Source organism: Tachypleus tridentatus, chromosome 8 (genome assembly GCF_004210375.1).
Source record: "Tachypleus tridentatus isolate NWPU-2018 chromosome 8, ASM421037v1, whole genome shotgun sequence".
NCBI lineage: Eukaryota > Metazoa > Arthropoda > Merostomata > Xiphosura > Limulidae > Tachypleus > Tachypleus tridentatus.
In genome coordinates, this window is record NC_134832.1 from 23,741,735 (window position 1) to 24,030,092 (window position 288,358).

At 32.7% G+C, this 288,358-nt stretch overlaps 3 protein-coding genes across 14 annotated transcripts; all 3 read right to left on the reverse strand.

Moving 5' to 3' along the window:
* Positions 1 to 11,628: 11,628 nt before the first annotated feature.
* On the reverse strand, positions 11,629 to 57,753 carry Nap1 (Nucleosome assembly protein 1). 5 transcript variants are annotated; one of them, XM_076518085.1, is made up of 15 exons: positions 57,606 to 57,680; positions 57,046 to 57,073; positions 53,587 to 53,740; positions 50,881 to 50,957; positions 49,025 to 49,124; positions 45,843 to 45,984; positions 45,206 to 45,295; positions 43,362 to 43,428; positions 36,517 to 36,590; positions 32,745 to 32,813; positions 32,050 to 32,189; positions 31,531 to 31,676; positions 27,577 to 27,599; positions 13,828 to 13,944; positions 11,629 to 13,101 (listed from the first exon to the last, which is right to left on the reverse strand). In XM_076518085.1, the coding sequence occupies exons 4-15, from the start codon at positions 50,915 to 50,917 to the stop codon at positions 13,027 to 13,029; spliced, it is 1,080 nt and encodes a 359-aa protein (XP_076374200.1). In that variant the 5' UTR covers positions 50,918 to 50,957; positions 53,587 to 53,740; positions 57,046 to 57,073; positions 57,606 to 57,680; the 3' UTR covers positions 11,629 to 13,026. The 5 variants fall into 5 exon arrangements, with proteins under 5 accessions (XP_076374200.1, XP_076374198.1, XP_076374199.1 ...); XM_076518083.1 differs by lacking the exon at positions 53,587 to 53,740 and having other exon boundaries at positions 57,606 to 57,753; XM_076518084.1 differs by lacking the exon at positions 53,587 to 53,740 and having other exon boundaries at positions 57,426 to 57,633.
* Positions 57,754 to 73,482: 15,729 nt separating this feature from the next.
* LOC143258682 (MOB kinase activator 2-like) lies at positions 73,483 to 191,972 on the reverse strand. 6 transcript variants are annotated; one of them, XM_076518087.1, is made up of 7 exons: positions 191,772 to 191,972; positions 141,092 to 141,169; positions 139,904 to 140,008; positions 83,309 to 83,472; positions 81,545 to 81,641; positions 79,617 to 79,741; positions 73,483 to 78,482 (listed from the first exon to the last, which is right to left on the reverse strand). In XM_076518087.1, exons 3-7 carry the CDS (start codon positions 139,927 to 139,929, stop codon positions 77,884 to 77,886), a joined length of 1,011 nt encoding a protein of 336 aa, XP_076374202.1. In that variant the 5' UTR covers positions 139,930 to 140,008; positions 141,092 to 141,169; positions 191,772 to 191,972; the 3' UTR covers positions 73,483 to 77,883. The 6 variants fall into 6 exon arrangements, with proteins under 6 accessions (XP_076374202.1, XP_076374203.1, XP_076374208.1 ...); XM_076518088.1 differs by lacking the exon at positions 141,092 to 141,169; XM_076518093.1 differs by lacking the exon at positions 139,904 to 140,008.
* Positions 191,973 to 204,622: 12,650 nt separating this feature from the next.
* LOC143258683 (AP-2 complex subunit alpha-like) lies at positions 204,623 to 271,760 on the reverse strand. Of its 3 annotated transcripts, none has more exons than XM_076518095.1 (24): positions 271,591 to 271,760; positions 264,881 to 264,963; positions 262,210 to 262,278; positions 253,042 to 253,184; positions 251,315 to 251,508; positions 250,341 to 250,572; positions 247,169 to 247,277; positions 246,334 to 246,484; positions 245,653 to 245,724; positions 239,145 to 239,241; positions 236,960 to 237,097; positions 235,248 to 235,355; positions 233,563 to 233,637; positions 232,700 to 232,797; positions 230,283 to 230,412; positions 227,954 to 228,055; positions 220,940 to 221,113; positions 220,264 to 220,478; positions 218,936 to 219,108; positions 218,350 to 218,473; positions 217,437 to 217,553; positions 216,097 to 216,166; positions 210,038 to 210,172; positions 204,623 to 207,631 (listed from the first exon to the last, which is right to left on the reverse strand). In XM_076518095.1, exons 2-24 carry the CDS (start codon positions 264,942 to 264,944, stop codon positions 207,554 to 207,556), a joined length of 2,868 nt encoding a protein of 955 aa, XP_076374210.1. In that variant the 5' UTR covers positions 264,945 to 264,963; positions 271,591 to 271,760; the 3' UTR covers positions 204,623 to 207,553. The 3 variants fall into 3 exon arrangements, with proteins under 3 accessions (XP_076374210.1, XP_076374209.1, XP_076374211.1); XM_076518094.1 differs by having other exon boundaries at positions 216,088 to 216,166; XM_076518096.1 differs by lacking the exon at positions 210,038 to 210,172 and having other exon boundaries at positions 207,381 to 207,631.
* Between the last annotated feature and the right edge of the window lie 16,598 nt (positions 271,761 to 288,358).

Sequence of the window (288,358 nt, forward strand, 5' to 3'; positions counted from 1 at the left end):
TGCCAAACATGTCATCTGTTCTGGTGTCCAAATAATTCAATTTTGGACTCATCTGTCCAAAGAACATTATTCCAGAAGTCCTGGACTTTGTCTACATTCTCTCTGGCAAACTTCAGTCTGGCCTTGATGTTTCTCTTAAAGAGCAAAGGTTTCCTCCTTGCACACCTCCCATGCAAGTTAAACTTGTGCAGTCTCTTTCTGATTGTAGAGGCATGCACTTTCACATCAACATTAGCCAAAGCCTGCTGTAGGTCCTGTGATGACATGTTAGGGTGTTTGGAGACCTCTTTTAGCATTTTGCGGTCTGCTCTCGGGGTGAACTTGCTTGGACGCCCAGACCTTGGCATGTTGGCAGTTGTTTTGAAAGCCCTCCACTTGTTGACTATTTTCCAGACAGTGGAATGGCTGGTTTCAAAATATTTTGGGATCTTTTTAAATCCCTTACCAGACTCATAAGCTGCTACAATTTTCTTTCTGAAGGCCTCAGACAGTTCTTTTGCTTTCACCATAGTGCTCACTCTCACTTCAACAGTCAGAAGCACACCAAACTAAATGTCTGAGGTTTAAATAGGGCACGCCTCTTTCAAAATGCTGAGTAATAATCTTCTAATCATGTGCACCTGGTGTGATACACCTGTGTGTGAGTTGAGCCATTTTAAGTGGGAATAAATGTGGGGATGTCCTAACTTTTTCCTCAGTTAGAATATGCATTTGTGTAGAATTACATTTTCAGAAGATCTTGAAAACTCTTTTCTTCAGTTTTAATTGTTTAGTTATATTTCTATAATCTCTCAGTATTGTTAAAATTGAGATTAAATATCTATATATCCAAAAATGTTACAAAAATACACAGGTTTTCATAGAGTGTCCTAACTTTTTCACATGACTGTATATTCCTCGGTGAAACTAAATATTTATTTGTGCCACTGATCGCAAAAATATGCAGGTATATGAATATACAGATAAGTGTTTTACAACCACTACCCATTGTTATTAATCTGCAAGAACTCAAAGAGAAACTTGAGTTTATTATTGCAATAAAGTAAAAATAATAGTATGACAAGAAAAGAACATAACTTACAATAAGTCGTTTTGCGATATTACGAGCGACAGCAAATAAATATGTATAGCAACGAGTCATTCACATTATCTCAAAACGGCTTTATCAAAATAAAGTAGAGAACAGCTTTTCGACCTTTTTAGGTCATTTTCAGGTTAAAAGAAATACAAAGGTTGTTTTCTGCTTTATTTTGATAATTTTAATACCCATACTTGTCGATTTAAGATACATTTTCACTTCAAGTGGATTTCTCGTCATCATGAGTCAATCACACTGTATCTACTATCTACATTATCGATGGGACCTTATGAGAGGTCCCAACAGTGCAATTGTATGTCTGCGGCTTTCAATAAATGTGATGGGCAGAATACATATAACCCTTTTTGTAGCTTTATGCTTAATAACAAACAACAGCCTTTCGAGGATAATTAAACTGTCACCAAAACAAAATTAATGTAATGAACTATCGTTACAAACTAATACGGCATGATTTAAATTTATTTTAAGAAATTTTGTAAGTGTAAGTCATTTTTATAATAATTCTTATTTGAAAAATTCATTGAAGGTTATTTTTGTTTTTTGAATTGAAAATTGGAGACTTTTGCATAACCCATATTATCACTTTTATTGAATAGTATGGAAAGGTACAATATGGCTCCGTTTTTGTTTTTCTTTCAAGTACAAAAAGTACATAGCGTAATCATCTCTTGGCCGATTTGACACTCAGTTGACCACTCTGAACGAGTCACTAATTACTTTCTCTCTCTTAAATTAATATTTTCAAACTGAAAATAAAAATTCACCAACAGCAGAATAATGTTTTCATTACTTGAAGGCCAATAATACCAAAATTCTTCATTACAAATGAACTCGGCATGGCCAGGTGATTAAAGCTCTCGATGGGTATTCTGAGGGTCGCGGGTTCAAATTCCCGTCACATCAAGCATGCTCGTCTCTTTTAGCCTTAGATTCGTTATAATGTAACGAATCCCACTATTCGTTATTAAAAGAGTAGACCAAGAGTTGGCAGTGAATGGTGATGACTAGCTGCCTTTCCCCTAGTCTTACACTGTTAAATTAAGGATGAATAGACATCCCATGTGTAACTTTGCGCGAAATTCAAAACCCAAACCAATTTATTTAATAAACTAAACTCGGAGAATTGATATTCACTATATGTATATATATATCGAAGCTTTGAGTTAACATCAAAAGCCTGTTCTGCATAAAAATGAAATTTTTGATAAAGCATTTTCAACCAAGATTTGTTTGTGAATTAGCTTAGCCAGTTCGACATAAACACTGACTATCCTGAATGCAAGGTGATTTTTTTCATTTTCTGCTATATTATGACGAAAAACTGTCTATCTGTCACACCGATATCTCTGCCGTTGCGGTACCGATCGATGCGGAAAAGGTGATGCTTTCTCCCACAGAAAACAATTTGTCTTTCTAAAATTCTTCAAGTCACACACACACACACACACACACACACACACATGAAACCGATGGTGCGCTGTCATAAAATTAAATCTGAGGGAGGTTGGCAAAGATTCTGACGAGCAATATCAGGTCATCCCTTAAGTAATGTCTGATTTTAGGTTCAGAAAGGTGGAGAGGATTTCAAACGCTTTTAATGTTATTTTAATGTTATCAATAATGTATGTTCTATTATTATCAATTACTTCCTGGCAACGATTCACAATCTCCTGAATGCCACTTCTATAAAGTTATTGGGGTTTATAGGAAAAGAAAGTAGAGAGGGTAGTTTTGACATCTTCGTGTGTTTCAAGCTCTTTTCCATCGAGATAGTTCTGCAAACCTCGGAATAGATGATAATCAGATGGGGCAAGATCTGGATAATGGGTAGGATGTGGAAGTTTTCCCAGTCTAGCTCTTCAGTTTTTGTAGATGTGATCCTTGCTGTATGGGGCAGTTAATTATCCTGGTGTAACACAACACCTTTACGATTGATCAGACCGGCCACTTTTCTTTCAGTGCAACATTTAAGCACTCTAACTCTTGACAATAAAAGTCTGATGTAATCACACTAAGAATATCCCACCAAATGCTTAACAAGACTTTCCTAGGGTGAAGGTCCACTTTGGGCTGTGCTTCAACCAGTTTACCTGCACTGAGCCATTGTCTGCGACGCTTAACATTTTTTTTTTTATAATATATCTATTTTTAATCTCCAGTCACTAACCTGTCCAAAAAAGTGAGTTACGTTCACGAGAGTGCAGGGAAGTGTAAATGTCCATTCTTGTTCTAGGGTTGGCTTCTGTCAAATCATGGAAGACCCATTTTCCAAGTTATAACACATTTATAAGTTATTGCATGTAACGGTGAACTGTTGAATGGGTTTAATTAAGCTTCTGTACTAGTTCTTCAACTGTTACACCAAAATTTTAATCAGTTGTAGCCAGCAGCAAGTAATCTTTAAGCTCAACACTTAAGCTGTAGTCACCTGATCTAAACTTCTGAAACCACCTTCGACATTTTCTTTTATTGAGAGACTCCACATCATAAACACGCCTGGCATGGCCAAGTGCGTAAGGCGTGCGACTCGTGATTCGCGGGTTCGCGCCCGCGTCGCGCTAAACATGCTCGCCCTCCCAGCTGTGGGGGCGTATAATGTGACGGTCAATCCCACTATTCGTTGGTAAAAGAGTAGCCCAAGAGTTGGCGGTGGGTGGTGATGACTAGCTGCCTTCCCTCTAGTCTTACACTGCTAAATTAGGAACGGCTAGCACAGATAGCCCTCGAGTAGCTTTGTGTGAAATTCAAAAACAAACAAACAAACAATCATAAACACCTTGAATGTTTCGTGTAGTTTCTTCTGCACTATTGCGTTTTTCAAACTCATAAAGCATTATATGCCTATCGTGCTCCTCAGACACATCCATCTTCATAAGGGTTTATTTGATTAATAATCTGAGAAAGTGAAATTGGGTTAGTTTCTTTTATTTTTCTGAACATTTTTATACACGTCCTACTACATATTTTAGTCATTAAAGCCTCCTACAAAGACAGAATTGATGATGCATTTTTTGTATTACATTTTTGGACGTTACTTATGACTAACCTGATAAAATTGAATCGGGTGTACACGCGCCCCACACTTGATATTGCTGGAGCACAAAAATCTTAATCATGGACTGAAATTCCCCATTAAGTTTGTTTTATTGTTAATGACATATTGACGCGATATCACCAACTTTTCTTCAATCGAAACTCTCGGCTACAATTCATAATAACCCTCATGACAGTAAAAAGCTGTTGAGTAGTGAGATATACTCTGCGATTAAATGAATGTGTTTGGCCATCATATTTATCATCCAAAAATTTTAGAATTACCTTTTCAGGTAGGAGTTCATCATCCGAACGGACCATCAGCCCTTTGCATAAATCCATAGGTGCAAAATATACAGTGTGAGAATCATAATATAGACGTCGTATCTCAGGCCATCAAGGGGGCCGCAAAAGTGGGTGCGTACTGTGTAAATAGACTGTAGGTATGACCTGAAAACAGTCTTGGTATATAATTTTAAAAAAATATATTATATTACTTCAAGAGAGGCTTATTGATTAGTAAACATGACTGTTTCAGTTTAAGTTCATGCGTGTGTTTGTTTCTTTTTGAATTTCGCGCAAAGCTACACGAGGGCTATCTGCGCTAGCCGTCCTTAATTTGGTAGTGTAAAACTAGAGGGAAGGCATCTAGCCATCACTACTCACCGCAAACTCTTGGGCTACTCTTTTACCAACGAATAGTGGAATTGCTCATAACATTATAATGCCCCCACGGATAAAAGGGCGAGCATGTTTGGTGTGACGGGGATTTGAATCCCCATCCCTCAGATTAAGTCAAGCGCTCTAACCACCTGGCCATGGAGGGCCTTAATTTTAGTTATTTTTAGAATGGACAGTTTATCCCAAATTTATTGACGTAACTGTTTACGTTGTGTAATTCAATTATTATATCATTGCGTTATGTTATTAAAACGTTCTAAAATTTTTTCATTGTTTCGAGTAGTATTGCACCATAACATCTCATAGTGCGTAAAACGTTTTAGGCCTCTATTTGGGTATAAATACATGCCCAAAACGTAGTTCAGTAGATATAGATAGATCTAGACTGCATGATTGCGAGCTAAATCGTAAACAGCGTTTATTAACTATTTCTGAAATGAAATTATTACAGACGATAGTGTAACAACAGAGTAGGAAGAATAATTCGTTTTATGAAATTGTGTTTTGAAGTAATTGAACCAGCTTATGTGGACATTGAGAGAAAAAAAGATGATGATTATTTAAAAATCTGGACATAACTGTAGGGATTAACGGTGTAACGAATATTGATAAATATATAATCGACTTGTTTTAACAAACTATTTTAAAACTAGAGGACTGTGTGTTGTTTGTTCATTATCGAAATTTACTTCCAACAAGTCACAGACACTACTGTAAAGAATCCAACCAAAACATAAAATTCTGACAACTTGAATGTCAAGACTTTAAAGATGGAAGTACAATGTGATAATTGATACACTGAACATTTTTAAAAAAAGTAAACCTGTTGTTTTCGTTAATGATGTTATGATGTCAGTTTTAACACTGAAATAATTTTGACAGTGGATTTTTTATGAAAAGATAAGAGAAAAAAAATTCGTCCCAGTGTTTTCTATAAATATATTAAACGGTATTTAGATTAGACCCAGCTGAAATATTTGACAAGCAATGAGTTTTCACTGAAAATACAAGAAGATGTGATAAGCCCACAATACGCTTGATGGAAATTACGATTTGCCTTAATGTTTCCTATAGCAGTATTGTGTTATTTTTAGATTGGATCAATTTGAAATATTCGACAATGAATTAAATCAAGTACAGAAAGAGAAACACAAACGAGAGCTTAGGTATCCCACCAAATGTAAATTTGGTTTACCCACCGTTTTATTCAGTTGCGGTCGAATATTTTCAATAGTACAGTTTAAAATATTTTATAAACATATATATTTAATGATAATTTTGTTGATATTGTTTTGGTACAATATTCCAATGGTCGAACGAAAGTAACACCAATGGAGTGCTGCTTTGGAGACCCCTTTGGCCTCTACTGAAGCTGTATATGAAAAAAGCCAAGTGGAATTGCAATGCTCGAGTTGATGGATTCCCACGGTAAGAACAGAAGTTTACACTTGTTTAATCTCTACTTAACTATGGTGGATTAATTTACTAATTATTGAGTAGTGTATCCATAGGAAATGATTGGTTATTATAAGAATAAAGCCATAAACTTCGAATATGAAAATACTGATTAAATTTACAGTAGTGAAAATCTGTCTAACGAAGGTTCATTGTACGTTCTTGGATGAACATCTTCCTCTTATGACCAACTCTCCCTTCGTGTCATTGAAAATAATATCTCAAACAAATAAGCCTTTTGTAAATAATCACCAGAGAGTTCAAGTTAATGGCAGTATACACTCCATTAACTGTTAGTAAGTCTTCATCAAACCAATATCCGGCAGTTGCACCACCAAAATTTCTTTCTTTATCCAAACTGTGGTATATCCAGGTGAATTAAGATGAGAAATGTACGGGATAAATATCACAAACAGTAAATTTAATTGCACAGAACAATGCTAAACTTTTAGCAGTCGAGTTTAAGTTAAGGAATACATATAACACACAATGAAATCAAAATGTTTGTACGAAATTAATAGCAGTGTTTTCTCCATTTGGACGGTTTTTTTTTTAAAAAAACCAACAAAAATAACTATTCATCAGACTGGCTAAATTTAAAGTTTCTAACTAAAACAAAGCTTGAACTTAACAAGCAGAAGATGCACCGTTCTAATTACATATAAATGAAATATAATTTTAAAAGTTGTATTACTTTTCAATAATTTTTCTTGTATTGTAATCATTGTTAAAGGGTTCAGTATGTATAATGTTCATTGATTATATGACAACGTGTTTTACCATGCAGGTTTGTTTGTTTTTAATTTTGCACAAAGCTACTCGAGGGCTATCTGTGCTAGCCGTCCCTAATTTAGCAGTGTAGGACTAGAGGGAAGGCAGCTAGTCATCACCACCCATCGCCAACTCTTGGGCTACTCTTTTACCGACAAATAGTGGGATTGACCGTCATATTATAACGTCCCGACGGCTGAAAGGGAGAGCATCTTTGGCGCGATGGGGATGCGAACCCGCGACCCTCAGATTACGAGTCGCACGCCTTAACATGCTTGGCTATGCCCGGCCACAGCTGCAGGTTACATTTTAGATTGATGCATTAACGTTAGCGCAGATAGCTCTTGTGTAGCTATGCGCGAAATAAAAAAACAAACAAACAGAAAAACATTAACGTTAAACATTTTATTTCATTATTTTATCCAGTATTCATTTTTTACATTTATATTCTATCGAGCTGGCTATCCTGTGTGTGTGTTAATGTTTTAAAATATTTTATAAACGTGAGAATAAGCTAAATGGATTTCTTAAACGAGTTAGTTAATTGCTTTTCAAATTTTCAAATCAAGTATGACCGAAGGGTAGGAGTGGAGAAAACAGTATTATACAAGCTTACCAACTACTTCCTTCTCCTTGTTTTAAAATGTTTTTATTTTTCAAGTATAGAAGTGGGCTAGGTAATCTTTTAGTTTTATTGTATGTCATTGATGGTAAATTTTTGATACTATGTTGTTATATTCATTAAATGTTATTAACAAGTTATTTGTTGGTATTTCCGCGCACTTAATGTTAGCGTTATTCCTTTTGCATTTCGTAATACTTTAGTTGTGGATCCTTTCATTCTTTAAAGGTAGGCTTTTTCAAAGTCGCTGTTAAAGGGTTGTCATATACTAAGTTGTAATTAATAGTTAAAAATTTTGTCATACACGTGGCATATATATATATATTTTAAGGATGAAGTAAAGCTAACGCGTTTATTGCCCAAAACACAAAAGTAAAGATTTCAAATTTTAATTGTCGGCTTGAGAAAACTGAAACAAAAAATATAGTAAAAGTGTGACATTCATGTACGAAATGTACATCCCTAAAATTTTAAAATAAGCGTGAGTTTAGAAAGTCGATGAGATTACTTTGTTATCTAGAGTAGATAATGCCTATTCTACATGAAAGGACATTGCAATAACATATTACTACCAGGATGAAAGAATTTGCACTGTACTATTCTTTGCTGGCCAACTTGGTTTGTCTTAACACTTCTAGCCAACCAATGATGTGAAACAAAGGCCACGAAACGACATCGTCAACTAGAAAAAGTAACAACAAAAAACTGTGCTCACTCATTCAATTCAAGTATGTTTTTTAGTTCAGTTCTACTTAGTTTTCATCATGAATACTTTGACAGAGATTAAAGTAGAGAAAAGGAAAAATGACAAGTTATTTACTTATCCAGTAGAGGTAACTGTCCACTTGTCTATTTATTTAGACAAAAACTATACAAATTGTTTCCACTATCTGTCAAATGCAATATAAAACTCCGCCAAGTTATCAAGCTCAAATACTCTTAATTTTCTTATCAAATCTGTTGTTAACAAGTACATGAATCTGTTACTCAAAGGAAACTCAATTTACACAAAAATACAACAAATTTATGTAGTTTTAACATAAATCATTACATTAATCAAGGAAGTTTCCAAATTCTTTTCACTCTAGTTATTTGTTGAACTGGATCATTCACCCATGGGATCATGTGCATTCTTTCGTGAGAGAAGTTCTATATAAAGTTGGACATGTATTTGTGAATAATAAAAATTGATATGGTTGTGCACACATCTTGTGAAGAAGAGTATTTTTGTGTGTATATAACGACCAGTTTTTCGGCCAAGAACAATTCTTCGACAGCATCATTTCTTTACAGTAAGTAACCTGTAAAGATCCAGAAAGGACAGTCTCTTCAATACACTTTGTAGCTTTGGCTGTATTTAGTTTCATTAATAGACGGTTTCATTCTGTTACAGTTCGTGTCCAAGTCTCCTTCTTTGACTGAAGTGAAAAAATTCACATCTACTCTGTGATATGTCTTCTGTCAAACCTCCTTGTAATCTGTTAACTTGTCAAACTACTTTTAAAGGAAACTAGTGCAGCCCAGAACATCACAGCCTGGACCAGCTGTCTCAGATATCTCATTGCTTCATCTTCTTCTTAACACATTTGTTTTGTTGGTCACAACAGGTACATAATAAATTGTCATTAGTGAGCCATAACAACTTCAATTATTCTACAATCTAAATACAAAAACTCGCTCAGCAAGTTCTTTTGATGATAGCTTATTATTGATTAGAATTATTACAGTATAAATACCCATCAGATGGATAAATACATTAAAAAAAGAAAACACGTTAATAATGCCACCCTGTTAATTCATTGATGAAAGCCTATGTTCATGAGTAATGTGAAAAAATGAGAGCAACTTTCTTCTTTTTCAAGATAGCCTTATAAACCTACATAAACAATGCTTTGTCCAAAGTAATTAAACATGTAGTGACAGAAGTGGTTATAATGACAATTGTCTTAAAACACTTAATAGCTTCTGCTATTTTAGTGTAAAATAGGCAGTTGATGATTACTGGAAAGCTTTGTTTAGTATCTAGAATTAACACATTTCATCTTCACCCAATTCATAACATTTTGATAGCAAACACAAACTTTTTTGTACTAATAAATAAATGATCATAATTTTTTTTTAAATCTAGCTGAGTTGTGGTCTGTGTTAAGTAAGTCTCCAGATGTAGTTGATAGATTAGCATACATAACGACCCATACGCAATTCAGAAGTTATCAAAAATACAAGGAAGCTGCTAATAAACTGGTGAAAAACTAAATATTATTTTATTGTATATTTCTTTATCTATTGAAACCGACAAAGTGATCCTCAATATATTCATAGCATTCACTTATGTGCACTATTTTTTAAAAAGGTATATATTCTTTATAATTTTGAATATTCTGATTTTACACTTCTTTTTGACCACATATACAAGCTCTCTGGTAGGTAAAGACTCAATCCAACAGTTTAATATCTTAATTTTTTATGGTTACTTTGGTTAAGTTGCACAAGAACTGTTTGTAGTAGCCATTCCTAATTATTAACTGGTAAGACTAAAGGTAGCTAGTGAAAACATTCACTGAACACTTGTGGACTACTCTAATCAAATAGAGGTATTTGACCACTCTTATAGTGTACCCAAGATCCCAAATTATGAAGAATAATTTCACAGCAACAAAATGCAAATTTTGTACCCTTTTATTCAGAGTCCTGTATGCTAACCACCAGACCATACCTAGCCCAAGTCATAAGGCTTACTATACATACCCTTAATGAAAAGTAGGGTACTTAAATTACACAGTTTTATCCATGAAATACCATGTGTATTTAATTTTGTGCCTACTTTTATGACAATATAGTTTAATTTCACAGCAGTCCTATCCTTAAAACATTATTAAAACTTCATACAATTTAATTATCTATAGTAGGAGGAAGTATACACATTAATACCACATTCCAATTTGTAACAGATTTAACTAGTAATGGGAAAAAAGTAAAAACCTGAAAATAAAAGTAATGTGGCTAAAAGTGAAATATTCTTTACATTAAGTGTTTTTTGTGTTCATTTTTTTACGTTTACAGCATTGTTATAAAAGTAAAAACACATCTGTGGATCATTATATTTTCAGCATTTTGTTACAATTTAAAACAAGTGGTCATAAATTTTCAAAATCATTACCACAAACTTATGAAATAAACTTCAAATAATATGAAAAATCTACTAACCACATCTTTCAGGCTGTGTAATTGTAAATAAATATGAGCCCACCACTTCCATAACATCAATCAAGCTCTAACAACCACATTTACATTACTTAATACCTCACAACAAAGATTTCTAGCAACATATGCAAATAAATATATTTGAGTTATTATATTTCTGATACAAACAATATTTATTAATTATTTTGTTCCTCTGTGATCTATGTATGCAAGCCATCTCTAAATGTGACTAAAGAAAGGCAGCTAGTTAACACCATCCTCAAACAATTCTTGGATTACTTTTGTCATACCAAGTAACAGTATTTGACCATCACTCTTGTAGCACAGCTCTGTCTCCAAATTGTGGTGTTAAATTTTCTGGTGGGTCAGTAACAAGGGACTTAAAATCCATAGACTGGCACATTTACCACTGAGTTTTAACTTGATTTTTACTGTAAGTGTCTTGGTACATTTTAAAATGTAAAGAATTCAACTTTTATTTTTAAAAAAGAAATAATTTAATACCATAATCTTCAAGCCTGAAGTTTCAAATGAAAATGTTCAAGTGCAATCATTTGACTTTAAAACTTCTGAAGAACATAAACCTGAAACATGTTAAGTAACTATAGGGATATTACGGAGCTCAGAATTTATTTTTGTTTTTTGAAGTATATGAGAAAAGCTTTACAAAAATGTACATAAATCTGCAATGTGTCTCAAGTGTGGAGCTGATAAACAGCTCCAGTGTTTCAAGGAGGTATTCCTGAAATGACAGCAATCTGCATAATAATGCAAACAAGTTTATTACACATTAAGACTGAATAAATTAAATTTCAGTACACAATATAAAAGTTAGAAATGCATCTTAGAACTCAGAGAATAATTAAAAATGTTTTTACCAAAGTATATTTCCAATGTTTAAAAAAAAAACATTCTAAGACTAATTCATTAAACTAATAAATTATGAAAAACAGCCTCATCATTTTATAGCTATTGACATTCAAGTGGTTGTTGTGTTCCTTGGCTGCTTTAACAGCATGAAACAGAAAATGCACAGAGGAGAATATAAAATAATGGGTTTTTTGTTAATAGTTACACTATTAAATAACATTTAAAAATTCAGACCATCTCAAACCTTTTGGTTATTATTAAGCCTCCAAGTTAACCATAAAATGTGTCCTCAAATATTTTATACATTTCTCTTCTTAACACTAAGTAGAAACTAATTAACAGAATGCATCATTATACACTTTCATCTCTCATACACATAAAAATATAAAGTGAAAACGATAAAATATTTAAAGAATAACAATATGAGGAAATATACAAAAAATAACTCAATATACAACTTATGAAAAAAAAAGTTATAGTTTATACCAACTAACTAGAATCATCTGAACTGGTTACAAAAATGTCTAACCTGAAGAAAGTGGTTAGTGTGTGCATAGTTAATATAAAAATACAGTATACAATATTGAAAAATTAAATAGCTCATCTTTCAGTTATTTTTGTCATTACAAAAGCTTCAGTATCAACTTGCTGTCTGGAATAACTAAGGTTGAAAAACCTAAACCTCAACTGTTTTCCAATTTCAGCAAGAATCAAGACAAGCATTCAGTTTCATAAATTACTTCTACAGGATATTAAAAAAAAAATGTTCTGCAATGTGATAAACTAAAACAATTAAACTTAAGATAAACACATTAATACATAATAATTTCACAGCAGATCCATGATTCCATATTAATTTCACTCTAAAAGACATTATTATTTGCTAACTATCAATGGTTTTTGAAAATTAAAGCTTTTATAATCCACAGAGTGCAGTACACAAACTTACAAATGACTCTAAACATTGATCTCAATATCAACCCACATTAAACCCCACTATTACCTCTCAGAACTTAGAAAACAGTGAAGGAATATAACATCACATAAAATTCACTTAGCAAGACTTCACAAAAAATAATTAGCTAAATGTTTTTATCTTTGCCAAATCATCATATAGTAGTTTTACTATAGCAAATAGTTCCAGGGCAAACAAAACCAAAAGCTATAATGACATTCAAAAGCAAATTACAAACATCAATGAATTTACTTAAAATCATGTCATCACCTGAATTTCCTTGTAAGTAAAGACCCAATTAAAAAAATTGTTTACTTTCTATAAAAACTCAGAATATTATACTTCATTATTATATTCAGGATCATCATCTTCATCACTATCCTTCTCATCTTCATCTTCCTCTTCTTCAAACTACAAAAAGAATTAGAGAAACAGAAAGTAATAAATTAAGTATTTCAGAGGAAGGTGATTTTTTTCTTTTTAATAGGAGCTCTGTATTCTATACTCTATAATACCATCCCTTAAACTACAAATATATGGTTGAAAATTTAGGTTTCTAAATCAAAATACTTGTAATGACATAAATCCAAATCTAAGAAGCTTAAAATCAGTGACAAAAAATGTAACTAAGTTTAGTTACCTTACACACTGTACATCATAACTTCATGATGTGCGATTAAAAATGTAGAGTACACAGAAAGTAATTAATTCCATTTAGCTTTGACAATAATATCAGTAATATATTCCACAAGAGCACTAATATTTCAGTAAATGTTATTCCCAAGAAAGTGATTTCTCAATTATGATTGTGTAAAAAGTAGCGACTTCTCACCAGTAGTGCACAATTAAAATCATGTATATGTCTGTGGCAACATTTTTCAATTATGCAACATGCCATCCACTCTGAGTGAGAGGAAAGCAAAATGAACGTAAAGAAAGTGTGTTGGCGGCAGTATAATTTCATTCCAAAAATATTTATTAGAACTTCTTGTTTCTTGCTATACACCATCTGCTTACAAAATGTTACTAAGTAACTGAAACATACATTTAAGAAAGTTTCTTAAAACCCTCTATTATGAAAACAGTTTCTCAGCTATTCTAATTTGAAAAATAATAGAACATTTACATGTAACTTACCTCTTCATCCTCTAATGCTTCTCCAGTAAAATACAGAACAGCTTTAGGGATAATTCTTTCTTTTATAAAATGTCCAATTTCAAAATCTGCTGCCAACAAAACTTGAGTATCTTCATCCTATTAAGGAAATAGTCACCAATACCCTGAATTAATTCTTCTTAACATAAAAAATACAGATGAAGTTATCAGATACGTCACCTTAAGTTTTACATTACTATCAAATTTATCTTTAAACATTAAATTTTTTGGCTTGCAAAAAATACTTTGTTTTAATGCAAAATAATAGAAAATAAGCCTCAGAATTCTTCAATACATACCAAAACTTTACAATTAGCAGTAACAAATTTTGCACATATAACATGTAGAATAGTTGGTTGGTTGATTTAGTGTTTTATGGCTCAAAGCAGCTAGGCTATCTGTGCCAAACATCCGTTAAAAATTTAAAAGTAAATTTAGTAAAATTCATAAAAGGAAATTAAAGTAAAACAAAACAAAGTTAAAAAAAACAACAACACATATATAGCATAAAACCAATGTTTACCTCTAGTCTAGAATGTCAAGAGAAAAACTACAGTAATTCAAGTTGTAAAGGACTTTCTGTAACGTAACTGTAATAATCATAACTCACGAGGAAGACCAACAGGTAAGTACAAAAACCACTGTCAGTCACCTCAAGTTGGCCTTTCCAGTCCAGGTTCCGAGTTATTTGATGTTACGACCATTTTCAAAAAGAAAAGTAACAAAAAGGTTTTAAAAAACGTGTAGCAAAATTATAATAACTCACCAGGATGACTAACAGGTAGTTCAAACAGCAGCATTAGTCACCTGAAGTTAGCCTTTCCAGTCCTGGTTTCAAGTTATTTAATGTTACAGCCAGTTTCAAATTTCAAATCAAACTAGATGAACTGTGATTTTTAAAAGGGAACCACATTAAAAAGGTGTAATGTATAAATTTAAATAACCTAAATGTCATTAAAAAGATTAATGGCCTTTAAAAACCTAAAAACATTACAAAGGTGGACAGTATCACCACCACCAATAACACTGTCTAATGTTATGGACAAACTTTGGGACAGAACATGTTTAAAATGGTGCCGTCATGGAGAGTCGTAACGATGAAAATAAAGTAAAATGTGGCTTATTGTGATCTGAGTGTTACACAAACTACACACTGGTGCATCAGTTCCAGATAAAAGAAAACGATGTGTTAAAAAACTGTGACCAATGCATACTCTAGTTAGAACAACTTCCTCTTTCCAATCCTTACGGAAATAAGACGGCCAAAGTCCAACATAGTGTTTTATTTGGAAAAGCTTGTTTTCACATTGTTCACTCCAAGTCATCTGCCAGCTGGCATGGAGTCGAGCCTTTAATACAGGACCATAGTCCATGTATGGGACAAGCACAGCAGTGATAGTGCCAGAGCAGATAGACTTAGCTGCGGTGTTGACAAGCTTGTTCTAGCAAATACCAAACGTGGCCCAGTATCCAGAAAAACTGGATAGAAGTAGATGTTAAAGAGAAATGGGCCAGTCAGTTTTGAATATCGGCAAGAACAGGGCATAAACCAACGTGAAGTGATTCCAGAGCCAGTAAAGAACTAAGTGAATCAGTATAAATAGTGCAGTTTGAGTACTGCTTAGCTTCTATGTGATTCAGGGCAAGAGAAAGGGCATACAGTTCAGCAGTGAACACAGAAGCTGTAGAGGGGGGATTCTGCACGCAACCACCAAACCAAAACAAACAATGGCAGAGCCCACACAGTCACTTGAATACAAACCATCTGTATAAATAGGTATGTAAGGATGGTTCGAAAGATGTTCAGCAAATAACAGACAGTATTTCCAATCGGGAGTGTCTGCTTTCTCAGATGACTTAAAGATAGGTCACATTTGGAGACTGTAAGTAGCCTTGGTGAGATGGGCTGACCAGTGGATACAGCAGTGTTATCCAAGAACAGTCCCAATTCATCTAACTGCACCAGGATAGAAAGGCCGAAAGGAACAATGGTAGATAGTGTTCTGAAAAAGCATGGCCCACTGAAGATGAAAAACACAACCCCAGGTGGGATGCTGTGGTAAAAATTGAAGTTGAAAATTATACAATAAAGACAGTTGCGAATGATGGAGGTGCAAAGAAGGTTCACGAGACTTTATATATAAGCTCTGAACTGAGGAAGTGTGGATAGCCCCAGTGCAGAGCCAAAATCCTTGATGATGAATAGGGTCTAGCATCTTTAAGGCCGATGGTCTGGCAGAACCATAGACTAATGATCCATAGTCGAGTTTCGATCAAATAAGAGCACGATATATTTTCAGAATAGAATGTTGATCCGCTCCCCAGGCGGTGGTAGACAGGACATGGAGGATGTTCAGTGCTCTTGTACATTTGACCCTTAGCTGCTTGATGTGTGGTATAAAGGTCAGGTTACACTCAAAGATAAGCCCCAAGAATTTTGTCTCAGGAACCACAATAGCACACCTTCACCGATACGGAGTTCAGGATCAGGGTGAATACCCCATTGGCAGCAAAAGTGCATGCAAATGGTTTTAGACAGAGAGAAGTTAAAGCCATTTGCTGTGGTCCACTTCAGTAAACGACTGAGGGCAGGCTGTAGCTGCTGCTCAATATACCTCATGTTTGAAAACTGACATGAGATGTGAAAGTCGTCGACATAGAGCCCGTCTATAACACTGATGGCATTAATTTTTATACTGAAAAGTGTGACACTCAGAACAGAGCCCTGAGAGACTCCAAGTTCTTGTAGAAAAGAACAGGAAAGTGTCAAACCCACTCGAACTTGGAATCTCTTGTCCAATAAAAACTTTTTAATAAAAATGGGCAAATGGCCATGTAACCCATATATATGGAGGTCTCACAAAATTCTATACCTCCATGTTGTGTCATAAGCCTTCTCAATGTCAAAGAATATTGATATAAGATTTTGTCATTTGAGAAAGGGCTCTCTGATTGACGTTTCAAGTCGAATCAGGTGGTCCATGGTGGAGTGCTGTCATTGGAACCCACACTGCGTGGGCGAGAGGAGGTTGTTTGATTTGAGGAACCAAATAAGAAGAGCATTAACCATTGTCTCTAAGGTTGTACAGAGATAGCTCGTCAAAGCAATTGGATGGTAGTTTGAAGGAACCTTGGGATCCTTCCCAGGCTTTGAAAAAGGTAGGACAATAGTATGGCACCAGGCATCAGGAAAAATATTCTCCTGTCAGATCCAGTTGAAAACAATCAGAAGAATAGTAAGAGAAGCAGAAGATAGATGGTGCAGCATTACAGTGTATGTCATCAGGTCCAATTGATGTACTGCCAGACTGATGAAGGGCTAGTTTGAGTTCCACCAGTGTAAAGGGACAATTACAGTCATAGAGACAATCAGCTAGAAAGGAAAAAGGTGATTGTTCTGCCCGAGTCTTGATGGCTAAGACGGTGGAAGAAGTAGAAGTACTAGATACCTGGCGAAAGCTTTCACCGAGAGTATCGGCAACGCTCTGGGTATCAGCTACTTCCTGGCCATCAGAGAGGAAGATTGAGAGGAGGACAGAACTATATTGCCCGCTAACCTTTCGAATCTTGTCCCATATGACTTTGGAACTGGTGGTAGAAGATATGCCGGTTGTGAACTTAATTCAAGATTCCTTTTGGCTTTGATGTCTTACCCATCGAACATGTGCATGGGCCCACTGGAAAGCGATGCAGTTCAGTAGTGTGGGATATCTACGGAAAGTATCCCAGGCTCGTTTCTGTGGCAGGCAGAATTCCACCATGAACAAGGATATAGTGGAAAACATGTCGAGGTTGCAGGAATACATTGAGCAGCTGCTTGTATAATACAGTTAGTTACTGCTGCCACAGAGTTGTCTGTTGATGGCTTACAGACGATGGCAGGATCGAGTTCTACACGAGCAGTGAAAGAGGACTAGTTTGCCTGATCCAGCTTCCACCGGGGCACGCAGGTCGGGTGGCATCGACCACGGCCAGTCTCTGTCAAGATTATAGGAAAATGATCACTGTCTAGTGGATTATTGTCAACCCTTCATGAAAAATAAGAAAATAATGAATGGGAGCAAATTGAGAGATCAATAGCTGTAAATGACTGACTAGGTGCATGGAAATAAGTAGAAGAACCAGTATTGAAAAGAGAAAGGTTGTGATCAGAGAGCATATGCTCTAATGAGCGACCCCTCCTATCAATATCAGCACTTCCCCAGAGGGAATGATGTCCATTAAAGTCCCCCAGGATGAAAAAGGGAAATGGAAACTGTTCAATGAAAGCATCAAGGTCTGATTGATCATCCAGGCAACAGGTAGAGAGAACAAACAGTGATGGTATGACCCAAGGAAACACGAATGGCTATAGCCTCCAAGGGTGTGTCGAGTGGCAAAGACAGGGTGGGCACATGCTGATCAACCAACACTGCCACCCCTCCATGCACTTGTCCATCACACATCCTATCATTTGTGTATAAAGAAAACTGCTAAAAGGTCACTGTATCGGCAGGTTTCAGAAATGTTTTCTGTGAGGAAAGACATGCAGGATGGTAGGAAGTAATCAGTGTTTTGATGTCATCCAGATTAGAACGTAAACCTCAACAGTTCCATTGTATGAGGGTAGCCATTTTTATTTATGTGTAGGTGAATTGGGTGGCAAACCCTTTTGTTTACGACCACGTCTTTTTCCCTATTGTCCTTATTCGAGGGAGGTCTATCGACCTCCATGGATCCTGCCCTGGGTTGATTGGGCAGGTCTTTGCTGTTGGAAGGGGATTCCAGTGACTGAAGACATGAATGAATGACTGTTTTGCTTCTTTGGATCGGAGAAGATGTATCTGAAGAAATGCCTGTACCTGGAACCAAAGGATGTAAATCTTGGGGTTTGTTGGAATGTATGTAAGGGACAGAGATGGGTGTTGAAGTTGATTCATCAACTTTTTTAATCATGGAGGTCAAAAGACTTTTCACTTCTTTGGAGAACGATTCTTTTGGAGGCACAGAGAGATTTGTCTGCACTCCCACTGTAGTTGCGGAACGAAGTGCAGCAGCATACGTCCGAGATGAAGTGATGGACAGCAATTTTCAAGCATCAGGATAAGTAATGTTATGAATTGTTTTCAAATGCTGCACCTCTTTTTCTTCCAACCATTTAGGGCAAGAATGAAAGTAGGACAGGTGAGAACCATTGCAAATGATGCAATGAGGGTCTATTTCACACTCATAGACATCACGGTCCTTGCCACTGCAACGAGCACATGTCAAGGAACCATGACATGACGTCTTTGAGTGACTGAACCGCTAACACTGGAAACATTGGAGATGGTTTGGAATGTATGGCTGTATCCTGCAATTAAGATAACCTGCCTTGATGGTGGCAGGCGGATGTGGTGATGTAAATGTGAGAATGAGGACATTGGTTGGCACCATAATTCCATCTTTGCGAGTGGATACACACCTCAGTGCAGAAACTCCTTAGATGGAGAAACCAGAGAGAATCTCTGACTCTGGGATGTTCTTCAAATAACTCTCAACAATAACTCCTCTTGATGAATTCAAAGTGACATGAGGTGTAACTTGAATAGGTATATCCCCAATTGCCTTTGAATGCAAGAGGAGTTCACTGTGTTGAGATGTGGATGTTTGCACCATTATGTCACCAGATTGAAGCTTCTTTACTGACTTTGGAGAGTTAGAAAGTCCCTTCTGAATAAAAAGGAAGACATTTGCCCTAAAGGTTTGTCTGAAAATGAATGTAATATAAGAAAATGATGTACAGCAGGTGGTACAGATGGTGAGGATTGCTGCTCAAAATCTTCAAGATGTAGTCATTTACCTATGGACTGTTTTTTCACTATTTTATTAAGATTTTTAACTGGAGTATCCATAATAAAGAAATGGAAATTTTGGTGCTCACTGACCCCACCCATTATGGAGCCCTATGAGGGGTTGCACTGCAATGTCAAACAAGGACACTGCAGCAATGCCAGGGTTTTGTAAGAAGTATACCCAAACACCAGCATCAGATACAATGTCCACAACACCTGTTGAGAACATCCAACACTGGTACTTGGTTGACCCTAGCCCAAGTGGACTAGCTGATTGACCAAAAGGGGCCACCTCTACAGGAATTCAAGGCCAAAGTGGTGTATTCAGGTTGGACCCCTCAACCACCAGGATCCTCTCCTCCCCTTCATGCGTTGCCACACACAGCAAACATGTGGGTGGATGTTTAGATCCCAGAGGAGGTAAACTAATAGAACAGAACCTTCCCTGGGAGGTCCCTTCATCATGTACAGGAATCCACACCAAGTGGTTGTAGAATAGAAATCTCTATTCACTTAAGCACAGTAAACAATAATAATAACCTAAATTGATTAAATTCTAAATCTTTACACACTATACAGGTAGCATAATCTGATATAAATTGAATATATATCCCACTGAATAATAACTCACAGTACTCTTGGACTGAAGACACTATACACTTATTATAGGGCAATAACCAAGAAAAATCCATCCATCAAATTTTGGTATCTTTTAACACAAATAGAAGCTCAATGACTCTTAAGTTTTATACTGCACATCAGAATAAAGACATGCATTACTTTATATATATATATATATATATATATATATATAGAATATGGTCAAACCCCATTAATTTCAACTTCGTTACAAGAAATAACTGCATGAAATGAACAATATTATGAAGTCTTTTTGAAAGCATTGCCACCATTGTAAATAAACATTTAAATGATGTTGCTTACAAAACCCCTTTAACAGTGAATATTTTCTTTTCTTTCACAAGCTGGGAAACCAGACAAGGACTGATTACACAGGTTATTTGCTTTCACTAGCATGAGATGGTGCAAAAAGCAAGCATTTAAACTGTTAATTAGACAAGCCACACAGAAACTCCCCATCAGGAAGCTGGTGTTTCATTCCAGCCATACAGCAGGTTTAAAATAATTAATGTTGCAAAATGACTCCTGCAAATTCATGGGTAAAAAGTGTGAAATACTGATGTTATGAGTTTAGATAAACTGAAGCAGTTTTGTCAATGAAAAAGCACTTAATGAATCATCTTCAAGATGTCAGTAATTCACGTTTCTATTAGGCAGTGTATTCAGTCATTGGACTTCAAAGTCCAAACGATCAAAGCCATCAAATTTGGCATTTGTCACCATGTCTGTGGGAAATTTGATATGAAGCACAGTACACTGTCTTTGGGTTTTAAAGAAAAAGTCCATTGTTCTGAAAATGTATGAACACAACATTTCCAGTTCTTAGCAGTGAACAATGTTGAGCACATTTTTGATAAAGGGTTTACAAATGCACTTGCAATGAATATTCTGATCAAAGAGTACATTTTACAAGCAAAAGCCAAATAACTGGAACAAAAACTGAATCATTCCCACTTCAAGGCTAGCAATGGTTGACTAGAGTCTCATCACAGAATTACCTCTAAAATCAATGTGTGGCATGGTTATTGCTGTCAGCAATGATAGGGTTAACAACTAGGTGCCAACCTTGTTATCAGTGCTATTCGAAGGTTACACCTCAAGACAGATTTTTAACACTGATGAAACTGGATTATTCTTTTGTTTGATGCCTAATAAGTGTTTTTAGGAGGAAAAAGAAGCAAAGAAAGAATCACAATCATACTAAATGCAAAAATGAATGGATTAGAAAAACTGACATTACCCATCACAGAAAAATCAAAGAAGTTGTGGTGTTTCAAGAATGAACTTTCTAACTGCAAGTCATCAGGCAAACAGAAAAGCATGATGATTTATTCATAGATTGGATACACAAAGAAAGTAAAAAGTTAAAATGTCAGGTAAAAAGAGTCCTTATGTTTGCCAACAATTTCCCAGCTCATCCAGCCATCTAAAATCTGAAGCCAATAAAACTTATGTTTCTCCTTCCAAATATAACATCAAAACTGCAGCCAACGTACCAGGTCATGATCAGAACTTTTGAGAGCAACTAGCAAAAACGGATTGTACAAAAATTGCTTGTATTTTCCAATTCTGGAGAAACTTTACCAACAATCAAGCTCAAAGATGCAATCAAAATGGTACATCCATTGTTGCAAACAATTAAGAGTTGACCATTGTTAACTGCTTCCATAAAACATCATTTTCCCGTGCACAAGATATTGCTAGTCTCAGTATGGAAATAGAGGTCATTGCCAGTGCTAACAACAATTCTTGTGAAACTTCTGATGAGATCCTTGATGAAGTTAGCTGTCTTTGGGAAATGCTTCAAGTTGCCCGAGATGTCACTTTCAGACTTTGTGGTTGCAGACAACGAAACTGAAGTTTATAAGCTGCCATTTAATGATAACACTGTTGCTTTTGTATTGAAACAACAAACTAGCAAACCATGTGCTGATGATACTGAAAACAGTTCTCTGTTATTCTCCATAATTGCTGAAAATGTGCCTTCAACGTCATAAGTTATGGATTATCCAGTAAAGCAAAGCAGTTACACCCAGTGTCATGAAATTGTTCAAACAACCATTTTTATACTACTGTCACAAAGTAAAGACGTGTTTTCTACTCCGTGTTCAGGTCACTATAAAATCAAGATTAGTTTTTTTTTTTAAGCAAGAATTTGCCCTTTTAAGTATATTATTAAAAACACGATTTTGAAACACTGATGATGTAAATTATCTTCTTTAACTGGAAATAGAAAAGATCAATAGCTCTATTTTATGTTACATAAAAAAAATAACATAGCATAGTTGGCATCATAATTATGGAAGTTATATCATTTTTCACAAAAGCACCTCTAAAGGCTAATCAGTTTATAACAAACTTCTGTTATAATGAATTATTCTGCTGGGTCTTTTGGTTTTTGTTATAACTGTAATTAGAAATTGTGAATTTCAATATGAATGACACCTTATGTGCTGCATGAGCTAAACACCTAGGTCAGACACTCCTAAATTTCTGGTTCAATTACCCCTGACTTTCAGCTACTTGAAGAGAGAGAGCAATCAATCAGCAATACTTACTGTCACAACTCAATGTATTCAGTATGATGTATTGCACAACAGGTCAAATAATGAGAAATCTATACTGTTAGGGTGTCCTCTTTGTATACTAAGATAGAAAGTATGGAAATACACAATATTTTTTGTACTTCAGTATCCCAACAGCTGGGTAATTAAGATAATTTGTTAGTTAGTTACTCTCAGGTGAGATTAATTCTCCTAGTTTCAACTTGGTTTTGTTAAAAGACATTTTCTAGTTACACTTCATTTGATATTATAGAAATCTTCAGGTACAATAACTCAGGATGATCTTTTTTACTGCTAATCTATTATATGTCAAAATTAATCATAAGCAACAATGTGTGAAACCTGTATCAAACTGAAAAAATGACTAACACTGCTTTGACTTTATCCCTACAAATTTTCACTATTCAACTAAAACTAAAATTATTCTTTAAAAGTAACTGCCCTTAAAATGAATGAGAAACACTAAATTCAAAGAAATATATCCTACTCAAGATTTATCTGAAAATTTACTGACTCAGTCCGTACATATGGTGGATTTCATAATAGAACAAAAAAAATTACTTATTTTCACTTAACAGTTTTCATATTTCATTTGTATAATTTCTGCAACATCCTAAATGAATATCAAAATTTTTTTGTTAATAGTGTATTTTATTTGTACATTTCTCTATGCTACCAATACACTTGATTCCAGTCTTTCAGAGATGACATCTAAATATAGTAAATCCTCCTACAACCTATGTTCATCCAACATAGATTCACTTTTACATGCAAAATTAAAATCAAACAATTATCTGCTAAACAAAGGTAACTCAATTATGCACATTTCACCAAACATGCAAACATATGAGCACTAAGCCATAATAACTCAGTGCAAAATTTCGTGAGTATATATACCCTATACTGAAAGTTAGAAGTATTAAATCTATAATTTTAAATGAATACAAAAAGGAGAAATGGTTAGTCAAACTGATCAAGCCCATGTTGAAAGTTATCCCTTTTCAGATGGATAATGGGTCAAAGGCCATGTCACTGTTTGTTAACTCATTTTAAAATTTTTTTGAAATGCTATTTTATGAATTTACATCAATAAGTTTGGTATCAAAGTATATATTATAATTCAAATTATAGTTATTATACATTACTTAATTTCTTGATTTTAAAAGTAAATATTAAATAAAAATTAAACATTAATTTTTGTGTGTTATGTGGTATATGTTGAATGCAGCACTGGTTCAAATCGGATATCTGTGATATAAAAATACTAAGTTTCTAGTTTCCTATGAATTAGGAACTTAAATTACTGATATTGACAAGCTAGAATATAAAATAAGAACCTCCCATCTTTTTCCTCATGTACTGAATTAAACACTGTGGTCCTACTGACTTTCATTCTTGGAAACAGTCCCTTACATACACTTCTGTATATGACATGTGATTAACTAATAAAAAGCTCAAGATGACCCCCTAGTAACTTTCTCAGCCATATTAAAATGTTGTTCTCCTTCTTTTGAAATTATATTTCAAGAACATGCATTGAGTCTTTAGTCATATTTCATATTTTTCTAGAGTTAAATACAGTTTGGTTACAAAGTTTGATAAATTATAGTGGAATTCTATACTACTGATATAGTAATATGATTTTTCTGGTTACTCAATTGTATATTTAAAACCTAAAACCACTTCATATCTTTCATGTGTGAAATTTTAAAAGGTGTAGTGAGCTATAAAGAGCAACAACCAAGTGCAAAGATCATAACAAGAGATAACTGTTTTACTTATTTACTGTTCTATGTTTTAAGAAAAATAAATTTAAGAAGTTATTTCTAAATAGTAATATATGTATATATAAAATAATAAGTAAAATGTGATTGTATTTTACAAAATGTTAGTCCAATAAAATACAGCCAATACAAGTCACTTTGTAAAAACTAGCAAATACAGTAACATGAGTGCAAGTGTGCTGCATCACTGAATCTTGTGTATTTTTAGCTAGTATGGCTGAAAGATCAATGTAATAAAAATATAAATGTAGAATGTTATGAACTTTAAGCTATTTAGTCTGAACATTTATATTTTTGTGCTATTATTTGTAGTTGTTTTAGAACAAAGGAGGCATATGTTATATTCATTTCCTAATTTTCTATGGTGAGTCAAATTGATTGAGAAAATAAAAATATAATTAGTGGCTTCACAAAAATAAAAGAATGGGAAGATCTTCTGTGGTAGGTTTGCTATACATTTTATCTTATTCTACTTTATCAATATGTGAAGTTTGACCTCTCATTGGTTAAGTACTATTGACACTCCACATAGAAGTAATAAATTTTAGTTAAACAACATGAGGTGTGAATTGCACCAAGCCCATTACCACCAAAGTAACCATAACAGTAGTCACACTATAAATGTTGATTTCAGTTAAGAAGTCAGCACACAGGATCCCACACAAAAGTTGCAATGGTTTTTAAAACAGACCTAAAACTGAACATTTTCAAATAGTTCACTATTCTTCTTCATGAGAATAAAGCATTCTTATAACCTTTGATAATGTATGTGTATATTCACAAAATTTTATTGGCTATCAGTAAACATTACAGGGTTTCATACTCAAAATATCAGACTTTTAAAATTAAGTATTATTTTAATTAAAGATTTACTTGTGAATGTTGACTATCCAACATAAGTAATTTTGGTCTTAAGACTACTTTTCTTCATCTGAATATTGTCAAATTTCCTTTGTAAAATCTCTAACTTCCTGAAAGCTATCAAATATTTCTTTCTTAAGAAAAGGTTTTCATATTTTTTCAGTTATTTTTCATACCTAAACTACACAGGAGTGACTGATTTGACTGACCTGGCAACAAAAGTAAAAAAATTAGGTAATAAATATAAGTTAGCTTTCTTACACTTTAGAATGACTGAAAATTGTAACAAGAAACAACAAATGTTTATTTTAAATTGTTTAAATCTTATAACAGTATATATATATATATATATATATATACACACATTTATCAACTTTTTGTTTTATTAATCTTTAAATCATCTCTGGCTAATAATAATGCCATACAAGTTGTATATCATATGATACACATGCAGTTCACATTACTGCACTGAATAGCACACAAACACACAACACAATTAGATAATTCTAATTTTAGTAGTATACATTAGTGAATTTAAAAGTAAACAAGTACAAACAACAAACATATCAATTTTGAATGTAGCATTGGTTCAAATTGTATTTGGACACTACAAACATCTAAAGTCTATAGTTTCTTATGAATTAGACACAAACTACCAATACTGACAAGCTAGAATGTAAAATAAGAAGCTAATATTCTTTTCTGTTTTCTAATACATTAACATCTTTATTGAATCAACCAAAGAAGCTCTACCCACCTCTTCAATTTTTGAAAATACCTACTTACATACACTTACTTTGTCCAATGACTATGATATTGATATTGAAATTTATAATTTGTTATTTCATATGTATATATATAAACCCAATAAATAATTTCTTTTCAAATTTTTTGTATGAAATTTGATAAGGTTTACCAACCTACTGAAGCATCAAATGAGTACAAAGTTTGTAGCTAGAAGAGAATTATTTGTTACACTTTATTTACTGTTCTATGTTTAAAGATAAACATTTAAGTTTCAGAACTTATTTGCAACTAATAATAATGTATGTACATATATAATTGAAATGTGACTATTTTACAAAACACAAGTGCACTAAAACACAGTCAAGTCAGGTCACTTTGTAAAGACCAGTATTATACTCTTTGATATAGTAACAAGTGCATATGTATCTCGTTGTTGCAACTTCTATGATAATAGTCAGACAAGGCCAAAAGGTCAATACAATAAAAATAAAATATACATATGCATAATGTTACGAGATTTAAGCTATTTAGACTAAACATTTGTATTTTTGTGTTATAATCTGTAGTCATTACAAAATGAGAAAAGCATAATTTATATTTATTTCCTAATTTTTTACGGTTGCTATGAGGCCAATAAAATTGACCAAACCTGTACAAAGATACAGTGGTGAAAATAAAAGATTAAATACAAAGTTTTTAATTAAAAAACATTAATAATAAAGTAGTTTTATTCAAGTTTTGAATACTAAAACAACATGGTTAATATCTGTATATGGTTTGTTTGTTTGTTTATCAATTTTGCACAAAGATGCATTAGAGCTATCTGCACTAAATGTCCATAACTTAGTTATGAAAGACTAAAGGGAAGGCAGGTAGTCATCACCACCTACCACCAACTCTTTCACTAACAAATGGTGGGATTAACTGTCACATTACAGCAACTATACAATCAAACCCATAAACCACAAGCACCCTAAGCCATGTGGTTTGTTTGTTTTTGGATTGTTGTGCAAAGATACTCATAAGTTAAGTGCACCAACTGTCCTAAATGTTTTGATCGGCTAGAAGGAAGGAAACTAGTCAGCAGCACAGTTCTCAAGTTATAAAACTTGAAATAAAATTGGATAGAAAACATTTTAAAAATATACTATGTATTACAATGTATCTCTTTTTCTCTAAACTTTATGACTTTCCAGAATTTCCAGGACATGTACAAATGATGCATTAAATAATCAAAATTAACTTCACAAACATAAATGCCAATTTTATATTTCTAGAAAACATGTTAACAAGCACATAGAATCTATGACAAATCTTACATACCAGCTGTTCTTCATCCACAGGAACTGAAAAAAATAAAATAAAGTGGTAGAATACATATAGCAAGCAAGCATACATTATAAAAAATAAAGGAGAAAAATTAAATGATTTTCCATAGGCATTTTGCATACATTCAAACATTTTTTTAAATCAAAAACTTTACCAAATTAACATATACATGAGTGTTGTTTAATTCAAAATGTTCAAATGTAAGATAATCTATGACTAAAACAATATACCAATAAAATGTACAAAACAATCAAGTATCTAGTGGGAGTAAATAAATGAAAAAAAGACAACTGAAGGTGAAGAATGCTACTCATACCACTAAAGCCAATCCATAGTTCTTCATGTCCACTAGGGTTTAAAATAACTTTTCTCACCTTCAATATTTCTAACAGAGCTTATCTTACCAGTAACATTCATAAGTCACATATAATAAGTAACTTTAAGGTTTTAAGTCAATGACATTAGAACATAATTCACATTAATTTTGTCATTCACCAAAATAACAAAATAAATGGCAGGAGGAATAGACAAGTTTGTAATAAAAAATACATAATTGCAATGGTAGTAAGTTGAAAACTTTTAAGAACTTGTTAAAAAAAAATCAACAGAATGTAATAGTTTAAAAGTGCACCAAACTGTTTAGCTTGTATTCACCACGTAAAATGGGAAAAGTTAATCTCATTGGTTAACCTTTAGCCTAAAAAGGTTTTATTGCTAGCAAATTAGATACAACTTGATGAAATTTTAAACTTCATAAAATAAACTGTCTCCATGTCATTATTTAAAGATAGTATAATGAATTGTTTCTTGTTCCATTTTATAAAATTTTAATCAGGATATATAGCTTTATTACTGACCTAAAATTATGGTTGACACATAAAACCATTGGCTTCTGGACCTTACTTAAAAATTCTTAAATGTTCTGGCCTTCTGTCTCCTAATGAGCAACAGGAGTTGGATTTAACTGATTTAAGTTTGGAGAATATTTGGTGTTACTAGCAAGAATTATGAATAACAGTCATACAAAAATCAGAGATGCTTTGCAAGCATTGAAACAACATTATGTAACCAAATAACATGATGCTGAGAGACAAGAAACTCTTATTCATTATATTAGGATTCTATTACTTAGACATGACAGCCAGCTTGGCACAGTAATATTTCAAAATAACTATATCAGTAATAATAACTTCTGATCATGTACACAGAGCTAAACCAAACATCAACATAGCCCTCCCATATAACCAAATATATGCTTCATATGTATATACTTATAAAGATTAGAATGCATTGTTTCATCAGTTGGATACCATTGTTCCTAACAGTACTTTCATCCATAAACCCAATAAAATCTCACAAGGTTCAGTCAACTTAAGGGAGTGAGGTTAGTCCTAAATATATAGACTAGGCTAATAATGCCAAACAATTTTTATGATGAAAGTATAAAAATAAAACATAAAAAGTAATAAGATTAGATGTATTAAACATTCCAACAATACTATCAATGAAAATAACAAATGATATAGTATGTCTTACCTATGGAACATAAAACTGTATCATTTATTAAAATCAAAACCGGATTTGCTATTCCCATGTTACATAATTTAAAATATGCACAAATTAGTTAAACAAATCAGAACTTTATTTTATACTTTAATAATATTAACTTCAACCAATTCTAAATAAGCATTTCTTTCACTCTTCACACAAGCCTTTGCTTCTATCTAGTGTGTCAATAACCTTACTATAACGGACTGTATGTATATATGCATCTATGTGAACAAAACAATACAATGTTGCAACATCTACGGAACAGCACTACAAACAAAAAATCTATAACAAATTTCATATTTTGGGTATTTAAGATCTAGACAATTAGAACATGACTACAGTATGAGAAACAACCATTTCTTCAACATGATTTTAAATAAAAGTACTCTCCTCACAACATGAACATGACTGTATGTGAAGGTTTGATTTTACCTTTATTGATGTGAATTGTAAATATAGTACTAAATAATGGAGTTCTTAATAAACATGATCATTATCATAAAAACATTGTTCTGTACACTAACTCACTTTCCAAAGAAAATTTAGTAAGAATATGGAATAACCTTTCCAAACAATAACTTATATATCAACAAAGTTTTTTTTAACAAAATCAGGTAGTTTGTTAACTACACAATATAATAACTTAAAAAACTTAATTTATCAGATAGCTTGTCACTGACGTAATATATCTTGTACAGAAAAGACTGGTAGAAATCTACAGAACACACTAGATTTTGAATGTTCCAAAGACTGTATTTAATAGAATCAGCCAAAATATTTAATTATGAAAGTAATACTGCTATCAGAAAAATTAAAGAGACTTTAAAATACTAATTTAGTATTAAAATGAACTTTCTACAAAAATTGGTGTTATAATGTCATTTACTTCTGGTATTAAAATGTCTATTTACCAATATGCACTACAGGAACTAAATAGGGAGTTTCATATTGTAATATATAAATCCAAAAATAATAATCACCCAACCACACCACTGTATCTCTAAAACTAAGCCTAATCCCAAACAATAAATATTAGATGCAATTATTCTTTGGTTTTTTAATCAATTTAACCAATGATTCAAGATACTGATATCCATGTTACAACATATATTAAGTTATTTTCATTTAATAGTTATGATGTAACTACACAAATGCCAATAGTGAAATATACTTTAGTATTAAATTTAACATATTATTATTCTTTATCTTATTGTTTACTTTTCTTAATATTAACATCACAATATTTAGGGCATCATTTGTATTACTTGTGTTTTTATTGGTTTGAATTTAAACTTGTTTGTTCTCTTTGAAAACACTCTGTCAATATCCTTAAGATGCCAGGTCAGTCTGGTGAAATGTAGTTTCCTTACATATTTTTTACCTAAAATAAACTTGCAGTTTATGTCATGTAAGTTGTTAACTTAATAGGTTTGATTTATCTTGAATAACATTTTTACATACAAATGAGAACCAGTTCCTATTACTTCTTGTTTTTACAATACTTTTTTGGAAGTTTTCTTTGCTCATTCAAGCAATTACTTAGATCAATAGTACTAATGTAAACATTCTAGCAAAAAAATAGTCTTATTGGTGAATCAAAACTTGGTAGTCTTCAGCACATTTAACTATCCTCAACCTGATTTTGTTCTACAAAAAATACTCACTTTCATATCATACTTCAACAACAACTACTACAACAACAAAAAAGTGTAAAATCATAAAGGAAGCTTTATGGAAAAAACAATCAGAAATGTAATTTCAGTAGAAGTTGCCAGCAAACACCTTTTCTTCCATAAGCGTACCACCAAGCTAAGCTTTTAACATTCTTTTCCAATCTCTACACGATTCTCTGCTGACGAAATGAATGCAAAACTGGCTCATGAGATGGATGAAAACAGAATAAAAGTTTGACTAAATTACTAACCAATGACTTCTCAGAAATGAGGCATACATATTTTACATCACATTATGACAAACTAAGGTAAAGAGACAGTGAATGGTTAAAAATCAATAAAACTATTGAAGTTACAAGGTTTAATTCTCTCTATTTTGACTTTCCTCTTAAGAAGTTGAGCGTGCTATATATTGTGCTACTAACAATTCTGAAATTCACAAACACCAACTTTTCCATCAGAGCATGCTGAACTCAATTCAAATTAAAAATCTGAATTTTTTATTGCTTTTATCTACAAAATAAAACAATATTTTTAATGTAAAAATTTCAATTCTGAAGTACTGAAAATATCTTTTTAATAATCTTAATCCAATGGTGCACCACAGCTAAGTTGAGACATCATCCATATATCTACCAACAAAACTTGAGGACCCCAATTAAGCCAGATTCGAATATTTTAATTATTAATAAAACATGCAAGCAATATAAAAAAAAAAACACACCTGAAGGTGGACTGAAAAAGTTAAAAAAGGAATCATTCTGCACAGTTTTTGTAATTGTTCTGACCGAACCATGTGACTTGTGTTTCTGCTTTTTCTTAATGGTCTTCACTGTTACATTTTTTCCTCTCTTCCAATCTATAGTACACCTAGTACAGAAAGGAGAAAAACAGATGCACTTGTACTAAAATAACCTGAGATATAGAACTTTAAGTTATACAATATATTTATTGTTTATATAAATGCTAAGTTTTATAATCAATGTTTTGGCTACTTGAAGGCTAATTTACAAAACTTCTTAATATCAAAATTATGCAACTAAATTCTTTACAGATTGAGTCTAGTCTTATATTTATACAAACATTTTAAATATAAATTTAGGCTAATGTAATAAGTGAAAAAAATTGGAGATACTACCAAAAGTAAAAAGAGTAAAGAATGACATTAAATGTAAGTTCCTGAATATGTTTTTCAAAATTTTTGATTCGCACAAAGATCATTATGCATCAAATTCTTTCTTACCCTTTGCTTTTAAAAATTTCAGGTCCTTCAAAACAAAATGGGTCATTTTCTTCTGGTGCACACCTCATTTCATATTCTTTTGTTAGAATTGAATTATTAAAATACTCATTGGCTTTAAAATGGAATTCTAGCATAAAACCCTGCAAGAAAATATTAATAAAGTTATCTCTAGTTAAAAAAAATGTTATGCCTAAAAAAAATAAAGTGTAACAGATAGATCAAGCTTCTGAAAAACATACAGGTGGCTAACAATTTAAGCAGCTTTGAAACCATTCCTTTTTCAAACATGAATTCCCCAAAAAAAAATATTTGTCTAAACATTAATGTACAATGCAAAATTATACTTTTGGATACTGATATAGCTCTTCTTAAATCCCATTAATAAGTATCAAAAATATAAACTCGATGTTATCATTAAAGTATCTACTGTTGATAATGAACAACACCTGTTTATTGTATAGTTGCTATACAAAAAACAACAGTGCAATAGAACGCATAAATAGGCAAATCAAATTTCTAACATATTTCTCTGGTATGTTTGCTTTATGTTTAATTAAAATAAATATTTTTAAAAAGTCAAGCCACAGTAGGCTATCTGCTGTGTCCACTGAGGGAAATTGAACCTCTGATTTTAGCATTGTAAATCTGTAGACTTACAGTTGTCCCACTGGGAGACTGAATATGACAAACATTACCATTGGATTTGTTTGTGAAAGTTTCACTTTAACATCTGTAAGATTCTTGAGGATAGGCTCATCATGGTCCTGTAAATAAATTTTACAAAATTAAATGTGATCTAATCATAAAGGTTTTAAAACTTAAATATATATCTTATAAATACACACCTCGGCAAATTGAAATAAAAAAATTAACTAATAATTACTGGAAATCAGATTAATTGTTAAATGTAAAACAACAAATACTGTAAAAATGATTACAAATGGTATTAACAAATCCTTACATAGTTAATACAAAATCCTAAATTTAAAAGCTTATTCACAACTAACCCAATTCTAAAGCATTGCTCAATATTACCATTCTCTTTCCATTCCAGTTGCATATTATATAAATAGTAAGATACCCAACTGTATGTAAAGTTTCTCTTTGTGCTTTTGTGTTACATGATAAAAACCGCTAGTAGAAATACTTTATGATAAAATGCCTTTTGAACTACTGAATAGTAACTTTGAGTTGCAAACCAGATTGATTACCATAAAGTAAACCAATTTCTATGTAGAGGAAAATAATTAGAACTGACCTTCACTTTTCTTCTAATATTCTAAACTTCTTATATAAGGCAAATGCTACAGAAATGCTACCATTTATTGTGCACAAATGAACTGCACCAGAATACTGTCATGTGCTAATAATGTATATTGTGATGGTAATGTAGGGTGAGGGGTCAGTAAATGTTTGGGTCTCTGAATCTCAATCAACTTTGTAGGTTTTCTATTACAAAGCTGATGGCACTTAAGGTGTTCACAAGTATATGAAATTTTGAAATATTGCGACATTCCCACAAATATTTGACATACTGGGTGATAGATTCATTTTCCAGTAAACCAACAATCCCAGTCATACAGAAAATATGGTTAAATGATATACAAATGAGAGAGAGGCCAGTGGGACACTCACAGCCATAGCCTGTCCTACACAGTGTCCTATTACAAAATTCTTGAGGTTGTGTCAAAAAGCAGTCATACTATTGATACATTTTATGGCAGCATAAAAATAAAATTTAATATCCTGCTCATAGCAAAGGTACAGATATAAAGTACTAGTGCATTGTACAAAGTATGCACTGTATTTTCTACAGTACTATTTAGTATCATTACTCATTTCACTATCCAACTTCCATTACTTATTGTTTGTGACTCATATAGTGATATCGTTTGAATGTTTCCACAATTATTTTCAGGATTCCTACATATGGTTCACACTCTTTTAAGAATTCTTGCACCACTAATACAAATTTGTTCATCAGGCAACTACAATTCTAAAACAAACTTGTATTTTAAAAAAAATACTATTAAAAATTGCTACTTGAAAAAAATAAAATAAATTACTTTCTATTTTAAGATTTCATGCATTAGCTGCATTTATTCATTACTTCTAAAATACTTCATTGCATAAAAAGTATTTCATTGTTCAAAGGTTAAGTAACACGTTGGAAACTTGATCCTATCATACTTACAAATTCAGTTAAAAATCCCACTTAAAATTAAGAAACCAAATGCCTGAATTAATATCACATACTGAAAAAGGATGTAATTCAAAACTTTTAGTCAAAAGTAAGGCAACTGTGTTCAAAGGTTAGTTTGCTAGTCAAGAATTCAAATGCAGTTCTAAGCAATCAAATATTCATCAGGTGGTATTCAAGGATTGTCAGTTTTCATATTGTTAACAGAAACTGTTTGACAATGTCTGAACAGTTATCACACATTAAAATCACTCACGTGGAAAACCTGAGTTTTGTTGTTTATAGTGCAGAGTACTTAAATAAAAGCTGTTGTATTAATTAAACCACACCTCCAAAGCATTATACATAGTAGCTCCTCCCATGCATAGGATAAGAATATTACAGTGAAGCACATGGAGGTATAATTAATAACTGCACTGTTTCAACAAAATGTGCTGAATAGTTAGTATACAAGACTTAAAAGAAGTACTATGGTAAAATAAGTATGAAACAGATAACCTAACATGAACAATAACTTATATTTATCAGGTATATTTAATTACTTAATTGTATATTAAAAACTGTTCTGTTAACCTGCTTGGAACAATCACACTAAATAAAGATGTTTTGTTTAAGTTGCAGTTCTTTTAATTGACTGCAATAAGGTGCTTACTGAGGGTAGATAAGAGTACCACATGCACCAAACAAGTGTATTCAAATAATACCCATTTTGAAATTTTATTTAAGATACAAAAACATGATTACTTTTCTATATAAAGGTATTTTTGAACTATGTGAATATTTTATTTCATTTACATGGATTACCTGCAAAATAAAAAGGTTATTTAAGTTGAAAACTAAATATAGCAAGAGTTATACAGTTAAATGTGTGAACCAAATTACATTACTTTTATACTGTCTTGTTAATAATATACATTGTAACTACTTGTCATTAATCACAAAGTGGAAAAACCAGTAAAAAAAACCTATAAAGGTACAGGAGTCATACTACGGCCAGTAGTAGTAGTTGTGTATTTCCCATAAGTAATACTACTTGGTAGGTTATCTATTACAAAGCTGATGAAACTCAAGGATCATAGCCATAGCCAGTTCAATATTAAAATTGAAAAAAACACTTTCAATTAAATATAAACAGCTAGTTTTGGAGACATTATTAGTAAATTACACAAATTAGTTCTACTGAAAACTTAAGCTTTGTTAAGTTACTCTGAACCTTCAAGTGTCAAAATCTATATCTTCTTACTACCCTAGTCAAAAGCGAGACCATATTATCTATAATTTTAACAATTATAGAATTTTTAGCAGGTTTCCTAATAAAAGAGGCATGAAATAATAAATAAAAAATTCAATGTTTGCAAACCAGAGTTCCAAAACATGACATATAAAACATACAGTATTTTAGAAAGTGACATTTCACCAACTGTTTGTCCAAGCTCTAGCAAACAAGTCTTTAATTACTGAATAAAATTTCGCACAATAAACCAAATGCATTTTATATAATTTTTTCATTGCAATTATTTACATTTTTTGAGTGTATATAAAAATAAAAACAAACACAATAATGTCATGTGTCATAAGTTACCTTAGCATCTGAATAAACTTAACATTAGTTGTACACTTAGTTAATTATTAATGCATTTATTACTGGGGCTGTATTTAATAATTCTACTTGTAATAGTTAAAAATAGTAGAATATTACAGTAAAGTTACAAAGATATTTCTTTTAATTAAAATATCTCAGAAGCTTACTTTTATTTCCTATTTCATGTAAATGCATTTTATATCACTGATTCACACACAAAATGGTAAATAGGTTTGAGTACTTTTTGAATGAAAAAAAGAGAACAAAAAGGTCAGCAATTCTTCAATAACTCAAAAACTTGCTTTTGATTTTAAAATTTTTATGGACCTCTAAAACCTATCAAAAATTCCTGTAAATGAAAAATATTTTATATTCCATGAATTAAAATTTAAAATACTTTAATGAAATTTTGGATATCACTTACAGACCCTTTGGAGTACCATCACAGACCTCCAGTTTGTGTACCACTGACTTTGTGATCTACTTAAAATGCTTGCAAGTTAATATCTTCTACAGCTTTTATATGCATCTATGTTGGTCTACATGTACTTTAGAAAATTAAAATGGCATATTTGCAGTTACTGATTACCAGTTATAATCCCATTCTTAGTTGAATGTTCAAACTGGTACATCAGACAATACGTATCATTAAAGAATAAAAAATGATTAGGTGGGTGAGCAATACCTGAATCCTTTCTCCTATAATTTCAACATTCTTAAAAGTTGTTAGCCAGAAACTGGGTATGCCTTTAACATCATCTGAAAAATGAATAATTTAAAAATGTTTAAATGTAAATAATGGTGTAATGGACTGTGTTTGTTATATCTATTAACTAAGTATTTTTATCAGATTGGAGTAGCAGCACAGATATTCCTTGATTTTCCCTCTTTTCATGGCAGAAATAAATAAATAGCAGGAAAATTAATAAAAGTTTACTGAATCGTATCTTATTTCAGAAAAATCAAGCAATATGACTTTTTAAAATAATTTTTACAGTTGTGAAAGTTCAAAAATTATAATAAGACATCATTTTGAAAAAAACACACATTAAAATACTTCTTTTGCATTTAAAATTAAAACTTTTTATAAGCTACCAAAAAGTTCCATTTCACATATCTAATAAGTTTCAACTTGATACTGATTTATATCATACACATACTTCATCTGATATTCTATTTTACCAACTGTATAGTCAATTTATTTTACTTATGTACATTGTTTGAATACGATAAACTTAACTATATTGAATAAGGACTTGAACTGTAATTTTGCCATTACCTGTCATACTTGTTTAAACCTAACTAAGTTTAATTACTGCCTTGTTATAAATTAAAATTTTTAGTTTTTATACAAATAAATTTAACAGAAACCCTTTCTAGAATAAAAGACAATTCCCAAGTCTCTGGGATGTTCAAAAATCTAAATATCTCCTAGATTATTTTGCCACTTCTTACAGGAGCTCTGGGCAGTCACCCTCTTTTACGAAACCATAAATTATCCTTCCAACACCTTATTCAATCTACATTGACATAAACAGTTTATTATCTGTTCTATTTACCTGTATTAAGCTTTAACTACAGTTTTTTTTGTAGGTGCATTCCATTAGTAATTATTCAGCCTCATGCTATGGCATCATAAAAAGGGAGGGAACAAAAAGGTGTAGTAATAAAACAACTATAGGAGAAGGACAGTCAAACAAGAAGACATATTCCCAAATCTGATCATCTCTTAGTAAATATAAACCTATGTTTTGGGAAAGGCAGAAAGACTTCAAAAAAGATTTGTAAGTGCATTGTTAGCAGCAGAGACAACTTACAATTTTACAAAAACTAAAGCTGTAATATTGTGATTCATTTTCTTTACAATTTCTCCAAATAAATGTTACAAATTATAAAGTGTCAAACTGCAAAAAGATTCAGGGTTAAAACTGCTGAAAGTTAATTATTTTTACATAAATTTGGAAATCTGACACACAGTTGTACTCTACACGTGTAAAGGATGTTCTACAGCAGCATTTCCCAGTGTGGTTTGCAACCTGGTACCAGACCACATAAAACTAAAAAAACTTAAATTAATTTTAATCTTTTCACTACCACCATCATTTTTAAGATTTCTACATTATTTGTGTATATTAAAGAAAAATGTATTTAAATCCATTAACAAAATTAAATTATAAAATGAATATTTTCAAATACATTATAACTTAAATTTTAATTTCATCTAACTTAGCTTGTTTAGTATTTCAACTAATAGAACAGGAAGGAAGAGTAAAATTTTATATTTAAGGCTATGAAACTATAGAATTTTCCCTCCTGATTTGAAGCTGCCATGTGATAAAAAATAGCATCATCCTTCTTATTAGATAAGTTATTTCTTAAAAGAGCATTAATAAATATACAGTTAATGTAAAGACTAAATAACAATGAAATATAATCCCTTTTATTTCTTTTCACACAGCAGTACTATAAAACACTGATATATTTTATAATTGAAGATGTATTGATAGAACAATTGATTTCAGCTTGATGTTAAGACTCAGCTTATTTAAATAGGTATTTGAGGAGGTCAGGCCTCATGAAAAATTATAAAAATAAACTGGTCCCTAGTTGGAAAAGTTTGGGAAATGCTGCTCTATAGTATGGATAGAGTTAGAACTTTATTTGATCCATAACAATGCCTTTTTAAAAGTCAAAATTCTCTGAGCATCAAAAACAATGCAATTAGAGAAAATATTTTGTGTGAAAAAAAATTAATATTTCTGAAAATTTAAAATCTCTTTTAGGAAGGAAAAAAATTTTTTTTTTATAAAAGTTACCATTAGTTAATTCTACAATATAAAAATTAATTTACTTTCAGTATACTAAGCATAATGAAATGAAAACACGTAAAGTGTAACTTTTTGCAAAAACTCAAATTTATTTTTCAGTGTGTACGTTTTTCCTTCAAAACTAATAACTAATGACATTACAGATCTTGTTTCTTTGTAAACTGTTCAACATTGTCACACTTTATGTTCATGTATACAAGTCGGTTATGTTTTTCTAAACAGCCAACAAATTTTAGTCTAAGTAGAATACAAAATGGCCAGATTTAACAGCTCAAGTCCATTTAATATGGGTCTTGTCCTGCCTGTTACTTTCAGTACTCTTGATACTAAACTCTAATAGCAATTTGATACAGTATCATAAATATGAAAATTTCAAGTAATCTACTGTCTAATAACTTTTCACACTTCCTTTTTCAATCAGACAACTTTCTGCACCAGACTTTACTTACTAAAGAAATCCATTCTCTTACTTGATTATTTTGCAAATAATCTTGCTTTTGATTTATATAGTAAAGGTAAGTAGAGGAAGTGAGCTTACTCTTAACCCTAGGTTCACAAGGTTGATCATTAAACCAAACCCATACTAGAGAATTAATGTTTATTATAATTCTCAAGTTATGTAGCTTAAATGAAGTATTTCTATTACAGATTTGTTTTAGAATTCAGTTTAGTTCTGACTGTTTAGTCAGCATGCAGTGAATTCCATGTTAAAAAATACTTTTTTCATCTTACAGTTTTCAATTTCTATTGCATAACCTCTAGAACACTCATCCATATAGAAAGAGTTCACAGAAATGATGAAGTACAAAATACTAGATTTAAGTGATTGTGGTTTGTATTAATTAAACTTTGTTTTCAGTTAAGAGATCCATTTTGGTGAGGCCTAACATTATGAACACTATTTTATAAAATGCTTAAGAAAAATAAAAAGAACTTAAGTTTAAATTATAGAACATTAAAAAAAATGCCATTATCCAAATCAGCAGCAGTATTTTTGGAAACTTGAGAATAACAAGTGCTAATAACAATAATACACAAAACAAATATGAACTGTTAAGCTTGTTAAATGTTGCTGCCAGATTGGGCAAGTATATTCTATCAGTTGCATGTAAAAGCAGAACCTGAGAATGTTGCTTAAACCTCCTGCAAGAAGATTAGTAAAAAAAATAAGGTTCTTAAGATAAAGAAGCCTTAATTAAGCCCTACTATCAACTAAGAAGCTGTCTTAAAAAACGTCTGTAGCAGTGTTGTGCCATCTAGTGGTGAATTATTTCAAGTGATCAAACACCACATTGTGATGGTCACATCCTGTGTACTTAAAATCAGTCTAAACTGTCATGTATTGGGCATACTCTGCCAAACAAGGTGCAGTACTTTATAATTAGCCTATATTTTGATATACTTTATTCACTGCTTTGTACTTATAACACTTGGAGAAAAGGTCTGAGCCAGATGGATTTGACTGATTAAGTCTAACAATCTAACCATTTAATTTTAAGAAATTACTGAATGTACACTTGTCAATCTTCTTTTCCTCCATATTTGTAAAATTTATGTTACATTGATTTATTCAGGTCTGTCAAAACCAATTAAATTCAATGCATATTTTCATACAGCACTTTATACTTTCAACACTAAATATCTTTGCAACAGCAAAAACCTTTTTTTTTTAGAAAAAAATTTTAGAATGATAATGACCCTACTACAGTTTTAGAGCATACTTGGCTTAAACAGATCAACATACTTCACAATGCATCCTGGCTTGTAATAGTTTGAAAGAATATTTTAACTATGCACTGTATATATTTAATATATTATTTCAACAGAATATATAAAACATCACACCTTATACTGGACAACAAAGACATTTGCTACTAGAAAAAACTCAAGAGGTTCTACTTTTATGGTTCCGATTTCAAAAATGTAGTTACAATTTTTCCATCACATGTAGATTTTGAATTATTGTAATATCTAAATATTTTATCAGCACTATGTGAAATATGATGCAATCAACTCAGATTTATGCTGTAAAATTAAGTTTACCTTGTTTAATGGGTAAAAGTCATATATAATTTTTGATAACTTCAAACAATGACTGTATTGTGATGGTGTCAAATTCCAAACACACTGTTTGTACATGATATTTGTTCACCATATAAATGTAGTGAACTGCACTAGTTTTTCTTAGTTTCCACCTGGAAACCACAAAACCCTCAAGAGCTCAGTCTGCAAGAGCATTCAAGAACCCCTCAACTGGGCATAAATTGGACAGTCAAAAACCTTTCTCTTGGTTGCTTCTCACTCACTCAGTTACATCACCTTCATTTTTACACAATCAAAATAAAGTCCAATGTTCTTCCTTGCATCATACCTGTGAAATAACCAAATTTTGCAAAGGTGTTTTTTTTCAAATCTTTTAAACTTTAGTTCTGTAAAAATAATTTTTTTTACTTTTTTTTTAAATTAGAAAATAATTTGAAATGCTGGTTGTCTCCATTTCAAGTTAAGTTTGAATAACCAAAAATCACTCAAACAGTTGCTGCTAAATTTGTGGAATATCACAGTCACAAAGGGATAACATCCTGCAGAAGGTAAAGTTTACTACCACTGTTTATGGTGTAAAATTACACAAAAAATACTGGGCTCCATATGTGTGTTGTACAGTTAGCACATGTAACTTGACAGCAGCTTAATAAGGAGAGACCAAGTATGCCATTTACAGTTCCCAGAATATGGTTTCACCCCAAAGATTATCTATGTGACTGTTATTTTTTACATAAATACTATAATAAATATCCAGGTAGTGTATCTGCAATGAACCCAGTACTTCATGGAAATGTTTCTTCCACTGCTACAACCACCAGCAAATTATGAAACAGAAGAATTATCCTGCAAAGACAATGGATTCTCTTCATCTAGTAATTTTGTTCCTGTGGCACCTCAACATAGAGTGCCTCATCTTATCACACAAGAGTAGCTAAGTGATCTGATTCATGACTTGTCTCTATCAAAGCAGCATGGCAAACTTTTTAGCTCTTGTTTACAACAATGGAATTTGTTAGCTCCAGGAACAAGAGTACTAATTAACTAAAGTCATCATCAAAGTTCTTCTTTACACAACATTATGCAAGATATTTTGTGTTTCTGTACAAATGCTGATCACCAATGAAAGAGTTAAGTACTGAACATTATAATCAAGAATGGAAATTTCTTACTTATTTACCTAAAGTTAGTCTGAAAGCTGTACAGTGGGAATACTAAGCCATCAATTCCTGTTACTCATGTTTGGAACATGAAAGAAACTTCCAAAAACATGCAGATTATACTTGCTGCTATCAAATATGATTACTATAGTTGGAACATACATGGTGATCTAAAGGTTATTGCACTCCTACTTGGCCTGCAGAGAGAATATACCAAACATTGTTGCTTTCGGCATCTCTTGAACAGCCCAAATGATAAAGATCATTTAAAAAAAAAACAGAATGCCCAGTGATAGAGAATTACAAAACAACACAGTATCATTCTTTAGAAAATCTTCAAAATGTGCTTCTGCTTTCACTTCATATTAAACTGGTTTATCAAAGATTTCTGTAAAAGGAATGAACAAAGATTGTAATGGTTTCAGATATGTCTGAAAAGTTCCAAAAACCAGTAAAGGTATCTTTGCTAGGCTACAGATTTGGAAAGTGTTGATGAATGATGATTTTGAAACAGTATTCAATCAGAAGGAACCTGCTGCCTGAAAATCATTGAAACTGATCCTTAGAAAATCATAAAGATGACAACTATGCTATGAAAACTGATGATATACTCAAGAACCACAGGAAAACGGAACCCTGTGATGATGGGAAAATACTGTTGGTTCTTACAGTGTGAAACTATGAACATACACCAAAGATAAAACAAATCAAACAGATATTTTGTAAAAATAACAAAGAAATGTCAATGAGAGTTTTGAATATAACCTGAATGTATTTTCAGTATATAATTTTATTATACTCATTTTTTTAAACTGGTATTGCTATTATGTATAGTTTTAGAACATTCTTGAATGTAATTTTCAATAAATAAATCAAATTAGTTTTAGAAAATCAACACCATCAAATTACTAAACAACAGTTGCATTTTTTCTAGTAGCAGATAAATATATTTTGTTCTTGTCCAATGTTATTGACCAATTTTGTAACTGCATGGATGAAAAATAAATAGGTATATTTATTGAAACAAGACTTCTTTTTGGTATTTGCAAAACTAATATTACTTATTATTGACTACAAAAACAAAATGCAAAACTGTACAATGGACCAAAGAGAATTTTTACACATTTTAATGTGTGTACTTGTGTGAATCAAAAGCAGATACACTAGATTACTTTTTCTCCTTTGTGACATTTTCTTTTAACTCATTTATTTCAATTCTGAATTTTAACAAATCAAAGATTCCTTTTTAAAATGTTAAAAATAAGTTGATTTTCAAACTTCACATGGTTTTTCATATTGAATTAGGAAAGTAAATTATGTTTTAATTACTTCTACATGATGCTTTGTGGTACTGAACTTAGACATGTGAAGTTTCATGCATATGTGTCAGTAATCAAGCCTCTCGTGTAAGTTGTTACACTTTATTACACATCTTTGTAAGCATCTACATAAAAATTTATGATTAAACAGCATATAATATTTTATGACTAAATTTTTACCTTTTACTGATTTGCTCTTCTCTCTGTCTTCACTTTTATTTTGTAGGTTAATATTTTTAAGTTCTTCCTAACAAAAGAAAATTTTCCAGAATAACCGAGTGATTGCTTTTATCTACTTCTGTATAACATATATTTATTGTCAGAACATATTTTGTGTAGAATTACACAAACTTATTAAAAATATAAGCAAAAAGGTAAAAGAAAAGCACATACTGAACTAGTGAGATAACTCATTAAATTTATATTCTGTTGGAGATTCAATAGCATTAATCTGAATAAATGGAAGAGGTATAAAACTAGTATGTTCTAACAAAATTAAAATATTTTATGGGTATTTACAATTTAGCTCAAACCTTACACTTTGGTTTGAACTAGACAATTACCTTGTTTGACAAAGGCTGTGAATAAACCTTTCAGACTATTAAGTAAGAAGCAAAATGCATAACTGATTTATTAAAACGTGTATCAGGTCATCCCATAAGTAATGTTCAAAAATTAATTACAGAAAGTGCATCATCATGTCTGTATTTGTGGAAGGCTTTAAAGACAAATGTGTTTAAAAATGTTTAGACAAAAGAAACTAACACAACTCCACTTTTCAGATCATTAATCAAATAAACCCTTATGAAGATGGATGTGTCTAAGGAGCACATTAGGCATACAATGCTTTATGAATTTAAAAAAGCAAATAGTACAACAGAAACTACATGAAACATTCAAGGTGTTTATGGTGCAGAGTCTCTAAATGAAATAAAATGTTGAAGGTGGTTTCAGAATTTCAGATCAGGTGATTACAGCTTAAGTGATGCACCACGTTCAGGTTTACCTGTCGAGTTTAATGATGACTTGGTGCTGGTTGCACTTGATGAAGACTGTAATGTAACAGTTAAAGAACTAGCACAAAAGCTTAATGCAACCCATTCAACAGTTCACCATCATCTGCAAGAGCTTGGAAAGGTGTCAAAATTTGAAAAATGGGTCCCCCATGATTTGACAGAAGCCAACCTTAAAGCAAGAATGGACATTTGCATTTCTCTGCACTCTCATGAATGTAACTCACCTTTTTTGGACAGGTTAATGACTGGAGATTAAAAATGGATATATTATGAAAATGTTAAGCATTGTAGACAATGGCTAAACCACAGTCCAAAATGAACCTCCACCCTAGGAACTTAAGTATTTGGTGGGATATTGTTAGTGTGATCCACTTTGAGTTGCTGCCTCTCAATGTAATGATTACATCAGACTTCTACTGTCAACAGTTAGAGTATGTGAATGTTGCACTGAATGAAAAGAGGCCTTCTTTGATCAATCATAAAGATGTTGTGTTACACCAGGATAATGCATGGCCCCATACAAGTATCACATCTACAAAAACTGAAGAGCTAAACTAGGAAATACTTCCACATCCTCCTTATTCTCCAAACCTTGCCTTATCTGATTATCATCTGTTCCAAAGTTTGCAGAACTATCTTGATGGAAAAGAGCTTGGAATACATGAAAATGTCAAAGCTACCCTCTCTACATTCTTTTTCCTCAAACCCCAATAATTTTATAAAAGTAGCATTCAGAAGATTGTGAATTGTTGGCAGGAAGTAATTAATAACAATGGAACATACATTATTGATTAAATAACATTAAAAGTGTTTGAAATTTGTTCCCTTTTTCTGAATCTGAAATCAGACATTACTTTAGGGATGACCTGATATAACAAATTTAGCATTTACTAGCTTATGATAACTCTTGTATTATCTATTTATACATTCTCATAATAAATGTAATTTACATAAGTTTAGACAAGATAGATATTATCAAGTAATATTTCATATTTCACCACTCCTCACCGTTAATTCGTCTTCCTCTTTTTCAGAGTCTGAAGAAAAATCACACTCTTCATCTGTTGGTTCAACTTTTCCATTAATAAATTCATTTCGCTTTATGAGAAACAAGAATATAAACAGTTAAAACTTACTGCTATAATAAACAAATCTTTATCAAATGTGCATAATGGTTAATACTAATTCATGTATAATTGTATAGATTAGTTACTGTACACAATAACACATTCAAAACACTTAAGTTTTTATACCAACTAAAAATATTGTTTCAAAGGTTTTTATAATTAGATATTAAAGATCTTTATAACCACATAATTTAGACTGTTTCAATGGATGTTTAGGTTCCAATTTTTGTTTAAATACAAGGTAGTAAACTAAAATATTTTCTGAAGCAACAAAAATCAGGGTGTTCCACCCATCTTTAATTTGGGCCAGTTTAACTAAAATACACCAATTTTTTCTTCATTTTGATATAAAAATGATCTAGAAGATTTTTTTTAAACATTAATATTATTTCACATAAAATACTAAAACTCCTTTAAATAAGAAAGATTAGTTTCTTAAAAACCTAATACAAATTATACACATTTTATAAGATAATGATCTTAAACTATATATCTGATACATTACAAAAAACACCTACTTTTTCAAAAAATGGTGTGTACAAGTCAGCATACTTGCATTCTAACATATGTACTTCTTCATAAAATTTGGCTTCAAGTCTGATACATTCTAGTTGAAGTTTCTTAAGGGCTTTGATTCTTCGTTTAACTGTCTTAGGTAAGCTATATAAAAATTAATGATTTTATAATATTGTTTTACTTGAAACATCTCAGGATATTTTTGCAGCTTTTATTTCATTTCTACTGTAAAAAATTACCAGATAGAAGATAAAAATAGAAAAGTTGTAGACTCTTTATGTAGTATCCCATTTTATTTTAAATGTTCCAGGACATTTAAATTATATTTATTTTGTCCTGGATACACTAATACTTTAGTTCATAAATGTTTATTGTATTCAGTGCTGAATCAAGATGATCATACAACTAAGTCACCTTTTCTTTGTAGGCCCCAACCAATTATACAAGTTAAACCAAATATTAACTTTTAAGGACCCATAGTTTTCAAATGCCCTAGGCACTGTGCCTGATAAATAAATTGGCCCCTACTGTACCTACCCATCTGCATTAATATTTTATTGATTTTCAAAATGTATTTGCTTATTTTTGTATTATTCTAAGACTAACAAACTGATTTTTTTTACACTTTTTATCAACATTACAAAAACTTAAAACTTAACATGAAAACAACAATAATAAGTAATAGTAAAGTCACTAACTTAAGAGATGAAAGAATTATACTTCACACACAAAAAATGTATACACATTTGGCAGAAAAAGTGGTAGGCATCCAAATATAAACCAGAATAACTTATTCTAAGGTATTCATGTCATAATCCTTTCTCAATGAGTCAGGTTCAAAGGCCATGTCATCATGTTTGTTGACTTGCATTCAAAATTTTATTGAACTACTATTTTATAAATTTATGTCAATAAACTTGGAATCAAATTGGAGATCATAATTTAAACTTTAATATTATATGAGGTAATATTTTAATTTAAAAGTAAATATTATAACACATTTAAATATAGATTAGTGAGTCATATGGTATGTTGAATCAAGCACTATTTAAAATTAGGTGTTTATGATGTCAATATATTTAGTCTATATATAATTTCATACAAATTAGGAACTAAATTACCACTATTTACGAGCTGGAATATAAAATAAGTAACTTGTATCATTTTATTTTGCTGAGATATGGCTTACGTACTGAATCAAACACATGATGGCCACTTTCAACTCTTTCCATCTTTTGAAATGGTCCCTTATGCACACTCTTACTATAATATATGTCAAGTGAATAACAAGTCAACAGCTTAGAATGTCCCCAGAGTAGTTTTCAAAGTGATAGATTGTGCCTTAAGCCTGCTTGAAGTTTCATATTTTATAAAGTATAAAAAAACCTTAGTTACTAAGTTTAATAAATGATAGTGGAATTATATGGTATCAGTGTAATTAAGTTTTTTTTAGTTATTCAACTGTTTCTATAAAACCTAAAAAGAAAAGTTTGATATCCTTGATGTGCAAAATTTTAAAAGGCTTAGTAACCTATGTCCAGCAACAACTGAGTACAAAGGTTGTAGGAAGAAGAGATAATTGTTTGCTTTACTTCTTGGTTTATTGTTCTATATTTTAAGAACAATAAGTTTAATAATTTATTTCTAAATAGCAGTAATCTATATATGTATAATTTATAATAATTGAAATGTGACTATATATTACAAAGTATTCATCTATTAAAACATAGCCAAGACAGGGTAGACTGACAGTCAGTTTTATATTACTGGATACATCACTTGAGTGCACATGCACCACATCAATGCAAGTTATGTAATGTTAGTTAGGCATGACAGGAAAGCCAATATGATGATAATAAAAATTATAAATGTTCATATATAGTGTTATGAGATAAAAGCTACTTGGAATTAACATTTATATTTTCATGTTATAACATGTAGCCATAATAACATGGGAAAAACATGATTTCCTTTTTTTTATTTTTATGATGGTTACAATGTCAGTTAAGTGACAGACCCCACATAGAGTATAGAAAATACAAAATAGAAAATTTTACTGAAAACAAAACATTTGAAATTTTTTGACAAAGAACAGTTTTTTTTAATCTTAACATGAAATCAATTTGCATTCAAACTACTAATGAAATATATTGTTTACAAACAAATTTTTAGTAAAAATATTTCATTAAAAACCTACTTTTTTTGTACACAAAATAGTTGTAATCCTTACTAAAAGTCTACTAAATTTTGTCAAGATACAAATGCTTTATCAAAACTTATGGTACAAATACTTTACATACGCAAGTATGTACACAAACTCGTGTATATTACATTGAGCCCTTCGTGAAAGAGCTAAATAACCAGAGTATTATAAACCTACTTTCACCAGACTTTATTCACATTTTGAAAGTTTCAGTCCTTCAATTTTTAAATAAAACCTGTTTCACAGAACCTTTAAGATATAAAAAATCAAATCCTTTTTAAAGCAATTGAGAACATTAAACCAATGATTTCTATATATAGAATAAACCACACTAAAATTGAAAACTAAATTTTTCACTTGTTATGTTAGCAGAGAAAACTGTCACTTCAGCCATATCCTCTTCAAACACTAATTTATATACAAAATAAAGATAATTATGAAAATTATTAAACAGCTATACCCACAAGCTTAGTTATGATTCTTATACAAAACAAAGTAAGTTAAAATGGCTCTTTATATTTAAAGACAAAAATTCACCAAACAAGTCACTAATTGTATGCGAGTTTCCTTGGAAAATTACTTTAGAATACTAGGATTTCTTGCCATTAAGCATAGAAATCCATCTCCTAACTAAAAGCTGAATACATGACCATCAACATTTTCAATTATAAACACATACTTCAATTTTTAAAATAAAAGTTACATTTTTAACATTTATAGAAAGATTTTGACTTAAAATTCAGTTATTTTCATTAGCAATTATTCAAGTTGGTTCAGAGAACAACCTAACAATTAAACTTGAAAGAAAACATGGAGTTCACTGGTAGTTCTTTTACAAATATTGTACACTTATTTATGCCTTTACCATTAAAACTAGAAAAGGCAATATTTATGAAATAAATTTTTTCATGTTATCAAGAAGTTAGATATAATTAAAATGATTAAGTAAAAACAAAAGTTAACATTTTGTTAAATGCTCACTTTTCTACATATTCTGATGGAGAGACTCCAATGTTACCTAGTCGAGACTGAAGGGCTGTCAGAATTTGTGAATTTTTCATCATTTCAGCATTTAATATACCTTGAAGAAACAAAGAAAAACTAAAAACACTGAATTAAGTTCAACACATACACACTTATAAGTAATTACAATATCAAAAGTAGACAAACAGCCTGAATTTAAACAATCATTTGTAAATCCTGTTCATTACCTACTTCTCTCCCACCCTATAGGTGGGGGAGGAAAAAACAGAAATCATATCTCTTATAAAATATAAATCAAGTTAGTGACACATCCCCTAGATCTAAACCCAAAAAAAATTTAATTTCTTTGTCTTTTGGTTCTAATTATGGAACAATAAATATTACATGAATCATATGTTACCTATTATTCAAAAATGTTTGTTTTAAATAACTCATCAACAAGACTGTAAAATTAAGAATGACCAACAATACTAAATATCCATATAAATTACACAAATACTTCTTTAAAGAAATATAGTTGGTCTTTCAAGTGTCAATATAGATACATATGATGAAGTCTTATTTAACATCAAAATAATTTGTAGACAAAGTTTAATTGACTCTGTTAGTAAACACCGAGTCAGAATGAGTACTTGTCTTCTTTGATCTTGCACAAACTTCTGACAGAACTCCATGATTAACATTTTAGTTTGTCAGAAACGTGCTCTACTAACTATACTCTTCATATTTACAATACTTAGACATACCTTTCAAAAGCAAAGTCAGGCTATAACATATACAATATCGTTTTAACTGTTAGTAAACAGTTGATGGTTTAGAAGGTAAAAATATATGAAAATCCATCACATACAAGTAGATGTATATATGATCTACATTGAGAAAATGTATTAGTACAGAAAAAAAAAACATTATTCATTATTTAATATAATTAAATTAATCAAACAAATGAATCCTGAAATTGACTAAATATCCAATAATAGATTACTATGAAGTTAAATAATGTAAATTGAATAAATAAGTGGGTAAATCAAGTCCCAGTTTATGTTTATGCAATGCAATAAAATGACAACTTATTTTTTTGTCATTCAAGGGAAAGAAGTAAAATTTTGCACACTAATACTTTTGTTGATTGTGTCTAAGTATCACTTACAAAACAACACTTTATATGCCTATTTTCAGAAATATGTGCAATTATGACAGTCTTAGGCTTAGATTGTTTTCTCTCAAGCAGAGAACCAAAAGCTCTATAAAAAGGTCCTTATTACTAAAATACTATTTTTGTTTTAGTCTTGCAACCTACAACATTTCTTTTTGATAAAAATTGCATTTGGATGGATGGCTAAACTACCTCAGTGGTGGAATGCTGATGCTGGAAAGGTGAACTTGAATATCACAAGTAACAAACAAGTTTTAAAAGCCCAAAATCCAAACCTATTTTTCAGACTTAATTCTGTGTTAGCTATTAAAAGTTCAAGGGATGGTTTTGTTGACATTTTAGTGTGCAATTTTAGCTTGAATTTATTTCCACTTCTGTTGAGATGTTGCATGGATATGAAAGGCAACATCACAACATCTAAGTACCATGGTTGGTTCTCTTCCTAAGAGGGGTCAACTTAAACTGATAAATTGTTTTCTATTAACTTCTATTTTTGTTGTTCATATCATTAATTTTTTTTGTAGAATCTACCTTTAAATCTTATCTGTAAGTAGTGTTTACTCATGAATGAGTTCATACAGAACGTACATCAATACAGCAAACTACTTACCAAGACAATTTTTTACACTCTGTAAAGAGAAAGCTAAAAATTATTACATGAAATATGAAAAAAAAAATATATATGTAGTGTATTTACCCTTGCATGGATTTTTCTCATGTTTTTCATCATCCATTTCTTCAATCTCATCTATATCCACAGCAGTTTCAAGAGCTCTGGTTACAGTCATATACATTTATTCAAGTATTAATACCTTCATCAGCAAATATTATCCATGTTACAAAAGTTCAAAGTAAAACTGAAGTTTATACAAAATATAAAACCATCTGGAGAACAATATCTGTTATTCTTCAATATAGAATAAAAATTACTTATTTACAAAGAAAGAGCTACTAATTATATTTACACAAGCTTTCAGTTTTTTGCTTCAAATATTTTAAAAGAAAATATCACAAATAATAGGTAATAATACACCAGCACTTAAGATAATTTTCCTTCGTAACAATAGTTTTGTAGATGTATTTGCATTTTCCAATCTAAATTCTGTTCTAGTGGAAGACAATTACTGAACACTACAACTGATAAATTCTTTGCGAAATGGATTACAGTTACTACTGCAACAGATAAGTGAAGACATACAACATGAAATGTTATGGAATCCTTGCAAGTCTCGCTTGTGGTTTTCTAGTTATACACTTAGACTATACAACTTTTAGAAATGCAGACAGAATGGAAAATTTAAACCTGAATGTACAAGAAAGCTATACAGAAAAAGCTAAATCAAAATGCATATTTTATATTTTCAAGGCTACAACTAAGGACTGTAAAATGTAAATAAACTGGGCTGAAAATAGTATTTACATTATTTTCTCAAGCTATGAATCTATTTTAATTCCATGTTACAAGTACATATTAATTTTAGTAAAGTCAAAATATGAATTTGTAGCATAAGAAAATAATGACACTATTTTAGTCCAGTTTGTTTACTTTCTATATAGTCACTAATTGTAGCCTTGAAAATATAATCTTGATTTCGATTCAACTTGTTTCTGTACATTTTTTTGGAGGATCCCTACTCTACACCTTTTTAAATAAAAATTTGTAATTATCTTATTTAAGTTTCTATATCCATTTATGGAGAATAAATTTTAAACTGTTTACATGCATATGAATTTAGTTGAATGTTATATAGTTTTAACAGTTTACTATTGCATAAATTTTGTTTTTCCCCATCTAATTATTTATTGAATCAAGTGTTTTTGAGCCTGATATTTTAGGTAAACATGTGTTTAACAAACGTAGTACAAAAATAAGTAGAATAAATCATTACTTACAAGACTAGAGAGTATGTTAATCATTTACTGTTATTAAACTCACTAAAATAGCTGCATAAAATCACTTAGGGACAAAATATAACAGCAAACTCAAACAATTATGAATCTTTAAGGTGACAGTTTCCAATTAATGTGCTATAAGTTGCCACAAATTATTTTTAAATTAACATGCACTACTAAAACACCAGATTTTTCAATGGCTGAAAGTGGAGGACTTAGAGAAATTTTTCAAGATATTTGAATTAAATTTAAAGCTACCCTATAACAAAGTGTTGCATTAATTACCATTGTCCAGGTTTCACTAAAATGTGCATAGCTGTTTTTTCTGCAGCAGTTTCCAAAACTATAATCAATAATAAGGCTGAATACACTTATAAGTACACTTCATTCACTAATAAAATGAAGCATTTCCAACAATTATAACAGTGCTTAAATGGCTTCTACATTTCTGCAACGCTTGAATGGTTTCGAAGAGTTTATGTTGGTAGAGAAGAACTTACAAAATTTTTGGGGGTAGAAATCTTGACTTTCAAAAATCAACTTAAAAATAGCAACCTTACAGGAATTTGTTTAACAGCTGTGCATAAATTTAAATGCAGTATACCTAGTCATTTATAGCTGTAGACAAAAGGGATACTTTGCTGGTAGAATGAAAACTGATAAAATCTCTTTCCAGAATCAACATAAAAATAATCTTATGGCCTGCATAAGTGGTTCCTTTAGTAGGTTTGAATAGCTTGTAAAACAATAATAATATGATGAACAAATGAATGAATTTTGTCTAACAAAAGTCAGACTTTTTGCTATTAACTTAGGAGTTCTACCCATTGAGATAAAGTTTCGAGTGATGTTTCGGGAAAAGCAAGCTCTTTCAGATGGTATATTTTATTAAATGTTTTGTGAAATTCCTGGGCAAACTATTATTAACAACCATCATGGTTCATAATACTTTTTTTTTGAGAAGTAACAATTAAAATCACACACATACTATTATATCTAGATAAAATTATTTACTTATCCTGGCATTACGGTTATAGTTTAACAGGAATAGAAATAATGAAATAAAATTACAATTACTTGAGGGAAAGCTATCAGGATTACATTTGCCAATGTAAGTATACAAGTTGCATTTCCTCATGAATTGTTTGTTTGTTTATTTCAAGCAAAATGTTTATTTTCAGTGGTCATAACTAAAGGAAAATGAATGAACTATGTATTGCTAATTAGGAAAGCCAACTAAAAACATGGAATTCATCAAGTTAAATTTCTCCTGAATTTAATATTTTGATCCTTATTGAAATAAAATATATAATGACACAACTGTTCAATTATGTGGACAAGATGTTAACACAGTTGAAGAAAAGCTTCCATTTAAAAGTTAATTTTTAAAGTATTTTAGTTCAAGCAAACAACTATTAAGAGTATGTTTACAAAAAACACCCAAACTGATGTAACAAATGTTTATAAGAAACATTTCACTTTCAAGGGATAACAAAAAATCTAGACTAACCACGTTTCTACTGCTACTCTACTCCAAAATACATAGAGAAACCATGTTTTCTTTATCTAACCCTGATGTCTAAAACACTCTTCCAAGTTTAAGAACTTCTCAATTGTTGGAGCTTCTATTACAGCTAAACAGAGTATTTCATAGGCTGACCATCCTATTCAAAAAATAAGTAATAACAGGTGTCCAAATTTTCTTTATCTTAAAGTTGTTCCCTATAATCCTACTCCTGCAATAACTTTTTAATTTCTAAGTAAATGTCATCTGTATTCATGCATTGTTCCAAAACTCTAATGGCATTAAAAACTATTAAAAAACATCTATTTCCATATGATGTCTCTTACAACTTTTGAATCTTCCCTGTAGCCTTTCGTGGAATGTTATTAAGGAACTTATAATTTCTTAAACATTTTAAATGAAGTCTAAGTAGCACCTCATAGTAAACCAATGACCTTGACATGCACAATATTTCTACACATACAACCTAAATTCTTGCTTGCTTTATGCACATCAAATAGAAGGCTAAATAGCTTATGCAAAATAACTCCACACTTTTCTCATCAGCCTCACTTCCAGTTTCCTTCTTCAGTAATATATCAAGAATAATGTTGTGCTAATCAATATACATAACATTACTTTCGCTATAATTAAAAAGAACATGCTAGGTGTTAATCCATATTTTTATATATTCCAAATTTCTCTACAAAACTAGTAAATCTTTCACATAATTTGAAATACCAATTATATCATTTGCAAACTTAACCAATTTAATACTGCTTATAGCATTATTAAAGTTGTTCATGAAAAAAAAGGACCTAATACAAAACCCTACTGTTCTCCTCTTATGATTTCACCCCATTATAACAACATTCTGCCTTCTACTACCATATAAGTATCTCTTGCTTAACAAATTCAATTTTCCTAATAAGAAGCTTATTTATTTAAAATGTAGAACAATAAATAAAAAAGTAAAGCAAATAATTATCTCTTTTAGCTCTGACCTTTGAATTCGGTTGCTGCGCCTTTTAACATTTTGCAAGTGGAGGACACAAAATATTTTTTAGGTTTTTTTATATATAGAATTGAATAACCTTGGTTTGAAAGAATGTAGTAGCCTTTTCACAGATTAAAATGGCTGAGAATACCACTAGGGTTATATTCTAAGGTTTTGATTGGTTTTTCATGTCATGTATTGAAGTAAGCACATACAAGAGACCATTTCCAAAACTGAAAAGAGGTGAATGGCACCACTGTGTTTGATTCAGTACATTAGCCATATCTTACCAGAATAAAAAGATATAAGGTTCTTATTTCACATTCTAGCTTGTCAGTATTAGTAATTTCAGATTCTAATTTGTATGAAACTGTAGACTTAGTAATTTTGAAACCATAAACTCCTAATTTTAAACAGTGCTCCATTCAACATACAAGGTGACTCATTAAAATCTATATTTCAGTGTTATTTTAATATTTACCATCAAATTAAGAAATTAACTCATATGTAAAAATTTGATTTATAACTTACAATTTTATTCCAAACTTAGTGAAATAAATTGATAAAATAGTAGCACAATAAAATTTTCAATACAATTCAACAAACACGAAAGGGTCAATCATTAACAATGCACAAACCACGTGGAGATCACATTCACAAGTACGTGCACCATTATAACATGCTACAATGTTCTTTTACAAAAATTAGATGAAGAATTTAAAAGGTGTAAAGATTTAGATTAACAACAACAAAAATTAGAACCCAATTAACTGTTGTTCCACAACACAATCAAATCCAATGGTAGGTCTTATTTGTAAGAGAATAATTTATTTTGAATCATGAAAGTACCTAAAAGCAGCTATTATTTAGTACAGCACATATCAGGCATACAAGACAGGACAGGTTCAATACTGAGTTCAAGAAGCTACTACACTTCGAATATGGAAATTTGGAAAGGATTTGTTTCCGATGCAAAACAAGTTTATGTTTCTCTTTAATAGATTGTTTAAGCAGAATATTCATGACGAAACTTTGTAGAATGGACAGCAACTGCCTGTTGTCATCCATTCTATAAAGTTTCATCAAGTTTATGTTAGTGATATAATCGTTGATAAAAGCCTGAAGCCTTCATGGAATGTATAATCTCTGGATAGAGTAATTAAATACTATCATACATTTATGAGGATTTTAAATTTTGAAGTCAGGTTGGTGTAACTTTATAAGTTGTCTTCAACCAATGTGCCTTAGGGTACTGTATAGTTTTGATCTCAGTGTTTATGTTAGTAACATTGAAAATAAAATAAATGGATTTTTAAAATAACACTGATTTAAGAAATTTCAGCCACTTTTGACAATCCTGTTCTGTTCCATTTTCAGCTAGGTCACCAACAATAACTTTGGTTGGCTCAATTGAAAAAAAAAAAGTAATCCTAAGAAATATATTTTAACACACACAATTTATAACCTCACGATCAGTGTCATTCACATGCTGAGTGGCAAATCCAATCAGGCACTTAATACAAGTGTGAAACTTTTAAGATATTATTAATAGATGTGTGTGTAATGATTGTGCTTCAACAAACACCTGCAACTAAAGAAAGAAATAATGATAATGTAATTATTCAAATATGCAAGGCTTAACATTTTGTACTATTGTCTATAGCATGGTGTGTTTTCTTATAGCAAAGCCACACCTGGCTATCTGCTGAGCCCACCAAGGGGAGTCAAACCCCTTATTTTAGCATTTTAAATCCATAGACATACCACTGTACTAGCAGGGGTGTCTGTAGCATAGAACTGCAAGAGTTGATGAAGATGTTAAACTGTTAGAGGATCTGTTTGTAAGTATTACATTTCACTGGTGGAATGAAAAGTTAAGATATGCCAAGTGAAACAACAGGAGTAATACTAATGGTTTTAAGTTTCAAAACCCAGATGAAGACATTTAAAAAATGTATTTACCAGTTGAATATGGTTTCTTTTGGTCAAATTAGTTTTATTCTTTTAATACTTAGGTTGGAGAGGTTATCTAGATAGGCTGAATGGCCTGTTTTCACCTTGTATTTTATACTTTAGATGCACGTTGAATATATTTGCAAATGTTTTAATATGATTTAATATTATACCAGAAATATATAAAATGCATAGAAAATGACTTTCTTAACAAGTATTCTTATACTTATTAATCTGTTAAGCATTCATGTGTAAAAAATGAGACAGCTTATTAAAATAATTTCTTTCTAAAATTATCACTATTATGTACATCACATGGTAACTTTAGTTTTAATTGCTAAGGGTTGCTCACATAGACACACACAAATTAGTTACATCTTTTTTTTTCTTTTGAATTTTATAACATAATACTTAGAGTAACAGTACTTAAAAAAATACCATTCATAGGAATATTATTTCAGTCCAATTACAATTTATGCAATACTAATATCCAAATGAGAAAAAAAAAAACTCACTTTTCTGGATCTGCCATTTCTGAACCACCTAGTTTTTCCGTGTGAAAAGATAACAAAAAACAAGAATATTCAGTACATTAATCCACTCAAAAGGTACATGAACAAACTCGAATTAAATAAAGCCTGGTAAAAAAACAACAAAAAACTTGATGTGTTTGCGCAAAGTTGAGTCACGTGACAAGAACAATGAATGAATGATACTTTATACTTAGCTACTGTTATCTTAGTACTAGCATAAAACTCAAAAAGAGCATGAAGTAGCACAAAAGCCGTGAAAAGCTTCATCCTTCAATATATATCACTCAATATTAAACTTAAAGGCAGGGACAAGAGGCTGAGTTTAGTTCTCGCCTTAGTAAAACCTAAAATGATAAAATTACCTCGGAATCTCCACTACGTTTCTTGTGTTATTGTTTATGTTAAGAATACAAAAACATGTTTTGTCAGAAAAGAACATAGCGCAAATTACATAACATTTTCATACTGATCTATAATTCTGATGAGATATAAAAATTACGTTTTGAACATAAATTAATTGAAACTGTTAATTATCAACATACCTTCGTATGGTGACTAAGACAGAACTGCAGCAATCTCTACCAATCAACCAAAATGTAAAAAGTAATACTGCTACTTTTTCCCACAATGAGGCGTAATAGCCAAACACTTGCCCACATAGTTATGAGATAATCGTTTGCAGTTGGTCGGAAACAACAATATTATCATACTTTCCTGAAACACAAAAGAAATATCGATAAAGTGTTTGAATAAAACCCAACATAAAACTTTACCAAAATAGACAGGTTATTGTAATTGTTTATATAACAGTAATTTCTACCACAAAATCTGCCATAACACTTGAAACTTTTATGTATATAACGTACTTCAAGAAAAATATTTCTTTAAAACTTTATATGTGGTATTTTCAGGTAAAACCGATTTCCCGACAAGTATCAAACAGAGTAAGATAACTCAAACGCAAATAAATGAACAAAACTTTCAGTATAACTACTAAAAAGAAACACAGTGTGTGCATCTAAGAAGACCAAATGAAAATGCTTTCTACTAGAATGTATTTAGCTCCACAGCTTTCTTTCCTTCATTAATAGACTCTATAGAATTAAACACATTATTTTTGACACAATTATTCATTATTTTCCTAGTAAGGACTGATTAAAGAAAGTTCATCTAAATTCAACAGGAAAACTCACTTTAAACAGTCGACAGTGTCACCCAGAGGCACCGCTAGGTACTTAAAAGATTCGAAGTTCGAGCCCACAGGCACGGAAATTTTTGACTTGTCACTTTGATATTGATCATGGTTTCTATTGTTATATTTCAAAATTTTGGGGATTGTCATCTAGATTTGGAGATCGGGTTCCGTATGCCAGTTCCCAGCGACACTTCAGGAGCTTATTCCTTCACAATATAGGCCATTTGTTACATTCAATCAATGCCATTGTCAACCAAGAAAGGATATTACAGTGCCAATCCTTTTAATCCAGATACTATATATTACTGCGATATTCTCCTGGAAAGAAGAAAAAGAACAACAAAGAAGTGTAACAAAACGATTTTAATGTCGCCGTTACAACAACAACAAATAATAATAATAGAAAAATATAAAAAAGATTAAATCACCAAAGCAGGTAAAAAGATAAAATATGATCGCATGTCATACTTTTATTCCCTTTCTTTTTTAAAGCTTGTACCCAAGCTGACAGTTAAACTCATGATATAGTTAAAGAGCACTTTAATTTATTCCTAAAAACACTTACATATTACGTGAACGACCCAGATCCCTGAAAAATGAATTACACATAAGCACAAAATAAAACTCTTTAAACCTGAGTTAAACTGAAGTGCAACGTATTAGAATACTCGTAAAATATCTTCAACTTAATGGACATACTATGAAATTACATATGATGATAACAAGAGGAAATAATCTATTTATGGTTCATACCTACAACAGTGCATCTTAAATCCACAAAACACCATTGAATAAACAATAGTTCTTTAAAAGAAAAAACTTATTAAGGAATTAATTCATACATAATATGTATATATTAATAACTAAAACAACTAAAAATAAAAACATAACAAAAAGAATATTTTTTTGTTTTGGAATTTCGCACAAAGCTACTCGAGGGCTATCTGTGCTAGCAGTCCCTAATTTAGCAGTGTAAGACTAGAGGGAAAGCAGCTAGTCATCACCACCCACCGCCAACTCTTGGGCTACTCTTTTACCAACGAATAGTGGGATTGACCGTCACATTATACGCCCCCACGGCTGGGAGGGCGAGCATGTTTAGCGCGTCGCGGGCGCGAACCCGCGACCCTCGGATTACGAGTCGCACGCCTTACGCGCTTGGCCATGCCAGGCCCAATAATAACAAAAAGAATGTCTTAAAAGAGTTAAACAAATTTAAGTATAAAGGAAATAATTACTAAATTAAACCCTCTAACATCGATAAATACATATTACATCCTTTAACACAAAGAACATACAAGAAAATAGCTTTTGATTTAGCGAAAGTGATATGCAAGTACACAAAATCACAAAAAATAAAAATAACTAAGGGAAAGAGAAAGGGAAGTAATTAAACTACAAAAGTTACCCAATCAACTTTCTGAGTAAACAATCTAATGTAGAAAAAAACTAATCACAAAGCTGAAATAAAATGAAAGGTTTGTTTGTTTGTTTTGGAATTTCGCACAAAGCTACTCGAGGGCTATCTCTGCTAGCCGTCCCTAATTTAGCAGTGTAAGACTAGAGGGAAGGCAGCTAGTCATTACCACCCACCGCCAACTCTTGGGCTACTCTTTTACCAATGAATAGTGGGATTGACCGTAACATTATACACCCCCACGGCTGTGAGGGCGAGCATGTTTAGTGCGACTCGGGCGCGAACCCGCGACCCTCGGATTACGAGTCGCACGCCTTACGCGCTTGGCCATGCCAGGCCCTAAAATGAAAGGAAAACATAATAAAAGAGCCCTGTAACATACATCACATTTTAAATCAGAGCTTTAACGATGATTTTAGACTTGCTCCCTAGACGAAAATAATAGTTTACAACTAAACAAACTAGCTAAGGCTTTCAACTGTTTAGCAGTGTTTGTTTTTGAATTTCGCGCAAAGCTACTCGAGAGCTATCTGCGCTAGCCATCCCTAATTTAGCGGTGTAAGACTAGAGGGAAGGCAGCTAGTCATCACCACCCACCGTCAACTATTGAGCTACTCTTTTACCAACAAATAATGGGATTGACTGTAACATTATAACGCCCCCACGGCTTAAAGGGCGAGCATGTTTGGTGCGACCGGGATTCGAGCCCGCGACCCTCGAATTACGAGTCGAACGCCTCAACACACTTGGCCATGCCGGGCCACGTTAAACAGTGACACACATTGGTATAAAATGAAATTCCTTTAACATTCCTCCTTCCAGTAGCTTAGCAATATGTCCGAAGGCTCAAAGCACTAAAAACTTGGACATGCTACTCATTGACACTGCACAAATAGTCCATCGTATAGTTTGTTTGTGCTTAACAACAAACAAACAAACCTTTAACATTGAATTCAAAATATAATAAATCAAAACCCTTTGAACTGCAATTTCATATCACCACAATACATCATAATAAAATAACAAAATTAAAATTCTTAAAATAAAATAACAAAGAATACCCTTAACTGAATAAATCCAAAGGAGCCATAATAATATTAATAAAAACCTAACCAGTCGAGCATCTAAGAAAGTAATGGCAGATTGAATTTGTAGTGTATGCAATCCGAAAATACAAGAAGATTTGTTTGTTTGTTTTGTATTTCGCACAAAGCTACTCGAGGGCTATCTGTGCTAGCCGTCCCTAACTCGGCAGTGTAAGACTAGAGGGAAGGCAGCTAGTCATCACCACCCACCGCCAACTCTTGGGCTACTCTTTTACCAACGAATAGTGGGATTGACCGTCACTTATAACGCCCCCACGGCTTAAAGGGCGAGCATGTTTGGTGCGACCGGGATTCGAGCCCGCGACCCTCGAATTACGAGTCGAACGAATCAACACACTTGGCCATGCCGGGCCAATATAAGAAGAAAAAAGACATTGACACAGCGGAATGTCTGCAGATTCTCACCGCGTTGGTAAAAGAGTAGTCCAAGAGTTGAAGGTGGGTGATGATGACTAGCTGCCTTCCCTCTAGTCTTACATTGCTAAACTAGGGACGGCTAGCACAGATAACCGTCGTGTAGCTTTGCTCGAAATTCAAAATAAACCAAACAAAACCTCACCGCTAAAAACCGGGTTTCTGCAATACCTGTGGTAAACAGAGTACAGATTGTGTAGTTTTATGCTTAATTCCAAAAAAATACTTTACAAGTTTACACAATGTTATTATATGTAAAGAGGATTAAACATATATCTTTAAAAATACCTCCTCTCGAAAATAATAAGAAACTTTTTGGTTCCTGTCTACCACATGCACTAAAGAGTGCAGAAAACAGAGGGTTTTGGGATTTCAAAAAAAAAAGTTTAAAAAAATGCAATATAAATTAGCAAGCCAGATTTGACACAAAATATACCTTTATCTCAGAAATTGCCTTCTGGAGGTCTTTTATGTTCTTTTTGCTGGTGGTGCCTTACAGACTACAGTAGTGTATGGTCTTTTATATATTCAAATATCTTAAGCCTTCGAAGTAAAACTGTTAGGCAATCCATCCGGATTGTCACAACTGCTGTAATTTTATTCTTTATCACACTGACTTTACAGTCTTACTGGAACCGAGTTTGCCTTTAACTTCCCAAAACTTGGACATATCGTGAGATGCATACAGCGCTAAATAGATCTTCTTAGATTGAGGGACGTGGTGGTCTTATTGAAAATGTGAACACATTTACTATTGTCTTTTCACGGATGTGCCACACTACATAATAGGACAAATTTTTGGGCCCCTGTTTTCTTGACGCAACACCTCTAAATACAATGGTGTTGATTCAATGCTTGGGACTTTCAAGTGACATTACGAGCCTTTATCAGCTACTGCAGGAAGTTTGGCCCTTGAATACACTAGAGCCATCACTTTTTACCACTTTGTTGAGCTCTCTCAATCAACGTGTCTTCATCCATGGGCTCGTTAATGGTAAAAGTTAATTCGGCACTCTCCTTTTCCTCAACAACTTCACGCCCTTTGTTTTAGAGGAAATTCTAAATGTCCTGGGCCAGCTCTGTGACTCAAAGGATAATACAAAATCCATTTTCACTGTAGTCCTAAACAAAGAAAACAGGATGAGGACTGGAACATTGGAAAAGTTCATGTTAAAAGTTAAAGTGAGAGACTGGCTGTCATTGGAACGTTACCTTATGTACTAAAAGTTCAGTCGAGTAGTCTGGGTGCACCAGACATGAGCAAAGATTTCTGAGTCAAAAGTTACAGGGTGTCCAATGTTATGAACTTTTCCAGAATCTCTAAACGTCCTAAGCTCAGAAGACGACTTCTCTCAGATTTGACATTTATCTAATACATTAATCTCTCTCTTTTCTCCACTCACAAACTCTCCCGATCATGTCATAATTACTCGTATTTCCAGAAAATACCATATTTATTACGTGAAACATTCTTTGCCTCTTTAAACGTGAGATACTAACTAGTAAACTGAGTGCTTATGACATTGTAACTGAAAGAACTAAATTTCGCTACTTCACAGAATATATATTTATTTACTTTATTCAAGTAAATGTTTTAATGCATTTAATTTTCAATTAGATGTAGAAAAGGCTGTAAAGTTGTTTTAATTATCTAGTTTAGACAGAGGTTAGATACCATAGTGGTTGTTCAATAGAACTTATACTTGCTTGTCTTGCTTCTGTGTCATGTTCTCTTCAATGAGGTTAAACTCATTTTTCAAAGGATGGTACAGAGACGTGTACAGGATAATATATATATTAGGATATATCCACTTTGAAATGTATAATGAGAATTATCATTGATATAGGAAAACCAGGGCTGTTGGAAGCTTGTTAGGTTTTTTCTTTATGATTTTAAAGAGAGAAATCACAATTCTTTCTTCTGGTTTCATCTTATAAAGAAATGTTTCCAACCCAATTCATCAACCAGTTGCAACTGATAAAGAAAATTGTAGCTAGGCAGTTTAGTGAAGACCCCACTCACGATTTTAAGAATAATGGTTCTGTATATCTAATTTATTTTTCACTTCTGTCTATCAGTTTTATTATTGTGGCATCTCTCAGATAAACAGCAAAGTGGATAAATTAGGGCCGATAAAAACTGGAAATTTGCGGGCTTAAGCATAGATTTCCCAAAGAGTTGTAACAGATAAGCTACACAAAAAAGACAAGAGATATATCCACACACAAAACACTATCTGTTCACGGTTCTTACGAAGAACAATAAATAATACACCACTAACAACATATAATAATACAATACACTATAAGGCAAGTAATCATATGTATCTGAAACAAAGAACTCTTGACAGGGTACGTAAGTCTACTTTGTAAGTTAACTTATGTAAAACAAATGAAAAGAAAATACTAACTGAAAAGTTTCTCTAAGTTAAATACTTTGCTACATTAAGCCATGTAAATACTTTATAGAAATATCAAGACGTTACTTTGATTTCACAAATGAAGCTTCAGGAAAAAATTAAACGTTATATAGTGAAATCAATGCTACACTCTAAACCTATCATTCGTAACATGAACAAACTGTACAAAAGATACTAAAGCTGTTCACACTTTATATGAACAAATGTTACAGCAACGTTGCTTTTCTTACTTATGTTGATCATTAAAATAAGAGAGGTATGGTTGCAAGTCTATTGGTACTTATTTTAATATTATCATGGCAGTTGTATTCCAAGAAGGTTCTTTAGCCAAAGATTATACAGCAATAGCAGTAACAGGAGTACAAAAAGTAGGAGTTTATATTCTATATGAGATAGTAAATAGTGTTTTAAGCTAGAATTCTTGTGGAGATGCAAAAAAAAAAAAAAAGGTGTGGCTAGTTTAATCTTTGCATTTATCAATTCATTTTCCACATATTTCATACTGTCATTAATGTTCATTTCTACCTCAGTGATCTTGTTATAATCTTTCTGCAATTAAGTACAAGGCTACACAGTGGGCTATTTGTATCCTATCCACCACAGGTATCGAAACCAGGTTTAGAGCGATGTGAGCCCACAGACATACTGCTGTGCCACTGGGGGCTGCTTATTAGCATTCTGACTCTTGATCGTCATTTCAAAACAGGGAAAGTTAATAACTTACTTCGCCAATTCTCTGCACGCAATTAGGAGAACACGATTTCCTTAAATTTTCAACTAAAGAGGTGAAAAACATGTAAATTCCCATACTGTAGTCTTCCCTTTACCTTTCTTTTCAGTTTGACATAACCATCTTTAAGCCCAGAACTATAAACGATCAAAACCAGATCAAACTTCACTTACATAGCAATCAAGAAATCAAACTAATTCACTTTCCCTTGTGAATCACTTACCCAGCAACACTTAAACTAAACACTACATTGCAATATTATGTTATAAAATATATGAAATATAAAGTTTTTTTACCTTCATCTCTTGGGAGGTGGGTTTGATCTAATATGCCACGCACAAAAGTTAAATTAAAACAGATATAAAAATGTCTTTTAATAATGAGAACTAAAAGAAATGTTGTTTAACATCGAAACGCTGTAAAAACCTTTAACAACGATATTATTTATTAAATTGCAAATAAAGCTATTAAAGTATAAGAAAGAGTGTACATTACGAAATAGAAAAACCTTTCACAGCTCACATATTCCAGTGACATATAACATGCTGTGTATAAAACAAAAAGGTACAACTTAACCCTTTAACATTTAGGTTACAAGAGAGTTCTGATTCTTCTAACTATAATTACACACACACACACATATACAATATTATTCACCACGCTTAAACTAAAAATAAAATATTAAAACATAATAAAGACACAAAAAACAATACTTAAGTCCTAATCTTAATTCTAAGGGCATCAATGAAATAAAAGTTGTATATTAATTATATAAAATACACACACACACACACACACACACATATATATATACACTACATGGACAAAAGTATGTGGACACCCGACCATCACACTCATGTGTGCTTGTTGAACATCTCATTCCAAAACCACGGATATTAGTATGGAGTTGGTCCGCCCTTTGCTGCTATAACAGCCTCCACTTTTCTGGGAAGGCTTTTCACTAGATTTTGGAACATGGCTGTGGGAATTCGCTCTCATTCAGCCATAAGAGCATTAGTGAGGTCGGGCACTGATGTCAGACAAGAAGACCTCGCTCGCAGTCGGCGTTCCAGTACATCCCAAAAGTGTTTGATGGGGTTGAGGTCATGGCTCTGTGCGGGCCAGTCAAATTCTCTTACACCAACCTCGGCAAACCGTGTCTTTATGAACCTTGCTTTGTGCATGTGGGTATTGTCATGCTGAAACAAAAAAGGGCCTTCCCCAAACTGTTGCCACAGAGATGGAAGCATACAATTCTCTAGAATATCATTGTATGCTGTAGAATTAAGATTTCCCTTCACTGGAACTAAAGAGCCTAGCCCAAACCATGAAAAATAGCCCCAGACCATTAATCCTCCTCCACAAAACTTTATAGTTGGCACTATGCATTTCGGCAGATAGCGCTCTCCTGCCGCCCGCCAAACCCAGATTCGTCCATCAGACTGCCAGATAGTAAATCGTGATTCATCACTCCAGAGAACGCGTTTCCAGTGCTCCAGAGCCCAATGGAGGTGGGATTTACACCATTCCAGCTCACACTTGGCATTGCACATGTTGATTTTAGGCTTGTGTGTGGCTGCTCGGCCATAGAAACCCATTTCATGAAGCGCCTGACCAACGGTTCCTGTGCTGACGTTACTTCCAGAGGCAGTTTGGAGCTCGGTGGTGAGTGTTGCAACTGTGGACAGACGATTTTTACGCGTTATGCGCTTCATCACTCGGCGGTCCCGTTCTGTGAGCTTGTGTGGCTGAGTTGTTGTTGCACCTAAACATTTTCACTTCACAATAACAGTACTTACAGTTGATCGGGGCAGCTCTAGCAGGGAAGAAATTTGACGAACCGACTTTTTGGAAAGGTGGCATCCTATGACAGTGCCACGTTGAAAGTTACTGAGCTCTTCAGTACGACCCACTCTACTGCCAATGTTTGTCTATGGAGATTGCATGGCTGTATGCTTGATTTTATGCACTTGTTAGCAATGGGTGTTGCTGAAATAGCCGAACCTACTAATTAGAAGGGGTGTCCACATACTTTTGGCTATGCAGTGTAATAACTTTATACAAAGGTACATGGATTTTTGTATTGCAGTGATGGTCTACTGGACAATCTCTTTATTTTTCACAAGAACCATCAAAGCTCATGGTGGATCCTGTCAGAGCTGATACACTTCTTCCTGTAACTGCATTAGCGGCTCTCAATACTTTAAAAGAATCTTCTGATGTACACCTGGCTGCCTGATCTAGTCAGTGGTGGTTTAAAAGCGTTATCTGTTGCAGTTCGAGTTGTTTTTTTTACTTTTGTTAGAGGTTTTATATGAAGCACCATTCTCTTTAAGTCTCCTTAAAAAGCAAGGCTAGTTTAGGTGGATGATCTTCTTTTGATTTTAGTAGAGACTACGGTTGATTTTGTCAATGTAGCCATTGTTGTTGCAGGCACTTTGGGTATGGTAGTAGTAGAGGTGGCTGAAGATGTGGCTGTATCAGAATTTGCTTCTCTTTGTTAATGGACTTAATTGTGAAATGCCTGTAATTATGTACAGAAATTTGTGGCCTTGCTAAAGATGCACAAACATACTGGTGTGTTTATCTTTCTTAGCAAAGCATCATTTGATGGGGCAGTTCCATGGCTTTCTTTGATGCTCTAGTTTTTCATTTTTTATTGGCTTATTTGGTTAGCTCTTTCGTGTAGGTGTAGTTTGTTTTCAAGAAATTAGGGATCTGACACACTGAATGTCGTAGGTTCCCCTAAAACCCTGCTTCCTTGACATCCAGAGTTGGCAGGATGACTAAGTAAGGTGGTTGGTGTTCAATTAGGACACTCCATGATACAAAGTTGCTGCTATCGAGCCCTATTAATATCTCCACATCTATTGGCTTCAAAAGCATGAAAGTGAGTCTAATACTAAGCACTAAGCATGGAAGGCAGCAATGCAACTTTATACTACCACCCAAATAGAAGATAACCAACTCGCTGCTAGTCTTCCCATTTCAGTAGCTCAAAAAGGTAATTGCAAGAGAGAATAAAACAACAACAACAAAAACACCACCAGTTGGTTCAAAAATGAAATAAGTTAGATTAAGAATGTGATCTTAAAATGTGCAAAGTCAAAATACAAGGACAGGAAAACTTGGTCAAAATTTTAGATTAAGATAGTAATGTTGTTGTTACATAAATGTATTTCATCCTGGATATCTCATTATAACAAAGCAAAAATCCCCAAACCAAACATGGTAATGAGTTTTGTGTCTATGGACTACACGTGCTCTCATACACTGCTGACCAAAATCTTAAGGCCAATGAACATAAAGAAAAATATGCATTTTGCGTTGTTAGACTTAACCACTTATTTGAGTAGAGCTTTGAAAGGTGAAAATAAGAAATTGGAAAATAAAATTAAAAACCTTTTTAGCATTTAATATGGAAAATGTGAACACTATGAAATTAGCCTAAATACTAGCTGGTCAAAAGTTTAAGACCACACTGAAACGAAGCGTTAATCGGTAAACACGTAACGAAATTCAGACATTTGTGTTCAAGCATTAGCGTTGTCAACATCTCCCACTGACATCTCCTGTGCTACATTGGCAAAGGTTAAAAAGTTCACAGAGTTTGAACATGGCAGAATTGTCGAGCTGCAAAAGCAAGGTCTCTCTCAACGTGTCATCGCTGGTGAGATTGGGCGTAGTAAAACTGCTGTTGCAAATGTCTTAAAAGACCCTAAGGGATATGGAACGACAATTTCAAGTAGTCGCCCCAAGAAAATTTCGCCGACGTTGAGCAGGAGGATTCGACGGGTTGTACAGCAAGACACCAGCTGATCGTCGAATCAGATTAAGGCACTTACAGACGCAGAATGCAGCTCAAAAACAATAAGACGGCATCTACGAGAGAAAGGCTTTTAAAACCGTATACGTCTTCAAAGGCCACGCCTCCTTCCGCACCACCAAACAGCTCGGTTGAACTTTACTGAGAAGCACCAAACATGGGACGTAGAAAAGTGGACGAAGGTTTTGTTTTCTGATGAGAAAATATTTAACCTGGATGGTCCAGATGGCTTTCAACGTTACTGGCACGATAAGAATATTCCACCGGAGACATTTTCTACATGATACAGCGGAGGAGATTCTATTATGATCTGGGGTGCCTTCTCCTTCTATGGAACAATGGAGCTTCAGGTTATACAGGGGCGTCAAACAGCAGCTGGCTACATTGGCATGTTGGAGAGAGCATCCTTATTGACTGAAGGCCCTCGCTTGTGTGGAAATGACTGGATCTTTCAACAGGACAACGCTGTTGTCCACAATGCCCGCAGAACAAAGAACTTTTTCATGGCGAATAACGTGATTCTTTTGAAACAACCAGCGTATTCGCTCGAACTGAACCCTACCGAAAATGTTTAGGGGTGAATGGCAAGGGAAGTCTATAGAAATGAACGTCAATTCCAAACTGTGCATGATCTTGGTTAATCCATCTTCACCACTTGAAATAACATTTCAGCCAGCCTTCTGCAAACGCTTATATCGACCATGCCAAAGCGAATGTTTGAAGTTATTCGCAATGATGACCGTGCAACTCACTACTGAGACCTCTTGTTGGGCATTTCCTACCCTCTTTAGGACTTCTTTTTGGTATGGTCTTAAACTTTTGACCAGTTAGTATTTAGGCTAATTTCATAGTGTTCACATTTTCCCTATTAAATGCTAATTTTTTTTCCTCTTCTTATTTTCATCTTTCGAAGTTCTACTCAAATAAGTGGTCGAGTCTAACAACGCAAAATGCATATTTTTTCTTTATTTTCATTGGTCTTAAGACTTTGGTCAGCAGTGTATATCCTGCTCATACTACGATTCGTATTACCTATGAACAGAAGCATTCTTAGGTCAGAAACTCACCCATAGTTTCAGCTACCTCTAAAGTTGGTTCTGACGAAAGAGATGAGAAGAGTTGATAAAAATGATTTTATTAGACTTTCAGTTGGGAATTCACATAATCAGCCCCAATGGTATGTTTTATCTCAGTAAGTAGACACTACTTATGCTAGTGAACTGGTGGGATGTTTACAATAAGTGAGACAGGAAGTCCAAAAGTGTGAAATAAACACTGACACACATCCTGAGAAGGTGAGAGTATGGCAATCAAATATGATCCTTTATATTAAACCAGAGCTATAAAAGCAGGATGTTGATGCTAGAGAAGCGTGTGCATAGTCAAGGGTTACTCAAGAACGAATGAATCAATGACCCTTGTCTGCATGATCGGAGATAAACAGAAAATTCTTATAAATGACCCTGGGCTACTTCGCGATAAGCGAGAACTTTTAAAAACATCCTGTTCCAGTGAAACAAAAGCTGGTCTAAATTAACACCAAGCCAACATTCTCCCATGAATTCCTGTAAAAAAAATAATTTTCTGCCAACAGTATGTCTCCTTTGGTTCCTCAGTTGGAAGCTCCTTTCAACGATTACGAAAAACTTTCATTATCTAATTTCCACTTTAATTGTTTACCTTCCAACTGATCATCTAAAAATGTAGCGATCTAGTTAATGATGAAATGTACGTTACACCAAAGACGTAAAGTATACTTGAATTACTAATAAAATGTGTTACTTTATGTGTTGCTGTTATTGTAGTTTGTAGTTTTTTTTTCAATTTCGATATTTCTGTCTAAGCACTTAATCTTTATGTAAGTTCTTGATTATATAAGGAAAGATAAAATCAACCTTCCTTAGTAAGATAATCATAAGGTTTGTTTCCTAGGTCTTTCTTTTATTTATTTATCATTCTTAATGAAATCCGGAATTTAACGTAAATTGCACATGATAATATAGATGTTACTAAAGCAGTAACACCTGTCACATTCTCGTCTTCACAAATTGTCAGTAATTCTCTCACTGGCGTTTCATACAATATCATTTATAACAAATAGAAAGGTAAAGTTCTAGAGAACGATGTATAATGCTACGTTGTTCGTTATTTATGCTAAATATTTGTGTATCGTGTTTAATATTTTAAAATTTGCTGCTGATGTTAGGTAGAGCTAATTCTTTTAAGAGTGTTTCTTATTCAAAATAGGAGTGAAGATCTATATCTGCGTATGGATGACGACTACATAAAGGCTGAGTGTGTGTATGTGTGTTTCCTTATAGCAAAGCCACATAGAGCTATCGGCTGAGCCCACTGAGGGGAATAAAACCCTTGCTTTTAACGTTGTAAATCCGGAGACATACCGCTGTACTAGCGGGGGCCCATAAAGGCTGAATCATATTTCGTAATCTTATTTTCCAAATAAAGTCGTAATTTGTTGCAAAGGACATATTCTGAAATCCAACAATATTATTCAGTGTTAGAACTGCCACAACGTCACAATTGTTTCAACTCTGGCTCAATCTGAAACGCTTTATTGACTTCGTTTACGATTCCAAAATGGACGTACAGCAGGAAGTCGCAAAAGAAACCTTGAAAAGTATGATTGTTTGTTTTTCGAATTTCACATAAAGCTACACGAGGGCTATCTATGCTAGCCGTCCTTAATTTAGTAGTGTAAGACTAGAGGAAAGATAGCTAGTCATCATCACCCACCGCCAACTTTTGTGCAACCATTTTACCAACGAATAGTGGAATTGATCGTAAAATTATAACGCCCACACGGCTAAAAGGGTGAATATGTTTATGTAAGAGGAATTTGATTCCGCGAGACGAGCGTCATAACCACTTGACCAGTGACGAGATATTGACAAACACATTTTAAAGATGTCAAAACAGTCACTAAGTAAAACCTTTATAGAATTCAACAGGGAATTAAAAAAAACACACAACGAAACACCTCTACATCTTTCTATAGAAATTCCACATACATATACATGTATATAGGAGAAATTTTCATTAAAATAATGGTAACAAGAGTTGCTGGACCTAGCGGCTAAATCTTCCAGTGACAAAACTGTGCGAAATATTGGAATAATGATGAATTTTTGAATGCGTCCAAATATCAAACAATGGTCAAATATAATCAAACGACATATTAGATTATTTATTTAGTATTATTCGAATAAGTTCGTGAAATTTAAACCACTATATTATTTTCACTTGAAAAACAAAGTCATGAAGAAACATTACAAGATCTTCTCTAAACTATTTCTTTTTCTGTTACTCGGTGGGACAGCAGTAAGCCTACTGACTTATGATACTAAAATCCGGGGTTCGATTCCACGCAACGGACAGCTTAACCTCGTTTTGCTCTAAACAAAATCAATATCTTACAATTTAAAAAAAAACTAATTTTATTCTCAGCTCCGATATTTATAAAAAAACTAAGAAATGCTTTTTTTTTCTTTTTGACACTGTTTTCAAACTTAGTATTTTAATGAATAAAATATTTTGAGAATTGTCTCCATCTCTTAACAATACGTAAGAGAAACGTTACCTTTAGGATATAACATGCTATGGAAGTTGATGTTTGCTACCAAAAACCAAACTGTAAGTTGCCTGTTATAAATTTTAGACTAAGGATGGAAAAGCATTGTTGTAGTAGTCTTTGTATGTAAATATAACTAAATGACGTTGAGTGAATATTTCAATTACGTGATAATTTTATTCTATTAAAAACTTAAGGTACCATATTCATTTCAAAAAGTTGGCCAGCAGAATTTAGTGAACGAAAGTATTAAACAGTCTCAATTCATTTGAGCAACTCCATTTTTTTGTCTCTGTGAATATGCGAGAAAGACTATAATACCCACATATTTGAAAGAAGTCTAACTATAGAATAAACTCGTAACGTACATGGGATTAAATCACAACAGAACTATTTTCAGTCTTACTACATCATCTCAATAAAGTTATCAGCAGCATACGCCTTATATAACGCATGAACTTTATAACAAGAGGGCAAGATTCACTGTTGCGAGTATATAAGTAGCAACGTAAAAACATTTATATATAAAATTATAAGTATTCGGGTATATTTACTGCACCCGTAAATCCTGACTGTGAGAGTCGCCATATTTCTTCTATCTAGTACAAAAAAGATGCTACTAAAACAGATAGTATACTTAGGTAGGGACCAATAAAAAAAGTGTCATCTATCAATGATACAAATGGAGGCTGCTTCTGTTTTTCCAGCAACTAAAATAATAGAAACAAGTAAAATCAACTGTAAGTATGATTCGTTTGTTGTAGTGATTTAAAAATTTAACTTTGTAGACGTTTTCAGTTAACAATTTATAGAAACGTAAAACTGACCACATTGAAGAATAGATTTACCCAGAACTACAAAATACGAGTTTACTTGCCTATTGTGTCACAACTTCCATAGTGTTTTGTTCTGATTTATCCTGTTTCTATTCTTGGTTTTAAGGCTGTGTGTTCAGTTCTTATTCAGGGTAGGAGTAAGTGACAAACACCGTATAACTTTATAACTGTTTCAGTCTTATAATAGTTAATTTTCCACTTTCAGTTATACTCACGGCGTTTTACTTAACGAAGGCCCTTTAACCTGTTGACTGCCAAGTATTTGAGCTGCTACAATACAACTCTAATGCTTCTTCATTTTGTAACTTTTTTCGTGACGCCATTTTGGATCGAAAGTGAAACAAATTGTAAGTAGGTCAAATGCATGTATGGTGCTGACATCTAGCGTTGAAGTTAGGTATTATTGAGAACGAATTAACTCGTCCGTGACACAGTGTTACCGATCGGCTTGGACGAGTTATCTCGTCTACGGCATTGAACAGGTTAAATGTGTGTGAAATAGTGACCTAATTATAAAGCACAATGCTTTCAAATTATTAGTTATTTCACACGGTATTGTTAAATATGATGACCGTCAGACTTGCAATGTCGATAAAAAGTAAAGTTTATCAAGATTATGGAGGGAAATCATAGCTTCAACAGGGAAATAAATGGTGAGACTAATGTGTTGTTACCGTATAGAGTAATATTGTTTTAAATACGAACACCGTTGTTGTTAAGACAAACATCAAGACATTGATCAATTCGGCCGAATACCGACAAACGAATTGAAGCATCACATTTTCTACTTTTTTCTTCTTCTTCTCTTAGGCTGATTCAATATATAAGTATATGTTTAATGTGTGATATCGGTTAAGCAATTAAAGTAATGAATGACACAAACATGTTCAAGTTTCTTAACCTTTTTAATATGTTGCTGACTAGCATTTCCTTCAACCTTTATACAGAAAACAAAACTATACAGTTGCAACCATTGCTAGAACACAAATATCACGAACATAGAACTTAATGTAAACACAAATCTTAGTGAACGACGTAATCATTAACACTCAAGTGGGTGTTATATGTTAAATAATAGTTTATGAGAACGACATTACTGAGGTGGGCTTTAAAATATCAAACAAAAGACAAAATCCTGACAAAACTGCCACTACTAGAAAAACAATCGCGTTAAGCATGTATTATGTTTTCACACAAAAATATTTCTGAAATAAGATATCACATTCGTAATATCTTAGACAATGGGTCACGTAACTACAAATGACAACAATAAGTTCAATGTTTCTTCAGTGAATAAGATTACTTTCCTGTTCTTTACAACTAAACCAATAATTTGAAAAACGCAAAAATGCGAATGTAATTTCTATTTCTTTACAATAAAGTTACAGCTTACATACATATCTACACAATACTGCTTTTAAATCTAACAGTGCAAAAATAATGGGTAACGTTTATTGCCTTCAACCACAGTGGTTAAAAGCTATGCCGTACTATGCATATTTTGCAATTTTTAAGATAACGATTTTTTTTATATTATAAACAGTTATTCCTTACAATAAAGTGATCATTAAGAGAAGAAATATTTCTATAAACGCTTATAAATTCAAACTCCTCATCAAGCAACTGTTACAAATGTTTAACAGTTACTTTCAAGCAAAATTTCTATCAAAACCACCCAATTCTTTAGTGATAAAAAGCTTTCTATTCAGTACTCTTAATTGATGCATACCTTTTTCTTTTTAGAAAATAGCATCAAGTAGTAGAGAAGAAGTGAGCTAATAATGAGAGGAAAAAGAGAGAGAAAGAGTGAAATTTTTGCTGCTTAGCTATGGGAATGAATGACTAATGGAAGTGGGTCACAGTCAAAAATGAGAATTAAAAGATAAATTTGAAGTCTTAAATTGATATTTAATTAAAAATTTTCAATTTCAAGAGAAGAAGATGAATCATTTGAACTAATTCTGAAAAAAGAAAGAAAGAAAGTGAGACAAGGAATGGTAAATATATAAAATGTCTGTCAACCATACAGTATGATGTTGTTTCATGAAAGGTACAAAAATAAAAGTACCTTACAGAGTACCAGATATAAAGATGAATGTCTCTGTAATACCACTGCTAACATTAAAAGACATTATACTTATATTGTTCAATATTATATTTTAAACAGTTCTAACACCTTGTCTTTTCTTTTTCTACCAAAAAAGGGTATATGATAGTGTTAACTATTTTAGTTTTGCAAGACATGTAGTTTTGAGTTTAGATTAAAAATCTATCATTGAAAATTCATTATAAGAAGTGTTTCACAGCAAAAAACTTGGCTGACCAATTTGTATGCCACCAACTGAGGGTGAAATATAGATGGTAAGAAAGGAGGAATAGCACTGGATGTGGATTTTCAACTCGCATATTCTCTGGGTCATTCAAGTTGAATTTAATGTAAATATAGTTATTTTGTTTTATGTACAAGCAAACAATTAACTCTTTCTGTACAATGAACAATCATCTCTATAAATTTATCAAACATACATCCTTAGTGGGTATTGGGTAGACATGATAAGGCTCCTGTGGTTTTCTTCTTCTTCAAGGCAAGATAACCTGGTAAAAGTCCCCAGTAACAAAAATGTTTTTTTTTTTAAATAATGACATTTTTCACACTAAGCAACAGATGCATACATTATTTAAAGCTCTGCCAGGTTGAGTACTCAATTTTCTTAAATAAAATACCTTCTTAAATATATACATACAGATACTAAGTCCCCAAAATCCTGGCACTACATATATAAAATGCAAATAAATGAACCCACAAATAACATGCAAGGTTAAAGAGCTTTGATTGTTTTTTATGAAGCTGTCCAAGTGTTGAAAAACAATTTCTTCCTACTTTACTGCTGAATAATAATTCATAAAAAAAGTGAAACCTTATTATCTCACTTTTTCTGAAAAAAAATTGGTGTCTTAAAATAAGTCAAGTTAAAAGGATCACAGAAAGTGGTTTCTACACTGCAAATGCCAAAAAACAAAATAACTTTTCAAAACTTTCACAACATCAGAATTTCATGGTGTTTTATACTACAGAACTACAAGTTGTATATATGTTTATTGAACCATAAATAGAATTTCCTAGTAAATAAGTAAACTCTGCTATTTTCTTGCACATCCATAAACCAAAATAATGCTAATTTTGACTTAAATAGATGATGTAAATGGGAATGTGATGGTTAATTCATCAAATTATCACAATATGATAAAATGCTCGAAAAAAGTCTTGGATTCCAAACTAAGTGTTTTTCAATATTATTTTTTTAAAAAACAGCAATTTTACAAGTTCCTTAATTCTATATTCCAGAACAGCAAATTCTGGTCAGAAAAGAACTACTCAATAAACAGTTACTTCAGAATACTAATCATTTGATAATTTATAAAATAATGAAGTTGCCTGAAGGAACAAAGCACAACTGGACAGTTTGTATCTCACTTTAAAGTAGAATTATTACTTTTCTATAATTGCTTTTCTTATTCAATAACCACAATGTCTTACACTAACAGTCTTTAAGAAAACTTTAAATTTAAGTGGTGTTCCTTCAACTACAAAAACAATTTTTGAAATGAATATTATCAACTTAATTTCAAAGTAAAAGAAGTATAAAGTTTAAGGTATTTCATTAAAAATAAAGTACAAAGTTATATTTTGAAGCATGAAAAAAGTAGTCATTAAAATTAATAAATTCTAACTAATTAAAATATATTGTAATTATTTTTTTATAATTGAATGAATGCATTTAAAAGTTGTGATGTAAAATTTATTAACATAACATCCCACACAAATATACCTGTCTGAAAAACCTATCTGCTTTGGGTAGTTTGAAACAATAAACTAGCTTCACGAATAATGTTAGTATCTGTAAAAAAATAAAAAGTCTTGAATATCAGGTGAAATACACAAAATACAAGTAAAAAACTTGTGTCATATTCTGTTTGTGATAGAAGACTTGTGCAAAAATTACACATATCTCAAAGACAATTTACTTCAGTAACAGGGTATGCCTCTGAAGAATTTTTAATAATTCACTACAAAAATTAGAAGTGTCCTTTTGTTGGTGATGAAAATAATTTTAAGCACAACTTTAATAACACATCATTATACTTGAAATACTAATGATAGTTGCATTTTATGACTAATCCATAATGCTTCACTCCTTAAAACAAATGGAAAATTATTTTCCTAAATAATTTTTTTAAGTCTGTACAAGTATTTACAAATACTTATAAAACAGAAATATTAAATACACAAAGACCATGGTAGAGAGTTATTGTTTTTCCAGGAGTAAAACAAATAAAAATAATATTCTACAGTATTGAGCTGACATGTTTTTGCTTTCTTGATTTTCAGTTATTGATATTTGTGAAAATATAGTCTTTCATCATAATAACCAAATGTACAATATTCAAGGAAAAAATTAAGGCTATTGCCACATTAACTTGATATGGGAAAATTAACTTAAAGTTCTCACAAAGTAAGGTTTTCACCTAAGGAAAATGTGTTTCAGGAACACTTGTTTGCTATAAATAATTAATAGCATATATCATTTGTTCTCATCTGATTTATATACATTTCTATATATGTATTTGTGTGTATCTTAGTATCCCACATTGCATTACTTAAAATGTTCAAACTTATTAAGAGAGAACTGATTAAAAATCTACAAGTTTCATGAAATAAAATACCATGACTAAACAATAAAAAGATTCCATAAAAATAACAAATTAAACACTAACTTTTCATTAACAAAACTTGCCACTTAAAGATCTATGCTTTTTAAAATATAGTATAAAATTACTTACTAAAATCTTAAACTCATATTAGCTAAACATAACTTGGCAGCCAAAACTAATTGAAACTTATAAAGTGCTTGGCTGGTACCTACTTTTCTAAGAACTTGAAATGTTTAATCATAAAATTTCTATCATGATGGTTTTAATCCTATGCAAGTCTCAGGTTGGAATTTTGAAATCATATCTTTCAGCAGTAATTAGTTTATTTAGTTTCTGTATGAAAGCCTGATATGATAGAGAGAGAAGTTCCTGCAAAAGAATGATTAACAACAACAAACTACTGTATAAATATTTGTCTCCAAACAGAGTTAAGCAACAGGTGTAGTCATACACCAACAAACGGTCAACCTCAGTGTCATTTAAAAAGTTTCTACAGAAATGTGTCTCTGAAATCTATCCACAGGAATCCTGTTGTCATGGTAAAAGAATGCCCACTAAGGAATTTGGTTCTTGGCTACTGAAACTTGATTGGGGAAGAACCACAAGAAGCTGTGGGAGGTGTAATGGAAGAGGAGCCTGTAAACATTGCAGAGTCCATTGCACAAGAATTAGAGTTTGAATGCCCACCCAAGTTGGCTCGTGTGTGTAAGGCCGTTATGGATGATATAGAAGGAGAAGATACAGATTGGGAGACGATACAAGGAGATGCTGACCTTTTACTTCCTGCCTTAACTAACATATCATTTTCTGGAGCACCTGACTTTGCTGGGCTATCAATCACAGACTGCTTGTTACTGTACCTCTTTTTGTCACATCCAGGAGAATCAGTGTCACTCTGTTTAGAAGTAAGTGACATTCCTGTACCTTGGTCCTCAGCACAGTACAATTTCAGTGCAAGGGCCAAGTCTTGAAGCACTTCAGTCTCTTTCTCTTCTATTAGGCTGAACTGTTGATTAAAGAGCATAAAATGGGAGAAAAGAGAATTTAGGTGGGCATGAAGATTAAGAAGGAGAACTTCTTTGAAGTGGGCATGATAGATGTGAGCTATCACATGAAACAATAACCTGTGAATTTTCTTCACTATGGACTCAAAGGAACTTGGGAATTCTTTTTCTGAAAAGTAGCACAGAACTAAGTGAAACTTAATGACCAAAAATAATCTTTAAGAAAGTATAACAATTAAAAAATCAAATTTTGATGACAAAGTTTCCTAATGTCATAATTAAACATTCAGTATGCTAAGCATACAAATGATTAGGTTTGATTACAAGTGTACATTTGACAGAAAATGTTTAAGTTTAGAATACACACTGAAATAGATAACTGTTAGATTTAGTGTTAAACTCAACATAGAATAGTTACATTTAGCTAGAGACACAAACTTAACAAAGAGTAGTTAGATTTGGTTACAGACAAAGACTCAAACAGCAAAGAGTAGTCATTAAACTTCACTGCAGAAACAAAAGCAACAGAGAATAGCTAGGTTTGACTACAGACATAACCTCAAAAGAGAATAATCACATGTGGATACAGACATAACCTATACAGAAAATGGTTAGACATGAATACAAACACAACCTAGACAGAAAATGGTTAGTTGAGGATACAAACACAACATAGACAGAAAATGGTTATATGAGGATACAAGCACACACTACTCAAAAGAGAATAATTAGATTTAGTTACAGACTCAATGGAAAATAGGCAGGTTTCATTACAGATGCAGATTCAGCAGAGAAGTGTCAGATTTGTTTAAAAATCCAGACTCAAACATGCTTCTTGAAAACCTTTAGAACAAACTACAAAAAGACTAAAACTGGACATATTTTCTTCACAAATAACTTCTGTTGAAAATTTATTCACAGCATCCACTTTTATTCTCTTTGTGAAATTGTGTTATGAAGAACCACTAAATATTTTTATCTATGCTTCTATAGCAATGCAATATTCTTAGCTACCATATGACATGCTGATCTTTGATGTACAGATACATTTTAATATATCAATTTAAGATTATCTATGTTACATATACTGTATGATTAAAGCTAAATCAGATACAGAAACATCTGATATTCCTGTCAGTAAGAAACATCACTGGAAAACATTAATACTTATTTTTAACTGTATTGAGTATAATGATATAGGTGTAGAACCAATTTATGAGATTTATTTTAAACATAAGTCAACTGCATATACTTCAGTTTGTACATTCTGTTTGACTATTAAAAGTAGATGTAATTAACTTACCAAATTTGGTGGGAAATATTGATTCATCATTAACAGTCTTCTGAGTAAATGTCATGACATAGTCTACATACTGTGGAGCTGCAACTTTACACTTTTTCCCTTTTTCATCAAACCATAAATATTGTCTGAAAAAATAAGTTCATCTTTTGTCTTTCAACAAAAATCAATGATAATGCACATAACTTTCCAAACACAATAAATCAATTTCAATTTCAAATCATAGTTTAAGAATTTGAGATAATTTTAGTTTAACTTGCATTCTAGAAAAATAATTAGTTCATGTTCCTTTTTATTAATGATCAACAAGGAAGTCTGATAAAAGTAAACATTCTTGTTTCAACTTCATTCCTAATTGCCTGGCACATCATACAGACTTTAAAAGCAGCAAAGACTTTTGTCTAAGGAAAATTACAACAATTTTATAGGATATTATTTAAAACACTACTGTTAACAAAATCCCAGCTTCGTACAAGCACAAAAACAACAGAAGACTAATAAAATCCAAGAACCATATCATCAGCAATGAATTGAAAGTACCAACAGGGTGTAAGAAATTGACAAACTTTATAGTGCATATAGAGCAAATGTCTAAAAGATCTAAACTTTAGTGTAGTTTCAAAAAATATTTTTATGATATTTCCCTCAGTTGATAATTACCCTTATTTTAATATGTTTTGTTAAGAAAAATATATAACAGAAAAAATATACAGTAATGAATATAATTATGGAAACACACTAGTGATACCTATAGGACTCACAAACAATGAGTACTGACTAGATGTTGCTTTATGGTACAAAACAGCTTCATAAAAAGTACAAAAGAAAAATGAATAAATTGTACAAAGTTCTTGTATTTTTGTATGTGATCCCTTTGCTTTACACAGAGCATTACACTTTTTTTTTCCATGCTGCCACACAGTTTATTATTGTATGATAACAGAATATTGTTTCAAACATCCTCTACTATGCCTCAATTCAGCCAACTTGTTTGGTTATCCTTTTGATGTTTTCCTTTTTACATAAACCCACACACCCTCAAGAACATTTATATCAGGAATTATATCATGGACAAAGCCATGAATATGAGTGTTCCATTGCTCATCTATTCTGTATTGCTAAGATGCTGTACTATATTTACAGTACATTCAGGGTCCTTGTCTTGTCGGAGGTGTGTTCTTGAGGAAATGGAATGATTCTTTAGAATATGCCTCCAACCACACTATTTTTCACATCTGTTATCTCTGAAGTATTTTGTTAAATTGTGAGTTATTCAAGCTAGTTGGGATACAAAACAAACACAGCAGTAGTTGAAACACTACTTATATAAGTCATTTGATACAACAATTACTGTTATGAAGTGTATGTTTTTTTACATGTCAATGAAAAATTATTACAATTATACTTGTCATAAGACATTAGGATTAGGTCTATTATATTTTTAAGTAATATATTCTTAATCTAGTCCCTTAGAAATTTCCCAAGAATATTAATAGCCAGCTTGTAAATGATGTACAAGTCCACAACAACAGCCATTGTATTAAATGGCTTATATAAACAGTGATCCAACAACTTCTATATCTTCTGTATCCCAGCTGGCCTGAAGAGTTCTGAATTGAATGAAACTTGTCTTTGGCAATGGAAGTGACAAACACAGTGTGGTTGGAATAGCCATTATTGTACATTTTTCTAATTCTTGAAAATCTCTAAGAGACTAGATTAAGAATACAGAGTTTAAAAATGTAATTGGTCTGACACTAATATTTTATGACAAGTATAATACTGAATTCATATTGTATAAGAATTGGCTGAAATAATTATCTGAAAATTTTGAAAATCTAAAACTAGAGTTGTCAAAATCTATAACCCTCAAAATTAATATGGTCACGTAAGTAAAAATAACCTTTTCAGTCACAGACATAGAAACTCACCTATTGCTAGGACCCGTCATATCTGGACAACCAGACATTGTACAAAACTCTGATACTGTTCCATAAATTAAGTTGAGGTGATCAAAAAATGCTAAAGCTGCAAGTAGATAACACTAAAAATGAGTTCAATAAAAATATTATTTGTAAATTATTTATTTTATGAACTGACTGACAAAACTGATTAAGCATTTGATTGTAGTCAGCATAACATTCAAACCAGTTATTTAACTTGTGCAAAAATATGAAGAGTATTTAAAGCAGTTCACATGATCATTAAAGCATTTTGTAACCCACCATTTAAAATAAGTTTTCAAACTAAAAACACATTAAGAGACAACGGATACACACTGAACTTGTTAAACACAATGAACAAAATTTCAACACCTGAACATATATTTTTTGATAAAATGTAGGATCATAAGACTTATGCTTTTCAAGATACTGCTTATGAAGCTAATAAAATCTGATCTTTATCACTTTCTCATGATCAAACAGACCAAACAGTACAAAACTTCTCAAACTGCTAAGATATTCATTGTATAAAAACCTTGACTGTCAATCAAAAAACCAGAACAAAACACTGTTTAAAGCTTGGCTGCTAATACATACAATTCTAAAACTTGCTATATTTATATCCAGTTAACTTACAGAAGTTGAGTGTATTATATTAAAATGATTTTGAAGTCTCACCACATTGTTACTGTTTTAGTTACTATTGAAGTCATGCCTTATCTGACAACTATGCATCAAAAGGCTGCCATGTACAAAGTATACCCATATTGGTTTTCATAAACCATCTACTGTACGAGGACAATGGTTTCTCAATGCCTATTTCAACAGTCTGATGTTACAGAAATTCTAAGGTGCCACATCTGGTGACTTAACTGATATAGTTTCATACAGAATTGCATGAATGTCTGTTTCACTCTCCAGCTGCTTGAGGAATGCAATGGGTAAATAGAAGGTATGACTGAAAACCTTACCTTGATGAACCCATACCCTACTGCCCTCATTTCCAGATAGAAATCCTTCTTGATTATTTTGTGGACTGTTGCTTAGAGTGTGTTAAATGGTTTTGTCATTGCCCTTTACATTTGTGGATTCTTAACTGTTACAAATTCCATGCCTTGCTTACCATGACTGGAATATAACTGTTAGGTATTTTTCTGGATGGCCTTGGTGCTTCATATTCATCACTTTGCTTCCCATGTCATTTAGTGCAAAGGATATCCCCCTACCTTGGAAAGTTTAAACCTCCAATCTTAATAAACTTTTATGATGTGAGCATATGAATATTTTGCATCAAAACAGTCTGTTACATACCACTCCAAAAAGTAATCAATTTTGAATGTCATCACAATACCTAAAAATGCCAATGTCAAGATGTAATTCTGATACATTCTGTTCCACCAGAACTTTATTCTGGCTGTGGATGCCATGCAACTTGCCAATTTTCACATTCAGAATTGTTTCAGTATAATGTATTTAACATTCTATACAACAATTACATCTAATATCAAAGAGTAATCTATGTATAACTTTAACAGAAATGTTTACTTATAAAACATAAATTATTAAAGGCTGTTTAGACAGGTAAACAAAATCAAAACAGAGGTCGGGTTTGGAGTCGTAAGTAACAAAAAGAACTTGAGGCAATTTAAAAATTACAAAATTAAGATTAAATCAATACTTTTTATTATTATAAATGATTTATGTATTTTATTCCTCATGTTATAACACATCTTCAATCGATAAAACACTCACTGTGAGATGCCAACCACTCATTATAGTCCAACCCTATTGGTAATTCAACAATTTCTCTAAGGCGGGTTTCTTGAACGGTACATTCAAGTACTGCAGACTCAAGATACAACTTAGATTCTTCTTGAGATGGTGCCACTGCATCCTTGTCCTTCTTGCGAGTTTTCCTGTTATTATAAATAAAATAACTTTTTAATGTATTATATTACAAATTTATTCTACCACGGAATAAGAGAGATGATGTAGTCTGCTATAACAAACTTATTCAGTTCAACTCATGACTCAAATGTTCTAGCAATTATATTAAAATGATTTTGAAGTCTCACCACATTATTACGTCATATCATAACGTGAAAAGAGAAATACGGGCCGTTTTAGATTTCCGTCAGCGTCATATATCGCTCAGTATTTGATCATGCGAGTTACAAAACCTCACACATTTCACTCGTATTTAATTATCACGACGTATTTCAATTCCCTTGGAGACATTTCACATGAAACATTTAATTAAACTTCGCTAAGTAAAATATGTTGCCGATAACCTTCCTATGAATAACTAATTACAATTGACACCAAAAAATTTTAAAAATACCTACGTTTTATTTCTTATTAGTATCTTCGAATATTTTGTTAATCGGTGTTCTGATTACGTCATTTAAAATGTTCCATGTACTGGCAGTTCATTTTGTAGTAAAATATAAACTCCGTAACCGTTAAAATGTACTGAACAAAGAACAACAGTCAACACAAAATAAATAAACAAAACTAAACTACACGAACAATATTAACAAAGCAATTACACCTTTGTGCAAATTAATTTAAACAAATGGTCATTTTACAATATTTTCATAATGGCGGCCGGTGTTGGCTCGCTGGACCCGTTGATGTCCTTTAATAGTCATTTTTTCACACAGACGGCGCCATTAGCTGTGTTCTGCAGTACGGTCGATCTATTTTTGAGATATATGACGAAATTTTGAGGAATATTAAGTCATTCGAAATTGCGTTAGAAGGGCAAGGAGACCAGTCAAAAAACAACTTCTTACCAACTCAATGACGAGAAAACGGTATCAATGGGGTCTGAAATACAAGAACTGGACGCAAGAACAATGGAGGAAAGTGTTATTCAGTAACGAGACTCATTTCTTCGTACAGGGTCAAAGAAGTCTGCATGTTCGCAGATCTCCAGATGAGAAACTTCAAGAATCTAACATCAGTCAGTTCGTAAAACATCCCTTGAAGATGTTTTGGGGCTTTTTCAGCTACTATGGTATCGGAGGTTTACATATCGTAGGAGGTATGATGCGAGGGCCACAGTCCATCAAAGTTTTGCAGAGAAGAGTCATTCCAGAATTGAAAAAAAGATTTCCAGATGGATCTGACATTTTTCAGAAAGATCTGGCTCCGTGCCACACATCGAAACTTGTGAAGAATTTTATGACTACAACGCGAATAAAGGTGCTGGATGCCCTGGAAACTCTCCGGTCTTAAATCCTATTGAAAATCTTTGGGCGATTTGTAAAGAAAGACCTCGGGAAAAAGACTGTACCAAGAAAGATAAGCTAATTGAGGCAATAACTGAGGTGTGGTACCGCGATTCAAAAATTAGTAAAGATTGCAGTCAACTCGTGGACTCGATGGCAAAGCGGATTAATGATTTTCTGAAAAATAAAGGCGGTCATATCATGTATTAATTTGTGAGTAATTTTTGGACTCTCAGAAATAAAACGCAAAAAATTGAAAAAAATCGTAATTTTCTGTCTTGTTTCAATTAATTTGCACAAGGATGTACCATCCTGTCTGCTTAAGGCTATAACTTAAGTTGTAGTTCATCGAACGATTTTATTGTGAAGTACAATAGTTTAACCTGAACGAATTACATTAATGTTAATATAGACAAATCTTTACTGAAGCTATAGAGTCCAATGAAAAAATATTCAATAATATATATAAAATATGATGAAAATATTAATGACTTATAAACAATAAATAACCGAAAATATGAAAGAAATACATATGTAACATTGTATATGGTATGCAAAAATAGCTCCGTAACTTGTATGCTTAGTCTAAAATTAACTTATTTGAAATAAGATGAGCTTGCATCTAGGCTTAAGCATTCATACCCAAGTATGAATAATTTTTGTTCATCACACTTGCTTGGAAAATGATAAATAAGACAAAATCAGTTCAAATATTTTTTCACTAACGCAGCAGTATCACATACCACAATCCCGTTTTGTATCTAATCATCCAATACTCGTTGGAAAGTCTAGAATAACAATGGTCTTGTCTGTTCTTCCACCTCGATGTGACAATTACAATAACATAAAAACTGAACTTTTTTTATGAATTCTCCTTAAGCTTCTCGACATTTTAACTTTGGACTAACTTTTGTCACGTTATGTTACAATTTATCATGATGATGCATAAACCTACGAAATATACCACAATCCCGTTTTGTATCTAATCATCCAATACTCGTTGGAAAGTCTAGAATAACAATGGTCTTGTCTGTTCTTCCACCTCGATGTGACAATTACAATAACATAAAAACTGAACTTTTTTTATGAATTCTCCTTAAGCTTCTCGACATTTTAACTTTGGACTAACTTTTGTCACGTTATGTTACAATTTATCATGATGATGCATAAACCTACGAAATAACAAAAGAACTGGCGAGTGACGACCCCAGGATTTCGAGGGCGTGTCACACAGATGAGCTCGGGACGAAAGTGTTTCGGCATATTTTTTACATGGAGGCATCACACTGACTTTACAAATTAATTGCGTACTCGATGTATATATAATTAAAATGAAAATTTAAACTCAATGAACGTGTTGAGATTAAAATATACAACGAAGGAATAGCTTATACAAATGGAGATTAGTGTCATTTAAAATCACAGGCACTTCTTTAGTGCTCACACTCCAATCTGGCTACATACCTTAGAAAATTTCTTACAGCGATTGATTGCAAAGATAAAAGAGCTAACCAGAGATTAGTAACGTTTTGATGGATGACCTTTCTTATTACTGATTTGCCAACAGTAACTGAACACTGATAAACAACAAAACCAGCTATTCTGTATACAAGTCTACAACAATGTCATTCATGTAGATCACGTTACTTGATGGGATACTAAATTAAATTTGGCTTTGAAGTTAAAACACATTTTAGTAGCTTTCAATTGAAGGTATTAACTACATTTTTCAATTCGAATCTGGATGAGGGTGCTAAAACTAGAAGTGCACTACCGACGGTTTATAATCCCTCAACATTTCAAAATGTTAAAACTTCAGTACACATACATACGACACTTTTCGCAAGCAACAAACAAATCAAAGTTTGACGGTAATTTACCAAAGACACTATGCATATAGATAGGTAGTAACTGAAACACAACGAAATACGATGTTTGATACACTGGTGCAGTGTTAACGCAGTATTACGCTTCTTTGTTGTTGTTGTTGTTGTTACGGCTTCACTTTTGTTTGCTCTATTATTTCAATTTTTGTGTTTAAGAACATAAGTATTATACTTGTAGTTTATAGGACAAACGAAGATTAAGAAATCTTAATTCTGTGATGTGTACTTTCTAAGAATAGGCACTACTCCCGAACGAACCTTACGCAAAGAGTGAATTTCTAAGACAGAATCCTTGTTTATTAAGAACACGTCCACAACCAGTGACAAGTATACCTACTTGTTATTAATAAAACCATCTGAATGAAAGTAAAGAAGATATGTAATGTGCTAACCACACTATATTTGCTACGTCCAGTTTTGACGAGGCCTTTTGTTCACTAGCAACGTACTTGAGGGGATGTGACAAAATAATCGTCGACACTACTATCTTAAATTGTTTCACAAGTTATCGTATTGTATATGTGAATAGATAACAATAAAACAAAGAATCGTTAAAAATCTAAATAATCTGATAAAGTTCCATGCGGACTGATTGCTATCACCATATTTATTATTTAACATAAAAAAAAATTATATTATCTAATTCAATCGGACTTCTGAGAAACGCATACCACAACCGTAGTGACATAATGCTCTAGTTGGCATTTACGGAATGCACAAGCTAGTAGGCGGTGAATCAATAATTGTCTTCCACTTGAACATGAATGGTAAGGGAAATGGAGAAATGTACTAGTTAAATATTGTAATCTATCCTATCCTATTAGTGATGGTCAGCTAGTCTCGTCTTTACCATGAAAGCGAAGGTCTATAACAAGTGGGGAACAAGTATGTAGGTTCTACTCTCATTTGATCGATTCAAACTTTGACAATATAGTCTGGCAACGTTTTTCAGTTTGGCAGCACAGTCAGATATCGATCGCATTTTATGATAACACTAGCGAACCTATGGTAGACATGTAGAGGGCCACTGTAATGCACATTGAATTTCTCTAACCATGTTATGAACGGTAATTCGTAGGCCTTAAATGTTCAAACGTAAATCAGTGCCAAATTTGGGGTGCGCTTTCGGGGAATCCTAGTAAAAGTGTTTTCGCGAAATACCCGGGTTCCCTAAGGAGTTGGGTAAAAATTTTATCTTTGTGCAAAATTCTAGGCCAAAAAGGTTCGTTTGGTACTGCTTGGAAGTTAGTGCGACCAGCGATTTAGATTAGAAGTTACGTGCCAACACACTGTATTTTATTATATAGACCATTCAGCTTGGTATCAGTCCTTCCTTTGATGAAAGAGTGTTGTATCATTTTAGGATTACAGATGATTAACTTTACCAGTAAAATCTGATGTCGATCCTCAGTCATACAGTGCATAGTTCCACGTGAAATTTTAGGTTTTGAAACTAGCTTACTGTAATAACAAAGTAATACCAGGCTAGAACTGATAGAGTGAGATGTGTCTGTCGGATCTACAAAAATTCCTCATGAAATTATAAAGAAAATTTTTAAAAACTCATTGTTTTTTTCGGTAGTTTATGCGAAAATAATTTACTTCCAGTATTTCCGTTATAAACAACAGTAATAACTGTCACCGAGAAACATAAACCGTTATTAAACAGAAAAGTATCACGCTACAATTACTGTCATGATAAAACAAAAAATATCGCTATACGCGTTATCTGTACGCACCCCTTGGAACTGGCTATTTGAAAGGAAACAAACGTTCGTCTACACACTCACATTAACCTCAGCATTTCTGCTTTCATTATACGGCTCTTTTCTGAACCTAACATATAACACAAAGTAGTTATCCTGAAGTATTTCACTTTCATGACACGGGTCCGTTCTAAATCTAACGTTTAACACAAAGTAGCTATCGTGGAGAATTCCGCTTTTGTAACACGGGTCTGTTAGGAACCGAACATTTAACACAAAGAATCTATCCTGCAGAACAGCTGTCTAAAAATGTTTTATCGATGTTCAAAAAGAGTTATACATACCACCCACAAGTATACTGTACTGTATTCAAATAGTTAACGTTCAGTAATGTGTGTGTGTGTATTAAACGAGAATACAATCAGTTTTGATTTATCAATTTGCTCCTTTGACAGATATCAAAGTTCAAAATAATTAAAAAAACTTTCACAAAATAAATTGCTTTTTTAATTTAAAACTCTTAGTTTACCAAAATTACCTTAAAACCAAGTTAAATAGATTTGTTTGCTCAATATCTAAAGTTATTAACACACACACAAAGCTGCGTGATAATATGAGTGAAAACGGTCATCAAACTACAGGTTCAACATTCTAGTTACATCTCGCATCGTTTAGTCTCTATTAAAACATTAATTATTCATAAGAAAATTAGTTCATAAAAAGTAAATAATCACCTTATACTTCATGGTATTAGCCATTTTTCAGACATTTACAGTTCGAATAAAAATTTTCTTTAATTTGTAATAATTCAAAAATATATTTTGATTATTCTTTCACTGTTTGAAGCTATTGCTTTAAAATAGTTCACTGTGGTTTTAATAACAAAAATGGCAAAGTTTCTAAAATAAAGATGTTAAAGAATATATTTATAGTTAAATAAACTAGCTGGGATACCCGTACCCTGAACGGAAGTCATGTAAACTCATGAGTAATGAAAGGTTATCTTAAGACATGAAAGGTTGTTTCCTTTATGTACAATAAAAACACAAAACAAATTCAAAACGCTCATAAAGACAGCAAAACAGAAAATGTGAAACTGTAAGTTTGCATGTATCTCCTCATGGATCCAACAAACCTTCATGCACAATTTGGTGAAGATGCATCAACTGGGGCGAAGTAGTGGTAAAAAACAAAACACCGCAAAAACACATATCCACACCCTGCGAAGTATTTACATGGATATACGACAGTATTATTATATGTATATAGATGGCGCCAATGCATCAGATCCGTATTAGGCTTATTCATGACATCGTATCCGCACCTTGAGAATGGAGCAAAAAATATAGTTCTAGTTGACGGGAAACGTAGGCGAAACGGGAAAATCGTGACCTCTATTGTAAATCTACATGTAAACAGGATAAAAATTTAGCGAAGTTGAGGGATGCACATCGCGTAACAAAGAAAGTTTATTCAGTATCATGCAAGCAAGAGTATAATTTACTATAATATTATACACGATCAAGATGCAGTATTTTGAATGATTATATACATCTGTAAATACAAAAGTATGTGCTCTACAAAGAATCCGTAATAACTGATTTGATACATTTATAGTATGACACAATAGCACGATTTTCTAATGTACAAACAAAGGATATTAAAACAATAAGTTAGTTTATGATTTATTTTATAGGGTATCTGCACAGTGTTCACCGTAGTGAATCAAACTACGAATTTGTGTTGCAAGTCCCTAAATTTACCGGTGAAATAAAATCAGCATAGAAGCAGACACTGATTATATGAAAGAAAAATAGCACTAACACCATATACGAAATGAAACTGAAAGCAATCTCGTCTATAACTGGTTCGTAAAACTTCCACAGGATTTCAAACAGAACTGAAATGTTATATCTAGACAAGAGAACCCCCTATTATACGAACTGCTATGTACAAGAAACCTTTTCGTCTTGTGTTGCAGTTTCACAACGTTATTTCCTAATAAAGTGTTATAATGATATCAGATCAAATATCATAGTAAACAATGTGCGTTTTAGCTGGTAAAAATAGACAAAATATATCTATGCAGACTGATAGAGGGATCATAGATTACACAAAGAAGGAGGTGTAGATAACATGTTTTGTGTCATGAACTTTAACTACGCGTGCACACTTTTCGAAATGGGATATACAATTCTTCTTATGTTATGCATTCGCTCAAATTTATATAATAGCTATCTGACTTACATGACCCTAATTTTAAACTGGTAAACTAAAAGGAAGGCAGCTAGTCAACAGCACGCACCGCCAACTCTTATCTGCCCGAATAGGGAATTTAACTCTTATAACTCATCTACAATCCTAATATGTAAAGCACGATTTTGCTGCAATTATACGTGAGCCACAGATCGTCGTATTCACATTCTAGTATGATAATTACTACTCTTGCCATATTCTCATGCAGTTCTAACTAAATACGTATACTTTTTATTTTATAACGAGGTATTTTGAAACAGTATTTTCAGTTTAAACTAACTTCCTCAAAGATTATTACAAAGGTTCAATTTATAACGGGAGGATTGACAGAATATATTAAAGAGTGACATTTCATTTTTAAAACGAACGAGTTTTCAAATCAGAAAGACTGGAAACGACGTGTAACACACACACACAAAGAACTATTTTTATTACATCAAAATTACAAAACAGCGTGTGTGTGTGTGTGTGTACTCTTTTTTGGTCACTGGACTGTCACCTTATACTGACTTCGTAAACTGATTAATAGGTCTTCCCTCATGATGCTAGCTCGCTAATCAATTCAAACTGTAAACCATAACTTCATCAAGCAAATGTTTATCAAGGTCACTTAAAAAAGTAACTCATATTTATGGTAGTTAAAATACGATCAAATGAGCTTAATGAGGGTCTTTAGCTTAACTTTCATAGTCACGTACCGATCGGTATTTGTTTTGAACAATAAACAGAGGAGAAAACAAAACATTCAGCTCCACTCGTAGACTACAAACACACACACACGCCTATGAAAACAAACTAATTAACTTTACATAGACCAGTTGAATTAATAGGCCTTGACAATTTTGGCTGGCTGTTTCGAATATTCACACGAAGCTACTCGGCTTTAGCTGTTTTTGATAGAGTGAAGGTAGCTACAAAAAAGTATCCATGGCTAATTATTATACTAAATAGTCAGTGGGATTTCACCGTCGTTCTTATAATACATCCAAAGCCCAACATATATGTAGCAATACTTCGCGGCAACGAAACACGAGCTATTATACCACAAGATTCATGATCTAGCTCGCTAAATCACGCCCAACCTTTTGACAGAATAGGGATTCGAAGCTGACGGAAATGCATTTGCTATTGTGAATTAAAGCATGCTTGTTTAATTTATCTTGAATAACATATGGATCTCAGAGCGAAGCTTTTCTTGTGTTCTCTACAAGTCAAAACATTTTTGATCAATTAACAGTGAATGCTGGGTTAGATTTTAAGTTTTGTATGCTTGAGCACCCAATATCGTGTTAAAATTTAATTTCGAATGTGAAATAAATCGTACAATAAAGTGTATTGACACACCAAGCATACTTGAATTCTTCTAAACGAATATAACATTTTAACAGTTTAACTGCTCTGTGTAATGTTATACAAGTAACTTTCCTTTAAGCGACAGCCTTAATACAAAGCTTATAGATGAAGAAAAAATGAAAAAAATTGACCATAGCTATAAATATTTGCTGTTGTTAACGTTTAGGTTTATTTGTATAATAACTAAATGTACATTAGTGTTAACAAAATCTTTAGACAAACCCATAACCGCAGTAGTTTACGATATTCTTAACCAATATTCATAAGAGCTTGTAATTTAGGTATTTATGACAAGTACTTATTAAAATGCACAGTTTTACACTTAGTAACTGTGTTTTAAAACTTTCATTGTAATGTTTATTATAGTTTACAAATATTTTAGGTGACAAAAAAACTACTAGTTCCAGATAACATCAAATCTCGTCGGTCCTAAAATTTCATCTATGCGATTGAGTCATATTTATTTTAAAGTACAAAGCTATATAAGGGGTGATCTATGTTCTTCCCGTCGTGGGTATTGGAGCTCGATTTTCAAAGTTAAAATTGCTCAGAATTAAAGCTGCACCACCGGGAAGGCAATAGATTTGATATTTTCAACCTGAACACATCGTATGCGATTCATAGCTTTAGCTGGAAATAATCATTACTTCCTTGTACATTTTTACCTCAGTTGTTCGAATACTTTCAGATAACTATAAAATGATTAATTGTTTCCAAGGTGTATCAACTTCTTTTAAAATTTCCTGATGGGTCAATCGTAAATTTACGGACTTACAACGCTAGAAGTCGAGGTTCTACTGCCAGCGGTGGACAGAGCGTACACATTTTTTATAAAAAATGTTGTAATTGTGTTTAATATTACGCGGAGGTCGAAAATAAAAAAAACAACAAGTAACAGGTATTTGCTTTAAGCATAAATACACACCACACACAAATATCGACACGTGTGTATTAAAATAAAATAGAATTCCTGGGGTAATAGGTTGTGCTTTATTGATCTTTCAGTCATATAATATCAGGATAAAACAAGTTAAATATCTACAGCAACAGTAGTAACACCTTAGTACGAAAGAAACAGGTACTGAGTGATTTCCAGCTTGCGGAAAAAAACCAAAAAAAAGTAAGGATCGAAACATTAATAGCTTTAATAAAAGAATGACGTTCATTCTGATGTCACACGTATGGTAAATGTTCCGTGACGATACCTCAAATGGTAAAGATTTCTTTAGAACATCTTTAAAACATCAATTTGTCCACCCATTCACTTTTACATGCATATTCTCCGTTCACGAATATTTCACCTCCTCTTATGAAGAAAACAGCGTAATTTACTTTTCGGGGCTTTATGAAAATACATCATACTGTCTGGTACACATTGCAGGTTTAATACATGACGTACACTTCAAACCAATTTACATCTCGTCTCAAAATTTTATTAATAATCAAATTAAACAAAACACATCATCAGACATGTATATAAACATTTCTTTCGCTATAAATACTACAGAACAAACTGCTTCATCTAGGAAATAAGGTGAAGTGTTTATCTTATGTAGCAAGTAGTTTACATTCTTTTTTTACAACCGTAATGATGCTTCTGTCACGTGTACAGATATTCAGCTGAATAATTGTAGCAACTGAGACTGAGATAGCTCTTTTGTGTTTCAATACCATGAGCCTAAAAAAATTAAATACTGGTAGCTTTAACTCATGAGGAAACATTTATATGTTCTTCATAACAGTGGCGTTTACTTTTATGTTTTGTGGCAATTTTAACTGTATTGTAATGATTTGTAATATGAATACATAGTGATTACTTTTTCATCATTATAAGCTGAAAATTTGGCAACCACAGATAGGTACATGACTTAAAAGTTAAGCAGTTTCATTACTGGAATGACCGATACATTTAGGTCTAAAACATTCCACTAATTTGTATCTGAAGAAAACAACAACACACAAACAAAAACGTTTGTGAAATGAACTTTGTGTTGTTTGTTATATAATGATGAGGAGAATGTAAATTCATTGAGAGTTTATACACCAATAATTAACAGCTTTCTTCTTAATGCAGGTCATGAATTTGTTTTATTTGCCGACCCTAATTAAGCAGCATAACACTAGAGAGAAGGCAGCTAGTCATCACCACCCATCGCCAACTCTTGATTTACTCTTTTACCAACGAATAGTGGAATTGACCTAACATTACAACGCCCTTACGGCTGAAAGGGTGAGTATGTTTGCTGTGAGAGGGATTCGATCCCACGATCCCACTGCGAATCGAGCGCATTAACCACTACATGTCATGGACATTGAATGGTTGTAATTAAAATTCAAGATTTTGTGATTTTTAAAGCACAAAGCATCTATGTTTGTTCCTTCTTTTCTTTTGCTTCTAGTGGTCAAGTTTACCATTTGAAAAACTGAACTATTTGACAGACGAAGTCAAAGTTTTAATGGGCGCTGTTATTGCAGTTAATTCACTGTAAATATTGGAATTGAAAATTTGAAATATTCTATATTTTGAAGATTTATGTTAAATATATCAATATGACATCTGTAAATGGCATGATTAAATTTCGAAATTCTTTATAAAAAAACGTAACTGTTTTCAATTGTATTTGGAACGAATTAAATGGCACAATTAAGTGTATGCTATAATTTAATCAGTGGTATTTCTGTCTTTTTCCTATATGTTTTACCTTGAGAAAGAGTGTTTGCTCGAAATATTTCAAATAAAACTAGACTTTTAAGGTGACTTATTTCTCTATGTTAGATTTCTTTGTAACCTTCGCATTTTCAAAATTTTTCATTATACTACATGGCCAAATGTACGTGGACACTCCTTCTAATTAATGGGTTCGGCTATTTCAGCGACACCCATTGCTAACAGGTGCTTAAAATAAATCATACAGCCATGCAATCTCCATAGACAAACATTGGCAACAGAATGAATCGTACTGAAGAGCTCAGTGACTTTCAACGTGGCACTGTCATAGGATGCCATTTTTCCAACAAGTCAGTTTGTCAAATTTCTTCCCTGCTAGAGCTGCCCCGATCAACTGTAAGTGCTGTTATTGTGAAGTGAAAATGTTTAGGTGCAACAACAGCTCAGCCACACAAGCTCACAGAACGGGACCGCCGAGTGCTGAAGCGCATAACGCGTAAAAAAATTGTCTGTCCACAGTTGCAACACTCACCACCGAGCTCCAAACTGCTCTGGAAGCAACATCAGCACAAGAACCGTCGGGAGCTTCGTGAAATGGGTTTCCATGGCTGAGTAGCCACACACAAGCCTAAGATCAATATTCACAATGCCAAGTGTCGGCTGGAGTGGGGCTAGACTCTTTAGTTCCAGTAAAGGGAAGTCTTAATGCTACAGCATACAATGATATTCTAGACAATTGTATGCTTCCAACTTTGTGGCAACAGTTTGAGGAAGGTCCTTTTTTTGTTTCAATATGACAATGCCCACGTGCACAAACCGAAGTCCATAAAGACATGGTTTGCCGAGATTGGTGTGAAAAAACTTGACTGGCCCGCACAGAGTCCTGACCCCCATCAAACGCCTTTGGGATGAAATAAATAGAATACCAACTGCGAGCCAGACCTTCTTGTCCGACATCAGTGCTCGACCTCACTAACACTCTTGTGGCAGAATAGGAGTGAATCCCCGCAGCCATGTTCCAAAACCAACTCCATGGTTTTGGAATAAGATGTTTAACAAGCACATATATGGGTGTGATGATTGGGTGTCCACATACTTTTGACCAGGTAGTGTGTGTGTGTGTGTGTGTGTGTGTGTGTGTGTGTGTGTGTACGTTGCTGGCCAAAATCGTAAGGCCAATGAACATGAAAAAATATGCATTTTGCGTTGTTAGACTCAACCACTTACTTGAGTACAGCTTCGAAAGATGAAAATAAGAAAATGGAAAATAAAGATAAAAATTTGTTAGCATTTAATATGGAAAATGTGAACACTATGAAATTAGCCTAAGTACTAGCTGGTCAAAAGTTTAAAACCATAATGAAAAGAAGAGTTAATCGGTAAACACGTAAAGAAATTTAGTCATTTGTGTTCAAGCATTAGCGTTGTTAACATCTCCCACTGACATCTCCTGTGTTACATTGGCAAAGGCTAAAAAGTTCACAGAGTTTGAACGTGGCAGAATTGTCGAGCTGCAAAAGCAAGGTCTCTCTCAACGTGCCATCGCTGGTGAGATTGGGCATCATAAAACTGCTGCTGCAAATTTCTTAAAAAGACCCTGAGGGATACCGAACGAGAACTTCAAGTGGTTGGCTCAAGAAAATTTCGCCGGCGTTGAGCAGTTGGATTCGACGGGTTGTCCGGCAAGACACCAGCCAATCGTCGAACCAGATTAAAGCCCTTATGGACGCAGAATGCAGCTCAAGAACAATAAGACGGTATCTATGAAAGAAAGGCTTTAAAAACCGTAAACGTCTTTAAAGGCCACGCCTCCTTCCACACCACCAAATAACCCGGCTAAACTTTGCTGACAAGCACTAAACATGGCACGTTGAAAAGTGGATGAAGGTTTTGTTCTCTAATGAGAAAAAAATTAACCTGGGTGGTCCAGATGGCTTCTAACGTTACTGGCACGATAAGGATATCCCACCGGAGACATTTTCTACATGGTACAGTGGAGGGGATTCCATTATGATCTGCGGTGCTTTCTCTTTCCATGGAACAATGGAGCTTCAGGTTATACAGGGGCGTCAAACAGCATGTTGGAGAGAGCATCCTTATTGACTGAAGGCCCTCGCTTGTGTGGAAATGACTGGATCTTTCAACAGAACAACGCTTCAATCCACAATGCCCGCAGGACAAAGGATTTTTCATGGCGAATAACGTGATTCTTTTGGACCATCCAGCGTATTCGCTCGAACTGAACCCCACTGAAAATGTTTGGGGGTGGATGGCAAGGGAAGTCTATAGAAATGAACGTCAATTCCAAACAGGGCATGATCTTCGTGAATCCATCTTCACCACTTGAAATAACATTTCAGTCAGCCTTCTGCAAACGCTTATATCGACCATGCCAAAGCGAATGTTTGAAGTTATTCTCAATGACGACCGTGCAACTCACTACTGAGATCTCTTGTTGGGCATTTCGTACCCTGTTTAGGACTTTTTTTTGGTATGGTCTTAAACTTTTGACCAACTAGTATTTAGGCTAATTTCATAGTGTTCACATTTTCTCTATTAAATGCTAAATTTTTTTTTCCTCTTCTTATTTTCATCTTTCGAAGTTCTACTCAAATAAGTGGTCGAGTCTAACAATGCAAAATGCATATTTTTCTTTATGTTCATTGGCCTTAAGATTTTGGCCAGCTGTGTATATCAGATGAATACATGTAAATCCCACAGTTTTTCAGGAAGCAAAAGCTATTAGATATTTCTTCCGTTATTTACAGCAGCAAGAATTAGTCTAATACTATTACTTTTAACTGTTCCTAAAAAGTTAATCTGATCTAAAATGTATATTTCTATTCTAGCAAAACTACTCATCGTTTGAACTAGACACTTGTTCCTGTAAAATAATTATATTCTACTTTTAATACTGTTAACTATTACTATCAGTGTATTATGAACTTAAACCAGTGAAACTTATTTCTATGAATTATTTTCAGCAAAATATTTAACTGAATTTTCAAAATTATTTTTATTGCAACTGATAATAAATTATTATTACTAAGAATTATCCGTATAATTATCTGACCATTAACAAATTAGAGAGCAACTGTTTCAGTTACTGCAAGAGAAAAAACGTATCTGTCCGGTGATTAAAGCTGTAAATAAAAAGAAATAACATTAATTCCTGAAAATATTTAATGACTAGACTCGATGTTGCAAATACTCTCAATCTCAGTCATCTTAGCCTCACAAGCCTAGACTGATCACAAATAAACAGTCAGCTTAAATTCACAAGCTCATATTGATCACAAATAATTAAGTTCCACTTGTATGAGTTTTTCACGTAAACCATTGCATTATGAGCATAGCGAGGCGCCAACTGTAACTAATTTAATTTTAAATATGCTTCAGACAGCTTCTGTCGGTATACGATACGATGCGTTTGAAATGTTTTTCTATAATAATAGAAAATAAAGTGAAAACGTATCAGTCATTTAGAATTCCGAACTAATAAAAAAAACTTGAAATATCAGAGAGAGAAACAGAATATGGAATTTTTCAATTATAAAAACGTAGAAACATTACTGGTATCATAATACCAATACATAATAATAATACAAAGAGACGAGAGAACATTATTACAGATAATAAAGCTCTACATAATAAATGTGTAAAAATATAACCAATGTGGCGATTTCATACAACAGTGACTCTACAGATCATTATAATCGCCACTGTAACTTCACACAATAGAGACTATACAGATCATTATTATCGCCTCTGTAATTTCATAGAACAGAGACAAGACAGATAATTATAATTGCCACTGCAATTTCATACAACAGTGACTGTACAGATCATTATAATCGCCACTGTAACTTCATAGAACAATGACTATGCAAATCATTATTATCACCACTGTACTTTCATAGAACAATGATTATGCAAATCATTATTATCACTACTGTACTTTCATAGAACAATGATTATGCAAATCATTATTATCACTACTGTACTTTCATAGAACAATGATTATGCAAATCATTATTATCACTACTGTACTTTCAAACAACAGTGACAAGACATAATTATAATTGCCACTGTACTTTCAAACAACAGTAACAAGACATAATTATAATCGCCACTGTACTTTCAAACAACAGTGACCATACAGATCATTATTATCGACACTATACTTTCATACAACAATGACTATTCAGATCATTATTAACGCCACTGTAATTTTATATAATAACGATTATACAGATCATTATTATCGACACTGTAATTTTATATAATAACGATTATACAGATCATTATTATCGACACTGTAATTTTATATAATAACGATTATACAGATCATTATTATCGACACTGTAATTTCAAATAACAATAATCATCATAAGTGGTACATTAATTTCAGATTAAAATAATTACCATCCTGTGACCTCAACGGCTTCAACGGTAATGCTGGTAAGGAGGCTAATGGGGGCTACGTTTTGCATCAGGGCGACTCAGACAGAACTTGTGTCACTGTTACTAAGACTGTTGACTTGACTGCCCTACTGCTGGATGCGTTTTATTCAGGACAACAATGACTAGACAGATCATTATTACCGATACAGTAATTTTACACAATATTCATTACTCAAATCATTATCACCGATATGATCGTTATAGATATTACCAGACCAAAAATTAGTGATATAATCATTTCAGGAATAAAACACAAGGTTATTTTGTTGATATGATAACTGAAGATGTAAAAACTTTACCGATATCGATAATACAGTCAATATACGCAAACTATCGGAATTAAAATTTTTGGCAATACATGAAAATGCTATTGATAAAATACAATTCTACATAGCGGACAGTTTAAGTGTGCAAAAATAAGACACATAGACAATCGACTTCGGCCCTAAGCGGTCTATAAAATTCATAAAAACAATGATTTTTTACTATAGCATGATTTAACGCAGATTGATAGAACTCTGTATTGGAGCCATGTTTGCTAACAACGAAACTTCTTATAAGAAATTACGTTAACCACACTGGTCATTTTAAATTTATTGAATAAACATTCTTCTAAACAACGATATGCCAATTAAAGTTAGGGTTTATTAATGAATTTAAATACAACAAAAGAAAAAATCACTCTGAAGCCTCTGTTTATTAAGAATTCCTTGTAAATTGAATGACGTGAGAACATCAAAAACCCAAGGCGTATCAAATGTGTTCAGTGAGAAAATAGAATTGAAAGTACAAATGATTTTGGATGCCATCTTCGCTGATCCGTTTACACTTTATGCTATCGTCCAGACATGTTCTCACAGACTGTTAATCAATTTACACAATAATAACACAATAAAATTATTTTTTTTTATTCAACACGAATGCCCAACATTCACTCCAAAAGTGATTTAGCATAGGAAACTGTAGTTATCTGGAAGTCTTCGAACTAAACTTTCTATTTCACTGTAATTTTTATTTTAGTATGCTTTATGGTTTGTAGATCTATCTACATATATATAAACATACACACTCTCAAATTATTTGGGCAGTTAAAAAAGAGACATTCACTTTTAAAACAAAACAAATTATTAACATAAGGTGCATAAAAGAAAAAAACCGCAAAATCTAATTTCACATTTTGACATAGATAAGACGGGACCCTTATTTTAACAATTTACGTGCCCACTGTTTGCTTTCTTTACATTTTGTAGTTCTAGTTGTGTTTTGAAACTAGTTCCTAACGTATTTTCGGAAACATGTTTGTCCATTATTCAATAAGTTCAGTTCTGCGTTCTACAGTCGACTTTGATTTTTTTTTTTTTTTTTTTAATACAGTAGACTTCAAGTCAATTTAATCTACAATACCTCGATGGGATTTAACTCTCGGAGCTGAGTATGACCTATTCTTAACTGTAATTTTCTGTTTTTTTTTCTTTATCAGAAATTCCTTTGTAAACTAAAGGTCTATCTTGCTAGAATAGAAGCTCGCACACAAGTTTTCTAACGCTGGATAACAAACGTGAGTGAGTATCGGATTTATTTAGATTTTGCAACATTCACTGATCCTTGGAAGAAAACAAGCCCATACCATCACACAATCCTCACTGTGTTTAACACTGAACACGAGGAAGTTATAATCCTTCTCTTCCTCCGAATATATTATTGCTTTTTTAGTGAAAAAAATTCTATTTTGGATTCGTACGACCATATGAATTGGTCAAATAAATCGATGAGCTTTACGTATTCAATGCAAAAATTCCAGTTTTCTTTTGTATTTTGTTTCAAATAAATATTCAAATCTTGTTTTTCGTCCATGGATACTGATATTAATAGCATATTGTTTAACTGTTCATTCGTGAATTGCTTGACTATCTTCTGTTAATTCTTGCTTTAAATATTTTTCAATAGCCAGAGGATATTGACGAGCTATTTGAACAATTCTTTTTCCAGATTTTGCAGCTATCTTCCTTGGCCTCGCACAGTTGGAACAAGTCGTTGCAGTTCGAGTTCTCCTTTGTTGATCAATAACAGCCCATACATACACTGCTTTACGATAAACCGAATATTTCCGCAATTTTTTCGTAGTTTCCGTTTTTTGTTCAGTTGTATTACTGCCACTTCGAAATCGTTGTTGTACTTTAATTTCAACTATTTTAGTCGCTTTTTTGGATCGCAAAACTTCAATTTATCTTATAGCGTTTGATGATTTTACACTTATTTATTCCACAATTACAATCTTGTGTTGGTTTGCAATCGTGATAGTTTGGTACGAGCTGTGACATAATCCACCATAACTGCCGTCTGATGGTACAGCAGGTTACAAACATTCTTTCCCACGACCCCAGGTGTAGACCGGATTTGATTGTTTTCTGTGTTTTTTTTGTTTTTTTTTTGAGAATCAGGTAGCGAACCGTCAACCCTTGAATTAAGTTTAGGCATGTTAATCGCTAGGCCATGCCAGCCACATATAAAAAAGTAAGTAATAAATGAACAATGAAATAAATCTTCCCCCCTGAAAAAAAAGAAGCAATACTACTAGCTGGTTATTTACACATTTAGAAAACAGGAGTGAAGTTTTTATTTAATACAACTAATTTAATCTAGCAAGATTTTACAAACACTAAGAAATAATAAACGTACTGCTAAAACTGTTCGGTAAGGTGTGGTTCGTAGTTTTCGTTATACCAAAATAATCTGTAAATATTTAATAAAAACGTTGGGCGTATTTGATAGTCATTTCAAATTACACTGCCAAAGTGACTAAACATAACTTCTTAGATCATATTTATACTTATCTCATACACTTGGTGTTATAATATATCACATAAAATGGGAATTTTGAACTTGAACCAATAAGCAACGAGTACAGAATATAATTATCTGACTTCCTATGCCCAAATACAGAAGTATGCGTTACGTAAACATATTCTGCCCAATATCATAACACAATAAAATTACTATTGTATAATTATTTGTTCCATGGCATTGACCTACCTAGACAAGCACTTCTTACACATCAAATTATATTGCTGAGCAGATAAAAAAGTACCAAAGTTAGACAACTAACTCTCTTTGTCTGGAGCTCACCAGGACAAAATGAGGAAAACATTTACGAATGACGCAAGATTATACTCACGCTCTCTTGACAACACAACTGATTGAGGACAAAAAGTGAATTATAACTTATTTTACTTTTGGTTGGTGTTAATGAAGTACTGTTTTTAAGTCTTCACAAAGCGCATACAAGAACTTTTACCAAGAAGGGTAATAATTTCTTTATTAAAAATGCTTCCATATATTTCAGAAGTATTGGCTCTAATGAAAGACGTACATCGATTTTCAGAAATAACTATAGTAGAAAATGCCATCTGCATTTTCTTATGGAAGACGAAATAAACGACATTATCTATGAAGTACAAAATATGTTCAGAAGTGAATTTAAGTCTTACAAATCACCATACTTCACGCAGAAAAAAAACAGTAAGACACCTAACCATACTTACTTCTCACTTAGGCTTGACATTCATTTTGCCTTCGTTAATAACATATCTTAGGTATTTTTAGTACATTTCCTTTCCACGAAAAGGCAGAGCAACGACGAATGTTCGCTGGCAACAGCAATCAAGCGAAATTTTCTTCTACATAATATCCATTATTCCGCTTATGCACACAATTTGTATGCCTCTTTTAGGTATACATTTTACGTGTTAGATTACAATAAAAATCAATGAAGATTACACTCACGTATACTACAGATATAACAAAATGAACGAACATCAGCATTGTTCAATAGAATCAAACATTCTCATAAACAAATTAACATGTAAATATAAATGCACTTATAGGTCAATAAGCAGCTAATACAGCGTCAGCATGACACAGAGAACCTGTGAAACCGGAATTGCTATTAAAACCTACTACACAAAAACATATTAATTATGAAAGAGGAAGCACTAAAAATCAAACATGATGTGATAAACAGGGGCAAAAACAGGCAAGATTGGTTGATTTTTTAAAGTTTATTGACACAAAGCAACTTGACTCTCAGCCCCAAACAGCCGGTAAAAAGTAAAATCAGTAAAATATGTAAAAAGGAATCATGCTAAAATAAAACATAATCTAATTTTCGGATTAAAATCTTAAATAGCTTTAAAAATACCAATGGCCCAAAAAAATATAAAAACACAACTGGGGTGGACATTATTACCGTCACCAATGACACTTACCAATGGCGTGGAGCCTAGCTTTGAATAAGTAGTGTAATTCTTCTATGAGATAGTCACTGCAGTGATAGTACCAGAATAAACTGACTTAGCTGGAATGTCAGCGAGCTTCTTCCCCCGAATACCAACGTGGCCTGGTATCAAGAAAAACTGGACAGAATTAGATAATAGAGAGAAATGGACAAGTTGTTTTTGAATATCGACGAGAATAGGGTGAGAACTGACGTAAAGCGATTCTAGAGCTGACAGAGAGCTAAGTGAATCGGTATAAATAGTACAGATCGTGTACTGCATAGTTTCTATATGATCCAGGACAAGAGAAATGGTATACAATTCGGCAGTGAACACAGAAACTGTAGAGGGAATTCTGTGTGCAATGGGGTCTGCCCTCTCCAACACAGAGTCACCTAATTTTGAACCATCTGTATAAATGGAAATAGAAGGATGGTTCAAACGAAGTTAGGCAAAAAAGAAGGCGGTACTTTCAATCAGGAGTATCTGCCTTCTTCAGATGACTCAAAGAAAGGTCACAATAGGGAATAGTAATTAGCTATGATGGGATGAGCTGATCTGTGGCTACTGCTATGACATCCAAAGATTGATCCAATTTATCCAACTGCATCTGGATACGAAGGTTAAAACGACCAATAGCAGACTGCCTATTATGAAAAAGTGTGGCCTACTAAGGAAGGAAAACACAATCCCATGTGGGATGCTGTGGTAAAGATCGAAGTTTTGAAGCATACATTAAAGACGGTTGCAAACAACGAAGGTATAGAGGGGTTCATGGGACTCTGTGTAACAAACTCTGGACTGGAGAAGTGCAGAAAGCCCTTGTGTAGAGCCGAAGCCCCTGATGGTGATCAGGGTCCAACATTTTCAGAGACCCATAGTTCAGTTTTGATCGAATAAGGGGCACGATAGATTTTTAGCATGGAACATCGATCCACCTCTCAAGAGGCTAAAGAGAGAACATGGACGATGTTCAGTGCCCTTGTACACTTGACACGTAGCTGCTTGATGTGTGGAACAAAGGTCAGCCTAAGGTCAATGATAAGCCACAACATCTTTGCTTCAGGGACCATAGGCAGCATATGGAGTTCAGGATCAAGGTGAATATCCTGTTGATGGCAAAAGTGCATGCAAACAGTTTTGGAAAGTGTCGAACCCACACAGACCTGGAATGTTTAATAAAAATCGGTAAATTGCCACGCGACCCATACGAGTGGAGGTCTCGCAAGATGTCATACCTCCACGTTGTTTCGTGAGCTTTCTCAAGGTAAAAAAATACAGAAACAAGATGTTGTCGCTTGTAAAAGGCTTCCATGATTAATGTTTCAAGTCGAATCAAGTGGCCCATGGTAGAGCGTTGTCTTCAGAACCCATACTGAGTGGGTGAGAGAAGGTTATTTAATTCAAGGAACCAAACAAGAAGATTATTAACCATTCTCTCTAAAATCTCACAGATACAGCTCATCAAAGCAATTGGATGGTAGTTCAAAGGAATCTTGGGATCCGTCCCAGGTTTAGGAAAAGGGAATATAATTGCATGACGCCAAGCATTGGGAAAATGTTCTCCTACTAGAACTGGTTAAAATGGCACAAAGCACCAGAGTTATCTGCATAACTCACTATGTGTTTAATGGCACAAAACACCAGAGTTATCTGCATATCTCGCTATGTGTTTAATGGCACAAAGCACCAGAGTTATCTGCATATCTCGCTATGTGTTTAATGGCACAAAGCACCAGAGTTATCTGCATATCTCATCTGTGAAGGATGAAAAACACAGACGATAATGACTCGAAATAATTTTGTTTGGTATGAGAACTGTCAGCATCGGAATGATGATCTTTTGTCGGAGACTGTGCGAAATGATAAAAGCCTTTTTCATTAAATTTTAAAGTGATGACATTATGTGGGTCTGAGGGTAGATAGATGTTGAAATATGTTGTGTAACCATGAGGAATTGCGAGGTAACTACATCATATTACGACAATTTTTCACTTATTATGCCCTCTCTGAGAGTACATGACCCGATACTCTGTAAGGTGGCTTTTTATTTCATGTTTTTTCTTTATCAGGCTGACAGTCACTGTTGACACTCGGTTTGCTTTCAACCCAAATGCATATATTTTATATATGGTAAACGTTAGTTTTGTTAGAGCACAAGAAGTGTCCCAGTGTTGCGCTCTGGTTTTGGAAAGCAACACACACGTGAACAGTTAGAACTCGATATTCAGTACCACCAGTTTGTTACAGAGTACATGCGAGACACACATGATATTTGGTAATATATGTACCACAACTTAAGAAATCCCAACAAAAGACTAACCTTAAACGCTTACGGTCACTAGAGCTAGAAATTATACACAAGACCACATTTCAAATAACTTAAACGATCAGTTATCTACCAGGAATTTCTCAAGGTCTGATCATGTTTCATATCGTGTTCGTTTACTACATTAATATAAATTACTGTGATAATTTCCTGTCAATTTCCACTAAGCAGTTCATGATAATAATAAAAAGTTGGGAGAAACGAGTCGAACTCTTCGTCTACGTCACAATGTGTTGATAATTAAAATCCGGCAATTTATTACACACAGGAGTCGACACAGACAGAAGGATGGAAACTAAATATTTACTACAGGCTTACTTTGCTGCAGGTAATTATGGTATTCAGCACCCGCCAATAAACTCGTTTGCAATGTGATAAAATACACTACTTACAAGTAATGTCATCGTAATGACTACTGGGTGTTCCAAGTGCTAATCAAGATTTTTGAATGATTTTCTTAACCAAACGAAAGCTGTAAAAAACAGACTCTATATTGTGTTTCATTGCTTTCATGAAAAAAGAGTTTTATTTATAATTTGAGTTTCAACTTATTTTAATAATGTGATTTCTTGATTGAAAATGCCGTCACCACGCACTGACTGATTAAAAATAATGAAAACTACTATCATCCCACATATCACATGTAAGGGCTGTTTTACTATCTACCAGATACTATCATGTACTGTGCAAGTGCCAAGGTTAAAGAAAAAGCAAGATTAAGACTTAAGAATACTAAAACCATAAATTTAGGTGTGTTTTTTAAATCCTTTTATATTACCTAACTTTATTCAGGAGTGTTCTCTTTCCCATTTTACCTTCAGTGGAAAAAAAGAAATCTGTAACATATATTTCAATAGTTGGTCTGTTGTATCGAATGGTAAATTTTGCGCAATGTTCTAACATTATTCACATTCCTGAAGTAACTTAGGTCACTGTATGGTAATTTAAATGACTCAAAAACTCGTAGGTTTTATATGCACATCACCATTATAAAAGCTTAACTGTATTTCTTTGGCTTGCACTCTCAAGCTGTACTGTTGAACCTTGGAATTGAATAGAAAAACTACAGTCCACAGCAGAGGGTATGGCCAATCACAGAATGCATCAGGCCTATACGTCACAGATTCTCTTTTCAATTTTACCGTCGGTGGAAAATATATATGTAAGGAATACATAATCACCAATTCCTAACTTCATCCTGAGAGCAAATACACATGGAAAAATGTTATATTTTGTCTTCAGCTCCTTGCTTACACTCGGATGTTGCAGCATTTGGCAGTCGCTCTACCTTCATAGCGTTTGCGAACAGCATGGCGCAGAAAATCAAAGTTTTTGAAAGCTGTAACGCTCACACATACACTTCTAAAATGGCCTAATATTATTATAATAGCGCATAATACCTTTTATGGAAACAATAACATAAGCTCAAGGCAATTCACCATAATTAAAATAAATGGCACCATTTAGGCTGAAAAATTAAGATAAGTGAATTTGTTAGGACATTCTTCAAAATATATAATGCAAGCAGAGAATTATGCGACATTTGATGACAAGGAATCGATATTTTTATTTTATTATTATGATTTGGTGTGTATCATTTATTACTATTAACTGTACTAGAATGTGTATTTTATTGCTTTCTTATATTATTGTTATCGTGTTTAATAATCGAATATCACAATGAACTATTACTTTTAACCAAGGTACCAATATTGTACAGTTTATGCCATAAACTTAATTATCTAATTTTTTATTGATATCTAAACATCAACTTAGTGATTTTAACTTGATATTATTGTTAATTTCGACTAAAATCAAAATTAAACAATGGAGAAATTTTTTACTGATAATTTTTTAGTTAAAAATAAGGTCATTTAAGAACTTGGCACTACTTTATGCGGATGTACACCTTGAGCTGCATATGAAAGCACGACAGTCACGGTAAATTGTCACGTAAGGCGCTCAACTCGTAATACGAGGGTCGCTGGTTCGAATCTCCGTCGCACCAAACATGTTTGCCCCTTCATAAAAACACAAATTATCCAGTGCACCAACAAAATACATTTCACCTTACAACATATTTCAAGAATCACAAATTACTCAACAAAGAATGTAAATAAATAAATACATGTCATTAACATGTATTCCTTTTTTTTTCAAATACCGGGCACACGACAGGCAAAACTTTCGGCGCCTGTCCTGTGAAAGTGGGTTTTCTCGGGGCACTCCCGTTTCCCCCCACAGCAAAAAACTTAGGCATTGGATTTCTAGATCCCAGGCAACTTTATTGCCAGACCCTGAATCGCGCCGTTTGAATTGATTTGAATTCTATTCATGTTCACATTTGCTTGACTTCTTCCTTTCGGGACAGGTCTCGGCCTTTCTTTCCGGTGCTGCCTTTGCCTCCACCCAAGACAACATTTAGAGAGACATCCTCCACCCAAAGAGTTAAAAATAATAATAATAATTAATTAAAAAAAACAAAACAAAAACAACTTATTCCTAATAACAATTCACGAAAGGGGACGAAGAGGAACCACAACGTTCCTGAACACCCCAGTTGGAGAGAGAACTCTTCTGATTTCTCTCTCTCTAAACTAAACCCCCTGCCACGTTAGTTTGAGTTTGAGTAAACTGTCACTGGTATTTCATTCCTCGACAAGTACCTGAAGTGTTCAGATGCGTGAATTCATCGTTACCATGTTGCCTTCATCGCACAAGCTTCCTCCTTCGCCAAGATCAGCAGTATCCCCGGTAATTCTCGACGGATTACCGTTGGATTTCTCCCCTCGTCAGATTACTGCCTTCATCGACCAGTTCAAACCCAACGTCTCAGTTGATCCCAGAAAACCAAGAATCCTTCGTCGAGGAGGTATATTACTGCAACCTTCGACAGTCCAAGCCCACGCTTATCTATGTAAACCATGGAATGCAAATATCAACGTTCAGTGTTCTCCTACCAAAAGTTCCAGTGGCTTATACTCGGTATTTATTAAGAACGTTCATTTGTCTATAATTCCAGCTGAAATTCAACATTCTCTGGAAACAACAACTTCCACGAAACTCTATGCAGCCCACAAAATCCATTCCAAGACCACAGGATTGCCAACTAACTTTGTTAAAGTCGTGACCGAACATAAACAGGTAGCCGATTTTATACTTAACCACGGAAGTACTCTACAGTATTTTCATTTTAGTGCCGAACGTCCCCGACGTCGACCAACTACTCTTCAACATGTCAAGTCTGTCAGTCAGAGTACCCCTCGTCCAGTAAGCTTTTCATCTTCATGTACGTCCATCATCTCTGCTGCCAGCAGCATTTCTACATTTAATGCTAAGAAGAAAGACAAGGATACTCTGACCAACGTTGATGTTACTTTCCAGCAGCAATCCAAACCAAAGAAGACAGCTTCATGCCAGACTCAACCCATGCACGTTAAGACCACAGACATATCAACCGCTACAGACATCAACATCACTTTCAGCAAGAAGACAAACCAGATTTGTAAGAAGACACCAATTGTCCCAAACAGAAATTGAACGACTCATCGATACAGATAGAACTAATCACTCTGTTTTGTATCTATGAACAGCGTATCTTTATCTTCCTGGTGCCTTAGACCGGTCTTTTGACCCTTCGTTGACTTAACTCATGTGTTTTACCGTTGTGTATGTTTTTGTGTATTTTTTTAAAAGCTTTACTAACCATGATTTCCTTTTCAGCAACTTTCGGGGACGGTCAGGGTAGATTTTTCGGCGCCATGATCGTGAAAGTGGATTTTCTTGGGGTTCTCCCGTTTCCCCACCACATCAAATTCTGAGGCCTTTGGATCTATAGATCCCTATTCTTTTTTTTTTTTTTAAGTCAATGTTTGGCCTCTCGCGGACCACCAACGGACCTTTGCCACCAGATTGCAGCATAATCTCGTTAACTTTAAATCTTGTCGGTTTAGCCATTAATCACAAATCACTAGCTCAGTTAAATTTAACTTCACGAGTAGGGCGAAGAGAAGGTATCTTCTGAGCGCCCTCGATTGCTTTGCATCTCTTCTTGAGATGCTAAGTGTTAAATCGGAATACCTGCCACGATGTTTAGATTTTGTTTTCGTTTAAACTATCACTTTACTCATGTCGTGTTAATTAGTGCCTCTACCAAACTGGGAGCAGGAATGCTAATTTCAAGAATTAAGTTTTATCTTACTTTCCCCCAAGTAGTAGTACCTGATTTTCCTTATTTTTATTGTTTTATATATTTTTCATCTTTTTTCTTATTCTTGTTTTAACTTGGGAGAGCAGTCACCTTCCCACAACTGTTTGCAGGCAATGAAGGGTGACACAGATGTGGGAAGTTGTGGGCTTGAGCACCCATATTTCACATAGTCTTATGTGAGACTAACGAATTGAAGGTTAAGACTGATAGATGGTGTATCCCCACCGCAATGTGGGCCCTATTTCCGCAATCATATCCAAAATCTAGAGTACATTTTAAAATCCCACGTTGTAGCTTGTAGCCTAGGATCTTTTTAAAAATAGAAGCGTATTTTGTTTAATTTTAATGTGTTTTGTTTATGGTTTAAAAATTGGGGTTTGCTGTTTTTAACGCAGTTCTTCCTCATGAGTTTGTCTACTTATTTGGCTTTATTTGGATATAATTATTTAATTTCACTATATTAAGATAAATTTCAATGTTATACGATTGCAGTTGCATTAGCACATTTGAACTATTTAAACAGTGAGAAGTTATAAAAATTAGGAAAAGAAGAGATCCCACCACTCACTGCACAGGTATCACAGAGAACCATATTTATGTAAATATCATACATATAAAAAATTATCAGCATTTAACACAGATTTTGCAAAAATTATAAAAAATTCATTTGCAGAAGAACAGTGTTAGCAGAAAATCAACAAGGTGCTTTCTGAGGAGTCATTCATCAAATTTATGTCAAGTTACAGAGTGACTGGAACATCTGCTTTTTCTATCATAGTGTCTTATACATATGCTGAATTTGATACCGGTACATCTCGCACACTATCATAATTGGTATGGATATTGTTCACATAATATTACATAAAGTAAATACAAATATATTTAAGAAAACGTGATTGTCACATTTGACCTAACGAATTCCTTCCGAGTAAACTGTGATCTCACGTGGTTTGATACTAGCGATACTCTATTGCGTTTTCCATAATGACAGAAAATTACTTTATTAGAGTTTTAATTGGGCAATATATTTTCATCATATACTGTCCTACTCGAATTATATTACGGCTATTATCTGTTCATTACAAGACGATTAGTAAGGCCAAAAGAAAATACCTTTCTAGGCTATCCGACAAGTGAACCATAAGTATTGAAAAGGAGGATCTTTATTTAGAAAAAACAAACAAACTTGTGTCACAATTTGAAAAAGCAAAGTATTATTCGTATATTACTTGAATTATTTATTGAATATCTTCGAACAGAATTATAGAATCCAGAATTATTGACCATTAACTATCAATTCTGTCAGTAAATGGATTGCCTATTTACAATCCAGTTTTCCACCGATCTGAAGTCGGATAGCATAGTTTTTCGTCATAAGAGAACGAATTATGAGCAAGCTTTAATTTGTTTGTTTGTTTGTTTTGAACTTCGCGTCAAACTACACGAGGGCTATCTGCGATAGCCGTCCCTAACTTAGCAGTGTAATACTAGAGGGAAGGCAACTCTTGGGCTACACTTTTTACCAATGAATAGTGGAATTGATCGCACATTATAACGACCTCACGGCTGAAAGGGCGAGAAAGTTCATTATGATGGGCACTCGAACCCGCGAACCTCAGATTACGAGCCGAGCGCCCTAACCACTTGGCTATGCTGAGCACACAAGCTTTAATTTGGAGTTTGTAAGCTTAAAACTGAAAGAAGTTATACGACCTCTCTGAACTTATGTGGTTAGTTCTAAAAAACTAACAAAAAGGGCATTTTAACTAATAGATTATAATAAAAATGTTTTCATTTGTAAAATTATGTTTGATGAAGATTGGTCTTACATTCAGTTGGTCTCCAATAAGTAACTGTTGAGTAAAATGTATTCAGTTTTGAAAACAACATTCATCTAATACTGTTGCCGCATGAAGTATTTTGTTCACGGCTGAAGAGTATACATGGTTTGGTGGCATTTGCTATTTCTACTTCACTGCATACATTTTAAAAGAATTATTATCGAAATCTACGAACAACCGTCCCTAATTCTAGGTGATAGCCTAGACATAACAAGCCAACAACATACGTCGTCAGCTCTTGTAATCCCTTTATCTAACTCAAGAATAAATAGTACATGACCGTTATTCTTATATCGCATCCACGGCTAAATACGTAGTAAACGAAATTCGAACCATGAAACCTTTGATTTACACACTTAACACGCTAGCAGCTATGCCACGTCTGTCGCTTATTATAAAGCCAAATAAACTACCTGACGTACGGAACAAATTTTCTTCCAAATAAACCATGTTTATTTTGCAAATCACTGAATTTAAGCAAGGCTTGGAAAGCCAATCAGCATTAAGTATTTGGAAATGAAACCAAGAGGTAAAAGGTAAAGCGTATTACAATTAACTGAAACCAGATTTGTTCTTTTTATAAAACTATTCCGACTAAACTGCGGTGAACTTTTCACTAAACTACCAAAGTCTGACGGTGATTTAAATGTCTAAACAGTGAATAACGGATATTTGTATTTTAATTAAGAACCAGTATAATATTGAATTAGATTTAGGTTTAAAACACAAAGGCTGAACTAGACAAGATGCAACTTTAAGAAGTATGGACTTCAGTGATACACGTAATCCATCTTTATCTGATTAAACTACATAACTGAATTTCTCAATTCTTAGTTAATATCACTAACTTCAGGCTATATTTCTTCACTAATAAAATAGTTAATTACGAGTGCTGGTTTGATGTATTATAATAGTGTCTGAGAATAATAATTTCAATAAACTGTGTTCAGTTCCACACTGAAAATCATCTAGTTTGATTATTTATTATCAGTTTATTGTAAATGATGTGTAAAAACGTTGAAAAGTTGTATACATTAGATATTCAATATAATAAAACCTCAAACTGAACCTGGACATCTTTCAAATTAACACCATGGGTCCTCAATTTCTTTTAAATTAAATTTTATGTATTGCTTTTTGCAATGAATAGTACTGAAGCTGACAAAGTATGAATCTTATTGCCGACCAAAGCTCAACACACACACTTATTAATATATATACACGGCATGGAAAGATAAAAAAAGATCTCGGAAAGTGACAATGGGAACGAATTTGAACGCTGATCCAACAGTGTTATTGCCAATTGGGCTCCAGGGATACATGCCACATTTGGTCGCTCTCGACCAAAAAATATATATAGCTAGAATAGCATTGAAGAAGGGTCAAGCCGAACGCCAAGAAAACATTTGCTTAGGTAATCATAATGATATCAAATATATATAGTTACCGTCTTCTTAAATTACTACATTATTGGTATTTAAATTAGGTGTTTGTCTAGCCAACAGCCTTTCCACTGCAAGTTTAATCAAATATGACAATACCATATGAAGTGATATATAAAACTTAGTAATAACAAACAACAGTAAATAAAACGCTTGCTTACAGAAGAGGACAATCCATATACATGAATGTTTATATCAGCACAAAAAAGACGAACACTTTCAGTTGTTGCCCAATTAATCGAAATTAAGAATTAAACACATCCACCTTTCATATCTGCTTTCTTGTCAATAAGACACCTATGATATTTAAGTAGTGACACGTGCGTTTATATTTACATTAGCAAGTTTTTTACACCACATACCATTTATTTTATCATGTATTCAGTGGAACAACAGAAAGTATGTTACTAATAATACCAACAGCTGGTAATGGATAGTAATTACTACATACTGGACATCGATGCAAGATAATTGGAAGTCATTATTCGGGATCGTGTTTTATACAAACGAATCAGTTGTTTTACTTAACAGGAAACAATAACTCCACGTGTCATACTATATACTTTAACACACCAATTAAATATTAGGAAACGCTTTATTAATATACATATGACCTCGAGTTGTTAAAAACCTGATGTATTTCAAATCAATTTAATTAACTGAACCTTAACACATGGTAGGAACTGACCTCAGTACCATATTACTATGAGATCCAGGAAATGAAATCGTCAGTGAAAGTCAGGATTCCTTAAAACAGTGTTTGAATGTTATTCCCCAAAATATATGAACAATTATTTAAAAGTTAATGTTTCTCTGAAACTATACGTATGCATTAACTGTATACAACGAGAGATATTGCGCTTTTATAAGAACCATATTCCTTGTGTCGATCTACCTTTGGAAATATCTTCCCCATCCTCTATCATATACGATAATCGCACTATTGTCCAATTCAGCCATTTTCAATTTTAACCATATTATGCAAGGAACGGTGAATTTAACTGTAAACCACACATTTAAAAACTTTCCATAGGTTCTCCACTGGCAGTTGACTTTAGTTACAAAGACCAGGATTAAATAAATTAAGGAAGATCTTTGAAACAGCATCGAGAGACTTGACATGTATGTAGTCGAGTAGGATCTCTGCGATTCCATTTTCTTTGGCCATCTTTCTCGTAAAAAGGCTGCTAAGGCGTTGGCTGGAAGAATGTGAACTTTTGGTTCATGGTCCTTTAAACATCAAATTATTGTTTATTAGCTTGTTAATAGTATTGGGAGATACGCCCATCTTTATCGTAAATGATTTTTTTTTTTTTTTAGGTTGGGAGTGTTCTTTTTCGTAACTAGAGCTTTCACTTCGCTCCTAATTAGCTTGATGCATGATTTCAGAAGCAGATATTTTTCGCTTCCACGGAGGGCAATGAAAGGTTTTTTTTTTTTTTTTTACAAGTTATGTTTTAAAACTCTACACCATTTGATGTTCTCGCTGAAAGAATGTTTCTCGCCGGGATGGGAAGGCGCGGCATGGCCAAGTGTGTTAAGTCACTCAACTCGTAATCCGAGGGTCGCGAGTTCGAATCCCGGTCGCACCAAACAGGGTCGCCCCAGCTGTGAGGGCGTTATAATGTGACGGTCAATCCCACTATTCGTTGGTAAAAGAGTAGCCCAAGAGTTGGCGGTGGGTGGTGATGACTAGCTGCCTTCCCTCTTGTCTTACACTGCTAAATTAGGGACGGCTAGCATAGATAGCCCTGGAGTAGCTTTACGCGAAATTCGAAAACAAACAAACCGGAAGGACAATGGCAAACTATCGTCACGATATTACATTGTTGAATGACTACATGAATGGTTTTCCTCTGAAATGCTGTGACAAACTCCTCAACTTTATATGTTTACCATCGCGGCACAACATTGTTAAATGGTGGGAAAATGTCCGTGGATTAAATAAACAACTACCGTTAATGACATGTGGTGTTTGATTAATGATTCATATATACGTTTTGAAACAGATACTCGTGGCTAGTTTTTGTGCGTCACTTGGCCGAGAGACGTTGTCAGGCGTAAAACCTAATTTACTTAATTCTAAAGGCTCTAGCACTAGACCAAATATAAGTGTTAGGTTACATGTATATATCGAAAAATCTAAGTTGAAGTACTTCTGCAGGGTTCTCCCAAAAGCGTTCTGTTTCAAGAGAACATAAAACCAAAATTAAGAATAACAAGTAATTTGTTTCTTACACTTGAAGTTCATATGTCATGCTGTGTTGTAGCCTACAGAATGCATAATTGTTCTCGTGATTCATGACATAGAAAGATTTTATCTGACGTTACATTAGTACAAATTCCAACATTAAGCGTCCCTTTTGTGACGTTATTTTAGCGTTTACTCACCGACTGACAGACAACATACTATTATTGTATAGTAGTGCGAGTGGTTAAAACAGGTAACTTCTCCAGGAGTCCTTTAGCCCGTTGCTTCAGTCCAACATGCAAACCACCGAGCTATGTTCGACATTTTTTTCATCGTGCTTTTATTTATAACATGATTCGACACAGAATCAGTGAAAATTGCACCTAACAACATTATAATCCCTATTTTAACTTTAAATCTGAAAATTTCCATTACAATGAAATTACTGGAAAGATTAACTACGTACATGTCAAGTTCTTGCGCCGTCATTAAAATAACCAGAAACTGATTATTCCTTATAGAAACGTTACTTGAAAAGTTCTGCAATGTTAACAAGATCAACATAACGTGAAAAGATTTTCGGATACTAAATATTGTTTTTAATTATATATAGAGAGGTATGGAAGTATTTTATGCGCAACACTATAGCCTTAGTGTTAGTCTGCAGTAAGTAAAATATATATATGCACATAAACTAAACACACAGTGCGTATATATTACAGCAGATTGCACTCGTACATACGTATACATCTTGAACATTATTTGTAAAGCCAATATTACGCAACTCGCCAGTAAAGAGAATGCACGTAAACAAAGCCCAAATCATGTTCTCACAATTTTCTGATGAAATTACACGGGAAACTGTAGAATAAGTTGACTTGATTGAAAAGGCAAGACAAACGTAACCCAATTTACTTCCCAAATATTGTTAGCAAGTAACCGTACAAAAATAAGCATTTAAATCGATTATCGATTACTTCTTAGAATTGGGACGAGAACATGCTTTCATACGTAGATGTAATTTGGTGCATCTTGATGGATACTATAAAAACGTACTAGTTCAACTATGTGTAGGTACGTGTACCTGTATGCATATCTGCGAGTTTGTATTGTTTGGTTGTTTTTGAATTTCGCGCACAACAGTGTCAGACAACAGGAAAGGCAGCTAGTCATCACTAACCACTGCTAACTCTTGGGCTGCTCTTTCACTAACGAATAGTGAGATTGACCTCAACATTATAACGCTTCCACGGCTGAAAGGGTGGGCATGCTCAGTGTGACTGGGATTCGAACCCGCGACCCTCAGATTACGAGTCAAGCACCTTCACCACCTCGTTATGCATAGTTATTAGTAGTATACATTTTATTAACAAGATATACATACTCGTGTATATGTAGTTGCTAATACTGAATCAGTAATGGACACTTCCAACGTTGTTATGCTTCTTAACTTAATGCTCTTGTCTTTGGTGTGTTTTTCACTCTAAATGACAATTAAAAATCGCGAAATAACGAACAATTAAACTGATAACCAAATAAAGACCAACATATTTTTTTATTTATTCAACTACAGCAAGTGTTTGAACAATGACTTCCCTACAGAAGGATTAAAATATTATGGTGGATTTTATAAGTATTAAGCTGTATATCACATAAACCTATTAAATGAAACCATATTATATAAATACCAGTAATTTATGTTTGACAGCATTCATTGATTGTCTAAAGCATTAAGAATGCGTCACCGTGCAATTTTCAGTGATACTTTGGTAACATACAATCACACCTTATTTACTTCCTGCACCACCTAGTGACGTTGCTGCAATTGAATGACCTGATTACAAACTGTCGCAACTTATTAATCGCGCGTACAGATACAGGTCTTCAGCCAGCTTAAAGTACATATACTTCAGAATCACAGTGCTGGCTTTACTAAATAAGTTCTGTAAGATAGCGAAACGAAGAGCATTCTCTCGTCAATTCAAAGTACACCAATGACCAATGAAAACAAGGCCACTCGAGCGATAACATGTTGTCCAAAGCTCTCGAACGACATACGTTAAAAATACGAAATGAAAATGATTTTTTTGAAAGTTCAACTTTTTACACTTTATTTGACGACAATAAATGGTAATTAATGTAAAAATATATTCAACGAAAAACCTGTCTTCACTAATTCCTTTCACTGATTAATTGATATTATATATCAGTCAAATTAAATGTTAAATCGTTTCATTCGCACTACTAGATGGCTCAGCGATAGGTTTGACAGTTTATAATGCTACAAAATTGCAGTGGTCAGAACGCAGATAACCCATTGGGTAGTACTGCACTTAACTAGCAGCAAGCAAATCAAATTTCATTCAATTACAAAAAAGGTTTGACGTATAATACCTTTATAGCAGTAAATCAGCGATTCTCTAACAAAGTAATTCCAGGGCAAGCTGTATAAGCTAATTTTCTGAGGTTAAAACAAATTTGCTGCACAACATTTTTTACAAGTTGTTTATGTCCACTACCACGCAATCCCGTCTAATGCAGATAATGTACTGGACCAAAAGAATAGTTCCTCGGTGAATCAGCTGTACCTTCACTGACATAACAATGAAATGCGAAATTCGATTCGTTATGATGGAAACAGCGCATACAGCCCATTGTGTAGGTTTGCGCTAAAAATAAACAAATTCTGAGAATAATTAAGAATCAGAGCCTCCTGCTGATATAATGAAATAACTATAACTCGTCTTGCAAATCAACAGCCTGTACTTTAATTATCCTCTACTGAAAAGACATGTTATTAGAGATAAAAGGTGACCTCCAGAAAAACAGCAGAATGAGATCTACCGATCTTGTTTATGAAATATCAGTAATTGAAAATGCGTTTAATAAAATATAGTTAAAATATTCAAACTTTTGAAGTTTGCCATTTTTGTTGTTTTGTTCATCTATCCACCTACATATAAAAAAATACAGCGTGTCTGTCAGTGTGTCCGTTATCTAACTACTCCTATGCCGCTCAGCCAATATCAAACTTTGTCGGATGATACTTTGGATAAGGGGCATATTCCTCGGTGGTATACAACTCCCTCCCCCCATGGCTGCTGTTATTGAGCACTTACTACTTTAACTCAAGTTAACATTAAGTACAATCATAGATGGCACCTCGTTCTTACACGAAAAATTAAAAACATTAATACATTTTCTATAAATAAAGTGTGGTGGAGGTACAGAAGCGTCTCAAATACCTCAGAAAGTGCGACAGAACTCTCTACCATTATTGCAATAATACGTAAACGCAGTTGAAGTTTCTAATCCAAGAGTCAACACCCACCACAGGGCTGATACGAAGGGCCATTGACCGTCAGTTAATTAATACATGAAACATTGTGGAAGAATATAATGTCTGACTGACAAGCAAGATATGGCCAATTATTACTTGAGATATAGTACTTCTCATATGGCAGATACATGTTTGCACTTACCAACCTGAGGTAAAGGGGTCCAATTAAGGTTTTACAAGAGGACTATCAAATAAATAAATATATACCCACGCATCCACTTACCGTTGTATCTATGTTGAAGTATCAAGAGATGTTATGTACCTTGTGTGTGTGTGAAAGAGAGAGAGAAAGCATAACCTAAGATGTGTATTAAAATGATGCATATCCCCATACTTTCCATACTTAATGGGATTAAGATCTGGGCTTTGATTCGGCTATTCCAGGACTCCCCATTTCTTAGTTTTCAGCCAGTCCTTGGTGGATTTACTGGTATGTTTTGGGTCATTGTCTTGTTGCAGGGTCCAGTTCCGCTTCAGCTTTAATTTTCGTACAGATGGTCTCACATGATCCTCAAGCACCCTCTGATACACAGTAGAATTCATGGTGGATTCTATGACTGTGAGCTGTCCAGGTCCTGCTGCAGCAAAGCAGCCCCAAACCATGACACTTCCACCTCCATGCTTCACAGTTGGTATGAGGTTCTTTTCCTGGAATGTTGTATTTGGTTTATGCCAAACGTGTCCTCTGTTCTGGTGTCCAAATAATTCAATTTTGGACTCATCTATCCAAAGATCATTATTCCAGAAGTCATGGCCTTTGTCTACATTCTCTTTAGCAATCATTCAGTCTGGCCTTGATGTTTCTCTTAGAGAGCAAAGGTTTCCCCCCTTGCACACCTCCCATGCAAGTTAAACTTGTGCAGTCTCTTTCTGATTGTACAGGCATGCACTTTCACATCAACAGTAGCCAGAGCCTGCTGTAGGTCCCGTGATGACATGTCAGGGTGTTTGGAGACCTCTTTTAGCATTTTGCGGTCTGCTCTCGGGTTGAACTTGCTTGGACGAGCAAACCTGGGCATGTTGGTACCGTGTTTCTCCGATAATAAGACCTACCCATAAAATAAGACCTAGTGTGATTTTTGGGGATAGTTTTAATATAAGCCCTACCCTTAAAATAAGCCCTAGTTAAGAGTGGCAGGAAGAGGAAAGAAATAAAAAAAATTAATTTATTAATTAGTTTAATAGTTAGTTAATTAGTTTGTTTAAGTATTAATCAGTTAGTTTAATAGTTTAATAATAGTTTATTTTAAATGGTTAGTTTAATAGTTTTACTTTGTAACTTCATTTTTTTAATATATCAAAATAAGACATCCCCCGAAAATAAGCCCTAGAGTCATATTTTGGAGTGAAAATTAATATAAGCCCTGTCTTATTTTCGGAGAAACACGGTAGTTGTTTTGAAAGCCCTCCACTTGTTGACTATTTTCTGGACAGTGGAATGGCTGATTTCAACATCTTTTGAAATCTTTTTTAAATCCCTTACCAGACTTATAAGCTACTACAATTTTCTTTCTGAAGGCCTCAGACAGCTCTTTTGCTCTCACCATGATGCTCACTCTCACTTCAACAGTCAGGAGCACACCAAACTAAATGTCTGAGATTTAAATAGGGCAAGCCTCGTTCAGAATGCTGAGTAACGACCTTCTAATCATGTGCACTTGGTGTGATACACCTGTGTGTGAGTTGAGCCATTTTAAGTGGGAATAAATGTGAGGGTGTCCTAACTTTTTCCTTAGGTAGAATATGCATTTTTGTAGAATTACATTTACAGAAGATGTTGAAGTCTTTTCTTCAGGTTTAATTGTTTAGTTATATTCCTATAATCTTTCAGTATTGTTAAACTTGAGATTAAATATCTATATATCCAAAAATGTTACAAAAATACACAGGCTTTCATAGGGTGTCCTAACTTTTTCACATGACTGTACATGTAGGTGCATAATTAAACTTGTATTTCTATATATGAACTTCTTGTTCATTATTAATCTGCACCTCACACAAATCTATTATTTTGTGAACATTTACTTAAAAGTTGCAACACATAGCAGTGATTTCTAAATTCCGTAATACCTGCTATTTAAATCCAATCATAACTGTCGAGTAGTAATCAGATCCTTACTGATTTAGTACCTATTTATTTTTTGATTTTACACGGAAAACTGCATTCTGTGCAACGAATGGCTCACTAGATACTCTTCTCGTCCAAGAAAAGTGTGAAAGCGACATTCACATCACTAGATCTACGAGACTTACAAAGCCTGCTTCATGTTACTTGATATAGTTGAGTATATCACAAGCTTCTCACCATTCTGTCTTAAAACCATTGAGCACGAGATCCTTTTTATATTTTTTTTTGATAAAGGATCATACGCAAAGTTTACGTCTCATAAAATAACTGCATCACTTTGTATGTAGTTTCCCTATTGCCAACCGAAACGTAAATAAACATAGAAAACTCTGTTGGTCAAGCTAATTTCAGAGTTACTTTGTGTTTACCTCCATCATATGTCATTCCTAGTTCTGTAGGAATTCATTAAAAACTTTTCTCAGATGAAAAAAAAACAAAACAAATATGAATGGTATTTCTTCAAACTATCGATCTGCACGGTCAGTATTAAAACAAATAATTTAAGAAATATAAAAGTACGCTAATTCAAACAGCAGATTTCAGTATAAATCAACGTCAGGGAAAGTTGATAAAACAACGGCATATCAAATTCAAAGAATACATTACATGTATAAAATACCGTTTATGAGAAGACATTTGAAAAAAATACAAAAACGAGTGCTTTGGTACACGAGTTATCTTCTGATATACCTTAAAGCATGACATAAGCTTGCAGGTTTGATATTTCAGTAAAACATTTAGAATTTAAACTTGACCAGATATCATATTAACCATTATGTCCCAGTTCACTTCTGTATTAGTTTAACTTGTAGGTAGAAATATTATGATTGCAGATCGTTACCGATTATACCACATGACTGAAGAAGGGCGTGCACAAAAGAAAACGGAATACAGTGAAGGTATTCTTATCTGTTGTCTCTTATATAATAATAGTAATAATCTCAAATTGAAAATTCAAAACATTATATAGTTCTCCAATTTCAATTATAAATTCTTAGTCATATATCGAGCATAAGCTGTGCTAGTTCTCTTATGTTTTTTAACATGTTCGATATTAATATTATGTGGTGTCACTACTTATAATCTTTTTCACGTTATCTCCCTTATTTGATATTTCAACTATTTTGAGAAATGAGTAACAACTAAAAGTGGTCTCGTACTGAACATATTTTGGTATCTCCACCATGTACTCAGAATACAATTAAACGGATGATTTGGTTTACAATTTGATGTACTTCTACAAAGCATTTGGGAGACAAACTTGTGACACAGATTAAGTTCATAATGTATTTATGGGCATACACCCATTACTAAACTAAAATAAAGAAACGTGTTTTAGAGAGAAGTCAGTCAGTACAGTCTACCTTTGTTTTTTTTTAGCTTAGTTAATCAAAACAAATCTTGGATATTGTACTACGCAGTCATTAACATCCACTTCATTCTATATCGGTTTACTGAGATGGATAGACGAGTTGTTACCAACGGTATCAATTAGAATAGTCAATCAGTTATTACAACACGTATTTTGTACCAATTCAGTCCAATTAGAATGTATACATTATGCATCAATTCAGTTATACAGTTTATTCCATATCAGTATAATCAATTAACATAAGTGGTTCATTAAGTACCAGCTCAGTCCAACAAGGATAGTTATCTTATTCTGTACCAGTTCTGTGAGTCAGGATAGAAAGAATTTGGTCTTTATTAATTAATCCAGCATATTAGGTCATATAGTCTTTACCGGACCGGACCAGCCATTCATTTTGAGTAGTTCATTCAGTTAATGAGATTGTACAACTTCTCTTCTGTACCAGTTTGGTCAATTAGGAGAGACAGTGCACTTCTGCACCGCGAGTCAATTATATTATAACACTTTTTCTGTACTGTTTACGTCAGATACGATTTTTTTCTTCACCTGATCAGTTGCTTAGAGGAGACAGCTTGCTGCAGAGAAATTTACTATGGTTAGATAAATACTATTAGTATGTATGGTGGTAAATTACTTTTATCACACAATAGCTTGAGAAGGTAGATATGTATAAACCTTTATTAAATAACTAGTACGAAAGTGGTAAGATTAAATGCAACACAAGTACATACATCACAGGATGCAATTCACTCGAAACCGCTGAAATTTGTTTAAGTTATCATAAATATTACTGTCAGATCTGTCTTTTATGGCTTGTATACTTATTATATACCCAAGTTTAACCAATCTTTAATATTTCTCTAATATTAATAAATAATCGACTTGAAACAAATATTTTATATTTGGATAAAAACCCTTTACAGATTTTTTTTTTTAATATCCAATGCATCGATTGTAAACCTCACAAGATATAGTGTGGTTATTCGAGAAGCCCAAATTTGCACTTCTAGCAAGGTAGATAATTGATTGTTTATTTCAGTACCGTATGTAAATCGTTTAACGATTCTCTAATGATATATTTTATTTTTCATTATGTTTGCCATTACACAAGCATTGTATTATAATAAAACTTGAAATTGGCCCAATGAAATAATTTTGTACTGAATGTATTATAGAGAAACGTAAAAACAAAGTATCTGATGTAATATTCGACAAAATAATAAAATATTTGCTATATTTCCAACTTTAAAATAGTCTGACAAATATTAGATATTCTTCTTAAATGTTTTTAATGTTTCCAACCTTAATGTCCATGGGTAGAATAAAAAAAAAAACGTTTCTGGGTTGTTATTATTTTCATGGTAATAAGTTATCCAGACAAAATAGCAACTAAATTATTCGATATTTATCTGTAACTTAATCTGTTTTTTTTTCAAAATTCTTACGTCATAAGGAAACGAAAAACTAATTATTTATTTTTAAAGTTATTTCTTTCAGAATTTTTGCACAACGTCAAACAAGAGTTATCTGTTCTCAGCTGTACATTACTTGAACTAACAAACTAAAGGGAAGACAGCTAGTTAATAGCACCTATCAACCCTTATGATACTTTCGTTTGACTGAACAGTAAGATTCAACTGCGACGGGACTCGAACAATAATAGTAATCACTGAATCCCACTCGGCCTATTTATAATTTCAAACACATTATCATTCCAGTGTCTCTAAGCGAGTTCGAAAACAAAAGTTCATGATTTTATAATATAATTAAAAGTTTTTACATTAATTGTTTCACGCAATAAAAATTGTGCATAATCTTACAGAGAGAAGAAAGTAAAAATAAAATCTGGTTTAACAAATTAATTGGTGTTTGAGGACTGCTTGCCGAATCATTTTATAGTTTCTATTATACGCGAGTATCTGATAATGAAATACAGTGGTAGGAACTTGGCTGTAAACATAAATCTGTTTCCACAATTGTGAGAAAATATCACATGCACATTCTCAACTACACTGTTGTCCACGAATACAGAAATTTCCCCGTTAAGCCTTTGTTACCACTGCTTTTTCTATGAACACATCACGATTTGGGCCTAAAACCTTTTTTTGTACTAAATAATTCAAATTGCTACACGTTATGATCTCATTATTCCTGGTTATGAAACTTCTGTAATAACGCCTGTGTATGACGCCACATGCATTGTGAGTCATGTTAGTTTGTCAGGTGGCGCCACGAGACAACAAAGAGACATTTCTTTTGAATTTTATCGCAGGCCAATATCCTGGTTACTGATAGGCGTTGTTTAAATAAATACGTATATACAAATCATATAGGTGCAGAAGCCTTTTAATAAATTATATAGCAGGTTTTAGTTTCCCTTTGTACAAGATATGTTGTAGTATTTGTAATTGACTACGAAATGATAGACTAATATTCAAGTAAAACAATCTTGATTTTTATATACGCTAAGTTTGATAAAAACCGCGAAACAGGTCAGAATTGTTACATGACAATTTTCCAACACCGAGTAATTTTAGTAGCTTTCATACAGATTAGAACTTTCAGAAAATGTTCCATTTACTTTAAAATTCAACAATATTATTATTTATCACACAACTTAATCAAGACCAACAAAACATGCCCCCACCCCTCCCACGAAGAACAAAAGTAAGCTTACAAAACAATTTAGGATTAGGTATAGTGACAGAAGTTGTAAAGGTACTAGAAATATCAAAACAACTCCATACAACAATCTGTTTGTGTGTATGTGCTGAAGACGTTAGTTGAATCACAAAAAAATAAAGTTTTAACTTATAGGTCGTGTCTATGGTCTCTGACCTCTTAGCTTCAGGGTCAAGTTGCTAGGCAAAAGGCTCACGCACATATACTCCCATGTCCTCCAACACAAGTAGAATAAAATAATAAAATATTAAAATAGACCGTCAATACATGTGTCTTTAGGGAGAGAGAAAGAAACAGAGCGAATTACTACTGACAGGAAGCTGAATAAGGGTAGTCACTATCTTTAAACAAAGAAACTAGTCTAATTATTTCTCACAGTGACATGTTTGTCTAACATCAATTACTTCTATGTTTATAAATTAAGGATTTTCAACACTAAATAAAACTCTGCTGCGTAAATCAATGAGATAGTGTGTATCGTAGGCGATATATAACCTGGAAGATATTTAAGTTCTATATTCATTTGTAAAAGGTTTCTCGAGTAAAATAAAACATAGCTGCTAATTTTAAACACTAGAATCAAAGGATATGCCACTTGCATCATTTTCTAAAATAAACAGACATTTTTATCCAGATTCGAAGGTTACTATTTTTATAAACTCCAAACTGCTTTTTTTAAAAAATTAGAAGAACAGTATAATGCTGTTAACATAGTAGTGTTCGTCAGGTTTAACTGGCAGGAATTTCGCTCAAAGCTATGCAAAAAGCTATATTGTTATAGCTTTTCCTAATTTTGAACTGACAGAGAATTTCAGCTAATCAACAGCACTCATCGCCAACACTTCGGCTACCCTTGTCAGATCGAATAGTTGTATTTGACCATCACTTATATGTACTCACGGCACCAAGATGCACATTTACATGGTAACAAGACGCGAATCAGAAACCTCAGGTTCAAATACGGGCACACTAGCAACGTAGCCATGAGAGGTTCGGATTTTATAAAGATGACACAACTACTGTTTCATAAATTATAGAAATGACCATATTATCCCTCCTCCAACAAACCTTCACATACCATTAAGCAAAGTCAAATAGTAAATAACAATACATTCCTAGTTAATGTAGTAACGGAAAAATAATACAATTGCAAAAAGTAAAAAAAAATAGCATTCTGATAAAAAATATTTCCACACTTCGAACTTATCATTATCAGTTCAATTTTGAAATATCATACGTTGAGCTGTGGTATTAAAACACGAGAAAATACAAACTATAAAATACAGCTGATGTAAAAATAGCGCCAGTACAGCGATTCATGCCTGAAAGACAAGTTATTATTATTAAGAGATTTATCGATACATAACAATATTTTTACGACAAAATGCCAAGTTGTGGAAATATATATACACATAATGCGCGATATTATAACGAAAAGTATATATATATATATATATATATGATTAATCTAATATTCAGTTAGGGGACAACAGATTTAAAAGAAACTTAAAAACGAAAAAAGTCCACGCCTACGTGTTCACAGTTATGTCAATTTCACACCAAGACCAAAATAATACCCCACCGGGTGCACATGCGTGATAAAAGATCCCAAATGAAATAGCAGTACATGCTCTGGGAAATGCAAAGAAAACACACAGGCTCACTATTCAAACACAAGACGCACATGAATGACATATAATATATGCAAACACAAAAACGATATAAGAATATGGAATAGACTGACGGGCTTGTATTCATCCTTCCCGTGAGCTATTAATAGGCTACACGCAATATTAGATACCAAAGCGACGGATAAGCACACAAACTAACAGACTTTGCCGATGAACAATAGTTTTTAGACAACATTAGGGATAAAATAATAATCAGCTTTTTTTTTAACCAGTAATGCTATAACTTGCAAGTTGTTAAGCTTTGTTACTTTAATCACCGTAAATGAAAATGTTGAAGGTTACATGGTTGGAAGATTTCATGGCAAAATTTCTTCTAAACACACAAGTCAACATAGCGTCAAGTACTTATTTCATCATCCAATACGGGACAGAAAAAGATTAACACATACGAATGAACCGCTCATAGTTAACCCTGACTTACATTAAGACTCACATGTTTTTTCTTAAACATATATGTAATTACTTTGATTTTGTTTAGATTACACGAGAATTTACTGTTATTAAACAGTTTATATTTACCATCTGTGCACACAGTATCCATACATCGAATTTCCCAGCAGAACACTGTGTTCACACATTTTTTTGTGATCAGTTACATCACTCGTTTTTCACCGATAAACGATAAATGCACCTGAAAGATCCAGAACTACCGAAATGTGTGCGCCTTCCGGACCAAAGTAGTGGCACACACCAGCCATTCGGTTTACCTGTGATATATATTTCAGAGAGAACGAGCGCAAAGGTTTGTTAAGATCTTAATATTCTGAAAAACATGAATTAGGAACAATAGCCCTAAAGAAAAACAAGTATTATAAACATTAAATCTATATTGAATAGTTAACATTTTGTGTAGGATGTATTGTTCTATCAACAGAAAAAAACAAATTATATACAGTGATTTGTGTCAAACAAATGAAAAGTTTCTTGTAAAATGGAAAAAATTAAACAAGAAAAAAAACTATGTTCATATAGTGATTACGAGTGGTACAAGGCAGCTCTTTATGAACAAAAATAAAAGAAAATCCCGTTTTAGTTCGTAACCGAAATCAATCTTAAAAGTAATAGTAGTCCTAATGCTGTGTATTAAAACTGTTTTTTACGGAACATGATATCTGATTTCGTCACATTTCACGCAAATGTTCTTCCCATCTTTTATTACCACTTATTCTATATACAAATTTCACCAACAAAAGGATTAGAATTGCACACCTCAGCAAGTAATGAATACGTTCTCAGTGAATTTCATGGATAAGGTTCACAAGGATCAGTAATTAAAACAAGCAGCTACTTGGAGTCCTGAAGCCAAGAAAAGAACTCACGAGCTTTTATAGAAGAATGATTACGAGATTCAAAACCGGTGCTACAAATGTTCAGACGTTTCAGTCCATCTACTCGTATGTGGGAGAGGTGCTGAGGAAACTACAGACTGTTGGATGTGCTAAGATAAGTATCAGACTAGTTGCAGTTTAACTTACTAACGTGTTGCGCAACTGTATAAGTGAAACTAAATTAATCACTCTAGAAGTTAATAAGGGGATTAAGGGTTGCAGGCTAGTACATCGATTATGCGTCACGCTGACAGATTTCAGAAATCAGCTAATCCTGTAAGCTGCAGCTGTGAATTGAAGGCATCGGCAAAGATGATGCAAGTTCGTTTGTTTGAAGTTGAGCACAAAGCTACACAATGGGTTATCTGTGTTCTGCTTATCACAAGTTTTTAGAAACCTGGTTTCTAGCTTTGCAAGTCCACAAACATCCCGCTGTGCCACTGGTAGGCGTGATTATAAGAAATGAAGAATAATGGAAAATAATTAGAAAAAGAGATGAATCCTGGTTGTTTTTCAGAGGATTTGGTCTACGTTTCATGACAGTATGAAGGACACATTTAATAAGACTGTGTCGCCCTAGTCGTGAAAAACAGTGGAGGTAGTGAAATATGAGTAATCTTGTTCTAAAAGGTTTTTTGATTGGATTACTAGTAATAACTACAGAGAATACAAACGCTATTATCAAGAAGGTTTTCAATACTGGGTATCTATCCTTGTATGTTATGTTTTGATGACGTTTTGGGACACCCGCGCGTTCTTACCACGAGTCCACGAAGTCTGTTTTTTTGGAATTTCGCACAAAGCTACTCGAGGGCTATCTGTGCTAGCCGTCCCTAATTTAGCAGTGTAAGACTAGAGGGAAGGCAGCTAGTCATCACCACCCACCGCCAACTCTTGGGCTACTCTTTTACCAACGAATAGTGGGATTGACCGTCACATTATACGCCCCCACGGCTGGGAGGGCGAGCATGTTTAGCGCGACGCGGGCTCGAACCCGCGACCCTCGGATTACGAGTCGCACGCCTTACGCGCTTGGCCATGCCAGGCCCTCCACGAAGTTGTCTGTCCGTGATATCTATGTTTATGTAAAATTTCTTTTTAACCCCACTCGTGGCGCAACAGATGTAGTTGGAAGTCTTCACGAGAATTAAAAATAAAATTAATATTCTCTCTACATTTCATCCAGACAATCACTCCAAGTAGACTTTAACATAAACAAGTATCCAATAAATCTAAGTAGATATCAAAATATCTTATACTCAACGATTAGTTGAATGGAAAAAGCGAGTACCCTGAAAAAGAAACCATTTTCCACCGGTCGAGCCCCGGCGAGTGCTTAAATTGTAAAATTAGGCGGAGAGAAAAGAAAAGTCACATTGAAAACACTACGTGTATGAATTCATCGAACACAGGTTCTGCAAAACCACATTAAATTACTAAGGTAAACCGAAAAATCGAAAGAAGATTTGGCTTGTGGAAACGTCATTGTTCAGGATACCTGCTAGGCTGAGATTCTTCTTTTTTGTTATCAGATTCATTTCATGCAGTTCCCCAGTTCAGAATTCGGTGGAGATTTCTTAACATGTGTCGTGTTCGTGGACTTCAGGCTCTGGAACTCTTTTGTGTTGGTTTGGGTTTGCTTTCTTCGAGTTATTCTTTTAGTCTGGGTTCAACGGTTGAAAGTTTTTTTTTTCTCTTTGGATGTAATTATGCTCATTAGCCGGTGTTTATGTCTGCTTATTTGTCATCCTTTTCTTCCTTAAGGTTGATGTTTATGTTTGTTAACTCCACATGGTTTTATCTTCTTTGGCTGACATTTGAGTTTGTTCATGCATCATTCATTTTCTCCTTTAGGCTGATGTTTGAGTTTTTTGGTCTAATACAGAGGCATGATTGACGTGCAGCTTGGGTTTAAAGTTTAGATTCGGTGGTTGTAAGTTTCACTCGCGTGATTTGGGCATTTTTCGGCTGGAATGTGTTATTTCTAAGAAATGGTTTTTCTGCTCTAATATGACAGTATTCCATGAATATGTTCATTCTACCATTACTGTGTATTAGAATGTTTACAACAGAGAACTGTCTTGTAGACGATTTCGAAAACTTTAGTGCTAATAAATACATCTAATTGTTAATCAGAATCGAATGATAGTTTACGTTTCTCCATGTGGTGACTAGTTCAGTCAGAATATCAATATTTTGAATAATGGTGTGCGATTATTCAGTCATAAGAATATTATATATAAAAAAAATATTGGAAATGACTGGAATGTTTTTATTTGCATTAAAGATTATTTTTATTTTCTGTAAAAGCGTTTTTAATTAAACTTTAATTAAGCTTGCTAGCCGTCTCTAATTTAGCAGTGTAAGACGCCAACTCTTGGGCTACTCTTTTACCAACGAACAGTGGGATTGACCGTCACATTATAACGCCCCCACGGCTGAAAGGGTGAGCATGTTTGGTGCGACCGGGATTCGAACCCACAACCCTCGGATTACGAGTCGAACGCCTTAGCCCACCTGGAACCCACCTGGCCACGCCGGGCCATAGCTATCAATAATAAGTAGGTAAAGCTATATTAGGCGATATGTTGAAGTGGTTTTATCATTTTAAATAAATTGTATAATTTGTTTTCCTCGTCGTGTTTTTAATAGTACTTGTCAACTCGCGTCTTCTTACGGTCCCTGAGTAATGTCTCCGGACTCACACTTCTAGAAGGAAGGTTTTGATAGCCGTGATAGTCAGAGCACATTTAGCCCATTGTGTAGCTTTATGCTTAATTCCAAACAAGGCAAGACAGGTCTTCTGGTGTTTCGACTTGGGAAGAGTCAGTGTCTGCTATCTTAAACCTTTTACCATTTCAATCCCCCCTCCCCAGTCGTTCAGCGGCCGGTCTGAGGGCTTTAACACCAAAATGTAGGTTTCAATACCCGCATAGCTAGTCCACTGCGTAGCTTTGCGCGTAAACACAAACAAAAAATCCTCCATTTCCAGGAGATGTTCTAGATTTTCAAACCACAGAGATGGATGTATTATTCTTTCTACCTTTCTTAATTTCTCACAAAAGGAGCTCGTTTTAATGTTTGCTAACTACTTAGACTTAATTTGATAATTTGCTTATTTCTCTTAATACTGGATTTCTCAAGTAGTCAGCTAGTTTGGTAGTTCTTTGTTTAGTATTCCATTTATTTAAATAAGAAGTGATCTAGTAAATGTGATGTTCCTGCCACTGTGCTTCCTTATCATAACCTGTTGATTTTTGTTGGTGAGCTGCTGTGGGTGTGATCTTGAAAATTCTGTAGTTCCAGACGTTGATGCAGTTCTATAAAATGCGAGTATAATAACTCATGTTGTCAATATAATTGTTTTACTCTACTAGCAACTATGGTAGTTCTTTTGGCTCCAATGTAATGACGATTTGATTGATCAAGGTTATAGTTGGCCCTGAAGGTAACACATTTCTGGTGTTATACATCCGTTCACACTGTGTAAATTTTACCATCAACTGCTGCATTTTCAGGTTTGTGTTTTCTTCTTATCTGTGGTTTCTCGAGTCTCCAATCAATGATTTTTTTTACGAACCTCTTTACATAATGAACTTTATACTGAAGCCTCTTTGTAGTTCTCTAAACAGTACTTTTATGCATTAAGTTGAATAATGGTTGTTTTGGCTATCAAGATATTCTCTATCTATAGCACATTGTATATTTGTATTACAACGACTGACCGACCGTTTTCTAAATGACGACAGTTCCCTTCCAGTGCCTCTGTGAATCTTGGATTGTGGTCAGAAAAATAAAATATATTTTAAATGGTACGAAAAGAACATCATGCAAAATAAAAATACGATAATGTAAAATACTTGGTTTCATCTAAATCCGTTTTCACAGAATATTAAATGATGCTATGAAAATGATTTAAAATATACGTATACAACAGAGATGCCAACCATTACGATTTTGGTGTATACATTACGACTATACGCTCATAGAGACAAATATTACGACTTATTGCAACTCCCAAATTATTATATATTATATATACCTATACAATAAAGAGATAAATTGTTTCCCCAGGGCTTGAAAGGGGTGAAAAGAAAATTTCTAGTAAGATACAAATAAATTTGATAATAAATAAAAGACAGTCCAAATGGCTACTTGCGATAATCATGTTTGTGTTTGAAATAATAAAAAATATTTGTATCTCCGAAGTTTACAAATAGTTTAAATGCGGTGCTTCTCCATACTGGATACGTGGGGGAATCCATAGTTACGTCATCAGTGCTTGTCAGCCAATCAGCGGGTATTTCTCGTTTTCTTAGCGACATAGAAACACCAATGCGATCGTTCACTAGATGGAAAAAGGAGGCCTCGTTCACCAGATTGTCTTGTTTCTGGCAAATCTAAAAGGACTAAAACTGTGAATCTAAAATTTAGGAAAGAGTATAGTGCAAAATATCCAGTCATTGCATCAAAAGTCAGTGACAGTCATGCGTTTTGTACAGTTTGTCACATCGATTTTTCTGTTGCGCATGGCGGGATAAACGATTGTTCAGACATACAAAATCGGCATCTCACCAACAAAAGGCTGAGGCAAAGACAAAAACGATGCAGATAACGACATTTATGAGTAAGAATTCAGAATATGAAACCAGAAATGCAGAAGTGATGTTCACGCAATTCGTCATTGCTCATATTTTACCCCTAGCTGTAGCCGATCATGCAGGGCATCTATTGAGAGAAATGTTCCCAGACTCTGATATAGCGAAAACTGATACATAGAACCAAAACTACAGCCATTGTACAAATGTTGGGTTGTGAAAATGACAAAATGATTTCAAGCATACTTACTAACAGTGCTTACAGTTTAGCCACAGATGGATCACAGACATGGATGACTCAAAACTGTATCCAGTAGTTGTACGATATCTTGACCCTTTGTTGTTTGGAAACAATTTTAGATGGTTGGCATCTCTGTTGTATACGTATATTTTAAAGCATTTTCATAGCAGCATTTAATATTCTGTGAAGACGGATTTAGATGAAACCAAGTATTTTACATTATCATATTTTTATTTTGCATGATGTTCTTTTCTGTTCTCTTTTGAGAATGGTGGAATGGAAAGAAGTTTCAATGGGAGAGAATATTTTCAAGCTTTTGGACCATGAACTGACAGACAAAGAGGAAAATTCCATGGGAAAACTGTCTTAGTTTTTCTTCAGACAATGCTTCAGTTATGTCTGGTATAGGTAAAGGTGTGATGGGACACATTTCAAAACGACAGCTTAGCATTTACTTCATGGGCTGTGCCTGTCACCTCATGAATATTGCTGCCCAGAAAGCTTCCAGAGAACTGCCATGCCCAGTTTCTGATATATTGATAGATATCTGCTATTTTCTGGACAAAAGTGCTAGCAATAAACAACATTTCAAAGAGTTTCAAGGATTGTATGAAGAAACAAGAAAAATTCTTCAACTTGTTAACACAAGATGGTTATCACTTAGGGTGTGCCTCAACAGAATATTGTACATGTGGAAGCCATTGAAGAAGTATTTTCACTGTGAAAAGAAAAAAACTAGATTCAAAAGGATCTAAACGTGCAGCTCAGTCAAGCAGCAAGACTTTAACAATTAGGATATCCTCTCAGCCAAACAGGGATACAATCAAGACATACTCTCGGCCACACAGGGACACAAAACAACAGTCTCCAAAAGCAAACAAAGAAACATTTGATATAACTCAATAGATGTTTAGGCAGTCTGACCTTGAACTAAAGAAGAGACAATCAATGAAAAAAGAGAAAAAAACGAAAGTTAGCAAGGGACTAACCAAGAAAAGTTATGCGCAGAGCAAGTTAGATAAGTTAACAGTTTTCTTGAACAACAAAATGAACTTGTTATTTTGTCTTTTTCTTCAGTCTGCAATTCCTCTATTTGAGCAAGCCAATTTGATATTGCAAAGAGAAGAACCTTTCACACATATTATGCAACGAACTCTGATTACACAAGTTAAAAATATACTTGTCATATACATCAAGCCAGAATATCTTGAAGGCAACATCACTGAACTTGACTACAACAATGAATCCTTACACAAATCCGATGAGGCAGTTTCTACTGGACATGCTGCCAAGGAATAAATTGTTAAACATGAAAAGGACCTGGACCTGATCAGCTTCTACACCAGTATCAAGAAATACCATATTGCAGCTACAAATTACATGATGAGACATTTCCCTTTAAATGATGAACTTCTGATTCATGCAGAGGTTTCTGATCCAAAACTGGAAATCAGCAAAGATTTCTCTTCTCTACGCTTCTTCACAGACAGGTATCCTGTCCTTGTCAATACACATAAGCACGACACTACTGACAAGTTGGAAGGGCAATATTTGAACTATCAAATTGATACTTTCTCAGAAACTGTCCTTCAATTGAATGTCGACAAGTATGACATTCTGTGTAGGGTTATGCTTGGAATTCTTACAATCTTACATTCTAATGCTGACAGTGAAAGGATATTTAGTTTAGTGACTAAAAACAAAACCAAGTTCAGACCAAACTTTGAGCACCTCAGTTTTGAGCAGTATTATAACACACAAGATGTGTATGCAGTCAAATGGACAATGTTGTTATAACTCCCAACCATCCAGAGACATTCTCATGAAAGCAAAGGCTGCAACAGCTGCAAAACTATTACAATAAGTGTCATAAACATGATATAAACTAGTCCTTACACAAAGGCTTTTCCTGCTTACTGTTTGTGCATGTTCAATGTTGTTTTACCAGTATGTTTGTTACTCTGAACTAAAAAGAAGACAATTTCAAAAGAATTTTTTCAATTTATTTATTAAATACACAAAACAGAGTCATAAATGAGCAATCTATAGCAGTAATAAGTAATAACAGTTATAATAATAATATAATAATAAACAGCTTAGAGATACTGGTCAGGCCTAGTAGCAGCAAATGATAAAGGGCTTTGTCTACAATCATTACGCTCAGTCATTTGAAATAATTGGCATCTCTGTTGTCGACCCTATTTTAGTAGTGTAAGACTAGAGGGAAGGCAGCTGGTCATCGCTACCCATCGCCAACTCTTGGGATACTCTTTTACCAACGAATACTGGAATTGACTGAAACATTTTAACGCCCACACAGTGTGGAGATTTGAACCCGCGACCCCCAGGTTACAAGTTGAGCGCCCTAACACCTGGCTTTAGATATGTTATCTGTCAATAACACGAGCATCAATATGTACTTTACAAAATCAAAATTACAACGTATTTTATACTTTTTGATTTTTCAAACAAGTTAGATGAATAGATTAAATATTTTTTAAAGTCCATTAACACGTCTTCCAAAATTATTAAACGCTACCATTTAAAAAACAACCCACACGTCATATGCACAGCTTGGTTATCTCTCTTCCATTAAAATGACAATTTCTACCACAAACAGAACACACTAGAATCATAGTTACGTAGATTATGCTCTTTCCATTAACATACTGTTATAACACAAGGAACAAACTTCTTATAGTAACACATTAACTGTAATCACACTAACAACTTACCATAATACAATGTTTTGGCATTTTCAGGGGCATGGGAATACATCAAGAATAAGGGTGGTGCAACTTTTGACAAAATATAGAAAATGAGTAGCGAAGCCATACTTTGGGAGTCAGAGGAATATCCCTTTGAAAAAAGAAATGTAATTTCCATTCAAAAAGTGCACGAGGCTATTTTAAAACCTTTTAGATGTGTTTTATAAATATCTGGGTGCAATTTGTGGAATGCGATTCGCACCTGCTACATTACCCTAATTATCCGAATAATTTTTCAGTTTCATATCGTTAACTAGAAAATCAGAATTTGCTACGCAGCATACAAGCTTTGCCTTTTTTTTTTTTTACAAAAAAAAGTGTTTTAAAATCTGTTCCTAGCCGTATCAGCTGAACGATTAAATGTATTAATATAGGATTAAGAAACGCTCCGTTTAAGATGTAATAATACTCAAATGTTGATTAGATTTTCTAATTCTGGAATTAACTCTACATCAAGAAAGTTAACAAAACTCCAGCTCATCAAACTGATAGAGATGTGCTAAATCTAGGTGATAAAGCTGAAACATTCTTTTGCAGCTATGTAGCATAAAAAAAACGTGTTTAAGTACACCAACAAAGTATGCAGTTTGGAGAGTAATAAGTGTAACTATTCTTTAAGACTTTAGACGATTCACACAACACCTTTAGACCATTTTATACATGAACAGTGTCTATTGTACTTTCCGTATTACTTTAATATTTACTCATTAGTGCCGCAAGCGCCGAGTAATTATAGTAATTTATATAAGGTTTACATCTTACCAAACAAAATTGAGGACGAACATTCCGTTGAAGAAGTGCTTCCTGAAGACTTTACACGAACATTCGAAACGACTGCTGTTTTGGAACGTAACGGACTTTATAATGATGAAAGGTATTCCAGTATAATTACATAGCCTAGTTTCACACAATCTCCGTTACTGAAATATTTTCATTAAATAATAAGGTCGCCTTTCTTAAGTTGAGAAAGAACAGTTTGATTTAGAACTGGTGTTAAAAAAGCCCTTTAACCTGTGTCAAAGGTTGAACACACAACCATAGCCCTTAATACGATGATTAATTTACTATCTTACAACTAACTATTCTTGTCTTACTACGAGGTCTACAGCAGCGTCTTGCGTCATGCAGACTGCGAAATTAAGCGATAGCACAACGCAACGTAGTTGAACTATGTGCGATTTGATGATATGACTGAGCAAGCTGAACTAGCGTGGCGTACTGGGTGTGTCCATTTGTCAATAATATGGGGATGTTAGACGTGAAGGAAGCTATTACGTGAAATGCAAAATTGCAACGTGTTATGTTTTACCCGATTTTAAATTTTTTGTTATCATTTTCCAGTAGCTCTCATTCCATGATAAAATAGGTTACTTAAGGAAGTTCCCTTTTTGCTAAACACATATGTAATACAGTGATTTAATTTTTTCTGTTAAGAACAACACACCACCCAGTTAATTGCAATATTTGTAAGTTCTATCTGATGAGATTCCACTGTTAAGTCATTCATACAGAACAAACTTTGTGAATTAGCTTAGTAAAACAACACTTGATATTTTTTCACACATGAATTGTTACAACACATCACAGACCTATTTGTTTATGTTTAATTATTTAAATAAAACAGATATATGTTACAGTTCATCATCTTACTCGAACTTACACAAAATAGCGTTTCGACCAATACTGTGTCTGTTGTATCTATGCCAGCCTAATGATTCATGCTAATGTACGAAAAGCTTCGTGGGTACTGAATGTAACAAACAGTGTGATTACCATATTATTGTTTTTATAATTTAAATAAAACTAATTGATATCTAGACTTCCAGGCTTTTATGTGTTTGTTTATTTTAAAGTAATGTTACACGGTAGGCTATCTGTGCCTGTCCACTGCGGGTTTAAAGTCCATAAATTTTCATTTAAATATATTACTTGTGTACATCATTTACTGAAAATTCCACAAATAGTTTTAGGTAGAGTAAATACGTAATCGTTACAGTCACTGTTCTTACATCAAATTTATTCCATTTATCTTACACACATATGTGATGCATACTTTCTTAATTACCAACCACTATTATCATACTACAGTGGAACTCTTGCTCATATAATAACGGAAAAACTTATTCATTACGCGATGTAATTTTTATCCTGTGTATATTTAGATTTCCAATAGGTGTCAAGAGTTTGCCGTTTCGCCTCCGTTTCCCGTCAGGGAGAATTTTATTTTTCTCCATTCTTAGGGTGCAGATATGATGCCAAGGGTAATCGAATAGTATGAGAGTTGTTTGTCCGTCTATCTGGTGTCACAAGTTGTGTTCATGAACTAGCTAAATCAGAGCTCAAGAGGATTCGTCCCCACCACACCCCCAGTCGGGTAAAAGGTTATAACTCAGTAGCCGTTTCAGTTTCGAATTAGGTCTACACTGAGCTGTGAGATCGGTGATAAAACACGGGAAGCCAGTGCCTAACGAAAAGGGAGTTTAATGTATCCTAATTCATCTGAAAGTCATAAAGTAGGTAAAACGTTATGTATCATGGCTGAATCAAAATAAGTCACCTCAGTTGTTTTGTCCGCCATGATCTAATAGTTCATTCAATCTCTCATGATCAGTAATGCTAATATTAAATCACACATTCATTAATAAATATATTTCTGCATAAAACAATTTATTTAACGATCTTCGAAATGTGCATATAGACACAAAGGGTGAAACTCAGTTCAAGATACTCTCTGTATCCTAACTACAAAACCATATACATATCAGATACTATAAACGCAGTTACGACAAAACAATGCTTACAGTTTTAGAGTTATATGCAGATTCTGAACGGACAGATTAATTAAAAACTATCTTCACTCTAAGTGTGGAAAAACATATTATTTGAAATACTTTTACTGTCAAGTGCAGAAAACAAACTGAAAATATCTTCACTGTCAAGTGCATAAAAACAAATAACTGAAAATACCTTTACTGTAAAGTACAGATTAACTACTGCTTGTACAGCATTACCTCTGTTTATGTTGTAAACTTTCATTTTTCTCTAATTGTAATAAGCGAAACAAATATTTTGAACATCATGTATACATCAAGTAATTATAACGCTGTAATAAAATCAAGTTTTCTCTCTTTTAGCCCAGATTAATATCTTTTATACAAAATTTGGGTGAATGGCCAGACTCACTTCATCAACACCTATTTCTAACAAAGTTATCATAAAACGTGAATTTTTAAATATATTTCGGCCATCATGACTATCCAAGCTCCAATATCATTAAGATGCGTGCTGTGAACGCACTGTCAAACTACACTCAACTGTGTAGTATGATATGCATTTAAAATTTGATGGTTGATGGACTTCACAAATGTGATATTGCAAAATCATGCCAGACACTACGGCGTCTAATGTGTTTTTATGTGCACTCTTCCCTTCAGCGACTTCTTAGTATAACATTATTTATACGAAGTGGCACACTACAAATGTCTTCTGAACATGCCATACGGTACACATAATAAAATGAAATAAGAATTTTAAATTACAAACAAAATTAACGACTTACATCAACGTCGCTGCGAATAATGCTTTCTCAGAAAATTATCAATTTCTTACAATTATCATCCATAAACACAGATTAGTTTCCATTCGGAAGAGACATCTTATAAAATCTTAACCAAACATTTGAAGCATACTACCATATCGTGATTTAATAACCTTATCAACTAATACTAATAAACATGTATTGTTTAAATCCAACCCTTCTTCTCGTGTAAATAAATGTGTTATTTATAATAACGTCTCTAAGGAGCCAAGTGGTGTCTTTGCATTACAATCTATTGAACATTAAAAGTAAGTTAAATAAAAAAAAGTTACAAAGAGAATGGTTTTGGACGTATCTTTTTGAGACAAGTTTTCGTTTGTTAATTGATAAATTTGTAAGCGAAATAGAGAATTCTCAAGTCTCCATACTAAGTAAGGTCTACCCGCTGAGTATAATTTCAGTATATATCAATAAAGCTGCATTTTTAGCATCATTAATGAAACAACTGCCGACCATTCATGATTCTATCACCTTTTTGTGTTTAGCTTTCAGTTGAGATACGAACGACTTCATCTGCCATTCGGTAAAGGAGGAGGTCGAAACTTCACGATTGTCAGCAGTAAGATAAGCAGACAGGAATACTTTGAAAACATCTACAGTTATAATATTGTACTCGGCTGACTGTACAATATCTACCAAGGTGGTTCTTCAGTAAACTATTCCTGTATACCGATGTATGTTATTTGGAGACCTATACTTGTGCTTGGCGGTTAAGCTCGTGATACGCTGACAGATTTCAGTCACTTACCACTTCAAATCATTTTTCGCAGCCATAACGTTGAAAGAGTGCGGGAAACGTCTTTTTCTTAGCTAATAAATAAGTAAAAATGTCCCCCACTGGCTCGGGAGGGGCCTGTAAAATATAAAATTAATAACGATAAAATATCGGTTTAATTTTTTTCATGTTATCAATGTAGTTCACCGCAGTTCAGATTTTGTTTAATTATGTATATCACAATTTCTAAAAAATATCATTACGTTATTTTTGATCCCCAAACACACATTAACTAAAATGTTAAAGAGCTCTCTCTCCTAACTAGGTCCACTTATAACTAAGCCGATAGTTTTCCTCATCCAAATCACATTAACTTCTCTTGAGTAGTGATGTTATCTTTTCGAGAACTACTTTATTCGTATTGTTCAGCCCTGAGATAAAGAGATAAGCTCTAACGATAAACATTACGACCAAACTTGTACTTCAGTGTACTTCAGCTAAATTTCTAGTGAGTAAACTCATTTCTCTGTTACGTAGTGTATTTTATATTCTACTTTCTCATATGAAAAAAACTTTGATGTTCACGTACAAGTCTATAAAACTTTCTATTGTATATCCAACCTACCAATGGTTCTCTCTTGAAATTCTTACGCGTAAATTTACTATTGTTTTCAAAAGGTTTTATTCAAACTGCTCACAGATAGGTTTGTCTCCAATAGACTGCAGTAATATTATGTTTGGCATGTGATAAAACTCAACTTAGTTGCGTATCTCTATGACGAAAATGTGTACATGTTTATGCGTATAAAAAGTAACAGTATTCATTTAGCTTCAACAAATGACAATTATAACTGGTTTTATTTAATATTAACAAAACTGTACAGTAAGATTTGCTGGCAAGTTCTGTAGTTGGATAAATAATGTCATATCAATGTACGTAAATATTCCAATAATTACTTTTTCTTTGAACTGCACTTTTTATTTATAGTTAGAATAAACTAAAGCTTCAGTATGCTCCAAACAATGGTAAAACATCTTTAAGATTTAGTCTAATCCTTTACTAAGCTGGAAGTTATTGTTGCTTATTTCGAATATCTGTGAAAAGCTATCTACGTTTGTCGTCCCTAACTTTTAACTGATAAACTAGAAGGAAGGCAAATAGTTAATGTTAACCACCGCTAATTATTGGGATTTAGAAGCCAATTCTTATAGTATACTCACATCCTAAAGCACAAAACGAGATTTTGCAGCAATGGGCATGTCGCACTTTGCCAGACTCAGGGATTTACTCGATAAAATCTATCAGTAAAATAGAAAAAAAAACATACAGATGTGAAACAGTTAACATGCTTTGTGATTTCTTGAAAAGTTATACTATTTATGTCTGTTTTGTATCCTGAACTACAATTTGCTAGAAACATTCAAGAAAGTCGAGTTGGCAGAAACTGTGTACAGAATTTAAATAAAAGATTTACTACCTGCTTAACCAATTTCTCACTTTATATTGAAAACGAACATTTAATGCAATGTTTCATGGTCATTCACCTGATATCAACAAGAACAGTTGCGTTAATTTACACATATCCTGGAACAATTATACTGTAGACAGCTTTATTTAGTCTTAGAAAAACACTGAAACCATGTTAAATGGTTTAAAATCAGTCAATAATAGGTAATAGATTTTGTTTTGGATTCTTGTTCTACACATATGTGCATAAAAAAAATTAGTGAGTCGATCTTATTGGTTGTGGAAGTTAATAGTTAATAAGCAAAGCTGACATTTTAAATATAAAAGACAGCTTTTCAAAAATATATTTCCGAATGGACTTTCTATACCATGAGATATTGTGTACTGTAATGTAAGTTACACAAATTTTGTACAGTAAAACCTGTCTAAGCCGGAAACTGCATAACGTGGAAACCTGTACAACCTGGAAATATCAAAATTTTGCGGCATTATCTTAAGATTTCTCTTACAAAAGGCTTTCTATATGGCGTAACGCGGATAGAAAACTAACTCATCTATCAACAAGTGGAAGAATTAGAACCTAAGTAAGGAGGAAAAAATGTTTCTGATTAAATATTAATACATTCTTATTCAATTAATAATTTGTTTAAATATTAATAAAATCTCGGACATTTTGTCACAGTAAGTATTGGTTAAATATATTTTGTTCTTTTTTCTGTCGTTATTATTCCAGAGGTCGCAATTCGAAAGAACAATTGACTGTACTTTGCTGATGAAAGACCATGAGAAACCATGGGTAATAGGTAAAAGTAAAAATCCGCGCTGTTTCAAAAATTTAAGGAAGAATCAGCATCCTGTAGAATGGAAAGTGAATAATAAAGCGTGGATGACAATGCTATGTTTGAGGAATTTTTGAACAAATTAAACAAAAGAACGAAACAAGAAAATAGGAATATTCTACTTTTCCTAGATAATGCAACTTGTCACCCAAAAGTTCAACTTTCAAATGTTCGTTTAGTCTTTTACAACATCAGTTCTACAGCCACTAGATAATAGAATTATACAGTGTATAAAATTGAAATACAGAAAATTGATGCTTCAGCATATTATTGCAAACATGGACGACTGTAAGAAAGCATCTGAAATAACCATGAAAATTGACGCGTCAGACGCAATTGCATTTTTAAGTCATTGAATAAAATGCGTAATAAAGTGCTTTCGAAACCGTGGATTTATTCTTAATAATGACGGAGATTGTGGAGAAGTTTGTTATGACGATTCCAATGAAATCCAAACTGCGATTGAGAAGACTGATCCAGATGATTCTGTGAATGTTGACAAGAATGTTTTAACAGAAACTGATGAAATTGATTTAAAATCTGCAATAGAATTGCAAGATTGTAATAGTGCGAGGAATTTAGAAAATGAACAAAATGGAAAAGATAGTGAGGAAACAGAAATTCCTACTTCACCGCAAGTGTTAAGTTACATTAACGCTATCAAATTGTATGAAAAAATGAAGGGGGGAAAATGAACTTCATGAAAAGGCCGTAGAATTGGTGTTCTCTTTTAACCACATGCCCATTAAATAACCGAAGCAGTTGAAATTGGACATTTTCTTTATATACATTTGATTAAGATTTTGTGTACTTATGTATATTTTGAATGTCTATTTTTGTTCTTATTCTAATAAATATAGCGTAAACAGTGTAATAACTTTATTCATAAACGTCTTACTTCCCTTGAGTCAAGCAAGTATAACGTTCCGTTCAAAAATTATATATAATTAAGGAAATGCATGTTCACTGTGTCTAAGGCAGAAAACCTGCTTGAACCTGAAATTTTACTCGTTCCCATGCGATTCCGTCTCAAACAGGTTTTATTGTATTAATATAATACAATTGGCATTCGAAAGAGAAATATAAAACGAATTGGCAATAGCGAGTTGCAAGATCGATTCAGATTATATTCGTCGGGGTATGGTTTGTTAAGTGCCTACCCTCTAGTCCAGGGGTCACCAAACTACGACCCTCGAGGTTATTTTGTCAGGCCCGCCAGCAGCTCGCCGCTTGGAATAAAAAAGTGATATTTCATCAAACGTCCGACTGTCATAACAAAATAAATAACACCAATGGTCGCTTTAAGCTGGCAAACACAAGACGTTATGATAAAAAGAAACAAGGTTGTAACGCGCATTTTTAACCAATAAAAAATTCTTCTTTCATCCTTGCTGCCCGTATATTCATATCGAGGCACGCATTTATTCATATTTTGAAAAATATGAAAAATTTTCCGTTTATTCATATCATATGAAAGCATTAGGATTCGAAAACAAGTACAGACTTAACCCTCGTCCTATCGACTCGTCTTATAAATTCAGCAGCCTAGGGTTACCGCTTCAGCAAACTCATTTCTCTTAGTAGTCTTCACGAGAAAGTTTGCTGAAAATGAATCTGTCACTCGTACAAGTTACAAAATAGTGCATAGGATGACAGAGCGAGGAAAACCTTTTACTGAGGACAACTTCATCAAAGGGTGTATGATGAAAGCAGCAAATTAGCTGTCCTGAAAAAGCCAATTTCTTTGAAAGTATCAGCCTTTCAGCAACTTCAGTTGTATGGAGAGCAGAAGAACTTGGAAAGAACATCGCATTACAAATACGCCAAAGAGCTAGAAACTTCCTATGGTATTCTCTGGCACTGGATGAGTCTACTGATTTCTCGAATACGTCACAAATTCTCGTGTACATTCGTAGAATTAATTTGGACTTTCAGATCACGGAAGAATTAGCATCAGTTTGCAGCATGCACGGAAGAACAACTGGAGAAGACATTTTCATGGAAGTGCATAAAACTTTGCAAGACTGTAACCTTCAGTGGATTCAGCTTAGAGGTGTAACAGTTGATGGAGGAAAAAAACATGGTTGAAGTAAAGAAGGGTCTGGTGGGGCTGATCAGGAAACAGTTGGAAGATCTTCAACTCCCAAGCGCTCTGTTCATACACTGCATCATACATCAGCAAGCACACTGTGGAAAAGACTTAGATATTTCTTGCGTATTGAAACCAGTCATTTCTGCAGTGAACTTCATTCGGGGTCATGCACTTAATCATCGCCAGTTCAAGGCGTTTCTTGAAGAAATTGATTCGGATTTCTGTGACTTGCCTTATCACATGGCGGTGATGTGGCTCAACTGCGGTAAAGTCTTGTCTCGTTTTTATAAGCTGAGAAGAGAAATAGATATATTTCTTATCGAGAAATATAGAGCCGATCCACTTTTGTTGGATCCAACCTGGTTGTCAAAGTAGTCATATTTGGTTGACATCACATTCTACATAAATGAATTGAACTTGAAACTTCAGGGGAAGAATAACCTTGTCTGTGATCTCTATAGAATCATTAAAGGATTTCGAAGAAAGTTGTCATTGTTTGAAGCACATTTGGAAGGAGGAAACCTCTCTCATTTTCAGTGTTTCAATGAGTTTCATGCTGCAATCATAGATGTCAACCTGGAGTTTCAGAAAAAGATTATTGGTGATTTAAATAAGCATTTTTAGAGAGATTTTTGGATCTCGACAGAATCGAAAGTGACATTCTCCTTTTCCAGAATCCTTTTGATTGTGTCATTAATGACGTGTCAGTGGAACTTCAGCGGGAGGTCATCGATTTGCAAGGAAATGACTTGTTGAAAGCAAAACACAGAGAAGGGCAACTTATTGAATTTTATAGCTGCATACCTGAAGATGATTTTCCAAAGCTAAAGCAGTTCGCATATGGAATGCCATCAGTGTTCGGAACAATTTATGTCTGTGAACAAGCATTTTCAAAAATGAAGTATGTGAAGTCGGTACATCGATCAAGGTTGACTGATGAACATTTGAAAGCAATTCTAATGATTGGATGCAGCAATTCAAAACCGAACATTGAAGATAGTTTCAAAGCCAAACGCCAATTTCTTAAGTCTCACTAACCTTTTTGCGGCTTAGTGAAATTCATATATGTACTCACTATGTGTGATGTGACAATTGTTTTGCTAATGTCACCTTCTTTGATAACCTTTTGGTAAATAAAAATGTTGGTTGTATTCTGTTTGTTTTTTGTTACATGTGTGTATTGCATGCTACTCCCACATGGCTAATTTGGCCTCCGAAACTTAGTGTTATATCTTTTACAGAGAACTTTCGTTCCAGCTTATGAGTATTGAACATAAGATTCTTAAACAGAAGACGAGCGCACAACTACTATATTTCCGGTTCTAAAAATAACAACAGAACCAGAAATTCGATCATTCACTGTGAGGCAGTTTTAATTTCGCCCAAAGCTACACGAGGGCTATCTGCGCTAGCCGTCCTTAATTTAGCAATGTAAAACTAGAGGGAAGGCGCCTAGTCATTACCGCCCACCGTCAACTCTTGGGCTACTCTTTTACTATTGAAGAGTGGGATTGATCGTTACATTACAACGCCTCACGGCTGATTGGGCAAGCATGTTTAGTGCGACCGGGATTCGAAACCGCAACCTTCAGATGATGAGTCGAGCGCCCTAACTACCTGGCCATGCTGGGCCATTAGTTGTAAGATTGTTTTGCTTTCATACTGACGCTTCTAAATGAGTATAGCTCAATAACAGTAATATCGAAGCTTGTGAATGAGAATTAAAGTGTTTTCCATGCTAAGCAGGTTCACTATAGTCAGGCTGCATGTGTAAATCCATGGGAAATTTTGCTAATTTTATGCTATTAATTAAGTTAGCATCTTGAGGCCCGTTGCGAAAGGGTTAATTTAACAGGTGAAGACTAATATTATCCTATTCTTAGGATTAAAACGATTTTTGTGGTGGATAATTAACTATAACAGTGTTGGCATTTTTAGCACACATAAGACATTTAATAATGTACTTAAGGTCCATATCACTAAAATAAAAACTTTAGAACGTAAAATCGTTAACATAGGGACCTAAAAACATGAAACTCATTTACGGATGACTGTCAGCTTTCAGGTTAAAATGTTTTGTGCTATGTTACTCTTAAATAACGAATTTTTTTATTATAGGTAAATTTTTTATAGTTGGCACCTCCCATAAAAGCCATCATGACTAAAAGCCTTAGTTCTATTGATTTTAAGAAGAAAAAATCTATCGCAAGCTTCACGTTACACCTTCTGTGTCAAGACCCACAAAAAGGCACCGTGGTTTAAGTCAAAGATGGCTTCATATGGCCACCTTTAACAATATATATATAGAAAAGAAGAAAATTACATGATGCTGCGTTTGTAGTTGCATTACAATAACTTTATGACCAAAACATCCTCAGTGTGGAGAACACAAAGAGGTATTACAGATGCTATATTGATGCAACTATTTCAGTAAAATAAAATATGCAGAGCGGCATGAAGCAAAATCTATGGAGGATGGAGCATTCATTCCTAAACGAAAATGTAGACCATCATTTGGCACGCTACCAGTACCAAGTGATTCTCAGAATAAGATCTTCACAAGATCCAACACAAAATCATATGATTCTTCCAAACATTCATCCTGCCAACAATACAAAATCAGCAACGCTTTTATTCGAGGTCAAATGACGCTAGACAAGCTTTGAGAAACGCTATGAAAGAAAGTAACAAAATAGACTTCATTGTCAGACTGCGACAGCTAGTGAGCCCATTGGAGCTGATGCAAATGAAGTGTCACAAAAAATGTTGAGTCTCTAATATCCAGAGGTCATCTTCACCCACTACAAACGCAGAAGATGCTCAACAAAAACTACCAATCAAGAGACAGCTATGAATTAACAAATGAGCATGACTGACTTCTAAATTTCAAACAAAGCTTAATTATCCAAGGAGAACATTGAACCAACATACAACAGACAATTGTGTTCTACCCAAAATAAATACAATGTCACATTTTGCAACAGCTTCTATATCTCCATGCTATCTAAAGGACTCAGATGAATAAGTCACCCATCACTTCTGCATTCACCTAAAGCTTTTGAAAAAGAAATAGCAAACCTCATAGTAATTATCTAATTTCTATACAAGTGTGTACATCTAATAAGAAGCGAGAAGAAAAACCCTACGAAATAGGTATTCATTCTACTAGTGATGAAAATCATGTACTCTCTCCGCTCTACAAATTTAACAGGTGTATAATTTGAGATACATCTTGAATGTTAATTCAATCAGAACAGACTGTTTCATAAAACTCCACAAGTAAGAAAACTGCAATTGAGAATGGAGGGTGGGTGTCATTCAGAATATCTAGAAGCATTCTTGGACGAAGAACCATTTCATAAAAGAAATTCAAAACACAAATCAGGATTAAAATGAAGTGTACCTAGTATTTGAAAACTATTCAATACAGATGAGAGAATAAAAAGAGATTAATTAGAAAGTGGTTGACCACACAACCATCAGCAGTATGTTTGTAAAGTTTCTATACCTTTACAGGCAGTAACATAACTGGACGATTTGCGGATAAAGACAAACTTAGTTTAAATTTCTTCTCAAGGAGATTAACAGCATTATAAATATCCATAGATGATGCTAATCCAGTAGTTGAAGATGCACTTGCCAGTTTCGTATGTCGAACAAACTGCTATTGTGTAGTTGTCACAAAGGAACTGAGACAGTTTCTATAGCATCCTGTTCTGAAAATACCAATGCAACTAAATGCAAATGTCTTACATGCACAGTGTGTGAAAATGAGGGCCAAAGGAAATCATTACTGATGATATTGATGAGAACATTTATATATACTGCAAACAACAAAAACATCCAGACTAAATGGAGCAAAATAACTGATTATATTAACGTTTATTACCATTGTCATGATAGGAGTTCATATAACAGCAGGGATCAAACCCGAATTTTAGCATTATAAGTTAAGCTTACCGTTGAGGCATCGAGGTGTAGGACTGAAAAAGGATAAAGTGTATTTTACAAACTGGTATTTATAGAGTTCCCTTCCCAGCTTTAACCCGCACCAATAATTCTTATCTTCTCTAACATGCATCAGTTATTTATGACACGGACAGGATACTTTTGTTTACATGCATTCAATTTTTATTGTTAACACATGTGAAATAAAAAGTTAAAATCCTACGAAATGTTCATGATATTCGATATTTTTTGCCCTCAGATGACAATGAAAACTAATACTGAACAACATTAATTCTTCAACTATGAAAATAAACATTGCGAATCATACTTGATTAAGTGTGTAGATCTATTAATAAGGTACGGCATACAAACGTCTCGACTTGCTTCGGACTTTCGCACAAAACCATCACCAACATTGTACTGATAGATTACAGCACTCCCCCACTTACCTTGTCGAATAGCGGGATTTGAACCCGCCACTCTTACAGATTACCAAAGTGCAAAGAAAGTTTTTTGCGGTGTCAGATTTTGTATGTGCATGTGGACTGGGTTCTTTTACTGTAGGTGTCTGTGACGTGTTGACGATAAATTTGAACAATAAACGGACGGTACACAATCCACTTGTTTCAAAATAATATGTTCAAAACAAGTCAAACATATGTACAAAAAATTATTCACACAATAGGATATCACAGATGTATCTAAAACTCTTAAATAAATTTCCTTTCCTTCTGTTATCACAATATAATTAGTGATACGTTTACTTAGGTCATCCCATGGGTTAATACAGTTGTATACAGAGCTTGGAATAGTTTTCTTTTACTTCAAAAGTTTATATATGCTAGTTCAGTTACTTCAAGACCCAGTTGACAAGATAAATTCTTCTTCTCTATTCTTTTATCACTACATTAACCCGTGGGTTACCACAGTTGTATAAAAAAACTTTAAATAATTGTCTCCTTTTTGCCAAAGTTCAGATAGGCGAGCTCAATTATTTTAGAACACACTTTTATAGGACAAATTATTATTCTTATCTCTGTCAGACTGTGAAATGTCGCCAATTATAGCTAAACTAAAAATCACGCAGTCTTTTTTCACTGACTTATTTTTATTTAAATTATTTTGCTGTTTACTACAGTTGTATCAGAACTTCATAAAACTGTCTTTTTTCGACAGTTGTTACTAGTACTAGTACTAGTACTAAAAAACTAGTTAGTACATAAAAGTACTAGTTGTTAGCATTTCGCGAAAAGAATATGTGTATCGAAATAGATTTGAGTAGATATAATCTTAGGTGAAATAAAATGAGATAGCTGTATTTATACTAATCACGTTTTTAACGGCAAAAATTATTTCATCAAAGTAACACGCTCTGAAAAACAAAGCGTTAGAGCTACTTTAGAGACGTTCTTGTGCGAATTGATATCTTGCATACGATGCTCCTATTGTTTTCTTATACTACTCGTATATAGTTTACGTTATATGATACCAACAACTCTTTCTATTTTAATTTATAGTTATTGAAATGAGTTTATTTCCTTTTTATATCATACTTTACATACAGTACTTAGCAAAAGCGTTAAGACGAGATAATATTTCAAATGAGCTAGGATGAGAATACTTATTCTTTAGAATTCCTACATACTTGTACCAAGGGTATGTCATAAGAGTTCTGCTTAAATGAACATAGCGATCAAATTTAGGGTCTGAAATAACTGCACGTAGTGTCTTAACTATACAGAAAGAAGCTAGCAAGGAACAAGTGTATTAGCTTTTTGCTAATTCAATAACACGAATCTAATGACGCTGGTTCCTCTGTATTATACCAACATTTAAATGATACGCTCATATTTACATTCTTTTTACCGATAGTGTCCTAACACTAGTCTATAAAAATAAGCAGGGCAACGACTTTCAAATAAAACTAAACTATTCCAATAATGAAGCTTGAAATATATTATGACAAAACACCATTCTACCAAGCTTTCAGCTTTTAATTAGTTACTTTAGTGTGATAAGATAAATATTCAAAATCACTGTTTTCATGCTACCACATGTTATAAACAACTAGCCTTATTTTCACGTACCTTAAAGAAATATCTAACTTACCCTTTCATTTTCTATACTGGATACTATAATATATGGTTAATAAGTATAATTGATTAAAAATATATCTTGTTTCTACATCCTTATACCAAAGTATCCGTTTGTGTTAATACTGTTTTTGTTGCATTTTTAAGAATAAAATGTAGAAGGAACATTAAGCTCTACAGTTCCTTTCAAATTATGTATTTCAATCAGGTTCACAGTTTGGGCACGTCACCCACTACGCCACACTTGTCCTTTATAAAACCAGATTTATTCATTCGAAATTAGAGTGGTACGAAAATTGATTATTTGGAATTAAGCACAAAGCTACAAAATAGGCAATCTGTACTCTGCCCACACGGGTATCTAAACCCAATTTTTAGCAGTGTGAGTCCGCAGACATACCACTGTGCCACAGGGGGGGGGGGCTGATGTGAAAAATGTTCATGTATAATTATATTTAAAGGGGAGATTTTCCTTTCAGCTTTGTGTTTGTAATTCATAACCTTTCAGTTAAAAATTTTAACAGCTTTCTTTGGGAGTTTCTGTGTTCAGACTGTGATCAAAAGTTTGTGAATGAAGTAAAAATAATAAATGAATGATCAGGAAATTGCTAACCAAACACTCTACCCATCAGGTAGTGCCAGGGATAAATGTGAAGTCACCGAAAAAGGAAGAAAAAAATTAAATATTAACCGCTTAAAATATTTTTCTTTCTTTAGTCTTTCGTAAGCTATCACAACTTCATAGTTTACAACTTTTTTTAGTAAATCCCATGCAAAAAATACGTTTAAAAATGTTTGTGTGGGTGTGTCGTATTTACAATTGTTCTTCAATATTTCAAACAGATACACACTAAAATTTACGCCAATTTATGTTTCTCGCAGTTCACACTTTCATGCATAAGTTAGTTCTTATTTTCAGCCTGTATAAACAGTCTCACACCAGTGCAAAATTAAGGATGCAACACAAAAAAAATGTTTACATCAGGGTGCCGTTACCACTAAATTTGGTGCAACAGTTTTTTTCAGATTATGACAACCCGAAAGTTGTGGTAATGCGACCTGTGCAAGAAGTTCGTTATCTGGTACTTCAAAACACCCCAAAGAGAAGAGAGTAGCCATTATGTTTGAACATAAGATCCATCAAGTTCGGTAAGCCTAACAATTATTTGACTTTTTAAGTTTCATTAACTACGTAATTGTTCTAGCATAATCTCATAAAAATAGTTAATAAAAGAGCAAAAATGTTTTATTATCCACGTTAGCCTATTATTAAAGAGTTCTCAATAACAAATTTATCTTACAACAGAATACTTTATAAAGAAAAACCATTACAAATAACACATATGTTTACTAGGCTTACTTGTAGAAAATATGTCTTTAATTTGGCGTCACCTACAAAAGTGACATTGAGACAGTACTATAAGACACCAAAATCAAATGATTAACAAACGTGAGATATTGATAAGACTAACATTTGTTAAGTAAATAGAGTAAAAATACCATCAGTCAATTTTATTTCAGCTACAAAATAAAGTTAGTAAAAATGTGCAAAGGAATCGATTATACACATCAGTTCACATGGTAGAAAACCTCTTTGAAAGTTAATGTGGTGCTATTTACGTACTACTAATTTAGTGTTTAACCTAACCCTGTTCTGATCACCAGTAAAACTTGAATACATAGGACAGACCTTACTATCGTTTATACAATCACTATACAAACCTTACAAAATTTCAGTATCTTGTGCATATATGTTTTAAAAAAAAAAAAACACGTTTTACACAATTTCTATACATAAAGAATGGAACAGGTTTCACTGAAACATTACCTAGTTATCATTTCATGTACATATGTATCTTACAAGGTAAACATGAACAAAACTGAGATTATCAATATTTTATATTTCTAATTTTTCATCTCATATCACTTCACAGAATACTAATTAACATAAAACAGACAAATAAAAGAAAGATAAAACAGTTCTTACTACAAATACAAAAAACTCAACTTTAAATATAAAGATTATCAGACTGAGCTACATTTTTAAAACCTGGTTGTATGTTAAATGCATGTTTTGGCTCAGAGTCACATAGATAAGGAAACATTATGATTTCTAAAATAGGCAAATAATCCATACATCTGCATAGACTACTATAGGAGTATTTGTTATTAACAACAGCTGTCTTCATTTTAGCAGGAAGTAAGGCTCCCTAAGCCAGAAATTGAAAAGAATGAAACGGAAAAGTTCGTCAATTTCATATTGGTTTGTAATTAAACCAAGTATGAAACGTTATGAAATGTATTTCACAATACATGAATATTCTGTATTTTCCCTTTGAGGGAAATTATATTTTTCAAAAAAAAAAAAAAAAAGCACAGAAATACTGATGTTATTTAACTTGTTTTATATGTCATATATCTTAACTATGTTTGCTGTTGTTTCTACCATATATTTTATAAACCGATAAACAAGTTACGACCCCATAAAAAAAAAAGTTTTACTGTTATTCATTTTTCTGAACAAAGGTTCCTTCGACAGTTCTATACTGATTACACAGGGTGACCTAAAATGAATACACCAAAAAGAAAGTTGATTAATTTTTTTATAATTTGAGATAACAATAAAATTCAAACATCTTTTGAATGTTTGTAAGTTTTATTGAAGTTAATTATTATTTTTATTACTTTCATTATTTATCATTATTATTCATGAATGTGTTTTATTTCAGACTTCAAAAGTGAGCCTATTTTTGAGTAAAATAACTCCTGAAGAGTTCTCCCGACTTAACCCCTTTTGACTTTTATCTTTAGAGATTTTTCAAAACAAAAGCATAAGTTGTTTGTTTTGAACTTCGTGAAAAGCTACACGAGAGCGAGCTAGCTGTGCTCGCCGTCCTTAATTTAGCAGTGTGAGATCAGATGGAAGGCACCCTCTGCCAACTCTAAGCTACTTTTTTCACCAACGAATAGCGGGATTGACAGCAAACGTTATAACGACCCCCACGGCTGAAAGGGCGAGCATGTTTGGTGTGACAAGGATTCGAACTCGCGATCCTCAGCTTGCGAGTAGAGCGCCCTAACCATTTTACCATGTCGGGTACAGAAAACAAAGGTCTACCATAAAATACCGAGGGGCGTTGACAAATTTAAAGTTGGTATCCATGATGCTGTCTAATCCATCTATACAGCTGTGTTGGAAAAATGTGTTCTCAGAATGTAAACGCAGAATTATCATTGATTATAACCTTCATAACAATACGAAGAGATAGAAGTTACATTCAACTGACGCTTGTTTCATACGTGGGATTTAAACATATGAATTTCAAATAAGAAAAAGATATTCTGTGTTTGTAATTTGTGCAAATGAAATAAAGTGAAAATATCGCATAAACTAGACGGAATGACATGTTTAAAACACTACATACTTTAGTCTTGACAGACAGTTCAAATTTAATTATTTTAGTTCTCATCTGTATCGTTAGCTAACTTTTCATACGAGGTTCCTAAGTAGTAAGATGGCTTAAATAATAAACTTGGAAAAATATTTCTGGCTTTGAATAACTCTGACGTTAAGAAACATGCCTACAAACACATTGCACTAAAAGTCGAATATTGCAGCTATGTTGTATTTGTATTCTGTATTAACTGAGAAGTTATCAGCTGCTGTATCTATTTTATAAGATACTAATCCAAGGGAATACGGCCAGTCAGCAGCACCCTATTACCCACCATCAAAGTTAAGAAACTGACTCATTTTTATAACGTATTCACAACGTAAAGTGTGGGAGAAGGGGAAAGTTTATCTTACCGCACGAATACGAACCCGTCTCAGAGCTCTACCACAGGAACAATGCACGCTCCAAGCTACGAAGATAGTTCCGAATCTCAAATAATAGATAAGCAGAAGCAGCAGACTGATTGTCGTTCAGACTTGTATACATGCCCAATTTTCAGTGGCTTTCCCTCGGGAAAAAAACAAAACAACCAAAATTGTTATACAAACAGTGTCAGTACAACGTTTTCAGATAATTAAGCGAGCAAAGCCAATTGTTACTTTGTATCCCAATACGACGCGTCACCCTACATATAGAATACACCCTCGGCTTAAGCTTTCTTTAAACATGGTGTTAAAGGTTGATGAACATTTACATTCTAGTAATAGTACTTTCTTGTAATTAACTATAAACTATCTGCAGATGGAGTTTCCATCGTATACACAATGCTAACATCCTCTAACGCGAAATGTGTATATACATACACAGAGAGAGAGAATGGTAATGTGTTACAAATCCAAAAACAAGTATAGCTTTCCAAAACAGTTCGTTACCAATTAGTTATCATACCATCTACAAGAACACAGCTAGTGTAGAAATATTGTTTTCTGTTGGTTGTCATAACTTCTACAAGAACATAGGCAGTGTTCATTTTTAACAGAGGAGCTACACTTGCTACTGTAGACAAATAACAGATGGTTACTTGCTTGGCGAGAACAGAGTAACAGCGAACTCAAACTGCATATGATCGTGACGCACGTGACGAGAATGAAAGTAAATACTTTAAGTGTAAGAATGCAGAATGGTACCATTATTGCCATATATTAGGGACGACATCACATATGTGATAACATATATTATCACATCACAATTAGCCTGTCTTGAACTCAACTAAAAGTACAGTATCTCCTGCTCCCGCCATGATGGAGATTGACCGAATGGTCTGAGCGCTCACTGTACTTCTGTCCCATCAAATATGTATGGGATGCTCTTGTGGTATGTGTCGCATCTCATAACGTAACTCCAAATACTAAAAATGCCCAGAATACCCCAGGACTTTATCAACATCATTGCTAGTTTGTCCTCATAGTTTATGGTGACCGTAATTCATAATGAAGTGAAATTTTCACGATGTGTAAAGATGTAAGCCCACATCAGTCAAATGTTCATTTACAAATTTAAGATTCATGGCTAATTATTTGCATTTCAGATCACATGTCAGATCATGAAATGTCTAATTTACATACATGTTGAGGAGATCATTAAAATTATTTTGTACCAATGTTGTTTTTTATCACAGTTGAAAATTTTCAGTAATTCCAAATATTCTTTAACTACATCGTGGAGTTTAGTTTGAACCTCTCACTCTCCATACTACCGAAGGTGTCTTAAATATTTCCATTGTTTAATAAGAGATATTTGGTTTGCTTTTCGAACTTGTACAAAGCTGCATTAATTTAGCAGTGTAAAACTAGAGGGAAAGCAGTTTGTCAACATAATTCACTTCCAACCATTGAGCTACACTCGTGTCAGACCAAAAAAAAGTTTTAAAAATATTTTTGGCCAGTAACAGTACTTGAACCAGGTTGAGTCGCAGCACCATAGTCTGTCACGTTAACCATAAAAGTCGGCTCGAGTAACTTGGTCACGTCGCTAAACAAAAGTTAGGTAAGTAACGATGTTGATGGTCAGAATAAATAAATACACACACTGCTTCAGACATTAGTTATATTACCTGAACTTCTCACATAGAGCGCAGAAATAACCTCCTCTATCTAATCACTATTATTTGATTTATTTGTTACACAAACAACACGAGTCCTTAAGAGATCAGGAGAGGTGGTTAATTGTTCCATTTACAGCAAAGCAGTAATCACATCGGTACAATAATGAAGAGAAAGGCAATATGTCAATCCGTGTTTTTATTTGATTGTCTTAGAGCCAAGCCACAATTGACTATCTACTGTGTCCACTGTGAGGAATCGAACCCCGATTTTTGCATTGTAACTCTTTAGACTCACCGCTATCCCAATAAGGGTTCGTCACTAACTACCTCATTCACAACAGCCATACTCAGTTACATATGAAAAGGTAAGTCATGTTAAAAATGAAAAGAGCAGAATTCCTCATCCAATAATATTCGTACTTAAAAAAACACAACATTTTACTATGTTATTCAACGATGTTCTGATTTACTTTAGCTGTTAAGTCGTATTATAAAACGTTACCTTCAGCTTGTTTCCGACAATAGCGAAGCGTTTTTCTGAACACAAACGACACAACACAAAAAACTGACAGGTATTTCGGTTTAAATATCTCTGTCCCCATTGCTTAGAAACAGAGATAACCGGGGTGCTCAGAAAATTTCTTTTTCTTCATCGCGCACATGATATTTAGTTTTCGTTCATGCTACTCGAAAGAAAAAAAATCAAAACAACACATATGAGCAAGCGCCATGTTTCTTGAAAGAGACGCTCGAGCTCGACATGAGCCAGATTTAGTTTTAATTTCGAGTCGCCCATTCAGAACAGGTGCTGATACACTCCAGGTTACATATGTGTACTTTTACCCATTCCCAGTCGTCTACGTATAATAAACGTAGAAAGTTTAGCACCCTGTGATAACAGTAAAAAAAAAAACCCAACAAAAAACTTCGAATTAACATACATATATTTCTATAAATATTAACATCTAACACGATATCAACTAAACATATATTTACACAATTTCTTAATAATGTTTCATAATAGACATCCACAGTACTATACAAATAATCACTAGACAAAATCTAAGCTGGCAAATTTTATTTTACTTGGACCCAGGTGAGAAATCACCTTTTATAAAAATAATTTTAATCTGACCTAGAATTTAGCCACATGAAACAGTATGTCTCTCTCTCTAAGACAACACACATGACTCTATCATTCAACAGTAGTAGATTTTTGATACGAATTAAATTTAAACCATGTGACTAAACATTGTGCTTTAGAGCTTCATTTTATCCTACCCTTACAAAAAACAAGTAGACATATGTATATACGAAAATGAACTGGCCAGTAACAGTTGTATCAGAGATGCCAACTATTTCAAATGACTGAGCGTAATGATTGTAGACAGAACCATTTCACAGTTTTAGTCCTTTTAGATTTGCCAGAAACAAGACAATCTGGTGAACGAGGCCTCCTTTTTCAATCTAGTGAACGATCGCATTGGTGTTTCTATGTCGCTAAGAAAACGAGAAATACCCGCTGATTGGCTGACAAGCACTGATGACGTAACTATGGATTCCCACACGTACCCTGTATGGAGAACCACCGCACTCAAACTATTGGTAGACGTCGGAGATACAAATATTTTTTTTATTATTTCAAACACAAACATGATTATCGCAAGTAGCCATTTGGACTGTCTTTTATTTATTATCAAGTTTATTTGTATCTCACTAGAAATTTTCTTTTCACCCCTTTCAAGCCCTGGGGGAACAATTTATCACTTTATTGTATAGGCCTATATAATATATAATAATTTGGGAGTTGCAATAAGTCGTAATATTTGTCTCTATGAGCGTATAGTCGTAATGTATACACCAAAATCGTAATGGTTGGCATCCCTGTTGTATACGTATATTTTAAATCATTTTCATAGCATCATTTAATATTCTGTGAAAACGGATTTAGATGAAACCAAGTATTTTACATTATCGTATTTTTATTTTGCATGATGTTCTTTTCGTACCATTTAAAATATATTTTATTTTTCTGACCACAATCCAAGATTCACAGAGGCACTGGAAGGGAACTGTCGTCATTTAGAAAACGGTCGGTCAGTCGTTATAATACAAATATACAATGTGCTATAGATAGAGAATATCTTGATAGCCAAAACAACCATTATTCAACTTAATGTATAAAAGTACTGTTTAGAGAACTACAAAGATGCTTCAGAATAAAGTTCATAATGTAAAGAAGTTCGTAAAAAAATCATTGATTTCAGCCACACCTTGCAATCTACGAGTTTTTAGGACATATATTTGTTTGTTGTTAAGTACAAACTAACCCAATGGGCTAAGTGTACTATGCCCGTCACAAGTATCGAAACCAGATCTGAAGATTCTTCAAGAAGAATTTAAGAGAAATGTGGTTAAATTAACTGAAATCGCAACAATCGTGTTTGATCAAAGCTCCAATGGATTTTGGTCTTGTTAAATGTGGTCTTGGAAACCGAAGTACATGCTCTATGAAGAATTCTTAGAAAGTCTATCAAGATGTGTAATCTACGATGGATCCTTACGTCATTTACGGAAACATGTTACAACGAAAACTACAATTTCGAGCTGTAGCACATAATCATGTACATCAGACTCAATAATCGACAACGAAGTAATTCCAACGGCATGGGTTCTTCTGAAAAATGATTCTTAGAAAGTACGAAAAATAACTCCAGTACATTCAACAAACATACCAATCAGGAAAAGGTTACTTCATTCTATTTTGTTCTATGCTAAGCTTGGACTCCATTATGGGTGGGGATTCTCAACAGCTTAAAGTGACTAACAAATGACAGTACAACAGTACAAGATTTTGATGAATGTTTAACTAATTCATTACATGTTGCTAGTCTCTTAAACAGGTTTTCGTTTTAATCCAGTTACATTTTATAGATCAACCTATGAAATATATATGTATGATTTGGCACTTAATGATAAGTTTAAGTCGCACTGGTACATATTATAAAAAATCACCGATTTATTATACTACGTACACTAGTATTAAGATTTCAAATAGACGAAACTTTAAATTTAAAAGTTAATTAAATGCCGACATGTATTAAATTTATGATATTTGCCAACAACATTGATGCAAACAATTTTCTTTCTTAACACAAATATATTTTAATACACAAACAACAATACGATTTATAATAACGGCTATTACAAATAATAATTTATATACAAAAATTTTACAAACTCACAAATTATATTCAGTTTTCTATCTGATCTGAACAAATTAATTTTATGTTGATATACAGATACACATCACATGACGGGAATGCTAGCTAGCTTTATTCTTGTTTGGTCTAACGCGGTTTACAAGCTTACTTTTCACAGAGGAAGACAAATATCTGATGTCGTCGAAGAAATACTAATGTCCGAAGTTAATTCTCTGAAGTTGAACGGTTCGTATTGTACGAAATCCATAAACGACCGCAGTCAAACATCTGTACTTTTCCGATTAATAAGCGTTAACCACAATTATAGCTTACGAAGCTTACACTATACTGATTGCAGATAACCAACAATATTATAATACTGCCTCTCTGCTAACTTTTATACCAACTACGCAATATTATAGAACGTTCAACAATATTCAAAGACGCGTTAGTATTTTCGTAAACTATATTTTGTTGATTCTTGCTTTCGAGAATCTTCTACAAATTTAGAGAGCAGGCTTGCATAATACACGTCCAACAATACACTTCACATGCATCAAACTGAAACAAATCTAGATATTAAAATAATATTAAATCTGTTATAGCACCCATACTTTTCAAACAAGGCTTACACAGTATACTCATGTTAATTTCCCTTCACAATCTACTTACTAGTTTTAAATTAATGCAATTGTGTATCACCAAAAAGACAGTAGCCAAATAGATGTAGAAGTTCGTTAAATTCTTAACACAAAAAATTTAATTTTTAGAAAACTAAGTTCCTGTATGTACATGGTTTCTGTTCTGGTTTGTTTTACTAATCAGTACAAAGTTACACGATTGTTTTTCTTAAAAGTACAGTATAAACATTTACTAACCATCTACTTCCAATTATTTACTTGTAGGAAATGTTTTGAGCTATAATGTGAGTACTTTGTAAAACAAGTACTGCAAATCACAAATTAATGCTATCCGTTTTCTCATACCTACCTGTGACAAACACAAGGGATCTAAATTTACCCTGTAGCTACCTGATGTGTTTGATAAGTATGCAAATCCTGTTATTACATAAAATACTATATAGAGTAAAAAGCGGCATTTCTTACATGTGTTGCATTTATAAACCTTCACGTCACAGTGTTATACACCAATTCAATTTTCCTAAGTTTTATTACAGCTATAAAATATGCTAGTAGTTTCAAGTTGTTATGTATGGTAAACAGTTCTATGCAAATATGGTTACGTACACAGAGTTTGTTTCTCTATCAGTTTAATTTTAGACTTAAACAACAAAGTATTGGGACAAAAAATATATATACAAAACTTTATCATTCAGGACTAACACAAAATCCTTTGCAGTTTTAAATAACTACCCTGTTTAACACTAGTTTCAAGCTATCAGATATAGATACGATAACAAAGAAATACTATTCATTTAAAACGTTACATTAAAACGAAAGTAATTTAATTTGAAACTTATTTTGGTAATATAGTTGGCAATTATTTAGGATGTAATTCCCAAAGTAACAAATTACCAAATGCAATATGGTATATATTAACCATATGTTATTGTTGCTAGATCATTGATTCAGCAACAGACGCTATGTAACACATCCGTACACCGTGACGGATAAATTATTTTTAACGGGTAAAATTAAATTAATAAATCCATTCCATTACATATATTATTATTAAAAGTATGTTTATTATAATTTATTTCTTCTTTAACAGACATGTAAACTGCTTCAGTTATGCACACAGCAACAAAGAAATATATTTCCAATATTACTGATATATCATTCACAACATACAACTATCACATAATTGATTTTAGCGATTTTAAGTCTTGTGCCAAAATATAATGCACACATTCACATATATAATTTATATTTATATATATAAAATTGTTTGTTTTGGAATTTTGCACAAAGCTACTCGAGGGCTATCTGTGCTAGTCGTTCCTAATTTAGCAGTGTAAGATAAGAGGGAAGGCAGCTAGTCATCACCACCCACCGCCAACTCTTGGGCTACTCTTTTACCAACGAATAGTGGGATTGACCGTAACATTATAACGCCCCCACGGCTGGGAGGGCAAGCATGTTTGGCGCGACGCGGATGCGAACCCGCGACCCTCAGATTACGAGTCGCACGCCTTAACGCGCTTGGCCTTACCGGGCCACTATATATAAAAAATACACTGGTTTCTGTGGTATTTGCTTTCATATATGCAATCATTATTTCTGTATATGCTTATCCTATAAAGAGGTGGAATAAGTCACGTTAAAACGATTTGGGAGCCCTCACAAGTCACAAAGTCATTACGGTCCATACCACCACGCCATTTATCTGAAAACCATGCATTTTTACAATAGCTTCAATTGTTAAAAATTTCGTCGTAAAGCTGTCATGTATAAAACGCACCACTCGCCCCTTTTAGCGTTCCATAATTGATTCACTGTAATCGAGAACAAAGATTTCTCAGTGCTCGTTTCAAAGGTCCAATTATAAAACAATCCATAAGTACTGCATCTAGTGACTTGACCGAGATTTCTTCGTATGGAATATCATGAATGCTTGTTTCATTATCTAGCTGCTTGCGGTATGAAACAGTTGAAGCTACTGGTTTAGACGACTTTTACAAACAGAGATCAGTCTTGAATACATCACATATTGTTGTCGTGCACGGCTTTCCTCATTAACCTTTGTGTTCCTGAATTTTCGTCTGTTACACTTTGCTTATCACAAATAGAGCATGTCTTATTGCAAGCCTGATTCATGTTACTTTACAATGTCATCACGTGTAAAGGAATATTCCTATCTTTTACCCCAACCCCTTTGTAATTAGCACCTCTGACCTTTCTGGCAATATGAATGATGCTACTGGAAAAAAATCTCTCATGTTACGTGGTTTTATACTATTTTCAATATCACAAAAGTATTAAAAAGAAGAACGATATGAGGTTTGCCTAATAACAAACAGTATTTTCACATTAGATTCATTCCATAAGTTATCCTGATTGATAAACTATTCTTTGGCGTAGTAACTATTTGTCGTTTCAAAAGAACACATCTAAACACTGTGGAACTGTAAACCGTTATTACATTGTATACACTTCAACGTTCTTATGGCAAATGTTATTAGAGTGTATGAAAAAAATAAATAAAACCAAAACATTACCATAATTTGTTGAAAGTGGCGTCATCTAGTAGACATTTTTAAAAATACATTTTTATTTATGGCGTTTTTTTAATTCCCTCACCATGAAATTGCAACTTGATGTTCTCAAATTACTAAAACTTACTTTAAGCCTTTAAATTCTACACAATACCTTGGATGTTTTGATTTTATCAATATTCTTTTTTTTCGAAACTAATGCTTGCAAATTTGGCCTTTACTGCTAAATTGATTCTAAAAGTAACAATCATAGAATATGACAATAAATATTCTTAGTTTTATGTACAATTTGTTCTTTTGCAACTAACGCAAAAATAAACAGTACTACACTTTTTCCCACAAGGAAGCTAATTGTAGTGAGTCTCAAAAACTATATATATTTGCTTTGTTAGGTTAAGAGAACTGGAGAGGACATTAACCACTTCATCAAGAAAAGAAAAACATCACAAGACAAAAAGAGAACTTACGCAGCGAGTCTGGCATGGCGCAGTAGTTGTAGGGTTTGATTTATAATATGTGAATTGTAGGTCAAAACCCGTCTCCAAACATGTTTATTTCAGCCGTAGTAGCGCTATAATGTTATAGTTATTCTTACTACGTGTTAGTAAACAGTACACCAAAACGCGGCAGTAAGTGGTATAGACAATCTAATTTATTTCCACTCTATTATATAGCTTCAAAATTTCGAACGGCTAGAGCCAATAATGTAGCGCCAAACTAACAACAAATAATCAAAACAAACTTACAAAATTGGCTGCAAAAAGGTGTTTCCCAGGCTTGTTAGTTTGCGGCTTTTTTTTTGCTTTAGTCTGAATGATTTTTAGCACATCGTTTTTTCTCTATAACATGATGCCCAATGAGGAACCACCGTCTATCAGTCTCTCACTAAATGCAATTGCAAAAAGAAATCGATGTAGGCTTACAAAGTAAGGTTCTGTGTTATAACTCAGGCAGAAGCTCATTGATCAACCATCATGAATAAATGAAGTGAGACTGGAGTAGTAGATCTAATCTACAACCGTACTGGATCTGTTTGGCTTTACACTTCTTTGGGAAAAAAAAAAAAAAATCGATTGGTCAAGTTTACTTGTAGTTTTAATTACCTTGTACTCTCTGCCACTTCATATAGCTAAAGGACGTCAGAGGTCAGTGCAAGTTGAATAGGGAAGGGATATTTGCTTCAGATTTAGATTCGCAATATATAATTATTCGGAAACTTTAAATAAATTACAAAATGCAAAAAGTACAAAAAGTGATTAGTTCAAGAAAGACTCGCATGTCTATTAAGTTTGAAGATAAAAATAACAGGAGTCAATATTTTCTTGTTGCTGTTTTCTTAGCGCAAAACTATATAATGTGCCATCTACATTTCATTGCGGGGAATCTAGCCCCAGGTTTTTGGAAGGAAAGTTCGTAAACTTACTTCTAAGTCACCATATTATATTACAAATGTCCTTTAGCATTCCACTAAAGGCAAGTTTAAAGGGATCTTACGATTCAAATTCTATTTCCTACACTCCCATAAAATGTAATTTTTTTCTCTCTATAAATAGCCCACGAATATCCCCTAAAGATTTGGCTAAGTTTTACTGATACATATCTTTTAGGAATATAGACTAAGTTTGTTGATTTAGGTCTTTGGCTTAATATTACTGAAGCAAAGTTGAATTATATCTACGTCCAGACAACCTCCTTAAAACAATGTTCTTCAAAGTGCTTTGAAATAAAGCAAACATATAAACTGTTATTATATTATAATACTACTGTAACATTAGAATTACCGGTGGGGTATTCAATTCCACTGGCTTTTTAAATCTTTTTTCGTATTAATTATGGTCCATAACGTGTTTGATTACAGGGTTCGTGACAAAATTAATACTGCACTAATTCCTACTGGGGCGTCCTCTGCATTTCATATAAAAAATGAGTAATTTTTCGAACAATATTTTGGCCACCTTTTTACACATAAATATAAAATTACTCAACAATGTTCAATATGTGGGCCCCCAACAGTAGTAAATGATTAAAAATCCATGTTGTAATTCGAGAATTAAATTTTAAAAAAACAAACAAAAGCAAACGTAAATAGCGAACACGTGAAAGTTGCTCAGACATTTTGCTACACACTTGTAACACATTTCTTCACTGGCTATCTGTATACAGTACAGTTAAACGTAAAATATCGCTTCAATGTGTATGTGTTTTCTTATAGCAAAGCCACATCGGGCTATCTAATGAGTCCACCGAGAGGAATCGAATCCCTGATTTTAGCATTGTAAATCCGTAGACTTATCGCTGTACCAGCGGGAGACATCGCTTTAATGTCTGTCTGTATCTTATATAGCTATACACTTGAAATATATCGCTTCTATGTCTGTCTGCATGTTTTAAATTAGTTTTTATTGTCAGACACTAAAGCAATTTCCGTCTTTTCTGTTATATATCTGGCCTATCTACATCTTATTAATGTAAAAAAAAAAGTATAGAAAGTCACCTGTATAAAATTCATTTATCCATTACTCATAATGTGAAACACATTTCGATGTTTAACATTTTATGTGCAATTCGGTGTTTTTATACATACTGAAATATCTGTCTCTCCCACTGTAATTTACACTGTTGGAAGATCAATGCGTTTATATTTTTTTAAACACTCAAAAATTAACTAACGTGAAACAAAATATCTATTTTAACAACTTCGAACACTCTCCTTCCACAGAAAATCATTAGTGCGCAAGTACTATTGGATAACATTTCCAAGTGCGGTAGTGGTACCGAAAAATTAAAAATTGTGCTCCACACATTAGATCCAAGAGGGCCTATGGCCCATGAATGACTTCGTGAATATGTTATAACAAATAATCAATCAATCTATCTAAACTCTGATGTCTAAAGTATTCATGCGAAAAAGGTGGTTTATAACGTGCCAAATTATACAACGTATTGTTTGAATATTAATAATTCTTAAGTAAATTAAACCGTATGTAAATGATCAGTTTAAATTGGTCCGTATAACAAAATATGTTTAACACATGCAGAAAACAGTAGAAATACAGGATGTTTAACAAGCGTCTTAAAACGATAAATATACATGACGTTTGAAAAAGACGATAATATCGGTTATTTTTAAATAACGAGTAGTTTGTGTGACAATTTTAAAATTTATTCATAAACTACTCATTGGATTAAAAGGCTAGGAGTCTTCTTCTTGTTACTTGATCAAAATATCTATCTAGATCAATTGGTTTTATCACCTCTTTTCCACCCGAGAGAGTTTTGTAACACAAGGAAGTACACAGTGTATACCATGAAAACCATACAAATATATCAGTTTTCGTTAATACTTATTGGCAGAGCTCAAAGAAGAATAAAGTTCCATCAGTTAATTTCTATCAGCTAAAACACTACTAACTAGAACGACAAATTAATTTATACGTTTTTATTAAAGTAGATACATCAACATAATTCAGTAGATTAAAACAACGTAGTTTTATAAAAATTACCACCAAGTCTCAAAAGTGCATGAATATCAATGTACAAGGTGAAAAGTAGAACTGAAGAGCAGTAGAAGCGACAAAACCGATACATTAAAGAGTGAGTAATTTTAAATAATTGTAATTAAAATAAAATATAAACGAAACAGTTACATGAAATATATAATAACCGCATGAAATGAATTTTAACTGTTATTTTGTTTTTGAATTTCGCGCAAAGCTACGCCAGGGCTATCTGCGCTAGCCGTCCCTAATTTAGCAATTTAAGACTAGAGGGAAAGCAGTTAGTCATCACTACCCACCGCCAACTCTTGGGCTACTCTTTTATGAACGAATAATGGGATTGATCATCATATAATAACCCTCCCCACGGCTAAAAGGGGGCGAGCATGTTTGGTGTGACGGGTGTTCGAACCTGCGACCCTCAGGTTGCGAGTCGAGCGCCCTAACCACATGGCCATGCTGGGGCAAGTGAATTTTGAATTGTGAAATTATTTATGTAACAGTGGATGATTTTAAAGCCTGTATATAGCTTCATTCTATAAAAATTGGATGTCGTTAACACACACAGTAAACTTCTAAAAGAAACTCTCCAAGTGTTTGGATTTTTTGAGAGAATGAGGCAAATTAAGGATTAGTTAGAGAAGTACTGGTTTTCTTTCAAGAACTGATTAACTCTACAAATTAACTTTTTCTACATGTATTTCACCTTTTTGTAACGAACAAAGATACATCAAGCACCTCAAGATTGCTGCTTTAACCGTATTATTAAATCGTAATGATAAAAGTAGTTGTTAACCGCTATAACTTAAAATAAAAGTCATTTAGCAAAATAATCGTACTCTCAAAATATAATAGTACGTGTTACTGAATAACTCAGGAATCACTTGGGAATAATCTTTTAACTTTTATGAGTTAATGTTTTACGTTTGTTTTACTAAACACAGTAATTACACAACACGCACATACTAAAAACAAACGACTTCCTAATCATTTCCACGAAGAAATCGTGGACACAAAATAGAAATATATTTCGCTCTCCCCTGCCAATCATGATATTCTGCATTACACTATATGTTATACACCACAGTCCTCAAAACAATGTGTTCATATAAATGTTAAATGATAATCTTTATAAAACTTCTATTTAGATAGTGTTCTACAAAGGTTAACGAGAAATATAATACACCATTTAAAATGTTTATTTAAAAATATTATTATTATCTATAATGCTTAAATTATTATTCATGGTGGTGCAACAAAGATTTTCTAGTGAGGTTGAAAAAAGGGATATTCAACTTTCAGAGAACTTGTTGAGAGACTAACAGTAAGAAGAGAGTGTGTGTTTCTTATAGTAAAGCTACACCAGGCTATAGTAAGAAGAGAGTGTGTGTGTTTCTTATAGTAAAGCTACACCAGGCTATAGTAAGAAGAGAGTGTGTGTCTTTCTTATATTAAAGCCACATCAAGCTATCTGATGAATCCACCGAGGGGGAATCGAACATCTGATTTTAGCGTTGTAAATCCGTAAACTTACCGCTGTACCAGCGGGGGACCAGTTAGGAGAGACAGGAAATATAACAGTCAACATTTACTATGAAAATATCAATAAATCAAATACTGAAACAGACACCACGTTAACATTCAAATAAACACTAAACACACGAAAGAAAAAATATTTAAACAATAACAGAAATAAACTATAACATCAAAGATGTAATAACTAGTAATATATAGATAATATATAGACATACCTTCATAAACACAGATAAAATGACGTACAGATAATGTGGAGAAAGATATCTAGATCACTGTTAAAACAGAATATAAAGATATGTGACATCACTTAAGAACTCTTGTTTATCAAACATTGGAATCATTATATGCATATCATCAGCGAACAGTTCTTTCATCTTCTTTCTTGCGTAACGGGGCAATGTCTGTCAATAATGGAGTAGCCATGTGATAAGTAATCTAACTACACAAATCGCCAGTACACAAAAGCAGGAATCACGTGGTCAAATTGTAAACAAATCTTGAGGCCTAAGCAAGGAGAAAAAGGCCGGGAGCAGGAACTGTGGTTATGTTGACACACAAAATATTTATTTAGACAGAACCGCATTGTTTCACTGACAAGTTTCTCGAAGCATGTCAAATGATACATAGTACAATAATACTTTACATTCACACTTAGTATTGTAAACAAAATTAACTTTGTGCTGAAAGTCTGTGTTGCTTATAAGGGTAGAGAGAGTAAGGATAATATTACTCAGCGCCGACTTTGTCTACAAGTTGAAAACACATTTAAATACGTATGAGTTTGTTTACAGTTCAGAAATAGGCTACATACCGAACTGTATCTTCAAATGGTTACAATGGGTCTTTAATGACCATTAATACAATGCTAATAAGTGCTAAGAAAACGTTATTTAGTCGGTACATATGTTATACATACATAAATTTCATATATCTATACACGCACAAAAGAATCATTGCATATATATCGTGATGCCACAATTCTTCAAAGATGCGTAAGAGAATTAAGCCTAATATAGACATTTTCTGATTCAGTTGTTACTGGGACGAGCTACAGAATTTTGATGTCAGAACAAATATATATAATTGTTGGAACTGCTCACGGAACCCTCAGTTGGATGCAGACATTACTAATAAGCAAGTCGTATGACAATTCTTTATTCGGTAATGTAATACTCATCATTATATACTACTTTAAGTGCATGACCGAGATGAAAAAACAAACTGGATCAAGTAACTTTTGTTTTCTTTCTTTTGCAGCCACGTAGAACTATTATTACAGAATAGCCCTAGCATCTATATTGTTCATAACTTGTGTGTGTTGTAGAACTTCCAAAATCATAAGAAATAGCTGTGATCACTCTCTCCGTGGATTTGAAACTTTTCTTTTTCTTATGTATTCCAAATTCAGAGTATTGATGGTATCCGAAACGACTCAGAGTTCACAACTTCGCTCTTTAAGTATGGGCTTTTAGAAACATTAGCAGTAATTATATATAAACGTTGGGTTAGCTTTTCCACTTGAATTATATTACACTTCAGAAATTTATTTTATATACCGTGAGTATATTTGTAGTTTTAGAAATACAGGCATGTTTTCCATGATATATGCAAGGTGTTCGGAAAGTCACTGTGCAGTTTTGTCTGTTAATAAATATACAAGTAATTCTAAATATACAGTATAGAAGCTGAGTCAAAAAAAAGCAGGTAATAAATCCTACAATTCTTCTACAACTCGGGTGTAATACAGTAGCCAGAAATTTGAATTTTTGCTACAAGTTAGTACGATGGGCATTGGAATAACTGACTACTCTACACTGAAGGAGAAGGGCGCAACATTATGTTACTCTAAAGGACTTCGATTGAAAACCACACAAGAAGGACTCCTCAAGTATTGAAGATACTCTGTGACAAAAGACTGTGGGGATCAAAAGTTACGAAACTAGTTCGAAACATATAAACCCAAATATATTCAGAATGAATTAGATACTGAAGAATAAGACGAATAAAGATAATTTAGAAGTACAAGGACACAGACTAACGGGTGACAGCACACATACACAGAGATGTGATGCAGGCTTATATACTGCCAAGTCATTTCTCGTCCTATTTTACATCTTCGGTAGCAAGGCAGTTAAGCTACTGGTGACTCATCTCTGCTGGATTCTGGTTGCATTCAACACTTCAGCACAGACTTTACAACACAAACACCTTTGAAAGCATCTAATGTCTCGACAGGAAAATCATGAAAATGTTAATAACATTTCCATACAATATGAGTAATGTCCCTTCGTGCTCCCAACCATTCTTTAGAAATAGTATATTTTATCAAAATTTGCTGGTTTTGAGAGTTAATATCTTATCTTTTATTGTAGTTTTTATTTAAACAGTGTGATTTACACATCTACTTTTGTATTACCTTGTATTCGTTTTAAATTCTCAGGAATCTGATTTTTTCTTTTGTTCTAGTAATTAAAAATGAAAAGAAAGCACACATATCTACATTTCAAAACTTCAACTTATCATTACATACTAAAATACTGATTCTTCAAAAAACCTGCACAGAGCATTCATACTAAAGTACTGATTCTTCAGCGACTTAAACAGAGCATTCAATACTGAAGTCCCGGTTCTTTAAGAATCTATATGGAACATTCATACTAACGTGCACAGATTCTTCAGGAATCTATACGGAACATTCATACTCAAGTATACAGATTCTTCAGGAATCTATACGGTACATTCATACTCAAGTATACAGATTCTTCAGGAATCTATACGGTACATTCATACTCAAGTATACAGATTCTTCAGGAATCTATACGGTACATTCATACTCAAGTATACAGATTCTTCAGGAATCTATACGGTACATTCATACTCAAGTATACAGATTCTCCAGGAATATATATAAAACATGTACAATAAAGAACGGGTTCTTCAGGAATCTATACGGAACATTCATACTAAAGTATACAGATTCTTCAGGAATCTATACGGTATTTTCATACTCAAGTATACAGATTCTCCAGAAATCTATACGGAACATTCATACTAAAGTATACAGATTCTCCAGAAATCTATACGGAACATTCATACTAAAGTATACAGATTCTCCAGGAATATATATGGAACATGTACAATAAAGAACAGGTTCTTCAGGAATCTATACGGAACATTCGTACTAAAACGTAAGATTCTTTACGAATCTATGCGGAACATTCGTAGTAAAGTGTACAAATTCTTCAGGAATCTATGCGGAACATGCAAACTAAAATTTAAGATTCTTCAGGAATTTATACGGAACATTCGTACAGGTTCTTGAGGAGTCTATATGGAACATTCGGTACTAAAGTGTACAGATTCTTCAGAAATTCGTATAGAGCATCCACTATGAACTATACATTCTTCAGGAATCTGCATGGAGAATTCGTACAGAAGCACGGATTCAACACAAAATTCTATGACGTACACAGAGTACAGATAAATACGAACGTGAGGAATATTCGATTATGATACAATTTCACCACAGCAGAGATTAAGCAAGAATTTGTACTAAAGATTCAACAGGAACTTCTACGAGGTGCTAGTACTGGACTACATATTCAACATTATCAAATTCACGGTGGTTGACGCTACAGCAGATGATTATTTTCCTTGTGGTAAAATAGGAAAATGTTATGCATGAATGAACTTATTATGAATTAGCTAGATCGTCTGATAACAGTGGAAACAAATTTTAAGAGATTCGCTACTAGCGCACCTCACTTACATGGTCCAACACCAAACAAAATTAATAATGTTCTGATAAAAGAAAATGGCCGAGTGAGATTCATTCTTCATTTGCCAAACCGTCGCTTTAACCAACCAAAATTCCGGATCTCTACACTGAAGTTAAAATGTATAATACGCATACAAACTATTTCCAACAACTTTTATAATTTTATTTTTATTTGCTTTACATTTCTGTTAAAGATATATATAATGTTTATGTTATAATTTTAATCCTGGACGAGCGAAGTCCACTCTATATTAGTTTTAGTTCAGAGCGAATTTTATCAGTAGATATCGCAGTATGTAAATCTATATTCTGTAGTTTTATCTTTTATGTAAACAAGGGTGTCAATCATAAACTTTTATCAACACTTAGATGTCGTGCGCAACATGAAATAAACATGTGGGTGTCATATAGCGAAGAGTTGTTGACGTCAATCAACAATGAATTTTTAGTACAATAACTCCCTTACAGCAATAACTGGTCCTAGAAGGACAATATTAAAGAATGACATGTTTGTTTGATTCCTATTCAGTTAATTGTTCAATGGAAAACTTACACAGCCAACTTCTGACTTTCCAAGCATGGAGCGGTTATTTATAGTAAACGCATTTACAATAACTTCAGTTGACTAACCTTTAGTAAGAAGACTTTTAACGCCAACTTTACTTGACAACTCTACATGTACCGGTTGTGTGTTATTTCGAAACTAAGACTATAGAACACACAGATGTGTGGTCACAATAGTAACGTGAGGTTCGATTCCGTAAATCCCAGGGCATTCCAGAAAGGATCATATACACCATCCACGAAAGAATCTTAATACAGAGCGTAACAGCTAGTGCTAAATTGGGGCATATGATATTGATCGGATGTAGTAAGATATTAATGAAAACTATACGAACCATTTCTTAATTCTGTAAATAAGATACAAATATTACATGTGTTATTTACATACCACGGATGGGTAGCAAAGACGAGAGTTTAAGGAAAGAACAATTTAATCATCGATCTATACACAGTTTTTTTCATTAGTTAAAATGAGCCAAGGTATAATATAAATTTCATATCATAATTATCCATTCTAATTTCAATGAGGTGCCACAAGGCAAACATTAGTGTCGCGTTTCAATTAGAGGGATCATGAAATTATAAGTGTTTATTTCAAAGTTTAAAGAATTATATTTTATAAGCAATATTTGACGGGCAATGTGTATGATGTTACACTGACGCTAACACAAAAATTTAGAGCTTAAGAATTTAATGAAAAAATTTAATCTTTAAACTTTTAAGGTTGTGGTAATAACAAAGTGAATGCTGACTGCAAAAAAAAACAAAAAAAACAAATTCATAAAGAAAGAAATCCTATGGCATAACTTTTCCAAACTCTAATGGTAACTAATCCACCAGTATAACTGACATAACGGTAAATTCTACATTTCAATAATTTTACTCTTGAATTCACCCACAGGCCAAAAGTTAGGAGTGCAATTTTCATTTATTTTCTTTCTAACAGAATGCGAATTTTGGTTTTTTAGAATTAAGCACAAAGCTACACAATGGACTATTTGTGTTCTGCCCACCAATGGTATCAAAACCCAGTTTTTAGCGATCTAAGTCCGCAAACATATCACTGTGCCATTGGAGTTGCAAATTCATAGTCCAGTATTCTAGCCACTGGTCCAAGCTCGGGCCAAAATAACCAGAATGTATAAATTAGTATAATATGCCCTACTACTTAACTAATAAACGTATCACATGTCAAATTCATCTCTTGTTCTTCTAAGAGATTTGATAAGTTCACACTGAAAAACTCGAAGCTCAGAAGATACTGTTAGTGTTATGTTCTTCTGAGAGAATGGGCAGTTCACACTGTTTGTATGGAATTAAGCACAAAGCTACATAATGTGATCTGCCCGCCACAGGTATCGAAATATCATTTCTAGCGATGGAGTCCGCAAATATGACGCCGTGCTAGTGGGGGGCAGTTCACACTGAAAAACCTTCGAAGCTCATAACATACCATTAATTTACAGTTGCCAATGTAACGAGAAGTAAACACGTTCGTATTTTATTAAACAATCGGTCCTTGTAACTGTGGATCTTGAGTGACTGTTGTATTAATTGAAGGTACTAGTGGTTTTGTTATTTTAATGTAAACGAAAGAAAAGAATATCTGCACTTTTTCCACTGCGGAGAATCGAACAACGGATTTTGCTATTTTAACTCTATAAACTTAACTGCTGACCCAGAGGGATGAAACTTGACGGTATTATTAAAATATCATTGAAGCTTATAACGTGCGATTTTTTCTGCAAAATATTTTACAAAAATTCCTCAACGTTCTTTCAATTTCAGAATCTTAAGAACTTGAAGAGCAAGTATTTTTAATATTTATTTTACAAACACTCATGTAAGAAGAAACTTTATCCTGGATATAAATTCCCAAGGTAACAGTTCTAACAGGAAACACAAATAGCGTCAGATATAATGTCTATATTGTTTGTCAACATTTACAGATATTCACTAAAAAAAGGTTAAAAAAAAGTTAAAGATTCTAAAACTTTATTTAAGTATGTACAGGATTATGATAACTTTCAACTATTGCATCTCTCCTATCTCAAGAAAGGAAATGTTGATGGAGGGATCCATCTGGAAGCAGCAGTTATGGCAAATTTGAATACGAGATGTATTGTAAGAAACTTATTAAGAATTGTTTGTTTCAGGATTTTCAACAAAGATAAATGAGGGTTATTTGGACAAAGTCATCTATTATTTTGAACTGACAGAATAAATGGAAGACAGAAATCAACAGCTCCCATTTTCAACTCTTTTCTAATTGAATAGTGGTTTGTTTTTTCGGCAGAGTCATAAAAATAAAATCCACGGATTCAAAAACCGAATACATTAATCATTAAGTCGCATTCGGCCCTTTTTCAATTTACAATTTAATTCTAATAGTTTAAAAACACAATTCTTTAAGGCTTTCTTTTTAAAATGTTGACTACATCAGAATCTTAACGAGACATGGCCAGGTAGTTAGGATACTCGATTAGCAATCTGAGGGTTGCGGGTTCGAATATACACCCCATTAAACACACTCGCCCTTTCAGCCATGGGGGCGTTTCAATTAAACAGTCAATCCCACCATACATTATTGGCGGCAGGTGGTGATGACTAGCTGCCTTCCCTTTAACACTGGGAACGGCTAGCGAAGATAGCACTCATGTAGCTTTCCTCGAAATGCATAAAAAACAAAACCTTGTAAAGAAGAAATGGTTTTAGAGTTTATCCATACATGTGCTATGCAACAGTCCTTCAAATGTAAATGTCAAAAGAATTCACAATCACTTATAATAACTTCAGAAATTGTAAAAAATATATATATATAAAATTATCCCTGTGATTTCTGTATACTTTTTGACGACTTTATCACACATTTACTATGAAAAAACCAAAAAAGCCAAGATTTCTTACAAGTGTTCTAATTCGCACTCATATTATGCACGGAAAGAATTACGAAACAACACTATTCTTTAAACAGCAGTTTCTAAAACATAAAACAAATAATCGGTTGTTTGAGAAAAAAACTGAGACAACGCAAGATTCTACTAGATCCATCGAATTTCGAAACTACAAAATAATAGCTAGAGAAACTCTGATGTGTTCACATACCTGAAGTTTTTCAAAATAAACTTTTTTTTCATATATGTGGAGGAATTTTTTCTTGAAATTATAGAAGTACACGATACAGAAACTTCGGTTAACAGACAAAGAATCGAAGCTTTAAATATAGAGAATGTTTTCAAGTGCTATATAACTCGAAACCATTAGCTGTAACTCTTAAACCCAAGTTGCTTCGTGTCTGTAAAACCTAAAAAAAACGTTAACCAGTAACATAAAACATGAATTGAGTTCGGAAATACGTTCACCTTCGTTTATTAATTTATATAAGACTTATTTGATATTCTGCTTAGCTAATAAATATATACGTACACATACAAAATAACAAAAACCAATTGAGAATTTAAAGGACTTTAAATAGGGATCATAAAAAATGACAAAAAAACAAGACTGGAGATACTGTAGACATTATTTACTAAAAGTACAAATCCCTATTTTGCTCCATGTTGTTACCTAAAATTATATTTATTGGAGTCAAAACAAGTATTTGTAGTTTAAGCAAATGATGTCTACAGCATCTCAAGACTTGTTTCCTTACTTTTTTTATGATCCCTATCTGCATGTTTTTTAAATTCCTTATTTTTTTATTTATCTTGTTTCTTGGTGTTTTATACTCAGCTATGGGCAAAATATTACTTGATATGGTAGTTAACTTTACACATTGTTGTGATAATAAACATAGCTAATAACTACTTAATATTGTTCATGATGATTTACTGTAACTATTTACTATTTGTTCGCATTAATTCGATATGTAAAATGTTAACCTGCAACTAGAGATTGTCATGGAGATTTATTTGAGAATATGATAGGTATTTATAACTTCTATGTAACTAAATTCCTATATATATCACATAATAACGGAAAATATATACCTAAAGTAAGATACAACCCCCGCTAAGTGTGTATACAGTTTTTAACAGTACAAAAGCAGCAATTCAAATAAAACATACGTCTGAACCATCGCTTTAAATACATCTTCGTGTATTTTAAAGCAATTATTCTACGAATATGTGTAACAACATTTAATATTATATACATTGATTTTTTTTTACTCCTTCACACATAATATAGGGATTGGGTCCCTAAAGACACCTATTGTACAGCGTACAAAGTATTGAACATCTACATGTTACAGTAATCTAATGTTCATCTATTATTGACTGGTATCTTCTGTTTAATCCCGTACTTAGGTTTTTAAAGGAAGAGCATATGTTTTTAAAAAGAGCTAACTTTAAGGTGTAATGATATAATCGTTGACACTAAAATTATGATTTTATTAGCTTATATAAAATATAGAAGAAACAAATTGACTTTTCAGTATCATACAATTATTGCAGCACCATAATTAATATTCTACAAATGGTTTAGGTGCCATTTACGTGCAAGTTGGGAAAATGATAAGAATTACAAATGGGCCGTTTCTCTTTTCATTGTAACTCAAACATTCGTGATGTTTTTCGCATTTACTACGTGTTCAAACTTAGCAGATAACAGTAAAGGTTTTAAAGTGTTGTTTGAACGAAATCTTAACTGTTTAAAGTGCTTTGGCCCGAACGTTCTATTAGAGTTTTGTGCAGTTCCTTTGAGATCCCAATTATGAACCACTATTATGGTTCATGATGTTGTAAAGACTTGTACAAACAGATATCGAATTATGTTTCCTTAAAATGATCAAAAACATGACGCATAATGTATCCATTTTTATGCAAAAGAATGCATAGATTGTATCCTGTTTCGTTTATAAATAAAACATTCTTTTCTCATTCAGTTTCATGAATGACAACAGATGAAACAAAAATCTAAGTTAAAAGACCAAAAGAATTGAATATAAATTGGGTAAAAGTTCCTATTTTGTACGTGTATATCTCTTCAATCCCTAAGTTTGACAAGCATTATTGTTCAATATAGTGGAAGGACAGGAAATTGTTACTGAAAATAAAACTGCTATCTGTTATTGTTATATTAATATATATCTTTTGTCTTTTCCATACTTCTTTTGCTATTTTTATATTAATTTTTGTTTTATGGCATTTTCCATAATTCTATTTGTTATTATTATATCAGTTTGTCTCTTGTTACGTATTATAATTTCAAACAGCCAGAAACTAACTCGAATTTAGAAGTTAGCTGAATTTACCAACGAGATTGATACACACAATTTCCTTTCTTAACACAAACATATTTTAATGTGCAAACAACGATACGATTTATAATAACGGTTATTTACAAATAATGCTTTATATACAAAAGTTTTACAAACATTCAAACAATACTGAATCTTCCACCTGGCCTGAAACTGAATTTTTTATCGACAGTTCACGGAGAGCGAAATAATTCTACGTTGATACACAGTTACACACTTCTCTTAACGGGAAAGCTAACTAGCTCTATTCTTGGCTGGCCTAATACGGTTTATAAGCTTACTTTTCATAGAGGAAGACATATCTAATGTTGTCGTAGTTAAGTTCCTGAAGCTGAATGGTTCGTAATGTTCGAAATATATAAACGTTCCTTGTCAATTATTTGTACTTTCCCGATTAATAAGCGTTAACTACAATTATAGCTTCCGAGGTTTATAGCATATTGCCTGCAGCAGACCAATAATATTAAACTGCCTCGCCGCTTTGCATTGGTTACTTTTTGTGTGCTTGAGATGAGATTTTCTAAAAATTTCAGCTAAGGCATCAATACTCGTATTTTACATTCGCACATCGTACATTGTTGATTCTTTTGCTCGAGAATCTTGTATAAATTTAGAGAACAGGCAGGGCTTTCGCAATGTTTCTAAACATATATTAAACTGAAACAAAGATAGTAAAATAAATACATAATAGTAAATCCGTCACACTTTACAGCTTTTGCCACACTCCTATAAGCTAATATATTAATTTGTCTCTTTAAAGCCTTTCCCATACTTCTCTATGCTACTCATAAAACCGTGCTATAGACTTCCTTCCAGAAACAAGATTTCATTCTGGTGCATCCTTTGTGTTATAAACTGATATTATTGATTGCTAAGCAGGAAATCACTTAGAATTACTGATTTTACACAATAAATTAGAAAAATGTTAGTTTTTTTTAATTGATGAATGAATTAAATTTGTAAATATTATGAAATATTATTGTACAACTTTAAAATATATCTTTCTTTCTCTTTGTCTATCCCTTTCTTCAAACCATACTTAGAACTGCATTGGGCCTTGCATAAAAGTTTTAGTCGGCTCAAACTTGAACACAAAAAGTGTAACTCAAACTTATGAATTCTCCATTACAAGACACGAACTCGCAATAGGAAGGGTTTGTCTGATATTTCTAGTATTACCATCACATTTAGTATTTAAATTAATTTAAAATATTTCACTATTATTCCCTAATCATAAACTTAAAAGGCTTGAACTCAGCTCGAAATATTTTTATATAGACTGAGTTTATACTAATCATCAATAAAATGTTCAAGGCAAGCAAAATTCTAGATTAAACTCGTAAAACCCCAACACAGTAATGTTAAGATTGAGAAATAAGCAAGTAAGTGAAACAGAAAACCCCTCTGTTGAAAAATCACGCGAAATCCTTCTAGTAAAACGTGCTAATAATACGTCAGCAACACACAATTATGTACAACAGCTGTTTTATACGAGTGCATTCATTGGAACATCTCACGTTACAAGTCTTTGAGGCTCCAGGGTAAGGAAGGATTGAAGATTATGAAAGATTTTACGTGATAATTATCAAACAGTTTTTAGCATCGTGTTCTGAATCTCGGCCAAATCTACTCAAGATCCATCTGCGTTAGCCACTCCTAATTTAGAGGTAAAAGGCTAGAGAAAAGTAACTAGTCAACACTATGCACCGTCGACTCTCGACTACTGTTTACCAATGAAAAGTGGGATTGACCGTCATAACTTAATGCTTCTAGAGATGAAAGGGCGAGAATGTTCGGTGACGGAATTCGAACCTGCGACTCGAGCACTCTAACCATCAGACCGTGCCAATTCCAGTTTTTTTAGTATGAAAAATACTTGTGGAGAAGTTAATACCGAAGGTTCTATCAAAACGATAAGCTTACGTTTTTCAGTTCACTGTTAAATTTTAGTTTCTTTTCAGCAAGACTTTTCTGTAAAACAGGATAATCCTTGACAAATCAGAATATTAAAACAAATATGTCGTATGTATATAATGTTTGATGTTATTCTTCATATTTATATTTAACAGTTCACCAAAAGGAAGAGATTTTTTTCATGAATCACTCTGACATACAGTTCAATCCTGTATAATATTCAGTGTTAGTGATCGGAATAATGTATTTGATCTTTTCAAGAAGTTCGTAAACACATGCACTCTGATTTCGACAACTGCAAATCACACTTTCAAACAACCGTAGACTATCAGTTTGATTTTGTTTCACTGAAGTACAAGATATTTCTGTACTGAAAATAAGCCAACATTTATGAAATTTTGATACGAAGTTTATCGATCTACCTCTCAATTGCCTGTAAAATTACAAATAATTCCTCAGTTTTAACTCCAACACAAAATGTTACATTATTCATTTTAATGTCAACAAAAAAAGAGATGGAAGATTAATTAAAAAGCACTGGGTTGAGAGAAATGGAGCAACAGTTGCTGAAATAAACAAATCATTGACTCGTCTTCTTTTTTAATTTTATTTATTTAGAAGTGAAACATTTAACCTGAAAGCATGTGAGCTATATAAATAGGTCAAAGACTGCAAGGGTTAAGATACAGCTGACGTTAATTTTGAACTACTCACCAAGTGGAAGGCAACTAGCCAGCAGCACCCATCGCTGCAGGGCCTTTGTCCGGCTCTTTCTGAAAAAAAAAAGAAAAAAAAAAAGGGCGGGGTGGAAATTGATTGTCACTTTTATAACTCTTCCACAGTTGAAAGTGCACAGCGTGTTCAGTGGTATTACATATGGAAACTGACCCTCAGTCAGCTGACCACTATGTCCACATGCACATAATATATGCACAATTTGAACTCATCAAGAGAGACTGAAACCAAATCAGTAATGTAGATATAGGACTTAAATAAAATTACGTACAAAGCACAGGTTGGTGCGAAAAGTATCTACGGAATTCAGAAGTACATAACAGTGAAATTAATTGAAATTATAATTATGAACGCATAAGTGTTTTCAAGTAATTAATGTTGGGATCATACGTAGACTTTTAAAAATTAAAGGTAAGATTAAACTATGGTTTTAAAATGAAAAATGTATATTCATAAGAAAAAACAAACTAAATTAACCGGTAATACTTGCTGCATGTTCTTGAAGTTCAATCATTTTCTTTGAAAGGTATTTTACAAGTTTTCTTTTTCTCTAATACACTAACACCCGCATTCACAAACGCATATGTTACTGTATATGTCTTGGTAAATACCGTTGGCCTAGTCAAGGCTGTCTCAAAGTTGCATTGGTTCAAATTGACTGTTCACACGAGGTCATAACCATGCTTGTTTCTAACACCACACAAGTGGCTCACGATAACAGACGTCAGAACATGTGAACAAGTATGACCGGTTTCTATTTCATGAAGGCTGAATTGGGAGTACCTAGAACAAAGCTGACGATATTTTCAGCTCTATTTCTGAAACAGACGAAAATAATCAGTTAAAAGCATACAAAAAAAAACAACTTACTTTGGTCGAGCTCTTGATTTATCAAAAGCTGTGCATGTTTACTAAAATGCTAAATTTAACGCATGATAACAACACACACTCAGCATTTGATAAAACGGTTATTTGCTTATGCTCATTTCATGCACTAAGTTACATTTTTTTCAACGTGGTCGCAAGGGTTTTATATGTCGCAGTTTGAAAAAGGAAAAAAAAAACGTATCCAGTATTATTACACCTATTTTTACAGTGAAGAGTTGTAAATCTGTAACTATTTTTAATCCAGAATAAGCGTTTTAAATTTCCTCTCTCTATTTTTATATCAGAATGCAAGCTTAGCACAGAAACAATTACCTAAGACAGTTCCAAACAACGTGGTTTAAAAATCGAGTAAAAAAATAGTTTTCATTTTCCAATGGGGCGAATCTTCGATAATTAAAATTAAACCATGTATTATAACGAGCTTTGGGTTATTGATTTTTTGTATCACGTCTTTTGTTGGAGGTTATTTTAAGCTTCCAAGCTAAGAACACGCAGTGAGATTCAGAGTACATTACAATGCTGGCTATATCACAAAACCTTTTTAATGTGTATTCTCTTTTGTTGAGTAATTTCACGGTGTTCTTAAAAATGAATAAAGTTAAACATTATGTTTCCAATTAAAAGATTTCTGAGAAGTTTGTTTTGTTTCGAATTTCGCACGAAGCAACTCGAGAATTATCTGCGCTAGTCGTCCATAATTTAGTGGTGATACAACAGAGAGAAGATAGACAGTAAACACTACCCACTGCCAACTCTTAAACTGCTATTTTACCATCGATCAATGGAATTGACCTTAATATTATAATTCCCAGCTGATAGGGCAAGCATGTGCAGTGATGATTCCGACACGCAACCCACTGATTGCGAGTCGAGCGTCCTAACTAACAAATCGTGCCGGCCTTTCTTTTACGATTTTTTAAAAAAGTAGATTAGTAGGTTCAAGCCTATATGTTGATTTATGAAGTTTAAAAATTACGTATTTTATTAGAATAAAATATAATTATTTCACACGAGGAATTACTGACATTTACGGGAATTGTAAAAAAAAACGTAACATCGATTATTTACAGTGAAATTAGGCTAATAAATCGACATATACAGATATAATGCAATTAATCACCACGGAAGGCTTGATTATATTCTATGGCTTGTCATTACCAGGGTTATTAACAAGGTGTCAAACTCCCCAAAATTGGTCCAACTCGGTGACATATGGCAAATCCAAAAATAAATGACCTACAGTGGCTCAGTGATAAGTCTGATAGCTTATAACGTTAAAAACCGAGTTTCGAAATCCATGATCGCACAGCATAGATAGCCCGACGCGTAGAATTGTGCTTAAAATAAAAAATAAACTGGGTCTCTCACCCCACCACCGACCAAATTAATAGTTTACGTGATGGGGAAAAGGTACATTTTAAAATCTTGCTTTTAAAGATTCCACCAACAATATTTTTTTTGATAAGTCTAAAAAACACAAACGTTCAATAGAGATGTCTTTGAACGGTACGTCGTGAATTTTGACATCGGCTTGTAGCTGAATGGTTTGTCTTTGTCCTATTAGCATCAGTTTTCCAAGGCCGATATTTCCTCATAGCATCAATTCATTAACTTGATAATAGCAATATTAACATAATGCTCTTTTTCATTCAAGTAACATTAACTTGACAGTATTCCAAAGACCACCTTCGCATTTTTCCCGACTCTCCACTTGTTATCTTAGCCACTATTGTTAAAATGTACAACCAACACAAAAACTTTGGATTTTTCTAAAATGCTGTTTAACTAGCAGGTCAATGATAAATTTCAAAGTAAATGAGGTGCTTCTACTTTTCATATTTCATGCAACTCTTACATTTTCCTTTAGGCTATGTGTTTTGGGTATGAAAATCCGACTGAGTTATCTTGCTTACAACTCTAATATTTAGTTGCAATGAGTCACAAGTTGTTAAACCTTCAGTCTCTGATATAGATTAACGTACAAGTTATCCCTTTCTTCGGGACACTAAACTTCCCTGTCTTGGACATATTTAAGACCTTGAAAACGTCAATTTAATATTTGAAGGGCTACTAATATGACCCTCTAAAAAGCTGCTAATTTGAGACGCAATCTGCAATTGAAAAACCATTAAAATCAAATGAATTACAAAAAGAAAAGATTCGAGCTTTCCACCAGTGTAGTCTTGAGCCATGTGGATGGACAGGAACAAGGTGATTGGATGTACAAATCGTTATCACAAATCCTCAACATGACTCCACCCTGTAAAACTTCAGACCTGAAGTACTTCCTTATATTCGTTTCTTTAAAATATCAGTCATTAACTTATTACTTCAAAATATTTTTAGTCAACAGTTAACTGAAAAGCAATCACATTTATTCTACACATTAGGTAGATTTTTCATAGACGATGATACAAAACTAGGTACTTGAAATTAATAAAGAATTTTGAATTATATTGTAAAATTTGGTACATGTACAGAGACAAGGGAGGTTATTTACACTTTTGGAAATGTTGATAGTTTAACATACTAGAACTGAAGACGGTACTCTCCACAGTATCGTACTCCATATCTTCTCCTCTGAATGGTTCTAAACTATAGGTACCGTTTTTCCCCAAACATCAGAATTCTTCAGGAAACATTTATGTCGATACTGTTTCACTCCTCTTTTGTAGCCTTACGCAACTTGTAAAAGTCTTAAACCTATGCCTTCCAAGTGCACACTAGGCTAACCATTAACACAGTCAGCTGGAACTATACTAGGAAACTAGAAAAATATATACTCAAACACATTAGTTGAGATTCCAGTTCCTTCGCCCATCCTTCTCAAGAAAACATTAGATGTGGCTGGAAGACTTGTAAACTGGTAATTTTAAACCTTCGAACCTGGGATCTTTATTCATTATGTAGATAACGATACGATGAGAAATGTCCAGCTTCACTGATATGGCTTTTCGTGTTAGAAAATTATTTTTCGTTGCTACAACATTCCACTGTGGAAAATGAAGACGCCTGTAAATTAACTAACATGTAGTTTGGAGCCCATTCTAATTAAGTTCCAATCGCAATGATAGTGTACGTACATTTTTCAATATATTTTCTTGCAGGCTTACCTCATCGTATGAATTAAGTATGCATAAATAAAAATATTTAACTGTATATACTAATATTCTACTGTAAATATCCCTTTTTCTTGCATTCTCTCAGAAAGAATCCGACCAAGAAATACAAATGATTTGTTTTAAAAATTTTAAACAGCAACTCGCAGTACCACCCATTAGGTTGGTATTGAAAATAAATACAATATTTTTGATATGTACGTACGTATAAATCATGTTAAACCCATTAAAAAAGGAACATTTCGAACAGAAGATAATTTTCCTATTCTGCTTTTCGTGTCAGAACTTCAAATGGCATGTGATTCTGTACTGTTCACATAACAGGACTGATAAAAACAAATGTCTAACAGCATTTAATGCGTCATGCACAAGATCTTAAACTTGAAAAACCTTTGTACGTATATACATATTTGTGTAAACAGGTGTATCTATCATCAGTTTCCATGACTGAAAATAAACGTTTTTATTGATCTAAAATAAACAAACAGTGAACATTTATATGACTAAGTATTTTAATTTGTTTCTTATTTTCTCAGTGAATCTTTATTTTTATATGTTATCAAGGATTTTTGTGCATGAATATTTTTCTTTTCTGGTGAAAAAACATACGATTATGTTCAAGCGACAAGATGTTGAGGAAGGATGTTTTATTTGAGAGAGATTTAAAACGAAAAATTTAAGAAACAAGATAAAGCGTCGAAAATTCCTTCTAACGTGCAGAAAATTTAGGCAAATTTCATGGGTACGTGTTTTCAGTTCAAAGTTATTTTGGAATTCTTATTCTACAGTTTAATATATAGTTACGCTGAACGAAAACCAAAAATATACGCTTTACGCATATTATAATTTCTTAATTGATCACTTCCTTCTATTGTCGCTAGGTGTCATACTATCATACTGAGAAGAGCACATTGAGCTGTTTCGAGTTTGTTTTGAATTTCGCGCAAAGCTACACCAGGGCTATCTGCGCTAGCCGTCCCTAATTTAGCAGTGTAAGATTAGAGGGAAGGCAGTTAGTCATCACCACCCAACGCCAACTCTTGGGCTACTCTTTTACCAAATAATAGTGGGATTGACCGACACTTTATATCGCCCCCACAGCTGAAAGGGCGAGCATGTTTGGTGCGACGGGGATTCGAATCCGCGATCCTCAGATTACGAGTCGAACGTCTTAACCCATGCCGGGTCCTAATTTGATAGGAAAATGCTGTATACCGGGTTAATCAATTTAATTTGTTAAGAAAAATATTCCTTAATGACAATATGATATCAGATAATTTCATACAAAATTAAAAGCCCCCCGCTAGTACAGCGGTAAGTCTACGGATTTACAACGCTAAAATGAGGAGTTCGATTCCACTCGGTGGACTCAGTAGATAGCCCGATGTGGCTTTGCTTTAAGAAAAAAACAAAATTAAAACTGTCTTTGACATTGTATTCAAAGGCCTAATAAGGCCGAGAGGTGTCATGGACTTGCAGAATTTTAGAAGGAAATCATCTACGAACAATACTTGTACCGTTAAAACTCATTCAAAGATTCTAAAAGATTAACATATGAATTTAAAACTTCATATAAACCTCGCTCTGGTTATTAACTGGTAACTTGTTAAAACGAATGAATTACAATAACAATATGGTAAAGGTGATTAGACTTAGTAATAAAAAGCGAGATTCATATAATACAAAACGTAGACAACATGCAATTAAACTTTTATACGCAAAACTCAAAACACAAACTGCAGCTTTATTCGTACCTATCAGATAAGGATCATCAGTACAACGTTTTCCTCGACACGTGCTTATAATAGAAGTTTCGCTTTGCTCAAGAGTTACGTGGCAGAACAACGAGATACACTTAGAAACAGCTTCACTGCAGCTACGCAAAATTTTACACTATTATAATAACGTCTGTAGAAGAGTACGACTCGTTAAACATAGGTTTGTCTTATGTTTATTTTAAAACAAGCTTAGTAAGTTTGTGTGTTATAGCACAGTATTAAGAGCGATCTTAAATAATACGTTTTTGAAAAATAAGCACTAACAAAAAAAAAAACAAAGTAAAAAATATGGTGTTGCTTTTTATTTGATGCCACAGGTTTTTGGGAAAACATACAGTTATCCTAAAAATTTAAAAACAAAACTTGTGGTGTAGGATCCCAAACATTTAATGCTCTAATGTTTTACTGTTAATATCCGTTGTTAGAACAACTTAGATCATAACTTACCTTCAATTTATCATGTTTGAAAAGAGATAGCCAGCAAAAGGGTAGGGGGACTCGATCGCCACTCTAATGTTCTAAAAGGTTCACTAGTTTTTGATTTATTGAACAAATTCTTGACTATCACTTAAATTCTTTGGGCAGCTGAAAAGTCCTCATTCTACACCTCTGACTTTACAGATCTTGAAAATAATAACGAATCAACGTTTCTGACAAAATTTACTCTTATGCTAAAAAACGTATAAAACTTTTAACCATTCAATTATATATTTTTATTGTTGAAATTTCGACATAATTGATAATATGGAGTTTCCGCTGTTACTTATAAGAAATTACAAGTGATTTGAAAATACAAAGCACTAGGACTAACATGGGACGATATTGAATTGAACGACTTGCTCTTTCTTTTACTGTAGAATCAATGCAACTTTTTTTTCCAAAAACAACGGGTTTTCGTGAAAAAAAAGTGTAATTTTTACCTTTCAACAAAATTCAATTCACACTAGTAAAAATCTTAATCGCTAATAAAATATCTCCTTTATTTTCTTTATTACTTTTTTTTTCTCCCTGTCTTGTCAACAATACGATGATTTATGAAAAAAGCTGCCAAAATATTTTTATTAATTTCAGTTCCTTATAAGCTGAGTGAAAGTACTGTACATTGTAGAGGCTTTTTCTAGTTACTTTGCGATTTCATTCGCCCACTGTATAATTGCAAATTGCAGATTGTTTTGTAAACCAAATCCCTGCATACTGTTACTACATAACTATCTTGTTGCAAAAATATTTACTATTATGCCATTGTATATTATACAACACAGGTGTGTCAAATAAATAGTCAATGCTGCTCTACACAGTATATTTTACTCCAGGCATACTAGTTCTCTCAGCACACAGAAGCGAATAATATCTAATAAAGGTATATAAGACATCATCTCTATTCTACTTTCTCACCACAAATAAGTATAAGTATATTTTGTACAAAACACACATACATGTATATGCCTTACATGCAACAATGCATACTGTCTGACACAGTAGACAATAGGCAATTTATCTTGCTATACACTTAAGTAGTAGGGATCCCTGCTGCATAAAATGCACAGAAGTATATATGTGTATCTTATCAGAACAGGTAAACTAAAAATATATTTTGATAAGATACCTATGTGTGTAAGTTATTTCTTATGCAAGTACAAGTGTCTTATGTAATAAGGATATATCTTATATCATATAAAAACATAAACCTATTTATTCTGTCTCCTGTCAGTATGCATGTAAAGATAACCAATTCTGTATTATATATAAACAACTATATATACAATTTTTTTCTTACTGTACTTGGCCAAATAACTTCTTCAATGTCACTGATTTCTTAATTTTTAAAATTTCAGGTCTTTCTCCAACTGTCATGTTCTTTACTAAAATATTATAGTTATTTCAATATCTTACATCTGTTACTAATTAAAACTCCACTTGTGCACCAAAGAACTTCTTCCTGTTAAAATATTTAGTAAAAATAAAGCGTATGTAAGCAACAATGCAAAATAAATTTAATTTTTGAGTAAGTGAAACATTCACATATTTTCTATTACAAAATCTTATTAAACACAAAAGGGAGATAAATTCCTGTAGCTTTGTGCTCATTACAAATTAACTCCACTTGGTACAAGAATGTTTTAGTTTTTAAGAACTCCTATTGTATTTTTGAATGAAAATGTTCCTATAGTTTTTGTATCCTAAAAGACTGACAAACTGGAAGTATTTTAAGCTACATGATGTTACAGCCTACATTTTTATGTGTTTGCCAAAATAAGCATTTCCAAGGACACTAATTAATATTCTAATACATTTTGCAAACTGTCACTGATTTCTTACAAGGTTCCAAAATAAATCACCAAGAATTCAAAATTTCAATGAAAAAGATGCTACACTTCTATAATAAATCATGGATTAATTTCTGCTTCCAACAAGCATAAATTACAAAAAGTGTTTTCACAACTGCAACTGCAGTGCACAAGATAATCAGATGTGTGTATAAACCACTTGGATACTGACTTAAGGATAGCATGATACTTTCAATACCAAATAACAAGATAATTTTTGCCATTTTATATGAAAAAATATTTTGAATTCCACAACAGAAAATACTTAGTTAAAAAATGTATATAAATATAACAGTTTAATATATTATTGAACATTTTGAAAGCATTTGGAAAGAAACTGTTCTTGCATATTAAACATACAAAGATATATATAGACAAGACTGTATTGTAAATTTTTTTTACATCACTACAGCAACTTTGAATAGTTTTCGTACTAATTTTGTTTAATGAAAGTTTGAAACAAAAAGATAAATTGAAACTATCCTCTCTTTCATTATGCACATTTTTACATGATCATGCTAAGTGAAAAACTAGATATTTTACAAAATCATTTGGTATACTTGCAAAAGAAAATGTTTAAAAATGTTAGAAAAAATCTGTACTACATGTATTTCTACACAATTATGAAACTTTTTTTTCTTTAAAAGGTGAACTTTATTTTCCCTTCAATAGGTAACATGCTAAGGACATATGGTCGGCTATGGAATAATAATAATTCTGTAGCATCGTCATGTTCATAATAATATTTTAAAGAAAAACAGGCAAGTTCTTAAGTCTCGAGTAAATCCGAGATAAAAAATTACAAATACAACATACCAACTTGCTCACTCACGAACATTTCACAAGCTTCATATATATAAGTATATAAGGCTTTTTCTCTCAAGGGTATACAGTATCTTGTGAATGTTTTGCTTTTTTACATCAATGTTTATAATAACTTTCATTTTTGTTCTTGCAAATTTAAGAATAAAATGTTTCTAAATGACAAAATTGTACTAAACAACACTTAAGAAAATTCTAATTGAAAGTGTTTAGAGTCAGTCCTATTTAAATTATCGATGTGACTAATCTTGTAATAATATAAAATGCAATTATATTGTGATTGTGGTGTCAAGATTTCCTTTTCCCCATTTACAGAACACATTTAAAACTTTGTTTCATAAGTCATTTGATACTTTGATGTTCCCTATCCCACTATTTCTTATAGATGTAACACTCTTCCCTCATTCTTCAAAATATTTTTTCAATTACTGTTTTTGTTCAGTACTTTTAAAACAGCCTTAAATGAAGAAATACATCTGTCACACAGTTACACTATTTAAAATTGCTTATGCTGAGGCTAAATGTAATCTACAATTGCTGTATTCCTACTAAAAATGAAAATTTGGACATTTTCATAAAGTTATAAACAAATTAAGTTTTTACATGAATATACAATAAAAACCAATTAAAGATAAATATATTCAACTGTCCTCAAATTAAAAGATATAGTGTTTATTGAGAAGTCTGAAATTACTTTTAGTTCACATAGATATTCATGCACTTCAAATGCCAATGTAAAAAAAAACCCACAAAAATCAGGCAAATATCAGATGAAAACAACAATTATTGATTTAAATACAAAAATACTGGTTACTTTGGTGGTTGCTGTTATATAGTTAGTAGTTGTCAAGTTTGGAGTGTACATTTCTAGCAAGTCCACCACATTCTCTATGGGTTCTTGGAAAAACATAATACCAAACACTATAGACAAAACGTTGACATACTGATATAAGTAGGATGTTTCTTCAAGCTCAGATACATGAATAAATATGTTTACTGCCAAATGTAGCAATGCTTCTGATTAAACCCATAAATAATTTTTTTATATATTCTAATAAAGGTATACAGATGGAAATGTTGCTCATCTATTCTCATTTCAGAACACTTTTTAAATCTGTTTGTCTTATAAATGTTGACTACATTATACATGGTCCCAAATATATTAGTTATATAAGATAAACAGTGTCTTGAGTAACGTATATATAACAAACTACCAATGCATTTAGACTCTAACATCACTGAAAGTTTACACAGATAAGATCTGTTTAAGTTTACTTCAGATAGTTTCTTATCCTAATGTTTTGGTATTAGCACAAAATATTTTTACATTTTTTCTTTTCAAAGATCTGCAGCCCAATAATACCAGAAGACCACAGAAGCTTTGATAAAGGTTTACATTTTGAGAGTTGTTTTGTTTTAAAGCTTTCTAATTTCTGGAAATATTATAATCACTTTAATTAAACGTAATATTTCAATTTATTATATTAATTCAGTATTCTTTATTCAATTAAACTGCAACAAAAACATTCAAAGAGTAAAGTCAGAATTTCTAGGAGACAAATTAATGATCCAAATGTTTTAAGTACATAAATAAACAACAAACATAAGTATCTTTCCATAGAACCTGAGGCCACAATCAAGTTCCCACTTGCCTAAAATTATTTTTAACTACTTCATAGGTAACTAAAGCACCACGTAATTGAATGAAGTACTAACCAAATAAAGATAATGAAAACTGTGGAATTTTTGTTTGGGCACTTTTTAAGTGTTGATACATGTAATGTTTTTAGTATTCCTTACAAATTCTGCTCAAACATTTGAGAAGTAGTTTTATTTAAAACATTCTTTGATGGTATTATTTAACACATGAAACAAAAATGTGAATATTACTGCTAATGTTACTAATATGATCTCAGGAGTTAATACTTAGACTAGAAGAACCTTGATGCTTTGTTTGTATTGAAAAATAATTAACAATAACAAGCTATTACCTTGAACAATATGATTGATCAATTTTAAAAATTTAGTAGTAGTTGAATTCATATAATTTTATAAACAGATCTGAAGAAGATTTTCATAAATTAATTACTTACAGCTAAATCTAATAAAAAGTAATAGTACATCTCAAATTTCAAAAGTGATTCTGACTCAGTTTTGTTTTTTTAAAGAGTAAGAGTTTAAAGGTTAACAAATGAACAGAGAAGTACTAATCATTCCCTAGGTAGAATATTTTTGAGTGAGTAAATTTTATCATTCAACTGAGTGAGAAAGATAAGAAATCCTAAAGCACAAGCAATTTTGACTCTTCATAAAATTCCTAATTCTTTTAATCCAAAACATCATCAATTATACATTATACATACATTTTAATAAGATAAAAAATAACCTGTCATGTTCAGCCTAGAAATGTGTTAGTAATATCAAAAAAATTATTTTCATAGAATCTAAGGCCATAATTTTCTATCTGGATTTGGACCTTATATGTTAAGCTACAACAAAGAAAAAAAACAAATTTTCATAATCTAATTTTGAAATTTTGTTAAATTTGAATTTAATTTTCACTACTGGAACCTTCAGGAGTAACAGATCTACAGACTGTAGTAATTTATGTATGAATAACCTTGCCAGGTTTAAAAACATTCAGTTAACACAAACAAATGATTTCAAAATTTCCTAAATTAGTCCCTAAAGTCCCTAAATTAGCTTCATTTTATGGTAACTAGGTATAATATTTTTAAACTCTCTATCAATCTACCAAGATCAATAACTCCCTTTTACATTTGGGAAAATTAAATTTATTGCAGAAATACTGGATTATTATTTCTTGAAGAAAGGAAACTACACTTACTGCTGTTAAACTCAGCGTGATTAAAGTTTAATATTATCTATCTAACTGCATATTTCCATTTTAAATTAGGCTTATACTAAAAACAGTCAACTAAGCCTGTAAATGTGATAATTTTACTGTACTATAATTTATAAACGGAATATTTCTAGGCTTAAAATTATTTGTAAAATACACGTACCAATAATTACCAATATGCAACGTTAAAATTCTGTTGAACCTATACGCTCCTAGTCCTAGTACTTTTACACTTAATCTCCCAAAACATTATTGAAATATATTATAACTTTGTCCTTGTAGTGTAATTTATAAAACACTATATGACAGCGTTAACTTTAATTACGCTGACACAGGTCCCGAGTTATCAGTTAAAACAGTACTTTAACTTTTTAAGTTACACTTCCTAAAACTTACAAGTAACTATCACAGCAGGGACTCTGGGATAGTGATACTGACACTGTGCCAAAACTCACAGTGTAGTATTATATAACAAAATTTAAACAGATTGTGAATGCACTTACCCCATAAACCAGTCCATGGTGTCGCGGAGATACTCCGGTAGCCTATCCAGTTTGTCGTTTAGCTATGAAAAACACTTCCAAAAATCAGTGCTGCAAAAACTGAAATCCAGCTGGATGTTGCACTTCCAACTATCGTATTTTGTCAACACAAACAACCTAGAGACCTCATCACGCACTCTAACATGGCCGTCTGCAACTGGATGCGCACAGGTAATGCGCAAATGTAATCCACGAGATGGTAGCACTTTCGAAAAACAGCTGATTTCTTCTCAAACAATACGAATAATATGCATTATATATAAATTTTACTACATACTTAAAATGATAATAAAAAAGATAAAGCTTATAGCCCAATATTAGAAATAAATATGTTTAAATTTATTACTGTTATAATTATTTTTTGTAATAGATGTAATTATTGATTAAATAACTTAAGATATTTGCAAAGTTGAGGAAAACGGGATATTTGTTTTAAAGTTTCAACGCTGAGGCCAGCGAAATATTTGGCAAACCAAAATGCATAAAATTGCTATAAAGACAATGCAACTGCAGATGTCCCTTTCCTAAATTTCTCTGAAAGCACCCACTGGGACTCGAAATCAAAAGTGTGTAATAAAAAACATTTTTGATATATCTTTTTTTTCTCCCACAAGTAACCGCCAAATAAGATCTTCACTCAACACCCTCTTTTCATAGGATGATTTGTCTTCCATCGTTCAACTCAACCGATGAGTTCTGGTACTGTATGAAAGCTTATTGGGTAGTGAGAATTGGATAAATCTATAATAGGATATGTATACATGGATATCCTGTAATACTGTTTCTTTGTTTGTTTGAAGCTAAGCACAAAGCTACACAATAGATTATTTGTGCTCTGCCCACCACCACGTTTTAAGACAGCAGACACACCACTTTGCCATTGGTGGGCCTTGTAATACTAGATGATGCAATATGGATTTAGATGTGTTAGACAGCGTCTATCATATTGGTAAGATCGGCAAAACTCATGGATATTACTTTATATACACTGGTTGGAACTTTAAATTAAACAAAATTAAGAATATAACATTTTATAAAGTATACTCTTCAAAAAAAGAAACGCAAAAGGCAAAATTTGAGACAAATTGTTAACAAGTTTATTCCGGGTAGTTCTGTATGACATGTGTGAAACTTTGCACATTCACTGCTGAACATCCAAAGTCTGCAAAGGCGAAGTCCACGCTCACTAGTTGAAGTTTAACGTCACTCAACGTCAATAACGAGTATGCCCCCCCGTGAGCATCAATAACTGCTTGGCATCTCCTGCCCATGGAAGCGATGAGATGACGAATCACATCCTGTGGAATGGCTGTCCACTCAGCCTGCAAAGCTGCTGCAAGCTGAGGTAGAGTCTGCGGTTGAGGTTGTGGCCGTCCCAGACGTCGGTCCAACTCGTCCCAAAGATGTTCGATGGGGTTTAAATCTGGTGATCTGGAGGGCCAGGGAAGAACGTTGATGTTGTGGTGTCTCAAGAAGACAGTGGTGAGTCGGGCTGTGTGAGGACGGGCGTTGTCATGTTGAAAAAACGTCGTTGACGTTCACCATGATGGGTTGCACATGGGGCCTAAGAATCTCGTAGACGGTTGCGTACGGTCTGATCGGAAATCCTACGCAGCCTTGGTATGGTTGAGGCAGTAGACGTCGCAGTGGTGGTCCTATCCCGAAGGTGACGTAACCGGATGTAGCGATCTTGTGCGGGCGTGGTCATAAGAGGTCTGCCAGATCGTGGACGGTCACGAGTTGATCCATGTTGTTGGTGACGATTCCATAGCCTTGTGATGGTGCTTGGGTGGACATTCACAGCTCTGGCAACATCTGATCGAGATTAGCCTGCTTCCAAGCGACCAATGGCGTTGTTGCGTTGTGCTTCAGTCAGTCTTGGCGTAACTGTATTGCGTGTTGGTGGCTTAACACTGAGCTATGGAAACCGAGAACCCGTCACTTTTATAGGGATTTTGGTCATGTTGCACTTGCAGAATATGCAGATCTCTCAAACAAATTTATTGGACATGAATGCGTTTTGGCAAAAAAATCCGTTGTTTTCCTCCGTTTTCAACGTGCACAATTTTATTGTCATTTTGGTCTGACAATCAATACCTTAACACGTGTTACATCACATACTCTGAGCTTGTAACGTTATTACATATATTTCTCTTTAAAATAAAAAAAATATCTCTTTTGCGTTTCGTTTTTTGAAGAGTATATTTCAGTTCATATTAATGAACTTTATTTTGCCTTGTAATTGATTATGACTTAAATTTCCTTTCAACTCGGTTTCTTTTGTTAATTATGTGACAGCGTTTTTATCAAAAACTGTTAATACTCGCTGCTTTTGACTGTATTACGTTTTAGATGTGTGCAGTTATAAATAATATCTTGTATGGAATTAAATATCCAATGATTTAAAAATGTACTGCTGAAGTAACATACATGTTTTAAAATACATATATTTGGATACATTTGAGTAGTTTGTTGTTGTTTCAGAATATTGGGATAAAGTATGTGGCCTATGAATCATATACTTATTTAGAATGAAAATAATAAACACATATTTAATGACTCAGACGGTTTTTTACTAGTAAAACATGTTTTATAACACATTTGTTTATAAATATGTCAATAAATTGAAGGAATTTTTGTGAGTGTTCTTATGAAGGTAATAAATGATAAAAGTTGATGATCCTGTTACTTAGTCAAATATTTCCTGTCCCTGAGAACGATAAACGATGAAAATTCATTATTTTAAAGAGTTGTTGACAGTAGTTCTGTACTAAACAAACAGATATACACATAATAACCATTTTTCTACAAACAATTTTCAAATATTCATTTTGCGGACTATCAGTTAAAATGCTTGAAGTAATAAATTATTATTGGGTATTTTCGTAAAGCCTTTGGTACGAAACAAAAACAGATATGTACTAAACGTTTTGAAGATCACATCTTCTCTTCAAAAAGTAATAGAATGGCGTCTGGTGTGGAACAAACCAGTGAAGGTTTAAATAAACGTATTTTGCTATTATGTGACATTAAGTGTTGAAAAAGAAAAGAGAAAACTCCTGAAAAGAAAGCAGTCCTAACAGTATGAGACATTTGCAAGTCAACAGGGGAAAAAAATCGAAAAAGACTTTCAGTTAAATCATAATGTATCTATCAGATTTGTGACTGTAAGATAGTGTGTGATCCAAGTATAGTAACAGTTTCTCCTTTTTAAAATATGTTAAGATACAACCTCACCTTGAGTGCTGATATTAAATTTGACTTTGGAGGAGAATCTCCTTATAAAAGCGACTCAGAACAATCATCAAGACTCAGATCCATTGCTTCTCAATCACTTGTTGAGAGGGAGGTATCGCCCCAACCATGACCTAAAGTACAAAGAGGCCACGAAAGAGAGCTCCCAGCTAAATCTGATCCACCTTCTAGATCTACATCGACTGTCAGAGCCAAAGATAATTGGACTGAGGTAGATCTGTAAGATAGGTCAGCCACAAGTAATGAGTTTGAGATTTTGCCTAAGAACAGGCATGATCCTGGTGTACACGCTGACATCAATAATAACTCAACGACCCTCGACAATTTCAGAACTGTGTTTACAAACCTAAGTAACACTCTCATCACTTCTATCAACGAATATGACAAAGCACAAGTTCTAAAGAAAAACCTGTTCAGAAATGGTAAATGTATTTAAATTGGACACCATTTACTCTCTATGAAGTTCTGAAGTTTCTTGCAATGACCATATAATGAGAATCGACAAAGAACCTAGCATTCGAGAAAACTTTTTCATTCACCAGTCTGCCCATCTACTCTTCTTTCACTAAATGTTGAACATGGAGATGTTTGAGGCTATTTACTGAACAATGTTTTATGTGGGTATCCCTCATGCTGCAGGGGAAATAAAACTAAGAAAATTGAAATTTTGTAAGGTAAAGCGATAATTAGTAATACATCATATAAATAATTCCGATAGAATACGCAGAAACTGTGGGTTTAAATAAACTTAAATAAATTCTCAAAGTCATTAAGAATACTGAGTAACAATCAGCAATAATTCGTTTTAACTATATTTCGTGAACTATTTAATTGAGAGGATATATTTCTATTCATTTACTGAAATTATCTGTTACAACCATCAAATAACTATTCCAGGTAGCAGACTTAAGATAAGGTCACTCCTATTATTTCACCAAATTCCGTTAGTTTAATTCTTTGCACAAATTCTACTGGTCGTTTTTGATCAAATTTAGTGATTTGACAAACATGACATAATAACACTTAATTTTCAATGTCCTGCCTCACAACAGGCAAACGTCTGGATATTTTATCCATTGTTTTTCGAATATCTAGATGACCAGCCACCGTAGGATGATTTTGCAGTTCTATTAACATCGTTAGCTTCAACGTTTTGGGAAAAATTTGTCTCAATTCTCCAGTGTTACAACACTTGTTCGGTGATGAATATCGTCGTTGAAGACACAGTGTTCTGATTTGCTTACAATCGCTGACCAGTTTTCACATAAGAGTAAATATGTTTATACTCAACATCTTTAACTTGTTCAGTAGCCAAGTGTTTTTGAGTGCTAACGTTGACAATGGCAAAAAAAGATGAGGTGATAACTTATTCACATCCAATTCAGGAGTTTCTTCTGGAAGATGAATAAGATGTTTAGATGAAGCATCTGGTAATTGATTCTCTTTTCCTTTTCTGTGATACATTTAAAATGCTGGGTCCCGGTCGTAGAAATTGTTTTGTTTTAGTCCGTTGGACTGTCACAAACTACATTTCTCAAACAGCTTTATTATTTTTATTCGTGAAAAGTGTTTATAAACTATGTACATCCGCAGGCCGCATAAATTAGGATCTTGCTAAAATAACAAATATACAGCGAGATTAGCAGATACGTTACTATTTCGATCTTACGAAAACGACGGGATGGCTATTTGTTTGGAATTAAGCAAAGAGCTAGAGAATGGGTTATCGAAAACCTATTTCTCGCGTGGTAAGTCCGGAGACATACCGCTGTGCTACTCGGGGGCGATGGGATGCATACACCACTTTCTTCGTTGATTCACACAAATTATAGCGTCAGTGCATGAATTGGTATTATAGAACACAAAACAGATCTGAAACATTGTTTATTTCACATCTTCGAGCAGCAATGGATAAATGTGTATGTGTGGGAGCATACACAATTAAAACACTTATGTATTAATTTTTGGGAGTTTTGTTTAGAAATGTTAACTTCAACAAATATTGTTATCTGACTAAAGATTTCCAGTAAACATTTTATTCAAGAACGTTTTACTCACTCACAATTTATTGTACTAGATAACAAGAGACTTATTCTAATGTGTTTTTAAACCAGAAATGAACGAAACGTCTTGCACCTAAAATTTAGCGTTCAAAAATTAATTGTTCTGCTCCTTACATAAAACGCTGGATCTATTGAAACGCATCTTGAGTATATAATATTTCAACAAATTTGAAAAACATGGTACCAAATACCAAACATTATTCTCAAAAAAGGCTCTACTCTTCTATTACAACATCTCACAAATATCATGAACATCTCACTAACAACTGATTACTATCCCGACACATGGAAAAAAAGCCATCATCACCACGATTCCAAAGAAACAAACAAACAAGACAAATCCAGATAATTTCTGTCCCATCAGTCTGTTAAGTTGCCTTGGCAAACTGATGGAGAAAATTATCTCAAATCGTCTTCTTCACTTCTGTGAAATAAATAATATCCTTCCGGAATCTCAAAATGCCTCCAGGAAAAACAGACAAACAATAGATCACCTCACACGTCTCACCGAATCAGTCTATAAAGCTTTTAATAACAATCAGATAACAATAGGTGTATTTTTAGATGTTAAAAAATCATTTGATAGCGTATGGCACAACGCCATCAAGTACAAATTAACACATCTGAAAATAAACCCTACTATTATTAAATGGATATCGAAATTCCTAAAAGACAGAACAGAACAAGTAAAAGTCAATAAAACTATATCCGAATCTTTCAAAATAACTGCAGGAGTGCCCCAAGGATCAGTCCTTTCTCCACTACTGTACATTATCTTTGTCACCTTTTACAAGAAACTAAAAAGACAAAGAAAAACTCTAGGAAATGTAAAATTCTCATTCGGAAATACGCCCATTAACATGAGCAAACACATCACATTCCTTGGCATCACTTTCGACACAAGCCTAACATGGAAAAAAACATGTTAACAACATACACTCATTAATCAGAAAACGCATTTCACATTTAATGATTCTAACCAACAAACACTCAAATTGCTCACCAAAGACTATTATTCAAATATATAAGGCTTACATCCGTCCGTTAACAGAGTATGGATGTCAAGTCACATATAATATGTTAAATAACACACTTCAGAAAATCCAAATACAACAAAACAAAATACTAAGAGCAGCATACAGGCTACCACCATACACTCCCGTAAACTATATACACCAAATCAGTAACTTACCAGCTCTTAGAAACAGACTAACAGAAATGTCATACAAATATTATTTAAAAGCAGAACACAGAAACAAACTAACTGCATCATTATATAAATTAGCCAGTGCACCAACCAAATATATTTCACTATACAACATATTTCAGCAATTACAAACCACACAACAAAGTAAATAAAGGACAAACCTTACGTATATAATATGTATTTCTTTTTCTGGTCTCGGGCACAGGACAGGTAAATTTTTCGGCGCCTGTCCTGTAAAAGTGGGTTTTCTCGGGGCACTCCCGTTTCCTCCCACAGCCAAATCTTAGGCATTGGATCTTTAGATCCCAGCCAAGGCAACATTATTGCCATGCCCTGAATCGGGTCATTTCACGTTTATGTCATGTTCATATTTACTTTGACATCTGCTTTTCGGGATCTGGTCTGGCTGGTTTCTCCGGTGCTACCTTTATCTCGCTCATCAATATTATGGCCAACCTCACTCCTTCACCTAAAAAAAAAAAAAGAGTCAAAATAAAAGAAAAGCAAAAACCCCTGCTAATTTCAATAATCTTTCACGAAAGGGGACGAAGAGGAACCACAACGTTCCTGATCACTCAAGTTGGAGAGAGAATTCTTCAGATTTCTCTCTCTCTAAACTAAACCCCTGCCACTTTAGTTTGCGTTTGCGAAATACATGGTAACTTACAAGTCGACTAGAAAATTGTTATCTTAAGCATGAGGGTTTGGTTTGTTTTGAATTTCGTGCAAAATTACACGAGGGCTATCTACGCTAGCTATCCCTAATTTTGTAGTGTAAGACTAGAGGGAAGGCTACTTGGGCTGCTCTTTTACCAACGAATAGTGGGATTGATCCTTGATGACGAGAAACTCACTTGAAATAAAAATGTTGTTCTTTCCTTATCAATAAGTGTTAATACCCATACCAGCCGTTTTGAGATACAGTGGGATTGATCGTAACATTATAACGCCTCTACGGCTGAAAGGCGAGCATGGTTGGTGTGACGGGGATTCGAACCTACGACCCTCGAATTACAAGTGAAGTGCCTTAACCAATTGGCCATGTCGGGCCTTAAGCACGAGGGAGCCCTCAACAACTACGGCTGTAATTAAACCTCATATCAGTCAAGAGATGGAGCTATGAGATAAGAGTTTATCTGTTTGGGAATTTTCGCACAAAGCTACTCGAGGGCTATCTGTGCTAGCCGTCCCTAATTTAGCAGTGTAGGACTAGAGGGAAGGCAGCTAGTCATCACCACCCACCGCCAACTCTTTTACCAACGAATAGTGGGATTGACCGTCACATTATACACCCCCACGGCTGGGAGGGCGAGCATGTTTAGCGCGACGCGGGCGCGAACCCGCGACCCTCGGATTACGAGTCGCACGCCTTACGCGCTAGGCCATGCCGGGCCTAAGAGTTTATACTTAAGAAATCTCAGAACCATTCTTTAAGTCGTTATGCTGCACCTAACAAAAATTACTCTATAATTGGGGAGTTATAATGTTATTTTGGAATATTCATGCAAAATATACAAAAGGGTTTGTTTTGACAGAGTAATACAATTGGATAATTGCATTCATTTCACCACGGTGAATCGAACCTCGGATTTTAGCGTTATAACTTCATAATTGCTGACCCACTGAAAAACGTTACGTGAGAGCTATCTGCGCATAGCCATTTCCACCTATTGAACTTATAAAGGGAAGACTACAAGTCAACAGCACCCACAGCTACTTTAATCGAATAGAGTCGTATAACTGTCAGTTTATGACGCAATCTCGGCCCTAAAGACAGAGCTATTTTACGGGAACTGGATTCGAACCATGAACTCTGGAATTAACAGTTCCGCACGTTAAAATTTATCGTTATCTCACTTTTGCAAAAATTTTACATTTCATTAGATTGATTGTTGACGTAATAGAAATGGTTTAACACGTCACCAATCTCGTAGTCCTATACGAAGGCTTTATCAAGGAATGAATGTTTTATTGTTTATTATTGAAACACTACATCTTAAACAACAAATTTCCTGATTCATCATTTATGTGCTGACATATTATATTGTTATTAAAGTTTTACGTAGTAATTATTGCGCATCAAGTAATTATTACAAATTGACAAGTGAAATAGATTTTATTTTACACAAAAACGGAATTTTAGAAGTATCATTAAAATATACAGAATTTCCATTTCTAAAGCTGCTGTTGTTGTTTAGCACAAAACTACACAATAAGATACCCGTGTTCTGTCCACTGCGAGGAGTTGAACCACGGATTTCATCATTGTAAGCTCTTAAATTTACTAACGACCTACTAGGGAAATCCATCTCTAAATGACACCGACAGTCCAATTCAGTGATGCATTTTGTCTAAACTCTCAAAGTATGTTTGCACTATTTAATATCGGCGGGTTCACACTGCATTATATTGAATACTTCATGATTTAGCTTGTAAATATACTCACAGTGAAGTAATTAGAGTGCACGTGGCCCGGCATGGCCAAGCGCGTTAAGGCGTGCGACTCGTAATCTGAGGGTCGCGGGTTCGCATCCGCGTCGCGCCAAACATGCTTGCCCTTTTAGCTGTGGGGGCGTTATAATATGACAGTCAATCCCACTATTCGTTGGTAAAAGAGTAGCCAAAGAGTTGGCGGTGGGTGGTGATGACTAGCTGCCTTCCCTCTAGTCCTACACTGCTAAATTAGGGACGGCTAGCACAGATAGCCCTCGAGTAGCTTTGTGCGAAATTCCAAAACAAACAAACAAACAAACAAAGAGTGCACGTAATGCAGCAGCGATGATTAGTGGAATTAATTGTAATATATGTCGCGTATTTGTGACTCGTATGTTATTACAGGGTACCTAACCAGAAAATTACCTTTAAAACAACGTTAAACGTTTATAAGAAATGACATAGACTTAAAAGGTACTTCTTAGGCCACAATGTGTATACTCACCATATTTACTCGAACGTTTATGGCGATTCCGTCGAATCTGAAACGTTCGTGTATATGATAAATAATTTTACATTTGTGTTAAAAAATCTGTTGCACACCTTTTGACAAAAGTAAACAGCGTATTTTTGAAATATATCGCATATAGTTCCTTTAATAGTTAATTCTACATTACAAAAATAAATAATTATGCTCCTTATACATTTTTCTACAGTCTAAAACATTATTTTAGAAAAGTGTAAAGTGTTTGTCAATTCGTAACTGGAGAATCATTGGTCAACAAACCTTGCAATTCCCGGAGGAGTGATATTGAGAGTCGGAGTTCGTGAAACGAGTACATCAGCTAATATATAAAACGTCGCACGTTTTTTAAAATAGTCACAGTACGTATACTTTTATTTAAATTGTTATCTTTATTAGTTTATTCATATTAATTTTCAGTCGTTGTAACAGAACAAAATCAAAGTGCAGAATAAGTTTTGTAAGTACAACATGTAAATATTCTAATTAGCTAGTACATTAAATCTCAGTATTGAAAAAAATGAAAATCACTGAAAGAGGACAAGAGAACCTTCACTTGGACAAACGTGTGTCCATAAACAAGAATGATTTTTCTTTTAAGTTATTTTCATTACTTTACATAAGTAATATAAATAGCGATACTTTGAAAACGCTCATATAAATGTCATTTTAATCACATCGCTGCAAACTCTCGATAAGGACCTAAGCAGCAAAGAAAAAACAAAGTTATATTGTCTTTGCTGGACAGATGATGAGGACTTCACTTATTCTTCGAGCTAACATTCAGGTTGATACTAGATAATATAAAAATACAGACCAAAACGATGATGTTCCGTACGGTGGCAACTGAGAAAATAACTTTGTAATTACCAGCTTTAAACTTAAAATAACAAACGACGAGGTTTAAAAGAGAGTAACGAACCTTAACCATTATAAATGCTTGAAATATCACTACTAGCAAATCTCAAATAACAAGTAGGATGTAGCCATGAGGCATACCATGAACGATGTTGTTTTCCTCACATTACCAAAGTTCACTATTTAATAAATACTTAACTTCCAAATGATACTTTGGGTTACTAAGGTACTACGTATATGGTGCTGGAAGATAAATAAGGGACGTTTTTAATGGAGATAAGAAAAGAATCTTACGTACTAATTTCAAAGTTGTCTTTAACCCATAAACAGCGGGAATGTTGTAAGTTGCAGCATTAAATAATGATGGCCGCCATTTAAGGATTAGTTGGAAACAAATACACTGGTGGCCAACATCTTAAGGCCCATGAACATAAAGAAAAAAATATGCATTTTGCGTTGTTAGACTCAACCACTTATTTGAGTAGAGCTTCGAAAGTTGAAAATATATAAAAAGGGAAAATAAAAAACTTTTTTAGCATTTAGTAGGGAAAATGTGAACACTATGAAATTAGCCTAAATACTAGATGGTCAAAAGTTCAAGACCGTATTGAAACGAAGCGTTAATCGGTAAACACGTAACAAAATTTAGCCATTTGTGTTCAAGCACTGGCATTGTCAACATCTCCCACTGACATCTCATATGTTACATTGGGTAAAAACATGGCAAAGGCTAAAAAAGTTAAGAGTTTGAACGTGGCAGAATTGTCGAGCTGTAAAAGCAAAGTCTCTCTCAACTTGCCATCGCTGGTGAGTAGTAAAATTGCTCTTGCAAAGACCCTGAGGGATACGGAACGAGAATTTCAAGTGGTCGGCCCAAGAAAATTTCGCCGGCGTTGAGCAGGAGGATTCGAAGGGTTGTCCAGCAAGACATCAGCCGATCGCCAAACCAAATTGAGGCTCTTACGGACGCCGAATGCAGCTCAAGAACAATAAGACGTCATCTACGAGAGAAAGGCTTTCAAAACCGTAAATGTCTTCAAAGGTCACGCCTCATTCCACACCACGAAACAACTCGATTAAACTTTGCTGAGAAGCATCAAACATGGAACATAGAAAAGTGGATGAAGGTTTCGTTCTCTGAGGTGTAAATATTTAACCTGGATGGTCGAGATGGCTTCCAACGTTACTGGCATGATAAGGATATCCCACCAGAGACGTTTTCTACATGATACAGTGGAGGAAGTTCCACCATGATCTGGGGTGTTTTCTCCTTCCATGGAACAATGGAGCTTCAGGTTATACAGGGGCGTCAAACATACAGCTGGCTACATTGGCACGTTGGAGAAAGGATCCTTATTGACTGAAGGCCCTCGCGCTTGTGTGGAAATGACTAGATCTTTCAACAGAACAACGCTGCAATCCACAATGCCCGCAGGACAAAGGACTTTTTCATGGCGAATAACGTGATTCTTTTGGAACATCCAGCGTATTCGCACGAACTGAACTCCACTGAAAATGTTTGGGGTGGATGGCAAGGGAAGTTATAGAAATGCACGTCAATTCAAACAATGCATGATCTTCGTGAATCCATCTTCACCACTTGGAATAACATTCCAGCCAGCCTTCTACAAACGCTTATATCGACCATGCCAAAGCAAATGTTTGAAGTTATTCGCAATGACGGCCGTGCAACTTACTACTGAGATCTCTTGTTGGGCATTTCATACCCTGTTTTGGACTTCTTTTTGGTATGGTCTTAAACTTTTGACTAGCTAGTATTTAGGCTAATTTCAGTGTTCACATTTTCCCTATTAAATGCTAAAAAGGTTTTTTATTTTTCCTTTTCTTATTGTCATCTTTCGAAGCTCTATTCAAATAAGTGGTTGAGTCTAACAACGCAAAATGCAATTTTTTCTTATGTTCATTGGTCTTAAGATTTTGGCCAGCAGTGTATTACTAATTTGGAATTAAACGGGACAGGGTTGTTAGAGAACACTCATCTCAACCAGGATATTAAAATAAAATAAACGCGTTAGCATCGTATTATATGAACTTGCACATTCTACAAATTCCCAGTTTCATTTTTCTACCACGAGAAGATTTTTGTTGCAACGTGTGGCCACCTGTGTGTATAACAATTTTTAAAATTCTTAGTTTGCAAATTTTACTACTACTTCGCTTTTGAGCGCCAGTAAATGAAATATATCTGTCTATGTCGGTCTTCCAAAACTTGTAGATGAAACGTTTTGATGCGTTTGTTTAAGCGCAAGCCTACACACTATCCAATTTTGTTCTTTCCATTACTGGGATATTTCGGAAGTGTGTTAAAAAATGTACACATATTCAAAAGAATGCAGGAACTATCACACACTGTTATGGCAACGGAAAAATCACTATTACGTTAATTAAACAATAATTTTTGTACCGTTGTTATAGTACTTGTTTTTTTAAAACAGAAATAACCTCACTCACATACTTTCTTAATGTTTATTGCTTCATTATCCACTGCATTTCCAGACATCAAGGAAATTCTACAATAACCAGATCAAAAACTCTAGCCACTTTTACACTGTTGCGACTTTTTCAAATTCATATCTGGTGAAACACATAGTGGAGTTAGAAAACGTGACAGAAGTAACAATGGGTTCAAAACAACACATTACAAGCGACAAATGCATCTTGATACACTGGACACCAGTAACGAAAAGCTGGCTTCTATCAACAATTAAAAATAAAAAAAAAATTTTGAAACATGAAATATATAAAATGGCAGAACTATTAAATAAGGATTTTATGATATAAAAATTACACAAACAATTACTTATAAGTTAGAAACTAATTCTTGTTTTAAAGTACCATTTTTAATGAACGTTTTACTTTCCCTTATACAATTAATTGTTAGTTTTAATGCCTTTCACATCAGTTCTTTCCAATTTATGGCTACTTGAGTGAGTTTTATAAACTACGAACAGAACTTCATATAACTTTGCCAGATTTGTACCTGTTGTCATGCAACTTCGTGATTCTTAATCAATCTTATGAGTCACGGCACTAAAAAATGTAACTTAGGCTTAGACTGTTAATTTTAATCAATAATACACAAACTGTTGCTTATATGATTCTTTAACTTGTAAATCTACCTTATGAAAACATGGCAATAAAAAATAATTTATTTAAACCTTTTTAGCAAACTTTATCATTCTTGCTTAAAATGCAAACTAAAGACAATCTCAGCAAACTATTATGTCATACCAAGTTGTAAGTACTAGTTTTAAATTGTTTTGCTAAAATAAACTGAGACTTGACCATTTGTTCACTATGTTAAGCATTCCATTTTAAGAATTATATTGTAAGCGTGAAAAAGAATATAACACAAATATATTCCTGACGTAAATCTGCTTCAGTTTACATGTAATTTGTATCTTTCAAAATGATAAGTAACCAGCATTTACTTTCAACATTACTTTTAGTTTTGTAAAAAACGATTAATTTAATATAAAAATAAAGCAAAACCTATGTTTTAATTGATTTTTTTTATTATACTGGATTAATTAAGTCTGCTTGATGAAACAAAATCAATTGATTTTTCTTTGCTCCAAATAGAATACTGTAAATAAAAAACAGCAAAAAATAACAAATATAGAGTCCTTTGAAAAAAAAATTACATTGCTTATTAAACTAATTTTTAGCAACAATTCTACTAAAAAGAAGGTTTAAATTTTCAAAATAAACTTTTATTGTTAAGTAAACTGCTATTTCAACTTTTATTAACTAGTTTACACCAATTTTTTAAGATTTAAAAACTAACAATTTATTTTGAAAAAGTCCAAATGGCAATAAATTATGTAAATTTTATCTATTTCACAGTTTTGGGTAATGTAAAAAAAAGTTAAGTAAACACATCACCATTTATCAAACTCAGAGGGCTTCCAGCAGTTACAGACCTGTAAACTCATGAACAAAGTTTGTTTATTGAATTTCTTAACAGCATTTCTTTAAGCTTCTGTTGTTTCGAAAAGCCAGAATGAGAACTATCACTAACTATGCAGCACAATGCTTGTAATAATGTTTTAAAAACAATATTACAAAAGGTGTACAAAAAAGTACATATAATAACTACGATATATATATTTTGAATAATTCTCATAAATTCATACAACTATGCTATGAGACAGTTGAATCAAAGAACTATTTGTATTTGGTGCAATAAGCATACTGATGATATACAAGTGTAACTTTTTTTTATATGCAACATACTTTCTTCAATTTCAAGAATTGAATATTTTACAACATTGAAGTTGATTATTTACTGTATACTTACTATTTGTTCTAATAAATTTTAATCTTGACAAACTCATGTAAGTAAGTGTAACTGAGACATAATTACTGTAATTATAATTTAAGTAACTGAGAATTTCACAGCAATATTTCTGTAAATTACACACATCTCAGGGAAAAAAAAAAAGAAGCCCTATGCTTTAAGTTGTGTGAAAAACACATGACTTGTAAATGGAATGTTTGAGAATAATTTACAATTACAATTCTATTACATGATTTAGAATAGACAAAATGAAGTGGTTGTTCTACTTACGATGACACTTGATAACATTAACATGGAAAGAATTCAGCACAAAACTATGAAAGTGCATAAGGGTAATTATATTTTTGTAAATAAGAAGTTAATAAATGTAAAAAAGAAACCGTGCACGACTTGTTTTACAACACAAGTTCAGAAAACAGTTTGTTAACAATAAATAATGTTTACGTGGCAAATTGAAACTAAGTTGTTTGTTTCTGCCAAATACTGGTACAAAAATACACATTAAAAAGAAAATCATATAGAGGGCAAGAAGAAATTCTTCTCAAAACAGTATTAACAGTATTTCCTTGTTACAAATATAAAATATTTGAGGTTACTCCCAGGACCCTAATAATTAGTGTATTTTTTGAAAATTTATTAGTACAGTATTTGATAAAAAATCAGAAAAACAATAGTATATTTTGATTCAATACAAGGTTAACAATAAAACAAATTTATCAGCTATTAGATTTCCCTTTATAACCTTTTGATTTAATTTTGTTTTTATAATACATTTGTCATGTTTTGTTTTTAGACCATGGTACAATAACACACACTTGTTAAATCAAATCTTAACGCATTTATTCTTTTGTTGCTCGTTCTTCCTGGGCCACTACTAGGTGTATAAAGAAGCAGTTAGACAGAGATAGGTGATAAATATCTAACCTCCACAAAATGTTAGAACTCTGAAGCACCACTTTTTGCAGATGTTTAGGTTGAATATATCCTTACCAAATCTGACTGTTATCTCTTGCCTGCTCTACAGAGGTTCTTACACTATATATGTGGAGATAAACACAAATATGGTGTCAATGGTAGATGAAGTCAGAACAGTTCATGTAGCAGTTTGCAGAGTTCCTTTGAAACAGTATCTTTACTGGATCTAATAGTAAGACGGTACATCTGAAAGCAAAAATTAATTCAGGTTAATCCCCATATGATAATACTTGGCATACATCATGTTTACTCTCTTCAATCAGAACATGCACTCAATACAGATATTACACCTAACATGAAATTTTGTTTAAATCAAGCTATGAACAATATCTCAAAACAGTTTGCTCAACATCTAAGCTTCTAACTTCTGTGAGAAAAGCATCTTTACATTCTGCTTTCTGCAATGAGTACACTCATTTCAGGTAGATGCTGTGTACACTGAAGTGTTTTTGCTTTGTTTTCTATTGGTGTTTACTTCAATAAACATCAGAAAAAAACATGTGAAATGGTTATTCAATTTATTTTGTATTAGAAGTGAAAATTCCAAGATACATATTTTTATCTACATAAAACTAAAAATTAAAATTCTGAAAACCACCAGTCTTAAGATAGCTAAATAAAATATAAAACAGCTTAAAATAAACATCAATTCAGAAAAAAAAGTACTTGAAAACAAAAGCACTAGGTATAGTTTTATTTCTGACAATCAGAACACATACTCCAAACAGATAGTGTACCCTTAATATGTTTTTGTTTTATACATCAGTAATTTGTTTGTCATTACACCAAAACAAAAGCTGGGGCGAGATTAACAAAAACGTGGTGGTACTCATATGCACATAAAGGATTTTATTCACATGTAATTTAGAAATATAGTTCATTAAAAAATACATACAACCATTGTGTTGATGGTTTTAAAGAAATAAGTACAATAACAAGCAAAAGATGTTATATCAAATGCAAAGTTGGCAATTTCGAACAGTGTTCTTGATAGAAAAATCAATGGTCAATAAATTGTTAAGAAATACCCTACATGGATGGCTTATAAACTGAAACACATTCAATCCCATATGGATTCCAATTCAAATGTGACACAAGTATGCACTTACACACATCTGTATTTTCACCCCTAAACTGAAGTTAATATTATGTTTATTAATACATGCTACTACAGGCCTCCTCATGGAGTTAGTTAGCTGATAAACGAATTCATCAGGAACTTGTCCCCACTCCTCTGTCGGTTGTTTTATCCAAATTATCCCAGAGTTGTTCTACTGTTGACACAAAAGGAAAACCTACTGGCCATGGTAGAACTAATGTTGTTTGCCAAATTTGGTGTGTAGGGTCTGATACTCTTGGCAGATGAAAGATAGAACAAAAGATAGCAAGATTTTATCATGGCGATGCTAACTAGTGAAATTATCATCAATTACAACAATAATGAAAGTGGTTCTGGTTGCCATAATTTCCTCCCCACACAATGATGCTTCCTCACTCTTGTACAATACTGAGCTGTTCAGTGACAGAGGATACACATGGACACTGCCATCAGCTCTACATAAGGAAAATCTGCTTTCATCTGAGAATAAGACTATGTGCCAGATGTGGATGCATCATCTCCAAAGACTTCCTGTTCACTTAAGCATGTACAGGTGATGTTCATGGTTCAATTTTGTCTCACTTTAGCATCTATAGGCATGTATACCTGCAGCTAAATGTTATTTGGTTATGCTGGGTTGGCTGATGGCATGAGCCACTAAATTTGTTGTAGATGACACTACAATGAGGAACCAGTTTTTCAGATACTTCATACACAGAGTTTCTCGAGGCTTGTCTATCCTAGGCCTTTATGATGTTTGACTAGTCTGTCTGAATTGTTCCAATAATCTTGTAATGGTCACTCTTTCTTGATCAACTATGATTTCTTACAACCAGGTTATGCAATATCACAAACTGCTTTTCCTCACCATCCAATAAAATCCATTATTTACACATATATGCCATTACTGACAAATTAACCATACAAATCACATAATCACCCGAGACTACATGATTGACTTAATAATAATTGACAATAAAACTGCTCAACAATTTCTTTTATTAATTCACTGCCAACAAGAACTAATGTCTTCAGATCATTAACTGATTCACTTGAATAATATTTAAGTCATTTAGACTCTGCAAGTTATGATGTGTCTGCTTTCTGATCGTAAGATTAAAGACGTGGATTGGATGATAAAGCAGATCAAACAAATCCTGGTAATGAGTGCTGACTGAATGTAACTGTCAAACAAAACAGATATGCCATTTTTTACTAGCCAGATATGGTTTCTTAGCAGATAAAATAAGTCTGTCATTTTTATCACACAAACTACTGCTCTATATATCATGTTTCACCAGAATATAAATGATATATTTTATTGCTATTTCTTACAGTCAAGTCAGTCAGATCAAAAGGACACTGTATAAAAGAGAAATATTACTTTTCAGTGTGAGGACATAATACACATGCAGACATTTTAACACTTTAGAATCATACAAAAAAAAAATGAAGGAAGACTGATTTACAGATAATGAGTTTTATCAACTTACTTGAGCCTGTATATTGGGTTCTAATCTAACCAAACAGCCTACTTGAAGTGTACGAGTATGAATAATTCCAGCACATACATAGTTTTCAGGGTTGGGATCAATATCACTTAACAGTTGTAATCCAAATCCTATTAGCTATGGTAAAAAAAAAAAAAAGACAATGCAGTCATTCATACCTTAGGGTTTAACATAATGTTGACTAAATACAACTTAAGAACAAAATGTGTATTTAATGGGAGTTTAAGAAATATACTTTGAATAAAGTTTGAATTGGTCTGTATATTATAACGTAAACATTTTGTATGCACATATCATATAGTCTAGGAACTGCTGAACTTTTCTACAAACAGAAATTATCAAAGCAGATGACACTATGCTAGGTTCCAATACCTTGGGGAGAATGAAATTCCTTGGTTTTTATCAGATCATTTGACCTATTTTTCTAATGTGCCACAGAACTACCATCTATAATAAAATATAAAATGGCATATGTTGTTTAATGAAGCCAACACAGCTTGAAAATTAAGAATTACAGTTTGTTCATATGCCATTCTGCAATGTTTCCATATTATCATACTTAACCAGAACACTCACAGCAAAAGCAAATTATCTATTTAATTACAATATTGCATGCTGTTCATACATTTTAAATCACAAAAACATTATTACAGCACAAACAAATTTTAACAATTGAAATTACAGTAGAACAATGATTAATGAGCAACCTTTCATTAAAGGCAGACATTTTTCAATCTCTTTCTACTATTTATAACCAAAATAAATCTTGTAATAATGGGCACCTTAATATTCTGGATTAAACGTCCTTAGTCACATTATCTATATGGGTATTTGATAAAGTAGGCAGTTAGCTTTTTGGTTGTGGGCAAAGCAAAGTGCATGTCATAACCTTTTAAAGATATTTTCAAAATTTTCTTAATTAACTTTAATATTACTCATAACACTACATACTCAAAATCTTTGTTTTTGAGCATTTTTTATTTATTCTTTTATGCTTTAATAAAAATAAGAAATTTAAACATTTATGAATAATGATTATTTATTGGTTAATGAACAATTTTTTTTTAAAAGAGAAATAGAATTTTATTCTTATGTGCACAAATATCTTTGTATGTCTTTAATAAACAGGATACTACTAAATATCAAACACCCAAGGAGGGTGACCCATATTCATACACCTGCAACATTTATTGGATTGGCTCTGAACCACATACTACGATAACACGCTTTCACAGATTCAACATGTAATTTTATTAGTTTGGAAATTCTCATTGTAAATGCTGATAAATTCCATATGATGTTCTCAGAGCTGGGGTCAAGTTGGTTTATTTCTTGCTTTAAAACAAGGTATGTTAGACATTTTAGGGTCAAATGCAGCATCACCTGTGTAAATGCAACAAAACAATCATCTATTAAATAATTTTTTACAAAGCAAACACATAACCATTGATACAAAGAATAGGAGTACAAGTTTTCTATACATACATTTGTGCTAATGACCTAATGTGTGTGATGTATAAATGCATGTTAACCTGTATATGTATTTTCATACCTATGGAACAGAAATAAATTTAAAACACATTTCTTTGGTCCATTTATCTATGTTTTTACAGTATACACAAAAAATCTGCATACATACGTGTAACAGAAATGGCTTTAAATGCATACGCCAAAGAAAATTGAGGGCCTTAAAACTGAGACTTTTAAAACAGTCACTATGGAATTCAGCTTTGCATGATCCATTTTTGATATTGAGAGCACCTCCTTGCTATAAATGGCATTTGGATGCACTTGTAAGGATGTCTTTAATGTCAAAGTTTTACTATGTTTTCACTTTAAATACATGGAAGGAACATATTCATAGATGTAAAGTGGAATATTTTTTTAACATATATGCTCCTCATCGGTAAAATATTTATTAAAGCAATATTTACAGAAAGGCATAGATGCATAACACTTTCAGTTATTCACAAAATAATCCACTCATAATAGTTTCATGGATTTCATACCAATTAACTACAGCACCCTACTTGTCTATTTATAACTACTACAAAGAGAATATTACAAGTCTCAAGAAACTTAAGACCATTTGTTTCTATTTGGATGTTCAAGATAATAGTTCACATAAAAAGCTTGAAATGTGTTAAGTCATTACTCTTAGAAGTAATAGAATATTTTAAAACAATTTATAACTTAGAAAGCCAAATAAATTACAGATTTCAGACAGTCTATTCTAGTGCCTGATATATTTTTTATGCTTTAACATACACATTTAAAAGCTATATGAAGTATTCTTTAGACAACCATTAAAGTGACAAAAAGTAGGGTAACTGAGGCATGGCAGACCATAAAACATAATTATTTTTTTTAAGATGTATGTTTTTAAACATGAAACTGAAATGTAAAAAGGTAAAAACGTCTTAAATTAGGTAACAAAATTAAAATAATTTAAAATTTTTTATGAGCTTAGAAACTTAGACTTGTGAGCTCAAACTGTAAATTGTTTTTTTTTTTTCTTTATTTGAGGAGAGAAATAAATGGTTTCTCGCTGCAATTTATTGCTTTTTATAATGTAATTGACAGATTCCCTGGAAAAAGTTAACTGTGGTATAAGATAATCAAATTGAAGATCTGGTGACAGGTAATGAATTCAAAGAAAAATAAAATAGTATTACGTATTTTATATTTTTCCTCCTTTTATGTCACTGTACATTGATAAATTTACTGCATTTGGTATTAAGACAGAGAAAATAACATGTTTGTCAAAAAACATACCATCAAAACAAACTTTTTGCTTTATATTTAGGAGGTTATGAAGATTATACAAATGGAATACAAAAGTATAAGATGAAAATAAATATTTTTAACTTGAATTTTCCATTTCACAAGGGTTTGCAGATTCACAGAAAAATCTTTAGTAGAAATACTTTATTAAAAAATTGTACTTTATCTTGTATAACGTTGTTGTATCATTTTCTAAAAGGATGCTAAATTTTGTGAGACACATTTAGCAAATTATGAGATATTATATTCATATACTTTATTTCCAAAGTGGATCAAATTCACCCACTTCATATGGGAGAAGATAATGCAGTCTGTGCTACCAACTTTTGTTTTAATAAATATCTTGATATGTTATATATCATGAACTTTAACCCTGCAATACAAAAAATTATATTGGTCCATATTTTCAATAAAGAAAATGACATATCACTGGTCTTTACTACTAAAGTTTCAACATAATTTACCACCATTATTTTCAATATGTGGTCCATTGATCTGTAGTTGTCCAAAAATAGTTAAATGGTGACCTGTGACTGTAAATGTCAAGCTTACATACCACACTTACAAAAACAACAAAAAACACTAATATGTTCAGTTGAATGAAATAACTTTTTCACTGAAAACTTTGCTAACTTTCACATTTATTTATGTAAAGATAATTTTTCTTAACTGTAAAATCAGCTTCAACAGATAGATCTAGCCAAAGTAAAGGGGTCTATATAATTTTTTCTTTCATGAAGACAATAATAATTAAAAACAGAGGAGCATCACTGATCTATCAAGATTACTCAGTTGAAAGATGTCTTATCTCAACCAAGTTTAAAATCTGAACACTACATTAGATAATTAAAATATACAGGAATCTATCAATCCTTAACTGTAACACTAACTGTTACTTACATAAATTGTTCAAAGACATAGTGACCACATCTTATCTATCCTTAATAGAAATATTAATGCTACCCACCTAGAATGTTCAAAGACATAAGGACACCTTTTATACACACACACACACACACACATCTTTAGTTGTACAGATGCAATTAACACATCTATAGTAATTCTTGATAAAGAAAAACCTACTTGAAATAAAAATGTATCTCAGAAAGGCTGGTACAGGTATTAACACTTTTATTGTCAAGCAGAGAACAATGTTTTGACCTTCCTAGGTTATCTTCAGGTTAATGAAGAGAGTTTGCAAGTGACCATTGCCGTACATCTTAGGGATGAGAGTACAAACAGGCACTGGATTGTAGGAAGCGTTGCAGTTGGATGTTAGGTTATTAATTAGTACATGTATAAAGGTATTCCTTTATATTAGTTTAATTTTGGTTTTAGTTGTTGTGCAAGTTGAGTTTCTTGGATTTTGCATTTGTTTATATTTGTTTCCCTACTTAGTGTCTGGGTGTTTTCTATAGTTATGTTGTGTTTGATTTTCACTGTTCAAAAACGTGTAAAGGTGTTTTTTTGTGTTCTTTAAATCTAGTTTTCATTTTTCTGCTTGTTTCTCCAATATAGAAGTCATGGCAGTTGTTGCATTGTATTTTATAACTTATGTTGGTGTTGTTTTACACAGTATGGACTTCAGTTTTGTAGCTGGTTTTTGAATAAATTTAGAGTTTACTGGAATGTTGTGTTTTGTTGTAAGTTTTTTCCAAATGTTGGTTATTTTTTCACTGATGTTGGGAACATATGGTAAGCAGCAGTATAGGGTTTTAATCAGTGATGACGAGAAAATCCACTTGTAGAGAAAAATATATATGTAAAAATGGCTTGTTTGGGTTGAGAAAATTTTAACAAAAAGTATTCACAAAAGATTAAATAAAATAATACTTCATCAACATCAATAATTTTCCTCCACAAACTGTAGAAAACATTATATGCACACACTTGGACAAAAAACAAAATCAACTAACAAAAGTAAATTTATTCCACGAATTAAAAAAATCACAAAACCATATACTGCTACATACCATATATTCCCGACATCAGCAGAAAAATAACCATCATTTGGCAAAAACGAGCAACAAAATAACATTCCAGTTAATATCAAATTAATTCAAAAACCAGGCACAAAACTAAGGTCTATACTGTGTAAAAACTACACTGACAAACACCACACCAACATTATTTATAAAATATGATGTGATAACTGCCACGACTTCTATATTGGAGAAACAAGTAGAAAAATGGAAACCAGATTCAAAGAACACAAAAAAGTCACCTTTACACATGTTTGAACACTGCAAATCAAATAAACACAACATAACCATAGAAACCACCCATATACTAAATAAAGAAACAAACATGAACAAATGCAAAATTAAAGAAGCCTTACTTATACAACAACTGGAGCCCAAAATAAAACAATACAAAATAACACCTTTATACCTATATTAATAAATATAATCAAACATCTAAGCATGCCCTCTACATTCCTACACTCAGTTACATAACCCCTTTCAAACATGTGGTCAGCTATCGGTCAGTTACCACTTTCTTTCTTTGCAAATCTGAGGATGGCCGAAGAAGATCAAAACGTTGTTCGCTCCTCTACCTAAACTATTTTCTCAACCCAAACCAGCCATTTTTACGTATATCGTATAAGGTTTTATAATTTGTTGAATTTTGGGATTTATTGTTGTTTGTTTATTGTTGGTCTAGGTGTGTGCATATAATTTTTTTTCATGGTTTTTTGAGGAAATTTGTATTATCTACCTAGAATGTTCAGACATAATGTAGATACCTTATCTATCTTTAGCAGAATCATTGTTGCTATCTACTTTGATTGTATAGATATAGGGAGCACACCTTATTTATCCTTAGCTGAAACACTAAATATTATCTACCTGGATTGCAGAAATATTTAACAAAGTAGTCTTATCTATTTCAGTATCAATTATATAGACTGAGCAAAGATTTAACAAAGGAGTCTCACTTATCTCAATATCATTTTAATAGATTGATTAAAGTTGACGTAAGGCACCTTAAAGTCTAATTCATTAATGTTATTTAACTAATTATTGATAAAGGGAACAATACATATTACTGAAGTAGTAATGTAACTCACTCTAATAGTTTATTTTTTATATAGTATCTATCTACTTATCAGCATTATCTACAGTCTTTGTGAACTGTGAATTTGATCTGTAAGAATAAAGCAGCAGTTTGGATGTCTATTATACTGTAGTAGATTTGAATTTGTACAGTATTTCTATTCAAGTTTTTTTAAAAAAGGATTTGTTTACATTTAGTACCTTGGCTTTCACTGTTTCTGAATCCATAGGATAATTGGCCTTAAAAATTTTCTGAGCCTCTTGAGCTGGGCTAAAAAAATCAGAAAAAAAGAATTCTGGATCACAGAATTTGAAAGAGAAGTTATTCACCAAGTTATGAAAGTTACAAAAGTAACTTCTGTTAAAGATATGTGAAATTGTAATATGAGAAAGTTACACAACTGATTTCAATAGCAAAATAAATTTAAATGCATATATTACTGAACAAATATCTTCCTTTAAAAGAAAAAAACAACAACATAATTAACACAATTAAATTACTTGTTGGTTTCACAAACAAAATTTTAGTCCCTAACATAAAACTGAAAATGAATTAAGAAAAATAACTGGATGATTTATAGTTCAAAACAGATCATAGCGAAGTCTTAAAGGTGACAACAAAAATATAAAAGTATTTAGAAGTGTACTTTCAACGTTTGGCAATATGGCTATTTCAAATAACTTTTAACAGACAGATATTACTACACAGGAATAATACTATTTACCTTTTACTGAAGCACATTTAGGTTAGGATTAAGGATATGAAACTACAATACATTCTTCCTTACACCCCAGGTAGAAGCTTCACATAGTTTTGTTTACTCTCTACCTAATATCCTGCTTTGATACTGAACAGCTAAAAGCTTTCTGAGCCATAACAAAATTTTATGTTTACCATTTTAATTTAAGAGCTTTGAAAAAGTTTAGATTTTGTATTGTTATTTTAGCCATTTGGTTTAATAAATATCACAAACTTAATTTTTCATTCATTTACATTTATGTATATGGGTATGAAATATATGTGAATATATAGTAGAAATGTCTACAATAGTCCATAGCCTTCTTTACATATGTAATATTGAATGAAGCAATGCTAAACTGGTATAAGATGTACTTCTAATATACTGACACAAACATTTACCAAGTTTTTATCTGTTTTTTGTAATATACATTTCCTAATGTTTTCACTTCTTCATTGGGCTATACATTTTTTGAAGTTCTTAACTGTTTATTGTAATACACCTTCATGAAGCTCTCAACTGTTTACTGTGCTATACACTGTCTGAAATTGTCTGACCTGTTTGTTTTACAGAAGTTCTTATATGTTTACTAATCACATCCTCATGTTTGTTGTACTACAAATTTTATTGAAGTCTATTTGTTTACAGTGTTTTGTATTTTACTCAAGCTCTTACTTGTTTAATACATTTAACATAAATACTTGTTTATTTATTGAACTACATATTTACCTTGAAGTCTTTATATATTTCACTTAAACTCTTACTTACTTAAAGTGAAACACAGTTTACATTAGTCCTTACTTGTTGAGATTCTTCCATCTTGTGAAAAATGATTCTGAGTTCATTACTGTTGGTTCAAAGAATTTACTGATAGTAACTGGGAGTCGCAACGTTAGCCTCTGCTGGCTGTTACAGTACCTACAGACAAGTAAAAAAATTATACTTAACATATTAATAATTATTTATTGATGAAAAAATACTCATTCTTGTGTGTTTGAATGTAGAACCTTGTAATAAAAATGTAAATGAATAATGATTTATAACACAAAATATCTTTTTAGCCTAATGACTAAAATAATCTAAAATTTCCTTGAACACTTAGTGTAGATATTATACAATTAAATAACACCTATAAACTTTCATAATATTGAATGGGAAATCAGTAAGCTCAAATACATGAAAATGAGAATGGTACATTAAGGACAGTCTATTCACATCTTTTGTAAGCTTAAGATAAAAAAAAACTATATCCTTCCTACATACTGATTTCCTGCCATGAAGTATTGAGAAAGAACTTCATTATTCTACTCACTGACTGTTAGTACAATAAACCTCTTGATTTGTGTGTATGAGCATGCATCTATATACATGTGCTCATTAGTATATATTCATTAATTAAATAACACTAGCATTTTGACAGTTTTAGATTTAATTTTTTATGTCAGTTGAAAACAGTATTGTGTTATGTTCTTGTGTCACACAGTGTAATACCTTATATATCATTCTTTCAATGGTTGTTTGAAATTGTATATAATTGAAAATATCATCACTTTTCCTGATGAAAGTGAATTGTACAGTTACTAAATTGTTAGAATGTATTATTTTGCTATCACTACCTACCAGTTGGTGTCAGATGTGAACATTTCTATTACTCATATGATAGAAAGTAATTATTTTAAACAAAGTTCCAAAATGAACACAAAAAAGAACTCACATGAATTGAATAGTTAATAAAGGAAGGTCTGTAAAATCCCCTATGCACTCTATATTTAGCATCTGATGAACCTGGGCACCTGCTTCAACAACAGGATCAACTGGTTTCACTTGAATATTCAATTCTGTTTCCACAAGTTAAAGAAAGATTATAAAACCCAAAGTAAAAAGATTTATCATAACAAAAAGGAAATGAGCCTTAAAATTTTGCAAAAACATTTATGCTATGTACATAATGCCATTCCTTTATAACATGTTTCACAAGTTTCTTCAATATATTACAAAACATGATTTTCTAAATAGTTTAGTTACCATACTTAAATGGGCATCTCTAACTGTGAACTGATAGAATAAGGGAGCTTTGTCAACAACATCCACAATCAAACCTGAGGTTACTATAATTGAACTGTTGGACTTTATCATCACACACACATGGCCTCAAAGTGTGGAGAATGATCATGCATCAACTGAACTTGAACCATGGACCCCAAAGTTTACAGTCCAACAGCACTGTTTGAGAATGTGACATATCAAACTTCTCTTAAACACTTACACATTGTTCAAGAAATTAAAATCATAAAAGATACTTGTTGATAGGTCACTAGAAGATGAAATACTTGGGGTGAAATTGAAGAACTGGAAGTTAGTCTTGTTGCCATAAAACAATCCCATTTGACACAAGTTCTGCCGGTATTCAGATTTTATCCCTATCTGCAAGAGGTCATTTTCAAACAGGATACCATTGTGTTTGCAGAGGAACCTGTATAAATAAAATAATAAAACAAGGAAGTATGTTTTACATGATGAACACAAAGGAATAAACTACTCAAATTTAACCATCAGCTTAAAAAGTAAAGTATATGAATTTTCTTTAAAATACCAAGGCCATAAAATAAAAAACAACACTGACCAAATAATACAGTGGAATATTTATTCTACTGATAATGTTGTGAAGTGTACATTTACATTTCTAAGAGGTAAATATATACATATTTTACTGAATCATTTATTGTAGACAATATGTTTCTGGTAAAAAAAAAAGTTTGAAAAGTAATGTTTGAAGCCATCATCTGTGAATCAAAATTAACTATAATTGAATATACAGTTCTAATTATCTGCTAAATTTTTGAATAATCACTATTTCTCAGTGAATAATTTTACAATTCTAATACTTAAGGTTTCACATAATTTAAAGGTATTGATATTTCTTACTGTTTGAGAAGAAAGTATTAATTACATTAAGGATACTTATGAATGCAATAATTGAAGTGATTGTAACACAAAGTAACAAAGGTATGAGTAGAAAATTCTATACAAATGAAACTTTTCTGTTAATTAAAAGTTTAGGTTACATAAACAAATCTTATTATCTTGGCTGCTGAAATATAGTGAGCTTTTTAAATTTTATTAAACTCTAGATCTTAGATATTTCATATGAACCTTGAAATTATGTCAGGTTAGCAGTAAAAGAAGAAACCATGTTAACATAAAAAGTGAAATGTTTATTTGTTGAATTTCACACAAAGCACTTGTGGGCTATTGGAACTAGACTACAGAAAAGGAAGCTACTCAACATCAGCCACAAACTCTTGGGCTACTCTTTTACTCTATACCAATGAATACTGGAATTAAATATAGCCTCAAAATATCCCAACAGTGTAAACAGCAAGTATGCTCAGTGATGGGATTTGAACTGTGACTCACAGACTGCCCTAAATACAAGGCTGTGCAAGGCTCAGAGACTGAAAAATGCATGTAAAGTTAGAACATTAAATCAAGTGTACATCAAAAACTATGATTTATTAGAGTAAATATTTTGGTTTCCTTCTAATATTATATTTGAACTGGTTAATTATCCAATAAAAAAAAATTACAGCATTCATCTGTTGCCATATGTTAACTGCACTTCACTTACTTTTTTAAGCTTTCTTCATTTTTCACAATGATTCCATCAGCAATTGTTGATTTTGCTCCCCCAACAGTTAGAGGAGATTGAGTTTCACCAAAGACGTCAACTAAAAGATTTGTGCTTGTGTTATTTGATGAAGCTGGCAGAACTGAATTGGTGATTTGCTGATGCAATGAGGACGAAATACCAAGCAAGTCTGCTGAAACTGCTGATGGAGCATTCTAATACAAGATAATAAATATCTAACATTAATAACCAAATATCAGTAACAAAATAAACAAAACAAAAACTGTGAAATAAGTCTTGAATACAATTAATAAGGCCTCACAGAATGAAATCCTGAAAAATCTTCACTTTATAAAGTTGAAGGGATAGTGTTGAAAAGTTTTTGATTCCTGACAGTACTCAGTTCTGCCTCTTAAATATATAGTATATATGTATTATGGACATCAATCAAAGTCTGACCAATATCAAGGGCTAGACAATGCTGTTATTCATGCTTGGTTATTGATTAAATTTCCAAGCTAATGACAGTATTGGCCATAAATGTTGGGCAATGTTGTCCACCCCATGAAAATATTTCTCAGTTTTGGGAATTGTCCATCACACACACACATAATTTGTACCATGAAGATATTTAAAATTCATATTTCTAAGAGTAAACCTATAGTTTCCTTATTACCTCTGCATTTTTTGTATGTGAGACTCCTATGTTATTTATCACAGCAGCAGGATGTTTGTTCTCCTTGAGAGGACCAGTCACTCCTTCACTCATTCCTGGTTTCTTCTTCTTCAAGATGGCCAAAATTGAAGATTCTCGTTCTGGGAAAGGTGGCATTTCTTCAAGAACAGTGGCCTTGTGGGATTAACAAATCAAAACCGTCACTCTACTATCAATTCAATAATTGGAGAAGCAATTCTATCACTAAGTTATGAAGATACACTTAATCTTTGAAAGGATACTTACAAATCTTTTTCACATAATATTCATTTTTACAACAAACATAGCGACTAAACAAAGCACTCAGCTATCAGTAATTTAGTATATGTACAAACATACTACTAACATTAGTTAACTTGTATAGTTATTTTTTCCTCAATTTTTCTTTTGAAGCTTCAGAACACCAGTTATAGGATCCAGAGAGTTCAACAACATTGCAGGTGTCTTCTTGAATATCATGCTGTTCTAGCAATCAAGATGCTGTTGGTTTAGAAGTTACACATTGCAAGAACTAGGTAGGAGCTCAAAGAATTTTAAACTTGCAATCCAAAATCTTTCTTTGAATTAACAGAAGTCATATGTTATATTACAAGTTGCATAATGTAAGCTTTTTATACACTGACAATTTTATATAAATACACAAGTCACTTTTAAGGACTTCCACAAAAAAGGCATGTTAATTTGGGAAACATATAACATTATTAATAGACAATTACACCTGGGCAGTAGTGAAGTTTGCTAATTGATTACATTCAACTAATTTGATTATCGTTACATTGGGTTCAGATAGCTGTGACAAAATAATAATAATAATAATTAGAAAAACAAATTTTGATTAACTGATCATTGATTAAGGTTAACGACTTTGAAGTCATCAAAAATAATAAATCATTATGGCATTATTTCGATTACTCATTTGAAATAATCAAAAACAGTAATAATTAGAAACATTAATTTCTATTAGCTGATTATTTTTGTGACTAATTGATTTCATCACAAATTTGATCAAACAATTATGTTACATGTTACTAGGAACTGCTCAGATACTAAGCATAATAAATATAAAAATGTTTAAAAAAAACTCATCTAGCAGGTAGTTTTACCAAAAAATTTTGTTTTGAAAAACTAAGTTTGATAGAGTTGAGAACAAAAGAAAAATGTACTGGTATTAGAGGGAGCACAAGTATGTATAAAACTGTCCTAATTATATTTATAGAGTGTGAGTGATATTTATATATCATCACATGTAATGTACTGTGGCATTCTCTTTCTTTAGTTGTAAAATAAAGGCCATTATAATAGTTCTATAAAAAATGTGTACATAAGTATATTTCTTATTAGTGAAGAATGTATTAAACACAAGTTACCTTCTCTTTTTTTTTCACTAAAAGCATTACAAAATAGCTTAATACATATTTTTATTAACATGAAATTCATCAAATAACTGAATTCTAACATTAGATCTTAAATTCAAGGTATATCATGAAATTAAATGGAAACACACCAAACAAGTAGTAAATTACTCAGCAAAGCTTTACATAACTGGAATAAAAAGAGAAAACTTAAGAGTAACCCCATTTAGAATATGAGTAAATAAAATTAAAGATATAATACATATATGCATAACATACTTATAAAAAAGTTACTCTTAACACCACTAAACCTGAGTAAGAAAGAGGTCAATAAATATTTAAAATAATTATGTTGTAGATATCTTATCATTCTCACCAATACTTAAAGAACTAACAATTTAAAAACATTTTAATAGGTAATGAGTACAGATGAAAGAGCATATAAAGAAATACTGTAATATTATCAAAAACAAAATATGAATTTGTTAATCATCATCAGTAATTCAATAAAATATAGAGAAAATTTTAAATTGCAAGGTAATAGAAACTTCCTATTTCAGTAATCTTTAAATTACTCTTCTGGAAGATAAAAATGTAAAATGGCCAAGATATTTTAATAATTCCAGGAAATTAATGCTCTGTAATAATGTTACTAACAAAAATTACCATGTCTCATAGTAAAAAGATTTCTATCAGGGTATATATTTTTTTTTATTTGACAGCACATTTTTTGCAATTTAGTCAATGTGTCTTGAAACAAATACAACAAATTCCAATCGGTGGGAAGTAACTTCAGCCTACAAGTTGAATATTTATATTTGTTCAAACTAGAATTTTTATATGTAACAAATATTAAAAAGACTACTATAAAGCTTTGCATGTCAGTGCTGCCTGAACATACACTTCTAAAGATAATCTTAAGTCTAATCATTAAGATTTCAATGACAGAGTCAAACATATTCATCACAATTAACACTAGAAAAAAACAAATACTTTCATTCAAACACAGCACATTGTCTGGACCCAGATATCATCATCATTAACCAATCATTCACGTTCACAGTTTTCAATAAAATAGGCAGAATTAACTTTAAAATTATAAAATTTCTTTCCAAGATAAATGTTCCAATTAAATTATAATATTTACTACTCTCTATTTGTTATATACAACAAATATATTCACAAGACTTCTCGAACAAAGCTCAAAATAACTCACAGTGTTGAACACAAAATTAATTCAACTTTGCAAGAAATTCAATAATAATCTGGCTGCTAATGACAGAGGTTAAAAGTTTTATATATCACTATGTATTCAAAATTTTTGTCTAAATTTTAATTCCTTTAGAAATTATTTACAGTTATACTGAATCACTTTAGTGTAGTGACCACTAAATCTAGGTGATGATTAGTGGTACTTGCTAATTGATTAACTGGTGGAATCCTTAATTGATTACATTTGATTAATCAATTAGTACATCAAATTCCACACTGATCTTCTTTAAATTAAATAAAGTGAAAATTAATTAACAAAATCATGTTTTACTTTCATGATAAGGGTAACAATGATTTCAACTAAAATAATCATGGAGCCAGTTAAACAATTGTTTTATTTGTTGTTTGAATAGGATAAACATAAAAGTGATTTTCAGTAAAAATTTCATTCATCACAGTATTTTGTAGTTATTTAGCATACTCACTAAACAATAAACCTATCTGCTTTGATGACAATTTTATTTGGTTAACATGATACAAAATCTCATATTTACATTTATTTACAAATATTACAACTCAATAAAAATAAAATCTTAGTACAACTATTAAAAAATAAAAACACCATGTTTAAAGAAATAATTGAGCATAAAAAGATACTTTTACTGAGCCTTAAGCAATCTTCTTTGCTTCATACTGTGTCTAAGTAAACGACTTAAACCTGAAGACAAGAAAACCTTCTCTAAACATTGTATATTCATTACTGTTAACCTTTTAATAAATATTTGCTACATATTCAATCAGTCTTTAAACTGTATAACATTATCTTCAGTTATTTGACGTCTTCTCACTGAAGACAAATTTTGTAGCATTCACACAAATAATTTAATACACAAATACTTTCACAATTCACAACACAAAGTATAAAATAATTCTTAAACCCATATATTTACTTTATTAATATGTCATCATTTGCTTTTTGCTCTATTTAACCATATTTAAACTTCCTTAAAGCTGTTTTCAAAGTTCTGTCTCATTAGTAAGTGATTAAATAACTATGTGGTAACACAGCAAGGTTTCAACCGAGGTCAATACAATGCTATTGGAAATGCTTGAAAATCAAGAAATGGATAATACATTCTCAAGGAATGATGGGTTCTTAAAGTTATTCTTTGGAATGGGCAGTGAAATTCTTTAAAAAATTGACACTAGGTTGTATTGTTTACAGGCAAAACTCTTTGTTGTGAAAAAATAGAATTTTTTCTCCATGAATTACTTCAAGTATTAGAATACAACAAAATATCAATTTTAAACTATCTATGAATTAAAGTTATTCATGTAATTTCAATTAATTTACAGGATTGTCTTCTTTTTTTTACCATGAATTTTATAAAAAACTAGAGGAAATCCTATCTTCAGATACAATAACTTAGGAGTACGTTTTGTTCATTCTAAATTGCTGAGCCTGTAACAATGCAAAAATATGATTAATAGCATTCCATGGTTTTCTCCATACAAATTTCCACAAGACTACTGTACTGAAGCTACTACCTTTCTATTGAGGAAATTAAACATACTTCTTTGCAACACTTTTAAATAACACATTTTTATGTAATGTTTTATGAACAATCACCCTCAAAATGTCCACAATAAAATATTTAAAAAATGACTAGTTTCAGCCATGTGCAAGTCAGATGAATGCTTCCATCATGCTTGGAAACATGTGCAAAAATCAATGAACATTGGTACTGATGAACAGTACCAATGTTCAATATTATTTTTGCAGTTTCTTTTATTTATAACTATGCTTTAATATTAACATTGGTAATCGAAATAAAATAGAAAGGATACATATTTGTTACAAGTAGTTAAGTTTGGTTATAATTTCAAAGCTCATACGTCTATTTTTAGGTATATGATTTGTATGAAAGTAAAATTAATTTAAAAACAAATATTTCAAATTATTAAATTAAAATTAGTTATAATCATATTTAAAAACATAATCTACACCTAAATTTATAGTTCAATGGTCATAAACAGGATGCCCCCTTTTAATTTTTGTCAAGTTGTCACTTAAAGTTATAGCACTTCCATTTTAAACATTTTGGACTTGTCACTTATAAAGTCATAGCATATGAATTTTCAGTTATTGAATATCAACAACACAGCTTTCTTGTGAATATTATAACAATAAAAAATTGATTTTGATGGTATAAGAATTACAGTTGTCTTAAGCAGTACTAACATGATGAAAATAAATATCTAAAGTTTAGAATTCACATACATTATTAATGGCTATAAAATGCCAAGGCATGAAAATTTACCATGGCAATATTTAATTGCCATTTATATTAAGACCACAAGAAGATTACTGTGCACTTTAGTTGTGCTGACTTCAGAAAACCTAAAAAAAACTTTTACTGTAATTAACAGAACAAACAAGAAAAAAAACATCTAATGTTTTTCTGATACTACTGGCTGTTTTTGTTCATAAATTCTGAAAACAACTGAGATGGTTCAACCTTCCCTAGTTATGTGCATACATAAACATTAAATAATACAATAATTTATTTATTTATGAAAAGGTTGGTAGAAGTGATGAAGGGGTTCCAAACTCCCCATGAACCCCTCTAGTTATACAACATTAAAAAATACAGCTATTTCTGGAACAAAAGTGGATGGGAGTCTGGAACCCTTTCCCAGATTTGCAGCTGCATATAAACAGGGGAACAGAGTACAGAGGAATAGAAGCATAGAAGGAAATGAACAGCTACTTGCAACTATTAGAAGTAGTACAAGTAAAAGAAGAAGGGTTCAGAGGGTACATGGAAAAGTGGAGAAAAAGAAAAAATGTGAAACTTGGAACTAGAAAATGGAAAAGAGGGTAAGAGTACTAATTCTTCAAGCTGATCAAGTAGAAACCAATTACAGGGAATCAGGAAAAAGGCATAAAATCATGTGAAATTAAAATCAAATTATCACAAGGCAGTTCATAATACATAAGTGGCATGTAGATCTCTTTGGCAGAATATGCAGAAAAGCCAAATAAGATAATTAAACTGTGTGGAAAGGCGAGCCTATTTCTGAATTTGTAATTGTTTTATTAATTGAGCACAATGCTGGCTTACATTCAGTACATTAATTACAATATACATCACACTATCTTGGTAACTAAGATAATTTCTATGCAGAGGACATAAGTGACGTGGATTCACAAACATTTTATTGGGTATCATAAAAGGAAATCATATCCAGGTAAAAGTAAAAACATGTTTTACTGAGACTACTGAAAGACCTGACATGAATGACAAGATTCAAGATTCAAATTCTAAAAGAATAATAGTCCATTTTTGTTGAACTTGAACTTCTTGAATGATAAACAATCTAAGAAACTACTCTTCATAACTTAAATAATAAAAAAATCTTACCCTGCAGAATAAAAAGTTATTTGAAATAATTTTATTTATTTAATTTTTTTTAAAATACAAATAATGGTTCTCACAAAAAAGCTAAGTTTTATCTAACCAATCACTCACAAGATATCTGACTATTGTCTCAAAATTATAATGTAATTCAAAATTCAATTTTGTTTTAGAAAATCTTAAGATTATGAATTTTAATTTCACAATTTAATGAATGTAATTATACAAAAAACTGGCTTATGCAGAAGAAAATGTTTTGCAAAGTAACAGGTGTTCAGGGTAAAAAATAAAAATGGAAATAAGAGTTAAAAAAATATCTATGCTCATCCAAGACAAAATGGCAGACTACAAAAATACAAACGTTCTTTTGTTTTGTTCATAATACACAAGTGAACTTTCTCTGTAATATAGTAGAGCCCCTGTAGTATCAATTAGCAGTCTTACTTTATTTGGTGCAGTAATTTACATGGAATGTTAGTGCAAATTTTCTTCCATCAAATTATCATATTTAACTTAATGTTTATGTGTGATTTCTTATAATCAAGTGATATAAATTTCATATACTTCTAATGTACATACATAGTAAAATTTTCTTCAGAAGTAAATAATTCAATTTATCATTCCCACACGTACAATTAATAAATTTCCAAAGCTAAAACAACTTATAACTGGCTCTGTAAGAAGATACTTTTTCACAAATCAGGTTAAGAATAAGTTAGTTGTAATGACAAAATAATGCTTAATCTATGTTTTATTTATGGCTATTAGTTGTGATTAAACAAAAATTTATATTAATAAACAAAAATTATTTCACTGAGGTGCATAAATGGTTTATTGTGCTGATAACCTAAAACTACTGGGATGAAATGGATACCAAGGCAGACCATCTCTCAAAACATAATTCTTGCAGAATACTACCAAGTTAACCACTAGGCTACATCTGATCTTCACACTTACTGTCATCTTACAATAAACATCTGAGTGGTACTTACCAGAACATCTGAACTAGCGATCTGACTCAACTGAAGATACTCCATACTTCTCTGTTGTAATTCCACTTCAGAGTTTCTAACATTACTATTACTCTTCAGTATCTGTAAAAGCAGTTTCATATTAAACTTCATACTGAACCAAGTTTTCACAAGATGGAGACACTTTTCATAGTCAACATATTTGTATCTACACCTCACTATAACAGGAAAATAGTTCTCATAAGTCTCTACCTCTAATCATTACTTTTTTTATAAACAACAAATATCCCTTACTTTTCTTCAGTATTACAAGAGTCAAAACTTAAATTACTCCAGAGAAGTAAAATCATTAAAAAAAACAAAACAAAAATAAGACTCAATAATATTAAAAAGAAGAAGGGAAATATTACTGTAAATGTTTAGTCAGGCAACCAGATACTTTATTTGTTTAGATTTTTTGTGCAAATCTATGCAAGGACTATTTTTCCATTGTAATCCCTAATTTTAAATTGGTAGCCTAGAGGAAATGCAATTAGGCAACAGCACTAGAATCTAGGGCTACTCTTGACTGACTGAAAAGTTAGATATAACCCCATTCTAACAATGCACTTATGGTTCAAAAGTGCAGAGACACTTTTGTGGCAAGACGACTATCCATGAATCTTCAAAGTATGGACATTATATCCACTGGGTCATAACTGATCTATAAACAAAGATCTCAGCTATGCACATCTATACTTAGAAATAGCAGAACAGGATAAGAAACAAAACAGAATTAAGCAATCATTGTTTTTATATAGACAATACTATTGAATATATTACTGGATCTCACCAATCAAGAGTCACATTTTATACTGAGGCATATTATTGTAAATGGTATTTTCAAAAAAACAAGTAGACTTCATTAATAAAATTCTATTTTGCAAAAATCACAGAATATATTTAGCTAGAAGCTAAAAAAAAGATGAACTAACAATCGGATATTGAGAAAGAATATTTAACATTCATACAAGTACTAATACAATACAAATTAAAAAAGTTTTAAGCCATAATGATAAAAGTAAAAAAAGTGTACTGAAGCAAAGACTATGAAGGACCATGTTAATTATACACAGCTGGCCAAAATCTTAAGGCCAATGAACATAAAGAAAAAATATGCATTTTGCATTGTTAGACTCAACCACTTATTTGAGTAGAGCTTCAAAAGTTGAAAATAAGAAAAGGGAAAATAAAAATAAAAACTTTTTTTAGCATTTAATAGGGAAAATGTGAACACTATAAAATTCGCCTAAATACTAGCTGGTCAAAAGTTTAAGACCTTCCTGAAATGAAGCGTTAATCGGTAAACACGTAACGAAATTTAGTCATTTGTGTTTAAGCATTAGTGTTGTCAACATCTCCCACTGACATCTCCTGTGTTACATTGGCAAAGGCTAAAAAGTTGAGAGAGTTTGAATGTGGCAGAATTATCGAGCTGCAAAAGCAAGGTATCTGTCAACATGCCATCGCTGGTGAGATTGAGCACAGTAAAGCTGCTGTTGCAAGTTTCTTGAAAGACCCTGAGGGATACAGAACGAAGATTTCAAGTGGTTGGCCCAAGAAAATTTCATCGGGATGAACTTTCACATTTCTCACTTATTTTAGTGGAATTGGTAAAATAAAAATCAGGAAAACAAGCTAAATTCCTGTGCTGTTCAAACAGGCTTACTGACTGACCAAGTGCTAAACTGCAAAGCATGCTGGCACAGTGCTGGGACCACTTCAGTACTGGCACCATTGTGTATTAGCAGGTTTGTGCACAGTGCCCAATTATTTTGTATATCATCATTTCTTATGATTAATTTAAATCAGCTTTAAACACAGATATGGTTTTACACTCACAGTCACTTGCCTGAAACTTGATATTTGTTCATCTTTATAAAGCAAAATAGCTTTAATTTCACCTTTTACAATAAACCAGTATTTTTGTGATGGGGTCTTATGGATTGTTATTCCATGGCAACTTTCATGGTTGCCTCATAATGTTTGATGATGTACTAATTCTAGGCAAGTCACTTACTGACTTGAAGAACACCTAACTCTGTGATATTTGAAAAAAACAAACAAATAAACAACCTTTTCTTCTCATAGTTTAGAAAAGCGAACAAATTTAGTTCACTAGGTTACTTTGTATAATGCAACTTTTGAATTTTGTGTCTTAATAACAATACTAAATTTATTATTTTCAGATTAATAATCACTTCTACAGAAGTAAATAAAATCTTAAAAGTGCATGTATTACACCAGCTTGTAATAATTTCATTTGTTCTAATAAAGCAATAATAAAATATGCTTCTTGGTTGTAACTTACATTCTGAATATCTGCTTTGATCTCTGGAAACAGATTGATGAACTTGACATATGTGGTAAGCAACAAGGCCCTAGTCTGTGCTGTACATAGGTGATATTTCGAATGTAGCAAATTAAACTGAACAAAAGGACTGCAACAAAAGTGTTAGTTATTAAAATTTGCTTATCATAAGATTTAAAAAAATAAACAAGTAAAAGGAGCTTACTTCAATGGCCTAAGAACTGTTCCCAAGTAATTAGTTTTAAAAATGTCTTTTACTGTTAAAATGAAAGTTAACACTATAAAGCTATCTACTTTTAAATGCTTATTTGTAAAATGTGTAGTGATGAAATTTGCTGTAATAGATGCAAGATATTTTTAATCGAAAGAGCATGTGACAAAAAATAAACAAATCTTTCAGGTATTAATCCTAATTACTGTTAGTGACCATATAGTAATATTAATAATACAGTATTAATAGTTATATTAGAGATCATAACTGCATGAATTCTAACACTTCACACAAAAACAGATGCAGCACTGCTTATTCAGTGCATGGAAATTAACAAACCTAAGCAATAATCATCAGATTTCTGCAATTTGTTCTTATAAACGTCTACATTAACAATTTTCAGTTCTCTATAACTAATAAAATGTTATTTTATGTCAATAGTTTTTTAGGTTCTCACATTAAAATAACTTTATACTGAAGGTTGAGTATGTTACCTGAAAATACTTTTGAATATGCAAGTTAGTAATTAACATAAAAACTACACCTAATATACAGTCCTTGTGGAATTGCATCCAAAAGAACTACATTTTGCTTGTGATACCAATGAAATCTGATTGTTTTTTGAAATAACAGCCCTTTCTAATCCAAAATATTCATGCAGTCAAATCATAAATGTGCATTCTGAATGGAGATATAGAATTTCTGAGATGAGGAGATCCCTTATACTTAATGGCACCGAAAACAAAGGAATGTAGGTCAATTTGGGAAACCAGGACTATCTATAAAGAGACCTGCAACAAGTCATACTCCAACCATAGTAAGTAAAGTGCAGTGTTTTGCTAATGGTCAGTAACAAAAAGTGTTCACATATCTCAGAGAACAGTGGGCAATATAATCAAGGAGAATCTCCATTTACAAAAGTAACACCAGTTGCTTCCATTACACACCAGCTCAAACATTACATATCTCATGCAGCTAGAGAATAAGTGTGGTATTCATGTTATTCCATCTAAAGACTATCAGTCAAGTCAGTGGACACAGTGTTTAGGGATTTTTGTGTGATTGGACTGTTCAAATGGGTGCTGTGGAATTGTTATTTTCTCACATTAGATGGTTTTTATGGAAAACTGAGGGAAGAAGGGTGTGCATGCCAGTGTTATGAGAGCATTTTGCAATGAAAACCACAATGCAGGGTTACTGTCAAAGATATGTAATCATCATGTATGGAAAAATGGACTATAAGCATGCAGTGAGGCTCCTAAATAATTTTTAATACAATGTATTCAAACATCTGGATTAATTTCAACTCTGCTAAAATTACTTATATTTATATTTTTTTATTATTAAACTACAAGTTTAATCTCATTACATTTGTACACATACATGAACCATATTTAATTTTGAAAGTAAAGCTTATATTTTTTGTAAAAAAATAAAGCTTCATCCATTTTACATTATATTCATTCTTGTATAAACATTAAACTAACATTACCATTTATTTACCTATCAATCTAAGACTTATTTAGACCACTGTTATTGTTCAATGAAAATTTGTTGTTTTGTCTTAAGTTAGTTTTCTTGTAATTAAATTTATTTATATCTATTGTGTAGATTATTTTTGTTTTTTTAATTATTTTCTCAATTCTTCTTTTCTTCAGTTTTCACTTAATTGTTAAAAAAATAACTATTTCTTCAAATCTATTTTTCAATGTGTTAAATAGTTCTTTTGTTATTGTAATATGAAATTTAAAATTTTGTCTTCTATAACAACAACTTCTGATAAGATCAAGCGAGGAAATTAAAAATCAATTTATTAATGAGTATAGCTAATTAAATGTATATATTTATCACATTAGTTCTTAAAGATTAATAATGCATTTCTCACCAGTTGGGCATTTTCTCATCACTAATAATATTTTCATCCATAAACCAATATATCTCAATAGGTTTAACAAGCTTATGAGGTTTAAGGCTAACCCTAAATACATTTAGTATGATTAACAATGCAAACCTTTTTAATAAAAGTATAATAATCACAGTTAAAATTAAAAAATAACATTGGACTTGTTCAACATCTTAAATACTGTAAATGAAATAAAGTGCACCATATTTATGTTATGTCTAGACACTAGCCACTAGCTGCAAACACCGTCATCATACAAAAGAGAAATAATATTTACTTTTATGAAGCAAAGCTTTAACTTACCTTGATCGCTGATCTCCAGCAATCAGGTTTCCAAATTCTCCTAAAATATACCCTGCAACTTTTACCATGTTTTCATGACAAGCTGGAGCCTGCAAAGACTAACACACAAACAACCAAATAAAAATTTATGTTGTGTTCAGTAGAGATGGGGTAAGATTTACACATTTGAGTTCTCCTTCTTCCCAATGTGTTTATGTACTTAAGTATTTTAAACATTACTTAATACAAATAATCTTAATTTTATAATAATCAGCTTTTCACAGAAATCCTTAGTTATGAAAATATACTATATCAAACCTTTTGGCTAAAATACCAACCAAAATTGTTGTTATAACTACCAGTCATTTCAACCAGAATAATTTTCATTTACTTAAACTGCACCATACATATCCTTATTAATTTGGTTTGTTTTGAATTTTGCGCAAAGCTACACGAGGGCTATTCTCGCCAGGCATCCCCAATTTAACAGTGTAAAGACTAGAGAGAAGGCAGCTGGTCATCATAATCCACCACCAACTCTTGGGCTACCCTTTTACCAGTGAATAGTGGGATTGACCATCACATTATAATACCCCCATGGCTGAAAGGGCGAGCAAGTTTGGCACGACAGAGATTTGAACCTGTGACCCTCAGAGTTGAGTGCCTTATCCACCTGACCATGCTGGGCCTACATATTCTAATATAAAACACTTTTCAGTTTTTTTGTTTTTTAAATAAAAAAGATGAGTTATCACTATTCTGTAATTACATCTGCTGAGTTTTGAGTCTCTTTGTTTTTCATCTTCTATCCTTCTGAGAAAAACTGGAAACTCCCCACCCATATATATTTTGTTGATTACAGAAATAATGCTTATAAGACTTACCTCAAAAACTGTTTTGGCAGCATACCCTTGAACATCTTCTCTGTTGATGACAATCTGTATAACTCTGTACCAAACCTGTCAAGAAAAAAATACTTCTACAACCTAATAAAATTTTAACTTATTGCACGTATAACAAATGGACAAGGATGCACAACAGATAATTTTTTTAAGGACAACACTTCTGGAATGTTCAAATTTACTTTATGTAAGCATAAACCAGGAACAGTTTATGCATTGTAACATAAGTCTTTTATCACCTTGAATATTCAAGATGACCAATGCTGCCAACATAGCTGTTTTAAGGTGCTCAAGGAACAAACAATTAATGAAATATTCAGGTTTACTCCTGATCAAATGGTAGACTTATTTGGAATTGCCATTCCTTTAAGTAGTCATCAAATGCTAAAACACAGTAATGAACAAACATTCCATGATTGATTAAATAATTTTTATTGTTTTTACAAAAAACTTGGTTGCACTGATTTGTAGTTTAATTCAAACTTTGTGTTCAATTAGACAAATATTATCTTTACTGCATAAGTATTTAGGAAATATTTATTTAATAAATAAGTGTTACTGAAAGAAATTGGGAATACTGATAACATTAAGTTTATTTAAATGTTTTGTTAAAAATAATAAAGTTTCTTATTAACTTGTAACTACTAGATACCAAGAGATACTACTTTATATATATAAAATACATTCATTGATTGTAGTAACAGAAAGTTTGTCCACCTAACTGAAACATTGTCAACAGGGATGTGAACTGACAAATTGAAAAGGGTGTACTTACAGCAGTAATAGAACTTAAATCATGATACCGAGCATATGATAAGTAAAGAGTTATAGTGATCGCTAAAGTTATTTTAATAACAATACTAAAAATGATTTATTTCATGCAATTGTTTGAGTTTAGTACAAGGATAAAATCTTACATTTAAGTAACAGAAAAGTAAAAGCTTTCTAAATTGATTCAGTATCAAACTGTCAAGTTTGTTAATTGGTCAAAATATATAACTTAACTAATATACAACCTTCAATTTCTCCATTTTCTATTTCACACAGTTGGGAAAGTAGGATGACAGTTTCAGCTTTTACATGGGAAGCTTTTAATTCAGAAATTGTATTTATATCTTTGAAATAAATGTAACGAAAATCTGCAGAAAGAACCAATATTAAATGCTATCTTAACTTGCAAGATAAAGACAGGTTAAGACCAAACTATTTATCTTTAACCCTTCACATTTGGGCCTGGCTTATTTGCACATTACAATCCTTTACAATGTTAACTTATTTTTATTACCAATTTATGTCAGTACAATTGTCATTAAAACAGTTTATTTCGATATTAATTTCAAACACAAGTATTAAAAATTTCCAGTCTTCTATCTTGAGACGATTTAGATAATCAACTTCACAGAGCTAATGAATGTTTTTAGCAAATAGGAAAAAAAACTCTTATCTACATAAGGCTGTCTATGACTGTATGATTCTGGTGCAAACATTATATTTCTGCTTGTAACATTCAATGAATTTTTTCACCTATTTTCATGTTACTCTAGAAAGCCAGATAATTTAAAGAAACCTTGGAACACTTTATTCAAGCAATTAATGTGTCTTCCTAGACTCATAGAATTTACAGATTGGAAAAAAAACAAGTTCTGCAAAACAGCATCACTTCTCACCTCTTCACTAACATAATCTCCAGCAATTCGGATGAGGTTCAGAATAACATCTACATACCAGGTGTAGTCTGAGGCATACTTTTCAGCAAGAATAGCAACTTTCATAACCTGTAAAACAATACAACAATAATATTACAACAAATAAAACACCTTAAAATTGTAAAATAATGAAAAAAAGCATTAGTCAGTACCTAAAGTTAATGCTTGTAATATATTTTTTCCAAACTAAGGTATGAATATGTTAAATGTGGTAATTTAATTATAAAATTTTATTTTCATTTACCAACAGGATTACTTGGTTTATAAACTTGTATCTTTAAATAACTGCAACCATACAATTATTTAATAAAGTATACATAAAATATCCTTTGGAAAATGCCAATTATAGATTTTAATGTGCAGTGTGTCAAAGCTAAATAAATAAATTTGCATCTAATAATAAAAAAACTTTAAACTTCAGGAAAAATCATTTTAATATACCATTTCATCTTGTGCCTTTCATGATACAATGTAACACAGCAAAAAAATAAGTCACTGCTAACTAAATTGTACATTTCTAACATTGTACAATATATACTTGTTCAATTTTGGAGCTTACCATTTCTAACATTGTACAATACATACTTGTTCAACTTTGTAGCTTACCATTTTTTTAATGTCTTAGATTATTATGATTTCTTACCATCACATCTTTTGTATATAAGCTATTCTTTCATACATGTCTTTAAGATAGCTTAAGTATCAAACTTTGGCCCTTACACTTTCTCGTGTATCAAGAAATTTAACTTATGTTTCATACTTTTCAATTACATGCTGCCATGCATGCTATGTATTATGGTATCTATTGCTATGGATAGAATACAAAAGTTGCGAGTAGAAGACCCAGGATTTAGAACATGAAATGAATTTGTGATATTCTAGAGTCTTGTGTACTCCTTAAATGTTTAAGAACATTGATTTGTTGTAACTGGAAAAGTGTTCAATATTTTCTTATATCCTTTCAAGTAATAAACCATAAGGATTTATTTTATACTTTTCACAGCCATACACTTGAACACTGTGGTAAAATGTGCCATGGTGTAATATCCTCATTGGCCTAATGACATTTTTACAATTATCACAAATCAGTAAATGTTTTTCAGAATTCATCAATGTTAACTGACAGTGTGAGGTTGGGAAACTGCAGCATCATTACTGACAGGCTCTTGATGCTGTTTTTAACAAGATTTGAAATGAACTGTAGAGAAATGTAATAACCATATAACACACAATGAAGTATATCAACACTTGATATTCAGTTTCTTTTATGAAACTCATTGTCTCAAAAATTAAATGCACACAATTTAAAAAAAAAACAATCATGTATAATGGTATGTTACTTTGAAGTTTTGAATACTCATAGAAGTAGCCTAAATAATGGAAAAATGTTACAAAATCATCAATGCATTTTTACATCTTGTACTGAGTTTTGTTTACAATATTCAAAGTGTTTTATAGGAAAATATTAAGAAATATTTCTCCAACAATTTTAACAGTGAATAGATTTTGTAGAAGAAAAAGGATAAATAGTAATATAAATATTTAAAGAAAGACTCAAAAACATTTTATGTGCTCCTAAGCAGACAACAGTTGTACATTCAGTGGACTCTAAAGTTTCCAACATAAAATTCCTTTATGCTAATCAAAATGACTGTTTAGAGAGACCACTTTACCATTTCTTCACGTATTGAATAATCAGCTGTTTCCAGGTAATTCAGCATCTCTCCAACAATTTCTTCGGCATTAGTTTTATCACACATAGCATACAGTAAATCTACTGCTCTTTGACGGACACTGACATCTCTTTCAGTCTTGAAATGAAAATAAAATTTTCAAATCAAAAACATAACTTTTATCAAATGAAGAAATGACACTTGTAAACTGTAAATACATCAGGTGTAGTTACAATAATACTTAAATGACTCAAAATATAGTTTGTTACATATAATGTGAACAAATTTCAAATTATTTTAAAGGAAAAAATCAATCAGTGTAAACATGTAAAAACATTACAGTCATAAAATAATGAAATCAACATGTATTACACATATATTAGGCCCTCTCAAAGTACAGGTCAAAGGGTGCATGTCACAATGTGTTTCAGTTGTTTCAAAATTTAATCAACTATTATCATTGTTTGTCAATAAAACTGGCATCACAGTGTAGTTTATAATTCAATTTTGAAAATACATAATTTTTTTAATTGGAAAGAAAATATTTAAAATTCCAAAAGTACTATTTTCTGTCATTAAGCATATATTCATGTTATTACTCAGTTTATCTTTCATTATGCCTACCATACAATGTCTATTTTTGTTAATTAACCATAAACTCAATATAATTTTCATTAACCATAAAACTCAAGACATTTACAAGCTAGGGTATAAAATAAAAACCTCCAGCTTTTTTGTTCTGAATTGTTGAGATATCAGTATATTTTACAAATTTACAAGGGTAACCCTGCCCATTACTCTGATTTTTTGAAACCTCTTGTCTACTCATGCTTATTGTTCTTTAGTACATGTTAGTAACAAACAGAAAAAACATTTTAAACTACATAAATCCTACAGTTGTTTGTAATTGATGGGCAAACTTGTAAGCCATTTCTCTGAACAGAAAGAATATTTCAAAAATCCACATATAGCTTAGTTAGAAAGCCAGATACATCACAGTGGCTTTTATGAGTAAAAGTATAGTAGTTTGATAATTTTTTGGTTTTATAAAATGCATCTTTGAAATCTACAGAAACGAATTTCTCTTTTCCCTTCACTTGAGAAAATAAACAAGGCTTAGCAAGCAAGTACAATGCACTACAACAACTCACCTTCAAAACATTTTAAGTACTAGGGATCACTGCTTTTTTAAATAGCTTTTATTTATTGCTCTATTTTAACAAAAATAACTAAAAATGAATCATTTATGGGTAAACAGTGGTAATATACACATACACATGCACACACATGTTCGTAAGCACTTGCACACTTTGTCTACCCACACTACAAAATTCTAACCACCCTTAGAGGATAACTAACATCCAAATCACTATCGACATTATCATATTGGCCTACATTTTGTAATGAATCATGTCACCAACATTTTATCCCACATTATTACTTTAGACAGTTGTCACTGCAACTACCATATTATAAACAAGCTGATAAACTCTGTTCCACTGTGTTTTTGGAACCAGGATTAGAATAAATTCTGTGGTAAAGGTCTGGTAAATGTACAGCACAAGCTTATTTGTTACTGATGAAGTTATACAAATAGTCTAATGGTGTAATAGTGGTAGGATCAGTGACTCATTCCTTTATATTTGGGAGGTTTCTACTTTCCATTTAAGCTGCTAACAGTAAAATAACCATACAAAATATTTGCAAAAAAGTTTGGAGTAGAAACTCTCAAGGGATGTAATCTGGAAATTCATGGTTAATATCAAAGAATAAAACTGTACTACTCACATTATTTCACATTTTTCATTCTTTAATGTTTATGGCAATTACAAGGTTGGTCACATTCAGTGACCTTGTACAGGGTTAAGGTAAAGAAAATAACAAATAAAGCAGTTTCTCTGAAAAGAAAAAACCCATAAAAATTTGATATTTATTTAGAATGTTTTAGAACCTATGCAAATGAATATGAAAATTTTCACATGAAGAAAAGTATTTTTAATCTTAAAATGAAAATTAAATATTCATGAGCAAATGTTTAGTAAAATATGACTTAAAACATATGGTTTAAGTATGAAAACTCTGATGGCCATTTTAGGGTCATACTGTGGGTGGAATCCACTGAGTAGTAACAAAGAGAGTTAATAAAGACCCAATGATTTTGATGAGGACATTTATGTCAACAAACCTTCAGGGCAGTGACAACAGTTTCCTGGTGTTTTTTAACAGCTTCATGAGAAAATTCTGATGTAGCCAATAAACACATGCTCTCTAAGGCCAAGTACCTGAGAATGAAATAATAAATCACACTTCTTTAATCATACCAATCAATGAACTTAATCATCATAATTTAAGTACTTAGATATAATAAATATCTTTGAAAAATACATTATGTTTAATACTAATACAGTTAATTCCTTACTGAGTCATGAAAACTATGTGGAAAATTTAGGTTACAGAACAAACATAGAATATTTATATTATTTCTAACACACACTTGTATGCATGATGTATAAAGATATTAACTTATGACTGAGTTTGTCAACCACAACATTAATTTTGAAATGGACTACGTGAGAAAATACTGGTTGGTTGGTTAATTTGGTGTTTTATGGCACAAAGCAACTAGGCTATCTGCAAACATCTGGTAAAAAGTTAAAATTAAAGTAAAATTAGTAAAATTCATAAGAGAAATCAAGGTAAAACAAAATAAAGTTTAAAAAAACATAAATAGCATTAAAACCAATTTTTACATCTAGTCTACAGTGTAAGAAAGAAACTACAGTAATACAAGTTATAAAGGACTTTCTGTAGTATAATTGTAATTATCATAACTTGCCAGGAAGACTAACAGGTAAGTTCAAAAACCACCATTAGTTACCTGAAGTTGGCCTTTCCAGTCTTGGTTCTGAGCTATTTGATGTTATGGCCATTTTCAGAAAGTAAAGTAACAAAAGTTTTAAAAGACTTGTAGCAAAATTTTAATTATAACTCACCAGGATGACTAATGGGTAGTTCAAACAGTAGTGTTAGTCACCTGAAGTTGGTCTTTTCAGTCCTGGTTTCGAGTTATTTGACATTACAGCCATTTTCTAATTTCAAATCAAACTAGATGTATTTTGATTCTTAAAAGGGAATCACATTAAAAAGGTCTAATGTATAAATTAAAAAAACTTAAGTAGCATTAAAAAGATTAATGCCCTTTAAAAAACTAAAAACATTTCCAAGGTGGACAGTGTCATCATCACCAATAACACTGTCTAACTTTACAGATAAACCTTGGGACAGAACATGTTTAAAATGGTGCTGTCGTTGAGAGTCATGATAACGGCAAGAAAGTAAAGTGTGGCTTATTGTGACCCAAGTGTTACACAGACAACACGTTGATGCAGTCCCAGATAAAAAAAAACAATGAGTTAAAAAACAGTGACCAATGCGTAGTCTAGTAAGAACAAGTTCCTCTTTCCTATCCTTAAAATAGCAAGAAGGCCAAAGTCCAATAGAGGGTTTTATTTGGAAAAGTTTGTGTTCACGTTGCTCATTCCAAGTCGATTTCAAACTGGCACAGAGCCAAGTCTTGAATAGAGGACCATAGTCCACATATGGAACAGGCACAGCAGTGATAGTGCCAGAACAGATTTAATTAGCTGTGGTGTCGGCGAGCTTGTTCTCGCGAATACCAAAGTGGCCTAGTATCCAGAAAAACTGGATAGAAGTAGATGTTAAACAGAAATGGGCCAGTCAGTTTTGAATATCAGTAAGAACAGGGTGAGAACTAACATGAAGCAATTCCAGGGCCAGTAGAGAACTAAGTGAATCAGTATAAATAGTGCAGTTAGTTTCAGTACTGCTTAACTTCTTTGTGATCCAGAACAAGAAAAATGGCACACAGTTCAGCAGTGAACACAGAAGCTGTAGAAGATATTCTGTGTGCAACAACCAAATTGTAACAAACCATGACAGAGCCCACACAGTCACCTGATTTCGAACCATCTGTATAAAGAGGAGTGGATGGATAGTTCGAAAGATGTTCAGCAAGTAACACACAGTATTTCTAATCAGGAGTGTCTGTTTTTCTCAGATGACAAAGACAGATCACATTTGGGAACTGTAAGAAGCCATGATAAGATGGGCTGACCAGTGGATACAGCAATGTTGTCCATGGACAGACCAAATTCATCCAACTGTGCCTGGATACAAAGGCCAAAAGGAGCAATGGCAGATCATCTGTTCTGAAAAAGTATGGCCAACTGAGTAAGCAAAACACAATCTCAGGTGGAATGCTTTGGTAAGGAACAACGTTTCGAAGCATATAGTAAAGACAGTTACAAATGGCAGAGGTGCAAAGAAGGTTCATGAGACACTGTGTATAAGATGTGAACTGGGGAGTTGCAGAAAGCCCTAGTGCAGAGCCAAAGTCCTTGATGATGAATGGGTCCAGCATCTTTAACACCAAGGTCCTGGCAGAACCACAGACCAGTGATCCACAGTCGAGTTTCAATCGAATAAGAGCACAATATATTTTTAGCATAGAACATCAGCTAACTACTCAAGTGATGGAAAAGAGGACATGGAAGATGTTCAGTGCTCTTGTACATTTGACCCATAGCTACTTGATGTATCGTATAAATGTCAACTTATGGTCAAAGATAAGCCCCAAGAACTTTGTCTCAGGGACAATAGGCAACACAACTTCACTGATACAGAGTTCGAGATCAAGGTGAATACTCCGTTGGCAGCAAAAGTGCATGCAAGCGGTTTTAAAGAGAAGTTAAAGCTGTTTGCTGTGCTCCACTTCAGTAAACGATTGAGGGTAGTCTCTAGCTGCCGCTCAGTATACCTCATGTTTGATGACCGACATGAGATGGGAAAGTTGTCAATATAGAGACTGTTTGCAACAGTGAGAGGGGGTTCTTCAGTGATAGCTTTAATCTTTATACTGAAAAATGTGACACTCAAAACACAGCCGAGAGACTCCAAGCTCCTCTAAAAAGCAATGGGAAAGTGTTGAACCCACAGAAACTTGGAATCACCTGTCTATTAAAAATTTTAATAAAAATGGGCAAATGGCCAAGCAACCCATATATATGGAGGTCTCACAAAATGCCATACCTCCATGTTGTATCATAAGCCTTCTAAATGTCAAAGAATACTGATACAAGATGTCGTCATTTGAGAAAGGCTTCTGTGATTGACGTTTCATGTCGAATCAGGTGGTCCATGGTGAAGAGCTGTCATTGGAACCTACACTGGGTGGGGGAAAGGAGGTTGTTTGATTCAAGGAACCAAACAAGAGGAGTATTAACCATTGTCTCTAAGATCTTAGAGAGAACTTTTCAAAGCAATTGGATGGTAGTTAGAGAAAGGTAGGACAATAGCCTGGTGCCAGGCATCAGGAAAAACATTCTTTTGCCAGATCCAGTTAAAAACAATAAAAAAAATAGCAAGAGAAGCAGGAGATATATGGTGCAGAATTTCATAGGTTTCAGGTTTGATCGATGTACTGCCAGACCGATGAAGGGCCAGTTTGAGTTCCACCAGTGTAAAGGGACGATTAGTCACAGAGACAATCATATTTGAAAGGAAAAAGGTGATCGCTCTGCCCGAGTCTTGGTAGTTAAGATGGTGGAGGAAGAAGCAGAAGTGCTTGGTACCTAGCAAAAGTTAGAATTATATTGCCCATTGAACTTTTGAACCTTGTCCCATATGACTTTGGAACTGGTGGTAGAAGATATGCTGGTTGTGAACTTAACCCAAGATTCCTACTGGCTTTGATGTCTTACCCACCAAGCATGTACATGGGTCTGCTGGAAAGTGATGTGGTGCAAGAGTGTGGGATACCTATAAAAAAGTAACCCATGCCTGTTTTTGAGCCTTCCATGCCATGTGGCAGGCATGATTCAACCACGGACAAGGATATCATGGAAAACGTGTTGAGGTTTTAGGAACACATTGAGCAGCTGCTACACAGTCATTGGCAAGATCAAGTTCTGCAAGAGCAGTGAAAGATGGCTAGTTTGCTTGATGCAGCTTCCACTGGGGCACATTGGTTAGGTGCCATTGCTCAAAAGCAAGTCTCTTTTAAAATTATAGGAAAATGATCACTGCCTTGTGGATTATTATCAACCCTCCATGAAAAGTGTGAGAATAGTGAAAGAGAGCAAACTGAGAGACGAATACCAGTAAAGGACTGACTAGTGCATGAAAATAAGTATAAGAACTACTATTGAAAAGAGAAAGGTTGTGATCAGAGAGCATATGCCCGATGGAGCGTCCTCTGCCATCAATATCAACACTTCTCCAGATGGGATGATGTACATTAAAGTTCTCCAGAATTAAAAGTGAGACGGCAACTGTTCAATGAGATCATCAAGGTCTGACTGATCATAGGTCTCTCCAGGCGACACATAGAGAAAACAAACAGTGATGGTACGACCCAAGGACACATGGATGGCTATAGCTTCCAAGGGCATGTCAAGTAGCAAAGACAGGGTGGGCACATGCTGATCAATCAACAGTGTCACCTCCATGCACTCATCCATCACACAGCCCATCATTTCTGTACAAGGAAAATTGCCGGAAGGTGACTGTATCGGCAGGTTTCAGAAATGTTTCCTGTAAGGAAAGACATACAGGATGGTAGAAAGAAATCAGTGTTTTGATGTCATCCAGATTAGAACGTAAACCTCAACAGTTTCATTTTATCAAGGTGGCCATTTTTATTTGTGTGTAAGAGAATTGGGTAGAGAACTCTTCTGTTTTACAATCACATTTTTTATCTTTACTACTTTTATTTGAGGGAGTTCTATTGACCTCCATGGATCTTGCCCTGGGTCAACTGTGCAGGTCTTTGCTGTTGGAAGAGGATTACAGCAACCGAGGTGGTGAATGAACAATCATTTTACATCTTGGGGTGGGAGAAGACATACCTGTAAATGCCTGTACTGAAACCAAAGGAAGTGGATCTTGGGATTTGCTGGAATGTATATTAAGGACAGAGATGAGTGTTGAAGTTGACTCATCAACTTCTTTACCCAATGAGATCAAAAGACTTTTCATTTGGTTTGAGAATGTTTCTTTTGGATGCACAGAGAGATCTATCTGCATTCCCACTGTTGTAGTGTAATGAAGTGCAGTAGCATATGTCTGAGATAAAGTGGTGGACAGCAACATCTGAGCCTCAGGGTAAGTGATGCTTTTAATGTTTTTCAAATGCTGCACCTCTTTCTTCCAACCATTTAGGGCAAGAATGAAAGTAGGACAGGTGAGAGCCATTGCAACTGATGCAATGAGTGTCTGTTTCACACTCATATGTTTCGTGGTCTTTGCCACCGCAACAAACAAACATCAAGGAACTATGACGTGGCATCTTCTAGTCACCAATATGGTATACCCATATATTCTAAACCCTACAATTAAGATAACGAGCCTTGATGGTGGCAGGTGGACATGATGATGTAAATGTCAGAATGAGAACATTGGTCAGCATCATAATTCCATCTTTGCGAGTGGAGTTATGCCTTACTTCAGAAACACGTTAGGTGGAGAAACCAGCAAGAATCTCTGACTTGAGGATGTTCTTCAAATTCCTCTCAATGATAACTCCTTGTGATGAATTCAAAGTAGTACGAGTTCACTGTGTTGAGATGTAGATGTTTCCACCCATGTAACAAGGGCAAAGCTTCTTTACTGACTTTGGGAGTCAGTAAGTCCCTCTTGTGCTTTCTAAATGAAAAAAGGGAGACATTTGCCCTAAAGGTTTGTCTGAAAGAGAATGTAGTACAAGAAAATGAGGTACAACAGGTGTTACAGATGTTGAATTTTGCTGATCAGAATCTGCAAGATGTGGTCGTTTGCCTATGGACTGTTTTTTCACTATTTTATTTAAGTTTTTGTTTGGAGGATCATAATAAATAAAGGAATATTTTGGTGGCCACTGACCCCACCCACCATAGAGCCCTACAAGGGGATGCACTACAATGTCAAACAAGGACGCTGCAGCAACATCAGGGTTTTGTGAGCACTATACCCAAACACCAGTATCAGATACAATGGCCACAACACCTGTTGAGAACATCTAACATTAGTACTTGGTTGACCCTAGCCAAGTGGACCAGCCAACTGATCCAAGGCTACCCGTCTACAAGAATTCAAGGCCAAAGTGGTGCATTAGGGTTGGACCCCTCAAGCACTAGGATCATCTCCTCCCTTTTATGGACGATTATACATGGCAAATATGTGGGTGGACGTTTAGATCACAGAGGAGGTAGACTGAAAGAACAGAACCTTCCCAAGGAGATCCCCTCACCATATACAGGAATCCACACCAAGGGGTGAAAAGATAAAATAGTAAAATTTGCATTTCCACAGATAATAAACCTGGAACACAAAATTAACATTAATTTACTAACGTCTTTGCAAACTAATCAATTTCAAGAAACGATGTCAATATGGTTAAACCTTGCAATACACAGCTTTCACATAACTGCCTGTACACACATTTATGCAAACACTTTGAACACTAAAACATTTGAAAAGATGCATACATTAATAAGACTCATGTTTACTAAAATACATAAAATAAATAATCCTCTAGGGAAACAACCACTGCATATATGCATTTACATTACTTCTATGAAGCTAAATTATAAAAGAACATTTGACACAGATCACAACCACATCCAGGAAAGAAATACCTCAAATTTGTCTCTCTGTGTTGTAAAAATTGGCCTAGCTGATTACAAGCTCTAACAAGGAGATTTGGTTCACTGAAAAGAAAAACAACACAGTTTTACAAAACTTCTACTCATAATTTACATGAAGTATTTATCTGTCAAAACTACATAAACATAGGTACTACTCTTCTATTTGTCATTAAGTACAAAGCTACAATGGGCTGTCTGTGCTGTGCTCAATGAGCATATCAAAATCTATTATTTAGCATTATAAACCATCAGTTTTACAGCCTAGCCATAAGAACGATATAACAAAAGTTTTATCCATACTTGCATCTACCATTTGTGTTTTTGTATTTTTTTATATTATTTTTAGATTCTTTTTGTCTTAAACCTTTATTAAAATTTTTTGCTAATGATTATAGAAAGAGAACTTATGGGTGGGAGTTCCAAGTTCCTTGGTGCTAAAGATAATTTGTACTCTTATGTGAGTTATGGGGAAAATAGTCTTTCATCTTAAAACCTGAGAAAAAACTAAGGATACTGAGGCTTATCTAATTTTTTTACACTCATGGAAATAACAAAAACTAAATTTTTATTCATTTAGTAGAGTTTATTTCCTACAGTGTGCTGCTCAACTTACATAAGTAGCACATTCAATCATGCTGTGTCAAATTATTTCACAGATTAGAATACTTTTACCTATCCATATGAATTATCAGGCTGATTGCTTCAAACAGAACAGCATTTTTGGCATTGGAGTGTTGAACCTTTTTAGACTTTGGAGGCTCCTGTGCTTTATTTAAGATGGTTTCAAGACACTCTATGAGTCTGCCTCGAACTCCTGGGTCCTCTATATATATATATATATATATATATATATATATATAAACAAAATACCTTGTAGAACAATCATATTGTATACTACATCATCCTTGAAAACATAAAACTTTGGACACTGGTTTAACATGAAATATGTTCATTTATTTTGTCCATTCTGAATCAATATATTTCAGAAAGTTGAGTATGAACCATTTAAAAAGTTTTGTTAAAAATAATGATTTGCTATTTTATGATATCTGAGAGAGGTATACCATAAAAAGTTACTTAACACCACCCAAAATACAAACAATACTGTAAAGGCATTTGAATTAGACACTGTAACATATACATTCACACAACTGTCTATATGTACACCACTATCTATAATGCAAGCATATTAAGATTATGAATGTACACACAATTTATGTATGCAAAATTGCATGCATTAATAAATAAATATATCACACTAGCTGTAAAGTAACTAAATTTACATATTTTCTTCACTGAGGTATTTGATTGTCACGTTCTGGATATAAACTTAATAATAGCTAATGCAATTAAGATAAATGATTAAACTTAAGTAAATTCCCATCTTTTCTTCAGTTGGGTATTTGATTATTAAGTATGTTTTAGCTATAAACCCAATAATATCTAAAATTAAAGTATTAAGACAAAGTATTAAACTTAACTCCCATTTATGCAATTTGCATCTTACCAGGTGGGGGATAATTTTGTAGAAGTCTCAACAATTTCATAGAAAGCCAAGGAGCTGGAACAAAATAATATGTGTAGTCCTGCAGATCTGTGTATGAAGCTGTTACAATCTAAAAGGAAATCAAGTAAATTAATTGCAGTAATATGAATTTAATAACAGAGAAAAACTTTATGAAGTCTTAATACCTGAGTAAGAAATAAAAGTTAACAAGCTCTCTGACCTTTCAGAATCAGTGCCATATATTAACAGACACAAGTAACACAGGAAATACTATTCTAATTAAAAACTATTTGCTTTTTTTTCAAACAGAAATTTTGTAAAACTTAATATCTGGTCACTTCAAAATACAATAAACTCATTTTACTGTCTTTCAGTGTGAACTGAGAAAAGAAAAAAAAAAAAAAAAGATGATTCACAAAACCAAAAGAGGATGTATTTCTTCACAATAAAATTCCAAAATTAAATATGGCATATTAATCAACATTTATTAGTTTCATGTTTTTCAGATATTCAATATTTAAGAGATTAATAACAAATAAGTAAACTTAAAATTAGCTTTTAACACTAGAATAACTTACGGGGACACATTAAATTTTTAAACATATTTTATAAATTATTTATAGTTAATTTCTTGAGGATCCATTACTTCATTGGCTATATATAGAGCACCTGATAACACAAGCCACACAATAGCATCAACACTATTGCAGATTGTCCCACTGATGGAGTTCTATGTATTTCATTGAAAACAAGACATTTCCTTTCAGTCATCTTGTTTATTATAGTAAATGTCATTACATGCTAAGATATAAAATCACACAAAAATGCATACATGAATACCACTAGCAGAGCATAAAGACATCAATAATTTGAGGGTTAGGTATGGAACAATTCAGTTCTGATAGAAATTAATGTGGCTCACAAAAGAAGTTAATGTATGATATGATTCATTTAAGACATTGATATTACAATGCACCTATCACAAAAAAGGCAAACATATTCTGATGAACGAGCACCACACATAACTTAAAGTGCCTCAACCTGCATAATTCCAATCATATAAAAGTTCATGTAGGAGCAATACTTCATTTAAACTTGCTTTTCATGTATTTAAAATTTATTTTTTAATGTTTTGGTACTTAAGTAGTAATATAATGTCTATAAACTTGCTAGTACTATTAAAAAATCTATAGCAATAAATATTTCTTAAAATTTTAGAACTAACAGAAATCAACATAATGAAACTTATCAGGTTGAATGGCTACATTATTTTGTGGCCATTAAATAATGCAATTGCTAACCTTCACTACTGCCAAAAACTACTGTAAATGCACTTTGTTTCCATAGATTCATCAAAATATTGATGTTGAAGACAAATGAAAGCAAAAAAAATTTGTTTAAAGATTTTATAATGGTTGAAGACTATGAATTAACTTTCAAAATATGAAAATTAATAGTTGGAAAGAAATTTGAATAGAAGTAAATTTAATACAGATTTTGATTATCATCATCTTTGTGTGTTTATGTGTTTGATTACAAGTCATATAAACAAATCTTTTCTGAATAATATTTTTACTACATTTCCTTTATTTACTAATTATGAGAGTAAAATGTTTCTAATTAACTTCTAATCAGCAGAGAAGGAAATTCACAGTAGTCAAGAAGACAACTGCTGCCGTATTTTTCAAAATGGTCTTGATGTCCTCAGAAAATTACTAAGATCCATGGCTAAGATGACCACTTTTCAATGTCCCTTTGGCCATCATGCCCTCATGATCCATATTTGTATTGTGTACTATAATAAAGGGAAAACCACTGGGAATCACAAACATTGGACTTGTAACTACAAAAACTAAATTGTTACAAATAGCATATCACAAAATGCACTTAGTGCAGAGTGATGTGTCTTTTGTTTTTTCCAACAGTAAAATATTTTTGTAGCTTGTTCAGTCATACAATACCACAGGATCCCAGAAGCAGCAAGTAACTTAAATCAGAGCTCAAACAACTAACTCACAGAGCTCATACAGCATGTGAGAAAAGTCAGTACATACATGTGATGGTCAGTGTGAAGCATACAACTGCAAATACTCCTTGCATTAAACAAACCATAAAAAGTACAAGTAAAGGAGAATGCTATAAAACTTTTTCCTGTAGCAACCAAGTGCCAGAAACTGGAACTTTATTTTTCATTGCTAAATATGATTACATCTTAATTTTAAGCCACAGCATAGCAGCTCATAGAATGGCTCAGGCTTCTTTTTTTTACCAGTACAAACTTTTAGCTCATAGCTTCATCTCTTGAGTTATTTGATATCAAATTACAGTTTAGGATTCAGATCAAACTCATTTGATTGATATTTTTGACTATGCATAAGGTCCCATAAAATAATTTACTACAATCTTGTATAAAATAATTAAATGCTGCAGCTATTGTGAATTCCCTCTTGCTTAGAAAATTAAGGAAAATAGAATATGTCAATAATTCAGCTCAATAAATTCTTTGTGCAAATCCACCAAAGGTTTAAGCCTACCAAGTCAGTTAGCTGAATTACAAGTAGCAAGTTTTGCAATGCAATGTGTGATAATGCACGGCTTATAAATTATGAACATGTTCTGTTATTGTAGTGTAGGCCTAGTTTACTGTTTATTGGCACTAGCTCATGTTAGAAACTTTGCAAAAAAAATACTAGTAGTACTATTTGAAAATAGAATGTTGACCTTACATTATCTTGAAGGACAGGCCAGTTTCACAAGCCCCTAATCAAAAAATGAATGCCACATTTACTAAACTAACTGGAAACTCATTTCTATTCCATTAACTTGAATGTAAGTGTGGCTTTAGTGCTCTCCAGTGAATTTATTTTTGGACTTGGAGAAGATCCAAGACCTGAATCACTTATTGCCATTATTTCCGACTTCTCATTAACATATGAATATTTCTACTATATACCTCCATGAATTTCCTTCAACCATATCACTGCTTTTGTTGTAAACTGTAAAGTTAAATAATGACATTTATGAAGCTGCATGAAGAACTAAGAAGCTCAACTTAATTAATGACTTTCAGATGTACTTGAATACTAATTTTCAGCACAATACAAACATATATAATGCTTTAAAACTTACTCTATAGCACAATACAAACATTCACAATGTTTTAGAAACTTACTCTACTAAGTCTTGAGACAGCTAAAGAGATACAGCCTTTATATTCATCAGGATTTGTTTTTACTAGAGCATCAATGAGATTAACAGCAGAAGTTACCACTCCCATGTGCTGATCATTGAGAAGATGCACAATCCTAGAAGTCCATTCACCACTGGGTATTATATCAGACAGTGTCCGGAGCAGTCGCAACAAGCAGAGAGCTGCACTTTGTTTGACTACGTCAATTGTATCCCTAAACAACAAAGCTAGCCTCTTAGTTTAAACTTATTATACATCACATTTTCATCAATAAATATACTCTTTGATATTTTGTTTGGAGACTATACATTATGACTCTAGAACTAGTAATAACTAGTTTCCAATGATCATTTATTCAGTGCTCATCAACCATCAATGTTTAGAACATTTCACACTTGAAATATCTGCTCAATGAGACCATTAAAATCTGATGTTAGACATTAAAAAGAACAAAGAAACTATTTATAAAAGTTACATTATGCATGCTACATAAATCTAAATTTTCAAACATTTTCTGCAAACAATACTAAATTCCAAAGTTCAAACAGTTCTGGATTGTGACATTCAAACACAACCTTTGACCAATGTGATGGATGCATCTGTTTTAAATTTTCTGTATAAAGAAGATGAAGTTTAAACTAATGTAAGTTTAGTAAATTTTGTAAAAGACATCATAAAATCATTTGACATCATCACATGCTGCTCAAAATACCAATTTCTTTCAACACAATATTTTCCGGAATTTTCCAGCTTATGATTGTAACATATTTCCAGCCATAAACATGTTTCTTGTGTTCCTTTGAAAAACAGTTTAGTGATGGTTAGAATAAGTAAAACTAATGTATAAAATAATAAGTAACATTAGTTTTTCATTACAATCGATGTATGATTTTTTTTTAGGTCAACTAATGTCTGTATGGTGTAAACTGTACAAAATAATACACAATTATACTCACCCAGAGACTAATAGTTTAGGAATTTCAGATCCAAATGTTTCTGCCATCTCCCTACTACCAATGTTAGCAATGCACTGTAAAGCAAGGTTGACATGGATGGGATTCCGAGATGATAGGTCATTCTTAATAGACTGGATGATTAACTTCATTAACTCATTATTAGCACTGATCAACACAGAGATGAATAGGTATCCCTGTAAAAAAAATACACACAAGCCAAACAATTATTTTAATAAATAATTCTGTGTGAATTTTTTATTCCTGAAGTATTCCATTTATGTATGAAAAAAAAATTGCACTGCAACAATAAAACAGTCATGCATACAGTGTGACTAACAGTTTACTGTTTTATATAGAATGACAGCTGAAGAATGAAACTTTTCAAATATATTTATTCCTTTGCATAGATATTTATTTTATAAAAGTAATATTGTACAATAAAACAGTCATGCATACAGTGTGACTAACAGTAGGTAGTTTCACTTTTTGTTTTTATATAGATGATGACAGCTTATGGAATGAAACTTTTCAAATATATTTATTCCTTTGCATAGATATTTATTTTATAAAAGTAATATTGTACACAAGTAAATGTAAATTAAAATACATTCTCAGTGAAGTAGCAACAAACTTATACATTCTGTTCCATTCACAAAATTTGAATTTGTTGTTTAAAACAGTGCATATTAAATTACACAAATACTTTCAAAAATGTGCTTACCTTTGTGATGGCTAGCCCTTTAAAAGCTTTTGGCACAAGTCACTGAGTTACATTTAAAATTTAAGTAAACAATTTTACTATCAATTTATGTGAATAAAATTAACATTCTAATAAATAACCTGAAGTTTTATATTATCTAAATTTTAATTCCTTTATTTAAAAAAAAACTTTCAAAATACTTACACTTTAATTTTGTGTTATTGTAACCTATAAGCTATGAAAAATATTAATTTCCCACCCCCTTTCTTGACTCACATAATGCCAGTCCTGTAGATGTATGTCTAGACAATTAAGTATATAATCTGACCTGCTGACAAGTAAATTTTCAAGCTCATTAATGTCTCACCTTACTGTTTGAAATGTAGCAAAAAAAGAAAGTTTGCCACACAAATACTTTACAGAGGCAGAAAAAACCACAAGGGGGACATTCTGAGCTTTAGATTGGTTACAAATGCTTCAGTAGGTGAATTAGATGTATGCAAGTAGATTCTTTCAAAATTAAAGAGGTGGGTGTGGTTACCTTTGTTGATTTAATATTAATAACTCAGATAATAGAGAAGATAGAAAATATTTTTTTACATTCGATATCAGTACTTTTGCAATGTAATTTGTTAGAAATTACAGACTTTGTACATTAACTTCAAAAACATTTAATTTGAACCAATACAACATTCAATTTACCATGTGGCACAAAAATTGATATTTAGGATTTTTTTACATATTTACTTTTAAATTAAGAAATCAACTAATGTATAATACTAAAATTTGATTTATAATCTACAATTTAATACCAACTTATTTACTTGCCTTCTTAAATAGTAATTCAATAAAATTTTGAATGTTAGACAATAAACAAAATGACATGACCTTTTATCTGTGTAGTACGATTGAAACCACATACATGTAAATCAATATTTAGAAGCACTCTTTTCAAAGTTTATTAACAAACAAATAATAAAAGTTAACACTTGTAAAACAAATGAAAAAACAATGAAAGAGCACTTACAATCTGTTTTTCAGAATACTTATTGGAGCTGAGAAGATTGACAGCTTCCATGTGGCCAAAGTCAATATCATGACCAAGAAGGAAGATAAAAAGTAATTTGCAAACATATTTCTTCTTCTGATACCCATCGAGAGTTTTGTCACCTATTAAAATATTAACAATAGCATATTTTTACACATTTCCTAATTAACCATTTTTAACTTGTTCATTTTCACAGCATACTGAATTCTACATTGAAGAAATAAAAATAATAAAAAACAATAAATGATGTTAACAGTGCTCGGTGACTTTAGAAGTCAGGAACTTTAGTAAAGTGCATATTGTAAAACAACAGTGTTCAATAATGGCTTTAATCAAACAGCTGAATATGTCATACAGTGGAAAACAGTATCCTATACAATACACATACATACACATTTCAAAATTGTTAATATCACACTTTTCAAAGATACTTCAACATTTAAATGCTATTTTAAAATAAATAACAATTATTAGTTAAAACTATCTGGTTAACACAATAATAATAGTGAATAAACTAATAAAAATTACAATAAATAAATGGTAGTTATATTTCTGCTGAAACATGTTTTATTCTGTTGAAGCTTCTTTTAGCTGAATTGTGAACTTGTAGTAGAGGCCATCATACTAATCAAGGGCACTTTTGGTATATATATTTTCTGTCAGTTGTCAGAGTGAGATGTTATGTGCAGCATTATCATACGAAAGTAGCAGCAGTTCAAGCAAAACTCCACGTAAATCATGACCATATCTCAACAAATACTGTAAGTTTACTGGAAGAAGTAGTGACAACAACTTATGTAAATGCTTGCTTTGTTTGCCTTTGAAGAAAAACATTCAGTGTGAACAGTAAATCTTCTAGCAACTTAAACATGTCTATAAAATATTTTTTCATTCCTAAGGAACTTGAGTCTACAGTGAAACAAGATAGCAAAAAACAAACAAACAGTTAAAGCAAACAAAGATAATGACAGCACAAATAAAAATCTTACACTCGATCATCAAAATAAAAATAACAATTTCTAAAGTTTGGCAAAAGCTCTCTGGCATCTCAAAGAAAGCTCAATGAACTAATATTGGACATCATGGTTTCATAGTTTTGTCCAGCAGAGTTGTCAGAGTCCACATCTTTAGAAATTTAACCATATCACTACAGCCAACAAGAACAGTCATTCCTAAAGGAACTTTAATGAGACGAACATTGCAAGTTTCAACTAGCAGTAGCTAAGACTGTTGCTACAACTGCTAACTTCTGGAGTTGCTGAAATAGGTAATTAAATCTTTAGTTTTTAGTTTCTAACATTTTCACATTTTTAAACTAAACAATGTTGGAGGTTTTTTATTTGCACCTGACTTAGGAACATTAATATTTTACTGGATTGTCATCACATTTACTATAGTTAATTTTTACATATTGGAATTAACCTGTTTTGTTATTAAAACCACATTTGAAATCTGACAGACTATTATTTTATTTCAGAGCCTATTTATGAGTTATGTGCACTGAATATATAGATATACTGTAATTTAAACACAATTATAAACTGCCATAGTATAAAAGGATGTTATACTTACAATTGCACTGGAAGGGCACTAGAATCTTCACATGTTGAATACTGCTTCCAGAACAAAATTGTCAAGACTACCATACATAAAGGCTGCAATATTGCCAAGGCTTTCAGGTTAGTGGCATATTTTAAAATTGCAATAATTTGCCAATGTATTTAAATTACTGCACATGTACAATTCCAAGCAACAGCCCTTAGTGAGGCAATCTGTAACTGTGTTTTCCATGGAAACCGATTGCTAATGTCCTGATATGAAGATATGGAAATGAATCACTGCATGTATACCATGCTTATTCAAAAATGGGAATTTAAAATTAAAACAGTCAACCTTTACATTTGCTCTTTTTCAGAGTGCAGGTTCCAACATATAATTCCAAAGGTTTTCCCACTTTAAACAATCAAACTGAAATTTGCAAAACTTTGTCATCTTATTGGATTTGTAAAAGAGAGACTGTTGGATCAAGAACTTAGACTAAAATATTGATAGAACAGACAACTTACTGAAATGTTCAACATGTATGTGATTAACCTTTGAAGTATCATTAGCAGTTTTGGTTACACCTATCTACCAAACAAGTGCAGCCAATGCAAAGATAAAAAAATGGCCAACATGAACATATCCATAACTTAAAGTTGAGTAAATTGATTAACAGCTTTTCCATCATCTTTGATCCTGATAACCTGATTGTTAACCTGAGTAATCTTATGCTAAATAATCATTGTAAATCTGCCTTAGCTAAAGGTGTTAATCTCTCTCTTCCACTACATAAACTAAATTTTGCTAACATCCACTAACCATTTCAAATTACCACACACAACCTACAAGTCCTTCCTGTGTATGACAAAGGAACTCTTGACCAATCCAGTGAATACTTCATTACAAAAATAAAAATGTTGGCTTTTCCTACTTTTTTTTTATAATTTTAATACTAAGAGATATCTTAACTCTTTAATCCCTGAAAAAATCTCAGCCTTAAAAGAGCTATCACTAAATATTCATGTTACATGGCCAAACAAAGGCAAAATACAAGTTACTCTTGATGAGTACCAAAATTAAAATTTTTAACATTGACCCTTTATCACTTATCATTCAATATGAGGAAAAAATCCAAAGATACCTGAAAGAACTGAAAACCAAAAATATCATATCTGAAAATGTTGTCCCTTCATCATATGCCACAGGCTCCCACCCTGCTATTTTATGTGCTCTTAAAAGTTCCAAAGTAGGCATCCCCTCCAACCAATTCTTTCAGCCTTAAGCATTCATACTTACAGACTTGCAAATTTTCTGGTACCTAGCATAGCTACTAACTAACAATGCTTTCACTACTCCTAATTCTTTCCAGTTTGCATGAGAATTAAGTTAACTATTCACCCCTCTCCCCCCACAAAAAACAACAAACATTTATGATTAGTTTTCCCCCCTTTTTATTAATATACCTCTAGATGAAACAAAAGATATTTGATAATTGAATTTTCATGTAATAATATTTTGCAGAATGGCTTTGATGAGCCTCAAATTAAGACCATGCTGACATTACAACTGATAATTCTTTCAACAAATAATGGGCTCCCTGCTGGGTTCAATATTAGCTAATATATTTCTCTTTTATCTCAAACAGAAATGACTTAACACCTACCCTGCTGACTTTAGACCGACTCATTGCTGAAGGTATGTGGATGAGACTTGTTATATTTCCCTACTACTCAAATTTTTTAGAATACCTGGACTCATAACATCCTGTCATTAAATTGCAAGATTGAAAATAATAATTTAGTTTTGCACATTTGCATTACCATAACACAAGTGTATAGAAAAAATATCTTTTATGAACTCCTTACACAATGAAAGTTTTATTATGATCATCTACAAAAGAAATTTTAGAACATGCTTATTACACAGAGCTTATAAACTGTATTTCACATACCTTATATTTACACTCAGAAATTTTTCTCATACATGATATTGTAAAATGTAATGATTACCCACAATATTTATTACAAAATCAGTTTCTAACTTTTCTAACTAATAAATTTATAAAACCACCTAGACAAGCAACTTTACACACAATTACCATGTACTCTTGTCTGCCATACATTAATAAATAAATCCCAGCTTTAAAAAGTTAACTTAAAGTTGTAATTCATCATTACTACCCCAAGTTGAATTCAGGTTAGTTTGTAAACCCATATCATTCATACAAGATTGTTTCCATACTAAAGACCTTCAAATTTCTTTATATTTATGGCTTCTATATCTTTACACACATGGAGACTAAGGCCTCCTGTACTGGCAAAATCAAATCCCGTCAGTTAGTTGTAGCCAATGAATAAATATAAATTTCCATGAGAACACAAAAACATTGTGTAACCTCTTTACTCTCTTTATATTCCAACATAGTGAAGAAACAGGAGATAATCTTATCAAATTTCAATATACTTTGTGAGACTAACCATGATCTGGAATTACTGATTAAAGAAACATTGGGCATCAACTTTTACAAACACCAACTGACATGCAATTCCTTTTAACTCGCACATTTTTTTAATGCGTACAGTATTTCTGCTTGTCATTCCTTCACTTTTTGTGTTTTAGTTTTTATTAATTTATTATTACTACAGCAATGTACTTTAGTTACTCAGGGATGATGTAATTTTGTTTTAGATACTGAAGATGGATTCCATAGCATTCTGAAATATTTACCCATGCCCCCTTCTGTTATAAATAAATAATGTTGTTTATCTAAAGTATCATTATAATTTGTGACAGGTAAGATCACATCAAGTGCAGTCTAAATGTTCTGGTAAACTGCATGTTATAATAGTACCTCCCCACCTCTGGGACTTTTTCTGTTGCATAACACTACCACACCCAATGAAAAGGTTCTGCTTCTTGTGGTGCATCCAGAAGATTGTTTTTGCATAAACATGCAAGGACTGTTTCTTCTGTCAAGATGACACTTCTGTAGAAATCTTTCAACAGCATTGTATAGGATAAAATGTGTCAGACTGATGTTCTTGGCTTGAATTTTTGAAGCAAGTTCAGTTGAAGTCATGTGTCAGGTAAGGTCATGTCAAGTGTGGTCTAAATGTCCCAACAGATTGCGCACTATAGTAGCATCATGGATGGTGTTCTTTTTATTGTGAAACTTTGGTTTCCTCAGAATACATTAATTACTAAATGAAGAAATGAAATAACTGGAGGTGGGAAGGTACATATTACTTGTATAATTGACAAATTATAGCCACCATTCGTTCCCGAGAGTCTTTCCTTAAACTCAACAAAATCATCTGATGTTAGTCAGAATAAAATATTAAATGGACCATACACTGTTGTGGAGAGCTTAATTGTATACGAACAACATTTACTACATATGTAGAAGCACACAACAAATGACTCCAAATAGGAGTAATATAATATTAAATAATAGTATTAAATATAAATAAAATATATATTGATATGGTATTAAATGTCAAAATTATGTTTTGTGCTTACGTTGCAAGTTTAAATAATATAGCGATAACTTCTTTTACAGACTGTTTTCCAATGATGCTTACATCATTTCTCCTGATCAACTGTTTGGTAATGATGCAGTTATAGATTAAGATGTCTGAGATAAAGACCCTGTAGAAATTCATTCTCTAGCTGATATATTAGCAGTTGATGGCAAGGTATCATTCCATTCATGTATATGAATTTTGCCAGACTATCAAAGTTGTGCCTCTCATACATTGAATCTTGTTGCTACTACTGATGTAGATAAAGCTGGTATAAAAAATTGTGTTTCAGTCAGCAATAGAAAAAGCTCAAACCTTAGGGAGAAAACAGAGCAGAAATATTCTAGTTGCTGACACAATTGAGAATGAAATAGGAGTATGTTTGGTTGTTTCTTGTTAAACCTGTTGGAATTCAATGTTTGATGCCCTATATTGCATAGAAATTAATATCTAGAAGGGAGTCAAGCAACCAAGCATCAACTGTGGTTTTGACCCACTGGGTCTTGACAGGCTGAATTTAGCCGAGAAAAACCTTTTATTACAGAATATGTCCAAGTCATAAGACGTATTGTTAGAGTACTTAAATCTTGCAGAGTGAGGACAAAGCATTTATGGGACTACTGATTCCTACACTACATGCTTGTCTAGCAAAATTGGGTCATTTCAACAATAAACAGTTGAAAATCTGCAAACACCTAGATGAAGTATTAATGCAAAGCATAGAAACTAAATTTGACAAAATATTCAAAGATGAAAATTCAATTATTTTAGGATTTTTATCTGAGCTTCAAGCTCTACTAGTTTCCAGAAGAGAGCATAAGGAACAAATTAACCACAAAATAATCACAAAGACAGAACACACAGCATAATAAAGTACAGAATTGCTTAACAAAGACAGCTGAAGATAAAGACAATTATTTCAGATGTCTGCCAAAAAAGAGAGCATAACATACTGCACACACAAGTGCTCAAGTAATTGGTATTCTTATAGATAAATTTGTTCACAATGATACATTTCCAGAAAGTCTTAAATTCAGTTCTCTTTTCATTAAATACAAATATTCCATCAAGTGCTTCAGCTGAGAAGGTTTTATTTTCAGTTGGAAAAGATGTGTACGGGCAAAAAAGAAGAGCAATTACTGATGCAAGCTTTGAAAGAGGTTTTCTTGAAATATAATGGTGATATTGTTCTCTCACAATAATCATCTTAATAGTGCAGTTATTATATGAAGTTAAACTATGTTACATTATTTCACTCAAATTGATGGGCTACTTACTTTAGTCATTTGTATTCTTTTGTTTTGCAATAAGTTACATGTTGCTCTTACTTTGAGTACCATAAATGAAAAACTAAATTCTTTTAAATTGCTATTTTAAAACCTCTAAACATACAATTTTTTTTGCTTAAGTTCAATGCTGTATTCATCAACATACTATATGTACATCATATACCCTTGTGCAAATTAATTGAAACAAGACAGAAAATTACAATTTTTTAATTTTTTGCATTTTATTTCTGAGAATCCAAAAATTACTCACAATAATACATGAAATGACAACCTTTATTTTTCAGAAAATCATTAATCCGCTTTGGCAGAGTCCACAAGTTGATTTCAACCTTTACTAATGTTTGGATTGTGGTACCACACCTAAATTATGGCCTCAATTAGCTTATCTTTCGTAGTAGTCTTTTCCCCAAAGTCTTTCTTTATAAATCACCAAAAGATTTTCAACAGGATTTAAGTCCAGAGAGTTTCCAGGCCAGTCCAGCACCTTTATTCTTGTTGTAGTCTTAAAATTCTTCACAAGTTTTGATGTGTGACACGGAGCCAGATCTTGCTGAAAAAATGCCAGATCCATCTGGAAATCTTTTTTTTTCAATTATGGAATGATTCTTCTCTGCAAAACTTGGATGTACTGTGGTCCTCGCATCATACCTTCTACGATATGTAAGCCTCTGATACCATAGTAGCTGAAAAAGTCCCAAAACATCTTTTTCTCGGGATGTTTTACGAACTGATTGATGTTAGATTCTTGAAATTTCTCACCTGGAGATCTGCGAACATGCAGACTTCTTTGACCCTGTACGAAGAAACGAGTCTCGTTACTGAATAACACCTTCCTCCATTGTTCTTGCATCCAGTTCTTGTATTTCAGACCCCATTGATACCATTTTTTCTTCACTGAGTTGGTAAGAAGTTGTTTTTTGACTAGTCTCCTTGCCCTTCTAACGCAATTTCGAATGACGTAACATTCCTCAAAATTTTGCCATATATCCCAAAAATAGATCGACCATACTGCAAAACACAGCTAATGATGCCGTCTGTGTGAAAAAATGACTATTAAAGGAAATCAGTGGGTCCAGCAGCCGCCATGCTGAAAATATTGTAAAATGACCGTTTGTTTCAATTAAATTGCATGAGGGTGTATATACAAAGAACACGTATCTTTTTGAAAAATAACAAGTCCTTATTTGTTACACTTTTAAATAAGTAACATTTTGGGTAGTGACAACTATTTTTAGGAAGTAACGTCCTTACTCTTTTCTAGTAAAGTGCCCAACATCTGTGAAATTTCAGAGTAATAAAACAATTTCACATTTTTCATTATAAAAGCATATTACTTGAATCTAGTTTTTAGTAACTGTTACTAAAAATATTACTACATGATCATAACTTAAAAATTGTCTGAGTATATTTTTATAAAGGATAAATCATTTACTTAGTATGACCTTGCTTGAATAATTCTGTGCCATTAGTCTTTCACACTTTGATATATCTAAACCAAAGTTTACTTCTTTCTAACAAAAAGATAAAGATATAATTTTTAATCCTGATATATGATAAACAACTCCCCACTGCATTGTGTTTTTACCTCAGGTATTTCAATATCACATTACTACTAACTTGCGATGTCTGTGAATGCAATTGTATGGAAAAATACAGAATTTTGTCTCCTAAGAAAAAACAATTTAAATCAAACTTCTACTTACACACACACACACACACACACACACACATTCATTATTCTTCTGCTACAAGGTCACAAAATAAAATCAAACATAATTGAGGATACACCTTTTAACCAAAATCCTCTAATTTGTAAGATAAAAATTACTTCAATTCTTCTGAATGGAGAAAAGATGGGTAAACTAAAGCACTTTTATAACTTATTTGTGAGGCCTTAACTGTCCTTCACTGCTTGTGACCAACAGTGGAAAGCAACACCTCAAGATACTGTTTTTCATCACTCAGTAAACAGAAAATTATTAGGATTTTGTACAATCGCATACTTGTGCTTGTTTCAGATATGCCATATGATGGAAATTTTATTTTATGAAATAATAAAAAAATGTTTTATTTTGATACAAGTCTATTCCTTCTTTCTTATTGACTACTGAAGCTAAACAAAACTTGAACTAAATTTTCTATTTAATTCTGTTTACTGAAAAAAACAAAAATCAATATTTAAAAAATCCTTTTTATTTCTTCAGCTTTTCTTCAATATTTATTTTACTGTGAAAATTATTTTTACCTTTTTTTTTTGTTATATTATTTTCAGTAATGTACACTACACATTTCTGAACAAACCTACCAAAATTATATTGAGTTCCATATACAACATGGTGCTGCATAAGTACTCTTTACTTCATACAGTTGCTTAACTCTTTCACTGCTGTGGACACATTTATGTGTCTCATCAGAGCACAACTATGATCACTTGTATGGAACACACTAAACAGCATTTGTACCAGTTTGAAAAAATTGATATTATCCACAAGCAAGATGAGAATTTTGAAAGCTCTTACAAAAAAAAAACAACCTTCAAACTTCCCAAAAATCTACCAGTTTCAAGTTTCATATGAATGATTAAATGAAATTTTGTTGTTGTACATCTAATAAAAGCTTACACTAAGAGATTTGCTTATGTTTAATTGTGAGAAGTAAAGTGGTGGCATTTGAAGTAAACTAACATGCAGTTACTGGTAAATTATAGTTCACTTGATAGCTCTCACCATTAAAGATATTTGTCCATTAAAAAATTTATATTTTAATACTATTCTAGTAAAAATGAGAACATCTACCTCTGAACTTTGAACGAATATTTGCAAGTTCCTTGTTGATCCTCTTTATCTCTGCTTCTTTACTCTTACCTATAAAAGGATCACAAAGAAGTATTCACTTTAGACAAGAACTTAGGAAAGTATTGTTACAGCTATACATAGCTAAATAATTTTCACACAAAAGTCACAGTTAACATTACTTCATCAATAAATTTTTTTAGAACAACAGTTCTCAAACATTTTTGAACATTCTCTTTCTGTTAGTATTATCAACAAATTAGTGGTCTCTTCACCAAACTATATTTTTATCATGGCATTCTTAGCTGGCACAAGCTACTAGTTAAATAGTATAATTAAACTATTCTTTGACTCATTTTTAGTCTTTTTAGTAGCTGTTAGACAAAAACTATACCTAGCAAAGTAAAATATATGAACTTATCTAAGTTTTATTTTAACTATGACTATTTTGACCACTTAAGCTTCAGTGATATTATTAAAAAAATGATGTTTAAAAAATAAATAACAAGCTAGTTTGAAAACTAAAGTGTTTAGGTAAAGTGGATACAAACTGTGCTCAAAATATTACCCTTATTTAAACATTATTAGAAACAGCACACACAAAACTGTATTACTCAAACAATGCTTTACACAATAAATAAACTTAGTATTCCAAAAACTAATTAATCTCAAAGTCTAAGTTCAAAACAGGCCCAGTTCATTCTACACTTTGATCACTGTGTTATTGGGTTATACCAGTGTTGGAGAATTTCACTCCTAACCAGTAAACCTAACACAAGTTAATTGAAGCAAGAAAGATTAGACCCAAAACACAGTGAAAAGGGTCAAACATACTGTTGTTGTGAATGTACTTTGTATTCACTACGAGAAGAATCTGCACATTGGATAGATGAAGTGAAGAAAAAGTGCCATTGGCAACAATTCACTTCTTCATATTACACATCTGCACAATAGTAGGTAAAATAAACTTAATATCCTAAAATTATTTACCCTCAAAGTCTAAGTTCAAGAGAGATATATATCAAGATTAAACAATTATGTATTTATGAACAATAAGTTCCCATTCACAGCATGCTAGGTAGACAATGTTATGCATTCAAGAAGTTTTCAGACACATTTTGTTAGGCAGTATAGACACCTGTCTAGAAGTATTATGATAACATTTAAAAATATAGACTTTTACTTGCTTTTACATAATTGCAGTTTGCACCTTTCACCTTAAAAATATATTCTCGAACAATTAAGTAGTAACCAAATCAGTGATATAGACTTAACAAAATGGGGAAATAAATAATCCTGAGATGGATCTTGCATTTTTCCCATTATGACAGTACTTAGTGCATAACTACTCCAACTAAAAATTACAAAAAAAACCCCAAAAAAACAACCCAGTAAAATAATTAATTGATTTGCCCAGACAGAAAATATATCTACATAACCATGGAATTTTCATGTTGTTCATGGCCGTTTATGGAAGTTATTCAGTTTAAGAATACTTCATAAAGATGTATTGAAGATAATAGATTCTCTATTGCCAATCCATATTTCAGTTTAAAATATTTTCATACTAGTACAGATATGTTAACAATACAATTGCTGGATTCGCATCTACAGAACACACATTTCGTTTTTTTTCAACCATGTTAACTCTATATACCTCAACATTAATTTCACCTATGAACAGAAAAAAAACTAACCAAATAGCATTTCTTAACCTCAAGATTACAAGAACTGATACACAATTTAAAACAGAATCCAAAAATCAGCCATACTGGATTATACATTCCCTGGAACTCAGCACACAAATAAAACAAAAACTCAACATATGAAACCAAATAAACAGACAAAACTATACTCACCCAACAAAATTAATGAAGTAATCAACAAAATAAAACAACACTTCACCAATGTCAACAAAGTTCCTCCAAAAACCATCAAAAAATTATAGCCACACACCTAGACCAACAACAAATGAACAATAAATCCCAAGATACAACAAACTACAAAACCTTACACTTCTGCATACCACATATTCCCAACATCAGCACAAAAACAATCAACATTTCGAAAACACAATGTTCTAGTAAACACCAAACTTGTTCAAAAACTAGGTACAAAACTAAAGTCCATACTATGTAAAAACTGACAAACACAGCACCAACATTATTTATAAATCACACAATGCAACAACTGCCACAACTTTATACTGGAAAAACAAGTAGAAAAATGACAACCAAATTTAAAGAACACAAAAAAAAACAACTTCACACATTATTGAATGCTGCAAATCAAATAAACGCTACATAACCATAGAAAACACCCACATACTAAGTAGGGAAACAAATATAAACAACTCCAAAATCAAATCCCTACTTATACAACTAAAACCAATGTAATGGAACACTTGTTTACATATGCTAATTAATAACCTAACATCTAACTGCAATGCCCCCGACAATCAAGTACCTGCTTACACTGTCATCCCTAAGACATGTAATCAGCAATGATCAGTTGCAAATTCTTTCTTTGTTAACCTGAAGACCTAAGAAGGTTGAAATATTGTTTTGTACTTTATTTTAATTGAAGTGCTAATATCCATACCAACTGTTTTGAAAATATATAATATCTAATTTTATGTAACATGACATAATTGATAGTTTATTAGTATACTTACAATTTCTAATATCAGAGATGAACACAGCCAAGCCTCTCATTCCATCACCTCTCACAGCAGGCATTTTTTCAGCAGTTTTTTTTCTAAAGTATTTTTAAAAAATTATCTTAATTATAAAAGCAATATTTAAGAGTTCATTATTGTCAGCCAAAAAAACCTACAAGTAAAAAGAAACTCCTGAACTGGAGCTTTAACACAGAACCTTTGATTAACAGAGCCAATGCTCTATTCAACTCAGCTATCCAAAAATATAAGCCATACTTGTCTCCCTCATTCATAGTTTTAACTATGAGTATAAAACTTCACACTACTTCACATTACTGTGGTCAGGAAACAGTGGAAAAATTTACTATCATCCTAATACAGAGGTTGCTATAACTAACACTTTACTGGTGGCAAAGAAAAAATGTACATAATTGAAAGATTTGATAATTTTCACAACACAGATCTTGCTCTGACTCTAGTTATAAGAACATATAAAATGGGAAGCAAGTTATTTTACAATTCAATTTCAACTATGTCAAATTATGAAGATAAGGTTTTTCAAAAATGTTTTGAAAACCACTTATTTGATTTGATCAGACAGGAAATATATCTACATAACTCAACCATGGAAATTTCATGTTGTTCATGCCTGTTGATAGAATTCACTTTAATAATACTTCATAAAGACGTACTGAAGATGGATTTTTCATTGCTAATCCACGTTTTTGTTTAAATATTGTCCTAAACAGGTAAGAATGTTTTTTACATACAATTAATGAGTAATATGAAAGTATTAACCAAAATTGCTAAGTTTAGATCAGGTACTGCTGTTACTTGGGTTGCTATATTAGTAAATAATGCACATGTCAAAACTGCCATTTTATCTTCACTTATATCAAAATTTTGTATTTTACAAGCAAAATCCACTTTTTTTTTAAAGTATGTGACAACATGATATTACTAGTATGTTGACTTCAAATAAAATATTCAAGAAAATAAAATACATGCAACTCATGAAAGCTTATGTTGGTGAAAAAAACACTAACATGAACAACTCACAAACATATTAAAAACAGAAATACAAATAATGCGCTATTTTTCTCCATAATTCTGACAATTGAAAATTAGCCTCAATTATATATGAAACCAAAAATTACATGAAAAATTGTTGAAAGTTGTATTAACGAAAATTACCACCATTTCTGAAGATCATTTCAAGTTGATCTGTTTTCCAACCATCTCTATATTCAAAGAAATTTCACAATCAGGTATTGCCTAAGGTGTGTGGGCAATTTTCTTTTCAAATCACTATATAAGACTGAAGCAAACATATGGAAGTGTTGAGGTTAGTTTTAGTTTGTGTGTTAATATTTTAATATTTTGTTCCAAAATGTTTTGCATTAAGTTTTGAAGAAACAATGAAAAAAATGTATAGTTTATAATGAATATAAAAGTTAGTACATAATTTGTACTTGTCTCTTTAACACACTATTTTAATAAAGGCATGGCAATACAATGAATGTCGTATTGTGCAGTTGTGATACGATTGTATTTATACATTATTCAATATGATACAACATATACATGTTCATAAAATGTAGCAAGCTTTCAGTAAACATTACAAGTCTTTTATACAGAAAAATTAGAATTTCTGATAAAGTATGTTTGCTAAAAAGTAGTGATTCAAAAGTACCGAGTACAAAATGTTTTCATTTTTTTTATCAAAAATATTACACACAAAGTAACATCCAATTAACAATAACAAAATAGACAAAACAGATATTAATCTTTATTTTACTTCTCCTGCCAGCTGTTGTTCAGTTGATCACAACGAAGAATTTGAAAAAGTACTGTAAACTGTGAAGTACTTAAATAAGACAATATTAGTAATATTTGTGAAACTTCTGTACCTAGATGTATATTGTATCCCAACATCAACATACACACATATCATATTGACTCTTGTGCTGAGATAGGCTCTTTATATTTAATATAAAATAGTACATCATAAGATGCAAATACAAAGGGAATTTTGGTCCATCTAAGCTTTCCTCTCTGCCAAAATGAACTTTAAATAAAAACTTAAAGCCAGTCTTCAGTATTGAAATACTCAGTTTTCTTTTAAAGCCCTTCAAATTTACTGCATCCACCAAATCTAAGGGCAAACCATTTTGAAGGCCAATCACCTTTTCTGAAAAATAAATTTTATTCTTATTGAAAGAAGCCATTCACTTTCTAATTACTTGATAAAGATGTTACCAAGCAAAATAAAACTCTTTAGCTAAAGACAACTTCCTACTCTGCCAACATTTATACTTGTGTTCACTAGTCCTATTATTCTCAACATTAAATATGAAAAGTGAAGTATCAATACTGTTATTAACAAAGCAGAATCACAACAGACTTTTGGCACAAGCAGAGTATCTCATAGGTCAGTGTTGGAATTTTGCTTTATTTATATTAACACTTTTGCTATAAGCTTGGTATAATATACGAGTTTGTCTACACATGTGCACACATTAATTATATACACTAACTTTTAATACAGCATGTGTATTTTCACAAAATTTAGCAGACTTTTAGTAAAGGTTACAAGTATTTTGTATACAAAATTCAGATTTTTAATGAAATATTTTTACTAAAGATTTGTTTGTGAAAATAGAGTATGTTTTGTTACAAGTCTGAGTGCAAAGTGATTTCATGTTATGATTGAAAAACTATTCTTTGTCCCAGAAATCTCATATTATTTACACAATCTCTAAAACCTCCTAAATACATTTGAAATGTGTTTTCAGTAAGACTATATTTTATGTGGGGTCTGTCACTTAACCAACCTCATAACCATAATAAAAAATTAAGAATATAAATTATGCTTTTTCCATGCTAGAATAATGACATGTTATACCATGAAAATACATTTTTAGACTAAGCAGCTTACATCTCATAATCCTATATACAAACAAATATATATATATATATATATTTTTTTTTTTTTATGGTACTGATCTTCCAATCATGCCTACCTAACATTACATAATTTGCACTGATGCAGTGCACATGCATCCAGGTCATGTATCCAGTGATATAAAACTGATCTTTAGTCTTCCCCATCTTGGCTGTGTTTTAGTGGACTAGTGTTTTATAATATATAGTCATATTTCAATTACTATGCATTATATATACATATATATGTACATATTTAGAAATAAATTACTATGCTTATTTTTCTTAAAATATAGAATAATAAATCATGAAGTAAAGCAAACAATTATCTCTTCTAACTAACCATAGAATTCCACTATAATTTATTAAGCTAAGAAACTAAGATGTATTTATATTTAAAAAAAAAAACAGGAAACTTTGAGCACACTAAAGACACAACCTACCTCCTTGAAAACATGAATCAAAAGAACATGGTAGCTTTTTCACAGATTAAAATGGCTGAGAAAAACCACTCTGGAGACATTCTAAACTGTTGCTTGGTTATTCACATCTTATACTGCAGTAAGAGTATACAATGGACTATTTCAAAAGTGGAAAAGAGTTGAATGGGGTCACTATGCTTTATTCAGTACACAAGCCACATGTCAACAAAATAAAAATATACAAGGTTATTAAATATTCTAGCTTGTCAATATTAGTAACACGAGTTCCTAATTTGTACAAAATTAGAGACAATATTTTGACATAACAAACATCTAATTTTAAATTTTCAACATACCACATGACTCACTAAAATCTATATTTAGGCATGTTCTTTTAATATTTACTTTTAAATCAAGAATTTAACTAATATATAATATTAAAGTTTAAATTATAACCTAAATTTTATTCCAAACTTATCAGTACAAATTCATACAATAGTGGGTCAATAAAGTTTTGAATCCAAATCAACAAATGCAATAACATAGCCTTTGACCTATTACCTGTTGTGTAAGAGTTAATAATATTGAGAGGGGCATAATTAAAGTTTTCAAATGAAAAATACCACCTGCAGAGGGTAGTTATACATTTTAGTAGTTGTGTCAAATTTAGGTTCCAAATTTTGAGTAAGGTAAATTGACCTGAAATAGTCCTCCAAACCAAAACCTTTAAATATGTAGGTGTTCAAGTAGTCAAATTAAAAGAAACAATTAAACAATTTGTATTTTAATAACATTCAACAATGTTCAACAATCCTAAGAAAAATTTATTCTATGTACTACAATACAATATTTTCTAAATTACAAGGATCTTGCAAGATTTTACCTCACATTCCATGGTTTAGTCACTGATATTTACTTGGATAAATAATTGTCAAACGACCTTTAGTTGCAGTAAGTGAAAGATAAACCATGTAGATTATCATAATTTGGATCAAAAATTTCATATAAATAGGAACCCACTCAACAGCATGCTTGATGAAAATGATCTTGACACAGTGATGAGTGAGTCACATATGCCATTGATGTTATGTTCTATTGCTGGTGATAAAACCAACAGACGTTTAAGGTTTTTATAGACATACTGAAAACAAGTCACAAAAAGATATTGCTTTATATACAAATCACTAACTGCACCTCAGCTGGAATATTGTGTACAATTTTCATCTTTGTGTCTAAGTAAGAATATTGACTTATTCGAAAGTATTCACACAAGAGATCCTAGAATGATTCAAGAGATAGAAGTGTTATCTTATTTTTTCTTGAGAAATGAAAAGCAAACTGAGCATTGAGGTTTATAAGATTATTGAGGGTGTCAGTAGCACAACAGTCTCCTTACTTTGTACTGTATTCAAAAAATAACACGAAAGGACAATAAAATTTGAGATTTGAATAAGGCAGTATTGACTCTGGTTAAGAAAGTTTTATTTTTCAAATAGGATAAATAATTTATGGGAGGAACTGCAATCAGCAATAATGGAGATCAATACTTTTCAAGAGTTTAACAAGAGAAATGATGATTTCCTGAAAATAAAGGCTTTTAAGTTTTTACTTTTTAATTTAGGGTGTATGTCTGGAGGCAGTTCTGAAAAACAAAATATAACTTTGTCTGAATGTTATTTGATGAAAATTACTGCTTATCACTAGAGTATTTAATTCAAAATTAATAGTAATAAATGATTTTTAATTAGATGTCAGTATCAAATATATAACCAGGTACCAATTATGAAAAGTATGTGTTCAGGTAATTAAAAAAAACAAATTTACATTAAATTTGGTGAGAAATATTAACCTTCTAAGTTCATAATACATAATATGTATGTTTCCTGTCTTCATGTACTATAGACTTGTACAGCCTCTTAATACTAGAAACAACAAAATAATAAAAATACCTCTGACTGAATTAAATTATTAATGTCAAAATTAATCTATACTGTGGAATTACTTTCCATCTACTGGTCATATTCTGTTGTTTTTATCAAATTCATATTTACAAGACAGCTAAGGAATGTGCAACCACAGTATTGAAGAAAAAGGGCATTGTGCAAGACTTCTTTGCCAAACAAGGAGACACCAAATTTTGCTAAGTATGTTTCAAACCCATTTTTACTTTGTCAACCACAGACTAAAGATTACAACTGCACTGTTGTCATATTTTTTATGTTTTTTTTAAATACTCATAGAATAACTGATATCCAGGTAGTTAAGAACAAAATAGACTGCAATGGATAATTAAAAGCTTGGTGGGTACCCAAGTTTTGAGTACCCATGCAAACCTGTAATTATATACACTCACACATTTTAATGATAATTCATGTTGTATCATGTGGTAGCTGCAAAAGAAGTGTAGCATGATTTTTTTTTTTTTTGGTTTCTAATACCATGTATCATTCTTATAGTTTATCCTCCCACATTTTTATAACACACATTACAAGATACATCCACATAAACACAACAAACTACTAGACCTAAATATTATATTAATACATTTCAAAAATAAGAGTTCCATTATTAATTCAACATATCAATAAATATATTCCTGAAACATTAATTTCTTTCATTAAACAAATTTCAGTTAATACAAGTTATGTGTTCAATTTGTATCGCACTTATTGTTTATGAGCTAAAAAACAATTTCTACACTACTAGGTTAAAAACCACTGGTATGTATGTGTTTAAGCATTAAACTATAAAATAAAGAAAAATTACCTGAGCATACCAAATGTTTTTGTATAAAGAAGAGATAAATGACTGGGTAATATTCAAGAAAGGAAAATTTACATACTAAATCATTAATCCCCTGTTGTTGCACACAAAACACCCTCAATGCCAGCTCTACACTTTCATTGGAATAGAACCCAGACCTAACATTATCTCATTTTTTAAAACTTGTAACTGGGTGGTGCTAAATACAACCTGTAGTTTCTTAAACTGATGATATAATAGTAATTGGCACTTCTGGCAGATCTCGGTTCCATGTGCTTTTTTCTTATTCTTGCAAGTTGCTCAATAAAGTACACGTGTAAGTTGTACTACTCTATTAGCACTATTTTACCTAAACATTAATGAGCACCTTAATATTATCCATTGCCTGTGAAAAGATTTATTGATACTATTGACTGTTTTAACACTTAAATTAAAACATTTCTACTTCTGGGATCTGAAAAATATACCTTGGAAGTAGCTTTATCATTTTAGAATTTTTCATGAAATTGAAATCACTATGAGTTTGTTAAAAACAGTTTAATCATCTTTAGAAATATGTTTCTTTCCATTAAGAGTTCTTAATAAAATATAACTTACCAAAATAAATACGAATGATTATTATTTTTCGATAAGAGAATAGGAAAACTTGAAGAAAGAAGTGAAATATTTTATTGTAACCTTACGATATTCAGATACTTAAAACTTTAACCTGCCATACAGTAAGACAGAACTAACATCGAGGCAGCGTTAACACCCCTCTTTACTACAAATATAAACAAGTTCCGCTTCCGGTATTTTTACTAAAATAGGTATTTTATTAAAAAATTATAATTAGAAAATAATAAAATAAAATAATGATTTCGGTTATCAAGATTCACATGAACATGTAAGTATAAACACATACAGACAGATGTATTTGCACTAACACGCTAGTTTTTATCAAATTATGAGGAAATTTATCTTTTTATTTCTAAACAGGGATAGAAAAAACATCTAAACTTGCTAACTATACATGTATAACGTCGCAGTCGTAATGCTAGATTGAAAAAGTGCTTTGTTTAAAAAATTGGCTTCATATCCTTATGGTTTCATGAATTTTTGGAATATAAGAACTAATGAATTCTATTTGTTGCCATTCTAGAAACTTGTCACATGTTTTTTACAACACCAATCGTGAATCTGAAAGGGAAAAACATACGCCTATCAAGGACATATTTCTGATATGACCTTGAAATATACCTTTATATTTTCTAACTAGAGCAAGTTAAATACATGCGGAATCTTGAAAAGTTACATAAGTTCTTAACATCACAGTTGAAATAATTGTAGACTTCACCATTCCTTAACTAGTTCAGATTGTATATCCAGAAAGACATATTCAGGTAATGTTTTAAAATTTCTCGCAGGTGTTTTGCACCTAGTTAATAATATCCATGTAAAATGAATGATGAAAAGTTGTAATCGTGTACTAATCCTTTTGTCAAGGTTATATAGTGAAATACTTATATCATTGAAACTTATACTATTTGCTCTTCTGCCTGTATCTACTCTCTGGCAAGCCCATTTTAGGAAACACAGATATTTGCATAGTATGGTATGAATTGGAGGTTCTCTTTCTTTAATAGGTTATTCAAAATAGTCGTTTATTTAGGTAATTTTCAGAATATAGAACATTACACTAGGATCCTTTTTCTATTACTAGAAAATATAATATAGAAGTACCGTAAATAAATATTTTGTTTATTTGTTTACACCTGTTTGTTAGCCTTTCCTTTGTTGTCTGTGATTTATTTCTGGTACCTACTGTATTGTTAAAACTTTTGGCAACCTCTTGGATGTCACCATACTTGAATATCAGAGGTTATTTAAGAAGTGGCATGTGGTAATGCTGCTGTTGCTGGAACAGCTATTCATTTCATCTTTCTGTAACTAATACAGAATGTATCATTATTCAAGTATATTCAGATTTTTTTTTGTAAATATCTAGGCAGTATGTTGTTAATCACAACCATGCTGACAAGATGTCAAAAGGTCGTAAATGCACTAATTATCAGCCTATTGCATATGAAATGTTGGATTTCTTGTGCAAATTTATAACTCGATTTTTAGTAGCTGAGAGAAAAAAATTATCATAAATTTGTCAGAATAATATAGTATATTGTCTGGTTCATTTCAAGCTCACTTTATTTATCTTACTTTAGAAATTAAATTACATGTATATTAATTTTTGTCATAATGACTATAATTTTTGTTCCTGTACTTTTTTCTAGGAGCTCAAGATCGGTCACAATGTGGCGACAGCAGCTCGTGATATCAATCACATTTTGTGATAGCACAGTTAATGAGCACACTGCACAGCGTTGGTTTAAAAAATTCGTTCTGGTGACAAACTAAACTTCGGGACTGTTCTCAAACAGTCTTTAATGAGGAAGAATTGAAGGCCTTAAATGAATAAGAAACCTGCCAACAAACTTGATGTTCATTATTCAACAGTTTTTTTGACATCTTGAAGTAACTGGTAAGGTGAAAAATTCGATAAAAGGGTACCTCACGAATTGACTAAAAACCATCAAACTAGACGAGTTAAATTTGCTCCTCACTCCTTACTCGCAAAGAACAAAAAAACACCAAAAAACCGACCCATTTCTCCTTAAAATTGTCACCAGTGATGAAAAATGGATTCTTTACGACAATCGATAACTGACGATCCGGATAGTGGCTTGACTATGAAACACAAAACCATACGATAAATCATCTCTTCACTCTGAGAAGCTTATGGTTAGTGTTTGGTAGGCGTCAGCAGGTGTGATCTATTGTTCATTCTTAAACCCAAAATAAATAATCACAGCAGAGGAATATTGCTGTGAACTTGAAATTAAGTACCAAAAGTTGTCACGTAAACATCCAGTAATAGTCAATCTTAGTGGATTTATACTGCTTCATGACAATGCTCAACCTAACGTTTTACATAAACTTTTGTAACTTATGAAACTTTACCTCATCCACCATATTAACCAGATCTTTTTCTTACACAATATCAATTTTTAAAAACTTCAGGACATTTTTCAAAGGAAGAAACGTTTGCAACTTAAAAGTCAATTGAAAATGCCTTCAAAGACTTCTTTGCATCAGAGGAAGACAAGTTCTTTAAGTATGACATTCATAAACGTACAACTTCTTGGCAGAAGTGTATTGAGTCTAAAGAAACTTATTTTGATTAAATAAATTAAGTAGAAAATATTTAGTGGTTTCACATTTTCCTTTAAAAATCCCACATTTCATAAGCAACAGCCTGATAATTTACACAGGCGAAGCTTATATAATGCTACTGAAGTGAGGAGATGGTGGTCTTCAGTTTACCGATTTCCATGTAAAAGTCAAAAGTTTCCACAAAATGGAGGTTAAAAACTGTTAAATGAAGAATAAATAGAACACGGATAGTAACAAACACAAGTGAACACATGTGGTGTATGAAACATAATATTCTTTATTGAAGCATTTTGGACGTTTAAAATGTTTCGAATATTGAATATTTGTAAAAAAATGTGAAGTATATGCACGAAGATATAAAAAAATAGTTATATAATGACTTTTGCTTGGAAGGAGAACGTGTTGGGGACACTTTCCGATAGAATGATATATTGCTATGAGTTGACGCTAAAAAGGTCAGAAACTGGTATAAGAAACTACGAAGACCTCATTAACGAGACAGATATTTGAAAATTCCGTGACATCTTGGAGCTGCGATTGATTAATGACTATCAGGAATAAAACTGTCAGAATAGGAAGGGAGTCAGCCCTTTAATGAAGGATCAATGACAAGAATGTGTGCAAAGATACACGAAAAGAGGCCGCTGATTTACCGATTCCATCTGCAATCAGTAAATAAACAGTTTTGTTTTGGGTTCTAAATAATGCATTATGATTGCAATTTAAGTATTGGAACTACTTATGGGTAGTTGTATATATTATTTGGCAAATCTCAAGAATACTTAGGAAAAATGAATAAAAACGCATGTAACTAGTGGAAAATTAGTTATCTCGCACTGAAAAGAGAGGTCTGAAGATTCCACGATAGTTGAAACAAGCCAGAATGAATACTGCAACTACGAGTTCCTTGGTTTTGTCACGCCTACGTTCTCTGTAAGTAGCTTATTACCACCTTTACTAGCAGCGTAGTAAAGGAAAGTTAAATTGAGAGTATGAAGCATCTCTGTTTTAGAAGCGTTTGCTAATCGAACTAGAAGGTTTATGTTATTTAAGCAAATATGAGATGTTGATTGTAAGCCTCTTAGATTTGGAAAGACTCATTAAAAGTACTAGTTTTTGGGATCTTGGTCGCAGAATCGAATTTTTTGCTTAAACTGTAAAGCCTCGAGTTAGTGCTTGTGCACTTCATTCGCCTAATGCATTCTTAGTCTAAATAAATAACTGTACCAGGTAGTATTAGTCGAAGCTCCAACGGACAAGCCGAGCCCCACACAGCCTGTCTAGTGTCTGCGTGACATTATTAATTACACTACTAAACCTGGTTGGGCTTTTCTTCTATATGAATATCATTTGAAGGCAAAAGGTGGTAAACAAGAGATGAAAATTAATAGATCAAGCGCAAAGGAAAACTGAAATAACGTATCTATGGATAACCATGCAAAACATAACTTTAACAAAGTAATCCACATGCTCGCAAGTTGTGTACTTCAACCAATTGCTACATACAAGTTTAAGGTACTCCAAACAAGTCTATATAGATTTCTGTATCGCCTGTTTGAATTGGCAAGATTCTTCTAACAACTATGTACAGAAATATATACATGCTAGCTTGAGACCTAAGAAAAAAAGATACAGTATATAGCCTTCAATTGTGTAAAAGGAGTAGCAAGTAGATCATTTTTAGAACCTTGATATGTCCAGTCAACGAAAATGTCATAATTATATGCAGAAATTTCAGGATAGTTTCGATAAAATATCATGTGAGTGTACATGAATAAAAACATAGATATACATACTATATTTATTATGGAATGATGAAGTTGTGGTTTATGATGTATATGTGATATATAGGAGTAAAAACTGAATTTACGTAATGGGATAGGACTACAAAATAAGAGGAGATTCAATCAGGATATTTATTACAAAGTAATGCTAAATCACTGAATATCTGAGGTGTGAGAATAAATAAAATAAAGTGATTGGACACCAAGTGAAATACAAAATGAAAAGTCTATTTATTTTACATTTAACCCTTTTAGAGCTAATGGGCAGCTGTCCTTGGTTGAGAAGGTACCAAATGCATGTTTACACATAAACTACAACAATTTAAGTAAAAATAGTAAGTCTATGTCTATTTAAGCTTTTAAAATAAAAAAAATACCAAATTTTTTAACTTTGAAAATTTTAAGTGTAAACATGCAAAAGTACTTCTCCCCAGTGATGGAAAAAGTCTAAGTTAATCTTGCAAAAATACCTGTCGAGAGTGATGAGAAATGTTTAAGTTAATATATCAATTTAAATTATTTTATGAATTTTAAATAGGTTAATTTTGTTGTACTCTTGGTTTCACTCAGAGCTTTGGCTCTGAGCTACTTATACTGTTCACTGCAAAGAAGTATTTGTTGAGCATTTCAATCATGCTAAGCTTCACTCAACATATTATGAATTTTCATTTTTATTCTTTAAGGTATGTCACATTTGAAATGTGAGCAATAGAGTGATTAATTCATAACAATTTAGTGTGGAAAGTCTGTTTTAAAAATAAAATTTATTATGAGCATTATTCACGTCTGTTCCCCTCATTTCAAAATGTACAGCTTTTAAAACACAGCACAAAAAGAAGCCACTGTAAGTGGGAGATAGATGAATGATTAATTAGACACACTGTTCTCAATATGTATAAGATACTTAAAACAAAATTGAGCTTTGATCTCTGTGCAGTTCCAATGGGCATCATTTCTAAACAAATCCCTTAAAGGTTTTGGGAATTTCTCTGTCCATCCCAAGGCTTATATTTATTCAGATACTGGTATCCCTTCAAAATAGACTTATCCAATATTTTGTTTCTCACATGACTTTTACTTTTCTTTAATGGCTATTTACATGAAACCTTTGATGAGAGGCTTGTATGGCACCACAACACACAACAACTGGATTGTACATTAACTATAGCTATAAAAAGTTAGAACTAATGGCTCAGTATAGCTGAATATAAAAAAAATTTGGTTTATCTAAGTCATTGCAAAGCAAGAAGTAATGAAAGTTGCATGAAAAAGTAAATAGCAAAATAAATCACGCAGTGAAGATCAAAGTTTATACAATTTAAAAACAAGCTACAAAACTGACAGTTTTGTTAGTTTTTTTTGCTATGCTTCATTCTTGAAAATTCTTTCATGTTATATTGTACATGGTTTAAAACTTTAATAATATTATTATTTGATGAATATGAAAGGCTAGAAGTCCTGTGATGGCAGACTATGCAGATGAGAGTGTAGTATTTGGAAGTAAAACTGATTTTCTAAGAAGTATCAGGTAGGTAAATCTACTAATAACAGCAGATTCGATCAAGAAATAAAGGGAATGTTCTGAACGTGATAACCTAATTGAGGTTCCTTGAGTGTAAAATATCAGGACTGTATAGATGCAAATAAGTAAACAAACTTTTTATTGTAACAAACAAACAGACAAAATTACAGCCAGTTCTCTACTAGTTCATGCTTGGTCCCTCAGCTTTCACTCTCTCAGAATTAATATCTGTAGAACTATAGAAGTATGATATTAGTCCCAAGAACCAAGAAAGTGTGCCTGAATTCAACAGACAAGCTTGGTGTCTTTGTTAACTTGAGCATAATCTTGTGATCCTTCTTTTCTCAAAGCACTAGTAGACCAACAAAGAGTGACACAATGCTACTCTCTTCAACATAGATGCTATATTGTTGTGTAATATGCTTTCAGACTGAATAGACATTACCTACCATTGAAAAAAACAACAACAAAGCAGTTGGAACAAGGTAATTGCACCATTAATTTTGAATTATCAAAATGAATATTACATTTTCAGAATGTTTAAGTAACTTAAATTCTTTATAAACAACAATATCTGTTTCTATTTATGATCTTATTATATCATATATTAAAAAAAAGACATGAAAGGTTTAATTAGGTTTTAATGAGCTACTTGATAGATTCTAGATACAGAAATAATTATTTTGAGCTTTAACTTCACCAAGTATTAATGTAAAAATACACTTAATTTGTGTATTTATAACAGTTAGATTATTTTTAATGAACAAGTATTCAAACAAACACTCGGTATTGATATAGGTGCTCATTTCTCTTCAAACATGGCCATCTTTCATGTATAGTTTTATGTAAATTTCTTTTTGAAATAGATACTAAAGTTTAATTTATATAGTTTTTTTATTAGATGGATGTTTTGTTCTCCATCAATAATGTGAATCTTAATCCAAATCAAATATATTTAAAGGAGGTTGTTAGTTACTAAAGAGCATCATAAATTTATAAGTAACTACCCATAGAAAAATTAGGTATTTGTAAGTGTATCAAGAAGGAAAAACTAATTTCAAGTATTTGGGCTTTTCTGAGCTCATTCAGTTTACACTTGAACAAATGTTTCGAAAAGAAAGGAAGGAAGAAGATCAGGGACTAAAGTGATTAGTTCATAACTATTAAGGTAAATGTCTTTAGTGGTTTTTAGTAATGCTTTATAATAATTATTAGAAAGGTTGGAGGTTGGGAGTTTTATAAATTATAGAAACATGGGGTGGTTTGCTTATTTGTTGGGAATGTTTGTCTTATTGGACATCTTATAATATTTAAAACTGGTAGTTTTAGAAATGTAGAAATTTAAGAGTTTATTTCTACTTAAATGTTATTTTTTGTGTTTAAGTATGCAGGGTGACTGCTTGCTCATAACTGATTACAAACAGCTAAATGCAGTGGGAGTTGAGACCTATGGGTTCAAGAAATCATCTTTTAACTCTTTAATTTTTCTCCATAGTTGTTGAATAGTTTGACATATGTGTTGGTATCTTGTCTGAGAGAAGTAATATTTGTAATACATTTGGAAGCTAAAAACACAGACATTTTCTAATATGAGTTAATGATAATGAAAAAGACTGAAAATGGAAAGTTTTTAAAAATCTCATCACAAATGTCTGTGATTTTTGTGTGTTAGTACACACATACTTACCCAAGGCAGTTACAGGGCTCAACCTATATTGCTTCAACTTCAACCATTCAATGTGAAAGTGATCTAGCAATTAGTAACAATCAGCCAACTTAGCTTGCAAACAATGTGTTTACTCTTCAAACTATGATGGAGATGTTTTCTTACTCACAACCTCCTCTTTGCTGTAGAGCTCTTAAGCCTGTAACCAACAGGCAGCAATTTTTTGGCAGTGCTTTTGAAATGTGATTTGCTTTAGAGTGAGGTGGTCCAAGCTGAGAAGATTTTTAATATCATTTTATTGGTGGTTAGAGGGACTTCATTCTCTGAATAAGACCTTGCAACACCGTTAGTCATGTTATGAATTTTAACAAGCTTTTATCCCCATTTATTCAAAAGGCTGCTGGCACATCCTATTAAAGGTGGAGTTTTCACTCCATGATGATGAGAAAACTCACTTGTAGAGTAAAATATATATCTAAAAATGGCTGGTATGGGTAAAGAAAGCTCTATGTTGTGGTAGTAGTTGGTAGTTGAACATTGGAGTGTGTCTTTCCCCTTAACTCTCCAGCTTTAAGTTGCCTTCTGAGGTGATTTCAACTCAGTGAGGACCTTCTTGTAATTTGGGATATAATGGCTACAACAGAGATTTTAACACACCTGATATTTTCACTGTGTAGTAATCAAACTTTCTTCAATGGGACTCCATAGGAGAGGTTCCTATTGCTGTAGTGTCCACATTGACTTCTTAACTGTGATGTTGGTTGATGATTGTTTCTACACCTTGGTGTTCAATTTACCTGGCAGTGACTTGGACTAAATGGAAGGATCGTATATACAACTAAGGTAACCTAGCCCTGAAAGACCTCAAAGCCAGCCTGAGAACCAACTTTGTAAGTTCACATACAAAATATGTATTGATTAACAGTGCATATTCATCCTTTTGTTGTGTAGGGTGGAAGGTCAAGCCATACTCAAGTATTTTTGGGCCAGTAGTGTAGTCAAGTTCTTTGATAGAGAAATTCATGAGTGTATTGGTGGTCATTATATTGGCTTTCTGTGGCTACATTAGCAAAACATTGAAATTTCGGCTTTCAAAGGAAAGGCATTTTAGCTAATTAAAGAAAACAATAGACAATACGATAAAGAATTTGATCATAACTTGTAAAAGTCAAGATTGGTAATGCAGGGTCACATGAATTCCAATGATCAGAGAGTCAGCTAAGTGTTTAGACTGAAGAAAACCTCTTAAATATTTAGTTATAACCATTATCCTCCTACAAAAATTACCTTTAAAGGCAACGTAATCTATGGATGAATTTAGTTACAGGATATTTCTAGAATGTTTACATGTACTTATTATATCTAGTAAAACCAGCCATACTAATCATATTAATTGAACAGCTATTATCTGATATCTAAAGGACATCTCTTATACAGAATCTTTACTTAATAACTCAGAAAGTAAGGGTTGCAAAGCCATTTTAGTCTTGCTGAACTTGCAATCAATAAATCAAATAAATTTTAGAGAATCAAATGGTAACCATATAATGTAGAGCATATATTTGACTTTACAGTACCATCTAATATTTCAGAAAGCAAAGGTCACAAAATCTTTTCAGTTGACTTTTCAAGCTTATAGTTATCCTTTTCAGTTGTGGAAACTATTGATGCACCAAATTTTACATCTGTTAGTCTCAGCTGTCTTATTTTTGTAGTCATCAAGTAGAAATCACATAAAGTGGTGGATGTAGTTCATGGTGAACATCACTTGATAACTTGGAAAAGAAGGATAATTGCTTTATTTCAATTAACTTTCAGTTAACTTTTAATTAATGACTGTCCTAGTTCTGATTAGGTTTACTCCCATCCATATAGTTTGTTGTGAGACCATCATCATTAATACTACGGACCATTGGAACTGTGTCTCACTTCTAGATCTGGCACTTCTTCATTTGACTTATGTTGAATGGTCAGATAAGTACTCTCAGTTTGTATCTCTTCATCTATAGGGTTGGAATGGATTAGATAGTGTTTCATTCTCATTTACCTCAACCACCCTTCTTCTGACTCTTGATCAATCCAGTCCACTAAGTTCTATCAGTAGTATATGAACATAGCTGGTTGACATACATGCATTTTTGTACGTCACTTGTCTGCTCTTAAAGTGCTCCAAAACAGGCTATCCATTGCTTTGTCAGTGCATCAGCCACACAATATGCAGACACATTATCCAATTGGTAAGCCTTGGCTCATTTCAGGGATGAAATTCTGCCAGTACTCACTGGTACTAAGTACCTGTACTTATTTTTAAACTGATACTAGTGTTGGGACTTATTTTATCTGCTTTGTTGTTTTTTCATGTTTACACATAATATTTTTCTTTTTCAAAAAACAGGTGCACTTCACACAGTTGAGTACATCTTGAGAATTTCACTCCTGGCCCATTTCATACAGTAGTTGATGACCATGAGTACAAATAGGTGACCTTGTTCTATTTCTGAGAGTGAACTAGTGATATTCAAGACTATTCTTTGCAGAGGAGACCACCAGGTGGGTTTCTTTCAGTTTAAGTCAAATGTGGCTAGAATAACTACCTTTGGGTGTTAGCACAAATGCATGTAACATCTTTGTGCCTTGCAGTCTTTTTTACACAGAATATGGACAGTCTTGTACACCAAAGCTCTAAGGATACCACTAACTATAGCACTGGTTAACTCCTATTCTACTTTAGTAAGTTCCATGGAGATTCCTTCTTTATTCATTCTTTGTCATAATGTGACATTGAAACTCCATTTCCACACACATAACTACACATTTTCCTGCTTTAAGTTCATGTTCTACGTTTTCATCTGTTTTGATATCAGTTTTATGTTCTCAGCTGTGGAAATGAACATTCAGCCAAATGCTAAGATAAAATAGACATAGATAAAGCATTTCTCTAATTTCAACCCTTCAGTTCTTCAGTATAAGTTCCATTAGTTTCTTAAAAAATATCAGGTACATTATACAGGCCAAACAGCAAGATGTGAAATTTGTTAAGCCATCTTTCATGCTTTAAGTCATCTTAGGTATGCTCATCTCTTCCAGCTACTGCATGCCAGATCTAATGTATTGAACTAATGGGTTTCATCTAAAGCATCAGTACATTTAGTGGTTTATGTGAAAGGAAATACATAAATAAAATTTACTATATTTATCCATCTAAAATCAATGTAGAACCCAGGCATATCTCCTTTCTTTCTGACAATTACTACTGGAGATGATTAAGCACTCTCTGAAGATTTAATAACCCTGCCATATCAAGGGGAGCCTGTGCAACAATAATGTAATCAGGTATGCAACACCTGTATGTGTGTAATTACTTTTCAACCCATTAGTACATCAGCATATTCTGCCAAGAAGTAATTGAGGAGCAGATGTGTTTATTAGCTGTGTATTCATTTTTGGTTGTAGTGCAATGAATGCAACCTTATGGTTACCACTAGCATTGCTTACTCTGACTTTACTAACGATGCCAATGATCAACTCAGCATGTAGATGGATGACTAATCTTCAGTCTGGCTGACATCAAGTAACACAGGTTTAATATCATTAGTTTTTCAGTTGTATAGGTAATACTTGAGCTCTACAGTATGTCCACTACTTGGATATTGATGTCATCACTAAGGTCAATGGTAAGTATCTTTATTGTGTAAGAAAGGCTTTCATGGAACTGTCAGAATATGATTTGTCAGTTTGCATCTAGTTTATACTCAGTTGCCTGGATGAAAACTGTGTCATTTGGCTTTAGTGATGTTTTTGAATTTATGAGTCAAAGTACTCAGTGTTATGGTTTTGAATCATGATATTATACTTAGTATAATTTTGAAGTTAATCTTGAACAAGCCAAATGGTACAGATATACTGATGATGTTTTCAGTACATGTAATCATGTACTCTTTTCTTCTTTGGAATTCATTGAACTCCTTAATAATCAAAACCCTGACATAAAGCACAAACTTACTCATACTGATAATGTATGGAAGTCTATATTATTTTTTTGATACCATAGTCACAATCAAAATCATGAAATTTATTACTACCATATGTTCCAAACCATGTGTTAAACCTATTATTATACATCATGACTCACACTATTCACCAACTATCAAATGGGGTGTTATTATCAGTTAACTTCATAGAATTGAGATACCTGGAACCTCATGAAACTTAAGGATGGTGAAACTTCAAAAGCTACTGTTATCCAATTGCTATCCATATAGTTACATTTCTATAATTTAACTCAGAAAATTTTATGAAATCATAGCAAAAATAAACCACCATATCGAAATACTATTTTATGGATTATTCCTTTCACCATTCGTCTTTATCAAACACTTAAGAGATCTGCTTGGAATATCCACATCATCCAAAAACCTAATACAAAATGAAAGACATACTTGCTCATTCAGCTTTCAACAAGAACAACAAAGAAGGCAAATTCAAAAACTGATTTGCTAAGATCAATGCTTTAGAAAAATCCTGCACAGCTAAAACCATCAGCTTTGAAAGCATATGTTCAGTGTTCAGCACATATGTGGGTGAACCTAATCATTCAAAAATGGTTGCTTCCAAAACACATTTGTGCTTTTACAAATTATGACAAAAAGAAGCTGCTAGAGTTGCAGAGCAATAAGATGAGCTTAGAAGTTTGTCCATCAGCTATGTAAGATTCCAAGCTTCTTTTTGATGCAATATACCTTTCTGCTGGGTGAGGCCAACCACTACCAATGATCCATTTAATTTGCTATTTTTGCCTGCCATCTAACCTCCAGGTGAGATAGCTTCTGTTAACAGACACCTGATAGTGCTTTCAATCATGTTCTGTGATGGCTTTGGCTAGAACTAGGTTGGGTTACCTGGGATGGCAATACGTTTGGAAGACCCATGCTGACAATGCCGTTTGTCTTAGACTCAAAATATTCCTTTCCATTAGGGACATCTCCAGAATTAATTATTGATAGAAGTGCATCAACTTTTCTTCTTCGTGACGTATCATTTACAATGTGATAGTCATTAACCTTAACATCATCAAAGCATCTGTAAAAAGTTCATGTATAGGAGACTCCTACACCTAATAAGTCTCTTAGATAACTGTCTTCTTTCAGTGACTAACTTTTCTTCTTGGTAATAAATCTTTATAATTGTGGAAAATGCAATTTATATCACTAAGAAGCCTTTTTTGAAACACAAACCACGAGTTCAAGCAAAGGGCAATACACACTTTAACAGAAATTTAAAATTAATCAATCTCATAACTGGTGGTCATGACGACAAAATTTTCACATTCCTGTCAACTCTATGATATATTCAGGTAAAACTGAATTTAATTAAGAGTAATAAAACTTAATCTACAGAACAATAGGAGATTTGATCAGAATATCTCTTGTATAGTAATGTTAAATCATTGAATAACTGAATCATTAGAATGAATTAAATAAAGTTTTGTTGTTATATACGAAGGTGCACAAAGGATTATCTATGCTTTGCTCATCACGGCTATTAAAACCCAGTTTCTAGTAGTATGTGTCTACAGCAATTCCACTGTGTCACTGGAGGGCATGAAATAAAGAGATCTGACACAGAGAAATCCAAAATGAAGAATCTTTATTAACATCACACTTAACATTCACATAGTCTGTATACTTACTTTTATGCGATGATTAACTGTCAGTATTATTGGCTCTTCCTGTAAACTTCTTCTTCTAGATCATGCACTAGATTGTCTAAATCTCAGTTTCTTTATTTTCAATTTTACCCATAGAAACTATTTTTTAGTTATTCCCATTCAAACATAGGGGAGACTTATCTCAAGATATCATCTGAACTATCTTTAAAGAACACTGCTGTCGATATCCTTGTAGAATGTGAAGTATTGCATCAATACTTCATAGAAAGAACAGGTATTGTCTTCTAGAAGATAACAAAGTAACAAAGATAATTGGAATGAGATGAGTTTAACCTTCTCAGACATGTGTTATGTGAAACCTGACAATGCACATAATAAATGATAAAATTATAATAAACAGAAAAAATAACAATACGAGAAGACATAAATGCATAGCATATTCATATTCCATGTATAAACTTTCAAATGGAATTTTAAGAAGGTGGTTTATTCCAAAAGTCTTTTGTCTGATCATACAAAAGCAGTATCCATAAAAGTGTCTTTCTCGTTTTGTTCTCTTGCTGTCGATTCAGTTTTCCTTAACCACATCAGCTAAATAAAAGCCATACAAAGTAAAATCTAACCAATAGTTTCTTAACACTATAGACATTAGTGTGAATAAATATTTTGTTTGTTTGTTCACTTAAATTTCTTTACAGTCTCTGTTCAGTTAATTCTTTTTGAACAAAGGATATATTACTATGGAGTATATGTTTAACAATTTATTTTCCAACTCATATTTCTGATACTGTTATACTTTTAAATGGATTATGGAAGATAACTTTCTGAGAACTTGTGGAACTTACAGAGGAGTAGAGGGCATTGTTGTTGAAACTAGGACTTAATTTAAGGATAAGAAAACAACAACAACAAAATACACATTCTCAAACCTGTATCTTTTGTTGACAATGGTAAGAATTTTGTTCAAGACTTCACTTGGTCCTGGAAATCCTAATGTGTAAAACCTCAGGCATCCATAGTATAATGTATAATGTTTATTTCCTGTGACATGAAGTATAGGGTAGCACAGAAGTATCTTATGACACTGGGCAGCCTGAATTTTTCGATACTAAATGTCTTCTATGAGATTCCAATATGCCCATTAACAAAGATACATATCTACAACTTCAGTGTAATATTTAGAAAGTTTGTGGTTTTATATTGTGGTGGTACTATACGCTAAATATTTGTGTGTACATGTATATTTTCCTTCCTCCCAATCAAGTTGTCAGTGACTGTGCTATGCTCACACAACTAAGCTTGATGAGTTAATTTCTGTAATTATAAAATTCTATTATTTCTAATTTTAACATAATGTCATATATTTCTATTGCTCCTAATTTCCTATGTATAGTAAAACAAAAGATGAATTGAAAAAAATTGGTTTCGTGGTAACAAACAATAATGAGAAAGACAAACATTAAAAAAAATTAGATATGTAAAAATACTGATTAAAGCCGGTTGCATCAAAGAAACCATACTTTTTAATTACGCAAAATATCAACAACTGGAAGCAGATAGTCACTAAACTAAAAAAAATTGTTTTACTGTTTCTTGAGGACAAAGCTATACAGTGGGCAACCTGTTCTGCTCACATCATGGGTATTGAGATGCTTGGAGGGCTTCAACTTAAAGCAAGTGCATATCAATTTAATGTGATTATATTAGTTTTGAAAAAAAAAAAAAAGGCTGGGATGCACTGGAACTTTCGAGGGCGATGTATCAAAATAAACTTGCAGGAATTTGAAAGTCAACATAATGATTCTCCCTCACGCTGGCTAAAGCCATTTCATAGGCCCGGCATGGCCAAGCGCGTTAAGGCGTGCGACTCGTAATCAGAGGGTCGCGGGTTCGCATCCCCGTCGCGCCAAACATGCTCGCTCTTTCAGCCGTGGGGGCGTTATAATGTGACGGTCAATCCCACTATTCGTTGGTAAAAGAGTAGCTCAAGAGTTGGCGGTGGGTGGTGATGACTAGCTGCCTTCCCTCTAGTCTTACACTGCTAAATTAGGGACGGCTAGCACAGATAGCCTTCGAGTAGCTTTGTGCGAAATTCAAAAACAAACAAAATTCACTTCAGATTTTCTGGGATCTTGAACCTACAAAGGTTTCAACTACACTGCTGGTCAAAATCTTAAGGCCAATGAACATAGTAAATTAAGCTAATTTCATAGTGTTCACATTTTCCCTATTAAATGCTAAAAGGTTTTTTATTTTCATTTTTCCTTTTCTTATTTTCATCTTTCGAAGCTCTACTCAAATAAGTGGTTGAGTCTAACAACGTAAAATGCATATTTTTTCTTTATGTTGATTGGCCTTAAGATTTTGGCCAGCAGTGTATTTATTATCTAGAACTCTGACTGCTTTTACACGGAAAAGGTGTAATGTTTAATTTAGTCAGTTAATTAAGAAAGTTATTTTTATTAGTTTTACTTTACTGGTTGTCGTCCTACTGTTAACACCCAAAAACTGTATTAATGTTTAAGTTGATTACAAAAATAGGATCTGGTCAATTTCCTTGAGTATTTGCTTGGAATCGATAAACTCATGAAGTAGGTTAGAATATCTGTCACTAAGTCTAAAGTGTTCAGTGCTTGTTGACTTATTACTTGTAAGAGGAGAAACTTGACAATTGAGATATCGTTTTAAACAAATTGTGTTACATATTCAACCCTGTGAAGATCAAAGCAATAGAAAAGTGTGACACCCATAGAAATATGACAGATGCTTTGTGCTTTTCTTATAGGAAAGCCACATTGAGCTATCTGCTGAGCCCACCGAGGGGAATCGAACCCCTGATTTTAGCGTTGTAAATCCATAGACTTACCGCTGTACTAGCGGGGTGCGATATGACAGGTTATTTGAACAATGCATGAAGACTGTATGAAAAGCATTCCCAACTACTTGTTTCGCAGATCATAATGAGATACTCTTCAAAAATTAATAGAGGGTCTGCTGAGTAAACTCGTGAGATACCCCTATACACGAGAGGAAAAATGATATCTGATTTTGTCTTGGTAATGACACATTTTGAGAGAAGGTAATTGTCTCTGAACTGAGTTCAGGTGTTTATATTGTGGGAATAGAGTTACTCTGAAAATTTTCAATAAATTGTGCTTTTACTGTAGTATTTTCAAGTGAACTATTTCCCATGCAAGTATTAAATATATTCACTTAAAAAGCAGGGTCAAACAAGAAGTCTGGGCATAATTTTAATTTGAAGGCGACTAAAATTCAAACAGCGAGAAATAAATAGACTGGACATGTCTTTATTATATCACAAAATATAGTATTTACTTTCGTAGATTAATGGACAACAGCCTCTACTGGATAAATGAAATGATCTCACGAAACAGATGAACTAAACATCAAGTAGAATTGAGAAAAAGTAGATACTTTGACCTTGTGTGATTGGTCATTCTGTCACTGCAAACATTGGTTGTGAGATATAAACATTATCCAATTGGTCACCGACA

What these genes read in the sequence shown, in the direction of transcription:
- Nap1 (XM_076518082.1), bottom strand. Translation starts at nt 50,977, where the DNA reads ATGTATATGACTGTAACCAGAGCTCTTGAAACTGCTGTGGATATAGAT. An exon ending in CCATCAGAATATGTAGAAAA is followed by an intron (nt 45,985 to 49,024) that starts GTGAGCATTTAA and finishes ATTTTTATATAG; the next exon opens with CTTACCTAAGACAGTTAAAC. An exon ending in AAGCATTAGAGGATGAAGAG is followed by an intron (nt 13,102 to 13,827) that starts GTAAGTTACATG and finishes TTCTTTTTGTAG; the next exon opens with TTTGAAGAAGAGGAAGATGA.
- LOC143258683 (XM_076518094.1), bottom strand. Translation starts at nt 264,944, where the DNA reads ATGCCTGCTGTGAGAGGTGATGGAATGAGAGGCTTGGCTGTGTTCATC. An exon ending in AGTATTCTGAAAAACAGATT is followed by an intron (nt 251,509 to 253,041) that starts GTAAGTGCTCTT and finishes TTTTTTTTACAG; the next exon opens with GGATACCTATTCATCTCTGT. An exon ending in AATGAAGAAAGCTTAAAAAA is followed by an intron (nt 219,109 to 220,263) that starts GTAAGTGAAGTG and finishes TTATTTATACAG; the next exon opens with GTTCCTCTGCAAACACAATG.
- LOC143258682 (XM_076518088.1), bottom strand. Translation starts at nt 139,929, where the DNA reads ATGGCTGCGAAAAATGATTTGAAGTG. An exon ending in TGAGTGGTTGGCATCTCACA is followed by an intron (nt 81,642 to 83,308) that starts GTGAGTGTTTTA and finishes ATCTACTTGCAG; the next exon opens with CTTTAGCATTTTTTGATCAC. An exon ending in AATATTTCCCACCAAATTTG is followed by an intron (nt 78,483 to 79,616) that starts GTAAGTTAATTA and finishes GCTACTTTTCAG; the next exon opens with AAAAAGAATTCCCAAGTTCC.